The sequence below is a fragment of the Engystomops pustulosus genome, chromosome 7 (genome assembly GCF_040894005.1).
Source record: "Engystomops pustulosus chromosome 7, aEngPut4.maternal, whole genome shotgun sequence".
NCBI lineage: Eukaryota > Metazoa > Chordata > Amphibia > Anura > Leptodactylidae > Engystomops > Engystomops pustulosus.
In genome coordinates this window covers 15,595,258-15,875,301 of record NC_092417.1, presented here as the reverse complement: position 1 = coordinate 15,875,301, position 280,044 = coordinate 15,595,258, and the positions used below count along the sequence as shown (strand labels likewise).

General features: G+C 43.6%; 3 protein-coding genes across 8 annotated transcripts; 1 reads left to right on the top strand and 2 right to left on the bottom strand.

Moving 5' to 3' along the window:
- Window positions 1-17,823: 17,823 nt before the first annotated feature.
- RHBG (Rh family B glycoprotein) lies at window positions 17,824-36,960 on the bottom strand. The gene is made up of 10 exons (XM_072114913.1): window positions 36,699-36,960; window positions 26,470-26,656; window positions 24,721-24,871; window positions 24,447-24,594; window positions 24,188-24,354; window positions 22,741-22,878; window positions 22,518-22,651; window positions 20,376-20,497; window positions 19,635-19,708; window positions 17,824-18,314 (listed from the first exon to the last, which is right to left on the bottom strand). The coding sequence occupies exons 1-10, from the start codon at window positions 36,874-36,876 to the stop codon at window positions 18,249-18,251; spliced, it is 1,365 nt and encodes a 454-aa protein (XP_071971014.1). The 5' UTR covers window positions 36,877-36,960; the 3' UTR covers window positions 17,824-18,248.
- Window positions 36,961-99,496: 62,536 nt separating this feature from the next.
- HAPLN2 (hyaluronan and proteoglycan link protein 2) lies at window positions 99,497-102,398 on the top strand. The gene is made up of 6 exons (XM_072114912.1): window positions 99,497-99,925; window positions 100,095-100,211; window positions 100,766-101,119; window positions 101,303-101,419; window positions 101,516-101,698; window positions 101,908-102,398. Exons 2-6 carry the CDS (start codon window positions 100,121-100,123, stop codon window positions 102,189-102,191), a joined length of 1,029 nt encoding a protein of 342 aa, XP_071971013.1. The 5' UTR covers window positions 99,497-99,925; window positions 100,095-100,120; the 3' UTR covers window positions 102,192-102,398.
- Window positions 102,399-115,074: 12,676 nt separating this feature from the next.
- BCAN (brevican) lies at window positions 115,075-225,332 on the bottom strand. 6 transcript variants are annotated; one of them, XM_072114909.1, is made up of 15 exons: window positions 225,256-225,332; window positions 168,016-168,073; window positions 131,187-131,271; window positions 128,295-128,675; window positions 127,906-128,080; window positions 127,695-127,822; window positions 127,021-127,314; window positions 126,445-126,831; window positions 124,806-125,966; window positions 123,074-123,184; window positions 118,849-119,007; window positions 117,095-117,177; window positions 116,749-116,893; window positions 116,470-116,652; window positions 115,076-115,913 (listed from the first exon to the last, which is right to left on the bottom strand). In XM_072114909.1, the coding sequence occupies exons 3-15, from the start codon at window positions 131,263-131,265 to the stop codon at window positions 115,903-115,905; spliced, it is 3,297 nt and encodes a 1,098-aa protein (XP_071971010.1). In that variant the 5' UTR covers window positions 131,266-131,271; window positions 168,016-168,073; window positions 225,256-225,332; the 3' UTR covers window positions 115,076-115,902. The 6 variants fall into 6 exon arrangements, with proteins under 6 accessions (XP_071971006.1, XP_071971010.1, XP_071971007.1 ...); XM_072114905.1 differs by lacking the exons at window positions 168,016-168,073; window positions 225,256-225,332 and adding an exon at window positions 138,260-138,460 and having other exon boundaries at window positions 115,075-115,913; XM_072114906.1 differs by lacking the exons at window positions 168,016-168,073; window positions 225,256-225,332 and adding an exon at window positions 163,011-163,085.
- Window positions 225,333-280,044: the final 54,712 nt, after the last annotated feature.

The window sequence follows — 280,044 nt, the reverse complement described above, 5'->3', positions numbered from 1 at the left end:
TCTCACATCTCATCTCTTGGTCATCTCCAGTCTCATCTCTTGGCCATTTCCCGTCTCATCTCTTGGTGATCTCCCATCTCATCTCTTGGTGATCTTCCGCCTCATCTCTTGGTGATCTCCCGTCTCATCTCTTGACCGTTTCCCGTCTCATCTCTTGATCATCACCTGCCTGATCTCTTGGTGATCTCTTGTCTCATCTCTTGGTTATCCCTCAGCTCATTTCTTGGTCATCTCTGATCAGTATTTCCAAACCGTAAAGGAAACCCAGATCCTATGGTGGATATTGTTTTTGGTAATTATTTTTGGGCTGAATTTGTGATATAAAAGTGAACGAAAAATATTGTGTGGTATTCTTATCAGGATAAAATGGAGGAACATCCACCAACTGGGACTAGAGCTCTAGTGACTGATCTGGTTATGAAAATGTCTCCTAAATTTTGACACTACATAAAAAAACACAAACATTTTATATTCCAGTATATATATATAAAAAAAATTATTATACAGGTAAATTTTATGATATTATATAAAATTACAAAAAAAAATTACTAGTCAACAGATCAACAGGTCAATTTTTCACAATACTCAAAACTTCGTTAAACAAATTTGGAAAATTTTCACAATTTTTTAAAAAATCTCTTTTTTATGATTTTACCCAGAAATCTGCCAGCATAATAATCTCGTTTATTGCCTATAAAACAATCATGACGACCGGTTGAGGTTCCCTAATAAACTGCAATTACTTAGTACCTTCCATTGTCCTGGCCGTGTATGTAGGTTTTAAAGGCTTGTTAATCTCTGTCTTTAAGTCTCTTCATACAGTCTCGGGGGGGACTATAGAAGAGGCGCGCCCATATTATTTTATCATGTTAGTTAAAGAAGACGTCTACTGAGGCCTTCAGGACAATGGCCGTACAACCTTTCAGGGCGAGTGACCTTCTTCTTAGGCCTCTGACCTTTGTGATTGTACTGGGAAATAGCACCTTTGTAGAAACCCTCACAGATCCGAATAAAGAAGGGACTCAATAAAGAAAAGCCGGGGACAAGGCAACGTGAATGGTCTTTCTGTCCACTGACTGGGAAAAGTTTGTTTAAATTCTTTTTATGCCTTTCTTGTGGGTCCCAGCAGGAGCGCGGCTCGCAGTCATTCTCCTCGCCGCGTCCTCCCACCTCCTACAATGATGTCCAGGAGTGGATCTAGCACCAGGAAAGGTGTTGTTTATTTTTCCTTTAAATCGACAATACCAGCAGATGGACTTTGATAGGATTACCTTATTAATCCCCGAGTCGTGGTACAGAGAAAATGATCTATTATTTGCATAAGGGAGGGACAAAAAAAAAGTTAATTTACTGCTGTTTTTTTTTTTTCACATGTGAAAAAAAATAGTTGGGTTGAGTCGAAACTGATCACCATCAGGTTTCAAAGCTAAGATTAAGGACAAACAAAGGACACCACACAACACAAAATTAAGAGACATGTTGTTTGTGAGCCTTCAAAAAAATTCTAAAAATAGTGGAGTATAATTATGTATTTTATGTATTATTTATTTTGTTTTTATGGAGCCTACCTCTTTCCAGACATTGTCATCACTGTCCCTATTACACAATCCCAATCCCCTCAAAGTACCTCTTTGGTCTATATGAAGCAAGCCCACACACGTGTAGGGAGAAAGTACAAACCCAATGTAGATGTAGTGGCCAGATTTAGACCCCAACTTAGGACCCTACAAGGCAATGCCCAAAACTATTTTCAAATTCAAAAATGTACAGTGTATAGACAGTTGTGGAAAAAAAGTAATCTAAAGGAAGAATACTCTCCAAAAAAATTCTGCAGCAGGATGATTCTAAACATTCCACCAATGTTATGGAGAACTATTTCAATGTAAAGAAATTCAAGGAGTCCACCACAGACTCCTGATCTCATCATTGTCCAGTCTGTCTTGGATTACATAAAGAGACAGAAGGATGTGTGCTCCAACTCTCTTATTTACCTCTAAATGAGTTGAAGGACACTAAATTTTGTACTGCTATGTACACTACCATTGTGGCTGATCCATTTCTCACCAGCTCCTGACAGATCCATCTCATGATGGACTCCACCAGCTCTTGACTGATCCATCTTATGATAGACAAAACCAGCTCCTACCAGATCCATCTCATGACAGATACAACCAGCTTCTGAAAAGATCCACCTCATGATGGATCTCACCAGCTTCTGACAGATCAATGTCATGACAGATACAACCAGCTCCTGAAAAGATCCACCTCCTGATGGATCTCACCAGCTTCTGACAGATCAATCTCATGACAGTCACCGCAAGCTACTGCGAGATCCACCTCATGTCAAGACCACTGGCTCCTGACAAATCCATCTCATGATAGACATCATCAGTTCCTTAGAGATTCACCACATGAGAGAATCCATCAACATTTTACAGATCGTTCACATGTTGGACTCCACCAGGTGGAGATCCGTTTCATGAATAATTCCACCAGCTCTTTACAGATCCACAGATTGAGGGTCACCACCAGATCTATCTCATGACAGACACCACCATCTCTGGAAAGATCCATCTCATGAGGGACACTACCAGCTTCTAACTGATTCATCTCATGTGAGGTGCCACCAGCTCCTGACAGATCTACCTCATGACAGACCCAACAACTCCTGACAGATTTACCTCAGAATGAGTCCACCAGCTCCTGACAGATCTATCACATGACAGTCCCACCAACTCCTGACAGATTTACCTCAGAATGAGTCCACCAGCTCCTGACAGATCCATCTCATGACAGACCCCCCAACTCCTGACAGATTTACCTCAGAATGAGTCCACAAGCTCCTGACAGATCCATCTCATGACAGACCCACCAACTCCTGACAGATTTACCTCAGAATGAGTCCACCAGCTCCTGACGGATCTATCACATGACAGACCCACCAACTCCTGATAGATTTACCTCAGAATGAGTCCACCAGCTCCTGACAGATCTATCTCATGACAGACCCACCAACTCCTGACAGATTTACCTCAGAATGAGTCCACCAGCTCCTGACGGATCTATCACATGACAGACCCACCAACTCCTGATAGATTTACCTCAGAATGAGTCCACCAGCTCCTGACAGATCTATCTCATGACAGACCCACCAACTCCTGACAGATTTACCTCAGAATGAGTCCACCAGCTCCTGACGGATCCATCTCATGATGGACCAAACCAGCTCATAAGAAATTCATCTTATGATGGACAGCACTACCTCCTGCCAGATTTATTTACTGACCAACCCGACTAGCTCCTGACAGATTTATTTTTTTTATGATGGACGCCACCATCTCATGTTAGACCCCAGCAGCTCCTCACAGATCCATCTCATGAGGGACCCCAGCAGCTCCTGACAGATTTATTTCATGAGGGACATCGCCACCTCCTATTAGATCTATATCATGATGGACAAGGCCAACTATTCACAGATGATCTCATGAGTTTCTGATGGATCCGGTTGACTCATAATGAGATTTATTTTGGTTTCAAAATGTATTTGGTTTATTTGATCCATTTTGGCTTCATACACTTCACACAGAATGCGGCCTTATTCTGTAGAACCTTATCCAGCCATGCTACGAAGACACATTAGAAGTAATGAGGAAGACACTTGTTTTGAAGGAACTTTTTTAGCGTTACATGTTACTTGAAGGAGTGTGAGGGGGTGCACGGGCTGCAGGGTCTTTATGGGGTCCATAATGTATCTAATTTCCACATGAAGAGATAACTACGACAGGCAATACATAATGGGGAATCTGGAATAGATTTTACATTGGGTCCAGGATGTCTCACTTTTATGATATCTACTGTATCCCACGCCATAGCAGGTGGTGGCTTTTTTGGCGGAAGAGGAACAATTTGATTACATTTCTTAGTATAGAAGTTTCAGACTTCAAGTTTACACTTATGGAAGATGGTTATAATCACGGTGTATCATCTTGTTGAAGTGCTGCTCTGGAAGACTGAACGCGTCCATCGAGATCTCTGACTATCTCATGAATCTCATGAATCAATCCTAATATGAATATTCAGGATATAAAATAGAATAACCGGTGACAACGGTTCCATATGATACATCTGATCATTAGGCCCCTGGTCAGGATGGGATATGATACATCTAATCATTAGGCCCCTGGTCAGGGCGGGATATGGTCGGTATGACAAGGACACATAGGGAGAGGTTAACAGAAGTGTCTGAGGTAAAATTGTTCTCGTTGCCCATGGGAACCAATCAGAGATTAGTTTTAATTTTATAAACAGCTGTGGGAAAATGAAAGCAGAGCTCTGATTGGTTTCCAAAGGCAACTAGGCCAGTCCTGATAAATCTCCGCCATAGACCTTAGACCTAATTCACACAGGATATAACAGTGCTCTCCTTCTATTGTATCACGTGTTCAGGGTGGTGGCACCAGGGGACATCGTGAGAACTCTTCCAATTAGAGCTGCACTCAGTAAGGAGACTCAAGAGGATGCAGATGTTGTAGTCACACCTCGGCCTAGGTGCCGGCAACACAACACAACGTCCCTTCTGTCATAGACAATCAAGGGTCAGAGCCTATATGGTAAGATGAGGATATATTTCTGGTATATCGAGGTTCCAAACTCTTTTGGAATTAAAATGAAATTAAAAAAAGAAAAAAATTGAATGTAAAAAAAAATGTAAAATAAAAAATTTAAAAAGAGAAAAGAAAAAATAAACAAACTTTAATAATAGTAGAAATAATTAAAATAATAACAATGATAAATATTAATTATCAATAATAAAAAATAAAATAATAGTTACCTAATGTAAAAATAAAATAATAGTCAAATAACAGTTCCCAAATATAAAAAAAGGAAGATGATAAATAATAATAACAACAACAACATAAAATAATAAGACAATTTGTAATAATATATTTTATGCTGCTAACAAAACTAATAACAAAAATGTAAAGGTAACAATATAAATAATTTAAAAAAATAATAGTAAATTAAGTTATCTAATAATATAGAAAAATGCTTAAATGGATAATAATCAATCAAAATCGTAACAACATAAAATAATAAAAGCAACAAAAAAAATTTACAGAAAAAATATAGCAATAACGATATTAATCATAATAATTAATAGTAAAATAAGTAACCTAATAGTATAAAAAATGCTTAAATGGATAATAATCATTCAAAATAGTAATAACATAAAATAATAACAGCAACAAAAAAAATGTACAATAAAAATATAGCAATAACGATATTAATTATAACAATTAATAGTAAAATAAGTTAACTAATGATATAGAAAAATGCTTAAATGGATAAAAATCATTCAAATTATTAATAACATAACATAATAATAGCAACAATAACAGTAATAGCAACAAAAAAAACGTACAAAAAATAGCCATAATAATATTCATAATAAAAAAATAATGATAAAATCCTCCAAAAAGGGGCAGCAAATTTTATTCAAAAATTCTTCGGCTCTGCAATATACAATAAAGTGCTACAAAAGCAACAAACACAACAACTGGCGCAAAAAATGTCCTGATCCGGGCGGGTAGAGTCAATGATCCTCAAAAAGATTCCTTTGGAAAGAAAAAAAATCCCGGGATCAAATACCTGTATATAAACATTTTTTTATTTTTAATAAATTTTTTTTCCACAAAGAAAAAAAAAAAGGAATACAAAAAAAACAAAAAAACAATAACGACATAATAATTCCAAAATATATCAAAACAGTACGTAAAATAAAATCTAAAAAAAAAAAATTACAAAAATTCCTGTCATCGAAATGAAAAATTATTCATTTTGCTCTCCCTTGTACCTCCATCCCCCGCTCCTGGCATATGCCTATTTGCCGCTCCTTAGTGAATCCCAGCTGACATGTGGGAACATCCGTATTATTCATTCCCACAGTATTTTCCGGGAATAAAATGCTGCGACATTAAAGGGGGTCGAGATTTAATTTGTAGATGACGATTTTATAACCCTTTCATGACCTGAGCGCCGCTCCGACACTTATCAGTGTTAAACAAAGGCTCTTAATAGGCTGATATTAATCCCAGCTGTCACTCTCTATCTGGTTATCTGCGTAGAGTGCAAGCTCCTGGGGGCAAGGATCTCCTCACCAGCCTAATGCCCTTATCTCCTCCCGTCAGCTCACAAGCTTTTAGAGGAACTGGGTCGGGTGTGGATGATTTTGGATGCCATGTTGCCATTTCTCTCTTCAGAATAAACATTAGGACGCATCGGGGCGCTGGGGGAAGTGACAAAAATTTTTTTGCACTAGAGATTTAATTAGATTTTGGGAGCCAAAAAAAAAAAAAATTTAAATCTTGCAAGAGTTTTGTGTGGGTTCCTTCGATTAGAAAATTTAAATTAATTTTTTTATTTTTAATTTGTAAAATTTTTTTTCTTAAAAACGGTGGGCGGAGCCATAAAGAAACGAGAACGAGATCGGTTGTACTTGTAAAACGACTTTACGTCAAGACAATTTTTTAATACTTTATATGATTTTTCCCATGTATTTTCTTACCAAATTTGTGATTGTAACGTAGAATTTTAATCGACTGGAATTCATTCCCGATTTTTCTATTTGACTGGTGATCAGGGACGTATTTTTAACAAATTTGGAATTTTTAGAATTAAGTTTATATTTGAATTCCACAAACTATTTCATAGTTGAAATTTTCCTTAAACGGATTTTCCATTATACAAAAAAAAAAAAAAAAACTTAAAAGGGGAGGGGCTATTTCTAAAAAAAAAATAAAAGACTGGTTTCTCCTGTAAATTTGATTCTGCTCCACATAAATGGGTCAGGAGGAAGTTGGGATTCAGTTTTGTGAAATCTTTGCCCGTGTGCAGCTCTATATTATACACCTTATATTTATAGGATTTAGTAGTCGCCATTTATAAAAAAAACTATTATTATATAACAATTATCAGTACAGGATTATTTCGGATCACTTTATCCCCCTGTAATCCTCAGCTATTTTGGGCAGCCGGTGCCCCCTCACAGATGGAGGTGCCTATAGTCGGGTTACAAGGTCATTGGCACATAGGTGATAGGTGGATGTGATGTGTGGAGCCGGGAGTGCAGCGATGCAGGATTCCCAAGTATCTCCTGTAAATTCCAATGAAGCTGGAAGAGGGAAGGAAAAGTCCTGGAGGTTAGCGCCATCTACTGACCAGGGGAGGAAATATCATGAGATGCAGATCACTGGATTGTATCAGGATCACTGCACATAACTAACATATTCCACAAGTAACACAGTAATAGATAGAAATATCTATCTACCATTTCTCTATCTGTCATCTGTGTATCTTTATTATGCCTATTATTCTATCTATCTATCTCCTATCTATCTATCTATCTATCTATCTCCTATCTATCTATCTATCTATCTATCTATCTATCTATCTCCTATCTATCTATCTATCTATCTATCTATCTATCTATCTATCTATCTATCTATCTCCTATCTATCTATCTATCTATCTATCTATCTATCTCCTATCTATCTATCTATCTATCTATCTATCTATCTATCTATCTATCTATCTATCTCCTATCTATCTATCTATCTATCTATCTATCTATCTCCTATCTATCTATCTATCTATCTATCTCCTATCTATCTATCTATCTATCTATCTATCTATCTCCTATCTATCTATCTATCTATCTCCTATCTATCTATCATATCTATCTATCTATCTATCTCCTATCTATCTATCTCATATCTATCTATCTATCTATCTATCTATCTATCTATCTATCTCCTATCTATCTATCTATCTATCTATCTATCTATCTATCTATCTATCTCCTATCTATCTATCTATCTATCTATCTATCTATCTATCTCCTATCTATCTATCTATCTCCTATCTATCTATCATATCTATCTATCTATCTATCTATCTCATATCTATCTATCTCATATCTATCTATCTATCTATCTATCTATCTCCTATCTATCTATCTATCTATCTATCTATCTATCTCCTATCTATCTATCTATCTATCTATCTATCTATCTATCTCCTATCTATCTATCTATCTCCTATCTATCTATCTATCTATCTATCTATCTCATATCTATCTATCTCATATCTATCTATCTCCTATCTATCTATCTATCTATCTATCTATCTATCTATATCATATCTATCTATCTATCTATCTATCTATTTGTCTCATATCTATCTATCTATCTATCTATCTATCCATCTCCTATCTATCTATCTATCTATCTATCTTCTATCTATCTATCTATCTATCTATCTATCTCCTATCTATCTATCTATCTATCTATCTATATCATATCTATCTATCTATCTATCTATCTATCTATCTATCTATCCATCTCCTATCTATCTATCTATCTATCTATCTTCTATCTATCTATCTATCTCCTATCTATCTATCTATCTATCTATCTATTTGTCTCATATCTATCTATCTATCTATCTATCTATCTATCTATCTATCTATCTATCTATCTATCTGTCTATCTCATATCTATCTATCTATCTCTCTATCTCTATCTATCTATCTATCTATCTATCTCATATCTATCTATCTATCTATCTCATATCTATCTATCTATCTCCTATCTATCTCATATCTATCTATCTATCTATCTATCTATCTATCTATCTATCTATCTATCTATCTATCTATCATCTATCTATCTATTTGTCTCATATCTATCTATCTATCCATCTCCTATCTATCTATCTATCTATCTTCTATCTATCTATCTATCTATCTATCTATCTATCTATCTCCTATCTATCTATCTATCTATCTATCTATCTATATCATATCTATCTATCTATCTATCTATCTATTTGTCTCATATCTATCTATCTATCTATCTATCTATCTATCTATCTATCTATCTATCCATCTCCTATCTATCTATCTATCTATCTATCTATCTATCTATCTTCTATCTATCTATCTATCTCCTATCTATCTATCTATCTATCTATCTATTTGTCTCATATCTATCTATCTATCTATCTATCTATCTATCTATCTATCTATCTGTCTATCTCATATCTATCTATCTATCTCTCTATCTCTATCTATCTATCTATCTATCTCATATCTATCTATCTATCTATCTCATATCTATCTATCTATCTCCTATCTATCTCATATCTATCTATCTATCTATCTATCTATCTATCTATCTATCTATCTATCTATCTATCATCTATCTATCTATTTGTCTCATATCTATCTATCTATCTATCTATATCATATCTATCTATCTATCTATCTATTTGTCTCATATCTATCTATCTATCTATCTATCTATCTATCTATCTATCTATCTATCTATCCATCTCCTATCTATCTATCTATCTATCTTCTATCTATCTATCTATCTATCTATCTCCTATCTATCTATCTATCTATCTATATCATATCTATCTATCTATCTATCTATCTATCTATCTATTTGTCTCATATCTATCTATCTATCTATCTATCTATCTATCTATCTATCTATCTATCCATCTCCTATCTATCTATCTATCTATCTATCTATCTTCTATCTATCTATCTATCTCCTATCTATCTATCTATCTATCTATCTATCTATCTATTTGTCTCATATCTATCTATCTATCTATCTATCTATCTATCTGTCTATCTCATATCTATCTATCTATCTCTCTATCTCTATCTATCTATCTATCTATCTCATATCTATCTATCTATCTATCTCATATCTATCTATCTATCTCCTATCTATCTCATATCTATCTATCTATCTATCTATCTATCTATCTATCTATCTATCTATCATCTATCTATCTATTTGTCTCATATCTATCTATCTATCCATCTCCTATCTATCTATCTATCTATCTTCTATCTATCTATCTATCTATCTATCTATCTATCTATCTATCTATCTCCTATCTATCTATCTATCTATCTATCTATATCATATCTATCTATCTATCTATCTATTTGTCTCATATCTATCTATCTATCTATCTATCTATCTATCCATCTCCTATCTATCTATCTATCTATCTTCTATCTATCTATCTATCTCCTATCTATCTATCTATCTATCTATTTGTCTCATATCTATCTATCTATCTATCTATCTGTCTATCTCATATCTATCTATCTATCTCTCTATCTCTATCTATCTATCTATCTCATATCTATCTATCTATCTATCTCATATCTATCTATCTATCTCCTATCTATCTCATATCTATCTATCTATCTATCTATCTATCTATCTATCTATCTATCTATCTATCATCTATCTATCTATTTGTCTCATATCTATCTATCTATCTATCTATCTATATCATATCTATCTATCTATCTATCTATTTGTCTCATATCTATCTATCTATCTATCTATCTATCTATCTATCTATCTATCTATCTATCCATCTCCTATCTATCTATCTATCTATCTATCTTCTATCTATCTATCTATCTATCTATCTCCTATCTATCTATCTATCTATCTATCTATATCATATCTATCTATCTATCTATCTATCTATTTGTCTCATATCTATCTATCTATCTATCTATCTATCTATCTATCTATCTATCTATCCATCTCCTATCTATCTATCTATCTATCTATCTATCTATCTATCTATCTTCTATCTATCTATCTATCTCCTATCTATCTATCTATCTATCTATTTGTCTCATATCTATCTATCTATCTATCTATCTATCTATCTATCTATCTCATATCTATCTATCTATCTATCTCATATCTATCTATCTATCTCCTATCTATCTCCTATCTATCTATCTATCTATCTATCTATCTATCTATCTATCTATCTATCTATCTATCTATCTATATATCTATCTATCTATCATCTATCTTATCTATTCCTTATATTTTTTACTTGAAGCAGTTCATGTTCTTCTGATTTTCCGCTTCTATCTTTCTATGTTGTATTTATAGATCTCAGGTCTTCCTTTGCCCTCACACATTGGCAGATCTGTGCATAATGTGACCACTTGTGGAGGGGACATGATATATTGTTTATTTTTGTTGGTTGGTGAAGGCTCCTGGTCAAAAACTCAACTCACACATCTTATACTGTTACACTTCATTGCAAAAATTGGCTTAAAGGGGTTGTCCAAAAGTATGAAAAAACCCTTGGGTGGCTGGGATGGGGTGGGTCAAAAAAATGTACTTACCTCCTGGCGCCCTCCCGTCACCCTACGCTGCCATCTCTCTGGTCCATGCCCCATGTAAACAGAGAGGGGCATGGAAGCCGCACTGCACTCAGCTTCTGGCCAGCCACGCACTTTGACCAGAACAAAGCTTACTACATGGATACAGGACCAGAACAAAGCTTACTACATAGATACAGAACCAGAACAAAGCTTACTACATTTATATAGGACAAGAGCCACGGTTACTACATAGATACAGAAGCAGAACAAAGTTGACTACATAGATACAGGACCAGAACTAAGCTTACTACATAGATACAGGACCACAACTAAGCTTACTACATGGATACAGGACCACAACAAAGCTTACTACATGGATACAGGACCAGAACAAAGCTTACTACATGTATACAGGACCAGAACAAAGCTTACTACATAGATACAGGACCAGAACAAAGCTTACTACATAGAAACAGGACCAGAACAAAGCTTACTACATAGATACAGGACCAGAACAAAGCTTACTACATAGATACAGGACCAGAACAAAGCTTACTACATTTATATAGGACAAGAGCCACAGTTACTACATAGATACAGAACCAGAACAAAGTTTACTACATAGATACAGGACCAGAACAAAGCTTACTACATAGATACAGGACCACAACTAAGCTTACTACATGGATACAGGACCAGAACAAAGCTTACTACATAGAAACAGGACCAGAACAAAGCTTACTACATAGAAACAGGACCAGAACAAAGCTTACTACATAGATACAGGACCAGAACAAAGCTTACTACATTTATATAGGACAAGAGCCACGGTTACTACATAGATACAGAACCAGAACAAAGTTTACTACATAGATACAGGACCAGAACTAAGCTTACTACATTGATGCAGTACCAGAACAGCAATTACTACATAGATATGATAAATTGATACAGGAGAGGAACCGAGATACTGTAACTACATGTATACAGGACCAGAACTGAGGACGAGTAAGACAGACAACCTTAAACAGCAATCAGATCTTGCTTTTTTTTAATCAGTTGTAAAACTATGTGGGGAGGTGCCCGACATATCATCATAAAAGGGGGCTCCAGCTTTTACCATTTTATTCTTATATAGTGGGATGTGTTCTCTGATTCAGCTACTCCCCTCTAAAAGTGGAGTGTAAATCGGCAGCAGTTGGCTGCTGCTGATGCTTCGGGTGTCTCCATATTTGGAGAGTTACATCACTGGGGAAACACCCATGGCAAATGCTCAGCAGAGGCTGGGGATGGAGACAATACAGTTGGATCTGTCCCCCGTAGCCTGAGCATATACCGGCTATGTCAAGCAGGGTGATATTGTGTAGTCTGCTCTGCTTCTTTCATCCAGTTTTTCCTGCTGGATGTGATGTATACTGAACAGAGGGAAGCTTAAAAGTCTCTGTTCTTATGTTCCCCTAGTGGTCACTCTTATGTTTCCACAGTAGAGAATATAGTTGTAGTGCTCCCATAGTAGCCAATATATTCATAGTGCCCCACAGTAGCCAATATAGTAATAATGCCACCATAGCAGCCAATATATTCATAGTGCCCCACAGTAGCCAATATAATAATAATGCCACCATAGCAGCCAATATATTCATAGTGCCCCACAGTAGCCAATATAGTAATAATGCCACCATAGCAGCATATATATTCATAGTGCCCCACAGTAGCCAATATAGTAATAATGCCACCATAGCAGCCAATATATTCATAGTGCCCCACAGTAGCCAATATAATAATAATGCCACCATAGCAGCCAATATATTCATAGTGCCCCACAGTAGCCAATATAGTAATAATGCCACCATAGCAGCCAACATATTCATAGTGCCCCACAGTAGCCAATATAGTAATAATGCCACCATAGCAGCCAATATATTCATAGTGCCCAACAGTAGCCAATGTAGTAATAATGCCACCATAGCAGCCAATATATTCATAGTGCCCCACAGTAGCCAATATAATAATAATGCCACCATAGCAGCCAATATATTCATAGTGCCCCACAGTAGCCAATATAGTAATAATGCCACCATAGCAGCCAATATATTCATAGTGCCCAACAGTAGCCAATATAGTAATAATGCCACCATAGCAGCCAACATATTCATAGTGCCCCACAGTAGCCAATATAGTAATAATGCCACCATAGCAGCCAATATATTCATAGTGCCCAACAGTAGCCAATATAGTAATAATGCCACCATAGCAGCCAATATATTCATAGTGCCCCACAGTAGCCAATATAGTAATAATGCCACCATAGCAGCCAATATATTCATAGTGCCCCACAGTAGCCAATATAGTAATAATGCCCCCACAACATCCTATATAGTAACAGTGCCTCCAAAGTTGCCAATATAGTAACAGTGCCCCCACAGTAGCAAATATAGCAAAAATGCCACCATTGCAGCCAATATATTCACAGTGCCCCCATAGGAGCCAATATAGTAACAATGGTCCCACTCTAGACAATATAAAAACAGTGTACTCATAGTGGCCAAGTCACAGTGCCTGCTTAACCTACCTTCTCAACTTTGTTCTCATATTCCCCTAGAGGTGACTCTTTTGTACCCACAATAGCAAATATAGTAACAGTGCCCCCGCTGTAGCCAATATAGTAACAGTGCCCCCACTGAAGCCAATATAGTAACAGTGCCCCCACAGTAGTCAAAATAGTAACAATGTCCCCACAGTAGCCAATATAGTTACAGGCCCTTCACAGTAGCCGATATAAAAATAAGTGGCCATGTCACAGTTCCTGCCAAAAACATTAGCCAATATAGTCATTGTCCCCAAACAGTAGGTAATATAATAACAATGCCATCATAGTAGTCAATGTATTCACAGTGCCCCTACAGTAGCCAATATAGTAACAATGCCCCCCACAGTAACCAATATAGTTGGTGACATGGAGACAGGAGGGGTAAGGGAGAAGGGCTGGGGCTGAGATACTGAGCACAGAGGCTGAGATAACGAGCACAGGGGCTGAGATACTGAGCACAGGGGCTGAGATACTGAGCACAGGGGCTGAGATACTGAGCACAGGGGCTGAGATACTGAGCACAGGGGCTGAGATACTGAGCACAGGGGCTGAGATACTGAGCACAGGGGCTGAGATACTGAGCACAGGGGCTGAGATAACGAGCACAGGGGCTGAGATACTGAGCACAGGGGCTGAGATACTGAGCACAGGGGCTGAGATACTGAGCACAGGGGCTGATATACTGAGCACAGGGGCTGATATACTGAGCACAGGGGCTGAGATACTGAGCACAGGGGCTGAGATACTGAGCACAGGGGCTGAGATACTGAGCACAGGGGCTGAGATACTGAGCACAGGGGTTGAGATACTGAGCACAGGGGCTGAGATACTGAGCACAGGGGCTGAGATACTGAGCACAGGGGCTGAGATACTGAGCACAGAGGCTGAGATACTGAGCACAGGGGCTGATATACTGAGCACAGGGGCTGAGATACTGAGCACAGGGGCTGAGATACTGAGCACAGGGGCTGAGATACTGAGCACAGGGGCTGAGATACTGAGCACAGGGGCTGAGATACTGAGCACAGGGGCTGAGATACTGAGCACAGGGGCTGAGATACTGAGCACAGGGGCTGAGATACTGAGCACAGAGGCTGAGATACTGAGCACAGGGGCTGAGATACTGAGCACAGTGGCTGAGATACTGAGCACAGGGGCTGAGATACTGAGCACAGGGGCTGAGATACTGAGCACAGGGGCTGAGATACTGAGCACAGGGGCTGAGATACTGAGCACAGGGGCTGAGATACCGAGCACAGGGGCTGAGATACTGAGCACAGGGGCTGAGATACTGAGCACAGAGGCTGAGATACTGAGCACAGGGGCTGAGATACTGAGCACAGGGGCTGAGATACCGAGCACAGGGGCTGAGATACTGAGCACAGGGGCTGAGATACTGAGCACAGTGGCTGAGATACTGAGCACAGGGGCAGAGATACTGAGCACAGGGGCTGAGATACTGAGCACAGGGGCTGATATACTGAGCACAGGGGCTGAGATAGTGAGCAGAGGGGCTGAGATACCGAGCACAGGGGCTGAGATACCGAGCACAGGGGCTGAGATACCGAGCACAGGGGCTGAGATACCGAGCACAGGGGCTGAGATACCGAGCACAGGGGCTGAGATACCGAGCACAGGGGCTGAGATACTGAGCACAGAGGCTGATATACTGAGCACAGGGGCTGAGATACTGAGCACAGGGGCTGAGATACTGAGCACAGGGGCTGAGATACTGAGCACAGGGGCTGAGATACTGAGCACAGGGGCTGAGATACTGAGCACAGGGGCTGAGATACTGAGCACAGGGGCTGAGATACTGAGCACAGATGCTGAGATACTGAGCACAGGGGCTGATATACTGAGCACATGGGCTGAGATACTGAGCACATGGGCTGAGATACTGAGCACAGGGGCTGAGATACTGAGCACAGGGGCAGAGATACTGAGCACAGGGGCTGATATACTGAGCACAGTGGCCGAGATACTGAGCACAGGGGCTGGGATACTACGCACAGGGGCTGATATACTGAGCACATGGGCTGAGATACTGAGCACATGGGCTGAGATACTGAGCACAGGGGCTGAGATACTGAGCAGAGGGGCTGAAATACTGAGCACAGAGGCTGAGATACTGAGCACAGGGGCTGAGATACTGAGCACGGGGGCCGAGATACCGAGCATGGGGGCTGAGATACTGAGCACAGGGGCCGAGATACTGAGCACAGGGGCTGAGATACTGAGCACAGGGGCCGAGATACTGAGCACAGGGGCCGAGATATGGAGCACGGGGGCTGTGGTACCGAGCGCGGGGGCTGTGATACCGAGCGCGGGGGCTGTGATACCGAGCACGGGGGCTGAGATACCTAGCACGGGGGCTGAGATACCGAGCACGGGGGCTGATACACTGAGCACAGGGGCTGATATACTGAGCACGGGGGCTGATACACTGAGCACAGGGGCTGATATACTGAGCAAGGGGGCTGAGACACCTAGCACGGCGGCTGTGGTACCGAGCGCGGGGGCTGTGTGGGGGAGATAGTGTAATGTAGCTGTCTGTATGGTCACTCCCTATAACCCAGCCCTATATATATCTGCTGGTCTTACTGTCTCTCCACCAAAAATACTCTGTGCTGCTGTGGTGATCAGTCCTGTTATGGGAAAGTTTCAAGGGGATAAAGGACACAGACGAGTCGTGTTATTAATCTGTTTATTTCCATAAGATGGAACGTGATATAACAAAATACACTGAGATGCGGTGATAAGAAGTTGCAGGATCAGATCCAGATCCAGGATCAGTCTCCATTCACATTCTGACATTACACATTCCCATTACTCCACCCAGAATCCTTTGCTGCAGACAGATTAGGGTTCGGAGAAACCACAAACAAGTTGCTGTTGATGGCTCTGACTAATGGGAACTGTAGTTGTTATGGTAAAACTAGCTGATAGATTAAATCCTGTCGTTTCTACTTGTCTTATTTTCCTCAAAGCATTTTAACAGAAAATACATTTTTAGATGACACCGCCATCGTGGACCGCAACCAAAACATTGTGGCTAAAGGAATGTGGGCGTGACGTGAACGTGCAACAGCAGGGAAACTCTCCAATCAAGAGACTACATGATCTGGGAACCCTGATTTGTTATGATTTCTATGCTCCTCCTTTTTCTACTTTTTTCCTATTTTTCTATATAGACTTGTGAAACCAAAAAAAAAAACAGCGCAGTGCTGATTTGCCCCGGGCAATGGTAGCATGAGTGAGACTTGAATCAGCAATTGTCTGAATCATTCCTTACAACGTGCACACATGCATTTACCCAATATGATTGGAAACATACAGCCAGCGCACACTAAAAGAGGATATCTTAAATCCTACCCTAACATTGGCAAGTTGCTGTTGATGGCTCTGACTAATGGAAACTGTAGTCAAGTTGCTGTTGATGGCTCTGACTAATGGAAACTGTAGGCAAGCTGCTGTTGATGGCTCTGACTAATGGAAACTGTAGTCAAGTTGCTGTTGATGGCTCTGATTAATGGAAACTGTAGTCAAGTTGCTGTTGATGGTTTTGACTAATGGAAACTGTAGTCAAGTTGCTGTTGATGGCTCTGATTAATGGAAACTGTAGGCAAGTTGCTGTTGATGGCTCTGACTAATGGAAACTGTAGGCAAGCTGCCGTTGATGGCTCTGACTAATGGAAACTGTAGGCAAGCTGCTGTTGATGGCCCTAACTAATAGAAGCTGTGAAGGAACTGCTGTGAATGCGGCCTGGTACGGTTATAGGAGCGGCTGTGATCTGATCTACTGCTCAACATAACATCAGGCCTGTCTCATTATTCTCATATAATTCACCATCACCCACCCACCATGACCCATGGGCGAGGGGTTTACTGATAAGCACCTCAGTACTAAATACAAAGCCATAATTTGAAAACACTGACAACCTACCTCCTTGCTGATGGTTTCCAGATAATACACATATGGTTGTACAGGATAAAAGCAATATCAGACAATAGTAATAATCGGAGGCGGGGCTCCCCTTTATATACAGTGTCATTGGGTGATACAATCTATTATGTGCTCACATGCTTTACTACACATTTTAATATAAAATTTACCATGAAAAATATGCATAAAAAACAAGATAAAAGTGTAAAAATATTTTTTTCTTTTTCTTTTTTTAATAATAATGATTTGACCTTTCCTGACCCCACAGGGAGCAAGGCCGATGCCCAGGTACTGGAAGACCTACGGCAGGATGCCCAGGTACTGGAAGACCGGGTGCCCCTGTGCCGCCCCCCGGCTGTAGGAGGCCATATTGGCAGCACCATGTTGAATGTTGGCTGAATGTTCCCCGGTGAAGTTGGCTGTGTGGACCCTTGTGGAGTCTCCCGGGGTCACAGTAAATGTCATATACAATAGGGATCCCACTGGAGTTAGGCTTGTGTCTGCTGCTCAGGTTCCTCCGTGCGGACAGCAAAGTGACTGGCTTCTTCCGGGACCTGGAAATGTAATAAAATGTGGAAATTTACAGGTTGCAGAGCTGAAGGGGTGTGAATTTTTGGTTTCAAAATTGGGAGTTTGCTTCCATCTACTGGAGGATAGTGAAATTACAGGTGCTAGCGTAATGACATGACCCCACCAAAATAGTGAGTGCAGCTCTGGGGTATAATACAGGATGTAACTCAGGATCAGTACAGGATAAGTAATGTCATGTATGTACACAGTGACTGCACCAGCAGCAGAATAGTGAGTGCAGCTCTGGGGTATAATACAGGATGTAACTCTGGATCAGTACAGGATAAGTAATGTCATGTATGTACACAGTGACTGCAGCAGCAGAATAGTGAGTGCAGCTCTGCAGTATAATACAGGATGTAACTCAGGATCAGTACAGGATAAGTAATGTCATGTATGTACACAGTGACTGCACCAGCAGCAGAATAGTGAGTGCAGCTCTGGAGTATAATACAGGATGTAACTCAGGGTCAGTACAGGATGAGTAATGTCATGTATGTACACAGTGACTGCACCAGCAGCAGAATAGTGAGTGCAGCTCTGGAGTATAATACAGGATGTAACTCAGGATCAGTACAGGATGAGTAATGTCATGTATGTACACAGTGTCTTCCCAGCAGCAGAATAGTGAGTGCAGCTCTGGAGTATAATACAGGATGTAACTCAGGATCAGTACAGGATAAGTAATGTCATGTATGTACACAGTGACTGCACCAGCAGCAGAATAGTGAGGGCAGCTCTGGGGTAAAATGCAGGATGTAACTCAGGATCAGTACATGATTAGTAATGTCATGTATGTACACAGTGACTGCACCAGCAGCAGAATAGTGAGTGCATCTGCGGGGTATAATACAGGATGTAACTCAGGATCAGTACAGGATAAGTAATGTCATGTATGTACACAGTGTCTGCACCAGCAGCAGAATAGTGAGTGCAGCTCTGGAGTATAATATAGGATGTCACTCAGGATCAGCACAGGATAAGTAATGTCATGTATGTACACAGTGTCTGCACCAGCAGCAGAATAGTGAGTACAGCTCTGGAGTATAATACAGGATGTAACTCAGGGTCAGTACAGGATGAGTAATGTCATGTATGTACATAGTGACTGCACCAGCAGCAGAATAGTGAGTGCAGCTCTGGAGTATAATACAGGATGTAACTCAGGATCAGTACAGGATAAGTAATGTCATGTACGTACACAGTGACTGCACCAGCAGCAGAATAGTGAGTGCAGCTCTGGAGTATAATACAGGATGTAACTCAGGATCAGTACAGGATACAGGATCGTGTTCAGGACTTACCTCCCAGTACAATGAATCATCAAAACATTCAGCATCGGATGGGGCTCCGAAGAAGGGTAACTTCATTATAAATCCTGTATGGGAAAATATTCAAATGATTTGAGAGCTGAGTTTGTCATGAAATCTTGGTGACGTCGCATAGAGGTTGGACACTAGAGTAGGGTGACATGTAAGGACTATAGGCAGTGTCAGACTGGGAAACCTTGGGCCCACCAGTAGAATCTGATTGTGGGGCCAACAACAGCTATAAGTTTGTTCCATAATCTATTAAGGTAATCATATAGATACATAGGATAAATGAGATGTAAAAATGACCCTGTCCAGCACTACTACTGCAGGCTCTGGGGGCCCACCGGTGGATCCACCTGTTCACCTGTGGGCCTGTCCGAGCCTGACTGTAGGTGACTAGAGGGATATCACTATTACTACGCCTGATGACAAATTCTGCTATGGAGGTCCCTGAAAGGTGGACGACCACCGAAAGTATGAAAGAGGTTCACAAAATAAACATTCATTGAATAATAGGAATAGATTCTGGATGAGACGTCATAACATCCAAATATTCCACTCGAATATTCCGTGAGTTCTTGGTGGAAATGTGATATGGTTACACAGCGCCACCTAGTGGCTGGAAGAATAAATAGCAGGGGCCTTATCACTCTCCATTATTATCTGTTGGTTACGACCGGTGGTCAGAAGGTGCAGGTCATTCTCTGCTGATCTCTACATATTGTAACTCACCTACAACTATTCCTCCGACAAAAGCGAATCCCAGGGCGACCAGAAGAGCCAAAGCCTGATACAAGGCCTGAGACTGGGCCGTGCGCGTGGAGTCAGCGATCAGAGGGAAGACGTCAGCCATACTGCAAGAAGAGAGAGGGAGATGTACACATGTTCATAGAGAGAGAGATTGGGTACAGGAAGTATTTAGCCCCTGGTGATAAGTATTCAGCCCCCGGTGATAAGTATTCGGCCCCCGGTGATGAGTATTCGGCCCCCGGTGATGAGTATTCGGCCCCCGGTGATGAGTATTCGGCCCCCGGTGATAAGTATTCAGCCCCCCGGTGATAAGTATTCAGCCCCCGGTGATAAGTATTCAGCCCCCGGTGATAAGTATTCAGCCCCCTGGTGATAAGTATTCAGCCCCCTGGTGATAAGTATTCAGCCCCCGGTGATAAGTATTCAGCCCCCGGTGATAAGTATTCAGCCCCCGGTGATAAGTATTCAGCCCCCGGTGATAAGTATTCATCCCCTAGTGATAAGTATTCAGCCACTGGTGATAAGTATTCAGCCCCTGGTGATAAGTATTCATCCCCTGGTGATAAGTATTCATCCCCTGGTGATAAGTATTCAGCCCCCGGTGATAAGTATTCAGCCCCCGGTGATAAGTATTCAGCCCCCCGGTGATAAGTATTCAGCCCCCCGGTGATAAGTATTCAGCCCCCCGGTGATAAGTATTCAGCCCCTGATGATAAGTATTCAGCCCCCCGGTGATAAGTATTCAGCCCCCCGGTGATAAGTATTCAGCCCCCGGTGATAAGTATTGAGCCCCCGGTGATAAGTATTCAACCCCCTGGTGATGAGTATTCGCCCCCGGTGATAAGTATTCAGCCCCTGGTGATAAGTATTCAGCCCCCGGTGATAAGTATTCAGCACCTGGTGATAAGTATTCAGCCCCTGGTGATAAGTATTCAGCCCCTGGTGATAAGTATTCGCCCCCGGTGATAAGTATTCAGCCCCTGGTGATAAGTATTCAGCCCCCGGTGATAAGTATTCAGCACCTGGTGATAAGTATTCAGCCCCTGGTGATAAGTATTCAGCCCCCCGGTGATAAGTATTCAGCCCCCTGGTGATAAGTATTCAGCCCCTGGTGATAAGTATTCAGCCCCCGGTGATAAGTATTCAGCCCCCGGTGATAAGTATTCGGCCCCCGGTGATGAGTATTCAGCCCCCGGTGATAAGTATTCAGCCCCCGGTGATAAGTATTCAGCCTCTGGTGATAAGTATTCAGCACCTGGTGATAAGTATTCAGCCCCTGGTGATAAGTATTCATCCCCTAGTGATAAGTATTCAGCCCCTGGTGATAAGTATTCAGCCCCTGGTGATAAGTATTCAGCCCCGGTGATAAGTATTCAGCCCCCGGTGATAAGTATTCAGCCCCTTTGCTCAGTGATGAGTAGAAGCAGCTTTGGAGCTGGAGCAGTCAGGAGTTTTCTTGGGAAGATGCCATAAGTTCCTCACCCCTGGATTTGCAGATTCTCTGCCTCTTCCTTGAGGATCCTCTCCAGTTCCCTCAGGTTGGATGATGAACATTGGTGGAAGCCATTTCCAGTCTCTCCAGGGATGCTTTATTGGGTTTAGGTCCAGGCTCTAGCTGGTCCAGTCAGGAATGATTAGGAATAATCTTGGGGTTCTTCTTTACCTCTCTCACCCACGATTGCTTAGTTCCACTGGAGAGCCAAGCCGAGGAAGAGTTTTGGTTGTCCCAAAATTTTTCCATTTAAGAATTATAGAAGCAACTGTGCACTTAGGAACCTTGAGTGCTGCAGAAATTCTTTTGTAACCTTTTCCAGATCTGTTTCTAAGCTCCTTGGGCAGTTCCTTAGACCTCATGATTCCCATGTGCTCTAACATGCACTGTGAGCTGCAAGGCCTTATATAGACAGGGGTCTGCCTTTCCTAATCAAGTCCAATCAGTTTAATGAAACACAACTGTACTCCAGTGAAAGAGTAGAACCATCTCAAGGAGGATCAGAAGAAAATGGATAGCATGTGAATTACATATGAGTGACACAGCAAAGGGACTGTTGTCTTGTAAATTTAAAGGGGTCTGAATACTTTCTGTACCCACTGTACATAGATATGAGATAGATAAACACTTACCCACCACCATAGATATCTGCAGTTGCTGCAAATGCCACCACAACACCTATAAGTGCCCCCAGGATGCCAGGCATGCCATGTAGGTTGTGGACCCCGCATGTGTCCTGTATCTTCAGCTTGGAGTCTAGGATTGGCTGTAATAGGGGAGTAGCTCATTATTGATGAGGGATAATAGATACTACTGTACTATAACCGGAGGGTAAGAAATATACATGTCACTCACTGTTAAAAATTTGTATCCAACTGTGGAAATAATCCCGGCAAGAGAACCAGCAATCATAGCGCCAAATGGTGTCAGCATCATCTCTCCAGATGTTCCCACCGCTACACCCCCTGCCAGAGCTGCATTCTGTATGTGAACCTGAAGGCAAGACATAATAGTATTTATTCTTTATTAATAGTAATTTAATTCTTGTACATAGGGGGCAGCATTATAGTAGTTATATTCCTGTACATAGGGGCAGTATTATAGTAGTTATATTCCTGTACATAGGGGGCAGTATTATAGTAGTAATATTCTTGTACATAGAGGGCAATATTATAGTAGTTATATTCCTGTACATAGGAGGCAGTATTATAGTAGTTATATTCTTGTACATAGGGGGCAGTATTATAGTAGTTATATTCTTGTACATAGGGGACAGTATTATAGTAGTTATATTCTTGTACATAGGGGGCAGTATTATAGTAGTTATATTCCTGTACATAGGGGGCAGTATTATAGTAGTTATATTCTTGTACATAGGGGGCAGTATTATAGTAGTTATAGTCTTGTACATAGGGGCAGTATTATAGTAGTTATATTCTTGTTCATAGGGGGCAGTATTATAGTAGTTATATTCTTGTACATAGGGGCAGTATTATAGTAGTTATATTCCTGCACATAGGGGGCAGTATTATAGTAGTTATATTCCTGTACATAGGGGGCAGTATTATAGTAGTTATATTCCTGTACATAGGGGGCAGTATTATAGTAGTTATATTCTTGTACATAGGGGGCAGTATTATAGTAGTTATATTCTTGTACATAGGGGGCAGTATTATAGTAGTTATAGTCTTGTACATAGGGGCAGTATTATAGTAGTTATATTCTTGTACATAGGGGGCAGTATTATAGTAGTTATATTCTTGTACATAGGGGCAGTATTATAGTAGTTATATTCCTGCACATAGGGGGCAGTATTATAGTAGTTATATTCTTGTACATAGGGGCAGTATTATAGTAGTTATATTCTTGTACATAGGGGGCAGTATTATAGTAGTTATATTCTTGTACATAGGGGGCAGTATTATAGTAGTTATATTCTTGTACATAGGGGGCAGTATTATAGTAGTTATATTCTTGTACATAGGGGGCAGTATTATAGTAGTTATATTCCTGTACATAGGGGGCAGTATTATATTAGTTATATTCCTGTACATAGGGGCAGTATTATATTAGTTATATTCTTGTACATAGGGGGCAGTATTATGGTAGTTATATTCCTGTACATAGGGGGCAGTATTACAATAGTTATATTCTTGTACATAGGGGGCAGTATTATAGTAGTTATATTCTTGTACATAGGGGGCAGTATTATAGTAGTTATATTCTTGTACATAGGGGGCAGTATTATAGTAGTTATATTCTTGTACATAGGGGGCAGTATTATATTATTTGTCCCACTTACCATATCCAGTTTCCCTTCACCATTTAACAGGGCTGACATGGCGAATGTGGCCAGTGTGCAGGCAGCGAGGGAATAGTAGGTGTTCAATACAGTTCGGTGTTGGTCATCTCCATGTGCGGTGACAGCAGAATTGAAGCTTGGCCAGAACATCCACAAGTAAATGGTTCCTGGAATGAAAACAATCATCATGCGTATGTGTAACCCCCTGTAGTCTTGCTATTGTGTATATAGGCCCGGGTAAGTAATGGTGGGGACATACCAATCATGGCGAAGAGGTCTGAGTGATAGACGGATCCTTCCCTGTTACGACTCTTCTCCAGGTGAGGCCTGTACAACACACGAGAGACCACCAGCCCGAAGTAAGCTCCGAATGTATGGATGGTCATTGAGCCACCGGCGTCCTTGGCCTAAGAACAGCAAACCGGACCTCAGTAAGATGTCGGCACAATCTGAAAGCTTAGGTTGACCATGAGATTGTGCATCACGACCTCTGATTGTCCAAGTTCTGGACCCTGTGACCCTTTGTCACTTACCCCAACAATGTTCAGAATAATGTACTCATTGATTCCAAAGAGAGTCACTTCAAACAGAGTCATCACGATCAACTGGACTGGACTTGTCTTCCCAAGGATAGCCCCGAAGGAGATGAGAACCGCTCCGGTGCAGAAGTCTGCATTGATCATACTGAGGAGAACAGAGCCTAAAGTAAGATACCACGATTGTCCTGCCCTCAAAACAACCTCCTAGAAAGTGTCATCTACCACCAGGACATCCCACCAAAATGCTCCTCAAAATCTCTTCTAGCCCTGATTCTGGAGATTTGGCAGAATCTCTAAGCTATTCTTAAATTGCCCGTGTCATGGTAGCCCCTGTCATGGTGGCCCATGTCGTGGTGGCCCCTGTCATGGTGGCCCCTGTCATGGAGGCCTCTGTCATGGTGGCCCCTGTCAAGGTGGCCCATGTCATGGTAGAAGTCATGACTAGCCTGAGGCAAAAAAACACCACATGGCACCACCATATCTAATAGACTTAAGGATCCTTCAAATGCAACCTTCTGATGGTTTCCAAGTGGTCACCAGATTTTAACATGAGATTATGAGATGATTTGACCAACATAGAAGAAGTGTCAATCCAGGCAGATTGAAAGTATAACCTCTGGACCACAACATTTATTGACTTTTTTTTTTCCTTTATGTTTTTTTTAATATCTATAATATCTATTGGAGACCTGATTCTCATACAAATGATTCCAGTAGTGGAAGGGTGCGGGCCGCAGGTTCTCGTGGATCTATTGATGAAACCTGTTATGAAATCTAGATCAAAGACTATTGTTTGGACAGAAGATTGAGAAATAAGGCTAAATTCCACCAAATGTAAATCTTAGAATTTTGATTCCTACCTACCTGCGTTTCTGCTACTGTAGTTCAAAGAACCACAGAACAGATGGAATAGGAATGAAGAAATTCTTATGTTAAATAGGATACCAGTAACAGTCTAAGTATATAGAGGAGAGGATAAGGGCATCTGAAGTGCCACTTCATCTGCAGCCTCTAAACATAACTCATCTCCGGTAAAATATGACTCTTCTTTGCTCATTGTCACATGAAAGGGACTTCTAGAAAGGATATTTTACTGCTAGTTTAATAGGGTTAAATTGGGTGACAGGTTTTTTTAGGCCAAGTGTTTTCAGGCCAAACATGAAATTGTGGTTACTTGGGGTTGATTATCCAGGGTAGTGCATTCTAGAGAGTTGGAGCAGCACAGGAGAAGTTTAAAATACAAATAGAGGATCTTATTCTTATATCAATATCAGATGGAGAGGACGATTAGGGTGGTGGAAATTCTGGCTTCTACCCAGAAACCAAAATTTTACTAACTGAAACGTAGCATGTGACCAATGAAGGTGATGGGACTGGTCCAGGAGGAGGAATTGGCACTCTTCTCAATGCCACAGCCTCCTCAAACTGTGCTGATTGTGGGGGTTCTAGGTGCTGGACCCCTCCTCTAATCTGATAATATCCTAAAGAACAGCACAGTAATATCTATGTCCTGGAGAACCCCTTTAGGTGCCCTCATGCATATTGCAGCAGACTATAGATAACCAGGTCCTGGTCTCCTGCCAGGGACATCACACAGATTGTTTTTCCCCCTTTGTTGAAGACATGAAAGAAAAATTGGGCAGCGATACAAAACAAACACCTCGTGTCTACGCCACGTGCCAGCGATTTATTGATCACTGACTCAGATGACTCAGGTGATCAGACCATATCACACATCCTCACCTTTCTATACCCACATGGATTTTTCCATCATGGAAGCCATGGAAGAAGCCTTGGATGAGTGTGGACCACTGGAGGCCAAAGGCGGCGATCAGGAAGTTGAAGGCCACACTGCTGAAACCGTAAAGCTTCAGGAACGTCATCAGGAAGCCAAAGCCAATGAAGATCATGGTGTGGACATCCTGGAAACCTTAAGTAGAAGAGAAGACATTACACACTGAGAAGACTAGAAGTAGCTATTATAATACTGCCCCCTATGTACAAGAATATAACTACTATAATACTGCCCCTATGTACAAGAATATAACTACTATAATACTGCCCCCTATGTACAAGACTATAACTACTATAATACTACCCCCTATGTACAAGAATATAACTACTATAATATTGCCCCTATGTACAAGAATATAACTACTATAATACTGCCCCCTATGTACAGGAATATAACTACTATAATACTGCCCCCTATGTACAGGAATATAACTACTATAATACTGCCCCCCTATGTACAAGAATATAACTACTATAATACTACCCCCTATGTACAGGAATATAATTACTATAATACTGTCCCCTATATACAAGAATATAACTACTATAATACTGCCCCTATGTACAGGAATATAACTACTATAATACTGCCTCCTATGTACAAGAATATAACTACTATAATACTGCCCCCTATGTACAAGAATATCACTACTATAATACTGCCCCCTATGTACAGGAATATAACTACTATAATACTGCTCCCCATGTACAAGATTATAACTACTATAATACTGCCCCCTATGTACAGGAATATAACTACTACAATACTGCCCCCTATGTACAAGAATATAACTACTATAATACTGCCCCCTATGTACAAGAATATAACTACTATAATACTGCACACTGTACAAGAATATAACTACTATAATACTGCCCCTATGTACAAGAATATAACTACTATAATACTGCCCCCTATGTACAAGAATATAACTACTATAATATTGCCCCTATGTACAAGAATATAACTACTATAATACTGCCCCCTATGTACAGGAATATAACTACTATAATACTGCCCCCTATGTACAGGAATATAACTACTATAATACTGCCCCCCTATGTACAAGAATATAACTACTATAATACTACCCCCTATGTACAGGAATATAATTACTATAATACTGTCCCCTATATACAAGAATATAACTACTATAATACTGCCCCCTATGTACAAGAATATAACTACTATAATACTGCCCCTATGTACAAGAATATAACTACTATAATACTGCCCCCTATGTACAAGAATATCACTACTATAATACTGCCCCCTATGTACAGGAATATAACTACTATAATACTGCTCCCTATGTACACAAATATAACTACTATAATACTGCCCCCTATGTACAAGAATATAACTACTATAATACTGCCCCCTATGTACAAGAATATAACTACTATAATACTACCCCTATGTACAGGAATATAACTACTATAATACTGCCCCTATGTACAGAATATAACTACTATAATACTGCTCCCTATGTACAGGAATATAACTACTATAATACTGCCCCCTATGTACAGGAATATAACTACTATAATACTGCCCCCTATGTACAAGAATATAACTAGACACCTACAAACAGAACATTAAGCCAATTCAAAAAATACATTTATTTTATTGCATATTCAGTAAAAACAAAAAACAAAATGTTACAGTACATATACAATTCGACAGGAAGAAGCATGTGGGTCAGTGGGGCTATCACATAGAAATGTTAAAAACATGTGGGACGGGATCAAAAGGTGGGGTACATAGTCATATGGGTCACATACGTATACAATTTCAAATGTATAATGCAATTTTTACCCAATAGTGGGTTACTGTGCAAATAATGCAATAAAGTGCTTGCCATACAGCTTAATGTACACAGGTTCCCTATAGGTATATAAAGTGCTCAATGCATGTGCAAATCCTAAAATGGAAGCATACCTTTAGCCATCATACACCTCCCGTCTGCCACAAACAGGTTCCCGACGCGCGTTTCGGCGCTAGCCTTCGTCTGGGGGTATAGTTACTCTAGCTGCACCAGAGTTTTATCTAACTATCAGCCAATAGCAAAAAAGATCGCTCACCTGTAGTATATTTCTAAATAACCGGACGGAGCTACTGAGCGCACGTACTGCGGCAGGTGTCCGCCCCCCGCCCGAGCCCAACCCCCACCACGTGACCGATCATGTGACGGTGACGTCACTGAAGGACACGTGATCGGAGAAGAGGTTGTCGGATCAGGGGGTGGGCCCCACCGCACTCGTGCGCACCCGGCCGGTACTTTGATTGACAGGTGAGTGATTGGAAAAAAGTAATAAGGGTTTTCGAGGGTTCGTGCTGACATCCATATAAATACTGTCCCCCTATGTACAAGAATATAACTATTATAATACTGCCCCCTATGTACAAGAATATAACTACTATAATACTGTCCCCTATGTACAGGAATATAACTATTATAATACTGCCCCTATGTACAAGAATATAACTACTATAATACTGCCCCCTATGTACAGGAATATAACTAATATAATACTGCCCCCTATGTACAGGAATATAACTACCATAATACTGCCCCATATGTACAAGAATATAACTACTATAATACTGCCCCCTATGTACAGGAATATAACTACTATAATACTGCCCCCTATGTACAGGAATATAACTAATATAATACTGCCCCTATGTACAGGAATATAACTACTATAATACTGCCTCCTATGTACAAGAATATAACTACTATAATACTGCCCCCTATGTACAAGAATATAACTACTATAAATACTGCCCCCTATGTACAGGAATATAACTACTATAATACTGCCCCCTATGTACAAGAATATAACTACTATAATACTGCCCCCTATGTACAAGAATATAACTACTATAATACTGCCCCCTATGTACAAGAATATAACTACTATAATACTGCCTCCTATGTACAAGAATATAACTACTATAAATACTGCCCCCTATGTACAGGAATATAATTACTATAATACTGCCCCCTATGTACAAGAATATAACTACTATAAATACTGCCCCCTATGTACAGGAATATAACTACTATAATACTGCCCCCTATGTACAAGAATATAACTACTATAATACTGCCCCCTATGTACAAGAATATAACTACTATAATACTGCCCCCTATGTACAAGAATATAACTACTATAAATACTGCCCCCTGTGTACAGGAATATAATTACTATAATACTGCCCCCTATGTACAAGAATATAACTACTATAATACTGCCCCCCATGTACAAGAATATAACTACTATAATACTGCCCCCTATGTACAAGAATATAACTACTATAATACTGCCTCCTATGTACAGGAATATAACTACTATAATACTGCCCCCTATGTACAGGAATATAACTACTATAATACTGCCCCCTATGTACAAGAATATAACTATTATAATACTGCCCCCTATGTACGAAAATATAACTACTATAATACTGCCCCCCTATGTACAAGAATATAACTACTATAATTCTGCCCCCTATGTACAGGAATATAACTACTATAATACTGCCCCCTATGTACAAGAATATAACTATTATAATACTGCCCCCTATGTACGAAAATATAACTACTATAATACTGCCCCCTATGTACAGGAATATAACTACTATAATACTGCTCCCTATGTACAAGAATATAACTACTATAATACTGCCCCCTATGTACAAGAGTATAACTACTATAATACTGCCCCCTATGTACAAGAATATAACTACTATAATACTGCCCCCTATGTACAAGAATATACCTACTATAATACTGCCCCCTATGTACAAGAATATAACTACTATAATACTGCCCCCTATGTACAAGAATATAACTACTATAATACTGCACACTGTACAAGAATATAACTACTATAATACTGCCCCCTATGTACAAGAATATAACTACTATAATACTGCCCCCTATGTACAAGAATAGAAGTACAGTCCATATACTGTAGATAATCCACCACTATGTGGGAGATTTATCAGCGCTTGAACACCAGTTTTCTGCCTGCTTTCCGTTTAAAATCCTGCAAGCTCACATTTCCATGTTTTTACGGAAAACTACACCAGGTCGGATGTGGTATAGTCTTGACCTGCTGCGGTTTACGCCTTTTGATGTATACGGCAGGACACGGTGGGCGTGGCCTTTATCACAAGTGCCAACATATAATAAAACCCCCCTTAATTGTCTGTAGATGTTGGTGAAGCTTCTATGTTCCATGTCCTCCCCTTTAATGATTCCTCATGACTCCCCCTGTGGTGATGTCCTCTCAGCAGTGATGTGGAACCACAGACTGTTAAAATTTATCAGGCATGAAATGTCCGGACTGGATCGGATTTCAACCGTAACCCAGATCAGCGGGTCATAGGAGAACGCACACACCAAGAGAGGACAATTACATGCTGCTCAGCTAAAGTATCCAAGCCTTTCCTATATGATACGGTCTTCTGGGTGGTGTATCTAAGCTTCAATTCTGTAATGGGCCCTTATAAATAGTATACAAGTGCCGGCTCATTAGGGACAGGGAATGTTTCTGGTCACAGATTGAACTGGCCACGGGTCTCCCTCTGCCACCCTCCCCGTGACCTAGTGCGTGTTTCCGATGCAATGGCTTTCCATGTACATAAACATTTAACCCCCAAAATTATAAAATCTCCCAAAATTTACACTTCATAATTCACCAGAACTGCTCTACATTCTTATAGAAAAAAATTGGCTCAACTCTACTTGTCTGTGCCCTGAAAGGGGCAAGGCTTTAACTAATCCCTCCTTAAAAGGGGCGGTCCCAGTAGATTGGAGGTGGTCCTAAAGGGCGGTTCTTATTTTTTTTTTACACAGGACTTGCTTAGAAGAACACAGAATGTCCTAAATATATGTCCACGATCCCATGGAAAGATTGAACTACTCTCTGGAGCTTGACCGTCATTATGGAGAATAAGGATCTTGACCCCTTAGATGCCGTGTTCATTAGCAACTATAACATCTACATTATTAAAAAAAAGGAGGCGCAGCCCCTTTTTATTGTCTTGCTTTCCTTCCCATGTAACTACAATGTAATAGTAGAGTAAATAATTAATAAGAGTAAGACGGGAAACCATCCAGGGGCTTACTGAGGGTCACAACGTACCTCATGTACATCTAGTAGGGGTAGATGAATGGTTAAAAGGCATAATTCACTAAAATAAAGAAATTATATAGCTGATTGCCCATTCAAGTTCCCTAGTGGACAAAAAGAAAGTGGGCACAGTAAAAAAAATTACAAAAATAAATTACAATTATGTAAAGTAATGTAAACAATTACAATGGGGCGTATGTACTAAGGTGCTTGCGCCAGTTTTATATATCGGACGGTGATCGTTCTTTTCAATGCAAAATGCTATCAGTTTGTGTCACATTTGTGGTGAGGCAGCACCTGTCATCATGAGACACAAATTTCGTCACTGAAGGGGGCGTTCCGGTGCTCAGTCAGACCGTGCGTCACATTTATCATACAAAGTCCGACAGAATTGTGTCGCACGCCCCATGTTAAAGGTGCACCAAAAAAAAATAAGAGTGCTGCACTCTGTCAGAGCAGTTCAGGGGGCGTCAGATTCATGAAGAATGCGAGAAACAAATCATGAATCTGGCGCCCCCTGCACACTACACAGGTAACTGCACATAGTACACACTGCACTGTTATCAGTAAATGAGCCCCAATGTGTTACTGTTCTTAGCAGAATTACGATTTCTTGTGCTTTCTGCCTCAATACAACGCAATACAAAACACTTAAAAAGAACTATAGAAACTAGAAGTTATCCCACAAAAAACAAGTCCTCTCACAGCTCTTTTGGCAAAAATTTAAAACAAATTCTTTCTCTCAATGGGGGATATTTATCAGGACCTCTGCACACCGCCAGTGGCACAGAGGCCCTGAAATAATCGCAAATGCTAGCTTATTGCTAGCTTTTGCGATTATTTTCCCCAATCCGCCACCTTCACGCTAGTGGGGCGTGAAGGGGCGTGAAGGGGGGGGGGCGTGAAGGGGGGGCGCGGCCGGCCGAGCAGGGGGCGTGGCCGGATGGGAGTGGGCCGGCGCGGGGCGTTACTGTCCCCGCGGCTGCGCACTCGCTGCAGCCGGCGACTTTTCATACGTGAAAAGTCACCGGCTGCGTTTTTTTTTTACGCCAGGCCCGAAAATTACCAGTTTGCGCCGAATTGCCCCGATCGGATTGTGGCGCATCGGCAGCGGCTTGCATGCAACGGAAATTTGGGGCGTGGCCATCAGAAAAACCGACCGATTCGGAAGAACCGCGGTATTTAAAAAAAAAAAGTGTTGCTTGACACGCGCTTACTTGCACCAGGATTGGGTTGGTGAACTCCGGCAGACCTCGGCGCAGCAGCGACACCTGGTGGACATTGGGCGCACAACCTTAGTGAATCGCCGGAAGATCGTGCCGCTGGATCGCGATAGGACCGGGTAAGTAAATCTGCCCCAGTATAATATTATTGAGGTCTATCGCTCACTCAAGATATAATTTCAGAATATGAATTTCTTTATTATGTAAAAACATTAACAATTACAACATAACTGTGACTGGTATTTCCAGAATTGCCCTTCTTTGTACATTATATTTCAATAAAAAGGCAAATAAAATGTTCTGTGGAAACAAGAATTCATCCCACAAAATACAGGCCCTCTCATAGCTCCGCACAACAAGGTATGGCTTTCAGTTTATGTTTTTTTTTTTATATAAAAACATTGAAACATTAAAAAGCTATATGAATTTGGTATCAGTGAAATTGTACTGACCCACAGAATATAGATATCACATCAGTTACAGTCTACTGTGAACTGTGTAAAAACCAAACCTAGATAATTTAAGCAGCCTAAAGTAAACCCATATATAAAAAGTCCTGCAGGCATTGATGGCAAATACTCTAGGTTCTGTCCTGCTATCTTGGGCAGCAGGACATACGATATGATTTTTACCTCTATCTATAGAGTTGAATATGAGGGTGAAGCAGGGAGCTGTAAGCTTCCTGCTCTGCCATTGTAGTGTGGGAGACACAGGAAGAGGGTCATCGTACAGTTGGGGTGGGCAAAAGGACTATGGGAGTGTAGACCCCTCTCCTGCTCTGGGCTAATTAAAAACAGAGTAGATGAGAAAGTTCTAGAACATTTTATTCCGAGTAATAACTGCCCGATACGAGTTCCCTCATAACCATGACCATGACCATGACATTACTGGCTCCTGTTCTCTGCTTCCCCTCACCACCCGCATCTAAGCGACACTGATATTTCTATTTAATCCCCGTTCTGGTTTTTCAGGTTGTATCTTGTGTCAGGGAAAGTGTCTGCAAAATCTCACAAATGTTTTCATCATTACTGGACCTGCCGCTGACAGCTGAACGTCAGGAGAAGTTTACATTCCATCTTACTGACAGTTCAGCAAATCCTGGAAAGTCGTGACACCTGCAGGACAATAGCACAAAGGGGGAAAGTGCAGGTCTAAGCAAGTATGAGAAGTTCCATAGGGCTACTAGAGAACGTATAGATGACCACAGGGCTACTAGAGAACGTATAGATGACCACAGGGCCACCAGAAAATATATAGAGGATCTTAGGGTCACCAGAGAATGTGTAGATGACCACAGGGCCACCAGAGAATGTATAGAGGACCTTAGGGCCATCAGAGAATGTATAGATGACCACAGGGCCACCAGAGAATGTATAGAGGACCACAGGGCCACCAGAGAATGTATAGATGACCACAGGGCCACCAGAGAATGTGTAGATGACCACAGGGCCACCAGAGAATGTATAGATGACCACAGGGCCACCAGAGAATGTATAGAGGACCACAGGGCCACCAGAGAATGTATAGATGACCACAGGGCCACCAGAGAATGTGTAGATGACCACAGGGCCACCAGAGAATGTGTAGATGACCACAGGGCCAGCAGAGAATGTATAGATGACCACAGGGCCACCAGAGAATGTATAGATGACCACAGGGCCACCAGAGAATGTGTAGATGACCACAGGGCCACCAGAGAATGTGTAGATGACCACAGGGCCAGCAGAGAATGTATAGATGACCACAGGGCCACCGGAGAATGTATAGAGGACCTTAGGGCCACCAGAAAATGTGTAGATGACCATAGGGTCACCATTGAAGGTATAGATGACCATAAGTCCACCAATGTATGTATAGATGACCACACGGCCACCAATGAATGTACAAATGACCAAAGCTTCCCAAGACATTAGATAGATGAACACAAGGCCACCAGAGATTAGACAGATGACCATAGGGCCACCAAACAATGGATAGATGACCACTGGGTCACCGAGTAATGGATAGATGACCAAAGGACCATCCAGGAATGGATAAATGACTAAAGTGACATCAGATAATAGACGAATGACCAAAGAGCCACAAGGGAATGGATAGGTGACCAAATAGAGGACAACAGGGAATGTATATTTGACCATCGGGCTACCATGGAATAGATAGATGACCAAAGAGAGACAAAGAAATGGATAGAGGACCAAGAAATGTAATTACAACTATAGGGCAATGGATGCATACGATGGAATGATGAACTTCAGGGAATTGGCAATGACCGTAGGACCACCAAGGAATGGGTAGATGACATCAGGACCACCAAAGAAAGTATAGATCATCACATAGCCATTAGGAAATGTAAAGAGGACCACAGAACGACCAGAGAATAGAAATATGACCTTTGTGAAACCAAATATTACCACCAGTGCATGGGTAGATGATCACAGGGGCACCTGAAAAGGCAAAGTTATGATCATTGGGCCACACACAGGGATGGATAGATGGGCCACCAGGGAAGGGAAAGATAATCACTGGTCCACCATGGATCAAATAAGAAGGTCAGTGAAGCATTGCTATTCCAACACAATACCGGCATGGAGTGGTTGCTTATTTACATTACTACCAGACTAAAGATTGTACACGGAACCACCAGGAACCACCAGGAACCACCAGGAACCAATGACTTGACTGAAGATCCACAAAAGGTCGTTCTTTACTAACAAGACTTTCCTAGATCATCACTAGAGCAGTGTAATAGTGTAGTCTACAGGGCCAACTGGTAATGAACTTGACACATCACATTCACCGAGTTGACAAAACATCTGGTCATTCCGGATTAGTCACCATCTCATGAGGTTCGACATTGCTGAATAGTATCTTGTGGAAGGTCTGGACATTATCTCTAGTGGTTATTATGGCAATGGGTCATCCAACACTGGAGGTTCATGTAGGACCAAACAGGACCCCACCCATCCCTGAAAACACATTTTTGGAGTGGACTATTATTATAGGGTAACTCAACCCATCCCCCATTGCTCCTCAATAAAACACTTTAAGGGATGCTTTAAACAGACCCCCGATTTAGAGGAATTTTCCACTTTTTCATCCACTTCAAATATTTTTATAATTCATGGAATGAATCACAGAATTTCATAAAAAGAGGTCAGAAAAATTGGGTAAGTATCAGACAAGAGATTTTACAGAGCCGCTCTCGGTGACTACTATACATGATCCTGGCTACCACCAGGTATGGTGAAGCACCATCCAAGGAGCTGTCATGTGGTGCTGATAAACAGGGGTCTTCACGTTACCACTGCCTTGGCCGAGGACCCCCCAAATAATCAGGTGTGAAGAACCTCCTTGGAATATTGGAAAAATCAAGCAAACATAATACGAATCTGCAATTGAGCATGCTGGGAGTTGTAGTTTCAGTCGGCACAAAGCTATGTACTACTATCCTCCAAATTTCTCTAAAACTTACTGTCATCTCCCATCCTTAAATAAGAGTTGTGTAATATCCTACATCAATGCAACAGGTGGAAATTTTTTCACATAATTCCAAGTTTTTCACCTATAAAACCCTTTACTTGCAATGATCATTGTGCATATTTCTGTTTGCTGTCAGTGAACTGCACCCAGAGGCTGAAAACCTGTGCCAATTTATATTCATTGCAAATTTTGTCCTGCTGAGAGTTTGTTACAATGTAACGGCGCAGGTGCCTCTACATATTAGATCTCTTGATGTGACAGTGAGGAATGTTTCCATTCCCTGACAGCAAGAATAGGAGAGGTAGTAAATCTGTTGCTGCGACTTACTTGGATAGCGATAGTAGAAATCGTTCTCGTAGTCGGATACGTTTTCGTGGTGCCAAGCGCTGGCGTCGGTTTCGTGGTCATACCTGACGAAGATGGCGAAAAGCAGGATGGTGATGGCTTCAAGCAGGAGGCAGAAGAGGGGCAGCTTGACCCTCATGTTGGTGGAGTGGGTGCCCATGGTGACTGGATGAGGAGCGCAGCTGCGGAGGCAAAAAGTGCAGCTGTATAGGACTGAGACAGTTAATGTCAGTGCTGAGCCCGCCCTGCAGTCAGGACTAGGACTTCCCCGTACAGGACCCGGCACACCCTCCACCCCCTCCCCACAACGTGTCTTGGCACATCTGACGATCCAAAGGTCTCCGAAACCTGACACAGCAACAGACAGATGTTATATGGGCAGAAAGTTCCTTATCCGACATGAGGAAGCCACATAAACGCTACTACAAGCTGTATCACACACATAAGGCTTAGATACATCAGTCCTGCAGCACTGCATAACACCTAATGGCATCAGATACACGAGCTCAGCAGCCGCTTCATCTCATCCCAGACTTATATACATCAACCTCATCTCCAGCTTACAACCTGCCGCGCTGTGTGATTAAGGATAAACCGGAAATACAAGAAGTGTCATCACTGACAGCCGTATAATCTCATCTATACTCTACTGTCATACTGTACATATACCGTCATACTGTATGTGTCACATCACACAGTGCCCAAGGCACAACTAGCATGGAGGAGTTTGTGACACTGTAGGTGTGTACATGTAAAACAATATACTGTAACTACTATAATACTGCGCCCTATGTACAAGAATATAACTACTATAATACTGCCCCCCTATGTACAGGAATATAATTACTATAATACTGCCCCCTATGTACAAGAGTATAACTACTATAATACTGCCCCTATGTACAAGAATATAACTACTATAATACTGCCCCTATGTACAAGAATATAACTACTATAATACTGCCCCCTATGTACAGGAATATAACTACTATAATACTGCCCCCTATGTACAAGAATATAACTACTATAATACTGCCCCCTATGTACAGGAATATAACTACTATAATACTGCCCCCTATGTACAAGAATATAACTACTATAATACTGCCCCTATGTACAGGAATATAATTACTATAATACTGCCCCCTATGTACAAGAGTATAACTACTATAATACTGCCCCTATGTACAAGAATATAACTACTATAATACTGCCCCCTATGTACAGGAATGTAACTACTATAATACTGCCCCCTATGTATAGGAATATAACTACTATAATACTGCCCCTATGTACAAGAATATAACTACTATAATACTGCCCTCTATGTACAAGAATATAACTACTATAATACTGCCCCCTATGTACAGGAATATAACTACTATAATACTGCCCCCTATGTACAAGACTATAACTACTATAATACTGCCCCCTATGTACAGGAATGTAACTACTATAATACTGCCCCCTATGTATAGGAATATAACTACTATAATACTGCCCCTATGTACAAGAATATAACTACTATAATACTGCCCTCTATGTACAAGAATATAACTACTATAATAGTGCTCCCTATGTACAAGTATATAACTACTATAATACTGCCCCCTATGTAAAAGAATATAACTACTATAATACTGCCCCCTATGTACAGGAATATAACTACTATAATACTGCCCCCTATGTACAAGAATATAACTACTATAATACTGCCCCCTATGTACAGGAATGTAACTACTATAATACTGCCCCCTATGTATAGGAATATAACTACTATAATACTGCCCCTATGTACAAGAATATAACTACTATAATACTGCCCCCTATGTACAAGAATATAACTACTATAATACTGCCCTCTATGTACAAGAATATAACTACTATAATTGTGCTCCCTATGTACAAGTATATAACTACTATAATACTGCCCCCTATGTAAAAGAATATAACTACTATAATACTGCCCCCTATGTACAGGAATATAACTACTATAATACTGACCCCTATGTACAAGAATATAACTACTATAATACTGCCCCCTATGTACAAGAATATAACTACTATAATACTGCCCCCTATGTACAAGAATATAACTACTATAATACTGCCCCCTATGTACAAGAATATAACTACTATAATACTGCCCCTATGTACAAGAATATAACTACTATAATACTGCTCCCTATGTATAAGAATATAACTACTATAATATTGCCCCCTATGTATAAGAATATAACTACTATAATACTGCCCCCTATGTACAGGAATATAATTACTATAATACTGCCCCCTATGTACAAGAATATAACTACTATAATACTGCCCCTATGTACAAGAATATAACTACTATAATACTGCCCCCTATGTACAAGAATATAACTACTATAATACTGCCTCTATGTACAAGAATATAACAACTATAATACTGCCCCCTATGTACAAGAATATAACTACTATAATACTGCCCCCTATGTACAAGAATATAACTACTATAATACTGCCCCCTATGTACAAGAATATAACTACTATAATACTGCCCCCTATGTACAGGAATATAACTACTATAATACTGCCCCCTATGTACAAGAATATAACTACTATAATACTGCCCCCTATGTACAAGAATATATATACTATAATACTGCCCCCTATGTACACGAATATAACTACTATAATACTGCCCCCTATGTACAAGAATATAACTACTATAATACTGCCCCCTATGTACACGAATATAACTACTATAATACTGCCCCCTATGTACAAGAATATAACTACTATAATACTGCCCCCTATGTACAGGAATATAACTACTATAATACTGCCCCCTATGTACAGGAATATAACTACTATAATACTGCCCTCTATGTACAGGAATATAACTACTATAATACTGCCCCCTATGTACAGGAATATAACTACTATAATACTGCCCCCTATGTACAGGAATATAACTACTATAATACTGCCCCCTATGTACAGGAATATAACTACTATAATACTGCCCTCTATGTACAGGAATATAACTACTATAATACTGCCCCCTACGTACAGGAATATAACTACTATAATACTGCCCCCTATGTACAGGAATATAACTACTATAATACTGCCCCCTATGTACAGGAATATAACTACTATAATACTGCCCCTATGTACAGGAATATAACTACTATAATACTGCCCCCTGTGTACAGGAATATAACTACTATAATACCTCCGATAGGAAAATACAAGCAGCACACAAGACGTCTTGAACAGGTGGGTGCAGGCAGCACAGGACTGGGCCTTAAGTCCTCCAAATAGGGATATGAAGAAAACGTGCAGCACTCCGTTTGTGGTGAAAAAATATAAAGTGGTCCTTTTATTCCATCACATATAACAATAGCGACGTTTCGGCTCAAGAGAGCCTTTTTCAAGCCATTTACACAGTGTCATCAGCGGAAATTTATACAAACATACAAGGTCATGTGACTAACAATGATCCGCCTACCATATTTACATATTAGTGTTGAAATATATACGCGTGCGCCGGAATGCGCGTGCGCCAAAAAAGCCGGATTGTCTGTCAGACATCACGGCAGCTCAAAGGCATTGTCTGCTATGCAGAACATAATACACAAGGTTGTGGATGAAGCAGAATTATGACATGATGTACCCCCTCCTTATTATGTCACTGGCATGATAATGCATATTTAGTCCCTGGCTAGAGGTGCCAACATACAGAACATTAGACAAACATGCTCTAATAGAATGGTATAGGAACGGTCATGATGGAACCTCGGCCATAGCTGGTGGTACAATCAATGGTAATCTGGCAACTAATGACGTATACACAAAAATAAAAAAAAATTTTGGCAAAAATGTTAGAAGAGTGTAGAAAGTCAAAGACACGTATTACGCGGGGAAACATCCAGGAACGGCTCCTTATATTCTAAAAAAGAAGAACAAGAAAATAATATGTTAAAATCAACGGTAAGTATGGTATCACTATGCAGGTCCTAGACTAGAGAAGATAAGTGTAGGACACCACAAGAAGGACTCAATGGGGGTCATTTACTAAGGGCCCGATTCACGTTTTCCCGACGTGTTACCCGAATATTTCCGATTTGCGCCGATTGTACCTGAATTGCCCAGGGATTTTGGCGCACGCGATCGGATTGTGGCGCATCGGCGCTGGCATGCACGCGACGGAAATCGGGGGGCGTGGCCGAACGAAAACCCGACGGATTCGGAAAAACCGCCGCATTTAAGAAAAAAAATGTGTTGCGAAAATTACACTTACCTTCACCAGGTATAGGCCGGTGAATTTCAGGGCATTCCAGCGCGCCTCCGGGGAACTTCAGCGCAGCAGCGCCACCTGGAGGACGGCGGAGGAACTACCTTAATAAATCCCGGCCGGACCCGAATCCACCGCAGAGAACGCGCCGCTGGATCGCGAACGGACCGGGTAAGTAAATCTGCCCTAATAGGTCTAATGCTCTCAGAGTGTACTCAATTTGAAATCTACATTCAGACCCTTGGGTCTTAGGGTTTCTAATATGAAGATCCAATGCAATTCCTTCTTTTTTAATACCTTCTCCCTATCTCCCCCTCGTCGGAGAGGTGGTACATGATCGATGAGTCGGAATTTTAAATCTTTCTCAAGATGCCCTGCTTCTGTGAAATGTTTTGGGACCGGTAGGTCCCTTCGTTTGGAGCGAATGGTATATCTGTGCTGGTTGAGGCGTGTTTTGAACTCTAACGTGGTTTCGCCTACATAGGCTAGACCACAAGGGCAACTGAGTAAATAGATTACATATGTGCTGTCACATGTTAGGTAATATGCAATGTTATATTGCTTGTCATTATGTGTGAAATAGGGACCTTTCTCCATGTACCTGCAATTTACACAGTTGCAACAAGGGTTATAATACCTCCCCTATGTATAGGAATATAACTACTATAATACCTCCCCTATGTATAGGAATATAACTACTATAATACTGCCCCCTATGTACAGGAATATAACTACTATAATACTGCCCCCTATGTATAGGAATATAACTACTATAATACCTCCCCTATGTATAGGAATATAACTACTATAATACTGCCCCCTATGTACAAGAATATAACTACTATAATACTGCCCCCTATGTATAGGAATATAACTACTATAATACCTCCCCTATGTATAGGAATATAACTACTATAATACCTCCCCTATGTATAGGAATATAACTACTATAATACCTCCCCTATGTATAGGAATATAACTACTATAATACCTCCCCTATGTATAGGAATATAACTACTATAATACCTCCCCTATGTATAGGAATATAACTACTATAATACCTCCCCTATGTATAGGAATATATCTACTATAATCCTGCCTCCTAGAGGTGAGGTTGTGCGTGGTTAGAGCTCTTAAGTCCTATTCATGTCTGGATATAGCCCAGGGAGGAGCCATCCTGGGTGGGGAAGCTTCCCAAGCAAGGCCCAGGCTTCCAGGCCTAATCTGGCAAACAGCAACCAGACAGCTCAAGTAGGGGATGTTAATCCTAAAATTAGAACCAGTGGTGTCAAGAAAGTTGGTCTGGAAAAAGAAGCAACAGTATTTGGTGAAACCACCTACCAGTGAGAATGTTGTACTGTCTGTGAACAAGCCTGAAGTATCGCAGAGTCCAAAGTCAGGTACCATGCAGAGTGTGCAGCAACATCCAGTGCAGGCCCCAGGTGGACAATACACCTCCACCCCGGGCAGGCAGAGGAGGACATCACTGGAGAGGCAGACGATCCAGGAGAACCTGCAGCAGCAGGTGATGTTACCGCCAGATCTTACATGACCAGGCAATGGCTGAGTTCAGGGCATAGGAGAAACACCCAATACACCTCGCCTGACCACCCCCTATCTAAGAGTAGTTGGAAAGGTGAAAGGCCAACCAATGGCGAAAGAGGATGTGGCCCTAGACCAACCAGATGGAGACAATGCAAACCCACCATTCCTCCTGGATACCATCCCAGGGGGAAATTACCATAAATTTCTTCCACAACTCCACCTTCTTTACTTCTTGTGGCTATATTTTACCAGCCACCAATTTGTAAATCACCACTGGCTGTTGCCAAGAACCCGCCAAGCATGGCAACTTGACTCCTTAAGCCGCCATGCTCCCCCACAACTGCACACAAAACTCAGCCACTTCGGCCAGGCCGTAATTAAAAACATCCAGCCCCACTTCAGTTAAGTGCACACCATCCGGCCCTGTATAGGACCTGTCAGCATCCAGCATTTTGTGCCTCACCACCAAACCACAATTCAATCTGACAAACTTGGCCACACTTCTGTTGACCTTCACCCGAGAACGATTCAGTGCAGCCACTGACACAGCCTTTCTCCACTTCTCTCTTCGTATCATGTCCGACCACAGTATTAGCATCTTTGGATGCGAATCCCACAGGCACAATATGTCCCTCTTAATTGCCTTGATCAAAGGGCGCATCGGGAAGCTGCCAACGTCATTACCCCCCACATGCAAAATCAAAACATCTGGGGGACCCCATCTCTTAAAGCATTCTTGCAGTTTTGGCCGCACTCTACACCATTTTAGGCCTCGAAACCCCATCCAGTGGACACTCACCTGCTCAGGGTTCATGCCCAACGACCTACCCAATAGCCGCAACTTCGCCCTCCTTTCGGCCCAGTACACAAACGAATGGCTAAACACCCAAATTATACATTTCGCAGTCCCTGAAGAAAAACATATTACTAGAACAGCAAATTAACATTGAAACTCAACCCAAACATATTCCCACACCTCTTACATAGGCACGCTCTTCTAAAACTCGAGCAACCACGGCCTAACATATGATTTGAATCTATGTGACTCCCAGCGCCCCCTTTTGAAGCCCCGTCACTCGGCCGCTGTTGTGAGGGTTTAGCCCGTTTAAAGCACTTGAACAGGGAATGGTTCGCTCCCCCACAACCTGAACATTCGTGTCGGTAAGTGCAAGACGCTCCCCAGGTACAGGAGCTCTCATTGAATTTCCAACAAACTCCTTTTTTGAGACTGCCCGACGAACTTCCAGCCTTTGCTCCGTTGGGCCCCCCGTGAAAGGAATTCCCACTAGATGACCCCGCGAATGGATTTCTAGCCGCCGTTTTTGGGGCCGTCATAATCCTCATCCACAGTGAGATATCCCTGTGGTCCCAGTGTAACGTGGGCTGAACAGCCAAGCGTTGTCTGAATTGTTCGTCATACTTTAGCCATGCGATGTCCCCATATGTTTTATAAGCATTCCAAATAATATCTAAGTAACCAAACAAACCTGAACAACATTCCGGATTCTTTTCGCCAATAATACTTCCCAAAATGGCAAACACATGCAACCAGTTACCGAAATTCCTCGGTATCAGCCTGTATCTCCTTCTCTCCTCCTCCTCCTCCTTCCTATGTTCCTTCCCCTTTTCCCACTTCTCAGTGCTAAATCGCTCCAGAGGAAGAAGCGTAAATATATCTATGTTCTCCCGCCGCCATATCTTTTCTTTCACCTCTTGTTTCAAATGCCCTCCTAAAGGCCCATCCATACAAATGTAGAGACTACCCTTGGCAGCGTCGGACACAGGCAATACTTTCGATGTACCCTCTTTCTCAGTCTGCACTCCTGTTTCCGTGGAGACACTCTGACTCCCTGTACTCACTACGACCCCCCCTTGCTGCACCACCGGGGTCCCCCCCCAAAGATCGCTTCTCTCTCCTGCTCACCCCTCCACGCCCATACCGGGCTCCCCAGCTGTGACCCCAAAGATGCTTCGCATGTTGTCAACAACTGATGAAACCCTTGAAATAAGTTACCTAACGCCCCCAATTGCATGTTACCCATATTAGACGGACAAGCCTGCACTAGCGGCCCCCCTCTACCTTGACCCTGTGTATTTTGTGTGTGTGTACCAAATGTAGCAGCCACGAAACTCCAGAAATCTCCAAAATTGCAGGGTTCGGTGCCAGAGCGGTCATGGTGTACCTACAGTATCCAGTGTTGCAAGCAGGCCGGAACATCACAGCAGCAGCAAACTGCAGCTCTCAGAGCCATCATCTGAGCTGCAGCTGACCGGTCAGATGATAGGACTGTTAAGGATTAGAGATGAGCGAACATACTCGTCCGAGCTTGATGCTCGTTCGAGCATTAGCGTACTCGAAACTGCTCGTTGCTCGGACGAGTATTTCGCCTGCTCGAGAAAATGGCAGCTCCCGCCGTTTTGCTTTTTGGCGGCCAGAAACAGAGCCAATCACAAGCCAGGAGACTCTGCACTCCACCCAGCATGGCCAGATCAGGTGACCCTGGGATAGACTAGCCGCTGCCCGCGCTGCTCGGATCATTCTGTGTCTGGATGCCGCTAGGGAGAGAGCTGCTGCTGGTCAGGGAAAGCGTTAGGGTGTTCTATTAGCTTACTGTTAGGCAGGAGTGATTCTACAACAACCCAACAGCCCTTCTTAGGGCTACAATAACGTTATCCTTTTTTTTTTATTTGCTTGTGGCTGGGCTTGCTGGCACTAGTAGTGCAGCTAGTACCATATTGTGAGGAATTAGCAGGGGGACTTGCTACCGTTGTGTTTAGCTCTTAGTGACACACATATCCACCTCAAACACCAAAGTGGGAAAATTTATTAGGGGTTTGATTTCAATTAGGCACAGTCTGGCAGTTTCTTTTTATTTTACATTTATTTTTTCATAACTCAGCGTCATCTCATCTGGCATAGCAGTGTGCTTTCATACTTGGCTAGAAAATAGCCATAGGAGAATCCAAAAGGCTTACTTACGTCTACAATAGCGTTATATATATTTGATTTCTGGTTGATCTGCTGGTGGCTGTAGTTGTTGCAGTGCATCTACTAGCAAATTGTGAGCAATTTGGAGTGAGACTTGCGACCACTGTGTTTTGCGCTTAGTGACGCACATATCCATCGCAAAGACCGAAGTGGGAAAATTTATTAGGGCCCGGGGTTGTATTTCAATTAGGCACAGTCTGCCATTTCCTTTTTTATTTTACGTTTATTTTTTTCATAACTCAGCGTCATCTCATCTGGCATAGTAGTGTGCTTTCATACTTGGCTAGAAAATAGCCATAGGAGAATCCAAAAGGCTTACTTACGTCTACAATAGCGTTACATATATTTGATTTCTGGTTGATCTGCTGGTGGCTGTAGTTGTTGCAGTGCATCTACTAGCAAATTGTGAGCAATTTGGAGTGAGACTTGCGACCACTGTGTTTTGCGCTTAGTGACGCACATATCCATCGCAAAGACCGAAGTGGGAAAATTTATTAGGGCCCGGGGTTGTATTTCAATTAGGCACAGTCTGCCATTTCCTTTTTTATTTTACGTTTATTTTTTTCATAACTCAGCGTCATCTCATCTGGCATAGTAGTGTGCTTTCATACTTGGCTAGAAAATAGCCATAGGAGAATCCAAAAGGCTTACTTACGTCTACAATAGCGTTACATATATTTGATTTCTGGTTGATCTGCTGGTGGCTGTAGTTGTTGAAGTGCATCTACTAGCAAATTGTGAGCAATTTGGAGTGAGACTTGCGACCACTGTGTTTTGCGCTTAGTGACGCACATATCCATCGCAAAGACCGAAGTGGGAAAATTTATTAGGGCCCGGGGTTGTATTTCAATTAGGCACAGTCTGCCATTTCCTTTTTTATTTTACGTTTATTTTTTTCATAACTCAGCGTCATCTCATCTGGCATAGTAGTGTGCTTTCATACTTGGCTAGAAAATAGCCATAGGAGAATCCAAAAGGCTTACTTACGTCTACAATAGCGTTACATATATTTGATTTCTGGTTGATCTGCTGGTGGCTGTAGTTGTTGCAGTGCATCTACTAGCAAATTGTGAGCAATTTGGAGTGAGACTTGCGACCACTGTGTTTTGCGCTTAGTGACGCACATATCCATCGCAAAGACCGAAGTGGGAAAATTTATTAGGGCCCGGGGTTGTATTTCAATTAGGCACAGTCTGCCATTTCCTTTTTTATTTTACGTTTATTTTTTTCATAACTCAGCGTCATCTCATCTGGCATAGCAGTGTGCTTTTATACTTGGCTAGAAAATAGCCATAGCAATAGGATAGCATCGTTTGGTTTTAAAAACTAAAAAACACACACAAAAAAAAAAAACACAAAAAAACGTTAAAAAAAAAATTAAAGTTATAACTCTCATTTTCAAAATGTTTAACCCGAGGGCTAGGGGTAGAGGACGAGGGCGGGGACGTGGGCGTCCAACTACTGCAGGGGTTAGAGGCCGTGGTCCTGGGCGGGGTGAGACACCACCTGCTGATGATGAAGGAGCAGGGGAACGCCGCAGAGCTACACTCCCTAGGTTCATGTCTGAAGTTACTGGGACTCGTGGTAGAGCACTGTTGAGGCCAGAACAGTGCGAACAGGTGATGTCGTGGATTGCCGACAATGCTTCGAGCAATTTGTCCACCAGTCAGTCTTCCACGCAGTCCACCCATGTCACCGAAATCGGCACTCCTCCAGCTCCTGCACCTCAGCCTCCTCCCCCCCAGTCTGCCCCCTCCCAGCAAAATTTGCCATTTGAACCGGCATACTCTGAGGAACTGTTTTCTGGACCCTTCCCACAGTCACAAACCACTTGTCCTGCTGCTGCTGAGCAATTTTCCGATGCCCAGGTTTTCCACCAGTCGCAGTCTGTGGGTGATGATGACCTTGTTGACGTAGTGGAAGAAGTGTGTAAAGAGGTGTCCGACGATGATGAGACACGGTTGTCAGACAGTGGGGAAGTTGTTGTCAGGGCAGGAAGTCCGAGGGGGGAGCAGACTGAGGGATCGGAGGATGATGAGGTGACAGACCCAAGCTGGGTTGAGAGGCCGGGTGAACACAGTGCTTCTGAGACGGAGGAGAGTCCTCGACCAGAACAGGTTGGAAGAGGCAGTGGTGGGGCCAGACGGAGAGGCAGGGCCAGAGCTGGTGCATCAGCGCCAAATGTGTCAACTAGTGAAGCTCCCGTGGCGAGGGCTCCTGCGGCGAGGGCTAGATTTTCAGAAGTCTGGAGGTTCTTTAAGGAAACACCGGATGACCGACGGACTGTGGTGTGCCAAATTTGCCAAACCAGGATCAGCAGGGGTTCCACCACTAATAGCTTAACTACCACCAGTATGCGCAGGCATATGAATGCTAAACACCCCACTCAGTGGCAACAAGCGCGTTCACCTCCGGCCGTGCACACCACTGCTCCTTCCCCTGTGTCAGCTGATAGTCAGCCCCCTGCCCAGGACCCTGCCACAAAAACCCCATCGTCGCCTCCACGATCCTCCACAGCATCCACCAGCGTTCAGCTCTCCATACCCCAGACGCTGGAGCGGAAACGCAAATATAGTGCAACCCACCCGCACGCCCAAGCCCTTAATGTGCACATCTCAAGATTGCTAAGCCTGGAGATGCTGCCCTATAGGCTAGCAGAGACCGAGGCCTTTCGCAGCCTCATGGCGGCGGCCGCCCCTCGGTATTCGGTCCCCAGCCGCCACTACTTTTCCCGATGTGCCGTCCCAGCCCTGCACCAGCACGTGTCAGACAACATAATCCGTGCCCTGACCAACGCCGTTTCTGACAAGGTCCACCTGACCACGGACACGTGGACGAGTGCTGCCGGGCAGGGCCACTATATATCGCTGACGGCACATTGGGTTAACTTGGTGGAGGCTGGGACCGAGTCTGACCCTGCGGCTGGTCATATACTGCCGACGCCGAGGATTGCGGGGCCTACCTCGGTCCAGGTGTTTCAGGCCTACTATGCCTCCTCCTCCTCCCACCCCTCCTCCACCTCCTCCTCCGAACGACCATCCGTGGGCATGGCGCCATCAGTCGCTAGCTCTAGGCACAGCAGCAGTGCCGTCGCTAAGCGACAGCAGGCGGTGCTGAAACTGCTGAGCCTAGGCGATAAAAGGCACACCGCCCAAGAACTATTACAGGGCATCACGGCGCAGACTGATCTGTGGCTGGCACCGCTGAACCTGAAGCCAGGCATGGTTGTGTGTGACAACGGCCGTAACCTGGTGGCGGCTCTGCAACTCGGCAGACTGACACATGTGCCATGCCTGGCCCATGTGTTAAATCTGATAGTTCAGCGTTTCCTCAAGACATACCCCAATCTGTCTGATTTGCTCACGAAGGTGCGCCGCATCTGTGCGCATTTCAGGAAGTCCAGCACAGATGCTGCCACTCTCAGGGCAGCGCAGCGCCGCCTCCAACTGCCCGCTCACCGACTGTTGTGCGACGTGCCCAAGAGGTGGAATTCAACACTGACCATGTTATCCAGAGTTTACCAGCAGCGCCGAGCGATTGTAGACTGCCAGATGTCAACTTCCACCAGAACTGGTAGTCAGGTCAGTCAGCTTCCTCAAGTCTACAATGAGGAGTGGACGTGGATGTCTGATATCTGTCAGGTGCTGAGTAACTTTGAGGAGTCAACACAGATGGTCAGTGGCGATGCCGCCATCATCAGCCTCACCATCCCGCTGCTTGGCCTGTTGAAAAACTCTCTGGTCAGCATGAAGTCGGAAGCTTTGCGCTCCTCACAAGAGACGGGGGAAGAAGATTCCCTTGTTGATAGCCAAAGCACCCTTAGGTCTGTTTCTCAGCGCATATCGGAGGAGGTGGAGGAGGATGAGGAGGAAGAGGAGGAGAATGTTGGCGAGACACAAGAGGGGACCATTGCTCAGACCTTCACTGTTCAGCGTGTATGGGCAGAAGAAGAGGAGTTGGAGGAGTTGGAGGAGGAGGAGATGGACAGTCAGGCCAGTGAGGGGAGTGAATTCTTGAGAGTTGGGACTCTGGCGCATATGGCAGATTTCATGCTAGGCTGCCTATCCCGTGACCCTCGCGTTCAAAGAATTTATTCCAGCACCGATTACTGGGTGTTCACTCTCCTGGACCCACGGTACAAGCAAAATCTTTCCACTCTCATCCCTGGAGAGGAAAGGAGTGTGAGAATGCATGAATAACAGCAGGCCCTGGTGCACAGGCTGAAACAGTATTTCCCTTCTGACAGCGCTAGCGGCAGAGTGCGTAGTTCTGCGGGACAAGTAGCGAGGGAGAGTAGGCGAGCAGGCAGCTTGTCCAGCACTGGCAAGGGTACGCTTTACAAGGCTTTTGCCAGCTTTATGTCACCCCAGCAAGACACTGTCACCTGTCCCCAGTCTCGGCAGAGTAGGGCTGATCTTTACAGAAAGATGGTGAGGGAGTACGTAGCTGACCATACCATCGTCCTAAATGATCACACAGCTCCCTACAACTACTGGGTTTCAAAGCTGGACATGTGGCACGAACTGGCGCTGTACGCCTTGGAGGTTCTTGCCTGCCCTGCCGCTAGCGTCTTGTCCGAGCGGGTTTTCAGTGCAGCTGGTGGCATCATCACCGATAAGCGTACACGCCTGTCGACTGACAGCGCTGACAGGCTGACGCTTATCAAAATGAATAAAGCCTGGATTTCTCATAATTTCCAATCTCCACCAGGTGAAGGAAGCTCAACCTGAATAATTTATCCACTCCTCCTCCTCCTCATTTTCCTCCTTCTCCTCCTCTTTGTACAGTAAAGCAGAGGAAACTGGCTATTTTTTGACAGGGCCCACTGGCTCTAGCTATAGTACTTTATGCATGTAATTTTTCTGGAGGGCCACCGACCCGGTCCTCTGTTTTCAACAATTTTTGGGAGTGCCACATACAGGCACTCAATCTATTCAATTTTTCTGGAGGGCCACCTACCTGCTCCTCTGGTTTGAAAACTTTTTTGGACTGCCACATACAGGCACTCAATCTATTCCATTTTTCTGGAGGGCCACCTACCTGCTCCTCTGGTTTGAAAACTTTTTTGGACTGCCACATACAGGCACTCAATCTATTCCATTTTTCTGGAGGGCCACCTACCTGCTCCTCTGGTTTGAAAACTTTTTTGGACTGCCACATACAGGCACTCAATCTATTCCATTTTTCTGGAGGGCCACCTACCTGCTCCTCTGGTTTGAAAACTTTTTTGGACTGCCACATACAGGCACTATCCAAATTGAATTGTCTCCATAGCAGCCTCCACACGTTGTCTCCATTGCTACCTCCAAAAGTCGTTTATATAGCTGCCTCCATACATCGTCCCTTTATCAAACGAGGTGTGTCAGGCCGAAATTTGGGTTGTTTTCATGGATTCCACATCAAAGTTGTTAACCTTGTCGCCACCCTGCTGTGTTATCCACAAAATACACTGGCAAACTTTTACCATTTACGGATATTATTTCAGCGCTTCTTGCGCATCTGTTTACATTCCCCTCACCCGCCATATCCTAAACTTATAAGAACGCTACTACACTTGATCTTATACAAAAGGTTCTTAGAAGTGCTGTTTGGGGAGTAGCCTAGAGACAGGGGCTTGGATTGGCGAAAGCTCGCCTGGCAGCGGAGCGCCAGCTCCATGCGCATCATGCGCTTCTTGCGCATCTGTTTACATTCCCCTCACCCGCCATATCCTAAACTTATAAGAACGCTACTACACTTGATCTTATACAAAAGGTTCTTAGAAGTGCTGTTTGGGGAGTAGCCTAGAGACAGGGGCTTGGATTGGCGAAAGCTCGCCTGGCAGCGGAGCGCCAGCTCCATGCGCATCATGCGCTTCTTGCGCATCTGTTTACATTCCCCTCACCGCCATATCCCAAACTTATAAGAACGCTACTACACTTGATCTTATACAAAAGGTTCTTAGAAGTGCTGTTTGGGGAGTAGCCTAGAGACAGGGGCTTGGATTGGCGAAAGCTCGCCTGGCAGCGGAGCGCCAGCTCCATGCGCATCATGCGCTTCTTGCGCATCTGTTTACATTCCCTTCACCCGCCATATCCCAAACTTATAAGAACGCTACTACACTTAACTTGGTGCAGGCTGGGACCGAGTCTGACCCTGGGGCTGGTCATATACTGCCGACGCAGAGGATTGCGGGGCCTACCTCGGTCCAGGTCTAAAAAAGGCCTACTATACCTTTTCCTCCTCCCACCCCTCCTCCACCTCCTCCTCCTCCACCGAATTACCATCCGTGGGCATGGCGCCATCAGTCGGTAGCTCTAGGCACAGCAGCAGTGCCGTCGCTAAGCGACAGCAGGCGGTGCTCAAACTGCTGAGCCTAGGCGATAAAAGGCACACCGCCCAAGAGCTATTACAGGGCATTCCACATCAAACTTGTTAACTTTGTCGCCACCCTGCTGTGTAATCCACAAAATATACTGGCAAACTTTTATCATGTACCGATATTATTTGAGCGCTTCTTGCTCACCTCCTTTGGTTCCTCTCTGCCACCCATTGGTTTGAAGCCTGAGTCCATTTAGGGTATGTTGCCATGACACTCTCTAGCCTGCCGCTGCTGCCGCTGCCGCTGCCTCTGCATGCCATCCCCTATAGTGTCAGGGTCAATTATTGGATGTTTTAGATGCTATCTAGCCTCATTCGGTCACTCTGTCATGGCCATGCTGTTGCCCATAATTTTGGCATAATGGTGCGATTAAGCAGCCTCAGAGGCATCCATGCATGCTGCCCCTGCTGTTTCCTGTCCATTTCCGTGGTGTTTCCATCCTTTTCTGAGGTTCCCAGGTGTTTGGCCAAGCTTCCCTGTGCAGAGCCTTGGTCCCCTTGAAAAATGCTCGAGTCTCCCATTGACTTCAATGGGGCTCGTTACTCGAAACGAGCACTCGAGCATCGGGAAAAGTTCGTCTCGAATAACGAGTACCCGAGCATTTTAGTGCTCGCTCATCTCTATTAAGGATGATGGAGACATTGCATGAGCAGAAACTTTGCCTACAAAAACAAATTGACTGCACGTATAAGCTAAAGACAGCAAACCTGGGGAAGCAGGTCCTGCTGGACAAAAAGCTGGCCACGTGCGCAAAACAACTGGCTGACATTGTGCAGGAGATGGAATCCATCATTTAGTAAATGGCACCTGTGGGAGGAACTTGCAGAGGTTTGAAAGGGAAAAGGCCTCAACATCCAGATCTAAATACCCAGAAGTCCCACGTAAGACCCAAACTACAACCAGCTACACTGCCTTTTAAGGAGGCACAAGTCCCAGCATAAAAAAGAAATTTCCGGATCCAGCTAGGTGCAGATTAAAATCGCCTTTATTCGATTTTCAGTGCATCCATCAGATAAAATACAGGTGGCATGGTATAATCGTCAACGCGTTTCTAGCACATACAAGTGCTCTTAATCATGGGTTTCCACAAAAAGGAAACCCCCTTCATGACGGGTCTCAGTTTGTGATATGAAAACTGGTAGTCAGCTAGACAACTGACTTATGATGATGGGGATAATATTTCCTCTTCCATTGATGGCCGGCTTCTATCTTACAGTGGTATACAGTAATGTAAATAGTATAAGAGCTAGAAGGACCACCTGAAGTATCTCAATGCCGAAGTGTTTTTCTTGCAGGAGACACGTTTAAATACCTTCAGTCTAAAAGAGAGATTGGCAGTCTGCTCCGTCCTTTTGGTATGTGGCTGTGGAGCCTTTTTCCCGAGTCTCTATCTTGTTTATGCAACATAGCCTAGCCTTTTTCTATGGCTGGATGAAGCAGGGGCCCTTGAATACCTGAGTAGCTGGCTAGTGTCATTGATGGTGACGGTGCTTGGTATCAGGAATAGAGGCCTCGTCCAGAGCCTGGTAGCTCTCCAGCAGGTGGTTTGTGCAAGAAAATTGAGGGAGAGAATGATAGTGTAGATTTCTCCTTGGGGCAACCCTGATATGTAGATAAGGATCCCTGGTGATGGAGAATGGGGTGCCCTTGATGGTGTACAGCTTAATCCAGGGATCACTCAAAGAGACGTGGGTAAAGCATAACTTAGAGTCCATTATTGGAAACTGGCAATGGCCACAACAGCAGCAAACTTCAGCTGGGTAGAGCTGGCTGGTTGGATCTTAGGTCCACAGGAAGGTGTGCACGCAGCCTTTATAAATAGCTTCAGGTTGTGATAGGAGTGTTGGCTGCTTCAGCAGAATTAGAACAGAGTCCGGGTGGTGGAGCTCTGCTTTAGATCTGGTCTCCTGACAGGCCAAGGTGTCAGGGCAGCTTGCCACAGACACGTCTGCTTCCTGGGCTGTGTCTCTAGACAAGACTTGTAACCAGCACCAAAGACCCTTGAGCTCCCCCCCCCCCACACACACACTCACATGGAGTTTTATAACCTCCGCTTGTGAGGTGGCATGCCCCTTATCCAACCAGCTTGCTCCTACTACTGCAATAGTACAGAAACACTGATTGGTTAACTGGGTTTTGTAACACCTGCTTAACCATTTGCGTTGGCAGGGGTGTTGCATTAATTAAATACCCATGATGTCACTGTCCAGAAGTATTGATGGGACGGTGCCTGCTGCTAGAGGTCACCATTAGAGGTAGAAGGCTCCAGCTCATTAACATCTATGGCCCACAGACATTGACTGGATGGACTCAGCTTTTTAATGAAGTGAAGCCATACTTATTCACATCCATTCCTGTCATCATGGCCGGAGACTTTAATGCCAATACTTTCACCAGGGAAAGGAAGAGTAGACCCCATACCAGGGACTGAAAGTTCCTTAACAGAATTATTTACCAGGCTGGTCTGATGTTTTTGTACAAGGTGGTAGGAGTCCTAAATTCACTTGTGCAGGACGCAGCAGTAGAATAGACCTGGCTCTGGTGAGTCCTACTGAAACCACCAGAGAAAGAATGGAAAGAACTGTCCCATACTCATTTGGCCTTATATTTTTGTTTGGGTGCCACTAAGTATCCTAAGTCTGGTAGAGGACTATGGAGACTAAATTCTATACTATTAGATGATAATTCTGTCAAGGAATACATTCACTCTTTTTTCCATAACCAACTTGACAGAGTGGATTTTTATAACAACATGGTCACAGATGGTCCCTCTTGCAGAGACTGTCAATTAAGAATTGGAAAAGTAAGTACAGCCAGTATCTGAGGCTGCGTAAAGAATTGGAGGTTGGAGATGAGCAACAAAGGATTGATCGGCAGAAATCTGAGAGGCAGTATCCATACAGTAGATACACCTCCCTGGTTGTTGAACAGGATTATGGGACCTAAGGGGCTCCTGATCCATTTGAGACCTAATCGCAGGGCACACTGACTCCCATGGTGTTTTACAGGAGTCTCAGGAGGGTATCCTGGGGGTTGTGAGATCTTACTATACTGACTTGTTTCAGCAGAAGGCTTTGGATAAGGTAAATGTGACTAACACTAGAGTATTGGACTTTCCTCCTTTTACAGCAGAAATAACGGTGGAGGAGGCAAAGGAGCCAATTGATAAGTTAAATCTGAAGGCACCAGATGGTATAACCGCAGAATATCATAAGAAGTTCACAGATCTCTTGGCTTCAATCCAGACCCATGAGGGTCTCATCGCTAATTCTGCTGTCCATCAAGAACTGGAGGCCACCTTACCTCTTGAATTTTAAAGAAAGATTTTGGCAAAAATTCTGTTCTCTAGATTAGTCTGTTAGCCTGCCAACAGTGCCGGACCAAATCAGTATGGTACGGTAATAGGGTGGAACATTTCCGGAGCAGTCATCTCCATAAGGGAGATGTTTGAGAGATATAAGGCTCTGAGGTGTGGAAGATATGTTGTAGGTCTGGACCAGGCTAAATGGTTGGCAGGGTGATACTTTCATGGTAGATGCAGGGTGCAACAAGATTGTCCTCTGAGTCGACTGTTGTATGTGTTTGCCATTGACCTGTTCCTGAGATCACTGCAGGGTTGTGATTTTTAGAGGGTACTGGTTTTGCATTGCTTGCCCCTGAATGTTGTTGCCTACGCAGATGATGTGACTGTGGTAATGCCCTATGAGGTGGAGATGTTATGATGCCATCAGAAGTTACTCAGAGGCCTCTGGGTCTCTGGTCAACCTGGAGAAGGCTTTCTATTGTCTACAACTGGCACTTCAGACTGTCTAACAATAACCCTAGAGGTCAGTCTGGGGTTTCTGAATGGTCGGAGGCTGCCCCCTAAGTTCGGTGATATTACCTCGCTGTCATTACAGGGGAAGCTCTTTGTCAGGGCAATTCTAATGTTTCTGAGTTTGGCAGATGAACATGTGAAATTTATACTGAACTTTGATGTTGATTTATTTGATGGAAAAGTATTTATTTTATACTAATAAAAATTGCCCCCTATGTACAAGAGGAACATAACTACTACATATTATCGTAGTACATGAACCACCCCTGATAGTACATCAGGTTATACTATCACCTCAGGTATATGATGTAGGTTATGTTTACATGTACACACAGGGGCGGCTGTTTATTTTGCATACATCCCAGGGCCGTGTACCTGCTGCCATCTATGAAATCCAGCGGAGGAAAACAATATAAAACATGAGAGGAGCAAAGGAGAACAGGTGAGGGGGCAAGTGGTAACATGGTATGATCCAGCAGCTCAGGGACCACCAGCTACTGATTTTAAGTCCCCAGTTGACTACAATAATATTAGTACCCTTAGAAGCCACATCTAGAGGAGAAAGCACAAATTTCAAGACTATGACACAAGTCAGAGCACTTCTCTCCCATTTTTAAGAGAAATTTGTAGACAACCCTCAAGTTTTAGGCTCGGAGTGGTGATATTTGCAGGGAATATTGTGTATAGTATGTGACAATGCAGCCAGTATATTGCTCACATGATTTACGGATATGTCTGGGATCTAATGATCCACCAAGTACACCACAAGATGTCGAAGCCCAGGGCATGGGTCAATTACTGTAGATTAGTGCGGCATGGTAAACAAGTTACGAGTAACCGGGTAATAATCAACGCGTTTCAAGCACTACACGGCAGGAAGTCTTCATGATCCGAATACAATATAAACATAAATATAACAACAATCCTGAATTATACAGACAATGGAAGAAAATGATACTGCAATGTAAAGACATCTATGTTAATATGTGGAATACAAATGTTACATAGCTTTTGATCGTAAAGGCGGAAATGAGGTCATTCAAAACGCCATGGCTACGAAAAGAGAGTCCAAATTGTAGATCACATGATTTTTTGGTACAATAGAGATCCCAAAGTTTGACACATATTAACAGGATCATTGTTATATATACACATACCCAAAACAACCGTGCATTCCATCTATGATCGCTCCCACACCCTGATCTAGTGAGTTTTGATTTGGAAAAATAAGGAAAACTAATTCCAGGTTTGTCGGCAAGTCTTGAGATGGACCTAAGTTGTTCTGGTTAAAAAAAAAAATACATATATACATATACACAAGTATATATGTATACCAGTTGGAGACACAGTTGCTTATTGTATTTTTTTATGCCAGAGATCAGGGGCATAAAGAATACTCATACTCATTCACAGGGGGGCATTTGGGCATAACCCTTGAATTGCAGATTCCAGATTCTGGGCCATACTATCTACCCAAACTGACTGAATTCTTCCTTCTCATACTATATACTCCAACTGCCTAAACTTTTCCTGGTCTCTGGGTTATGCTTTCTAAGCCAACCAACTGATCTCTTCCTGATTTCAGGCCATACTTTATACTCCAACCAACGGAACTCTTCCTGATATCTGGGTCATACTATCTAGCAAAACTGACTAAGTTCTTCCTGGTCTCTGGGTCATACTATCTACTCTAACCAACTGAACTCTTCCTGGTCTCTGGGTCATACTATCTACTCCAACCAACTAAACTCTTCCTGGTCTCTGGGTTATACTATCTACCGGAATCGACTAAGTTCTTCCCGGTCTCTGGGTCATACTATCTACTCCAACCAACTGAACTCTTCCTGATCTCTGGGTCATACTATCTACCGAAATCGACTAAGTTCTTCCTGGTCTCTGGGTTATACTATCTACTTCAACCAACTAAACTCTTCTTGGTCTCTGGGTCATACTATCTACTCCAACCAACTGAACTCTTCCTGGTCTCTGGGTCATACTATTTACTCCAACCAACTGAACTCTTCCTGGTCTCTGGGTCATACTATCTACTCCAATCAACTAAACTCTTCCTGATCTCTGGGTCATACTATCTACCGAAATCAACTAAGTTCTTCCTGATCTCTGGGTTATACTATCTACTCCAACCAACTAAACTCTTTCTGGTCTCTGGGACATATTATCTACTCCAACCAACTAAACTCTTCCCGGTCTCTGGGTCATACTATCTACTCCAACCAACTGAACTCTTCCTGATCTCTGGGTCATACTATCTACCGAAATTGACTAAGTTCTTCCTGGTCTCTGGGTTATACTATCTACTCCAACCAACTAAACTCTTCTTGGTCTCTGGGTCATACTATCTACTCCAACCAACTGAACTCTTCCTGGTCTCTGGGTCATACTATCTACTCCAACCAACTGAACTCTTCCTGGTCTCTGGGTCATACTATCTACTCCAACCAACTGAACTCTTCCTGGTCTCTGGGTCATACTATCTACTCCAACCAACTAAACTCTTCCTGATCTCTGGGTCATACTATCTACCAAAATCGACTACGTTCTTCCTGGTCTCTGGGTCATACTATCCACTCCAACCAACTGAACTTTTCCTGGTCTATCGATCATACTATCTACTCCAACCAACTAAACTCTTCCTGGTGTCTGGGTCATACTATCTACTCCAACCAACTAAACTCTTCCTGGTCTCTGGGTCATACTATCTACTCCAACCAACTGAACTCTTCCTGATCTCTGGGTCATACTATCTACTCCAACCAACTGAACTCTTCCTGATCTCTTGGTCATACTATCTACTCCAACCAACTGAACTCTTCCTGGTCTCTGGGTCATACTATCTACCCCAACCAACTAAACCCTTCCTGATCTCTGGGTCATACTATCTACCGAAATCAACTAATTTCTTCCTGGTCTCTGGGTCATACTATCTACTCCAACCAACTGAACTCTTCCAGATCTCTTGGTCATACTATCTACTCCAACCAACTAAACTCTTCCTGGTCTCTGGGTCATACTATCTACTCCAACCAACTGAACTCTTCCTGATCTCTTGGTCATACTATCTACTCCAACCAACTAAACTCTTCCTGGTCTCTGGGTCATACTATCTACTCCAACCAACTGAACTCTTCCTGATCTCTTGGTCATACTATCTACTCCAACCAACTAAACTCTTCCTGGTCTCTGGGTCATACTATCTACTCCAACCAACTGAACTCTTCCTGGTCTCTGGGTCATACTATCTACTCCAACCAACTGAACTTTTCCTGGTCTATCGATCATACTATCTACTCCAACCAACTAAACTCTTCCTGGTCTCTGGGTCATACTATCTACCAAAATTGACTAAGTTCTTCCTGGTCTCTGGGTTATACTATCCACTCCAACCAACTGAACTCTTCCTGATCTCTGGGTCATACTATCTACTCCAACCAACTAAACTCTTCCTGGTCTCTGGGTCATACTATCTACTCCAACCAACTGAGCTCTTCCTGGTCTCTGGGTCATACTATCTACTCCAACCAACTGAGCTCTTCCTGGTCTCTGGGTCATACTATCTACTCCAACCAACTGAACTCTTCCTGGTCTCTGGGTCATACTATCTACTCCAACCAACTAAACTCTTCCGGATCTCTGGGTCATACTATCTACCAAAATCGACTAAGTTCTTCCTGGTCTCTGGGTTATACTATCTACTCCAACCAACTAAACTCTTCCTGGTCTCTGGGTCATATTATCTACTCCAACCAACTAAACTCTTCCTGGTCTCTGGGTCATACTATCTACCAAAATCGACTAAGTTCTTCCTGGTCTCTGGGTTATACTATCTACTCCAACCAACTGAACTCTTCCTGGTCTCTGGGTCATACTATCTACTCCAACCAACTGAGCTCTTCCTGGTCTCTGGGTCATACTATCTACTCCAACCAACTGAGCTCTTCCTGGTCTCTGGGTTATACTATCTACTCCAACCAACTAAACTCTTCCTGGTCTCTGGGTCATATTATTTACTCCAACCAACTAAACTCTTCCTGATCTCTGGGTCATACTATCTACTCCAACCAACTGAACTTTTCCTGGTCTATCGATCATACTATCTACTCCAATCAACTAAACTCTTCCTGGTCTCTGGGTCATATTATCTACTCCAACCAACTGAACTCTTCCTGTTCATACTTGGATCATACTATTTACCAAAACTGACTACATTCCTCCTGGTCTTTCGGTAATACTATCTATTCCAGACCACTTCATTCCTCCTGGTTAATATGACATCTCAAAGATCTAAAGTTAGGATATTGAGGAGAACGCGGAAACAATGGTGAAGGTAACTGTTGATTCCAAAAAGATGAAGTAACTGGCTAAGACTTCAGGTCTAAGTGTGAATAACTAGCCATATAACCGCTTAGTATTTCTACCTCTGAGTCAGTAAGATTATATTCAGAGTCTTTTCTAGCGTCTTCTATTCTTTAGTGTCTTCTTATGCCTTTTCCATAAATAGGGTGGTCACTATCAGATACCGATTGTGGAGTTGAAGTGCAAAATGTTGATGGAAGTCAAAGTGAAGCGTCTGGTACGAAGAAGGATTGTGTGAATCATTAACCCTTGTCCTGTCCTTGGTCTCCCAGCCCAGCCGCAATATTATTAAACCAAACATTTGGGCCGGCCGAGACTGGAAACAATTAAGAAGTAATGATGAGTGTTTTCTGTGCTCGTACCTCCTGACCAGAGCTCGGGTCCATGCACTTTCTATTTGGCAGACGTGTTTATCAGCCTCAGGATCTCTGCTAAGACTTGATGATCGGGTTCTTAAGTTGTAGTCATAGATCTGAAGTGTTTCCACTTCCCACGATGAAATGTGGTGTAATAACACGCCCGGTCCTGTGGGGCAATGCACAAAGGTCATTATCCTGGAAGCTGGGCCAGATCCATGGGAGATTAACCAGTGAGGGGATTTATGGAAGAAGTCATCATCTGGCAAAACACAAACACATAGTTGTGGGCACTCAACCCTCACAAGGGGTTGACCCGGCCTGTACAACTTTCTTTCAGATGGAACTGGGTACACTGGGTGAAGCGGCAAGAGGCATCTCAGAGGACATCACTCACCTCTGTTATAGAGTGGAGACAGATAAAGAGTATTGTTACTGACTACCCAATTTTGTAATTATGAAAGAGGATTAGATGATGCTGTACAGGGGGTACAGCACTGGGCTATGCTTTTTGGGTTAAGATGTTGAACAGAGTGCTCAGTTTTGGTGTTAGGGGTATAAATGATATATTTTGGGGTGCAGTGTGGTTCGTTGCAAAGTAAGGGGTTAATATGATACATGCACAGTGTGCTCAGTTGTGGTGTAAGGGGTATATATGATATAATTTGGGGGTGCAGTGTGGTCCGTTGCAATTTAAGGGGTTTATACGATATATGCAGGGGTACAGTGTGGTCAATTGTGGTGTTAGCGGTATATATGATATATTTTGGGGTGCAGTGTGGTGCATTGCAATGTAAGGGGTTAATATGATATATGCACAGTGTTCTCAGTTGTGGTGTTAGGGGTATATATGATATATTTTGGGGTGCAGTGTGGTGCATTGCAATGTAAGGGGTTGATATGATATATGCACAGTGTTCTCAGTTGTGGTGTTAGGGGTATACATGATATATTTTGGGTGGCGCAGTGTGGTTTTTTGCAATGTAAAGGGTTTATATGATATAATTGGGGCACAGTGTGGTCAGTTGTGGTGTTAGGGGTATATATGATATATTTTGGGGGTGCAATGTGGTTCGTTGCATTGTAAGGGGTATATATGATATAATTGGGGCACAGTGTGGTCAGTTGTGGTGTTAGAGGTATACATGATATATTTTGGAGGCGCAGTGTGTTTTTTTGCAATGTAAGGGGTTTATATGATATAATTGGGTCACAGTGTGGTCAGTTGTGGTGTGAGGGGTATATATGATGTAATTGGGGCACAGTGTGGTCAGTTGTGGTGTTAGGGCTATATATGATATATTTTGGGGGCGCAGTGTGGTTCGTTGCAATGTAAGGGGTATATATGATATAATTGGGGCACAGTGTGGTCAGTTGTGGTGTTAGGGGTATATATGATATATTTTGGAGGCGCAGTGTGGTTTGTTGCAATGTAAGGGGTTTATATGATATATGCAGGGGCACAGTGTGGTCAGCTGTGGTGTGAGGGGCATATATTATTTAGGAGCATAGTGTGTGATATAGTTGTTAATCGGGTGACTATCATATTTTTAGCAGCACAGTGTATGCATCTGTTGCTTGGCGCTGAAGACATCCAGGGGTGAATACAGCGGGGATAAGTCATGGATAGGAGAAGTCATCATAAAATTCAGCACTCGGAGGTGCAGATTGTTACCAGTAAGATGCTGGATGCCACTTCTTCCTGTGTCCGATCAGTCACTGACTAATCGTCTTGTGTGTGTGTGACATGGAAAAATATATCAAATGGTGAACTGAAATGTGTGCACTTGGATCGGGGAGGAGTCCCACAAAATATCCCTGTATATGGGGCCTGTGAAATTCCTGCTAGCAGCCCTGCATACAAGCTGTGTGTACAGAACATGATATATATACGGGCTGCAGCGCCTGAGCTGAAATTGTGTAAGATTTGGATGAGTCATTCTTCTGAGCAGGTAATATTATATAATTATTATAGGATTGTTATTATGACATACATTTTATATGCCTCATATAAATCCATATATTACAGCTTACATTACTCCTGGGTGGTAGGACACTGTTCAGACTGCACTGACTTCTCATTACTGTGCGGCCTGACACTTCACACCTAGAGCAAGTTAGGGCAGGGCGGCCATTACAAAGTATTGGGAATTGTCCAGTGGATGGGTGATGGGACATAGGTCACCTCCTCAACCCTCCTATCTCTCAACACTGGTGTGTAGATGCAGGGTCTCGCCACAAGAGGGCGCTAAAAAGCTACCCCCACCTTCCCATAAAAAACTACTTTTGGGTATTGTGCCTCTTGATGAGAGATTCGTGACTAGAGATGTCTCTACAATTTCCCCAGCCCAAATTATTAGGAGATCTCCCGGCCTCTCCCCGTGCCATCTCCAGGAGTTGACAACAGAGAGGTTGGAGTCATGGGGCCATTACAGGTCGTGTCATGGTGACAACCGGCCACCATCACCTTAGTTTGCAGCGGGGTCAGAAGAAGAAACTGATTTGGTCCGCAATGAAATATGTATTTGGAATCTGACAATAGTTGCATTTGATAATGGAAGCTTGTGAGCACAACACTCCTGCCTCTAGTAGTGATAGGAGGACACACTGCCCCCTGCTGGTGTGATGATGTGGGGGGCCATGGTATAGGATAGTCACCCCTAGAAGTGATAGGAGGATACACTGCCCCCTGCTGGTGTGATGATGAGGGGGGCCATGGTATAGGATAGTCACCCCTAGAAGTGATAGGAGGACACACTGCCCCCTGCTGGTGTGATGATGTGGGGGCCATGATATAGGATAGTCACCCCTAGTAGTGATAGGAGGACACTGCCCCCTGCTGGTGTGATGATGTGGGGGGCCATGGTATAGGATAGTCACCCCTAGTAGTGATAGGAGGACACTGCCCCCTGCTGGTGAGATGATATGGGGAGCCATGACATAGGACAGTCACCCCTAGTAGTGATAGGAGGACACACTGCCCCCTGCTGGTGTGATGATGAGGGGGGCCATGGTATAGGATAGTCACCCCTAGAAGTGATAGGAGGACACACTGCCCCCTGCTGGTGTGATGATGAGGGGGGCCATGGTATAGGATAGTCACCCCTAGAAGTGATAGGAGGACACACTGCCCCCTGCTGGTGTGATGATGTGGGGGCCATGATATAGGATAGTCACCCCTAGTAGTGATAGGAGGACACACTGCCCCCTGCTGGTGTAATGATGTGGGAGCCGTGGCATAGAACAGTCAATCACCCCTAGAAGTGATAGGACACTGCCCCCTGCTGGTGTAATGATGTTGGGAGCCATGGCATAAGACAGTAATCCCTAGTAGTGATAGGAGAACACACTACCCCCTGCTGGTGTGATGATGTGGGAGCCGTGGCATAGAACAGTCAATCACCCCTAGAAGTGATAGGACACTGCCCCCTGCTGGTGTAATGATGTTGGGAGCCATGGCATAAGACAGTAATCCCTAGTAGTGATAGGAGAACACACTACCCCCTGCTGGTGTGATAATTTTTGAGCCATGGCATAGTACAGTCACCCCTATTAGTGATAGGAGGACACACTGCCCCCTGCTGGTGTAATGATGTTAGGAGCCATGGCATAGGACAGTCACCCCTAATAGTGATAGGTGGACACACTGCCCCCTGCTGGTGTGATGATGTGGGGGCCATGGTATAGGATAGTCACCACTAGTAGTGATAGGAGGACACACTGCCCCCTGCTGGTGTGATGATGTGGGAGCCGTGGCATAGAACAGTCAATCACCCCTAGAAGTGATAGGACACTGCCCCCTGCTGGTGTAATGATGTTGGGAGCCATGGCATAAGACAGTAATCCCTAGTAGTGATAGGAGAACACACTACCCCCTGCTGGTGTGATAATTTTTGAGCCATGGCATAGTACAGTCACCCCTATTAGTGATAGGAGGACACACTGCCCCCTGCTGGTGTAATGATGTTAGGAGCCATGGCATAGGACAGTCACCCCTAATAGTGATAGGTGGACACACTGCCCCCTGCTGGTGTGATGATGTGGGGGCCATGGTATAGGACAGTCACCCCTATTAGTGATAGGAGGACACACTGCCCCCTGCTGGTGTAATGATGTTAGGAGCCATGGCATAGGACAGTCACCCCTAATAGTGATAGGTGGACACACTGCCCCCTGCTGGTGTAATGATGTTAGGGGCCATGGCATAGGACAGTCACCCCTAATAGTGATAGGTGGACACACTGCCCCCTGCTGGTGTAATGATGTGGGGGCTATGGCATAGGACAGTCACCCCTAAGAGTGATAGGTGGACACACTGCCCCCTGCTGGTGTAATGATGTTAAGGGCCATGGTATAGGACAGTCACCCCTAATAGTGATAGGTGGACACACTGCCCCCTGCTGGTGTAATGATGTGGGGGCTATGGCATAGGACAGTCACCCCTAATAGTGATAGGTGGACACACTGCCCCCTGCTGGTGTAATGATGTTAGGAGCCATGGCATAGGACAGTCACCCCTAATAGTGATAGGTGGACACACTGCCCCCTGCTGGTGTAATGATGTTAGGGGCCATGGCATAGGACAGTCACCCCTAATAGTGATAGGTGGACACACTGCCCCCTGCTGGTGTAATGATGTTAGGAGCCATGGCATAGGACAGTCACCCCTAATAGTGATAGGAGGACACACTGCCCCCTGCTGGTGTGATGATGTGGGAGCCATAGTATAGGACAGTCACCCTAGTAGTGATAGGAGGACACACTGCCCTCTGCTGGTGTGATGATGTGGGGGCCATAGTATAGGACAGTCACCCTAGAAGTGATAGGAGGACACACTGCCCCCTGCTGGTGTGATGATGTGGGGGTCATGGCATAGAACAGTCAGTCACTCCTAGAAGTGTACACGGCAGAATATCATAGACAACCTGTATCCACTGGGCTGAACCATATCTCATCCATGCTGTATCTAGGCTGGAGGCACCAGCAGGTCCCTAGAGTTCCTCTAAATTGTAATCACTTCTATATATCATCTCTACAGTAACAAATGGATTGTTTGTGACTCTTAATTTTATGAAGTACATTGTATAGAAGTATATTGTGTATATACAGTATTACCGTATGTATAGAACAAATGGACTCAATTAACATATTTTGATGGGAAGTTCATACAACTTAGTAATACTTAGAAATTTAGGCTGCGGGAGGGGGGTCATTTATCTACAACCACAGTTAAATACTTGGCTGAGAAGACTGTACACAAATCCACAAGTAATACTGACCCCCACAACCCACCCATGTTCCATCCAAGGAACTTCTGAATCCAACCAAAACACTTATCTGAAACAAAATTTACAAGAAGTGTCTGGTCTCGGCTTTTAATGCTTAGCAGATGATAATCTGGAGCTGGGATGGATCAGCTGACGATGACTTGTGGACATCTCGTGATAAAGGCTGGCTAACTGGACTGATGAAGCATCTGAGATGTGAAGGTCATAAGTTCTCATTATGGAAGGAATGTGCTGGGAATTCGAGACATTCGTCTAAATATGAATATGGATGTTCTATAGGTCTGTGATCCATCAGTCCAGTATGAAGGAGATGAAGATGGATACAACAGGCATGGGTTGGATGATGAAACAATAGAACTTTCTGGAAGCTGACCCAAGTATACCCAAGGAGAAGGTTCTCATAGATGTCTATTGGTTTCTAAGATTCCTTAGACCCACTAGAGGAAATTAATCATGGGGGCCACCAGAGGAAATAGACTCTAGGAGCATCCAAATTGGGACCTCTGGGGTTCGGGATTGGCCCACTGACGTATTCTCTGGTACTATGTTGGGCCAGTCCGACACCGATTGGTTTCATCCATATACACTGGAAGCCAGAAGAGATCTCCTCACTAGTAGAGATGGCAAACACATTAACATTGACCCAGGTGATGTACATATAACCAGGAACGTGAATGACCTTGGTCTGACCTTCACGTTAGGTAGCTGGCACCTGCAGAACATCTTCCACCATGGTGACTTTTATAAGGCGGCTGTGTTTATGGGGGAAACGTAAACTAACAACTCTATTAACACCTTGAGACGTAACAGTCCACTATAAAATGTAGTCAAGGAATGTAAAGCGAGCAGTGTACATACATAGTGTCTGTCGTAAACGCCTCCGATGGGAAGGCGCTGCCTGGTCATCCTCTACAGTCTGGCGTTACTAGTCACCAGGGGACTACACGGACAACTTACATATCTGAAGGGCAAATCGTGAGCATTCAGCAGAAAAATGGGAGTAGAGAAGTAATGCCTAAAAGGCCTAAAATATGTACAGTTCCCCACAAAATGAAAGCAGAAGATTCCATCCATTATATCAAAAGACACACATGTCTTTCTTTATTTTAATAATTCTTTATTTATATAGCGCCTACAGACTAAGCAGAGCTGCACAGAGTTTGCCAAATCAGTCCCCCTGTCCCCAATGGGGCTCACAATCTAATGAACCTACCGGTATGTTTCGGAGTGTGGGAGGAAACCGGAGGACCCGGAGGAAACCCACGCAAACCCAGAAAGAACACAAAAACTCTTTGCAGATGTTGACCTGGATGGGACTTGAACCCAGGACCAGGTAGCTGTAGTGCAAACCACTGAGCCACCGTGCTGCTCATACTATGGCCTGAAATCAGAATTAAACCCTTCCCATATTAGGTCAATTAGGGACTAAAATGATTTATTATTTGCCAAATGCCTGAATAATGAGAAAAATAATTTTTAAAGGAAATCTATCATTTTTAAAAAGTTAAAAACACCTACATGTACTCACCTCCGATCCTCTTCATCTTAATCCTGGTGCTTGTCTTCTCTAAGCTTGACACAACGGGATCACTAGAATCAGTCCTCCCTTTTCCATGCTGGGGATAGGAGGTGACATCACAAAGGGGGCGTGCATAATTAGCAGACCGAAGCACCGGACAACATGTCCCCACGCTCAAGGCTACTTCTGTGCCTTAAAATACATCCATTATATTGGCAATAAACCTATCATAAGCTCCAAAAGACATAACATTGTCATATGGACTGTCCCAAATTGTCATCTTAGGGTATGTAAACTTGACTTTACTGAAAGTTATAAAAAATGAATGCCTTAAAAATTCTCTCTTTCATTATTCTGGCATTTGTCAAATATTAATAATTTTGGTACTGATGGACCTAAAACAGGAACAGTTTACACAAAAAATTACCTACAAAAAAACTCCTCCAAAGTCAAATGCAAATGAACTTAAAGGAATCATATTATATATAAAAATCGTGATTATATCTCTTAGAACCACCGCCTTCTGGTGTCATTTTAAAGATGAAAATCTTCTCTTTAAAAATGCACCAGTATGGCCGTTAACTATCACTTATTACTAAAAATCCATCATGATAAACCAGGGACACTTACTCATAGATCCAGGTACCGAGACTGTAGTAATTGTCTTATATTTGTTATCTATGCCCTCCTTCATTCTGGTTCATTAGCATAACTCCATTTCAGAAGGAAGGAGGCCATGGATAACAAATATTAGATAATTACTATTATCATGATGGATTTTGACATAAAAAGGGAATTCTAGAAAAGGACATTTCATGTTCTATCATCTACATCCATAACCGGCAGAGTTTCCTGTAGACCATCCTGTTAGTGGAGACTATGAGGACGTGAGATTTGGGTTGTTATCAGGTGCATCACATATTTGCAGCCAGATATAACGTCTGCTCATAAAAAGAAAGGCAAGGCCTGTGAGCGGGCACACACTCCCAGATACGGTCTGTGTACCTTCTACTGTCATCACAACATGAAATAGTCCAAACACGTTCACCCCTGATGTTTACCAAAGATGAGCAGTGGAGATAATGGAGACATCTCATGTGCCAGGAGGAGATACCTCCAGAAGTTCTACAGAAAAATTCATTACCATAAATAATTGGTAACATAAATTATCGTATATGAACCTATAACTGCTACAAGAAATGTTCCAGATACTGAACCTACATGTACACTCACCGGCCACTTTATTAGGTACACCTGTCCAACTGCTCGTTAACACTTAATTTCTAATCAGCCAATCACATGGCGGCAACTCAGTGCATTTAGGCATGTAGACATGGTCAAGACAATCTCCTGCAGTTCTCCCGAGCATCAGTATGGGGAAGAAAGGTGATTTGTGGCCTTTGAACGTGGCATGGTTGTTGGTGCCAGAAGGGCTGGTCTGAGTATTTCAGAAACTGCTGATCTACTGGGATTTTCACGCACAACCATCTCTAGGGTTTACAGAGAATGGTCCGAAAAAGAAAAAACATCCAGTGAGCGGCAGTTCTGTGGGCGGAAATGCCTTGTTGATGCCAGAGGTCAGAGGAGAATGGGCAGACTGGTTCGAGCTGATAGAAAGGCAACAGTGACTCAAATCACCACCCGTTACAACCAAGGTAGGCAGAAGAGCATCTCTGAATGCACAGTACGTCAAACTTTGAGGCAGATGGGCTACAGCAGCAGAAGACCACACCGGGTGCCACTCCTTTCAGCTAAGAACAGGAAACTGAGGCTACAATTTGCACAAGCTCATCGAAATTGGACAGTAGAAGATTGGAAAAACGTTGTCTGGTCTGATGAGTCTCGATTTCTGCTGTGACATTCAGATGGTAGGGTCAGAATTTGGCGTCAACAACATGAAAGCATGGATCCATCCTGCCTTGTATCAGCGGCTCAGGCTGGTGGTGGTGGTGTCATGGATCCATCCTGCCTTGTATCAGCGGCTCAGGCTGGTGGTGCTGGTGTCATGGATCCATCCTGCCTTGTATCAGTGGGTCAGGCTGGTGGTGGTGGTGTCATGGTGTCTTTGGGCCCCTTGGTACAACGCCACAGCCTACCTGAGTATTGTTGCTGCCCATGTCCATCCCTTTATGACCACAATGTACCCAACATCTGATGGCTACTTTCAGCAGGATAATGCGCCATGTCATAAAGCTGGAATCATCTCAGACTGGTTTCTTGAACATGACAATGAGGTCACTGGACACAAATGGCCTCCACAGTCACCAGATCTCAATCCAATAAAGCATCTTTGGGATGTGGTGGAACGGGAGATTCGCATCATGGATGTGCAGCCGACAAATCTGCGGCAACTGTGTGATGCCATCATGTCAATATGGACCAAAATCTCTGAGGAGCTTCCAGCACCTTGTTGTATCTATGCCACGAAGAATTGAGGCAGTTCTGAAGGCAAAAGGGGGTCCAACCCGTTACTAGCATGGTGTACCTAATAAAGTGGCCAGTGAGTGTATGTGCTCCCTATCATATCTGTAAATCCTCGGAACTACCATGGTCTTGGATCTCGAACAGGTCCAGAACTGGGTAAGAAGGATAACAAGTGATACCAACCAGTGATCCAGCGGCGCGTTCTCTGTAGTGGATTCGGGTCCGGCTGGGATTCACTGAAGTAGCTCCTCCACCGTCCACCAGGTGGCGCTGCTGCGCTGAAGTTCCCCGAGGCCCGCTGGAATTCCCTGAAATTCACCGGCCTATTCCTGGATGAAGGTAAGTGCAATTTTTGCAACACTTTTTTTTAAAAAATGCAGCGGTTTTTCCCGAATCCGTCAGGTTTTCGTTCGGCCACGCCCCCCGATTTCCGTCGATGCCAGCACCGATGCGCCAAAATCCGATCGCGTGCGCCAAAATCCCGGGGCAATACAGGGAAAATGGGCGCAAATCGGAAATATTCGGGTAACACATCGGGAAAACGCGAATCGAACCTACATGGGCTTGTACGTGTTCCCGGTGAGGTCTGTAGGCCTTATGAAGGGAATTATTCTGGTCCAATTTCTTGGACAGATCCAATATTTAGTATAAGAGGTAACAGGTGATATGGACCAGTAATGGGCAGAGTAAATTTAGCCCTACAAAAGAAAATAATTTTATGGTTCACGCTTGGTCTCAAACTCGTTCCTGGTCAGTTCTGTAGGTCTTCAGAAGGAGATGACCATACAGGTAAAATTTCTGCATACGACATATTTGACTGCTGCTAAACTGCACCAAAATTGGCTTGGGGTTGCCAAAAGTAGGAGATATATTGGTCAGAGGAGGCCTTTCCTTTTCATGACATGAGATATGTACAGCTTCTGGTCAGCTTACTGGGTCCATTAACAGAGGTTGTACCCAGTAAGTTTGAAGGAACCCCCTTGAGATATGTACAGCAAAGGAACGTAGACCTTCTGAACTGGATCATTTTGTACAAGTTGACCTATGAGGCTAGTGCAAATCTTGGAACCAGTGGTTTTGCTCATACGCCTTTGGATGGGACTGTAGGATAGAGCTTCCTGAACATGGATGGCTGACGCGATTGGGTTGTAGGCCATGATGTTTAGTCATGTGTGTCTTGTTCTTTGGTGCTTTCTTGACGACATAAAGTTTTTTATGTGGTTTTTTGTTTAGCTTTACATTAATTTCTGTATTATTCTTGTATGGGGAACTATTTGTTCGGATTTCAGCACACGCGCTTCCTCTTGCTTGACTTGTCTTCCCTGAGTATACTGAGCTTGCCACCAATGCATCACAGTATACTTAGAAGAGTCTTACGAGAACTAGCAAGAACCTAGGTCATCAACCTTCTCCATCTACATCCATTGTGCCCTTCAAACCTCTACATTCCATACCCCACATGGTAAGACGATTCCCTTTAAGAATTGGCTACCCATAGATATAAAGGAACTCCAGTCAGTTTTGGGCAGAACTAACTTAGCTAAACATGAGAGATTCCACCTCAAAACAACCTTTTGCTCATGTCTGGAGATCTCTCGTAAAGTCCCACACAGGGTTTCATTTAAAAGGGTTGTCCGAGTTCTTAAAAAAAAACTCAGGGAGGCCGGGAGGGCGCTTCTTAAAAAAATAAAGTCCTACTTACCTTCCGGTGCCCTCCAGTATCCAGCGCTGCTGTCACTCCGGTCCAGGCTGGATTCAGCATCCGGCCGGCTGTGGCCAGGCACGCCTATCCGTCCCTATACACAGCATTGTGTATGCGGGCCGGAAGGTTGTCGGGTCCGGCCGGAAGCTGAATCCAGCGCTGCTCCGGTGGCCATGTTTGTTTACATCGCGCCCGGACCGGAGTGACAGCAGCGCGGGACACCGGAGGGCACCGGAAGGTAAGTAGGACTTTATTTTTTTAAGCAGTGCCCTCCCGGCCTCCCTGAATTTTTTTTTTAAAGAACTCAGACAACCCCTTTAAGGGACATATCTTAAAAGAATTGAAACAGTTGGACTAAAATGCTGGGGTCTCCATCATTTTTGGGTTGATCCTACAGTATGTCCACTTTCATGAGGTGATCACTAAATCGAACCTTCAAGATTTCATGATGTTCTCAATATCAATTCTTCTTAACAGTCTGACGGCTCGGTCAGGAAGACAAAACTTGAAACCATGATCTTATGCAACTTCTGTAGGTCCATAGAAGAGGTCCACCAGCCCAACATGAGAAAGAGGAAGTGATCCTTAAGCAAAACCATCTTATTATTTACTCGTAACACGATGCTTAGAACCTCAGTCTTCTACGAGTTGATGGTAGGACCACATGTGGTTGGGTATTGGGTCAAACTCTACAAGGATTGAAAAAAACTTTACAAAATTTGTCCAACCTACAGTAAAACCCAGCACACCCAGTGTGACTTTGGTTTTACCCTTATGTTGCATTATTGAATAAGATATCTACTCTGGATTCTGGTTAGATTGGAAGGTTCCATAACTTGAAGGCTTTATCATATGCTGGGCTTGAAGTGTTGGAGGACCCCATCTGGCCTGACCAATGGTCTTTTGGGCCAAACTTAGTCACAAAGTCAAAAAAGATTTGCCGCAGAAGAGCCTGTGACACGCGGGACCCTGCTGGGAGCATTGATGGACAGGTAGCAGAAGTGAGGCTGAAACTTTGAGAACATTTAGTCTTACCTCATCCGCAGAGAAACCCCTTGAAACGTGGGACCCTCACCATTTAGTGGATACTGTGCTGTCATGGGGACAAGGACTATCAATAAAACTTCATTGCAGACACCTTACAGCTGCTCAGTGCAGTCTCTGGACTAAAGTGACATCCAGAGACTTCACCAGAGGTCCCAGTATTCAGAGAGGTCCGTCTGTAACTAGGGGTCATCTAGAAGTTGGGGTACTACCTGTATAAGTGTTAAGATTGAGGGTCATCTTTGTATCCTTTTCCGAGCTGCATCGATGCGACATGTTTTTCTGTAGTGTTATTGCCGTTTACTTAGTTGATCTTTTTGTGTTATATCAGTTACATTCTTACCCTCCAGCCGACCTGACTGAGCCCCGATCAGATAGAGAGCTGTCGCATTTTTAGAATGGTTGACAAATTACCATGAACACAACAAATGTATATTTATCTTTAGTGTAAAAATCTGTTTAAGTAGAAAAAAAGAAAAAGAAAAAATACTCACGTTACCCAACACTGCACTTACTGTTACTGTCTATCACAAATAGGACTCTAGGAATATAGTTACATAACATGTATTTCTATAGAGAGGAGTCAGTATTATAGTAGTTATATTCTTGTACATAGGGGGCAGTATTATAGTAGTTATATTCTTGTACATAGGGGGCAGTATTATAGTAGTTATATTCTTGTACATAGGGGGCAGTATTATAGTAGTTATATTTTTGTACATAGAGGGCAGTATTGTAGTAGTTATATTCTTGTACATAGAGGGCAGTATTGTAGTAGTTATATTCTTGTACATAGAAGGCAGTATTGTAGTAGTTATATTCTTGTACATAGAGGGCAGTATTGTAGTAGTTATATTCTTGTACATAGAGGGCAGTATTATAGTAGTTATATTCTTGTACATAGGGGGCAGTATTATAGTAGTTATATTCTTGTACATAGGGGGCAGTATTATAGTAGTTATATTCTTGTACATAGGGGGCAGTATTATAGTAGTTATATTCTTGTACATAGGGGTAGTATTATAGTAGTTATATTCTTGTCCATAGGGGGCAGTATTATAGTAGTTATAGTCTTGTACATAGGGGGCAGTAATATAGTAGTTATATTCTTGTACATAGGGGGCAGTATTATAGTAGTTATATGCTTGTACATAGGGGGCAGTATTATAGTAATTATATTCTTGTACATAGGGGGCAGTATTATAGTAATTATATTCTTGTACATAGGGGGCAGTATTATAGTAGTTATATTCTTGTACATAGGGGGCAGTATTATAGTAGTTATTCTTGTACATAGGGGGCAGTATTATAGTAGTTATTCTTGTACATAGGAGGCAGTATTATAGTAGTTCTTGTCATAGTCTCCGGGGAACAGTCAGTGGACTCCCTGGACCACCGCGGGGGATAACAACCTCCGCAACCCGGGAGCGGAGTCTAAGTGAACTCCTGGTCTTCGCCAGAGCCCGCCGCGAAGCGGGTTGGTCTTGCTGTGGCGGGGAGTCACCAGGTCGCTCCGCGGGTGCGACCAGGCCCGCTGCGGCAGCCAAGGTAGGGACACAGGGACTACGGATGGCAGGCAGGACCACGGATGGCAGGCAGGACCACAGATTGCAGGCAGGACCACAGATTGCAGGCAGGACCACAGATGGCAGGCAGGACCTCGGAAGGTTGGCAGAACCTCGGAAGGCTGGCAGGATTGCCACAGGACACCAGGACCGCCACAGGACAACATGGAACAAGGGAACACCACGAAACACAGGAACACAGGAACACCACAAAACACGGGAACTTAGAGGCGTCTGGAAACGCTCAGGAAGGTTTTCTCCTCAGAAGATGGATGCTGGGAGTCGCCAGGCTATATAGCCGAGCCGGGAATGCCAGCGCCAATAAGGAGGACACTGGCATTTTAAATTCTGAAGAGTCAGGGGCGCGCGCGGCCTAGTCTGCAAGCGGGAGTGGGACCGGAGCCAGGGACTAGAGCCATCAGGAGCCGGGACATGTAAGTATGGAGGAGCGGGGCAGCAGCAGGTGAGCACGGGTGCACCCGCGATCCGCAACATGGATCGCAGGGACACCCGTGACGGAACCAAACCGGGGCCGCGCGGCAGACCAGTGACAGTACCCCCCCTTAGGGCCCCTCTTCTCTTCTTCTTTAGCCCGCTGTTATTCCTTCGTCGCCTCCTCAAATTCTTCTTGGTGATAAGACACCTTAGGGGGAGAGCAGGCACTGAGAAGACCTGGGAAGCCGCCGGCGGAGACTCTGGACCTGCCTCAGGAAAGGCCGATGGAGACTCTGGAGCTGCCTCAGGGGAGGCCGGAGCAGCCATGGGAAGCTGCGGAGTCTGGGGCGCCGCTGGAGCAGCTCTGGGAAGCTACAGAGGCTTGGGCGCCGCTGGAGCAGCTCTGGGAAGCTGCGTAGGCTTGGACGCCGCTGGAGCAGCTCTGGGAAGCTGCAGAGGCTGGGGCGCCACTGGAGCAGCACTGGCAAGCTGCGGAGGCAGGGGCGCCACTAGAGCAGCACTGGCAAGCTGCGGAGGCTGGGGCGCCACTGGAGCAGCACGGGCAAGGTGCAGAGCCACTGGAGCAGCTGCGGGAAGCTGCAGAGACACTGGAGCAGCTGCGGGAAGCTGCGGAGCCACTGGAGCAGCTGCGGAGACACCGGAGCAGCTGCGGGAAGCTGCGGGGACACTGGAGCAGCTGCGGGAAGCTGCGGGGACACTGGAGCAGCTGCGGGAAGCTGCGGAGACACTGGAGCAGCTCTGGAAAGCTGCGAAGGCTTGGGCACCACTGGAGCAGCTCTGGGAAGCTGCGGAGGCTTGGGCGCCGCTGGAGCAGCTCTGGGAAGCTGCGGAGGCTTGGGCGCCGCTGGAGCAGCTCTGGGAAGCTGCGGAGGCTTGGACGCCGCTGGAGCAGCCCTGGGAAGCTGCGGAGGTTTGGGCGCCGCTGGAGCAGCTCTGGGAAGCTGCGGAGGCTGGGGCGCCACTGGAGCAGCTGCGGGAAGCTGCGGAGCCACTGGAGCAGCTGCGGGAAGCTGCGGAGCCACTGGAGCAGCTGCGGGAAGCTGCTGAGACACTGGAGCAGCTGCGGGAAGCTGCGGAGCCACTGGAGCAGCTGCTGGAAGCTGCGGAGACACTGGAGCAGCTGCGCGAAGCTGCGGAGACAATGGAGCAGCTGCGGGAAGCTGTGGAGACACCGGAGCAGCTCTGGGAAGCTGCGAAGGCTTGGGCACCACAGGAGCAGCTCTCGGAAGCTGCAGAGGCTTGGGTGCTGCTGGAGCAGCTCTCGGAAGCTGCGGAGGCCTGGGCCCGCTGGAGCAGCTCTGGGAAGCTGTGGAGGCTTGGGCGCCACTGGAGCAGCTCTGGGAAGCTGCGGAGGCTTGGGCGCCGCTGGAGCAGCTCTGGGAAGCTGCGGAGGCTTGGGCGCCGCTGGAGCAGCTCTGGGAAGCTGCGGAGGCTTGTCACCGCTGGAGCAGTTCTGGGAAGCTGCGAAGCCTTGGGCGCCGCTGGAGCAGCTCTGGAAAGCTGGGGAGGCTTGGGCGCTGCTGGAGCAGCTCTGGGAAGCTGCGGAGTCACTGAAGCAGCTCTGGGAGGCAGTGGAGACACTGGGGACACCGGGACCAAGCTGGACAGGCGAGGTAGCCGAACTTGAGGTGGTTCAAACCTGGACCGGATTTTTGCCAGGAACTTGGTATGGGAGACCATGTCTGGGTCACCACAATAGAGGGGTAGCCCAGGCAAGGGCCTCTCCAGAGAGCAGACAGTAGATGAACGCCACCTTAGAGCGTTCGGTGGGGTACTGGGAGGATAACAGTTCAAGGTGCTGCAAGCACTGGGAAATAAATCTCCGGCACTATTTGGGGTCGCCATCAAATTTGTCCGGCAAAAAATTTTCGGGCCCAGTCTCTACTGCCGAAAAACATTGCGGGGTGACTGAAGCAACGGGAGGAGTCGTGGGAGCCTGCTGCTGGGAGGCAATCATCCGAAGAGTGGCAGCGAGTTTGTCCAAGAGTTCCTTTTGGGCAGCATTCTCTTGGGACTGCCGGGCGATGGTGCTAGGGAGGTCACAGGTACGGATCCTCGACACAGTCAATGGCTTTTGCAGGATACAGGACCATGGCGGAGTCCATGGCCAGATCTTACTGTCACAGTCTACTGGGAACAGTCAGTGGACTCCCTGGAATACTGCGGGGGATAACAACCTTAGCCGCAACCCGGGAGCGGAGTCTAAGTGAACTCCTGGTCTTCGCCAGGGCCCGCCGCAAAGTGGGTTGGTCTTGCTGTGGCGGGGAGTCACCAGGTCGCTCCAAGGGTGCGACTAGGCCCGCAACGGTAGCCAAGGAAGGGACATGGGGACCACGGATGGCAGGCAGGATCACGGATGGCAGGCAGGACCACAGATGGCAGGCAGGACCACAGATGGCAGGCAGGACCACAGATGGCAGGCAGGACCTCGGAAGGCTGGCAGGACCTCGGAAGGCTGGCAGGACCTCGGAAGGCTGGCAGGGCTTTGGAAGGCTGGCAGGAACGCCACAGGACACCAGGACCGCCACAGGACACCAGGACCGCCACAGGACAACACGGAACAAGGGAACACCACGAAACACAGGAACACAAGAACACCACAAAACACGGGAACTCAGAGGCGTCTGGAAACGCTCAGGAAGGCTTTCACCTCAGAAGAATGAGCTGAAGATCCGGCAGGAGATGCTGGGAGTCACCAGGCTATATAGCCGAGCCGGGAATGTCTGCGCCAATAAGGAGGACGCTGGCCCTTTACATTCTGAAGAGTCGTGGCCTAGTCTGCAAGCAGGAGCGGGACCGGAGCCAGGGACTAGAGCCATCAGGAGCCGGGACATGTAAGTATGGAGGAGCGGGGCAGCGGCAGGTGAGCACGGGTGCACCCGCGATCCGCAACATGGATCGCAGGGACACCCGTGACGGAACCGAACCGGGGACCGCGGGGCAGACCCGTGACAGTTCTATTCTTGTACGTAGGGGGCAGTATTATAGTAGTTATATTTCTGTACATAGGGGACAGTATTATAGTAGTTATATTCTTGTACATAGGGGGCAGTATTATAGTAGTTATGCAAAAGGGTGGGATAGAACAAAAGTGTAAGCTCACCTGTGGAAAATGAGTGAGTCGCTCCGAGTAGATGCTGCTGTGCTCGCCGGGACGAACAAGCCTGCTCCGGTCCCAGGTAGGGTATGCAAGAATAAACAAGAGGAGAAAAGCGTCCTTCGGCACCAGCTTGAGTAAAAATCTTGAAAGTTTATTAGTATCAAAAAAGAATGATTAAAACCGAAAACATAGTGAAAAAATAACAAAACATGATAAAAACATGTTTGTACAAACAGGACTGGGTGACGCGTTTCGGACCTTTACATTTTTAGCGGTCCTTACTCATACCTGGTAGGAGTAAGGACCGCTAAAAATGTAAAGGTCCGAAACGCGTCACCCAGTCCTGTTTGTACAAACATGTTTTTATCATGTTTTGTTATTTTTTCACTATGTTTTCGATTTTAATCATTCTTTTTTGATACTAATAAACTTTCAAGATTTTTACTCAAGCTGGTGCCGAAGGACGCTTTTCTCCTCTTGTTTATTATTATAGTAGTTATATTCTTGTACATAGGGGGCAGTATTATAGTAGTTATATTCTTGTACATATGGGGCAGTATTATAGTAGTTATATTCTTGTACATATGGGGCAGTATTATAGTAGTTATATTCTTGTACATATGGGGCAGTATTATAGTAGTTATATTGTTGTACATATGGGACAGTATTAGAGTAGTTATATTCCTGTACATAGGGGGCAGTATTATAGTAGTTCTATTCCAGTACATAGGGGGCAGTATTATAGTAGTTATATTCTTGTACATAGGCGGCAGTATTATAGTAGTTATATTCTTGTACATAGGGGGCAGTATTATAGTAGTTCTATTTTTGTACATAGGGGGCAGTATTATAGTAGTTCTATTCTTGTACATAGGGGGCGTATTAGAGTAGTTATATTCTTGTAATTAGGGGCAGTATTATAGTAGTTACATTCTTGTACATAGGGGGCAGTATTATAGTAGTTATATTCTTGTACATAGGGGGCAGTATTAGAGTAGTTATATTCTTGTACTTAGGGGCAGTATTATAGTAGTTACATTCTTGTACATAGGGGGCAGTATTATAGTAGTTATATTCTTGTACATAGGGGGCAGTATTATAGTAGTTATATTCTTGAACATAGTTATAGCCTTACATAGATATTTCAGGTACTGTAGATACACCATGAAGAATCCTGTATTTTGCTTGAAAATTGTTCAGTAACCTCTTTGGAACAAACCCCAGAAGGATTTTTGGAATGTCAGCAATGTCTTTTTAGGAAATGATGCAGATAATAAGAAAACATGTATAAATTAGACCCCGGCATCACAGCTCAAGCTGAACCTCCCCCATTTATCAACCCATCTGAAGCCACCAATCAGAGATCATTTGTGTGCGAGCGGCTGATGAAAGCCCTCACTGTGTGTCACGAATAGGTATCTGCAGTGATTGATGGACGTCGCCCGCAGTCAGAAGTTCATACAGCCCGACACTGCGGAAACTTCAAAAAACTGAAGCAAATATTCCAAGACTGTGGGAACCCGTACAATGTGATCGCTTCTGTTTGGTGACATGTACATGCCTCTACGAAGGGTTAAAGAGATTACATTGAGGCTCTATTCTACAGAAGCAGCACCTCCATCATCTACAGGCTGGGTCTAGTATTGAAGGTCACAAAACAACTTACTTAAAATTTATGCCCCATCAGAGGTGAGGACCTGTTGATCCCACACTCGGGTCTCAGGCTTTGGCCTTTATAAGCCTGTTTCACTGTTGACTTGACGTCATTTCTGAGGTTCTGTATACCAAACCTGCTGGGGGAGGAGTGGGAGCTGCTGGGGGGAGACTTATATAGGCATGGCTCTCAACAGTCCTCAATGGTCCTGCTGTCCCGGGCAGTTGGGAGAATGTCCCGCGATTTCCTGCTTTCTCTCGCCTTCTGGTCCCTACCCGGCACACTCGAGCTGTAGAGCCAAGACCAGGTAGTGGGATCAGCTGCTGCTGCCTCCATGCGTCTCATTCAGAGATATGTGGAATCAGATAGGAGGCAGCTCCTCCTCTAGGCTGGCAGATAAATAAAAAAGTGGGGGAACAAATGTAAAGGGATGATAAAATTGAAAAGGGGGCATTATATGTTGCTGAGTTGCATTAGGAGGCACTATATAGGTCCATGGGGTGGTTGGCCACCAAAAGGGGAAATTATACAATATTATGTTTGGGGGTGGGGTAAGGGGTAGGGCATTCTGTATGGTTTAGGAAAAGCCCAAAAGTTGATGGTATGATAAGAGGGGGAGCTTCTGGGGGGGGGGGGGGCACAATTTGAGAGGGAGATTTAAATACCATAGATTCTGTGGTCAATATTGTTTGTGCTTATTGTGCCCATGTTGGAAACTCAAGTGGAGCATCAATGGCTGTAAGGCTGCACATGCCTACTGAGGCGGCATCTAATAGCAAAGTCTTCTTACTTCCATGACCTAGTCTTCAGCCACTCATTTAGCTGGATTAGTTTGCTACACTGTACTGATGAGATGCAATCAGATAGAAGCAGTGATGTCTACAGTTGGGAATCTGTTCTTTCTGGAATAGATATACTGGTTCGGCTTTAATCCCACTTATGTCATTAGGCTTCCTGAAGGTCATGCTCGATGTCAAGGGAGCTGCATTACAAGGACGCAATGTTTTCCTTATCATATTCTGGAAACATATTTGCATATTTCTCAGAATCCCCCAGTGTAGCATCAATGGCCGTAAATCCCCATGAGGCGTCTCCTCACTTCCCTGACCATTGTCAGTTAGGCTCCCACTACAGCTACTTTAGGCACTGATCCAGAGTGAGCCCAATCCAAATGCAAAAGGATAGGATTTTCCATAGTAGCTTGATCTTAATTACATCACTTCTCCATTGACAATTGAAAATTTTGGACAATCTTGGGAAAAAAATACTAGGAAGTACAGAAAATGGACAATAGTGACATAACCTTGCCCTAACAAATCCACCAAAGGACAGTAATCTCTACTAGACTGCACCAACCCACAAAAGATCCTGGTGGGCCAGTCCGACCCTACATCAGACCATCTACCACCATTGTCTAGCCTAAACCTCATCCTTCACAGATAAGTTTTGTTCCTGGTTCTGTAGAACTTGTTTTGTCTAGAAGATGCTAGAGAAGCTATCTGAAGGCATCTACCCGTACTTAGTGGAAGAGATATTAATAATACAGTATAACATCTGGAAAGATAAGACTCTATGAATCTCTTTGACCGAGACCCACAGCCCCCATCTTCAAAGACCCCATGGTTTTATTTTCTTTCAATGTTCATAATTTTTAACTCAAAGTCATTCCTGGAATCCGGAAAGAATAATTAAGTAAAAATAATGATCCGTCTCAGGCAAGGCCTCGTTGGTTACCGAGCTGTGTTCATTACATGGTGGAATAATATTTGGCTCGTTTCGATCCGGACTTGCTCTTCTGTTGTGTTTTCTCAGCCCGTAACTTCGTGGAGATGTTGGTTTTCAGAATTCCTTTACGATTGTAAGGAAAATAAGTTCAAATCAAGAGAAATTCTGATTGACACCTGATGAAGGAGAGAGGGCGCTGCAGACGGGGAAGGAATGCGGGAATGGGACCGAGGTGAAATATGACAACTGGAGATACGTTCTTCTAAGATTGTTTGAAAAGGAATGTAAAATAGGGTGAGTATTAGTGAACAAAAAGTTTAACTAATTATGTCTTAAGGAAGTGGTGAACCTATGGCACTGGGAGTGGCACTCTGAGTTCTTTCTGTGGACACCCAGGCTATCAACCCAGCACAGAGTTGACCAGACATGCCTCCTCCTGCAGTCCCAGAAACCCATGACAAACCCCACAAACGTCGGAAAACTTGACGAAAGTGTCTCGAGATCCCTAGTAAATAAGCCCCATTGGGGGTCATTTACTAAGGGCCCGATTCGCGTTTTCTCGACATGTTACCCGAATATTTCCGATTTGCGCCGATTTCCCCTGAATTGCCCCAGGATTTTGGCGCACGCAATCGGATTGTGGTGCATCGGAGCCGGCATGCACGCGACGGAAATGGGGGGCGTGGCCAAACAATAACCCGACGGATTCGGAGAAGCCGCATTTTTTAAAAAAAACGTCGCGGGACACGCACTTACCTTCACCAGGTATAGGATGGTGCATTCCGGCGGACCTCGGGGAACTTCAGCGGAGCAGCGACATCTGGTGGACGTCGGAGGAACTGCCTTAGTGAATCGCCGGAAGACCCAAATCCACCGCAGAGAACGCGCCGCTGGATCGCGAATGGGCCGGGTAAGTAAATCTGCCCCATTGTCTCCAAAAGGTTCACCATCACTGACCTAAGGGGTAGGTACAGAAAAGTAGAAGGGCCTCATCTTCTGCATGATGTTTCTAAGTAAATAAAGGTGATCTGTCAGCAGTTTGAGGGTTAGATGGCATCACTGGAGAGATGTGTAACTACACCTTTGTGTATATTGCTAGTAGCAGCAGAACTGTGGATTTACATTCCAGTGGGCTAAACTTTTTCACAGATACTCATCTCTCACAAGACCTCCTTTCATTACCCCTCTCATGAAGCCCACCACCTAGAAGATCCCTGTAGCTCTGTCTCACCACATTTGTGGTTCCGTAGCCCAACCACCTCAATGTCTTTGACTTCCACAGTGACTATTTGTGTTTTTGCCTAGGCCTGAGGATCTCTCTGTCCTAATCTTCTCAGGCAGGAAGTTGCTACTTAACTCAACCCTTGTGGTCCTACCCAAGGGACAAGGCAACAAAGACCTACCTACTCTGAGAACTTCAGTCCCAATCAACATCGAGGAAGAAGTGCAGCCATGTGTCCTCTCAGGTCACACATGCCCCCAACATGTTTTATCTTCCAAATATCCCTACTAATGGTTGGGTTTTATGGACCCGATGTACACGCATTACCACTAATGACACAAATGACCAATAGGAACCTAAGGCCTTCTTCTGCTCCTGGTGCCATAACCATGACTGATCTTCCAACCACCCATGTATTGTAGGCGAGGACTCATACCTAGAGATCCATAACTCTTGCCTTATTTCTTAAAGTGGCAGTACTTAGGAGAGGCCTCATCCCGATACTCCAAGGGCCGCAGAGCAGCTGCAGTGGAATCTACACCCCAGACTTCATCTCCAATATCATGAACCCTCTTGCGTTCTTCAAGCATCATTTAGAAAAACATGTCAGAACAATGCGGCCGCTCCTGTTCTATAACATTTGTAGAAGAACCTGAGGAACGTGCAGAGGAAATGTGACATTATTGATAATTTATGGCTCAACCTGTCATCATTGACATTAATGAATTATTTGTACTTTACTTTAAGCGCAATTCAATAAAAAAGAAATTTCCCACATTGTTTGTCAATCTTGAAGCTTTTTTCATCTACTGACCCGACAGGAGAAAGTGAAAATCCTACCATAGTACTGCCTCACTGTATACACACACAACTATACTACTACTATACTACCACCCCCCTCCCCCATAAATTTAGATATAACTCATATGTAACTCACCTGCTGTCCATTTCCTTCTGATCCTCCTTGAGATGGTTCTACTCCTTTCATCGGAGTCATGTTGTGTTTAATTAAACTGGTCGGACTTGATAAGAAATAGCACACACCTGTCTATGTAAGACCTCACAGCTCACAGTGCATTTGAGAGCACAAGAGCATTATGAGGTCTAAGGAACTGCTCAAGGAGCTCTGAAACAGAATTGTGATAAGGTACAAATCTGGCCAAGGCTACAAAATAATTTCTGCAGCACTCAAGGTTCCTAAGAGCACAGTGGCCTCCATAATCCTTAAATGGAACAAGTTTAGGACGACAGCAACTCCTCAACCTGGCTGTCCAGCCAAACTAAGCAATCGAGGGAGAAAAGCCTTGGTGAGTGAAGTAAAGAACAACTCCAAGATCACTGTGGCTGAGCTCCAGAGATGCAGTAGGGAGATGGGAGTCACCTACTACTGCAGTCTCCAGCAGTTGGGGCTTTATGGCAGAGTCTGGAAGCCTCTCCTCAGTGAAAGACATATGAAAGCCACATACAGGGGCACACTTACTTACTTGGTCCAGTCGAGATCCCGTGGCGCGTTGTCCGACGAGGATTCGGGTCTTCCGGGATTCACCAAGGTCGTGCGCCCGATATCCAGCAGGTGTCGCTGCTGCACCGAGGTCCACCGGAGTACACCTTCTTCTTCCTGGTGCATAGGGACGCAAATCGTTTTTTAAATTCTGTGGTTTTTCCGGATCCGTCGGGTTGTCCAAGATTGAACTTTTTGGTGTGACCCATGGTGGTGGCAGCATCATGCTATGAGGGAGGAATAGATGGAAGGAAAGATGAATGCTGTCAAGATGGGGGCAGAGTGAACATTATTGAGCAAAGAGAAGACTTTTTTGATCTTACCAATTGGCTGCTATGAAACAAAGATTGAAAAATGCAAAGGGGTCTGAATACTTTCCGTACCCACTGTATGTGTATATCCATATTATTATAATACTGCCCCCTATGTACAAGAATATAACTACTATAATACTGCCCCCTATGTACAAGAATATAACTACTATAATACTGCCCCCTATGTACAGGAATATAACTACTATAATACTGTCCCCTATGTACAAGAATATAACTACTATAATACTGCCACCTATGTACAGGAATATAACTACTATAATACTGCCCCCTATGTACAAGTATATAACTACTATAATACTGCCCCCTATGTACAAGAATCTAACTACTATAATACTGCCCCCTATGTACAGGAATATAACTACTATAATACTACCCCTATGTACAGGAATATAACTACTATAATACTGCCCCCTATATACAAGAATATAACTACTAAAATACTGCCCCTATGTACAAGAATATAACTACTATAATACTGCCCCCTATGTACAAGAATATAACTACTCTAATACTGCCCCCTATGTACAGGAATATAACTACTCTAATACTGCCCCCTATGTACAAGAATATAACTACTATAATACTGCCCCCTATGTACAAGAATATAACTACTATAATACTGCCCCCTATGTACAAGAATATAACTACTATAATACTGCCCCCTATGTGCAGGAATATAACTACTATAATACTACCCCTATGTACAGGAATATAACTACTATAATACTGCCCCCTATGTACAAGAATATAACTACTATAATACTGCCCCCTATATACAAGAATATAACTACTAAAATACTGCCCCCTATGTACAAGAATATAACTACTATAATAATGCCCCCCCTATGTACAAGAATATAACTACTATAATACTGCCCCCTATGTACAAGAATATAACTACTATAATACTGCCCCCTATGTACAAGAATATAACTACTATAATACTGCCCTATGTACAGGAATATAACTACTATAATACTGCCCCCTATATACAAGAATATAACTACTATAATACTGTCCCCTATGTACAAGAATATAACTACTATAATACTGCCCCCTATGTACAAGAATATAACTACTATAATACTGCCCCCTATGTACAGGAATATAACTACTATAATACTGCCCCCTATGTACAAGAATATAACTACTATAATACTGCCCCCTATATACAAGAATATAACTACTATAATACTGCCCCCTATGTACAAGAATATAACTACTATAATAATGCCCCCCCCTATGTACAAGAATATAACTACTATAATACTGCCCCCTATATACAAGAATATAACTACTATAATACTGCCCCCTATGTACAAGAATATAACTACTATAATACTGCCCCCTATGTACAAGAATATAACTACTATAATACTGCCCCCTATGTACAAGAATATAACTACTATAATACTGCCCCCTATGTACAGGAATATAACTACTATAATACTGCCCCCTATGTACAAAAATATAACTACTATAATACTGCCCCCTATGTACAAGAATATAACTACTATAATACTGCCCCCTATGTACAAGAATATAACTACTATAATACTGCCCCCTATGTACAAGAATATAACTACTATAATACTGCTACTATGTACAAGAATATACCTACTATAATACTGCCCCCTATATACAAGAATATAACTACTATAATACTGCCCCCTATGTACAAGAATATAACTACTATAATACTGCCCCCTATGTACAAGAATATAACTACTATAATACTGCCCCCTATGTACAAGAATAAAACTACTATAATACTGCCCCCTATGTACAGGAATATAACTACTATAATACTGCCCCCTATGTACAAGAATATAACTACTATAATACTGCCCCTATGTACAAGAATATAACTACTATAATACTGCCCCCTATGTACAGGAATATAACTACTATAATACTGCCCCCTATGTACAGGAATATAACTACTATAATACTACCCCCTATGTACAGGAATATAACTACTATAATACTACCCCCTATGTACAGGAATATAACTACTATAATACTGCCCCCTATGTACAGGAATATAACTACTATAATACTGTCCCCTATGTACAGGAATATAACTACTATAATACTGACGCTATATACACTACATATACACCTTATAGCTGTTGTATTGCTGTACACATGGCGGGGTCTGTTATAGGGTTTGGAGTCTGTGAGGTGGATATTTCCGGATGGATTATTATGGGATAACACCGGTTTGTTGGATGCGGGTGCTGTACTGTACGTAGGACGTGTCTGGGCAGAGATGAGGCCGCAGTGAGATTATCTTGATGATTATGTGACGTTCTGGGGGCTGCATTGGTAAACAGTGGGGTACACAGTGATATGGGGACTATAGGGGGCAGGTGATGACATGTTGGCGCCGCTCACCTCGCAGTGACCCAGATGTACAGAACATTCCAGCATCATCCTCCATGAAGAGGTATGTCAGATAACAATGTAGTGATAGACGGAGCCCAGGCCGGGGCCATGATGGGGACTGTAGTCCTCCGTGCCTTACTGACAGTATATCACACAGAACTGGCTGAGAAGATCAGAATTACACATGCCAGGATTAGATACACAGCTCAGCAGTCAGTATCACACAGGATAGGATTAGATACACAGCTCAGAAGACAGTATCACACATGATAGGATTAGATACACAGCTCAGCAGTCAGTATCACACAGGATAGGATTAGATACACAGCTCAGCAGACAGTATCACACAGAAGAGGATTAGATACACAGCTCAGCAGTCAGTATCACACATGATAGGATTAGATACACAGCTCAGCAGACTGTATCACACAGGATAGGATTAGATACACAGCTCAGCAGACAGTATCACACATGATAGGATTAGATACACAGCTCAGCAGACTGTATCACACAGAATAGGATTAGATACACAGCTCAGCAGACAGTATCACACATGATAGGATTAGATACACAGCTCAGCAGACTGTATCACACAGGATAGGATTAGATACACAGCTCAGCAGTCAGTATCACACATGATAGGATTAGATACACAGCTCAGCAGACTGTATCACACAGGATAGGATTAGATACACAGCTCAGCAGACAGTATCACACATGATAGGATTAGATACACAGCTCAGCAGACAGTATCACACAGGACAGGATTAGATACACAGCTCAGCAGTCAGTATTACACAGGATAGGATTAGATACACAGCTCAGCAGACAGTATCCCACTGGACAGGATTAGATACACAGCTCAGCAGTCAGTATTACACATGGTAGGATTAGATACACAGCTCAGCAGACAGTATCACACAGGATAGGATTAGATACACAACTCAGCAGACAGTATCACACAGGATAGGATTAGATACACAGCTCAGCAGACAGTACCACACAGGATAGGATTAGATACACAGCTCAGCAGACAGTATCACACATGGTAGGATTAGATACACAGCTCAGCAGACAGTATCATACAGGATAGGATTAGATACACAGCTCAGCAGACAGTATCCCACTGGACAGGATTAGATACACAGCTCAGCAGTCAGTATTACACATGGTAGGATTAGATACACAGCTCAGCAGACAGTATCACACAGGATAGGATTAGATACACAACTCAGCAGACAGTATCACACAGGATAGGATTAGATACACAGCTCAGCAGACAGTACCACACAGGATAGGATTAGATACACAGCTCAGCAGACAGTATCACACATGGTAGGATTAGATACACAGCTCAGCAGACAGTATCACACAGGATAGGATTAGATACACAGCTCAGCAGACAGTACCACACAGGATAGGATTAGATACACAGCTCAGCAGACAGTATCACACATGGTAGGATTAGATACACAGCTCAGCAGACAGTATCACACAGGATAGGATTAGATACACAGCTCAGCAGACAGTATCACACAGGATAGGATTAGATACACAGCTCAGCAGACAGTATCACACAGGACAGGATTAGATACACAGCTCAGCAGTCAGTATTACACATGGTAGGATTAGATACACAGCTCAGCAGACAGTATCACACAGGATAGGATTAGATACACAGCTCAGCAGTCAGTATCACACATGGTAGGATTAGATACACAGCTCAGCAGACAGTATCACTCATGATAGGATTAGATACACAGCTCAGCAGTCAGTATCACACATGGTAGGATTAGATACACAGCTCAGCAGACAGTATCACTCATGATAGGATTAGATACACAACTCAGCAGACAGTATCACACAGGATAGGATTAGATACACAGCTCAGCAGACAGTACCACACAGGATAGGATTAGATACACAGCTTAGCAGACAGTATCACACATGGTAGGATTAGATACACAGCTCAGCAGTCAGTATTACACAGGATAGGATTAGATACACAGCTCAGCAGACAGTATCACACAGGACAGGATTAGATACACAGCTCAGCAGTCAGTATTACACATGGTAGGATTAGATACACAGCTCAGCAGACAGTATCACACAGGATAGGATTAGATACACAACTCAGCAGACAGTATCACACAGGATAGGATTAGATACACAACTCAGCAGACAGTATCACACATGATAAGATTAGATACACAGCTCAGCAGACCGTATCACACATGATAAGATTAGATACACAGCTCAGCAGACCGTATCACACAGGATAGGATTAGATACACAGCTCAGCAGACAGTACCATACATGATAGGATTAGATACACAGCTCAAGTACACACTTCTGATATTGATATGTTTATGTTCCACTACACATGCACTCCACATGATTGGATTAGATACAGCAGATCAGTGAACCATAAGCTTAGATACATATATATATATATTTAGCATTCCTGCGGTGTGCGGTCTCCTGGATGTCACACATTACATACTGTAATATTACTGTATATATTATTATTACTATAACAGCCGATGGTATATAGAGGACTCCTGGTCACCATAGCAGCTGGACGGTTCCCGTGGGAAACCTATGGGGCCCCTCGTAGCCTGGGGGCCCAGACACAGGTGCGACAGCTGCGACCCCTATGGCTATGTTACTGGGCTTAGATATAGACCGAATCACACAGGATCGGGGGAAAAATACAGCAGTTCAGCAAATGCTATGACATGGTCCAGGTGTAGATACAGCAGCTGAGCAGATGGGATCTCACACTATGAGCTTAGATACAGCAGGGAAGATTAATGAAGGTTATAAATGAGAAAAATGTATTTCCAATGGTAACCAGTCACAGCACAGCTTCTATGTAAGAGGGTGCCCTGGATAGATGAAAGCTGGGCTGTGATTGGTTGATATTGCTGACAGAGACCATTTGCCATTAGATAGTTTCAGGGTCTCAACAGACAGTATCACACCTTACAGGCTTAGACACATTGACTAAACAGACAGTACCACACCTTATAGGCTTAGATACTGCAGTGACTCAACAGACAGTATCACACCTTCTAAGCTTAGATACTGCAGTGACTCAATGGATAGTATGACATCTTACAGGCTAAGATACAGTGACTCAATGTGCAGTATCACACCTTACAGGATTAGATACAGTGGGGGAGCTTTATCTGAAGTGTCTGAGGTAAACTATTCTAGTTGCCTATGACAACCAATCAAAGCTCTGCTTTCTTTTTAAAAGCAACTGTCGGAAAATGAAAGCTGAGCTCTGATTGGTTTCCATGGGCAACTTGAACAGTTCTTATAAATCTCCTAACAGTGACTCAACGGACAGCATCACACCTTACGGGCTTAGATACAGTGACTGAATAGACAGTATTACACCTTACATTTGAAACATCCCCCACCGGGGCCTTTTCTTGGGGCCTGGAGACAGCCGGGGCCCAGAATACCGGAGTGGCTGGCGGTTGCGGCCTAGGCACGCTAGTGTCACGGTGCTTGGTATGGGGACCGGAGGGATGTCCTACAGACTGGCAGGTCTCCAGCAGGTGGTGTGTGCAAGAAATATGGAGGGAGAGGCTGTTGTACTGAATCTCCCTGGGACAAACCCCAAGTGTCTGTAAGATAAGTCCCTGGTAGATGGATGGGGAAGCCCGTGGTGGTAACAGCCGTATCCAGGGATCAGACGGAGGCAATGTTGTGCAAATCAGCTCACAGTTCTTTATTGAACAGCAGGCACTGGCCCAAACAGAAGATTCTGGTTGCTGGAGTGATCATGGAGAATGGTCTGCAGGAATAGTGCATAGCTCCCAACCGTCCCGATTTTGACGGGACTTTCCCGTTTTTCTTACCTCTGCCCCGCGTCACGGGCAGCTATGAGATTGTCACGGATTTTCCCCCCAGGTCCCGCTGTGTCCCGGCGCTGTGTTCGCATAGTAAATACTTTGAAAGTCTGAACTCACAGTACAGAATGGCTTCTACAGACATCGGGAGGGAATCCTTTTCAGAGAAGTGTCGGCTTTAGCGGAGAACAGGGATCACATCATCAGCTTCAGATCACCATCTGTCCATATATGGTCAGTGCATCTCCTAGGGTTCCCCAGAGCAGACATCGGGAGGGAATCCTTTTCAGAGAAGTGTCGGCTGAGAGCAGGGACCACGTCATCAGGTCTGATCAGCATCTGTCCATATATGGTCACTGCATCTCCTAGGGTTCCCCAGAGCAGACATCGGGAGGGAATCCTTTTCAGAGAAGTGTCGGGCTTAGCGGAGAGCAGGGACCACGTCATCAGGTCTGATCAGCATCTGTCCATATATGGTCACTGCATCTCCTAGGGTTCCCCAGAGCAGACATCGGGAGGGAATCCTTTTCAGAGAAGTGTCGGGCTTAGCAGAGAGAGCAGGGACCACGTCATCAGGCTCATATCACCATCTGTCCATATATGGTCTCCAGGGCTTCCCCAGACACAAGCTCTTTATTTAATTAAATTACATAAAGTTTTGCCCAGGCTGAGATTCGAACCTGGGAACTAAGAAGTGTTATCTGCCATGTACACTGTGACACAGACTAATGCACTGATATATAGAGAGGGATCTTCTCAGAGATTATTATTGTAATTATTGAGACTATTATTATTATAAATTTTATTATTTTTATTATTATGGAGATGATTATTAATAATAGTAAAAATAATAATAATCATCTCAATAATAATAATAATAATAATAATCATCATCTCCATAATAATAATAATAGTCTCAATAATTACAATAATCTCTGAGAAGATCCCTCCCTATATACCAAGGCAGTAAATCTGTGTCACAGTGTAACAGTAGTCATAGTTCTTAGTTACCAAAATTCTACACCATGTTAATTGCTGAGATTATAGCTCAGTTGGTTGGGGCACTGTGTCAATATTGTACATGGACACTGCAGGTTCTGGGTTCAAATCCCAATGAGGATTATTTTTTTTTTTTTTTTATTGAGATGATTTTTATTATTATAATATGGCTAAAATTTGGGGCGTGGCCAGGGAGTGATTGGGGGTGTGGCTTAGGGAGATCGCCATTTTGTCCCTCTTTCCCTTTCACAAATGTTGGGAGGTATGATAGTGCACCAGCCTGGTAGTAGATGCTGGGATAATGGAGATGGTGTTGGGTCCAAACTGTGGAAGCTGCAGCTCTAGCTCTGGATTAGAGTCTCCAGACTCGCCTGTGTCAGGCAGTAGGCCTGAGGCACTAAAAGTTTCTGAGATAAGTATCTGAGGCAGCACTGAAGGTGAGGTGCACACTCTGTCTCTCTCTTCTTTCCCTGACACCTGAGACCATGAGACCAGGGGCTTCCACCCAGCAGGGGTTTTTGTACTCCCCCTGGTCAGCTGTTAGCACCTCTCCAATCACACTCCAGTATCTACAGCTGATTATACAATGTCTAGGTTCCAGAACCTTCCTAGAGAGGTGCTCAATCTCTCTAACAGCTCCTGAACCTTGAGAGGGCGCTATTCATAACTTCCGACCTGCCTACGCATTGGCAGGGGTGTTGCACATTCTTAGATACAGTGACTTAAGGGACATTATCACACTTTACAGGCTTAGATACAGTTACTCAGCTGACTTGTTCCACATGTGGTCCCCCCTCCTTTGAGCCATCTTGTTCCTCACCAGAATTCTGGTGTAGATTGCACATAAATCAATGCCCAAGCTAGTCGCACGTGTATGTATGAAGTATTTGCACCAGTGTTGTGTTGTGACTATACTGTGCACACACAGGGGCGCCCCAGTCTGTACTGGCACCGGCCGCCATGTTTACGTCAGCAGGTCCGATAGAAACGTGACACATTTTCCTCAGTACGGCTTCACTCCCATCAAGTCTTTCCCTCCATAGAAATGATCTTCCTGTTGAACTTGTATAGGTGGCTCAACAGCGCCCCCAGCGGACCTGTGGCTGGAGAGGAAATAACTCTGGTTTCCATCCTGAAGAGTTCACCAGATGTAATGTACAGGGAGATGAGACACTTGTGCGGAGGTAAACAGTAAACTCTTCTACATTCATAGGACTCTGTTACTGCTCTGTAATGTCTTATATTATTTGTATACGTCCCCCATGATGTGTACAGCGCTGCAGAATATGATGGCGCTATATAAAGATTATTATTACTATCTCACAAATAAGTCCATAGACAGTGATACAGGGTGAGGGGTGCAGCCGGGGACCTGCAGGACTCTCCACGAAATCCCAAGACCCCCTCTACAGGATCTCAGGTTCTGCGCAACAGGGCTAAAGGGCAAGTCCTTCCCTTACATATTCTCTGCCAGGAGCACACTCACACTCATAATAACACTCACACTAACACTTATACATTTACACTCACACTAACACTCACACACACACACACACACACACACACACTAATACTTACACTCACACTAACACTCATACTAACACACACTACTTCCTCTTCCTGTCCTTTCCAGCCTCTCATCTCCTGTATTCTGGCGCCATCTACTGGACCAGAAGTCACACAGCAGCTTCTGCTATATCACATCTTACAGCTCACCAAATCTACTAAGAGGCTCTGTATCACACATTATAGGATTAGATACACAGCTCAGCATGTGAGACAGTATCCCTGATCTGGTGTATCTCAGCTCATCATGTGAGACAGTATCCCTGATCTGGTGTATCTCAGCTCATCATGTGAGACAGTATCCCTGATCTGGTGTATCTCAGCTCACCATGTGAGCCAGTATCCCTGGTCTGGTGTATCTCAGCTCCCCATGTGAGGCAGTATCCCTGATCTGGTGTATCTCAGCTCACCATGTGAGACAGTATCCCTGATCTGGTGTATCTCAGCTCATCATGTGAGACAGTATCCCTGATCTGGTGTATCTCAGCTCACCATGTGAGACAGTATCCCTGATCTGGTGTATCTCAGCTCACCATGTGAGACAGTATCCCTGATCTGGTGTATCTGAGCTCCCCATGTGAGACAGTATCCCTGGTCTGGTGTATCTCAGCTCACCATGTGAGACACTATCCCTGATCTGGTGTATCTCCGCTCACCATGTGAGGCAGTATCCCTGATCTGGTGTATCTCAGCTCACCATGTGCGACAGTATCCCTGATCTGGTGTATATCAGCTCCCCATGTGAGACAGTATCCCTGATCTGGTGTATCTCAGCTCCCCATGTGAGGCAGTATCCCTGATCTGGTGTATCTCAGCTCACCATGTGAGACAGTATCCCTGATCTGGTGTATCTCAGCTCCCCAAGTGAGACAGTATCCCTGATCTGGTGTATCTCAGCTCCCCATGTGAGGCAGTATCCCTGATCTGGTGTATCTCAGCTCACCATGTGAGACAGTATCCCTGATCTGGTGTATCTCAGCTCCCCAAGTGAGACAGTATCCCTGATCTGGTGTATCTCAGCTCACCATGTGAGACAGTATCCCTGGTCTGGTGTATCTCAGCTCCCCATGTGAGGCAGTATCCCTGATCTGGTGTATCTCAGCTCCCCATGTGAGACAGTATCCCTGGTCTGGTGTATCTCAGCTCACCATGTGAGACAGTATCCCTGATCTGGTGTATCTCAGCTCCCCATGTGAGGCAGTATCCCTGATCTGGTGTATCTCAGCTCACCATGTGAGACAGTATCCCTGATCTGGTGTATCTCAGCTCACCATGTGAGACAGTATCCCTGATCTGGTGTATCTCAGCTCCCCATGTGAGGCAGTATCCCTGATCTGGTGTATCTCAGCTCCCCATGTGAGACAGTATCCCTGATCTGGTGTATCTGAGCTCCCCATGTGAGACAGTATCCCTGGTCTGGTGTATCTCAGCTCCCCATGTGAGACAGTATCCCTGATCTGGTGTATCTCAGCTCCCCATGTGAGACAGTATCCCTGATCTGGTGAATCTCAGCTCCCCATGTGAGGCAGTATCCCTGATCTGGTGTATCTCAGCTCCCCATGTGAGACAGTATCCCTGATCTGGTGTATCTCAGCTCCCCATGTGAGGCAGTATCCCTGATCTGGTGTATCTCAGCTCACCATGTGAGACAGTATCCCTGGTCTGGTGTATCTCAGCTCACCATGTGAGACAGTATCCCTGATCTGGTGTATCTCAGCTCCCCATGTGAGACAGTATCCCTGATCTGGTGTATCTCAGCTCCCCATGTGAGACAGTATCCCTGATCTGGTGTATCTCAGCTCACCATGTGAGACAGTATCCCTGATCTGGTGTATCTCAGCTCACCATGTGAGACAGTATCCCTGATCTGGTGTATCTCAGCTCACCATGTGAGACGGTATCCCTGATCTGGTGTATCTGAGCTCCCCATGTGAGACAGTATCCCTGATCTGGTGTATCTCAGCTCACCATGTGAGACGGTATCCCTGATCTGGTGTATCTGAGCTCCCCATGTGAGGCAGTATCCCTGATCTGGTGTATCTGAGCTCCCCATGTGAGACAGTATCCCTGATCTGGTGTATCTCAGCTCCCCATGTGAGGCAGTATCCCTGATCTGGTGTATCTCAGCTCACCATGTGAGGCAGTATCCCTGGTCTGGTGTATCTCAGCTCCCCATGTGAGACAGTATCCCTGGTCTGGTGTATCTCAGCTCCCCATGTGAGACAGTATCCCTGATCTGGTGTATCTCAGCTCCCCATGTGAGACAGTATCCCTGGTCTGGTGTATCTCAGCTCCCCATGTGAGACAGTATCCCTGATCTGGTGTATCTGAGCTCCCCATGTGAGACAGTATCCCTGATCTGGTGTATCTCAGCTCCCCATGTGAGGCAGTATCCCTGATCTGGTGTATCTCAGCTCACCATGTGAGACAGTATCCCTGGTCTGGTGTATCTCAGCTCCCCATGTGAGACAGTATCCCTGGTCTGGTGTATCTCAGCTCCCCATGTGAGACAGTATCCCTGGTCTGGTGTATCTCAGCTCCCCATGTGAGACAGTATCCCTGGTCTGGTGTATCTCAGCTCCCCATGTGAGACAGTATCCCTGATCTGGTTTATCTCAGCTCACCATGTGAGACAGTATCCCTGATCTGGTGTATCTCAGCTCACCATGTGAGGCAGTATCCCTGGTCTGGTGTATCTCAGCTCCCCATGTGAGGCAGTATCCCTGGTCTGGTGTATCTCAGCTCCCCATGTGAGACAGTATCCCTGATCTGGTGTATCTCAGCTCCCCATGTGAGACAGTATCCCTGGTCTGGTGTATCTCAGCTCACCATGTGAGACAGTATCCCTGATCTGGTGTATCTCAGCTCACCATGTGAGACAGTATCCCTGATCTGGTGTATCTCAGCTCACCATGTGAGACAGTATCCCTGATCTGGTGTATCTCAGCTCCCCATGTGAGGCAGTATCCCTGATCTGGTGTATCTCAGCTCACCATGTGAGGCAGTATCCCTGGTCTGGTGTATCTCAGCTCACCATGTGAGACAGTATCCCTGATCTGGTTTATCTCAGCTCACCATGTGAGACAGTATCCCTGATCTGGTGTATCTGAGCTCCCCATGTGAGACAGTATCCCTGATCTGGTGTATCTCAGCTCCCCATGTGAGACAGTATCCCTGATCTGGTGTATCTCAGCTCCCCATGTGAGACAGTATCCCTGATCTGGTGTATCTCAGCTCACCATGTGAGACAGTATCCCTGATCTGGTGTATCTGAGCTCCCCATGTGAGACAGTATCCCTGGTCTGGTGTATCTCAGCTCACCATGTGAGACACTATCCCTGATCTGGTGTATCTCAGCTCACCATGTGAGGCAGTATCCCTGATCTGGTGTATCTCAGCTCCCCATGTGAGACAATATCCCTGATCTGATGTATCTCAGCTCCCCATGTGAGGCAGTATCCCTGATCTGGTGTATCTCAGCTCACCATGTGAGACAGTATCCCTGATCTGGTGTATCTCAGCTCACCATGTGAGACAGTATCCCTGATCTGGTGTATCTCAGCTCACCATGTGAGACAGTATCCCTGATCTGGTGTATCTGAGCTCCCCATGTGAGACAGTATCCCTGATCTGGTGTATCTCAGCTCACCATGTGAGACAGTATCCCTGATCTGGTGTATCTCAGCTCACCATGTGAGACAGTATCCCTGATCTGGTGTATCTCAGCTTACCATGTGAGGCAGTATCTCTGATCTGCTGTATCTCAGCTCCCCATGTGAGACAGTATCCCTGATCTGGTGTATCTCAGCTCAGCATGTGAGACAGTATCCCTGATCTGGTGTATCTGAGCTCCCCATGTGAGACAGTATCCCTGGTCTGGTGTATCTCAGCTCACCATGTGAGACACTATCCCTGATCTGGTGTATCTCCGCTCACCATGTGAGGCAGTATCCCTGATCTGGTGTATCTCAGCTCACCATATGAGACAGTATCCCTGATCTGGTGTATCTCAGCTCACCATGTGAGACAGTATCCCTGGTCTGGTGTATCTCAGCTCACCATGTGAGACAGTATCCCTGATCTGGTGTATCTCAGCTCACCATGTGAGACAGTATCCCTGATCTGGTGTATCTCAGCTCACCATGTGAGACAGTATCCCTGATCTGGTGTATCTCAGCTCACCATGTGAGACACTATCCCTGATCTGGTGTATCTCAGCTCATCATGTGAGACAGTATCCCTGATCTGGTGTATCTCAGCTCACCATGTGAGACAGTATCCCTGATCTGGTGTATCTCAGCTCACCATGTGAGACAGTATCCCTGATCTGGTGTATCTCCGCTCACCATGTGAGGCAGTATCCCTGATCTGGTGTATCTCAGCTCACCATGTGAGACAGTATCCCTGATCTGGTGTATCTGAGCTCCCCATGTGAGACAGTATCCCTGATCTGGTGTATCTCAGCTCACCAGCTTCCCATATCATTAATGATAGGAGTTATCCGCTGTCTGTCCTGAGGTAGATACATCTATATCATGAAGGGTTTAATGATTCCTCAGATCCGTCACTATCTACCATGAAGAGGTTGTGGTTCTGAAGGAGAGTGGATCACAGGTGACAAAGCGAGACGTCCTGTCTGTCCACAATGTGGCAGCGTGGTCCCGAGATAAGATTTTGTCCCATTATCGTATCACCTGTGCAACACCCCTGCCAAAGCATAGGCAGGCTGGTAGTTGCGAATAGCGCCCTTTCCAGGTTAGGAGCTGCCGGAGGGAGTCATGAACGCTCTAGTAACTTTCTAGTGCTGGGTCATTATGTAATTGCAGCTGTAACCTCTGCCTGAACAGGCAATAGTTGAATGGGTGTAAGATGTTATCCAAGTATGTGGCTGCATTGTAAACTGGAGTATGATTGGAGAGGAGCTACCACCTGACCAGGGGGAGTATAAAACCCCTGGGCAATGGGAGCACAGGCCTCTTTACCATGAGATTATTGAGCACATGCTCTTTAGGGTCTGTCAGCAGTCCATAGCACATGGTCTGAGTAAAGAGGGAGAGTCCGTGTGGAGCACACCTTCAGTACTGCCACAGAACCCAATCCCAGAACCAGTCAGGAGACTCTAACCCAGAGCTGCAGCTTTCACAGTTTGGACAGAGCTCCATCTCCATTATCCCAGCATCTACTACCAGGCTGGTGCTTTTATTCCTGAGGACCACTCTCCACGACCACTCCAGTACCAGAACCAGATCTGCTGTTGACCGTTCTGGCCCGTTGCCAGTTGTTCAATAAAGAACCATGAGCTGATCTGCACAACATTGCCTCTGTCTGATCCCTGGATACAGCTGTTACAACCACAGGCTCCCCATCCATCACCCAGACACGCAGGGGTTGTCCCAGGGAGATTCAGTACAACAGCCTCTCCCTCCAAATTTCTTGCACACACCACCTGCTGGAGAGCTGCCAGGCTGTAGGACAGCCCTCCGGTCCCCATACCAAGCACCGTGACACTAGTGTGCCCTAGGCCGCAACCGCCAGCCACTCCAGTATTCTGGGCCCCGGCTGCCTCCAGGCCCCTAGAAAAGGCTAGGCCCCAGTGGGGGATGTTGCACCTGTAATACATTGTCAGACTTGGGATGGGACAGATGTGTGGAAGCTCAAAATCTAAGTTTGGGACAGGAATATGAAGGAGGAGGCGCAGAGTGACAGTACAAAAAGTTTAAGGGGTTGGCCACTTTACCTCATGTTCTGTGTAATATGTGTGTAAGTGTGTGGGGGAGGGGCAGGAAATGCGGTAATTACCAATATACAGACAGTCCCTGGGTTACATACAAGATAAGGTCCGGAGGTTTGTTCTTAAGTTGAATTTGTATGTAAGTCGAAACTGTATATTTTTTGCTGTAATGGGACCAAGAATTATCAATAAAGCTTCATTACAGACACCTTACAGCTGATCATTGCAGCCTGGGACTATAGTAACATCCAGAGAGCTTCACCAGAGGTCACAGTGGGCAGAGGGGTCCGTCTGTAACTAGGGGTTGTCTGTAAGTCAGGTGTCCTTAAGTAGGGGACTGCCTGTACATATAGTAAGTTCAGCTCCGCTTTCATGATGTATAAGGTGATGCCACGTGTCTAGAGATGAGTGGATTTGATGTTCGGGTTCCCCTGGCCAATCATGGCTGTTTGGGGGCGTCAACTTGCAGGATTGGCTGTTCAGCCACCAATCCGGAAATGCATCCGAGTTCCGTAGCCAAACCCTGATCTGGAATGTCAGGCATATCTGAGATTCCTGACCATAAAATGGCCGCAGATGGAGGGTCATGTGATTTCTATATGTCTATGACTAATCACCCTGCCAGGACCTTGATCTTATATTAGCTTATGAATACTATCATAAGGTCCTGGTAGGGCGATTGTTTATGGACAGTTAGAGATCACATGACCTGCAGCCATTTTATGGTCAGGAATGTCCGGCTGATGAGGTAACAGACAGGAGGCTTCACTTTACATATCAAGAAAGCAGAGCAGAACTATTACTAGATGTGTATTGGTAAATTACCTCATATCCTGACCCACACACCTATACACATATTACAAAAACTTGAGGAAAAGTGGCCAATGCCTTTAATATTATCTTTAAGGGAGAAATAAAGTTGTGTTAGGGTCTCCATTATATCACAGCAAGCACCTTGTGCAGACAGCAGACCCTCTATCCGCTGTGTGTCGGGGGGACTCGGCTTTGTGCAGGTGTTTGATGGGATGTTTTCATTGCTGGTGCGAGGCGTCCAGTAGTTACTGGGAACACTGGTCTCCTTTCTAGTCTCGGCGAGTGGGATACAGCTGGACAGAGGTGTCTAGATCCTCCAGCCACATGCTGACATTTCTCCCCACCCCGGGGCCTGTGTTATGGAGGGAGCAGACAGTCCAAGCATTGACAAGATGTCCCCGGCCTGGGACAAAGACACATTGTCCTCTCGTCTATTGTCATCGTTCCATAGGGGAAGTGACCGACAGGCACACAAAATGTTTACTGACCACACAACAGAAGGACGACTGGAGAAGACACTCTGGACTTCTGCGGGACGGGAGTGTGGAGGAAGATGGTGGGGAGGAACGCCGTAGGAGCCTCATAATAAGGTGAGAAGACACAGTACGCCCAGTATCGCATATGATAAGCTCAGCCGATGGTATCACCCATAATTCATAGTCAACGGGTTAAAATGTCATTGTGGAAAATCGGCGTCACATCTCATCTCATCATCTTTCTGTCTCTGGACTGACTGACTCATTTCTTATCCCTCACTAGACGCAGATCAAGTCTTCTCCTCAAGGATGGAGGGATCGTACATACTTCTGCTACTACTCTTTGGCTATGCTTCCTTCCAGGAACACAACGTCTATCGGAGCACCAACCGGAACCAAGGTCTTGTGATTCATTGGTTAAAGGGGGATTCTTACCTGAGGCAGGTAGAACAGGAGGCAACCCAGATGGGTGTCTCTTAGCTGGGGACAACATCAATTCCTTCAATTGAATAACCACACAATACTTTGGGGCTGGATGGGGAGACCCAGGAGGTCAGTGGTTTAATCCGGTGAGAGATACCTTCCAGAGGTGAATGTAGAGAGGATCTCATAGTAAAGGGGCTGTGTTTTGGTGCTGGGTAACACTACCACTCACAAATCACCTGGGATGAAGGACCTGGTGCCTAGTAGCTATGATTATCTTTTCACAAACCTGTAAATTGTGGTGGTTCCTTGGCCCCACCAGAAAATTTTTCTCCAAGGCCTCAAGAAATAGACCATACCATCTTTCAAATCAAGTTTTCTGATGTATCCAGTATTAGGTACAGCTTGGACCAACTGGAGGATCTGCAGGTACTCTGGTGGTCCAGTCTGACACTGGCCCAAAACCATTACTCTAGTGGGCTAAAGGAAATTTCGAGTGAAATGCTGAATTTCATGTCTTTTTTCCAACAGATTACACCACAGCTACCCATTATCTGCTGAATCCTATCCACAACGTGGTCCAGAGCATCCGAGGAGCCAATGTCACCCTCCCCTGTATCATGAGACGTCGGCCGAGAAGCTACAAGGTCAAATGGAGTAAGGTCAATCCTGAAGATCCTCTGGAAAACCTCATTGTCATCTCCAATGGGAAATACCACAAAAATTACGACCAGTTGAGGGGTCGGGTGAGGTTGAGGAGAAGCCATAGACTGGACGCTTCTCTCATAATCACTAATGTGAGCTTAGAGGATGAAGGAAGATACAAGTGTGAACTGGTCAACGGCCTGGACGACCAGAGCTTGACTCTATCACTACAGTTAGAAGGTAAAGTAGTAATAGTCTACTAGTAAGCCAGTAATTAAATTACAATTGGGTTTTTAGGGGTTTGGGTGGAAGTACCTTTTAAGTTCATATATAGCATATAACTTGAGAAGTTATTGATAGACCATCTGTTAGATCGTTAGATCGTAAAGGATTTCTAAGGACTAAATATCTACTTTTTTTTAGGGGTGGTTTTCCCATACCAGTCCAAAAAGGGGCGATATCGCTATAATTACGTTGAGGCCCATCAAGCTTGTGAGGAACAGGATGGAAGACTGGCCACCTACTCTGAACTCTATCAAGGTGGGGGGGGGGGGGGGGAGTGTCACCCTGTCTTCTGTGATGGAATAGAGTATAGAGGAAGACGTACCAGTTGACTTGTACTTGTGTTCTTCACAGCCTGGACCGATGGCCTAGACTGGTGCAACGCAGGATGGCTCCTTGATGGAAGTGTCCATTATCCAGTCATTGTCACACGGGAGCCATGTGGTGGGAATCTACCTCCGGGGATACGAAGTTATGGTCCCAAAGATAAACTGAAAGATAGATTTGATGCCTTTTGCTTCACTTCGGCACTTAAAGGTACAGATGGAGTCACTACCATATGACATGAGTGGGTCCATTGACATTCCACCGCCAAACGTGGTAATTCTCACACATTTTGAGCCATAGGTACTGAAACTCTTCCGTAACTGCGATTGGATTTTCTTTATGGAAAACACGAGCACTGACCATCTATTAGAGGTTTAGATAACCCTGCCATCTGTCTCCTCACCCTTTATATTTTGTAGGTAACGTCTACTTTGTCCATGGTCCGATGACCTTCCGAGAAGCTTCCACCGCCTGTTGGGCTCGTAAAGCAGAGATAGCCAAGGTTGGGCATCTTTACGCAGCTTGGAGGTTTTATGGGCTGGATCACTGTGATGGAGGCTGGCTATCGGACGGCAGTGTACGTTTCCCTATCACAGACCCCCGGGAGCGTTGCGGAGGACTTCCAGACCCTGGAGTGAGGAGTTTTGGGTTTCCAAATGAGGAGGACAGATTGTATGGGGTGTACTGTTACGCCAATACTTAGACCCTGAGGTCTTCTACTTCAGACATGGATAGAGTGTAGCCAAGATGGTGGATAGAAACGCCCTGGGTCATCAAGATTTTGTTGACCATAGCCTAAGCTGTTATCAGATGAGATTTATTAATAGTAGTCTGTAAAATGTATATTATAGGGTCAACTTAAAGGACAGTTCAGAATTGTACATGTGACATTACAATGATCTTGACTTTATACTAGTTATACTCTTGTAAATGTCTTCTGTAAACACTACATATCTCACAATACATTGCAGCCTGCACTGCTTTTTGCAGAAATTAGGCCATGGGGGCTTATGGGCGCTAAGTATGGTAAGTATGTGGCTACAATGTCTACTTGGGGAATATGTCTGCACTGTATATAAACTTATGTGGTGACTATGTATACTAGGAGCATGTGTCTGCACTGTATACAGACTTATGTGATGACCATATATACTGGCGGCATATGTCTGCACTGTATAAAGACGTATGTGGTGACCATGTATACTGGGGGCATGTACTGCACTGTATATATACTTATGTTGCGAACATTTATACTGGGGGCATGTACTGCACTGTATATAGACTTATGTGGTGACCATGTATACTGATTGCATGTGTCTGCACTGTATATAGAGGTATGTGGAGACCGTGTGCACTGGGGGTATGTGTCTGAGCCTTACGTAGTCACCATGTATACTGGTGGCATGTGTCTACACTGTATATAGAGTTATGTAGTGACCATGTATACTGGGGTCATATGTCTGCACTGTATATAGACTTATGTGGTGACCATGTATACTGGGGTCATATGTCTGCACTGTATATAGACTTATGTGGTGACCATGTATACTGATGGCATGTGTCTGCACTGTATATAGAGGTATGTGGAGACCGTGTGCACTGGGGGTATGTGTCTGAGCCTTATGTACTCACCATGTATACTGGTGGCATGTGTCTACACTGTATATAGAGTTATGTAGTGACCATGTATACTGGGGTCATATGTCTGCACTGTATATAGACTTATGTGGTGATTGTGTATACTGCGAGCATGTGTCTGCACTGTATATAGACTTATGTGGTGAGCATGTATACTGGGGGCATGTGTCTGATCAGTATATAGACTTATGTAGTGACTGTGTAGTGACCTTATATACTGAAGGCATATGTCTGCACTGTATATAGACTTATGTGATGACCATGTATACTGGAGGCATGTATCTGCACTGTATATAGACATATGTTGTGACCATGTATACTGGGTGCATATGTCTTCACTGTATATAGACTTATGTGGTAACCATGTATAATTGTGGCAAGTGTCTGCACTGTATATAGAGGTATGTGGTGACCATGTATACTTGGGATATGTGTCTGAAACTTGTGTAGTAACCATGTATGCTGGGGGCATGTACTGTACTGTATATAGACTTTTGTGGTGACCATGTATACTGGGGCTATTTTTCTGCACTGTATATAGACTTAGGTGGTGACTGTTTATACTAAGGGGCATGTACTGCACTGTATACAGATTTTTGTAGTGACCATGTATATTAGGGGCATATGTCTGCACTCTATATAGACCAATGTGGTAGCCATCTATATTGGTGGCATGTGTCTACACTGTATATATACTTATGTGGTGACCATATATACTGGGGTCATGTACTGCACTGTATATAGACTTATGTGGTGACCATGTATACTGGGGTTATCTACTGCACTGTATATAGACTTGTGATGAACATACATACTGGAGGCATGTGTCTGCACTGTATATAGACTTATGTAGTGACTATGTATACTGGTGGCATGTACTGCACTCTATATATACTTAAGTGGTGACCATGTATACTGTGGCATGTGTCTGCACTCTATATATACTTATGTGGTGACCATATATACTGGTGGAATGTGTCTGCACTGTATATAGAGGTATGTGGTGACCATATATACTGGTGGCATGTGTCTGCACTGTATGTAGAGGTATGTGGTGACCATATATACTGGTGGCATGTGTCTGCACTGTATGTAGAGGTATGTGGTGACCATATATACTGGTGGCATGTGTCTGCACTGTATGTAGAGGTATGTGGTGACCATATATACTGGTGGCATGTGTCTGCACTGTATGTAGAGGTATGTGGTGACCATATATACTGGTGGCATGTGTCTGCACTGTATGTAGAGGTATGTGGTGACCATATATACTGGTGGCATGTGTCTGCACTGTATGTAGAGGTATGTGGTGACCATATATACTGGTGGCATGTGTCTGCACTGTATGTAGAGGTATGTGGTGACCATATATACTGGTGGCATGTGTCTGCACTGTATGTAGAGGTATGTGGTGACCATATATACTGGTGGCATGTGTCTGCACTGTATGTAGAGGTATGTGGTGACCATATATACTGGTGGCATGTGTCTGCACTGTATGTAGAGGTATGTGGTGACCATATATACTGGTGGCATGTGTCTGCACTGTATGTAGAGGTATGTGGTGACCATATATACTGGTGGCATGTGTCTGCACTGTATGTAGAGGTATGTGGTGACCATATATACTGGTGGCATGTGTCTGCACTGTATGTAGAGGTATGTGGTGACCATATATACTGGTGGCATGTGTCTGCACTGTATGTAGAGGTATGTGGTGACCATATATACTGGTGGCATGTGTCTGCACTGTATGTAGAGGTATGTGGTGACCATATATACTGGTGGCATGTGTCTGCACTGTATGTAGAGGTATGTGGTGACCATATATACTGGTGGCATGTGTCTGCACTGTATGTAGAGGTATGTGGTGACCATATATACTGGTGGCATGTGTCTGCACTGTATGTAGAGGTATGTGGTGACCATATATACTGGTGGCATGTGTCTGCACTGTATGTAGAGGTATGTGGTGACCATATATACTGGTGGCATGTGTCTGCACTGTATGTAGAGGTATGTGGTGACCATATATACTGGTGGCATGTGTCTGCACTGTATGTAGAGGTATGTGGTGACCATATATACTGGTGGCATGTGTCTGCACTGTATGTAGAGGTATGTGGTGACCATATATACTGGTGGCATGTGTCTGCACTGTATGTAGAGGTATGTGGTGACCATATATACTGGTGGCATGTGTCTGCACTGTATGTAGAGGTATGTGGTGACCATATATACTGGTGGCATGTGTCTGCACTGTATGTAGAGGTATGTGGTGACCATATATACTGGTGGCATGTGTCTGCACTGTATGTAGAGGTATGTGGTGACCATATATACTGGTGGCATGTGTCTGCACTGTATGTAGAGGTATGTGGTGACCATATATACTGGTGGCATGTGTCTGCACTGTATGTAGAGGTATGTGGTGACCATATATACTGGTGGCATGTGTCTGCACTGTATGTAGAGGTATGTGGTGACCATATATACTTGTGGCATGTGTCTGCACTGTATATAGAGGTATGTGGTGACCATATATACTGGTGGCATGTGTCTGCACTGTATGTAGAGGTATGTGGTGACCATATATACTGGTGGAATGTGTCTGCACTGTATGTAGAGGTATGTGGTGACCATATATACTGGTGGCATGTGTCTGCACTGTATGTAGAGGTGTGTGGTGACCATATATACTGGTGGCATGTGTCTGAACTGTATGTAGAGGTGTGTGGTGACCATATATACTGGTGGCATGTGTCTGCACTGTATGTAGAGGTATGTGGTGACCATATATACTGGTGGCATGTGTCTGCACTGTATGTAGAGGTATGTGGTGACCATATATACTGGTGGCATGTGTCTGCACTGTATGTAGAGGTATGTGGTGACCATATATACTGGTGGCATGTGTCTGCACTGTATGTAGAGGTATGTGGTGACCATATATACTGGTGGCATGTGTCTGCACTGTATGTAGAGGTATGTGGTGACCATATATACTGGTGGCATGTGTCTGCACTGTATATAGTTGTACACATAATGATGAGAGCTGGAGCTGCCCTTTAGCACCATTACCAGGTCATATAATGGAGCCGCAGGGAATCCATAGAAATGTAAGCGATTTCTGCAACATTCTGATTATTGTTCTGTATCATCCACTATTAAAATACTCTGTGCTGCTGGGAATCCTGCTCCTAACTAGACTACACAATGCAGATCTCTCTCTGTATCTCTCTTTGAAAATCCCTTAGTAAGTGCAGTACTTGTGTTAGTACCTCATATTCACCACTAGAGGTCATAATATACAAGATCACAAAAGTATCCGACACATCACATAGTGATAACATCAAAATGTGCAGGTGATTAGTGATTACGGTGCGTAGTCTCCCTGAATCAGGCGTCCCCAGTACTGCTCGGGAAGTGTCACCTTTCACATACAGGGGCTCATTTACTAAGGGTCGCGCTGCTTATTTTCGTGGGAATGTTCGACTTTTTCGGGGTTTGGAGCGGCTTGGACAGGTATGTAACAAGTGTCTGCGCTGGGATTGTGTCGCACACGGATTTTGGCGCAGCTGCGCTGGCTTTCATGGGCCGAGCTGTCGGACGATCCGATTGTTTCGGACTGAGTGCGGGATTTAACATTCAAATTGTCGCAAGATCAGTTTCGTTGAACTTCATCGGACAGGTAAGTAAATCTGCCCCATTGCGTTTCAACAGAAAAGTTAAAAAAAAAAACTCATGACACAGGACTGGACAGAAATGATGGTTCCACCTTTTGAGGCAATGGCTGCAATCACACGACTTCTGTAATAACAAGCCCCAAAGCAAATAGCGAAGGGGCTGAGGACAGTAGGGGGTGGTTTCAAGCCTTCTGGTAGGCTGGTGGGGCTTGCCCCTTTACTCCTCCCGTGTGAGGTCACAGGAGGTGGTGTTTGGGGGCGGGTAAGGACCCGCCCGGTGGTTTTATAAAGTCCGAGAGCACGTGGGGGGGGGCCTCTTTCCTTCTGCCCCCTGGACCGAAGAGGCGAGAAGTCAGAGACCCCTCTGCAAATACTCAGCATGGCTTCCCTAGAAGAACAAGTAATCCAGCAAGCGGCCCTGGATGGTTCAGCCATGCTGGATACCCTCCTGCAGCGCCCTGCTGCGGGGTCGGTTCAAGAAGCGGACGTCCCTGAAGAGGACACCCATCTCCTAGGACCGAATCCTCCTGCAGTGGCTTCCACCCTGGACGGTACAGCCACCACCCCCTGCCCGGCGGCCCGCCACCCTGTCACCACCACCCACCCAGTGCTCCTCACCTCCTCCACGTGTGCAGCGTCTCCAGTGCAGTGCCTGAGGAGCAGCTGGCAGAAGATAGAGGAAGGCCCATCCGGAAGATCAGGCCTCCTGTCAGTTTGAGCCCTGGATCGCCTGCACCAACCAGGTAGCGCGGCCCGGGCCAGAAAAAGATGGCGTCGCCCAGACCACGTGGGACCCATGCTGCAGTCCAGCGCTGCGGCCCGGCCCACCCGGCAGCCTATGCCGCTTACAGCCCTGGGCCTTAATCTAGGCCTGAGGCCTATTCCCCCACATGCAGCCCCAGGCTCAACACTAGGCCTCTGGCCTACCCCCCCATGCAGCCCCAGGCCCCATACAAGGCCTCAGGCCTGCTCCTCACCCAGGCCCTACATCAGGCCTCGGGCCTACTCCCCAGCCAGCCCCGGGCCCTCCCTGTCACATACCCCCCCCCACCAACACAGCCGCCAGCAGCGCTATCACCAGCCTGCGTCCCGGCCCTCTCCTCCCCCCCCCCCACCATGCCCCCCCGGCCCAGCCAACACCACAGCCCTGGATCCCTGGGCAGCTACCCTTCCCTTCTCCTATTCCCCTGAGTCCTCTCTGCATACCCTTGATGCGGTAGAGACCTCTATGCCCACGGTGCACCACAGACACAGGAGCCACAGATCCCCGTCCAACGAGCAGCAACGGCACAGCAGAATGGTCTCCCAGACATCACGGCGGACGTCGCAGACACTACAGCAGCCCATCGTCACCGGGTTCCAGTGGCCGCGAGGCGGCGCACTCACACGCCCGCACCCGCCACCGAGACTTCCCTCACCGCCTGACCAAGCGCTCCAGGCGGACATCAGAGCATCCAACAACTCGCCAGGAATCCGAAAACAGATCCTCAGCTCATCTACAGCCACTGCAGTTCCAGAGGTCATCCCGTCATGGCAGCCAAGGCTCTCAAGCTCCACCTCGCAGTTCTGACATCATCAAGCCACCTCAACGCATCACTTCAGCTTCCAAACATCACCAACCATCTGAACAGGACAAAGCACAGTCTTCTCATCAGGACACGTCAGCTCCACCAGCGAAGACTTCATCCGGTGAGTTCAGTGGCCTCCCCTCGTGGTCGGCCATTACCTCATCACACAAGAACACAGAGGTCATCACGTCCATTAGATCACTACTCACACAAGAACACAGAGGTCATCACATCCATTATCTCATCACACAAGAACACAGAGGTCATCACATCCATTAGATCACTATTCACACAATTACAAGCCAGTCAGGATACACCTGTGGGCTTAGGGAATTTAGCTAACGCAGGACAGGGTAACACATTTAGGGATCGCAGCCCAGGGACTGCCAGTGCCCGGGGCTGAGCAATCCTCCTTCCGGGAGCTGGGTCCGTGCCTTCTGGCAGGACTCGACTGTAACACTGAGCATGCGTAGCACACTGAGCGTTACACAGTGAATACATCTGTATTACACTGTGTAAGGTGTAGAATATCTTGAACAGGCAATAACTTAGAAACATTATTGGACCCGCTTGCTGATCGCCGTAAAAACAAACCCGAAAAACTCAAAAAAAATGTAAATTTTTCATATAATCTCTTCACAAAAATGTTCTAATAAGTGATCAAAAAAAAAAATAAATAAATAATGAGCGCCAAAATGGTATCAATTGAAAAGACAACTCAACATGTAAAAAATAAGCCCTAAACTAGCTCTGTCAGCCAAAAAATATTAAAGTTAGGTCTCAGAAAAGATGGCGATGCAAAAACAGATGAGATTTCCTCTATATTAGTTTTTTCCAGTAAAATTGTAAATATAAATTAAAAAAAAAAAAAAACGATATAAATGAGGTATCAACGTAATCGTAGTGATCTGTACGTTATAGATAAGATAGTATTGTTAGTGTTCGGTGTACGACCCCCTCCAAAAAAAAAAAAAAAAAAAAAAAAAAAAAGAACCAAAATTGACAATTTTCCTTTCACCCATACATTCAAGAGTTAATAAAATCCCATCAATAAGCCCCAATGACCCACTAAAATGAAGCACAGAAGTTATAGCTCAGTTGGTTGAGGCGCTGTGTCATTATTGTTCATGGACACTGCGGGTTCTAGGTTCAAATCCCAGTCAGAATAATTTCTTATTTGTAAAGTGCATCGCATGTCGCAATAAATAAGCCCTTATATGTCCAAATTGCCAAAAAAGAAAAAAAAAAAAAAAAAAAATTGTATAGCCAATAAAAGTGACAATGCATAATCTGCTGTGATTGGCGCAGCTTCCCCTCATGCCCTGGCGTGTGCCCGTACAGCAGTCACCACCACATATGGGGGATCGCTATACGCGGGAGGGATTGGGTATCAAATTTGGTGGAGCGTTTTGGGATTTTATCCACTGAGAATTTGTACATTTTTGAAAGACGCATTAATTTAGCCAAAAATATGTACTTTCATAATTGTATCCGATTTTGTTTTAACCCCCGTAAAACAATTAAAGGGTTAACAAACTTCATAAAAGTTGTTTCACATACACTGAGGGGTGTAGTTTCTATAATGGGGTAATTTATGGGGTTTTCCTTTATTTAGTGATTTGAAACCAGAGCAGGTCCCTCAGGATTTTGCGGTTTTTATGAAAATGTGAAAAATCGCACCTAACGTTCTAAGGCCCATAACATCCTACAAAAAATAAGAGTATGCATAAAAAACCACAGAGACATAAAATAGACATTCGGTGAATGTTAGTTACTAAGTTTGTTTTGCGGTTATGACTATGTATGGAAAAAGTAGAACATTTTAAGTTCGAAAATCGAGAATTTTTTCCAATTTTCACCAAATATCTGATTTTCTCATAATTAAATGCAAAGCATACCACCAAAATTTTTCAACTAACATGAAGTTTAAGGGGTCACGAGAAAACAATTTTAAAATCACTTGGATATGTTAAAGCGTTCCGAAGTTATAACCACTTATAGTGACACAGGGCAGATTTGAAAAACTGGCCCGTGTCAGTAAGGGGGAAAAGTGGCTTCGGCGTTAAGGGGTTAATGTCAGTGAAGGATAATCCTGGGCAGCACAAAAGGCACTTCTCACCCCATCCACTGCATCAGGTCTACCACCAGCCCACCGCAATGTTGGTTAAATGCGGCAGTTTAATTTCGTTCAATCCAGTATTAGCACTGGAGAAGGTCGGGAATGAGGTTTCCCCGGGTAGGATGGCCGGTCCCTTATAGAACCGCCAGGCTTAGGTTTCCCCAGGTAGGATGGGCGGTCCCCTTATAGAACCGCCAGGCTTAGGTTTCCCCAGGTAGGATGGCCTTATAGAACCGCCAGGCTTAGTTCCCAATAGGAGCCCGGAAAGTTCAGATTAATCGACCACCTGTCTTTTCCCAAGGGTTCATCGGTCAATGACGCTATATACGAGGTTGTGGCGGTTACGTACGTCTCCTTTGACATGGCGGGTGTCTTAGTGCAGAGAAAGATGGAAGTGTCCAAAACTCTCCATAACTAGTTGTGAGCTTTTGCGGTTTCGGTCCCTGGTTTTGGGTAAATGCAGTAACTTAAAGTCGGTAAAGGATAATCCTGGGTTGCGTAAAAAGGCACATCTCACCCCGGATAACTAGTCCCTTGAAGGAAGTCTTGTGGGTTTTGCAGGTATGTCTTCGAGCAGTTAATGGGTCAGGCATCCTATTCACAGCTGCTATAAAGAGAGCAAGGAAAGTCCTGATTATCAAAAATACATGGTGTCCCTGGGAGGATAGGCGTATAGGATAACCGCCATCTCTTATTATGCGATGGGGTCCATCTCAATTCCATTGAGGTGAATATTTTCCTTCTCGGCCTGCATGGCCTTGGTCCGTGTGGGGGGTCGCAGCCGGTGGTAGGAGGGAGGAGGCTGCTCCGTGGCGGAAGTTACACAGGCCCTAAGGCGCTGGAAGATGCCCACATGCCGGCTGCAGGGCCGCAGCCGCCATTTCGGGCGAAGTTGGTTCTCAAGATTTTGAAGATGCCAAGCGGGCCTAGCAAGTTGGGAAATGTTTTAATTTATAACGTTATTTAATAATTTATCTTAGTTGTTAATAAACGCTGTGGCCTTCCCACATTGCCCAAACATTTAGTTTCCCGGTCTGTTGATGGGTGGTTAGTCCAGGTACACGGTCAAGTACCAGACGGTTGGGTGGTTAGTCTAGGTACACAGTCAAGTACCAGACGGTTGGGTGGTTAGTCTAGGTACACGGTCAAGTACCAGACGGTTGGGTGGTTAGTCTAGGTACACGGTCAAGTACCAGATGGTTGGGTGGTTAGTCTAGGTACACGGTCAAGTACCAGATGGTTGGGTGGTTAGTCTAGGTACACGGTCAAGTACCAGACGGTTGGATGGTTAGTCTAGGTACACGGTCAAGTACCAGACGGATGGATGATTTATCAAAGTACAAGGTCAAGTACCAAACGGTTGGATGATTTATCAAAGTACAAGGTCAAGTACCAAACGGTTGGATGATTTATCAAAGTACAAGGTCAAGTACCAGACGGTTGGATGATTTATCAAAGTACACGGTCAAGTACCAAACGGTTGGATGGTTTATCAAAGTACAAGGTCAAGTTCCAAACGGTTGGATGGTTTATCAAAGTACAAGGTCAAGTTCCAAACGGTTGGATGGTTTATCAGGGTACAGGAGCAAGTACCAAATTTAAGGTTTGGGTTTGTTAATCCCTGCAGTCTAACAAGCCCCAAAGCAAATAGCGAAGGGGCTGAGGACTGTAGGGGGTGGTTTCAAGCCTTCTGGTAGGCTGGTGGGGCTTGCCCCTTTACTCCTCCCGTGTGAGGTCACAGGAGGTGGTGTTTGGGGGCGGGTAAGGACCCGCCCGGTGGTTTTATAAAGTCCGAGAGCACGTGGGGGGGCCTCTTTCCTTCTGCCCCCTGGACCGAAGAGGCGAGAAGTCTCCCTCCCACCCTGCCCTCAGAATTATTTCTTTTCAGCTCTTCTTTCCTTGGTTCTGGCTGTTTCCTTCTGTTTTACTACAGTTGTCACAGCGAAGGCGGAAGTTACACAGGCCCTAAGGCGCTGGAAGATGCCCACATGCCGGCTGCAGGGCCGCAGCCGCCATTTCGGGCGGAGTTGGTTCTCAAGATTTTGAAGATGCCAAGCGGGCCTAGCAAGTTGGGAAATGTTTTAATTTATAACGTTATTTAATAATTTATCTTAGTTGTTAATAAACGCTGTGGCCTTCCCACATTACCCAAACATTTAGTTTCCCGGTCTGTTGATGGGTGGTTAGTCCAGGTACACGGTCAAGTACCAGACGGTTGGGTGGTTAGTCTAGGTACACAGTCAAGTACCAGACGGTTGGGTGGTTAGTCTAGGTACACAGTCAAGTACCAGACGGTTGGGTGGTTAGTCTAGGTACACGGTCAAGTACCAGACGGTTGGGTGGTTAGTCTAGGTACACGGTCAAGTACCAGACGGTTGGATGGTTAGTCTAGGTACACGGTCAAGTACCAGACGGATGGATGATTTATCAAAGTACAAGGTCAAGTACCAAACGGTTGGATGATTTATCAAAGTACAAGGTCAAGTACCAGACGGTTGGATGATTTATCAAAGTACACGGTCAAGTACCAAACGGTTGGATGGTTTATCAAAGTACAAGGTCAAGTTCCAAATGGTTGGATGGTTTATCAAAGTACAAGGTCAAGTTCCAAACGGTTGGATGGTTTATCAAGGTACAGGGGCAAGTACCAAATTTAAGGTTTGGGTTTGTTAATCCCTGCAGTCCAGCCAGTGAGACTTCTGCTCCTCTCAGCAGGGATTGGGGCAGCTCCTCATGAGCTGCTCCAGTGTTTGGAGTGTGAAGGGTTTCACCTCCTTCCAAATATTCTCAATAGGATTTAGATCAGGGCTCATAGAAGCCTCCTCAGAATAGTCCAATGTTCCTTCTTGGTGTATCGGGTCATTATCCTGATGCAAGATCCATGATCTGCGACTGAGCCCAAGCTTTCTCTCTAGAAACTCCTGATAGTCTTGAGATGTCATTGTGTCCTGCAGAGATTCAAGACCCCCTGTGCCAGATGCAGCAAAGCAGCTCCAGAACCTAACAGCCTCCTACATGTGTCACAGCAGAGACAGTGTCCTTTTCAAGATATGTTTCATTTTCACATCTCTGAACATAAATCTGATGTGTCTTGCCAAAAAGTTTGATATTAGTCTTATCTGTACATAGGACTTTCTCCCCAGAAGTTCTGTGGCTTGTCAGTGTTTAGTTTTGAAAATTTCAAACTTCCAGTCTATGATTTTTTTTCATTTGGTCGTCTCCAATTAAGTCCACTCTGTCTCAAACAACAACAGATGGTGTGATCTGATACTGATGTTTCTTGAGATTTAATCTCTTTAGAAGTTTTTCTGGGCTCTTTTGTTACCATTCCTATTATTCATCTCTTTGATTTGTCAGTAATTTTCCTCCTATGGCCACATCTAGGGAGATCAGCTTCAGTCTCATAGAGCTTACATTTCTGAATAATATGTGCAACTGTAGTCACAGGAACATCAAGCTGCTTGGAGATGGCCTTATAACCTTTACCTTTAACATGCTTGTCTATAATTTTTTAAAATTTTAATTCTGTTGAAGCATGGATGATAAGCAATAGGGCAGATTTACTTACCCGATCCTGTCGCGATCCAGCGGCGCGTTCTCTGTGAAGGATTCGGGTCTTCCGACGATTCACTAAGGTAGTGCGCCCGATGTCCACTAGGTGTCGCTGCTGCGCTGAAGTCTGTTGGAGTTCACTGGAGTTCACCAAGCTAGGCTGGGTGCAGGTAAGTGCGTGTCAAGCGGTTTTTCCGAGTCCATCAGGTTTTCTTACGGCCATGCCCCCGATTTCCGTTGCGTGCATGCCGGCGCCGATGTGCCACAATCCGATCGCGTGCGCCAAAAACCCGGGGCAATTCAGGGAAAATTCGGGTAACCTGCCGGAAAAACCCGATTCGGGCCCTTAGTAAATGACCCCCAATGTCTGCCTTTCATTTCTTCATTTTCATAGAAATGTAATTGACTTTTACTCTTGTTAGATTCAAGTTATTTCTGTTACCGTTGTGCATTTATCTTTCATTAAAGGAAATGAAATGATCCCGGCGCTGTCCATCGATGAGTTTGATACGCTGGGATCACCTAGAAAAAAAAAGCAGCAGGGAGCACAGGGACAAGATGTCCAGCTCTCCGGGCTGCTGATTATGCACACCCCCGAACCTCTCTCTCCCAGCATGGGAGAGGTAGGTGGCAAGGGGAAGTGATGACAAGATGTCCAGTGCTCTGGGCTCCTAATTATGCATGCCCCCGCACCTCCCTCTCCCAGCAAGGTGACATCATGCAAGAGGAGGGTGTGCATAATTAGCAGCCCGGAGCACCGGACATCCTGTCCTCGCACTCTGTGCTACTAATTACAAATTTCTTTTCTAGGTGATCAAGATGAAGAGGAGCAGAGGTGAGTATTTCTAAATATTTTTTTTAATGTTTTCTATATGGTTGAGGGGGAGCAACAATATTGTCCATGTGTGTAGCATTAAGGTCCAGTGACCTTGTCTCTTTTCATATATTGTGTAGTGAAGACCAAGTCCTTTGGTTACATAAAAAAATGAATTTTTTTCTTACATTTTTATTTTCACAAAAAATATTTTCATAGATTAGTAAATGTTTCCAGTTGACACTAATCAGAACCCCCCTCCCATTACATTATCTAAACAACCTATAGAGCGTGTTCTTATAGAAAGTGCGCTAACAGTGGATGAAAGTACGTATGGACATTTACATGATGGCGCAGAATCTACCTTAAAGGGGTTGTCCAGGTGCACAATATTGACGAATTGAGTGATAGACCCCACATGACCTGATATCTATGTCCTATCCTCTGCTGTTCTTTCGAGAAAACCCCTTTAACTGTGATTAGCCGCCATGACAGTATTCAACTGATATCCCAATCGCTTAAAAGTCCCAGACACAAATTCACAATTTTTAGTTTTTTAAAGGAAAACTCCACTTTTAACTAACAAAATGATCGCTTCTTCTCTTGATTTATTTGTATCTACAGTAAAGTGAATCTCTTCTTCAAATTTTGGGGGTTTGTCCGGACAAGCCTGTGGTATACGAAAGAGTTGGAAATCGGCTATTTCTCCTATATTTTTGGTTTTAACTGGTAACTGTTTTAAAAAGTGGAGATGTTTTTGGGGAGGCCCACTTCAGGTGAAGAATCTGTATAGTAAGAATGTGATTGGCTGGTGGTTGAGGCCAATAGAGGTTTAGGGTATATAGGATAAGGATCAGCCAGCATTGGATGAAGAAGGCCACAGTCTAATAGTATATAGCACCTCCCTGTGGCTCTGCTTTAGTGGTGTGTTGGTCAAACGTGGCCTTGTCTTGGAGTCATGGAACCTGTGACTTTTGGCCACCTGGTGAAGACTTCAGAATCGAGTGGCTAGGTTAGGATCTTGAGACGTGGTCACTTCATTGAAATGCTGTATGGAAATATAATAGAAAAAATTTATTACAGTGAAATGTAACGGATTAATGGGTGGCCCCAGGAGAAAATGAAACTGGGTGAATTTATCTGTAGTCCCAACGACCTACAGATGTCTACGCCAGATTCATATCTCCAAGGTTGTAGCTAGTGTTTCCTTCACGTAGGGTAAAGATTTCATCCAAAGCATTGATCGTTCTAGAATCTGGTTCACTTGCCCCAAGAAGCAACCAAAAACCTCTGAGAGAAGCTGAAAGAGGGATAGATTGCAAGAAAAAACTTACCCAAAGAGATGAGGTATTCTCGTTTCACCAGATACCTACTTTCCACCATGATGGACCTCATAGAAGAGTCGTGTAAATAAAAGATGAAGGTCGATGAACCTACTAAGTTCAGGTTCTAAGAGTTTGGTGCTAGATTAGAGCCTAAGGGAGAGGGTTAAGGTGGTAAGGGGGCAGGTAATATTTCAAACTATGTTGGGCACATTGAAGTCTCTTATGTCACAGTCCCATCATTAGTAACTTTTTGGTAGATGACTTTTTCCTTCGACTTACCAGGTAAGCAATTTATCTGTGGTTCTTCCCATACTCCATCCATTTGGCATTTGATGATGGGTAAATTACGTTGAACTAAACCATCGTCGCAACGATATCCCACCACAGAGCTGATTGGGTAGCGTGTTTTGGGTCGGCCATATATAGATGCATTAGCTACTTCGGGTGGAGGACCACAGGACACTAGGATGGACATGGACATTAGATGCCATATAAACAATAAACCTCATCTCTTGTTTTCGGTAAAGGATATAGTGGCAGCTTTAAAGTTACTCTTACCCAAGCCCATTTTACAGGTGTATGGTAGGTGGTAGTTGCATGGGACATCGCTCCATAGACCACCGTCATGCCAACCCATTACCACACAGTCTTCACCAGAGAGGAAGTAGCTATCAGGTTGCGCTTGTTTCCAGTTCTCGAAAAGCTGTGGGGAAAAAAGTGTGGAGGAGCGAGTGGTGGTTTTCTATAGCACTCGTAAGAACATAACATTTTTCGTGGTGGTTTAATAGGACCTGCATAATCCTGCCATACTTTGACTATGAAACTAGGTGGACGTAGGGATATGGGGTTAAGAGGCGAGAACAGGTAAAAACTTGGAGCACAGATTGAGGATTCTACGACTTACCAGAGGGTTCCCGTCTGACCACTGAAAGTCTCCTTCTATTGTCCGATCATTAAGGCCTGTCCATTGGTAGTCTTTATACTTATCTATAGTTGAATTTAAAAAAATTGGTATATTAGTTTGGGCCAAAAATTTCATGCACACAGTTTAAATTTTCTTTAAGGGACACTGCATTGGGAAGCAAAATGGGACCTTGTAGATTCTCAAGCTAAGGCGTTAGTAGAGCTTCCAAATCAGGAGTTTCCAATACACATATCTGGTATTGGGAGTCCATATTGCTCCAACTTTCTAAAATTATACTTTTGGTCAGGAGACCCCTGCATAGATTCGCAGATGATAAATTTTTGATGGACTACTTCAGTTAATGTGATCTTCTAGGCCAGTGATGGCGAACCTTTTAGAGACCGAATGCCCAAACTACAACCAAGACCCACTTATTTATCGATGAGTGGCAAAACAGAAATGTAATTAGTAATTTGTGCTCCGTGCTCTGTCACAGCTTTCATTCATATCATCACCCTGCGGAACACCAAGAAAGGAGAAGCTAGAAGAAATTTGGATGATTATTGTAGCTTCCCTCCAGTGTCCCATAAACAGGAAGAATTGTCGGGGCCGGAGCAGGAGCTACAATGATAATCCAGATGTGTCCACACCTTCCCGCTCCTCCTGTAGTCCCAGGTAGAGCTGTCACTTTAAAATAGCTCTGTGCACAGCAAGTCCTGGGCTGTCTGGGACTGCAGGAAGATACCTGGAGTCCTCTCTGGTGATGGCCTGGGTGCCCACAGGAAGGGCTCTGAGTGCCACCTCTGGCACCCGTGCCATAGGTTCGCCACCACTGTCCTAGGCTTTTGTTGGTGTTTGTCAAATGAGACAAAACAAAAACAATTATTAACATTAAAGATGTGAACCTCGTCTTACTCACCCGTCAGGCCCTTTGGATAACTCTATACGTGAAATGGGTTGTAAGGAGATACATAGAGGTCCTTTAAGGTTTGTATCTGATCCAAAGTATAAATGCATGTGTAGGTAATAAAAACATGTACATAAGTCTTCTTGGAAGTCTTCATTTTACCTGCTCAAACCACCAAACCTGGGTGATATGGGTAGATGTCTAAACTTGTCCTATACAAACCTTCATGTAAATGATATGTCTTCTACTTACGATGGTCTGGTGATAAAAGCTATGGATCACCAAGAACATTTGATAACTATTTGTGTATAATGGTATTTACCTTCTACTTCCACTCATGGCGAAGACCTACCATCCCAGTTACAGCTCATTGGCACTATTTTTGCATATGTACCACCAAGATGTAGAGAACAACAAGACACCTCACTTACGATTGGGTGCTTATCTTGACAGCAGATGTTATGGTGGAGGCATGTAAATTTCAAAAGGCCCAAGAGATGAGCCACCACCAGAGTTGTCTTATAGAACTATGTTGATCAAGTAAGCTGTTGGGTGTAGAACTATACGGTGATGGTCAACAAAAAGGATGCCAGACAGCTTGAGTGGGTAGACCGCTCGAGAGACAGTCCATATAATTTTGGCCTGCAAAACTTTCTAGCTTTCATTCCTTTCCTTACTGCTCTTCAACTACTTCGACACAGGTGACCAACTCACCAGACTGCAGGTTGTACTTAAAAATGTAAGCAGGGGTGAAGATTGTATTATACGTTCTAGATGGAAAATTAATTTTTGAAGTAAAAGAATTCCCTCCCCACCCTTTTCATGTGTGCTTATTCTCTCTACTTACTGTTTACAAAGTCTTGTTCCTCTGGGGTCACAATGCTGACAAGGTGACCACCAAATTCTCGGCAGTGGGTTTCAGCTTCTTCCCACCTTTTACGATCGAAGAAATGCTTGTAGCAGAATCCTTGGAATGAGTCCCAGTCTTCAAGACATTTTTCTACATCTAACCAGAGACATTGATGTCAGGAGGATACAAGGAGATGTTGAGCAATGGCATAGACTTTATTGGACTCTTACATGTTTCCTACAGTATCTACGGGTTAGCCAAAATTTGCTTTAGGCTTGAACTATTGGTTTGACTACCTAAAGGACATAAGGAGCATATTTGGGTCAAAACTATCTAGCCTGGACATGATCATCAGTGTTGGGAATTAGTTTGTGGTTGTAGACCTACATGGCTAACGTCTTTGTTAGGATGGGTTCACACCATATTTTTTGTATATAGTAAGCATATACATTGACATATAGTGGCAGACGGAGGCATAGTTGTTACCTCTGTCTGGCCAATATATGTTATGTCCATCGAAAAATGCCGGATGGAAAGACGTAGACACTACTCCCCGTGGGGGAGGGGGGTCCCTGGGCGACGTATCCTACTGTATTGGCACACTGTGGGATACTGTGGTCTGTGCCATATGTTGTAAGGACACGTTGGAATCCTCTTGTTGTGTCCTTACACCGTATGACAAATAACCTTATGTGAACCCAGCCTTAGAGTAATCATGGTCATGGTTGTATGGTTCCAGGTCTCCATAAATTTAACTGATTTTACATATGCAAAATAATTCACAGCAGAAGGAAGAACATTGTCTAGAGGGGCACCTTCTGTGAGGTGGGTTAATTTCTACAAAGATTAACCATGCATTCACCAGTGTGGCTTCTGTGGCTAGAAGGTGGACATGGCTTATGTGGCTGGTCTCATGAATCTCAAGATGTCTTGAGTGCATAGGTCATGTGGATGGTTCCAGAGACAACATCATCACGGGGGGAGAAGAATGAATGGGGATAATGCAGCTGTAAGAACACGGTTTAGGAGATCAGTGCCACATCGAATGGGAGTTGGAAGGAAGAGAATGGAAACTATACTACCAGCATTGGCGGTGACCCATATTTAAAAAAAAAAATCATCTGTCATGGTTAATAGTTTGGTGAAAGTTGGCAGCAATGGGGAAGGGGGAGAATGCTGCGAGCAGAGGATTTGAGGGTCCACCAGTTTGGAGCGGGTGGGACATAGAGAATTCTGTTGTCTTTGAGGAGTGGTGGTGCTACCAGTGGGTAAAATGTGAGCCACTGGATATTTTTGCAAATATTGCTGCCTGGGTTTGAAGAATAAAAGTGGTTGTACTAAGTTTATTTGTTCTGCTCTATCCCCGGGACATGTGGATCCCATTTTCACCACGTAATGAATGAGAACGCTGAGCCTGTGTCCTGCCCTTTCCTTCAATATTACTGGAATGTCGCCAAACTTTTGCATAGATGATAAAATGAGACTGATGTGGGGGGGTCTGTATTTGTTCGGAAAGTCTAGTCTCAGGTCTGCATTTATTTATGGGGCTTAGTTAAAAGCAATAAGGTCCATTTTGTTTAATGGGTCTGAACTGGGAATCTGCCTTTTTTTTAGTTAGTGGAGTCTTTTTCTTGAGATGTTCGTCTCTGAAGTTGTTTATATATTTAGGTAGTCTAGTCTAGGGTCTATATCTAGTCTAACGTCTACATCTCGTCTAAGGGGCTACATCTCGTCTAAGGGGCTACATCTCGTCTAAGGGGCTACATCTCGTCTAAGGGGCTACATCTCGTCTAAGGGGCTACATCTAGTCTAGGGTCTACATCTAGTCTAAGGGTCTACATCTAGTCTAAGGGTCTACATCTCGTCTAACGTCTATATCTAGTCTAACGTCTATATCTAGTCTAACGTCTACATCTAGTCTAGGGGCTACATCTCGTCTAAGGGTCTACATCTCGTCTAAGGGTCTACCTCTCGTCTAGGGTCTACCTCTCGTCTAGGGTCTACAGCTCGTCTAGGGTCTACAGCTCGTCTAGGGTCTACAGCTCGTCTAGGGTCTACAGCTCGTCTAGGGTCTACAGCTCGTCTAGGGTCTACAGCTCGTCTAGGGTCTACAGCTAGTCTAGGGTCTACAGCTAGTCTAGGGTCTACAGCTAGTCTAGGGTCTACATCTAGTCTAGGGTCTACATCTAGTCTAGAGTCTACATCAATCCGGCCTGGTTTGTCGGAGCGGACTTGCTTGTGTACAACCAGCCTAAGGTTTTTAGTTTAGAGAATGTATTTGTTCAGGAGGATTGATACTTGTTTAGAGGGTCTAAAATCTATTTGTCTAGGAGATCTATTGTCATGGTGGTTTCCTTTTAACTCCCAGTTGACTTGGACCACAATAATGGCCCTTGGATATAGTGAGGATGTACAAGAGGTCCTGCCTATATGGGCCAACATACTTTAATCGGCAAGCCTGTAGGCAGTCACAGTGTATGGCGAAAGGACACATAGCCATTAACTTTTCTTCATTCTTAAATGTTATGTCCACAAACTTAAATGTATTTATTGATATTTCCTATTATAGAGCAACACAGAGTATGAAGTACTTGTAATACTTGTAAAGTGTAACCCTACAATACACTTTGCCACAACTTTACCCCTGAGCTCCCTGGTGTGTTATTTCATTTTCATGATGTTGTTTGTTCACTATTGTTCTCTAACAAACCTCTGAGGCCTTCACAAAACACCTGTAGTTATACAGAGAATAAATTACATACAGATGTATCTATTTACTAATTTGGTGACTTCTAAAGGCAATTTAAAACAATGAATTTTTTTTCAGGGTATTTGCAGTTGGGTACTACTAGCCCAACACTAAGATATATGAGACAAAACCAACTACTCAAGGTCTGGCGTTATAAAGTAGGCAACACAATGTATACAATTAAAAATATACAACTTGATTTGCTTTAATATTAATTAAAAAACACATAAATATTATGTGTATGAATGTATACCAATATAGGTCTGGTGTGAATCCTACAGACTGGCAAGAAGCAAATGAGAAAATAGCCTTGAGGCTTCATCAGGGGTAATGACACATACCTAACGTACTTGTCACATACCTATATACTTGTGTATAAGCCGACCCGAGTATAAGCCGTGGTATCTAATTTTAACACAAAAAACTGGGAATAAACTGGCAAAAATCTTGACTTGTGTATAAGCTGAGGGTGGGAAATGCATTGGTCACAGCCTTCCAGTATATAGCTGGCCCCTGCCCCCTAGTATATAGCCAGAAGCCTATGCCCCACAGTATACAGCCGGCCAGCCCCTGTCCCTAGTATAGAGCCAGCCTCTGCCCCCCAATATATAGCCTGCCACCCCCTGCCCCCAGTATACAGCCAGCCCCTGCCCCTCACTATACATCAAGCCCCTGCCCCCCCCCCCGAGCATGCCAAGGCCATAAAAAAAATAAACACTGTATTCACCTTTCTGCCGCCGACCCCGCCCCCCCCCCCCAGGTCCTTTTCTCACTTTGGGAGCTACGGCTTCGTCTTTGGGTCCTCTTCAGGTTTTTCCGGCTCCTCTTCAGGATCCTCTGGCTTCTCTTTGGGTTATCGCTCGCGGCAGGCCCACACAATGACATCAGCCGCTTGCCAGAGCATCCCGAAGATCCCTAAGAGGAGCCAGAAAAACCCGAAGTGGACCCAAAGATGGAACACCCGAAACAAGAAGAGGACCTGTGAGGTTTTTTGTGCAGAAAAACTCAGCTCATACTCGAGTATATATGGTAATTAAATGATAAGCCCATACACAACGCAGAGTTGTGTATTTTAAATTGTTTACATTGTGATACACTTTATAACACCAGACCTTGGGTATCAGAGTACGGCATCGCAACAGACCGGAGCCGCCTGATAGATCTGGTGAGTGCTGGGCCGGGGTCTAGTGTGCCAGCGTATGATGAATATATGTAACACATACATTATATTGTGATATAGAAGAAGCATTGGAGGATATCTATCACCATGTTGTCTGTTTTCTTGTACTGTGGTTTGAGACTTTTTGGTCTCAATTGGGACTTTTTGGTTTAAATTAAAACCAAAAAGTCTCAACTGAGACCAAAATGTCCCAAATGAGACAAAAAAAAACTCCTAAAGCTTTATAGACAGTAAAGATCTCCACCCATAGTGTGATATTGTGAAGAAATAAGAACAGTTCCTGTTTCACTCACTTATCTCACAGACTTTTCCAAAATAGCCTGGCAAACACAAACAGCGGAATTCACCATCGTCTTCATCAATGCAGGTCCCTCCATTTTCACAAGGGTTGGGGTAGCAGACATCTACAACACAAGGTACAATGGGAAGCTACGAATTTGCCCACAAAATGCATCATTTCTACTATGTACATGGCATTAGTAAAGTTAGGCCTAGAAGCAAAGATCAGGAAAAGTTCTGGCAGAGAAAGTGTCAGTAGAAGGATAACATAATAGAATAATTTTAAAAAGGGGGAAACTATTTTTAGTTTTTCTAAAATTCTAAATAAAAATAAAAAATGTACGTTCTTCGACTTTGCCAATTCCTAGAGCCGAACATAGTGTTTTTTTTCGAAACGTCGTTGACTCTTGAAGATGCCTGTGATGGAGATTCACCCAGTTATGATGAAGTCTAGACTCTCCCAAACTAGGTGGTACTGAAGATATTCTCTTGATAGGACCCTAAAGATGGTCAATTGGACCAACTACCATCTACTGTGAATGGAAATGTCCAGACCTACTCCATGACAGCAAATATCAGGGGGCTAAGGGGCTGGAAATGTTGAATGTCTGCCCCATCAATGTTGAAGATAAGTCAAAACTACTTGTTTGGTAGCTATTCTTATAACTGTACATATAGGGGTCATTTACTAAGGGCCCGATTCGCGTTTTCCCGACGTGTTACCCGAATATTTCCGATTTCCGCCGATTTCCCCTGAATTGCCCCGGGATTTTGGCGCACGCGATCGGATTGTGGCGCATCGGCGCTGGCATGCACGCGACGGAAATCGGGGGCCGTGGCCGAACGAAAACCCGACGGATTCGGAAAAACCGCCGCATTTTTTAAAAAAAGTCACGGAGCTTGCACTTACCTTCACTCAGCCCGGCTCGGTGAACTCCAGCGCGTTCCGATGCTTTTCAGCACAGCACCAGGTGGACGGCGGAGGAACTACCTTAATAAATCCCGGCCGGACCCAAATCTACCGCAGAGAACGCGCCGCTGGATCGCGAAAGGACCGGGTAAGTAAATCTGCCCCATATAGTCTAGATCGCTAGGCATGTGTATAGGGGTAGACTGGATGGTATTTGCTTATCTTTATCCAAATAAATCGCCATCGAGCCCTTACAAAATGGAGCTACCAGTTATCCAGGACAACTGAAAGGCAATTTTATCAAAAACATCCAAAAACATTGACCTACTTATCTAAATATTACAGTATCTTCAGATACATGGGAATGTAAGGCTCTTGGAATTCCACCAGTATATGAAATTGGCTGCACAGATTAACTATTGATTTTCTCATCTAGATCTCGAAAATGTTATAAGAGAGATGTTAGCGAAAGAATCAGATAGAGACACACACACACAAAGAAGACACCGGAAAAGAATTGAAGGAATAGAGAAGATTATGACCTGAATCAAGTGCTTTAATTCTATAAAAAGCATTTAATCTGGTTTATTTTTTTTTTTTTTTCATGGAAACAATCATAAAAATACTTCATAGAAGTCAACAAAAACAACGCGAGCTCTCGAATGATCAGACTGACTGGATTGACATAGATCGGGCTGCTGACAGAGGTTCTCAGATTCTAATGAGACAGTGAAAGGACAAAGCGCAGAGGTAGAAGTAGAGGATTCATCTCGAGGCATTGGTGATGTAGGAGACCACCAGAAGAATAACGGCCGTGCAGATATGTAGGTGGTTACCTGAAAAATTCCCGGAGGATCCAACAATAGCTCTCTCGGTAGGGACTGCCGGCAGAGGATCTGTTGGGCTCAGGGACGCCGTAGGTTGAATGGTCTTCTCTAAATTGTGGTGTGAAGAATTCCTGGGATTGTTGGGTGATGAAGTGAAAGTTGTAAAGGTGGGAGATACAGTTGTGTTGGACTCTAGGTCTTTGGGACTCTCCACTGTGCCTATTACCGTTGACTGTTCTACGCTTACATCCTTAACAGTGGAATGGACACGAGACATGTTAGGACTTAACAGGTGGGAAACTTGTGCAGTCGAAGTTTCATTTGACGCATATAGACCTTGTATGAGCAGTGTAGGTGTATGGGTTGTGTTGTGTTGGTTATCTTTCTCTGAGGTTTCATTTAATTCATGTTTTTGAGTATGATTTGTATTGACATTTGGGCCAGAATGCAGTGTGATCCATGTGGACTCTGGAACATCTCCACTTCCATCTTCCCAAGATATTTCTGTGCTATTATCAACTTTTGGCACCGAAGAAGGTGGTATTGGTGTTTTAGGATCCAGAGTTGTATCTAAGACATGGACATCTTTGTGGGCATCTTGAGTACCACTAAAATGGTCACCAGAAACTAGTTCCTCAACTGAACCTTGGGTTGTCTGGGGAAGTACAGGTCCTTCTGAAAATGCTGAATGATCTTCTTGTCCAGATCCTTCGAAATGATCAGCGGATGGGAGTATTGTGGGAAACATGTATATGGTAGTGGTTGAAAATGTAGTGGCAATGGGTTGTTTATCGGGAAATTCAGCTAACTTCTCATCAGTATCTGTATCACCTACATCGTTCTTAGTGATAGAGGAAGATGTGGTGAAATTGACAGAAGTGTCACCTGCCTTAGTTGTGTTATACTCATATTCTTGGTTTATTTCATTCGCTCCTTGTTCTCTTTGGGGAAACTGGCTATGATCAATGTGATACTGATTTGCTGATTCTGACACAGCAACTCCTGGCTCCTGTGTTGAGCCAGTAAAGTTGTCGTTAACATTCTCTGCATGTGCATTCACAATTGTTACACTTAAGATGGAGTCACCTGCAGTGGCCAGAACAGGTCCATCCACTGTTCTTCCGGTTGACTCAGAAGAAATGTTCTCTGGGACCAACCCAACCTTGTCTTCTGCCAAAATAAAAAAAACAATAGGCGTTATGTTAACAATGGATCAACCTAGGAACCATTAATGGTGTTCAGAATCAGAGAGCAACTCCAAAATCCAGTTTTAAAATGGCCGACATATAAGGAGGAACCTATCCCAGATGTTACGAGAAGAATTGAGCATCTCCTATGCTACTAGTAGTGTCTGGCAACTGCTTACTGTCCTTCTCTCAAACAACCCATACAAACTCTTTACCCAGTATGTGAAGGACAGAAAGAAAATATGGGAAGCTTGGGTATGATCAGGCTTCATCACTATGGAATATCTTCTAGGTCTACGGACTTGGCCTATTTGTGTCCAAAGTTACTTCTACCCTGACATCGTTTGTATCTGTCAATTTGCTTATATTGATAGTAACCATCCCTTGACCACATCCTACACACAAAAATGATCATATCTTAGTATTACCAAGCATAGCCATAGTCAACTAGCAGAATGTACCTTGAGAAACTTGCACAACGGGCATATTAATGGTGTAACCCATTGTAGATTCTTCGCTGTTGTCAGAATGATCTTCATAGGGTGGGAAACTTGCAAATGCAGGGGACAGATCTTCTTCATCACTTATGATTCTTTCGAGAGTTGGGGTTGTTGGGGAAGGTGGAGACTCTTGTTGGCCGTTGAGAACAGTTGTGATCTCCTTATGGTCTGCACTTGATTTTGTTATCCCAGTCTCATTTAATGGTATGGTGTCTACTGAGCCCTGAGCTTCATTTTCAGCTTTTACATCTAGAAACTTCAGTTCTTCAAAACTCTCTGTTACTGTAATAACATCTCGGTTTCTTGGGCCTGGAGGATCATTTGTTGGTTCGTTTGTTGGTTTGGTGTCTAAAATGAAACAGGACATCAAAATTTTACATAAAATTTTGCCAAGTTAGTCATATTTAGCATATAAATAAATAAAGAATTTGGCCATGGTACGTCATACCTTATAATGGTCTAATGATGCAGGGATCGGTGAATTAGGGTCTGGTTTGCTTTCTTATAGTCTATCTTAATGCTTATTGGTTGACTTACCTTTGAAACAGTATACATCATATTTAGCCTGGGAGTCTGGGAAACCAGTCTGGTTACGGAACTGAAAGATAGTCTTCACCCCAGGAGAGTTACCACCGCACCTTTCCCTTGGTGCCACAATAGGGTATCGGACACTTCCATCGGCCAACCAGCCTGGGTTACAGTGGTCCAGCCCCTCATTCCAAGAAGCATAGAGTTGTCCAGTTGTTGCCATCTCAGTATTCAGGCTCTTACAATGTTCTCTAGCCTCCTCGAAAGTGAATTTGTTGGGTGAGGAACTCAGAAATACTTCACCTTCAAAAAAAAATATCATAAAGAGAGTGAAACAGTAAAATTTTTTCAGACCACCTCCAAGAACTGCATTTATAAAATGGTGCCCAAGAATGATGGGCCTCTCTAGGAAGATGGCACAGATACACTTTACACAATGAATCTAAGTATCTTATGTGAACTGATGAATAGTTTGGCTTTTCAAAGAGGTGGTCTTTTGGATAGGCTTCACCTTATATTGTATTTATTGGAATAGACTTTGCACCTTCGAGCCAACCATATGCCTCCTATTAAGTTTATAAACTGAAAATGAAGGGTTATGAAGAGGCAAATAGTATTGAACATGCAACTTCAAGCTAAGGTTATTTTTTTATTTATACTTCAAATATATTCCTCAAAACTACCCTTGGAATCTTCCACGTAGCAGTAGACATCATACATGTCATCGGGATCCAGTACTCCGTAGTTCCTAACTCCAGGAAACCCATCCATGTCTCCATAGCAACCCTCTCTTGGAGTCTGGATGGGGTATCTGCAAGGTAGAGTCAAGAAAGTTCTCCAGGTAAGATGATTGGTAAGATCTGGAAATATACTTTTTAAGATTTTTGTTTGTACCTGACGGTTTGATCTGCGATCCATCCGGCATCACATTGTTCGTAACCTCCATGGTAGGCAGCCAAGAGCTGGTCAGCAGTGGCTATGTGGGCCTTAATTCTCGTACATGCTTCCTGGGCCATGGGGAAAGTGTATGTATACCGATTGACCCCTTCCCGATATAGGAACACAACACCTTAAAGAGAAAGAGTCCCATTGTAACAGGTTTTTAGAGTATGGTGGGTATTTTTTAGGGATATCACACACAGGTTGGGTATAGCCATTACTCTAAACAATTTCAGAGACTGAGCAGTTATCGAAGTTTTACTGTTGGATTGATCCAACTTAACCGATGCAAAAATGGTCAAACCTTAAAAAAATTCAGACCGCATTTTGGATGAACATCCTACCTTTGACTTTGACTTCCACCGTGGCGTAGTCATCCTCAATTCCATGTTGTACATGACATCGATATATCCCCGAGTCATTACTTATGAGCTCCTTCAGGACTAAGGTGACATCATAAGCTGAAGTAGAGTATTCAGGCAAGGAGGCTCGTGATTTGTAGGCCTCACTGATCTTCACTTTGTGGCCCCTGGCTACGAGGATTTCCACTTCTTTACCACTGGAGATAAAAGTCCACTTTACTCGAGGTGTGGCCAAGACAGCGCGGCGCCCAACACTTTCTGATTCAGGGTGGGATGTGATGTGGCATGGGATGGTGAGAGTACCAGACAGGACAGCTTTGGTGGTAGAATTTCCAATCCTTACCCTCAAGCTCTTGTGATCCTCTAAAAGGGAAAAGAACATGGTATTAACTAAAGAAGGATGGCAATGTGTCATGCCAAACCACTGTTGGCCACCACAATGCACGTTATACCACACAGAATATTGAGATTTGGAAAATCTGGGTCACGGCTCATGTTGGCTTTCTTAAATTATAAAACCACCATTAAAGTAGACCTGTCATCCTGACTTCAAGTGGTTTCCTTTAAGACATCAAAGCGAAATTTTCCAAAGGCGACCAAGAACATTACGGGTTTTATTAACCTATTAATTCTAGACAAACCTTAGAAACTCTAGACATGTTCTCTGCGCAAGAGTAAACTTCTCATGGAGTCATCATGAATTGCTTTTACGAAACTCAAAGTGAGAGGGACCCCAATTATGGAATTGGGTGTTGCCTGGAGTTCCCCTTCATGTCCTTTCTATGTCTCTTGGGCCACTCTTTGTCGATTACCATGTAGGTCCAATGAAAACCAAAGCTCTCCAACGTTTTCATCATTTAAGAGTAAAAATGAATCAGTTAGGGGCCCCAATTTCCACAGGCCCCATTATTACAGGTTTTGGACAAATATGAGTTTTCCCTAGAAACAAGGGTGGGGACATAAATGAGAAGATATACCCATTTTTCGTTGCACCTAAAATTTCCCTGATAGGATCTCAGGTTACTCTAGCCACTGGTTTTATGAGTTAATTTTATGATATTTCACAGATGTAAAATATATTATTTGTGAAAACCGTAGCAAAAAGCTATGACTCATTCCGGTCTCCAGTTGATGACTGATTAAAATATATTTTTCGTGAATTTCGTGAAGGACATTATAATACACACCAGGATATGACCATGACCTACAGTAAATGTAAGGTATGAAGCAATTATTAGTTTTAATGTACCCTCGCCTCTGTATCGTGGGCAGCTCTTACCATAGCAATGAAGGACATCATGGAATATTACCGTATACACTCGAATATAAGCCACCTAATTTTACCACAAAAATTGAGAAAACTTATTGACTTGTGCATAAGCTTAGGGTAGGCAATACCAGGGGCATAACTACAGGGGTAGCAGCCATAGCAGCTGCTATGGGGCACACAGTTTGAGGGGGCCCTAGCATCTAGGGTATTAGGTGTGAATATGCTGAATGTGTATATGTGTGATACACTGTATTTGTATGTATATGCTATATGTCTGTATATGGTATTGTATTGTATGTGTGTATATGTGATGTGTATATGTTGTATATATGTATATATGGTGTGTATGTATTGTGTGATTGTAAATCACATATAAGAGTATATAAATATGTATATTTAAGGGGGAAGGGAACACCCATTCAGAAGTTTACTATGGGGCCCTGCCTAACCTAGTTACACACCTGGGAAATACATTGGAATGCCCAGCATTCCCTCGTAATAAGATGCCCAGCAGCCTCCCCCACTAATAAAATGCCCAGCATCCTCCCCCAGTAATGAAATGCCCACCAGCCTCCCCCACTAATGAAATGCCCAGCAGCCACCCCCAGTAATACAATGCCCAGCATCCTCCCCCAGTAATACAATGCCCAGCATCCTCCCCCAGTAATACAATGCCCAGCATCCTCCCCCAGTAATACAATGCCCAGCATCCTCCCCCAGTAATACAATGCCCAGCATCCTCCCCCAGTAATAATATGCCCAGCATCCTCCTACAGTAATACAATGCCCAGCATCCTCCCCCAGTAAGGAAATGCCCAGCATCCTCCCCCAGTAAGGAAATGCCCAGCAGCCTCCCCCAGTAATGAAATGCCCAGCATCCTCCCCCACTAATAAAATGCCCAGCATCCTCCCCCAGTAAGGAAATGCCCAGCAGCCTTCTCCACTATTAAAATGCCCAGCAGCCTCCCCCAGTAATACAATGCCCAGCATCCTCCCCCAGTAAGGAAATGCCCAGCAGCCTTCTCCCAGCAATGAAATGCCCAGCAGCCTCCCCCAGTAATACAATGCCCAACATCCTCCCCAAATAAGGAAATGCCCAGCATCCTCTCCCAGCAATGAAATGCCCAGCAGCCTCCCCCAGTAATACAATGCCCAGCATCCTCCCCAAATAAGGAAATGCCCAGCAGCCTTCTCCAGTAATGAAATGGCCAGCATCCTCTCCCAGCAATGAAATGCCCAATAGCCTCCCCCAATAATGAAAAGCCCAGCAGCCTCCTCCACCAATGAAATGTCCAGCAGCCTCTCCAACTAATAAAATGTCCAGCAGCATAAGCCGAGTGCTCATACAAAAATTGTGCTGAAAAACTCAGCTTATACTCAAGTTTTTACGGACACTTATAAGGTGTATTCTTTATGGGAAGCCATGTGAATATTACCAACCAACCAACTATGTGGATCGCGAATGGACCGGGTAAGTAAATCTGCCCCACTGTATCAGAGGATGGTCGGGATAACAGATACAGATCTAGATTGCATTCAAAATGGCAGACAGGAAATGCACATGTAAGTGATGTAATCTAAAATGAGAGGAGACAAGACTTAACTCGAGCTTTCTTCAATGCCGGATGTAAAAGCTTGTGAGGAAAGAGTTGACACGAAGAGGAGAAACAAGTTTAACTTCATCTCAGCCTGTAGGAAACAGAAAATATGAATTATTTAAGTTTGGACTCACTGTAAAAACATCTACAAAAAGCTTCTAAAACTCAACTAAGGATTGACCAACCACAAGGTGTAGAGCTCTTAATACTTAAGAGGGACGATAGCAAAACTTGGATCAGGTCCCCACCAAGATGAAAAGAAGCGTAGGTGAAATGTTTTCAGTTGGTTTGTGTACATGGGGTGTCATGGGGTGAATAATTTCCCCCTCATAATGGAGTGGAAATTATGGGGAAGATTTACTTACCCGGTCCATTCGCGATCCAGCGGCGCGTTCTCTGTGGTGGATTCGGGTCTTCTAGCGATTCACTTAGGCAGTTCCTCCGACGTCCACCAGGTGTCGCTGCTGCACTGAAGTCCACCGAGGCCCGCTGGAGTTCACAATCCTATTCCTTGTGAAGGTAAGCGCGTGTCCCGCGACACTTTTTTTTTTTAAATGCGGCGGTTTTTCCGAATCCATCGGGTTTTCGTTCGGCCACGCCCCTGATTTCCGTTGCGTGCATGCCGGCGCCGATGCGCCACAATCCGATCACGTGCGCCAAAATCCCGGGGCAATACAGGGAACGTCGGCGCAAAATGGAAAAATTTGCATAACCCGCCGGTAAAACGCGATTCGGGCCCTTAGTAAATGACCCTTAATATATCTTGGTTGATAGCATAATGAAAAAATAACATTCAATAACATAATAACAATTCTGTTCTACAATTTTGGAGCTTAGTCATCACTGTTGCCCTACATGGGGCCCCAATAAAGCTTATCACCCTTGGTTGACATCCCATCACATGAACTCCTAGTAGACATTATTCACATTACAAGGAACATGCTGCCTGTAGTAGTATTCCTTTATCACAACAATTTCCTCCCTAACATTCCCATAGCTTTGCTCCATGTAAAGAACGGGCCCCGGGCAGGGTGAATTGGCCGCCGCACAATGGTGGGATACTCTCAATAGACCACCAATCCATAGACCGCTGACAATGGAGGGGGATGAAGAGCTTCTTAGAATTCTGTTCACGCTGTTTCTATGTGAAGCTCCTCAGCAGTCGCCATGGCCAAGGTCCACCCTTAGTACGTGGGATCACAAAGAAGCTTTCTCAGAAGGAATGAATGTGACAAAGACATCATCTTTACCATGTGTCAGACTAAAACTTGTTACATGTCCCGGAAACATCAATAGAGCGTATACTTTATGTACCCAAACTTACTTAGAACCATAGGGGATATAAAGATAGTAGTCCAACCTCAGCTCAGATGTCTATAGGGGGCCAAAAGGTTGTGTCGCTACACGAAATAACGCTAGTCTCATAAAGTACACAGTCTTGGTTCTAGGAGCTTCTGAGGAATAATAGATGTTGACATCAAATTCTGGAGCACATCAAACCTTGTATGGTGTTCAAAGCCCTTAGAGGATATTATGTTATAGACGTCTACATGAGGAAACGTCTCGATGACGGGGGGGAAGCCGCCATCACTAGATAATCATTAGTATTCAGTCCAAGTAGGTTCCCAGTCCTAAAGACCACAATGTAATTCAAAACATCAGCTGCCCAGACCATCCCCACCATTAAGAGTCCTGCCAAATACTGGGTCCCCTTTGTTAAAGGGATTTTTTCTTTATTTTCCAAGGCAACGTGGCAGAGGATGAAATAACCCTTAAATCCGGGAAGGACATAATTCAGGGGCTCTCCAGAAGCCTAAACGCAGTTTCCTTTTTTTCCACCAGTGCCAAAAGACTTTGTGTAACTAGTTAACAGGTCTTACTGGGAATGTAATCTATTCAAGATGTCTGCTGTCTGGCAGCCATGGCGAGGAGCACTTAAAGGCTGTAAATCCCGACAGGTCTAAAATTAAACTTTCCTAAAATCCCTGGATAATCCACAAGAGAATATTGGGCCCATAAAAAAATTATTCCGCTGAGGAGACGTGAAATGAGACTTGTCCGACAAGAAGAACCGTATAGTGTAATTTTTAGTAGGATCTGACGCTTTCTGTTGGAGCCACGTAGACTTGGGTGGGTTGTGAGTCTTCTGGAGGAGCACGTGAGCAGAAGGTCAATGACTTCCTCAAGACAGGAGACTAGTTCGTAGCAAAAGGTAGGGTTTACCTTGGTGGTATAGTGGTTTTAGAGCCATCAGAGGTGGGATTATGGGGAGGTTCAATGTCTTGTACTTGTAGGACCACCCAAGACAGAAATTTTATGGAAGAAACTGGAACTTCCACCAGTTTGCTAGGCTCCACCAAACATTTGGAGAACCTTTGAGGTTCCACATTTAGGTTGGTACTGAGACAAAAACACAGTGACTATTTAAGATTTTGTGGTATGGTGTAGAGCGACAGACATGCTTGGTCACCCGACCACCTCTTTCTGGCTACTAAAGGTCACAAATCAGGTAGACTGAGTGATGGAAGACATCAAGATCCCCAAGATCCCGGGATCATGTGCCTCAGGTTGTCTCTATATACATTGGAAGGCGGCACTATGGGGTATTTTATGGAGACAGGGTTAAATACCTCTACAGCATAGACATCTCTTCAAGACTGTAGTTACCTCCCGGCTCTGTCTAATTCACGATGTAATGCAGCAAAGATTGGAGATCTAAGCTAATATCTCCATGTGGACAATGTAACTGCTTCAGCTCTAACAACATGTCAGGCCTCAAGATGAGATCACAGATGAATGAGGAGACATGGCGGCACGCCAGCAGAGAGCGGGCATCTTCTGGGCAGCAGCTTCTGAAGTAGGAAACCAACATCTCTGGTCACAACGACAAAAACAGTTCTTTCTAAGATGTGGAAGTGACCAGATGAAAGAGGCAGGAAGACATCGAAGTATGAGGAGACAGGAGATATAAAACTACAGCTCCCAGCAGAGAGGGAGGACTTACATACAGACAGGCCAAAAGAATGAAAGGATGAAGTAATGAAATTAAAGTCATTTATGTGGGGAATATTAATTCCAAATATAATGTTACAATTAATAGTTACACTTACTTACAAGAATATGTAAAGTGCCCCCTATATACAAGAAAATAACTACTATAATACTGCCCCCCTATGTACAAGAATATAACTGCTATAATACTGCCCCTATGTACAAGGATATAACTACTATAATACTGCCCCCTATGTACAAGAATATAACTACTATAATACTGCCCCCTATGTACAAGAATATAACTACTATAATACTGCCCCCTATGTACAAGAATATAACTACTATAATACTGCCCCCTATGTACAAGAAAATAACTACTATAATACTGCCCCCTATGTACAGGAATATAACTACTATAATACTGCCCCCTATGTACAAGAATATAACTACTATAATACTGCCCCCTATGTACAAGAATATAACTACTATAATACTGCCCCCTATGTACAAGAATATAACTACTATAATACTGCCCCTTATGTACAAGAATATAACTACTATAATACTGCCCCCTATGTACAGGAATATAACTACTATAATACTGCCCCCTATGTACAGGAATATGACTACTATAATACTGCCCCCTATGTACAAGAATATAACTACTATAATACTGCCCCCTATGTACAGGAATATAACTACTATAATACTGCCCCTATGTACAGGAATATAACTACTATAATACTGCCCCCTATATACAAGGATATAACTACTATAATACTGCCCCCTATGTACAAGAATATAATTACTATAATACTACCCCTATGTACAAGAATATAACTACTATAATACTGCCCCCTATGTACAGGAATATAACTACTATATTACTGCCCCTATGTACAAGAATATAACTACTATAATACTGCCCTCTATGTACAAGACTATAACTACTATAATACTGCCCCCTATGTACAGGAATATAACTACTATAATACTGCCTCCTATGTACAAGACTATAACTACTATAATACTGCCCCCTATGTACAGGAATATAACTACTATAATACTGCCCCCTATGTACAGGAATATAACTACTATAATACTGCCCCCTATGTACAAGACTATAACTACTATAATACTGCCCCCTATGTACAGGAATATAACTAGAAACAAAAGAAGTGATGTCCGCGCTCCAGGGAAATTCAGATAAAATTCATTCTTTTATTGTAGAAATAGCATTAAAATCCATAGGCATGGTTGGCAATCATATGGATACCCAGGTCAGTGACCAACGCGTTTCGCCCTCTCTCAGGGCTTAGTCATGGTCTCGTTGACTTACAAAACATATACTGACAAATTTATAAGACCCGCTCCGGTGTTAGCGTGTGACGTCATGATCACGTGACACAAGATCACGCGATCAGACAACCGCACGCCCACCAGAATGTAACAAGGTATCGTATAACAATAAGAACTTAATTTTCATAAAAACAAACACAGTAAAAGGTGTCAGGAAGGGCACAGATTGTAGCGAAATGTGAAAAATAATGGAAACATATGTCTGATATGTTGGACAGGAGAACCGGAAGGACTCATTACATACAACATGTATGTGCAAAAGCGTAATTGTAAATGGATAAATACGTTAAGGTAAAGTGAGGCAAGTGATAAAACTCCAAAAAATAGTCTAAAGCCAAGAAATTTGACCTTAAAAGGGCTTCAATACTAAATGTATTACAGGGACGTACGTTGTCAGAATACAAGTTCAAATAATAAAAGACATACACGTGCCGGCATAAGCAAAAATGTGTAAATGAGTATCCTCATTTGTCAAACGGAAAAAACCCTACACGACCCATAAATCAATACAGGCTAGAATATAGGAGCAGGGAATAGGGAAGAAACTAATTATATCCCCAAAAGAGCAAGTGGTATGAAAATGACATTAATAGCACAACAACAAGTCCTGTCTGAGATTCATCCCTTGAGGCTGAGTGGTTCTAAGTACAAACATCCAATATGTTTCCCTGTTCATGATTTTCTTCTTTAAATCTCCTCCCCTCCTAGGTCTCTTAACTTTTTCAATCCCTTGCCACTTAAAGCTTTCACTATTCCCATTATGGGTGTCTCGAAAATGCCTAGAGGCTGCTGACATATTGGTGAGATTGATATTTTTAATGTCAGACAGATGTTTCCTGATACGTGTCTTAAGGGAATTAGTGGTGTAACCCACATATTGAATATTGCATGCAATACAAGTTATCAGATATATTGTAAAAGTTGTATTACAATTTAAATATGACTTGATTTTATATGTATTATTAGTGACAGAAGAACAAAAACTGTTAGTGGTAATGAGATGTTCACAAGTAATGCATTTTTGGTGACCGCATTTATGGTTGCCTGGATAATGTAACCAAGTGTATTTTTTCTCCCCATCCCCATCATGAACAGGGAAACATATTGGATGTTTGTACTTAGAACCACTCAGCCTCAAGGGATGAATCTCAGACAGGACTTGTTGTTGTGCTATTAATGTCATTTTCATACCACTTGCTCTTTTGGGGATATAATTAGTTTCTTCCCTATTCCCTGCTCCTATATTCTAGCCTGTATTGATTTATGGGTCGTGTAGGGTTTTTTCCGTTTGACAAATGAGGATACTCATTTACACATTTTTGCTTATGCCGGCACGTGTATGTCTTTTATTATTTGAACTTGTATTCTGACAACGTACGTCCCTGTAATACATTTAGTATTGAAGCCCTTTTAAGGTCAAATTTCTTGGCTTTAGACTATTTTTTGGAGTTTTATCACTTGCCTCACTTTACCTTAACGTATTTATCCATTTACAATTACGCTTTTGCACATACATGTTGTATGTAATGAGTCCTTCCGGTTCTCCTGTCCAACATATCAGACATATGTTTCCATTATTTTTCACATTTCGCTACAATTTGTGCCCTTCCTGACACCTTTTACTGTGTTTGTTTTTATGAAAATTAAGTTCTTATTGTTATACGATACCTTGTTACATTCTGGTGGGCGTGCGGTTGTCTGATCGCGTGATCTTGTGTCACGTGATCATGACGTCACACGCTAACACCGGAGCGGGTCTTATAAATTTGTCAGTATATGTTTTGTAAGTCAACGAGACCATGACTAAGCCCTGAGAGAGGGCGAAACGCGTTGGTCACTGACCTGGGTATCCATATGATTGCCAACCATGCCTATGGATTTTAATGCTATTTCTACAATAAAAGAATGAATTTTATCTGAATTTCCCTGGAGCGCGGACATCACTTCTTTTGTTTCTGGACTTTGTGCCTTTGATCCGTGGGGCTTATTAGATGTATCACGCGCTGGGAAACAGTGAAGATAGAAGGTGAGCAGGAACTTTCTTGTTATATTTACAGGAATATAACTACTATAATACTGCCCTCTATGTACAGGAATATAACTACTATAATACTGCCCCCTATGTACAAGAATATAACTACTATAATACTGCCCCCTATGTACAAGAATATAACTACTATAATACTGCCCCCTATGTACAGGGATATAACTACTATAATACTGCCCCCTATGTACAAGAATATAACTGCTATAATACTGCCCCCTATGTACAAGAATATAACTACTATAATACTGCCTCCTATGTACAGGAATATAACTACTATAATACTGCCCCCTATGTACAACAATATAACTACTATAATACTGCCCCCTATGTACAAGAATATAACTACTATAATACTGCCCCCTATGTACAAGAATATAACTACTATAATACTGCCCCCTTGCTGAGAGGTTGTGTGCAGTGTGAGCTCCTGAGGTCTCCTCATGTCTGGAGCTAGCCCAGGGCGGGGCCACCCTGGGTGGGAAAGTTCCCCATGCAAGGCCCAGGCTTCCAGGCCTTCTCTGGGAAATAATTCTCAGCCACCAAATCCCATGGATGAAAATCCTAAAGTGAGCAGTGCAGTGAGTTCTGTGCAGAGTGTCAGCAGTTCTGGTGTAGTCAGAGTTTGTGGAGAGAAGAACATGAATGCGGTGAAGAAAGCAGCAGTAGTAGCAGTAAGTACCTCTATGGTGAATCCATCTGCCAGTGTGAATGTGAAGCAGGAACCTGTGAGTGAGAGCAGAGTGTTGGGAAATCCGCTGGGGAAAGGTGTGCAGGAGCAGAGGCAGCCTCCATTACAGGCCTCAGCTGTGCCCTCAACACCTCCATCATCCAGGCACAGGAGGACATCTCTGGAGCGCCAGACCATCCTGGAGAACCTGCAGAAGCCTGTCCTGATCCGGACTGAGAGAACCAGGTCTGGGAGTGGAGGAAACAGGACTGTAAGATCTGTGGAGGCCGAGGTGAGACCAGCAGGGAGGCCTCAAGCTGCTACCAGCTCTGTCACTGGCAGGAAAGTGGGACCCAGTCCCCATGATGGACATTGTCACCCCCCAGTAGTGACAGCCGCAGCGCGCCAGAGCCCGCCAGCGCCACAGAGGCCCGGACCCAGCAGAGTACAACATGCAGCCTCTCCCAGTCCTGCGGCTGAGCATGCACCTGCAGTCTCTCCCAGTCCTGCGGCTGAGCGTGCACCTGCAGCCTCTCCCAGTCCTGTGGCTGAGCGTGCACCTGCAGTCTCTCCCAGTCCTGTGGCTGAGCGTGCACCTGCAGTCTCTCCCAGTCCTGTGGCTGAGCGTGCACCTGCAGTCTCTCCCAGTCCTGTGGCTGAGCGTGCACCTGCAGCCTCTCCCAGTCCTGTGGCTGAGCGTGCACCTGAGCTCCAGCTCGCTGATAAGATCCCAGCACTCGTAAAAACACTGGAAAAGCTAAAAGACCAGAAACTGCTGCTACAGAAAAAAATAGACTGCGCATATAAAATGAAAACCGCGAACCCCGAAAGACACGAGCTGTTAGACAAAAAACTGGCTTCATTGGCCAAAGAACTTGCTGACAACATCGCCAAGACGGAGGCCGTACTGGAGCAGATGGGACCTCTCGCTGAGACGTACAAGAACCAGGAGCGATTCCAGGCTCAAAGACATGATAGAGGGTCATCATATCCTGTACCGGAGACCTGCGCTAATGGCGTCTAGCATGCAAAACCGGTACTGCAGCCGGCGACTTTCCCCTATCAGGAAGGAGATCTCTACAGGAAAGACATTGCCAGGAATCAGCAGCCACTTACAGAAGTACCACAAGTCCCAGCATCCTGCAAACTGCAGAACGATTGCAGCCATCCCGTTGATGTAAATGGTGAATCCGTGGCACCACAAGTTCCAGCACCCAGCATGCAGCAAGGACAGGAACTTCTCCTTGATGGTAATGGTGCAGTGCAGGCACCACAAGTCCCAGCATACAGCATGCAACAAGGACAAGGACACTTGCCTGATGTTAGTGGTGCAGATGACATCTCCTTGCAGAAGGACTGTGGACACAATCCAGGAGGTAACACTGCAGCAGCACAGCAGAGCTCCCAGGTGACCCCTGAGCAGAACAATCAGGACTCTGCTGTGCCAGTTACTGACTCTGCTGATATCTCTGTGACTGATACTGCTGATATATCTGTCTCTGATACTGCTATGTCTGTGGTTATTGCTGATTCTAATGTTGATATTTCAGTGTGTAATAATTTTCCATTAGAAGGGGCTTCACCATCTGTCTGGGATGCTGTTGTAGAGCAGTCAGAGCAGTGTATGGAGCCTGGAGTCATAGAGGCTAATGGTGAGGAGGACTTAGCGCAGTCCAATGCTCAGGACTTCCCCCCTTTAGTCCCTGATGTTAGTGTGGACCCTCCTAGTTCAGGTGCTCAGCAGCCTCCACAGCGCCCCCAGTCACACCGTGGTACAGGTTCTGACCAGACCTCCTCTGGCAATGCCTGGAGCCGGGGTGCACCATCCTTTACGTCCAGCTCACATTACACCGGTCAGGCGTTTAAGAGGAGGAATGGTAAGATTTAATCACAGAGGGGCCAAGGAAGACCTACCTGACCGTAGATTTGTTGTGAGATCTCTGCTATGTGACCAGATGGGTTTCTCGCCAAGTGACATCCTGGCAGTGATAAACCTCCCAGACCGCCAGGGATATGATGTCAGTTTTAAGTTGATGTGCAACCTGGACCGGTTTTGGGCAAATTTCTCCAGGTATAGGGATGCTGAGGGGTGGAATAAATTCAGCTTCATCCCCATCTCTAAGCTTGGCCAGGTTACTGTCACCATTATCTTCTAGAATGAAGCTGTGCCCCCGCAGGATATTGTGCTCTGGCTCAGGAGGCTCAGGAGAGCTCACTAAGACCCGGGATGAAGACGGGATCTGGACAGGAGGGTGGAAGGTCCTGGTGAGGTTACACCAGTTTCATAACATAACCCAACATCTGCCCAATTCTTTCTTCATAGGCTGTGAGAAGGGAGTATGCTTCTATCAAGGTCAGCCCCGCAGATGTTTCAAGTGTGGTAGAGTCGGTCACGTGGCCAGTAATTGCACCATGATAAAGTGCAGCCTGTGTGGGGACATCGATCATGTGAGTGCGGACTGCCAGAACATCCGGTGTAATCTGTGTGGAGAGATGGGGCATGCCCACAGGGATTGTCCTAATGCATGGCATAACATCTGTAAGACCTTCCCTGATGAAGATATACTGGCAGGGGCAGATGACCTGGGGGAGGAGGAGGCTTTGTTGTCAGGGTCAGCTCAAGCTGGGCCAGAACCTCAGCGGATGGAAAGTGACACCATACTAGTACTAGAGCAGCCTCAAATAAACACAACGCCGGTACCAGACCAGCCTCAGATTAAAACCATACCAGTACAAGACCATTCCCGACCACAAAGCATTGAGGGGAACAAGCAGGTTGTCCCTCAGGTTGTACCACCCTCAGTGCCCATTCCTTCTCCAGCACCAACTTCTACAAAGAGAAGGAAGAAAGATACATCCACTCGTAAGCCAGAGGGTCAGTGGACCACTGTCCAAAAATCATCCAGGATGAAGGTGGACAGAATGGCAGATGTGACAATGACTGTCAACAGGTTTAGTGTGTTGTCAGAGTCAGATGTAGAGGAAGAACTAGAGAGGGAACTTGAGAAAATGGTGGCAGAATATGAGGATGAGCCAGATCCCCCTTCCAAACGGAGACCTCAGGCAGTAGGGCCAGAATCTGAATCCGATATGGAGACAGGTGGTCAGCAGGAGGGCTCGGACTCAGACTTATGATGATGGGGTTACTCTCTCTGCTTCTTCTTATTGCTCTAATGGCGGATTTTCACCTTAAAGTCATCTCGACTAATGTAAACAGCATTAGGGCAAGGAAGAAAAGACACGCGGTGTATGAACATCTCCAATATCTGGACGCTGATGTCTTTTTCCTACAGGAGACTCATCTCAATAGTCTTAGTCTCTTACGAGAAGCAGAGAGGGAATGGCGTTCAGGTCCATCCTTCTGGTCACTGTCTGTGGAGCCTTGTGCCGGGGTCTCTATACTATTTAATACACACGATGTCACCATACATAGACTTACCGAGGTATTGATGGGAAGATGTCTGGTGCTGGAGGTTACCATCCGAGGTAGGAGGCTCCGACTTACTAATATCTATGGTCCGCAGACAGTGACTGAAAGGGTAAATCTGTTTCATGAGGTAAAACCCTATCTCTTTACATCTGTGCCCGTAATCATGACGGGTGACTTTAATGCCACCAGAGCATCTACTGATCGATCCAGTGGTAGACCTCTCACCAGGGACTCCAAGGTCTTGAATGCTATAATCTCGCAGTCAGGTTTATCGGATGTGTTTGTGCAGGGTGGTAGGAAACCCAAATTTACCTACTCCTGTGCTGGAAGAACTAGCCGGATAGACTTGGCGCTGGTGAGTCCTATGGAGGTCATAGGAGAGAGGAGCGAAAAGTGTGTTCCCTATTCAGATCACCTTGCCTTATTTTTTTGCTTGGGTGCTAGTGAGCGGCCTGATATGGGAAGAGGGTTATGGAGACTTAACTCTAGTCTCTTGGAAGAAGGTTTTGTCCAGGAACATGTCCATTCTCTTCTACAGGGTGAAATGGAGAGAGTGGATTTCTATAACCACATATCTGACTGGTGGGAGGACGTCAAGGAGGAGATCAGGTCCCTCTTAAAGAGACTGTCAGTGAAGAAGGGGAAGAGTAAGTACAGCCAGTATCTCAAGCTGCGGAAAGAATTGGAGTCACTCTATTCGGCGGGTGGGGATGAAAAACAAAAAATCGACCGACTGAAATCTGAAATAAAGCAGTATCAGTACAGCCGCTACATGTCCCTGGTTGTGGAGCGAGACTATGGAAACTTAGTCACGCCTGATCCATATGAGAGTTGCCGGGAACGTGTGGCCAAGAAATCAATCACGGGTCTCACTGACTCCCAGGGAATTTTACAGGAATCTCGGGAGGGTATCCTGGGGGTGGTGAGATCTTACTATGCTGAGTTATTTCAGAAGAAGGTTTTGGATAGAGGAAAAATGGCTCAATTCTTGGAGGCAACTCCGGGCCCTGACACTAGAGATTTGGATTTTTCTCCTTTGACAGCAGGAATAACAGAGGAGGAGGTTAAAGAGGCCATTGATAAGTTACATCTGAAGAAGGCACCAGGTCCTGATGGTATTACAGCTGAATTCTATAAGAAGTTCAGAGACCTCTTAGCCCCGATCCTTGTGGATGTGTTTACTAATTGTCTAGAAAATCACCTGATGCCTCCATCCATGAGAGTGTCCTCCCTTATTCTGCTGTCCAAAGGTAAGGAGCCTAGTGACATCAAGAACTGGAGGCCGATCGCCCTCTTGAATGTTGACAGGAAGATTCTGGCAAAAATTCTATTCTCTAGATTAGTCTGTTTGTCCCCGGCACTGTTGGCAGGCTCTCAGTACGGCACAGTAAGAGGGCGGAACATCTCTGGAGCAGTCATCTCGATAAGAGAGATGTTTGAGAGATGTAAAGCTCTGAGGTGTGGGAGATATGTTGTAGGTCTGGACCAGGCTAAAGCCTTTGACAGGGTTGATCACGAGTATCTATGGGCCACTTTGTCAAAGTACGGTATTCCAGGACAATTTATAGATTGGCTGAGAACTTTGTATAGAGAGGCTGAGAGCTTTCCTCTGATCAATGGTTGGCAGGGGGACACTTTCGGAGTAGAGGCCGGGGTGCGACAAGGTTGTCCTCTGAGTCCACTGCTGTATGTGTTTGCCATAGACTTGTTTCTGCGATCACTGCAGCGGTGTGATTTTCAGGGGGTGCCGGTCCCCCATTGCTTGCCTTTGAAGGTAGTCGCCTACGCGGATGATGTGAGTGTGGTGATATCTGAACCTCGTGAGGTGGAGATGTTATCTGCAGCCATCAGAAGTTACTCGGGGGCCTCCGGGTCTCTGGTCAACCTTGAGAAGAGTCAAGCTTTCTGGACATTGGATACTGCTCCTGGCTTTGATCTGCCACAGTTCGCCAAGGCCTCCACCCATATTAAGATCCTTGGGGTTAAATTTGGGAGGGAAGATAATGCCAAACTAAATTGGGAGGATAAGTTGGAAACCGGAAATGCAAAGGTTCAGCGATGGAAGAACTGGAGGCTGACCTATAGAGAAAGGGTTACTCTGATGAAGACTTACCTGGTCCCTGTCTTCCTCTACGTCTCTGTCGTCTTTCCTTTGCCAGAATCTTTCTCCTCTAGGCTCTTTAGCCTGTTCTTCCAGCTTTTATGGGGGAACAGGTTGAACCCAGTAAAAAGAGGGGTCACCTACCTGCAGAGGAGAGAGGGTGGACTTCCATGTTTCTGAAAGTCAATTTCGGTTGCCTGGACTCAAATGATGGTCTCCTGTGGGTAAGTAGTGTCAGGGACTGGATATTGCCTTTTGCAGAGTCTTGGGTGCGAGGCGGCAGTCTCAAGAGGGGCCGATGGACTCCTGGCTTCCTCCCCCAGTATCTGGTTTATGGTCTGAAGTGTGTCAGGATGTGTAAGCTGGAGAAGTCCTACATTGTCAGTAACACCAGGAGAGATCTCTATACTAGGATATGTCGGGCTTTCTACCACTCCCCACTTGCTCTCAGAGACTGTGTGACCACCACCTTACAGAAGAGTCTCAGGTTCCTCAATGCGAAGCGACTTCCCCCCAAGTTGTTTGATATTTCTTGGTTGTCACTACATGGGAAGTTATTTGTTAGAGGGAACCTAAAGTTTGTGAGTGTGGCAGATAGGAAGTGTCCCCTGGGGTGTCAGCAGGAGGAGACGATGGAGCATTTCATCTCTGAGTGCTGGGGAGGGAGGAAGATCTGGAAGGAAGTATCTGACCTGCTGAACATCCCGAGGCTGCAATTCCTCCAGTACCCGGACATCATCTATGGCGTCCCATCTCCAGATGGTATTATAGATCCGGGAACCATGTATCTCATAATAACAGTGATAAAGTATTACCAATGGCATGCCAGAACCCGGGTGTCCCTACACAGAGAGGACTATAACTACACGGCTGTGGTATCCCAAATATTGTCTGAGCTAAGGTGGATAAAATCACTGGAAGTCAGAAAAGACCAGAGAAATAGAAAGTTATGGAGGAATATATCTGGTGTTTAATTTGTATATAGTGATTTTACATTTTTCTTTTTCCTTTCCAGCAGCAGCAGCTATAGACTCTAAGTTACATTTACTTTAAGTTTATATTTGTTTGAATACAAATAGTACAGAAGAATGTATTTATGATTTTGTATTTTGCTTAATTGTATTTTTGTTGTTTTTTTTACAATAAAAATTGCCCCCTATGTACAAGAATATAACTACTATAATACTGTCCCCTATGTACAGGAATATAACTACTATAATACTGCCCCCTATGTACCAGAATATAACTACTATAATACTGCCTCCTATGTACAAGAATATAACTACTATAATACTGCCCCCTATGTACAAGAATATAACTACTATAATACTGCCCCCTATGTACAAGAATATAACTACTATAATACTGCCCCCTATGTACAAGAATATAACTACTATAATACTGCCCCCTATGTACAGGAATATAACTACTATAATACTGCCCCCTATGTACAGGGATATAACTACTATAATACTGCCCCCTATGTACAAGAATATAACTACTATAATACTGCCCCCTATGTACAGGAATATAACTACTATAATACTGTCCCTATGTACAAGAATAGAACTACTATAATACTGCCCCCTATGTACAGGAATATAACTACTATAATACTGCCCCCTATGTACAAGAATATAACTACTATAATACTGCCCCCTATGTACAGGAATATAACTACTATAATACTGCCCCCTATGTACAAGAATATAACTACTATAATACTGCCCCCTATGTACAAGAATATAACTACTATAATACTGCCCCCTATGTACAGGAATATAACTACTATAATACTGCCCCCTATGTACAGGGATATAACTACTATAATACTGCCCCCTATGTACAAGAATATAACTACTATAATACTGCCCCCTATGTACAGGAATATAACTACTATAATACTGCCCCCTATGTACAAGAATATAACTACTATAATACTGCCCCCTATGTACAAGAATATAACTACTATAATACTGCCCCCTATGTACAAGGATATAACTACTATAATACTGCCCCCTATGTACAAGAATATAATTACTATAATACTGCCTCCTATGTACAAGAATATAACTACTATAACACTGCCCCCTATGTACAGGAATATAACTACTATAATACTGCCCCCTATGTACAATAATATAACTACTATAATACTGCCCCCTATGTACAAGAATATAACTACTATAATACTGCCCCCTATGTACAAGAATATAACTGCTATAATACTGCCCCCTATGTACAAGAATATAACTACTATAATACTGCCCCCTATGTACAAGAATATAACTGCTATAATACTGCCCCCTATGTACAAGAATATAACTACTATAATACTGCCCCCTATATACAAGAATAGGACTGCTATTATACTGCCCCCTATGTACAGGAATATAACTACTATAATACTGCCCCCTATGTACAAGAATATAACTACTATAATACTGCCCCCTATGTACAGGAATATAACTACTATAATACTGCCCCTATGTACAGGAATATAACTACTATAATACTGCCCCCTATGTACAAGAATATAACTACTATAATACTGCCCCTATGTACAAGAATATAACTACTATAATACTGCTCCCAATGTACAAGAATATAACTACTATAATACTGCCCCTATGTACAAGAATATAACTACTATAATACTGCCCCCTATGTACAAGGATATAACTACTATAATACTGCCCCCTATGTACAAGAATATAATTACTATAATACTGCCTCCTATGTACAAGAATATAACTACTATAATACTGCCCCTATGTACAAGAATATAACTACTATAATACTGCTCCCAATGTACAAGAATATAATTACTATAATACTGCCTCCTATGTACAAGAATATAACTACTATAATACTGCTCCTATGTACAGGAATATAACTACTATAATACTGCCCCCTATGTACAAGAATATAATTACTATAATACTGCCTCCTATGTACAAGAATATAACTACTATAATACTGCCCCCTATGTACAAGGATATAACTACTATAATACTGCCCCCTATGTACAAGAATATAATTACTATAATACTGCCTCCTATGTACAAGAATATAACTACTATAATACTGCTCCTATGTACAGGAATATAACTACTATAATACTGCCCCCTATGTACAGGGATATAACTACTATAATACTGCCCCCTATGTACAAGAATATAACTACTATAATACTGTCCCCTATGTACGAGAATATAACTACTATAATGCTGCCCCTATGTACAAGAATATAACTACTATAATACTGCCCCCTATGTACAGGGATATAACTACTATAATACTGCCCCCTATGTACAAGAATATAACTACTATAATTCCGCCCCCTATGTACAAGAATATAACTACTATAATACTGCCCCCTATGTACAGGAATATAATTACTATAATACTGCCCCCTATGTACAGGGTAGTAGTACCCAGGAGTACCCAGGATAAAAACGTTCTATTCATTATTAGTCTCCCATAATAATCTTTGGCCGCTGTAGGATGATACTGGTACTGAAAATGACCAATGTGTTTCAACTTGCCAAGGTCTACCCCCAACACAGAATAATATATGCACTACGTATGGGTTTTTGGTCGACACCGCCTAAAAGGGGGAAAATTATAGCGCAAAAACACTGTAGTTCCAACCATGCTTAGGAAAGGCACTGGTAGGAGTGCAAACATTAAATATTATATTAAATTTGCACCTTTTTATTATATTTGCCCCTTTTTTAGAAAATGTGCACTTTTTAAAATAAAATTTTGTACCTTTTTTTTTATTAAATTTGCAATTTTTTATATTTGCCCCTAATAAGTCTCAAAAAAATCTGCATTTGACAAGGTGAAAAAATTACAAAGACAAATGAGGTGCAAGAAATTGACTTACGAAAAGCGCAAAAAGAGCGCAGAGAAGTGGATATAAGATAAATGACCCCCCAAGTTCTCCCACACACATACTATGGGCTACTAAGGAACGTTTGGGGTAAGTTTAGGTCTTGGTTAGAGAAACATGTGGGGAAGATTTTGCAAGTTCAGAGAGGAAACATTTCATTAGTGAACGGGACAGAACGTGGCGATTCTCCAGCGCTGGTTCTGTGACTTGGACCTGTACGACCTCTGCCAGGAGATCAATACCGATGGAAAAGTGCCACGTCTGGCCGCCACGCGCAGAGAGTTATAGTCGGCCCAGAAGATCTCATCTCCGTCTCCACCACCTTCCGCCCTCCGCTGATTCAGGATTTCTTCTCGCCAGCCTCTAATAACAGATTAAACTCCAATGAAAACACGAGATGTGCAGTCAGCAAAGTGATTCACTGCCACCGCACAACGGGGGGAAAGATGGAAATTTATGGCGTTCATTGAGGAAAGCGAGAGCCTGGACTGTCACCACGTAATGAGGAAAAGATCCGGGACCATCGCATGAGAACCTGCTGCCCCCTCCATAATGAAGAACCATCACCACCGATCCCAAAGTCACCGCACAGAGAACGTGCACCAGGCCAGGGCGCCTGAAGGAGAACATCGAAATGTGCTTATATAGAGCCCAGGTTATACCGGCTGTACATATATCATTATATACAGGAGATCCCCAGGTTATACCAGCTGTACATATATCATTATATACAGGAGATCCCCAGGTTATACCGGCTGTACATATATCATTATATACAGGAGATCCCCAGGTTATACCAGCTGTACATATATCATTATATACAGGACATCCCCAGGTTATACCAGCTGTACATATATCATTATATACAGGAGATACCCAGGTTATACCAGCTGTACATATATCATTATATACAGGAGATCCCCAGGTTATACCAGCTGTACATATATCATTATATACAGGAGATCCCCAGGTTATACCGGCTCTACATGTATCATTATATACAGGAGATCCCCAGGTTATACCGGCTGTACATATATCATTATATACAGGAGATCTCCAGGTTATACCGGCTGTACATATATCATTATATACAGGAGATCCCCAGGTTATACCAGCTGCACATATATCATTATATACAGGAGATACCCAGGTTATACCGGCTGTACATATATCATTATATACAGGAGATCCCCAGGTTATACCAGCTGTACATATATTATTATATACAGGAGATCCCCAGGTTATACCGGCTGTACATATATCATTATATACAGGAGATCCCCAGGTTATACCAGCAGTACATAAATCATTATATACAGGAGATCCCCAGGTTATACCGGCTGTACATATATCATTATATACAGGAGATCCCCAGGTTATACCGGCTGTACATATATCATTATATACAGGAGATCCCCAGGTTATACCGGCTGTACATATATCATTATATACAGGAGATCCCCAGGTTATACCGGCTGTACATATATCATTATATACAGGAGATCCCCAGGCTATAACAGCTGTACATATATCATTATATACAGGAGATCCCCAGGTTATACCGGCTGTACATATATCATTATATACAGGAGATCCCCAGGTTATACCGGCTGTACATATATCATTATATACAGGAGATCCCCAGGCTATAACAGCTGTACATATATCATTATATACAGGAGATCCCCAGGTTATACCGGCTGTACATATATCATTATATACAGGAGATCCCCAGGCTATAACAGCTGTACATATATCATTATATACAGGAGATTCCCAGGTTATACCGGCTGTACATATATCATTATATACAGGAGATCCCCAGGTTATACCGGCTGTACATATATCATTATATCCAGGAGATCCCCAGGTTATACCGGCTGTACATATATCATTATATACAGGAGATCCCCAGGTTATACCAGCTGTACATATATCATTATATACAGGAGATCCCCAGGTTATACCGGCTGTACATATAACATTATATCCAGGAGATCCCCAGGTTATACCGGCTGTACATATATCATTATATACAGGAGATGCCCAGGTTATACCGGCAGTGCATATATCATTATATACAGGAGATCCCCAGGTTATACCGGCTGTACATATATCATTATATACAGGAGATCCCCAGGTTATACCAGCTGTACATATATCATTATATACAGGAGATCCCCAGGTTATACCGGCTGTACATATATCATTATACACAGGAGATCCCCAGGTTATACCGGCTGTACATATATCATTATATACAGGAGATCCCCAGGTTATACCAGCTGTACATATATCATTATATACAGGAGATCCCCAGGTTATACCGGCTGTACATATATCATTATATACAGGAGATCCCCAGGTTATACCGGCTGTACATATATCATTATATACAGGAGATCCCCAGGTTATACCAGCTGTACATATATCATTATATACAGGAGATCCCCAGGTTATACCGGCTGTACATATAACATTATATCCAGGAGATCCCCAGGTTATACCGGCTGTACATATATCATTATATACAGGAGATGCCCAGGTTATACCGGCAGTGCATATATCATTATATACAGGAGATCCCCAGGTTATACCGGCTGTACATATATCATTATATACAGGAGATCCCCAGGTTATACCAGCTGTACATATATCATTATATACAGGAGATCCCCAGGTTATACCGGCTGTACATATATCATTATACACAGGAGATCCCCAGGTTATACCGGCTGTACATATATCATTATATACAGGAGATCCCCAGGTTATACCAGCTGTACATATATCATTATATACAGGAGATCCCCAGGTTATACCGGCTGTACATATATCATTATATACAGGAGATCCCCAGGTTATACCGGCTGTACATATATCATTATATACAGGAGATCCCCAGGTTATACCAGCTGTACATATATCATTATATACAGGAGATCCCCAGGTTATACCGGCTGTACATATATCATTATATACAGGAGATCCCCAGGTTATACCGGCTGTACATATATCATTATATACAGGAGATCCCCAGGTTATACCGGCTGTACATATATCATTATATACAGGAGATTCCAGGTTATACCGGCTGTACATATATCATTATATATACAGGAGATCCCCAGGTTATACCGGCTGTACATATATCATTATATATACAGGAGATCCCCAGGTTATACCGGCTGTACATATATCATTATATACAGGAGATCCCCAGGTTATAGGGGCTGTACATATATCATTATATACAGGAGATCCCCAGGATATACCGGCTGTACATATATCATTATATACAGGAGATCCCCAGGTTATACCGGCTGTACATATATCATATACAGGAGATCCCCAGGTTATACCGGCTGTACATATATCATTATATATACAGGAGATCCCCAGGTTATACCGGCTGTACATATATCATTATATACAGGAGATCCCCAGGTTATACCGGCTGTACATATATCATTATATACAGGAGATCTCCAGGTTATACCGGCTGTACATATATCATTATATACAGGAGATCCCCAGGTTATACCAGCTGTACATATATCATTATATACAGGAGATCCCCAGGTTTTCCCGGCTGTACATGTATCATTATATACAGGAGATCCCCAGGTTATACCAGCTGTACATATATCATTATATATAGGAGATCCCCAGGTTATAACAGCTGTACATATATCATTGTATACAGGAGATCCCCAGGTTATACCGGCTGTACATATATCATTATATACAGGAGATTCCCAGGTTATACCGGCTGTACATATATCATTATATACAGGAGATCCCCAGGTTATACCGGCTGTACATATATCATTATATACAGGAGATCCCCAGGTTATACCGGCTGTACATATATCATTATATACAGGAGATCCTCAGGTTATACCAGCTGTACATATATCTTTATATACAGGAGATCCCCAGGTTATACCAGCTGTACATATATCATTATATACAGGAGATCCCCAGGTTATACCAGCTGTACATATATCATTATATACAGGAGATCCCCAGGTTATACCGGCGGTACATATATCATTATATACAGGAGATCCCCAGGTTATACCGGCTGTACATATATCATTATATACAGGAGATCTCCAGGTTATACCAGCTGTACATATATCATTATATACAGGAGATCCCCAGGTTATACCAGCTGTACATATATCATTATATACAGGAGATCCCCAGGTTATACCAGCTGTACATATATCATTATATACAGGAGATCCCCAGGTTATACCGGCTGTACATATATCATTATATACAGGAGATCTCCAGGTTATACCAGCTGTACATATATCACTATATACAGGAGATCCCCAGGTTATACCGGCTGTACATATATCATTATATACAGGAGATCCCTAGGTTATACCGGCTGTACATATATCATTATATACAGGAGATCCCCAGGTTATACCGGCTGTACATATATCATTATATACAGGAGATCCCCAGGTTATACCAGCTGTACATATATCATTATATCCAGGAGATCCCCAGGTTATACCAGCTGTACATATATCATTATATACAGGAGATCCCCAGGTTATACCAGCTGTACATATATCATTATATACAGGAGATCCCCAGGTTATACCAGCTGTACATATATCATTATACACAGGAGATCCCCAGGTTATACCGGCTGTACATATATCATTATATACAGGAGATCCCCAGGTTATACCAGCTGTACATATATTATTATATACAGGAGACCCCCAGGTTATACCGGCTGTACATATATCATTATATACAGGAGATCCCCAGGTTATACCGGCTGTAAATATATCATTATATACAGGAGATCCCCAGGTTATACCAGCTGTACATATATCATTATATACAGGCGATCCCCAGGTTATACCAGCTGTACATATATCATTATATACAGGAGATCCCCAGGTTATACCGGCTGTACATATATCATTATATACAGGAGATCCCCAGGTTATACCGGCTGTAAATATATCATTATATACAGGCGATCCCCAGGTTATACCAGCTGTACATATATCATTATATACAGGCGATCCCCAGGTTATACCAGCTGTACATATATCTTATATACAGGAGATCCCCAGGTTATACCAGCTGTACATATATCATTATATTCAGGAGATCCCCAGGTTATACCAGCTGTACATATATCATTATATACAGGAGATCCCCAGGTTATACCGGCTGTACATATATCATTATATACAGGAGATCTCCAGGTTATACCGGCTGTACATATATCATTATATACAGGAGATCCCCCGGTTATACCGGCTGTACATATATCATTATATACAGGAGATCCCCAGGTTATACCGGCTGTACATATATCATTATATACAGGAGATCTCCAGGTTATACCGGCTGTACATATATCATTATATACAGGAGATCCCCAGGTTATACCGGCTGTACATATATCATTATATACAGGAGATTCCCAGGTTATACCGGCTGTACATATATCATTATATACAGGAGATCCCCAGGTTATACCAGCTGTACATATATCATTATATACAGGAGATCCCCAGGTTATACCGGCTGTAAATATATCATTATATACAGGAGATCCCCAGGTTATACCAGCTGTACATATATCATTATATACAGGCGATCCCCAGGTTATACCAGCTGTACATATATCATTATATACAGGAGACCCCCAGGTTATACCGGCTGTACATATATCATTATATACAGGAGATCCCAGGTTATACCGGCTGTAAATATATCATTATATACAGGCGATCCCCAGGTTATACCAGCTGTACATATATCATTATATACAGGCGATCCCCAGGTTATACCAGCTGTACATATATCTTATATACAGGAGATCCCCAGGTTATACCAGCTGTACATATATCATTATATACAGGAGATCCCCAGGTTATACCAGCTGTACATGAATCATTATATACAGGCGATCCCCAGGTTTTCCCGGCTGTACATATATCATTATATACAGGAGATCCCCAGGTTATACCGGCTGTACATATATCATTATATACAGGAGATCCCCAGGTTATACCGGCTGTACATATATCATTATATACAGGTGATCTCCAGGTTATACCGGCTGTACATTTATCATTATATACAGGAGATCCCCAGGTTATACCAGCTGTGCATATATCATTATATACAGGAGATCCCAGGTTATACCAGCTGTACATATATCATAATATACAGGAGATCCCCAGGTTATACCGGCTGTACATATATCATTATATACAGGAGATCCCCAGGTTATACCGGCTGAACATATATCATTATATACAGGAGATCCCCAGGTTATACCGGCTGTACATACATCATTATATACAGGAGATCCCCAGGTTATACCAGCTGTACATATATCATTATATACAGGAGATCCCCAGGTTATACCGGCTGTACATATATCATTATATACAGGAGATCCCCAGGTTATACCGGCTGTACATATATCATTATATACAGGAGATCCCCAGGTTATACCAGCTGTACATATATCATTATATACAGGAGATCCCCAGGTTATACCGGCTGTACATATATCATTATATACAGGAGATCCCCAGGTTATACCAGCTGTACATATATCATTATAAACAGGAGATCCCCAGGTGATACCGGCTGTACATATATCATTATATACAGGAGATCCCCAGGTTATACCGGCTGTACATATACCATTATATACAGGAGATCCCCAGGTTATACCGGCTGTACATATATCATTATATACAGGCGATCCCCAGGTTATACCAGCTGTACATATATCTTATATACAGGAGATCCCCAGGTTATACCAGCTGTACATATATCATTATATACAGGAGATCCCCAGGTTATACCAGCTGTACATGAATCATTATATACAGGCGATCCCCAGGTTTTCCCGGCTGTACATATATCATTATATACAGGAGATCCCCAGGTTATACCGGCTGTACATATATCATTATATACAGGAGATCCCCAGGTTATACCGGCTGTACATATATCATTATATACAGGTGATCTCCAGGTTATACCGGCTGTACATATATCTTATATACAGGAGATCCCCAGGTTATACCGGCTGTGCATATATCATTATATACAGGAGATCCCAGGTTATACCAGCTGTACATATATCACAATATACAGGAGATCCCCAGGTTATACCGGCTGTACATATATCATTATATACAGGAGATCCCCAGGTTATACCGGCTGTACATATATCATTATATACAGGAGATCCCCAGGTTATACCGGCTGTACATACATCATTATATACAGGAGATCCCCAGGTTATACCAGCTGTACATATATCATTATATACAGGAGATCCCCAGGTTATACCGGCTGTACATACATCATTATATACAGGAGATCCCCAGGTTATACCAGCTGTACATATATCATTATATACAGGAGATCCCCAGGTTATACCGGCTGTACATATATCATTATAAACAGGAGATCCCCAGGTTATACCGGCTGTACATATATCATTATATACAGGAGATCCCCAGGTTATACCGGCTGTACATATATCATTATATACAGGAGATCCCCAGGTTATACCAGCTGTACATATATCATTATATACAGGAGATGCCCAGGTTATACCAGTTGTACATATATCATTATATACAGCAGATCCCCAGGTTATACCAGTTGTACATATATCATTATATACAGGAGATCCCCAGGTTATAGCAGATTTCTCTATGTAATATATATACAGGAGATCCCCAGGTTATAGCAGATTTTTCTATGATATATATATACAGGAGATCCCCAGGTTATAGCAGATTTCTCTATGATATATATATATACAGGAGATCCCCAGGTTATAGCAGATTTCTCTATGATATATATATATATATATATATATACAGAAGATCCCCAGGTTATAGCAGATTTCTCTATGATATATATATATACAGGAGATCCTCAGTTATAGCAGTTTTTTCTATGATATATATATATACAGGAGATCCCCAGGTTATAGCAGATTTCTCTATGATATATATACAGGAGATCCCCAGGTTATACCGGCTGTACATATATCATTATATACAGGAGTTCCCCAGGTTATACCAGCTGTACATATATCATTATATACAGGAGACCCCCAGGTTATACCAGCTGTACATATATAATTATATACAGGAGATCCCCAGGTTATACCGGCTGTACATATATCATTATATACAGGAGATCCCCAGGTTATACCGGCTGTACATATATCATTATATACAGGAGATCCCCAGGTTATACCGGCTGTACATATATCATTATATACAGGAGATCCCCAGGTTATACCGGCTGTACATATATCATTATATACAGGAGATCCCCAGGTTATACCGGCTGTACATATATCATTATATACAGGAGATGCCCAGGTTATACCGGCTGTACATATATCATTATATACAGGAGATCCCCAGGTTATACCGGCTGTACATATATCATTATATACAGGAGATCCCCAGGTTATACCGGCTGTACATATATCATTATATACAGGAGATCCCCAGGTTATAACGGCTGTACATATATCATTATATACAGGAGATCCCCAGGTTATACCTGCTGTACATATATCATTATATACAGGAGATCCCCAGGTTATACCGGCTGTACATATATCATTATATACAGGAGATCCCCAGGTTATACCAGCTGTACATATATCATTATATACAGGAGATCCCCAGGTTATACCGGCTGTGCATATATCATTATATACAGGAGATCCCCAGGTTATACCAGCTGTACATATATCATATACAGGAGATCCCCAGGTTATACCGGCTATACATATATCATTATATACAGGAGATCCCCAGGTTATAGCAGATTTCACTATTATATATATATATATATACTTGAGATCCCCAGGTTATAGCAGATTTCTCTATGTAATATATATACAGGAGATCCCCAGGTTATAGCAGATTTCTCTATGATATATATACAGGAGATCCCCAGGTTATAGCAGATTTCTCTATGTAATATATATACAGGAGATCCCCAGGTTATAGCAGATTTCTCTATGTAATATATATACAGGAGATCCCCAGGTTATAGCAGATTTCTCTATGTAATATATATACAGGAGATCCCCAGGTTATAGCAGATTTCTCTATGTAATATATATACAGGAGATCCCCAGGTTATAGCAGATTTCTCTATGTAATATATATACAGGAGATCCCCAGGTTATAGCAGATTTCTCTATGTAATATATATACAGGAGATCCCCAGGTTATAGCAGATTTCTCTATGTAACATATAGAGGAGATCCCCAGGTTATAGCAGATTTCTCTATGATATATATACAGGAGATCCCCAGGTTATAGCAGATTTCTCTATGTAATATATATATACAGGAGATCCCCAGGTTATAGCAGATTTCTCTATGTAATATATATACAGGAGATCCCCAGGTTATAGCAGATTTCTCTATGTAATATATATACAGGAGATCCCCAGGTATAGCAGATTTCTCTATGTAATATATATACAGGAGATCCCCAGGTTATAGCAGATTTCTCTATGTAATATATATACAGGAGATCCCCAGGTTATAGCAGATTTCTCTATGTAATATATATACAGGAGATCCCCAGGTTATAGCAGATTTCTCTATGTAATATATATACAGGAGATCCCCAGGTTATAGCAGATTTCTCTATGATATATATACAGGAGATCCCCAGGTTATAGCAGATTTCTCTATGTAATATATATATACAGGAGATCCCCAGGTTATAGCAGATTTCTCTATGTAATATATATACAGGAGATCCCCAGGTTATAGCAGATTTCTCTATGTAATATATATACAGGAGATCCCCAGGTTATAGCAGATTTCTCTATGTAATATATATACAGGAGATCCCCAGGTTATAGCAGATTTCTCTATGTAATATATATACAGGAGATCCCCAGGTTATAGCAGATTTCTCTATGTAATATATATACAGGAGATCCCCAGGTTATAGCAGATTTCTCTATGTAATATATATACAGGAGATCCCCAGGTTATAGCAGATTTCTCTATGTAATATATATATACAGGAGATCCCCAGGTTATAGCAGATTTCTCTATGTAATATATATACAGGAGATCCCCAGGTTATAGCAGATTTCTCTATGTAATATATATACAGGAGATCCCCAGGTTATAGCAGATTTCTCTATGATATATATATACAGGAGATCCCCAGGTTATAGCAGATTTCTCTATGATATATATATACAGGAGATCCCCAGGTTATAGCAGATTTCTCTATGATATATATATACAGGAGATCCCCAGGTTATAGCAGATTTCTCTATGATATATATATACAGGAGATCCCCAGGTTATAGCAGATTTCTCTATGATATATATATACAGGAGATCCCCAGGTTATAGCAGATTTCTCTATGTAATATATATACAGGAGATCCCCAGGTTATAGCAGATTTCTCTATGATATATATATACAGGAGATCCCCAGGTTATAGCAGATTTCTCTATGTAATATATATACAGGAGATCCCCAGGTTATAGCAGATTTCTCTATGTAATATATATACAGGAGATCCCCAGGTTATAGCAGATTTCTCTATGTAATATATATACAGGAGATCCCCAGGTTATAGCAGATTTCTCTATGTAATATATATACAGGAGATCCCCAGGTTATAGCAGATTTCTCTATGTAATATATATACAGGAGATCCCCAGGTTATAGCAGATTTCTCTATGTAATATATACAGGAGATCCCCAGGTTATAGCAGATTTCTCTATGTAATATATATATACAGGAGATCCCCAGGTTATAGCAGATTTCTCTATGTAATATATATATACAGGAGATCCCCAGGTTATAGCAGATTTCTCTATGTAATATATATACAGGAGATCCCCAGGTTATAGCAGATTTCTCTATGTAATATATATACAGGAGATCCCCAGGTTATAGCAGATTTCTCTATGTAATATATATACAGGAGATCCCCAGGTTATAGCAGATTTCTCTATGTAATATATATACAGGAGATCCCCAGGTTATAGCAGATTTCTCTATGATATATATACAGGAGATCCCCAGGTTATAGCAGATTTCTCTATGTAATATATATACAGGAGATCCCCAGGTTATAGCAGATTTCTTTATGATATATATATATACAGGAGATCCCCAGGTTATAGCAGATTTCTCTATGTAATATATATACAGGAGATCCCCAGGTTATAGCAGATTTCTCTATGTAATATATATACAGGAGATCCCCAGGTTATAGCAGATTTCTCTATGATATATATACAGGAGATCCCCAGGTTATAGCAGATTTCTCTATGTAATATATATATACAGGAGATCCCCAGGTTATAGCAGATTTCTCTATGTAATATATATACAGGAGATCCCCAGGTTATAGCAGATTTCTCTATGTAATATATATACAGGAGATCCCCAGGTTATAGCAGATTTCTCTATGTAATATATATACAGGAGATCCCCAGGTTATAGCAGATTTCTCTATGTAATATATATACAGGAGATCCCCAGGTTATAGCAGATTTCTCTATGTAATATATATACAGGAGATCCCCAGGTTATAGCAGATTTCTCTATGTAATATATATACAGGAGATCCCCAGGTTATAGCAGATTTCTCTATGTAATATATATACAGGAGATCCGCAGGTTATAGCAGATTTCTCTATGTAATATATACAGGAGATCCCCAGGTTATAGCAGATTTCTTTATGTAATATATACAGGAGATCCCCAGGTTATAGCAGATTTCTCTATGTAATATATATACAGGAGATCCCCAGGTTATAGCAGATTTCTCTATGTAATATATACAGGAGATCCCCAGGTTATAGCAGATTTCTCTATGATATATATACAGGAGATCCCCAGGTTATAGCAGATTTCTCTATGATATATATACAGGAGATCCCCAGGTTATAGCAGATTTCTCTATGTAATATATATACAAGAGATCCCCAGGTTATAGCAGATTTCTCTATGATATATATACAGGAGATCCCCAGGTTATAGCAGATTTCTCTATGTAATATATATACAGGAGATCCCCAGGTTATAGCAGATTTCTCTATGATATATATACAGGAGATCCCCAGGTTATAGCAGATTTCTCTATGATATATATACAGGAGATCCCAAGGTTATAGCAGATTTCTCTATGTAATATATATACAGGAGATCCCCAGGTTATAGCAGATTTCTCTATGTAATATATATACAGGAGATCCCCAGGTTATAGCAGATTTCTCTATGATATATATACAGGAGATCCCCAGGTTATAGCAGATTTCTCTATGATATATATATACAGGAGATCCCCAGGTTATAGCAGATTTCTCTATGATATATATATACAGGAGATCCCCAGGTTATAGCAGATTTCTCTATGATATATATATACAGGAGATCCCCAGGTTATAGCAGATTTCTTTATGTAATATATATACAGGAGATCCCCAGGTTATAGCAGATTTCTCTATGATATATATATACAGGAGATCCCCAGGTTATAGCAGATTTCTCTATGTAATATATATACAGGAGATCCCCAGGTTATAGCAGATTTCTCTATGATATATATACAGGAGATCCCCAGGTTATAGCAGATTTCTCTATGTAATATATATACAGGAGATCCCCAGGTTATAGCAGATTTCTCTATGATATATATATACAGGAGATCCCCAGGTTATAGCAGATTTCTCTATGATATATATATACAGGAGATCCCCAGGTTATAGCAGATTTCTCTATGATATATATATACAGGAGATCCCCAGGTTATAGCAGATTTCTCTATGATATATATATTCAGGAGATCCCCAGGTTATAGCAGATTTCTCTATGATATATATATACAGGAGATCCCCAGGTTATAGCAGATTTCTCTATGTAATATATATATACAGGAGATCCCCAGGTTATAGCAGATTTCTCTATGTAATATATATACAGGAGATCCCCAGGTTATAGCAGATTTCTCTATGTAATATATATACAGGAGATCCCCAGGTTATAGCAGATTTCTCTATGTAATATATATACAGGAGATCCCCAGGTTATAGCAGATTTCTCTATGTAATATATATACAGGAGATCCCCAGGTTATAGCAGATTTCTCTATGTAATATATATACAGGAGATCCCCAGGTTATAGCAGATTTCTCTATGTAATATATATACAGGAGATCCCCAGGTTATAGCAGATTTCTCTATGTAATATATATATACAGGAGATCCCCAGGTTATAGCAGATTTCTCTATGTAATATATATACAGGAGATCCCCAGGTTATAGCAGATTTCTCTATGTAATATATATACAGGAGATCCCCAGGTTATAGCAGATTTCTCTATGTAATATATATACAGGAGATCCCCAGGTTATAGCAGATTTCTCTATGTAATATATATACAGGAGATCCCCAGGTTATAGCAGATTTCTCTATGTAATATATATACAGGAGATCCCCAGGTTATAGCAGATTTCTCTATGTAATATATATACAGGAGATCCCCAGGTTATAGCAGATTTCTCTATGTAATATATATACAGGAGATCCCCAGGTTATAGCAGATTTCTCTATGTAATATATATACAGGAGATCCCCAGGTTATAGCAGATTTCTCTATGTAATATATATACAGGAGATCCCCAGGTTATAGCAGATTTTTCTATGTAATATATATACAGGAGATCCCCAGGTTATAGCAGATTTCTCTATGATATATATATATATATACAGGAGATCCCCAGGTTATAGCAGATTTCTCTATGTAATATATATACAGGAGATCCCCAGGTTATAGCAGATTTCTCTATGATATATATATACAGGAGATCCCCAGGTTATAGCAGATTTCTCTATGTAATATATATACAGGAGATCCCCAGGTTATAGCAGATTTCTCTATGTAATATATATACAGGAGATCCCCAGGTTATAGCAGATTTCTCTATGTAATATATATACAGGAGATCCCCAGGTTATAGCAGATTTCTCTATGATATATATATACAGGAGATCCCCAGGTTATAGCAGATTTCTCTATGTAATATATATACAGGAGATCCCCAGGTTATAGCAGATTTCTCTATGTAATATATATACAGGAGATCCCCAGGTTATAGCAGATTTCTCTATGTAATATATATACAGGAGATCCCCAGGTTATAGCAGATTTCTCTATGATATATATATACAGGGGGGTTGCTATGCTATAAGTGTGGGATAATTTTGGATCTTCTCTCCTCCCTGAAGTATAACATGATTCCTCTCTCCTGAGCTCGGAGCAGATGTCACATGGAGACCAGACTGTTGGCTTTCTCAGAAGTTTCCCCCTCACAAGCTGTGGACGGTCTCTATTCCGGAAGGCCGGGAACTATATCCATAGCAACCACATGCGAGATTTCATGTCACAGCCAAATATAAGTGAAAGCCGAGACCCAATTTCTTCTATAAAACCAATTACCCTCAGATTTATCTTACCGATCCCCTCTTATGGCTTCACCTCATCACTTATGTCACTGTCATTGGCGGCATTGTAGCAGCTGTAGTCACATGACACAATGGGGCTCATTTACTAAGGGTCCGCCGGACGTATTTTCGTCGGGTTTCCCCACGATTTCCGTTTTGCGACGAATTGCCCCGGGATTTTGGCACACGTGATCGGATTTTGGCGCATCGCTGCCAGCTTGCACTCGTCAGAAATCGTCCTCATCCTGACCAGATCTGTAAAGTGTACCCAGGCCTTGAGGACATCTCTCTATATGTGTCTTTACTTCAACCCTCTCTACTACAACCCCTTCCCACTTATTGGGGCAGATTTACTTACCCGGCCCATTCGCGATCCAGCGGCGCGTTCTCTGCGGTGGATTCGGGTCCGGCCGGGATTCATTAAGGTAGTTCCTTCGCCGTCCACCAGGTGGCGCTGCTGCGCTGAAAAGCATCGGAACGCGCTGGAGTTCACCGGCTCGGGCTGAGTGAAGTTAAGTGCAAGCTCCGCTACACTTTTTGTTTTTTAAATGCGGCGGTTTTTCTGAATCTGTCAGGTTTTTGTTCGGCCACGCCCCCCAATTTACGTCACGTGCATGCCAGCGCCGATGCGCCAAAATCTGATCGCGTGCGCCAAAATCCCGGGGCAATACAGGGGAAATCAGCGCAAATCTGAAATATTCGGGTAACACGTCGGGAAAACGCGAATCGGGCCCTTAGTAAATGACCCCCAATATCTAACTGATGTAAATATACTTGGACTTTCCTTACCTGGACTGGTCCTAAAAACTGTGACCATTCCACTTTCCTGGACGACATTGGGACCGCCATGGGTACCAGTCTCATGCCCCATACACTCATGTCATACAGGAGGATCCTGAAGCAGTGGGGATACATAGATGATATGTTCCTCTCTCGGAGAGATAATCCTGATGAGTGGAAATATTTGATGAAGTTTGAATTATTGATTGGAAAATTCAGATGAAAGTATCAATCAACCCAACGTCACATGACAACGTGTCTCCATTACCGGATCTAATTGATGGGAGCAAAGGGTTGTGCTATAGTCCTGCCTGATAGGAAAGACTAGTAGCAGCTACATTGTCTGATGCAGGCAATGGGGGTCATTTACTAAGGGCCCGATTCGCGTTTTCCCGACGTGTTACCCGAATATTTCCGATTTGCGCCGATTTTCCCTGAATTGCCCCGGGATTTTAGTAGTTATATTCCTGTACATAGGAATCGGTTTGTGGCGCATCGGCGCTGGCATGCACGCGACGGAAATCGAGGGGCGTGGCCGAACAGTAACCCGACGGATTCGGAAAAACCGCCGCATTTTTTAAAAAAAATTTGTTCGCACGGGCCATACTCACATGCACCACGATGAAGACGATGAACTCCGGGGCACCTCGGCGGACTTCGGCGCAGCAGCGACACCTGGTGGGCATCGGGCGCACGACCTTCATGGAACACCGGAAGACCCGAACGCTCGAAGCCGCCGCTGGAACGCGAATGGACCGGGTAAGTAAATGTGCCCCAATGAGTTTATAGAGGTGAAGACCTCCCATCATCCACTACAGGACCAAGGAGAGGACCACAGCGCTGACTACCAGGTGGACAAGAAGGGCTGGCACTACTAGGTCCAAGTTGTGTGGCTTTATAATATCCATATTCTGTGAGCGTATCCAACATATCATCTATTAGTCTCACTATAGGAGGATCTGTACCCCACTATATATCAAGCAGGAGTTCTGTACTAATTCAGCCCCAGCATATTTCAATATGGAATCTATAAGCCAAGCAGCTGGAGGGCCATGAGGAGACCTCTCTATATGTCTCTTTACTTCAACCCTCTCAACCACAACCCCTTCCCCTGTATGGTTTCTATTCTGAAAGAAACAATGGGGCAGATTTATCAAGTGTCTGAAAGTCAGAATATTTCTAGTTGCCCATGGCAACCAATCACAGCTCCCCTTTAAAATATTCATGAGCACTGGTAAAATGAAAGCTGAGCTGTGATTGGTTGCCATGGGCAACTAGAAATATTCTGACTTTCAGACAGCTTGATAAATCTGCCCCAATATCCATTGTTGTTCATGAGGTAATTTTACTAAAGGTTATGAATAAATCAACATGACGGTCACATGACAGGATCTCTCCGTTGTAGGATATAATTGGCAGGTGAGAGGACGGTACATGAGGCTTTGACCTCGTAGCAGGTAATCTGGAGGTGAAGACCACCACACACAGCCCCTACGGGACCCCCAGATATGTTTTTCTCCTTATATAAGATGGCCGCCGGCATTGCCTTCTGTGTATAGCACATAACGTATGTAGATTGTCCTCCGCCAATTTCTCTAACCCAATTCCCTGTGCGCAGCTTCTGGCCTCGTATTTGTGGTGAATTATGAGGAGGAAACATTTCATTACTAATTGATCACGTCCCAAGAATAAGGCGGCAGCGCCGATGAGGTGGAGGGTGTTCGAGACTCCACTAGACATGGTGTGGACACCACTATATTACACCAGGCCTAATATACTATGAGGCACCGCTGTTTGGAGTGTCCACATAATGTACTATGCACTGGCCTAGCAAGAACGTCCCTGTAGATGAACCTCAGGAGAACATCATGTGACAGATTCCACCATTATTTACCACAACCAAGGCCAAAATACAGAAGAAAAATAAGTACACCCCTACTCCTTCCATAGGAATAGGATGGTCTTGATTCATTGATCATCAGCAGGTGTGACCACCTGTATAAAAGCAGAGGTTTTAGCCATAAGCTGGCCAGGAGCTTTCGAGTGAGGGTTTACACATCCCCAAGGAAGAAAGACATCACCAATGATCTTAGCGAAGCAATTTTTGATGCACATTAATCTAGATGGTACGACTGCCAACAATACAAAGCCCAAAAATTCTGCAATAAGGATTAGTCACTAGCAAAAAAACTTTCAAGACAGTGGACAATCTTCTTCTCCGTACAGCAGATTGGCCCCATGGTCACCCTGCGCCATCCTGACAGGAAATGTACTATTAAAATCCATCAGGATAAACCAGAGACACTTACTCAGGCTCTGCGACCGTAGTAATATTCTTATATTTGCTGTCCATGGCCTCCTTCCTTCTAAAACTCAACTTTTAAAATGATGCCAATGAGCCAGAAGGGCTCTGGAAGGCATTACCACTGCTGCAGCTTCACAGGCTGTTACACTGTGCAGTAGCACCTCCCCCTGTGAGATGACATCAGGCAGAGGGAGGGCGAAAGTGCTGATGGAACAGAGTAAAAGATGAGACAGTGTAACAGCCTTTGAAGCTACAGCACTGAGGGGATCTGGAAACACCCCAGGAGCCACTCATTAGCATAATTATAAAAGTTGATTTTTAGAAGGAGGACATATATAAGATTACCACAGTCACGGTGCCTGGATCTATGAGTAAGTGTCCCTGGTTTATCATGATGGATTTTAGATTTTAGTTTATAATTCCGATACTGAACCAACCACGAGACTTGTGGGACACCATCCTTGTAGCGGGGGTGTTACCGTACTGTCCTGTGCTGTGTATGGTATGGCGGTACTATATGGACACTACTCCAGTCATCCAGTACATGACTAGGACCCTGCGCAGGAATATAACACAGATCTGTGAGCGTCCGCCCCACATTCCTGTCTCAGGAGATGGCGAGAAGTTCTGTGTGTGATGGATCCGGATCAGGGGTCCCAGGGAAGGAGGGAGGGGGGAGGCACTTTTTAAAAATTTTTTTGCCTTATCCCATTTCTCCTTGTGGTCCACCAATTCCAATCTGATGGAGGGGACTGACCAACATTCGTTATTAATCCCTGCAGCACTAGGACTATTAATAGTGACCTTAACTGAGACTGGGACCCCCTGATCTAGTGAGGGGTTGGGGTCCCAGTGATGGTCACTATTAGTAGTAATAGTCCTACTGCTGCAGGGGTTAATAACGAATGTTAGTCAGTCCACCAACAAAGGTGTCTGCGCGGAGATGGGGTCCAGTATAACAGCTGATAGTAATGTCCCTGGTGTCCTGGGGGGAGGCGTCCCTGCTGTCTGGTGGTCTCTACACCTTCAGGCTGTACCAGAAGACGTGAGACAAATCTGTACAATGTCCTGTCCTGGTGCTAGAGGGGGCGCTGCACCTATATACAAGTCACCATACTCACACTCCATCATACGAGAGGACGGGACACTACAGCAATGACATACTCAATGACAGACTCATCTCCTGAAATACTCTGTGCTGCTGCCAGCACCGAAATGTGTCATGAAGATAACAATCCCATTATATATCTATTGTATTCTATATCTATGTATCTAGTATCTCTATCAATCTCATATCTATCTATCTATCTATCTATCTATCTATCTATCTATCTCCTATCTATCTATCTATCTCCTATCTATCTATCTATCTCCTATCTATCTATCTATCTATCTCCTATCTATCTATCTATCTATCTATCTATCTCATATCTATCTATCTATCTATCTCCTATCTATCTATCTATCTATCTATCTATCTATCTATCTATCTATCTCATATCTATCTATCTATCTATCCTCTAATAGTCTCTTATGACTCTGTACCCTCCATCCTTCTATCATCCCTGGTACAGAACATCTGGGTCCAGTACTTCCCCGGGTCCATACTCTCTGCAGCCCTGAGTGTATCTGCACTGTGGCAGAGGACAGGCTGAGCTCTGCTACATGGGGTGAGTGCAGTCTCTGCAGCCCGGGACTTACTTGTGTCTGCGGCTCCGGGATGGAAGTTTCTGCGCTGCAGGACGGAGCTGATGCTGCAGTCGGGGCGATGCGGAGGAATCTGCACCAGCATCTAGTGTTACACAGCGCCGCCCCCACTGCCCCTCTACCGCCGTCACCCTGGGAGGGGTGCAGGGGGGGCACGGGAGAGGAGGCGGAGGAATTAGCATCTCATACAATCAATGGCTCCTCTGCTGATTCATTAGACTTAACACAAACTGCGGAGCAATGATAGATGGGGCTGACGGAGGGGAAAAGCAACCCAACTCAGATTTTACAGAGTAAATCAATAAAATCTACAATAAAAAGAAGTTTTGAGGTCTGATTAGTTCTTATAAGTTGTGAAATGGGTTGTTCGGGATTATAGAGACATCACTTATATCTAAACTGTCTGTATGTGCTGTATGATAGTATAATACTGCCCACTATGTACAAGAATATAACTGCTATAATACTACCCCCTATGTACAAGAATATAACTACTATAATACTACCCCCTATGTACAAGAATATAACTACTATAATACTGCCCCCTATGTACAAGAATATAACTACTATAATACTGCCCCCTATGTACAGGAATATAACTACTATAATACTGCCCCCTATGTACAGGAATATAACTACTATAATACTGCCCCTATGTACAAGAATATAACTACTATAATACTGCCCCCTATGCACAGAATATAACTACTATAATACTGCCCCCTATGTACAAGAATATAACTACGATAATACTGCCCCCTATGTACAAGAATATAACTACTATAATACTGCCCCCTATGTACAAGAATAGCTACTATAATACCCCCCTATGTACAGGAATATAACTACTATAATACTGCCCCCTATGTACAAGAATATAACTACGATAATACTGCCCCCTATGTACAAGAATATAACTACTATAATACTGCCCCCTATGTACAAGGATATAACTACTATAATACTGCCCCCTATGTACAAGAATAACAAAAATTTACTTACCCTGAAATTTTCTTTTCCTGGAGTCCAGGGGCAGCACACACAAATGGGTTTTAGTCCTCTAGAACCAATCAGATAGAGACAGGTTACAAAGCAGTACACATGTATTCAATTAACTAGTTAAGGAGCCCTATAAGAGGGGAGGAGGAACTAGGAGACAGTGTATTATTATAAAGCAATATAAATAAGGGAGGGAAGCATGTGCTGCCCCTGGACTCCAGGAAAAGAAAATTTCAGGGTAAGTAAATTTTTGTTTTCCTGATCGTCTCAGGGGCAGCACACACAAATGGGATTTGTAAAGCAGTACCGAAAAATTCTATGGGTGGGCCACATGTTTGTAACTTAAGCACTGCTCTGCCACAGAGTGCCTTCTGCTTAAGAGATAGTCTAGCCTATAATATTTGACAAAGGTTAAAGAAGACGACCATGTTGTGGCCTTGTCCACTTTGTCCATGACATAACTCTGTTCAAGAGGTAGCTGTAGGCTGTATAGAAGGAATCCTTATCTCTGAGAAGGAACTTGATAGCATGTATACTGTAGTGTTCTTCTATGGTGGCCTTAGACCACCTGGTTATAGTGACAACTTGCCCTTTGCCCGTTATTGGGAGCACTGGAATAGGAGGCACAAAAATAACGGAAGATCATTTTTTAAGGGAAGACATCAAGAACTGCTATTCTTAAATCTTTAGTGTGGAGACTTCATTAATCCTAACAAGAGGTTTGTAGATAAAAGGAGCATAATTTTTTTTTTTTGGAAAAAAATCTGGCATTGATACCCAGATGAGGAAGTCATCTCAATTTTTGAAGTATGGATCTCAGATTAATGGATCCTGTAGTTCAATAACCCGCCTGGCTGCGGTGATGGCGGTCTGAGGAATACTTTAAAGGTGAGGGACCTTTTTGTAACAGTTCTGATAGGGCCCAGTATAGGGCTGAGAAGACACCGATAGCTCCTTACAGGAAGGACAGCAGAACTTAAGGTTTTGAAGAATTCTTATTATTAATTTGAAGAAGATATGCAGTAGATGCCATCTTTATCCTTGTGTAACATAATATTCATCATTATCAGATTCACTAGAACAAGACTCCTCTTCAGAGCTCTATGGTGACTTCAGAGGCCGCTGCAAGCTGCTCCTTGCACCATGATATAGATCCACTATAAATGTCCTCTGTTAAATGTGTGAATCAGGACTAATAAGCGGTTAGTTTGCATTATCAGGAGGTGCAGAGACTATGCTTAGTTTAGAGAAGGTTTCTTGCTGAGCTCCTGTGAGGCAACATCTGCTATAAAACAGAACAAAACAAGGGTTAATCACCCGTTATGACCAGGCATTTCTAGCACTAATGCAAGCAGAGAGTGCACATAATATCGCCATTACGTATCCACACAGGAGACTGTGTGACCGGGGGTGCATGATAACAGCGCCCCGCTATACATCCGACACAGGAGCGGAGGCACTGTGAGACAGGGAGTGCCTATATAGCATTTATACACTGTCTCCTAGTTCCTCCTCCCCTCTTATAGGGCTCCTTAACTAGTTAATTGAATACATGTGTACTGCTTTGTAACCTGTCTCTATCTGATTGGTTCTAGAGGACTAAAACCCATTTGTGTGTGCTGCCCCTGAGACGATCAGGAAATAACTACTATAATACTGCCCCCTATGTAAAGGAATATAACTACTATAATACTGCCCCCTATGTACAAGAATATAACTACTATAATACTGCCCCCTATGTACAGGATTATAACTACTATAATACTGCCCCCTATGTACAAGAATATATCTACTATAATACTGCCCCCTATGTACAAGAATATAACTACTATAATACTGCCCCCTATGTACAAGAATATAACTACTATAATACTACCCCTATGTACAAGAATATAACTACTATAATACTGCCCCCTATGTACAAGAATATAGCTACTATAATACTGCCCCCTATGTACAAGAATATAACTACTATAATACTGCCCCCTATGTACAAGAATATAACTACTATAATACTGCCCCCTATGTACAAGGATATAACTACTATAATACTGCCCCCTATGTACAGGAATATAACTACTATAATACTGCCCCCTATGTACAAGAATATAACTACTATAATACTGCCCCCTATGTACAAGAATATAACTACTATAATACTTCGCCCTATGTACAAGAATATAACTACTATAATACTGCCCCCTATGTACAAGAATATAACTACTATAATACTGTCCCCTATGTACAGAAATATAACTACTATAATACTGCCCCCTATGTACAAGAATATAACTACTATAATACTTCGCCCTATGTACAAGAATATAACTACTATAATACTGCCCCCTATGTACAAGAATATAACTACTGTAATACTGTCCCCTATGTACAGAAATATAACTACTATAATACTGCCCCCTATGTACAAGAATATAACTACTATAAAACTGCCCCCTATGTACAAGAATATAACTACTATAATACTGCCCCCTATGTACAAGAATATAACTACTATAATACTGCTCCTATGTACAAGAATATAACTACTATAATACTGCCCCCTATGTACAAGAATATAACTACTATAATACTGCCCCCTATGTACAGGAATATAACTACTATAATACTGCCCCCTATGTACAGGAATATAACTACTATAATACTGTCCCCTATGTACAAGAATATAACTACTACAATACTGCCCCCTATGTACAAGAATATAACTACTACAACACTGCCCCCTATGTACAGGAATATAACTACTATAATACTGCCCCCTATGTACAGGAATATAACTACTATAATACTGCCCCTATGTACAAGAATATAACTACTATAATACTGCCCCCTATGTACAAGACTATAACTACTATAATACTGTCCCCTATGTACAAGAATATAACTACTACAATACTGCCCCCCTATGTACAAGAATATAACTACTATAATACTGCCCCCTATGTACAAGTATATAACTACTATAATACTGCTCCCTATGTACAAGAATATAACTACTATAATACTGCCCCCTATGTACAAGAATATGACTACTATAATACTGCCCCCTATGTACAAGAATATAACTACTATAATACTGCCCCTATGTACAAGAATATAACTACTATAATACTGCCCCCTATGTACAAGAATATAACTACTATAATACTGCCCCCTATGTACAAGAATATAACTACTATAATACTGCTCCCTATGTACAAGAATATAACTACTATAATACTGCCCCCTATGTACAAGAATATAACTACTATAATACTGCCCCCTATGTACAAGAATATAACTACTATAATACTGCTCCTATGTACAAGAATATAACTACTATAATACTGCTCCTATGTACAAGAATATAACTACTATAATACTGCCCCCTATGTACAAGAATATAACTACTATAATACTGCCCCCTATGTACAGGAATATAACTACTATAATACTGCCCCCTATGTACAGGAATATAACTACTATAATACTGTCCCCTATGTACAAGAATATAACTACTACAATACTGCCCCCTATGTACAAGAATATAACTACTACAACACTGCCCCCTATGTACAGGAATATAACTACTATAATACTGCCCCCTATGTACAGGAATATAACTACTATAATACTGCCCCTATGTACAAGAATATAACTACTATAATACTGCCCCCTATGTACAAGACTATAACTACTATAATACTGTCCCCTATGTACAAGAATATAACTACTACAATACTGCCCCCCTATGTACAAGAATATAACTACTATAATACTGCCCCCTATGTACAAGTATATAACTACTATAATACTGCTCCCTATGTACAAGAATATAACTACTATAATACTGCCCCCTATGTACAAGAATATGACTACTATAATACTGCCCCCTATGTACAAGAATATAACTACTATAATACTGCCCCCTATGTACAGGAATATAACTACTATAATACTGCCCCCTATGTACAAGAATATAACTACTATAATACTGCCCCCTATGTACAAGAATATAACTACTATAATACTGCCCCTATGTACAAGAATATAACTACTATAATACTGCCCCCTATGTACAAGAATATAACTACTATAATACTGCCCCCTATGTACAAGAATATAACTACTATAATACTGCTCCTATGTACAAGAATATAACTACTATAATACTGCTCCTATGTACAAGAATATAACTACTATAATACTGCCCCCTATGTACAAGAATATAACTACTATAATACTGCCCCCTATGTACAGGAATATAACTACTATAATACTGCCCCCTATGTACAGGAATATAACTACTATAATACTGTCCCCTATGTACAAGAATATAACTACTACAATACTGCCCCCTATGTACAAGAATATAACTACTACAACACTGCCCCCTATGTACAGGAATATAACTACTATAATACTGCCCCCTATGTACAGGAATATAACTACTATAATACTGCCCCTATGTACAAGAATATAACTACTATAATACTGCCCCCTATGTACAAGACTATAACTACTATAATACTGTCCCCTATGTACAAGAATATAACTACTACAATACTGCCCCCCTATGTACAAGAATATAACTACTATAATACTGCCCCCTATGTACAAGAATATAACTACTATAATACTGCTCCCTATGTACAAGAATATAACTACTATAATACTGCTCCCTATGTACAAGAATATAACTACTATAATACTGCCCCCTATGTACAGGAATATAACTACTATAATACTGCCCCCTATGTACAAGAATATGACTACTATAATACTGCCCCCTATGTACAAGAATATAACTACTATAATACTGCCCCCTATGTACAGGAATATAACTACTATAATACTGCCCCCTATGTACAAGAATATGACTACTATAATACTGCCCCCTATGTACAAGAATATAACTACTATAATACTGCCCCCTATGTACAGGAATATAACTACTATAATACTGCCCCCTATGTACAAGAATATAACTACTATAATACTGCCCCCTATGTACAAGAATATAACTACTATAATACTGCCCCTATGTACAAGAATATAACTACTATAATACTGCCCCCTATGTACAAGAATATAACTACTATAATACTGCCCCCTATGTACAAGAATATAACTACTATAATACTGCCCCCTTTGTACAAGAATATAACTACTATAATACTGCCCCCTATGTACAAGAATATAACTACTATAATACTGCCCCCTATGTACAAGAATATAACTACTATAATACTGCCCCCTATGTACAAGAATATAACTACTATAATACTGCCCCCTATGTACAAGAATATAACTACTATAATACTGCCCCCTATGTACAAGAATATAACTACTATAATACTGCCCCCTATGTACAAGAATATAACTACTATAATACTGCCCCCTATGTACAAGAATATAACTACTATAATACTGCCCCCTATGTACAGGAATATAACTACTATAATACTGCTCGCTATGTACAGGAATATAACTACTATAATACTGCCCTCTATGTACAAGAATATAACTACTATAATACCGCCCCCTATGTACAGGAATATAACTACTATAATACTGCCCCCTATGTACAAGAATATAACTACTATAATACTGCCCCCTATGTACAAGAATATAACTACTATAATACTGCTCCTATGTACATAAATATAACTATTATAATACTGCCCCCTATGTACAAGACTATAACTACTATAATACTGCCCCCTATGTACAAGAATATAACTACTATAATACTGCCCCCTATGTACAAGAATATAACTACTATAATACTGCCCCCTATGTACAGGAATATAACTACTATAATACTGCTCGCTATGTACAGGAATATAACTACTATAATACTGCCCTCTATGTACAAGAATATAACTACTATAATACCGCCCCCTATGTACAGGAATATAACTACTATAATACTGCCCCCTATGTACAAGAATATAACTACTATAATACTGCCCCCTATGTACAAGAATATAACTACTATAATACTGCTCCTATGTACATAAATATAACTATTATAATACTGCCCCCTATGTACAAGACTATAACTACTATAATACTGCCCCCTATGTACAAGAATATAACTACTATAATACTGCCCCCTATGTACAGGAATATAACTACTATAATACTGCCCCCTATGTACAGGAATATAACTACTATAATACTGCCCCCTATGTACAAGAATATAACTACTATAATACTGCCCCCTATGTACAGGAATATAACTGCTATAATACTGCCCCCTATGTACAAGAGTATAACTGCTATAATACTGCCCTCTATGTACAAGAATATAACTACTATAATACTGCTCCCTATGTACAGGAATATAACTACTATAATACTGCCCCCTATGTACAAGAATATAACTACTATAATACCGCCCCCTATGTACAGGAATATAACTACTATAATACCGCCCCCTATGTACAGGAATATAACTACTATAATACTGCCCCCTATGTACAAGAATATAACTACTATAATACTGCCCCCTGTGTACAGGAATATAACTACTATAATACTGCCCCCTATGTACAGGAATATAACTACTATAATACTGCCCTCTATGTACAAAAATATAACTACTATAATACTGCCCCCTATGTACAGGAATATAACTACTATAATACTGCCCTCTATGTACAAGAATATAACTACTATAATACTGCCCCCTATGTACAGGAATATAAGTACTATAATACCGCCCCTATGTACAAGAGTATAACTGCTATAATACTGCCCTCTATGTACAAGAATATAACTACTATAATACCGCCCCCTATGTACAGGAATATAACTACTATAATACTGCCCCCTATGTACAAGAATATAACTACTATAATACTGCCCCCTCTGTACAGGAATATAACTACTATAATACTGCCCCCTATGTACAAGAATATAACTACTATAATACTGCCCCCTATGTACAAGAATATAACTACTATAATACTGCCCCCTATGTACAAGAATATAACTACTATAATACTTCCCCCTATGTACAAGAATATAACTACTATAATACTGTCCCCTATGTACAGGAATATAACTACTATAATACTGCCCCCTATGTACAAGAATATAACTACTATAATACTGCCCCCTATGTACAAGACTATAACTACTATAATACTGCCCACTATGTACAAGAATATAACTACTATAATACTGCCCCCTATGTACAAGAATATAACTACTATAATACTGCCCCCTATGTACAAGAATATAACTACTATAATACTGCCCCTTATGTACAAGACTATAACTACTATAATACTGCCCCCTATGTACAAGAATATAACTACTATAATACTGCCCCCTATGTACAAGAATATAACTACTATAATACTGCCCCCTATGTACAAGAATATAACTACTATAATACTGCCCCCTATGTACAGGAATATAACTACTATAACACTGCCCCTTATGTACAAGAATATAACTACTATAATACTGCCCCCTATGTCCAAGAATATAACTACTATAATACTGCCCCCTATGTACAGGAATATAACTACTATAACACTGCCCCTTATGTACAAGAATATAACTACTATAATACTGCCCCCTATGTATAAGAATATAACTACTATAATACTGCTCCCTATGTACAAGAATATAACTACTATAATACTGCCCCCTATTATGCTATTAGAATGGTTAAATAGCAGGGAGATCCTGAGCTTCTCTGTATTTTCCTGGTTCAGCGCGGTATAAATAGTACTGATAATTATAGAAGTGATGAGAGAATCATTCCTATCTGCATCAAGAGGAGGAGGCGGTATACCTACACCTGGATGTAACGCCAGACAATAGCCAGGATTAGGTGATGGCTCATCCGTCTTTCACAAGATCAGGACCCATAGGACATGGCAGCTCACTGTGTATGCTGACCGCTGACCACTGCTGGCTATGATAGAAAGGTGTCAGGACACATGACATGGCAGGTCTAGCTCCATGTTCGCCTATGTACTGCGGCTGTAGCGCCATGTATGGCTGTGTACTGTGGCTGTAGCACCATGTATGGCTGTGTACTGCTGCTGTAGCTTCATGTATGGCTGTGCACTGTTGCTGTAGCTGCATGTATGGCTGTGTACTTCTGCTGTAGCTCCATGTATGGCCTTGTACTTCTGCTGTAGCTCCATGTATGGCTGTATACTGCTGTTGTAGCTCCATGTATGGCTGTGTATTGCTGCTGTAGCTCCATGTATGGCCTTGTACTGCGGCTGTAGCTCCATGTATGGCTGTGTATTGCAGCTGTAGCTCCATGTATGGCTGTGTGCTGCGGCTGTAGCTCCATGTATGGCTGTGTACTGCGGCTGTACCTGCATGTATGGCTGTGTACTGTGGCTGTAGCTCCATGTATGGCTGGGTACTGTGGCTGGAGCGCCAGGTATGGCTGTGTACTGTGGCTGTAGCTCCATGTATGGCTCTTTACTGTGGCTGTAGCTCCATGTATGGCTGTGTACTGCGGCTGTACCTGCATGTATGGCTGTGTACTGTGGCTGTATCTCCATGTATGGCTGTGTACTGCGGCTGTAGCTCCATGTATGGCTGTGTACTGCGGCTGTAGCTCCATGTATGGCTGTGTACTGCAGCTGTAGCTCCATGTATGGCTGTGTACTGCGGCTGTATCTCCATGTATGGCTGTGTACTGCGGCTGTAGCTCCATGTATGGCTGTGTACTGCAGCTGTAGCTCCATGTATGTCTGTGTACTGTGGCTGGAGCGCCAGGTATGGCTGTGTACTGTGGCTGTAGCTCCATGTATGGCTGTGTACTGTGGTTGTAGCTCCATGTATGGCTGTGTACTGTGGCTGTAGCTCCATGTATGGCTGTGTACTGTGGCTGTAGCTCCATGTATGGCTGTGTACTACGGCTGTAGCTCCATGTATGGCTGTGTACTGCGGCTGTAGCAGCATGTATGGCTGTGTACTGTGGCTGTAGCTCCATGTATGGCTGTGTACTGTGGCTGTAGCTCCATGTATGGCTGTTTACTGTGGCTGTAGCTTCATGTATGGCTGTGTACTGTGGCTGTAGCTCCATGTATGGCTGTGTACTGTGGCTGTAGCTTCATGTATGGCTGTGTACTGTGGCTGTAGCGCCATGTATGGCTGTGTACTGTGGCTGTAGCTCCATGTATGGCTGTGTACTGTGGCTGTAGCTCCATGTATGGCTGTGTACTACGGCTGTAGCTCCATGTATGGCTGTGTACTGTGGCTGTAGCTCCATGTATGGCTGTGTACTGTGGCTGTAGCTCCATGTATGGCTGTGTACTGTGGCTGTAGCTCCATGTATGGCTGTGTACTGTGGCTGTAGCTCCATAGATGACTGTGTACTGTGGCTGTAGCTCCATGTATGACTGTGTACTGTGGCTGTATCTATATGTATGGCTGTGTACTGTGCCAGTAGTTCCATGTAAGGCTGTGTACTGTGGCTGTAGCTCCATGTATGGCTGTGTACTGCGGCTGTAGCTCCATGTATGGCTGTGTACTGTGCCTGTAGCTCCATGTATGACTGTGTACTGTGGCTTTAGCTCCATGAATGGCTGTGTACTGTGGCTGTAGCTCCATGTATGACTGTGTACTGTGGCTTTAGCTCCATGTATGGCTGTGTACTGTGGCTGTAGCTGCATTTTTGGCCGTGTACTGTGGCTGTAGCTCCATGTATGGCTGTGTACTGTGGCTGTAGCTGCATTTTTGGCTGTGTACTGTGGCTGTAGCTCCATGTATGGCTGTGTACTGTTGCATACCTCCCAACATTTGGGAAAAGGAAAGAGGGACAAAATGGCGGCACGCGTAGCGTGCCGCGGCGATCCCCCTAAGCCACACCCCCAATCACTCCCTGGCCACGCCCCAAATTTTAGCCATATTAAAAATAATAAAAATCATAATTTAAAAAAAAAAAAAATTATCCTCATTGGGATTTGAACCCAGAACCTGCAGTGTCCATGTACAATAATAACACAGCGCCTCAACCCACTGAGCTATAACCTCAGTGATTAACAAGGGGGGAATTTTGGTAACTAAGAACTATATACTGCCTTGGTATATAGGGAGGGATCTTCTCAGATTATTGTAATTATTGAGACTATTATTATTATTATTATTATTATTGAGATGATTATTATTATTTTTACCATTATTAATAATCATCTCCATAATAATAAAATTTATAATAATAATAATAATAATAGTCTCAATAATTACAATAATATTCTCTGAGAATATCCCTCTCTATATATCAGTGCATTAGTCTGTGTCACAGTGTAAATGGCAGATAACATGTCTTACTTACCAGAAATCCCCAGCTCTGTATCACTGGGCTTATAGCTCAGTTAGTTAGGCTCCTGTCTATGGTGCAGAGGGTCCCAGGTTCGAATCTCAGCCTGGCCAAAACTTTATTTAATTTAATTATATTAAGAGCTTGTGTCTGGGGAAGCCCTGGAGACCATATATGGAGAGATAGAGATCTGAGCTGATGACGTGGTCCCTGCTCTCTCCACTAAGCCGACACTTCTCTGAAAAGGATTCCCTGCCCGATGTCTGCTCTGGGGAACCCTAGGAGATGCAGTGACCATATATGGACAGATCTGAAGCTGATGACGTGGTCCCTGCTCTGCGCTAAGCCCGACACTTCTCTGAAAAGGATTCCCTCCCGATGTCTGTAGAAGAAATTCTGTACTGTGAGCTCAGACTTTCAAAGTATTTACTATGCGGACACAGCAGCGGGACCTGGGGGGAGAATCCGTGACAATATCATAGCTGCCCGTGACGCGGGGCAGGGGTACAAAAAACGGGAAAGTCCCGTCAAAATCGGGACGGTTGGGAGCTATGCTGTTGCTGTAGCTCCATGTATGGCTGTGTACTTTAGCTGTATCTATATGTATGGCTGTGTACTGTGGCTGTAGCTCCATGTATGGCTGTGTACTGTGGCTGTAGCTCCATAGATGACTGTGTACTGTGGCTGTAGCTCCATGTATGACTGTGTACTGTGGCTGTATCTATATGTATGGCTGTGTACTGTGCCAGTAGTTCCATGTAAGGCTGTGTACTGTGGCTGTAGCTCCATGTATGGCTGTGTACTGTGGCTGTAGCTCCATGTATGGCTGTGTACTGCGGCTGTAGCTCTATGTATGGCTGTGTACTGTGGCTGTAGCTCCATGTATAGCTGTGTACTGTGGCTGTAGCTCCATGTATGGCTGTGTACTGTGGCTGTAGCTCCATGTATGGCTGTGTACTGTGGCTGTAGCTCCATGTATGGCTGTGTACTTTAGCTGTATCTATATGTATGGCTGTGTACTGTGGCTGTAGCTCCATATATGACTGTGTACTGTGGCTGTAGCTCCATGTATGGCTGTGTACTGTGGCTCTAGCTCCATGTATGGCTGTGTACTGTGGTTGTAGCTCCATGTATGGCTGTGTACTATAGATGTAGCTCCATGTATGGCTGTGTACTGTGGCTGTAGCTCCATGTATGGCTGTGTACTACTGCTGTAGCTCCATGTATGGCTGTGTATTGTGGCTGTAGCTCCATGTATGGGTGTGTACTGTGGCTGTAGCTCCATATATGACTGTGTACTGTGGCTGTAGCTCCATGTATGGCTATGTACTGTGGCTGTAGCTCCATGTATGGCTGTGTACTGTGGCTGTAGCTCCATATATGACTGTGTACTGTGGCTGTAGCTCCATGTATGACTGTGTACTGTGGCTGTATCTATATGTATGGCTGTGTACTGTGCCTGTAGTTCCATGTAAGGCTGTGTACTGTGGCTGTAGCTCCATGTATGGCTGTGTACTTTAGCTGTATCTATATGTATGGCTGTGTACTGTGGCTGTAGCTCCATATATGACTGTGTACTGTGGCTGTAGCTCCATGTATGGCTGTGTACTGTGGCTCTAGCTCCATGTATGGCTGTGTACTGTGGTTGTAGCTCCATGTATGGCTGTGTACTATAGATGTAGCTCCATGTATGGCTGTGTACTGTGGCTGTAGCTCCATGTATGGCTGTGTACTACTGCTGTAGCTCCATGTATGGCTGTGTATTGTGGCTGTAGCTCCATGTATGGGTGTGTACTGTGGCTGTAGCTCCATATATGACTGTGTACTGTGGCTGTAGCTCCATGTATGGCTATGTACTGTGGCTGTAGCTCCATGTATGGCTGTGTACTGTGGCTGTAGCTCCATATATGACTGTGTACTGTGGCTGTAGCTCCATGTATGACTGTGTACTGTGGCTGTATCTATATGTATGGCTGTGTACTGTGCCTGTAGTTCCATGTAAGGCTGTGTACTGTGGCTGTAGCTCCATGTATGGCTGTGTACTGTGGCTCTAGCTCCATGTATGGCTGTGTACTGTGGTTGTAGCTCCATGTATGGCTGTGTACTATAGATGTAGCTCCATGTATGGCTGTGTACTGTGGCTGTAGCTCCATGTATGGCTGTGTACTACTGCTGTTGCTCCATGTATGGCTGTGTATTGTGGCTGTAGCTCCATGTATGGCTGTGTACTGTGGCTGTAGCTCCATATATGACTGTGTACTGTGGCTGTAGCTCCATGTATGGCTATGTACTGTGGCTGTAGCTCCATATATGACTGTGTACTGTGGCTGTAGCTCCATGTATGGCTATGTACTGTGGCTGTAGCTCCATATATGACTGTGTACTGTGGCTGTAGCTCCATGTATGACTGTGTACTGTGGCTGTATCTATATGTATGGCTGTGTACTGTGCTTGTAGTTCCATGTAAGGCTGTGTACTGTGGCTGTAGCTCCATGTATGGCTGTGTACTGTGGCTTTAGCTCCATGTATGGCTGTGTACTGTGGCTGTAGCTCCATGTATGGCTGTGTACTTTGGCTGTATCTATATGTATGGCTCTGTACTTTGGCTGTATCTATATGTATGGCTGTGTACTGTGCCTGTAGGTCCATGTATGGCTGTGTACTGTGGCTGTAGCTCCATGTATGACTGTGTACTGTGGCTGTAGCTCCATATATGGCTGTGTACTGCGGCTGTAGCTCCCTCTATGGCTCTGTACTGGTGCTGTAGCTTTATGTATGGCTAGGTACTGAGGCTGTAGATATGTATCTACATGCATGGCTGTGTACTGCTGCTGTAGTCCTTGTACGGCTATGTACTGCCACTATAGATCCATGTATGGCTGTGTACTGCGGCTGTAGCCCCATGTATGGCTGTGTACTGCGGCTGTAGCTCCATGTATGGCTGTGTACTGCTGCTGTAGCTCCATGTATGGCTGTGTACTGCTGCTGTAGCTCTATGTAGGGCTGTGCACTTTCGCTGTCGCTCCATGTATGGCTTTGTACTGTGGTTGTAGCTCCATGTATGGCTGTGTACTGTGGCTGTAGCTCCATGTATGGCTGTGTACTGTGGCTGTAGCTCCATGTATGGCTGTGTACTACGGCTGTAGCTCCATGTATGGCTATGTACTGTGGCTGTAGCTCCATGTATTGCTGTGTACTGTGCATGTAGTTCCATGTATGGCTGTGTACTGTGCCTGTAGATCCATGTATGGCTGTGTACTGTGCCTGTAGCTCCATGTATGGCTGTGTACTATGGCTGTAGCTCCATGTATTGCTGTGTACTGTGGCTGTAGCTCCATGCATGGCTTTGTACTGTGGCTGTAGCTCCATGTATGACTGTGTACTGTGCCTGTAGTTCCATGTATGGCTGGGTACTGTGGCTGTAGTTCTATGTATGGCTGGGTACTGTGGCTGTAGCTCCATGTATGGCTGTGTACTGTGCCTGTAGTACCATATATGACTGGGTACTGTGGCTGTAGCTCCATGTATGGCTGTGTATTGTGGCTGTAGCTCCATGTATGACTGTGTACTGTGGCTGTAGCTCCATATATGGCTGTGTACTGCGACTGTAGCTCCCTCTATGGCTCTGTACTGGTGCTGTATGGCTTTATGTATGGCTGGGTAGTGAGGCTGTAGCTATGTATTTACATGCATGGCTGTGTACTGCTGCTGTAGTCCTTGTACGGCTATGTACTGCTTCTATAACTCCATGTATGGCTGTGTACTGCGTCTGCAGCTCTATGTAGGGCTGTGCACTTTCGCTGTCGCTCCATGTATGGCTTTGTAGTGTGGTTGTAGCTCCATGTATGGCTGTATACTGCTGTTGTAGCTCCATGTATGGCTGTGTACTGTGGCTGTAGCTCCATGTTTTGCTGTTTACTCCAGCTGTATTTCCATGTATGGCTGTCTACTGCTGCTGTAGCTCCATGTATGGTCGTGTACTGCTGCTGTAGCTCCATGTATGGTCGTGTACTGCTGCTGTAGCTCCATGTATGACTGTGTACTGTGACTGTAGCTCCATGTATGGCTGTGTACTGCTGCTGTAGCTCCATGTATGGCTGTGTACTGCGGCTTTCTCTCCATGTATGGCTGTGTACTACTGCTGTAGCTCCATGTATGGCTGTGTACTGCGGCTGTAGCTCCATGTATGACTGTGTACTGTGGCTGTAGCTCCATGTATGGCTGTGTACTTTGGCTGTAGCTCCATGTATGGCTGTGTACTGCGGCTATAGCTCCATGTATGGCTGTGTACTGCGGCTGTCTCTCCATGTATGGCTGTGTACTACTGCTGTAGCTCCATGTGTGGCTGTGTACTGTGGCTGTAGCTCCATGTATGGCTGTGTACTGTGGCTGTAGCTCCATGTATGGCTGTGTACTGTGGCTGTAGCTCCATGTATGGCTGTGTACTGCAGCTGTAGCTCCATGTATGGCTGTGTACTGTGGCTGTAGCTCCATGAATAGCTGTGTACTGCAGCTGTAGCTCCATGTATGGCTGTGCACTGGGGCTGTAGCTCCATCTTATTCTGTCTACTGCTGCTGTAGCTCCATGAATAGCTGTGTACTGCGGCTGTAGTTCCATGTATGGCTGTGTACTCTGGCTGTAGCTCCATGTATGGCTGTGTACTGCGGCTGTAGCTCCATGTATGGCTGTGTATTGCGTTTGTAGCTCCATGTATGGCTGTGTACTGCGGCTGTAGCTCCATGTATGGCTGTGTACTGTGGCTGTAGCTCCATGAATAGCTGTGAACTGCGGCTGTAGCTCCATGTATGGCTGTCTACTGTGGCTGTAGCTCCATGTATGGCTGTGTACTGCGGCTGTAGCTCCATGTATGGCTGTATCTCTATGTATGGCTGTATTTCCTTCTATGGCTGTGCTTTACAGCTGTGCACTGCTCCTGTAGCGCCATGTATGACTGTATCATTCTGCTGTAGCTCCATGTATGGCTGTGTACTGCTTTATTTATGGCTGTAGCTCCCTGTATGGATGTGTATTGATGCTGTAGCTCCATGTATGACTGTGTGGTGTAGCTGTAGCTCCATTCATGACTGTATAGTGCGGCTGTAGCTCCATGTACGGCGGTGTACAGCAGCTATAGATCCATGTATGGCTGTGTACTGTGTCCGTAGCTCCATGTATGGCTGTGTGCTGTGGCTGTGACTTCATGTATGGCTGTGTACTGTAGCTCCATGTATGGCTGTGTACTGCTGCTGTAGCTTCATGTTTAGCTGTTAACTGCTGCTGTAGCTTCATTTATAGATGTTTACTGCTGCTGTAGCTTCATGTATAGCTGAGTGCTGCCACTGTTGCTGCATGAATGGTGATGCATTGTGGTTGTAGCTGCATGAATGGCTAATATTTCAGTGACACAACGCGTTTCGGAGTCACACAGGACTCAAGTGCCTATATTGACCTACTGCCTGTCCCCGACCACGAGATAGCCTGCCAACTTTGTACCTACACCTTGGCTGCCACCACGGACAAGTTGCACCTGTGGAACTGGTGCTCTGGTGAAAAGGCCCACATTAGGCTGTACATAAGGAATCCATAGGGGGTGAAGGGGGCTTTATATAACATAACCATGAGGGGCTGTATATAAAATAACCATGATGAGGGGGCTGTATATAAAATCACCATGATGAGGGGGCTGTGTATAAAATAACCATGAGGGGGCTGTATATAAAATAACCATGATGAGCGGCTGTTTGGGATGATAAACTAGGGAATATTTTAGGGAACAGGAGTTCTGAATTTTTAATGCTGCCACCTGAGTCCACTGCAAAGGGGCCTATTGAGGCTGTGTCACCCAGGGGCCTACTAAAAGCTGGTGCAAAAAGTATAGTTGTGACACATCATGAATATAGTATATTGTGACACACAGCACCTCCTTCCCCCACCCCCTCAACAATGGGTGTATATATATATATATATATATAATGAGGCACATTGCAACACCCCTTAAATAAATGGTTCTGCCTTAAATTCCACTCCCTCAGTGCTACCCTATCGGTTGGGGCGGGTCAGAATTAGCCCCCCCCCCTTGGGCCGTCCTATGCGGAGTGTCCATGACACATACGGCCCTGTGGAGCTCACAGAATATTATCCCCTGGCATATGGGACTGTACTACATTTCCACACTACACTCTCTGGGTAGACGCCATTCAGGATCTGTTACAATGTGACAGGATTATATAGTGAATATTAAATCATAGCTCCCAACTGTCCCGATTTTGCCCGGAAAGTCCAGTTTTTCTTACCTCTGCCCCGCATCACGGGTAGCTATCAGATTGTCACGGATTTCCCCCCCAGGTCCCGCATGTCCCCGCATAGTAAATACTTTCAAAGCCTGAACTAATAGTACAGAACGGCTTGTACCGACATCGGGCAGGGAATCCTGCACCATAGACAGGAGCCTTAACTAACTGAGCTATAAGCCCAGTGATACAGAGCTGAGGATTTCTGGTAACTAAGACATGTTATCTGCCATTTACACTGTGACACAGACTAATGCACTGATTTATAGAGAGGGATCTTCTCACAGATTATTATTGTAATTATTGAGACTATTATTATTATTATTATTATTATTATAAATTTTATTATTTTTATTATTATGGAGATGATTATTAATAATGGTAAAAATAATAATAATCATCTCAATAATAATAATAATAATCTCCATAATAATAATAATTGTCTCAATAATTACAATAATCTCTGAGAAGATCCCTCCCTATATACCAAGGCATTAAATCTGTGTCACAGTGTAACAGTAGCAGTCACAGTTCTTAGTTACCAAAATTCTTGAACTAGGTAGTCACTGAGATCATAGCTTAGAGGGTTGGGGCATTGGGGCATTATTGATGATGGACACTGCAGGTTCTAGATTCAAATCCCAGTCAGGATAATTTTTTTTTTTTTAATTGAGATGATTTTTATTATTATAATATGGCTAAAATTTGGGGCGTGGCCAGGGAGTTATTGGGGGTGTGGCTTAGTGTGCTGTGCCGCCATTTTGTCCCTCTTTCCCTTTCACAGATGTTGGGAGGCATGATTAAATTATTATAATAACACAGTGCGAAATACATAGATACACAACTCAGCAGACTGTATCACACAGGATAGGATTAGATACACAGCTCAGCAGACAGTATCACACAGGATAGGATTAGATACACAGCTCAGCAGACAGTATCACACAGGATAGGATTAGATACACAGCTCAGCAGACAGTATCACACAGGATAGGATTAGATACACAGCTCAGCAGACGGTATCACACAGGATAGGATTAGATACACAGCTCAGCAGACAGTATCACACAGGATAGGATTAGATACACAGCTCAGTGGACAGTATCACACATGGTAGGATTAGATACACAGCTCAGCAGACAGTATCACACAGGAGAGGATTAGATACACAGCTCAGCAGACTGTATCACACAGGACAGGATTAGATACACAGCTCAGCAGGCAGTATCACACAGAATTGGATACACAGCTCAGCAGTATCACACAGGATAGGATTAGATACACAGCTCAGCGAACAGTATCACGCATGATGGGATTAGATACACAGCTCAGCAGACAGTATCACACAGGATAGGATTAGATACACAGCTTAGCAGACAGTATCACACATGATAGGATTAGATACACAGCTCAGCAGACAGTTTCACACAGAGGAGGATTAGATACACAGCTCAGCAGACAGTATCACACAGGATAAGATTAGATACACATCTCAGCAGACAGTACCACACATGATATGATTAGATACACAGCTCAGCAGTCAGTATCACACAGGATAAGATTAGATACACAGCTCAGCAGAGAGTATCACACAGGATAGGATTAGATACACAGCTCAGCAGTCAGTATCACACAGGATAAGATTAGATACACATCTCAGCAGACAGTACCACACATGATAAGATTAGATACACAGCTCAGCAGGCTGTATCACACAGGAAATGATTAGATACACAGCTCAGCAGACAGTACCACACATGATAGGATTAGATACACAGCTCAGCAGACAGTACCACACATGATAGGATTAGATACACAGCTCAGCAGACAGTATCACACAGAATAAGATTAGATACACAGCTCAGCAGTCAGTATCACACAGAATAAGATTAGATACACAGCTCAGCAGTCAGTATCACACATGATAGGATTAGATACACAGCTCAGCAGACGGTATCACACAGGATAGGATTAGATACACAGCTCAGCAGACAGTATCACACAGGATAGGATTAGATACACAGCTCAGCAGACTGTATCACACAGGATAGGATTAGATACACAGCTCAGCAGACGGTATCACACAGGATAGGATTAGATACACAGCTCAGCAGACTGTATCACACATGATAGGATTAGATACCTCTCAGCATCACACATGTTAGGCCTAGATACTAGGCCTCAGTAGTACTGGGTCTCTGGAGGGTGCATATGATGTACACCGGGTGCTGCTCCGTGTATGTCGGAGGGGGGGGGGGGGGGCACATGGCGTCAGGACAGACAGTGCAATGTTTCTCAGTAATCGCCAGATCCTTGACAGCCCGGGCCCACGGGTTACTATGGTAACATGGCCATATACGTCCCCCATACAGTCCTCACTACAACGTGACATTCCTCTGACTGGTGATACTTAATGTTAAAGAAAGACTCCTATCATCCCCATCATCCCCATCATCCGCATGACTAAGGGGAATCATCGCTGTATGTCACAACCGTAATAGAAGAGCGGCCGAATAGTGCAAGTATTATTACCCCAGTACTGCCCCCTATGTACCAGAATATTACTCGCATACTACCTGCATAGGTCGCAGGAGGTCCGCCATTCTTCTTTGCACATCTAGAGGCTGGAAGTCCCCCCATTCTTCTTTGTACATCTTGAGGCTGGAGGTTCCTCCATTCTTCTCTGTACATCTAGAGGCTGGAGGTTCCCCCATTCTTCTCTGTACATCTAGAGGCGGGAGGTTCCCCCATTCTTCTCTGTACATCTAGAGGCTGGAGGTTCCCCCATTCTTCTTTGTACATCTAGAGGCTGGAGGTTCCTCCATTCTTCTCTGTACATCTAAAGGCTGGAGGTTCCCCCCATTCTTCTCTGTACATCTAGAGGCTGGAGGTTCCTCCATTCTTCTTTGGACATCTAGAGGCTGGAGGTTCCCCCATTCTTCTCTGTACATCTAGAGGCTGGAGGTTCCCCCCATTTTTCTCTGTACATCTAGAGGCTGGAGGTTCCCCCATTCTTCTTTGTACATCTAGAGGCTGGAGGTTCCTCCATTCTTCTTTGTACATCTAGAGGCTGGAGGTTCCTCCATTCTTCTTTGTACATCTAGAGGCTGGAGGTTCCCCCATTCTTCTCTGTACATCTAGAGGTTGGAGGTTCCCCATTCTTCTTTGTACATCTAGAGGCTGGAGGTTCCCCCATTCTTCTTTGTACATCTAGAGGCTGGAGGTTCCCCCATTCTTCTCTGTACATCTAGAGGCTGGAGGTTCCTCCATTCTTCTTTGTACATCTAGAGGCTGGAGGTTCCCCCATTCTTCTCTGTACATCTAGAGGCTGGAGGTTCCCCATTCTTCTTTGTACATCTAGATGCTGGAGGTTCCCCCATTCTTCTTTGTACATCTAGAGGCTGGAGGCTCCCTCATTCTTCTTTGTACATCTAGAGGCTGGAGGCTCCCTCATTCTTCTTTGTACATCTAGAGGCTGGAGGTTCCGCCATTCTTCTTTGTACATCTAGAGGCTAGAGGTTCCACCATTCTTCTTTGTACATCTAGAGGCTGGAGGTTCCCCCATTCTTCTTTGTACATCTAGAGGCTGGAGGTTCCTCCATTCTTCTTTGTACATCTAGAGGCTGGAGGTTCCCCCATTCTTCTTTGTACATCTAGAGGCTGGAGGTTCCCCCCATTCTTCTTTGTACATCTAGAGGCTGGAGGTTCCCCCATTCTTCTTTGCACATCTAGAGGCTGGAAGTCCCCCCATTCTTCTTTGTACATCTAGAGGCTGGAGGTTCCCCCATTCTTCTTTGTACATCTAGAGGCTGGAGGTTCCCCATTCTTCTTTGTACATCTAGAGCAGTGATGGCAAACCTTTTAGCAACCGAGTGCCCAAACTGAAACCCGAAACCCGCTTATTTATCGTGAGGTGCCAACCAAAAGTTAAAGCAGTAAATTATTGCTCCCTGTTCTTCAACAACTTTCAGTCAGATTGGCCTCATGAGGACAGCAACACGGTACAAAGAAGGAAAAGTTTCATCATTTTAGCTTCTTTCCAGTGTCCCCCTGTACACCGAGAATCATGGGGCCAGCAGCAGAAGGTCCTCCAAAGATAATTCAGCCCCGTCTACTCATTCTCCCTCTTTCTACAGTTCTAAATAGAGAAACAAGTATCAAAATATGTCTGAAAGCAGCATCTTCTAAGTGGCCTGCAACTGCAGGAAGATTCTTTGAGTTCTGTCTGATGTGCTGGGGTAATGGTCCAAGTGCCCACAAAAAGGGCTTGGAGTGCCGCCTCTGGCAACCGTGCCATAGGTTCGCCACCACTGATCTAGAGGCTGGAGGTTCCCCCATTCTTCTCTGTACATCTAGAGGCTGGAGGTTCCTCCATTCTCCTTTGTACATCTAGAGGCTGGAGGTTCTCACATTCTTCTCTGTACATCTAGAGGCTGGAGGTTCCCCCATTCTTCTCTGTACATCTAGAGGCTGGAGGTTCCCCCATTCTTCTTTGTACATCTAGAGGCTGGAGGTTCCCCCATTCTTCTTTGTACATCTAGAGGCTGGAGGTTCCTCCATTCTTCTCTGTACATCTAGAGGCTGGAGGTTCCCCCCATTCTTTTTTGTACATCTAGAGGCTGGAGGTTCCCCATTCTTCTTTGTACATCTAGAGGCTGGAGGTTTCTCCATTCTTCTCTGTACATCTAGAGGCTGGAGGTTCCCCCATTCTTCTCTGTACATCTAGAGGCTGGAGGTTCCCCCCATTCTTCTCTGTACATCTAGAGGCTGGAGGTTCCCCCATTCTTCTCTGTACATCTAGAGGCTGGAGGTTCCTCCATTCTTCTCTGTACATCTAGAGGCTGGAGGTTCCCCCATTCTTCTCTGTACATCTAGAGGCTGGAGGTTCCCCCATTCTTCTTTGTACATCTAGAGGCTGGAGGTTCCCTCATTCTTCTTTGTACATCTAGAGGCTGGAGTTTCCTCCATTCTTCTCTGTATATCTAGAGGCTGGAGTTTCCCCCATTCTTCTCTGCACATCTAGAGGCTGGAGGTTCCCCCATTCTTCTTTGTACATCTAGAGGCTGTAGGTTCCCCCCATTCTTCTTTGTACATGTAGAGGCTGGAGGTTCCCCCATTCTTCTTTGTACATCTAGAGGCTGGAGGTTCCCTCATTCTTCTTTGTACATCTAGAGGCTGGAGGTTCCCTCATTCTTCTTTGTACATCTAGAGGCTGGAGGTTCCCCCATTCTTCTTTGTACATCTAGAGGCCGGAGGTTCCCCCATTCTTCTCTGTACATCTAGAGGCTGGAGGTTCCCCAATTCTTCTTTGTACATCTAGAGGCCGGAGGTTCCTCCATTCTTCTTTGTACATCTAGAGGCTGGAGGTTCCCCCATTCTTCTTTGTACATCTAGAGGCTGGAGGTTCCCCCAATTCTTCTTTGTACATCTAGAGGCCGGAGGTTCCTCCATTCTTCTTTGTACATCTAGAGGCTGGAGGTTCCCCCATTCTTCTCTATACATCTAGAGGCTGGAGGTTCCCCATTCTTCTCTGTACATCTAGAGGCTGGAGGTTCCCCCATTCTTCTTTGTACATCTAGAGGCTGGAGGTTCCCCCCATTCTTCTCTGTACATCTAGAGGCTGGAGGTTCCCCCATTCTTCTCTGTACATCTAGAGGCTGGAGGTTCCCCCCATTCTTCTCTGTACATCTAGAGGCTGGAGGTTCCCCCATTCTTCTTTGTACATCTAGAGGCTGGAGGTTCCCCCATTCTTCTTTGTACATCTAGAGGCTGGAGGTTCCCCCATTCTTCTCTGTACATCTAGAGGCTGGAGGTTCCCCCATTCTTCTTTGTACATCTAGAGGCTGGAGGTTCCCCCATTCTTCTTTGCACATCTAGAGGCTGGAGGTTCCCCCCATTCTTCTCTGTACATCTAGAGGCTGGAGGTTCCCCCATTCTTCTCTGTACATCTAGAGGCTGGAGGTTCCCCCCATTCTTCTCTGTACATCTAGAGGCTGGAGGTTCCCCCATTCTTCTTTGTACATCTAGAGGCTGGAGGTTCCCCCATTCTTCTTTGTACATCTAGAGGCTGGAGGTTCCCCCATTCTTCTCTGTACATCTAGAGGCTGGAGGTTCCCCCATTCTTCTTTGTACATCTAGAGGCTGGAGGTTCCCCCATTCTTCTTTGCACATCTAGAGGCTGGAAGTCCCCCCATTCTTCTTTGTACATCTAGAGGCTGGAGGTTCCCCCATTCTTCTTTGTACATCTAGAGGCTGGAGGTTCCCCCCATTCTTCTTTGTACATCTAGAGCCGGGAGGTTCCCCCATTCTTCTTTGTACATCTAGAGGCTGGAGGTCCCCCATTCTTCTTTGTACATCTAGAGGCTGGAGGTCCCCCATTCTTCTTTGTACATCTAGAGGCTGGAGGTTCCCCATTCTTCTTTGTACATCTAGAGCAGTGATGGCAAACCTTTTAGCAACCGAGTGCCCAAACTGAAACCCGAAACCCGCTTATTTATCGTGAGGTGCCAACCAAAAGTTAAAGCAGTAAATTATTGCTCCCTGTTCTTCAACAACTTTCAGTCAGATTGGCCTCATGAGGACAGCAACACGGTACAAAGAAGGAAAAGTTTCATCATTTTAGCTTCTTTCCAGTGTCCCCCTGTACACCGAGAATCATGGGGCCAGCAGCAGAAGGTCCTCCAAAGATAATTCAGCCCCGTCTACTCATTCTCCCTCTTTCTACAGTTCTAAATAGAGAAACAAGTATCAAAATATGTCTGAAAGCAGCATCTTCTAAGTGGCCTACAACTGCAGGAAGATTCTTTGAGTTCTGTCTGATGTGCTGGGGTGATGGTCCAAGTGCCCACAAAAAGGGCTTGGAGTGCCGCCTCTGGCAACCGTGCCATAGGTTCGCCACCACTGATCTAGAGGCTGGAGGTTCCCCCATTCTTCTCTGTACATCTAGAGGCTGGAGGTTCCTCCATTCTCCTTTGTACATCTAGAGGCTGGAGGTTCTCACATTCTTCTCTGTACATCTAGAGGCTGGAGGTTCCCCCATTCTTCTCTGTACATCTAGAGGCTGGAGGTTCCCCCATTCTTCTTTGTACATCTAGAGGCTGGAGGTTCCCCCATTCTTCTTTGTACATCTAGAGGCTGGAGGTTCCTCCATTCTTCTCTGTACATCTAGAGGCTGGAGGTTCCCCCCATTCTTCTTTGTACATCTAGAGGCTGGAGGTTCCCCATTCTTCTTTGTACATCTAGAGGCTGGAGGTTTCTCCATTCTTCTCTGTACATCTAGAGGCTGGAGGTTCCCCCATTCTTCTCTGTACATCTAGAGGCTGGAGGTTCCCCCCATTCTTCTCTGTACATCTAGAGGCTGGAGGTTCCCCCATTCTTCTCTGTACATCTAGAGGCTGGAGGTTCCTCCATTCTTCTCTGTACATCTAGAGGCTGGAGGTTCCCCCATTCTTCTCTGTACATCTAGAGGCTGGAGGTTCCCCCATTCTTCTTTGTACATCTAGAGGCTGGAGGTTCCCTCATTCTTCTTTGTACATCTAGAGGCTGGAGTTTCCTCCATTCTTCTCTGTATATCTAGAGGCTGGAGTTTCCCCCATTCTTCTCTGCACATCTAGAGGCTGGAGGTTCCCCCATTCTTCTTTGTACATCTAGAGGCTGTAGGTTCCCCCCATTCTTCTTTGTACATGTAGAGGCTGGAGGTTCCCCCATTCTTCTTTGTACATCTAGAGGCTGGAGGTTCCCTCATTCTTCTTTGTACATCTAGAGGCTGGAGGTTCCCTCATTCTTCTTTGTACATCTAGAGGCTGGAGGTTCCTCCATTCTTCTTTGTACATCTAGAGGCTGGAGGTTCCCTCATTCTTCTTTGTACATCTAGAGGCTGGAGGTTCCCTCATTCTTCTTTGTACATCTAGAGGCTGGAGGTTCCCTCATTCTTCTTTGTACATCTAGAGGCTGGAGGTTCCACTATTCTTCTTTATACATTTAGCGGCTGGAGGTTCCCCCATTCTTCTTTGTACATCTAGAGGCCGGAGGTTCCCCCATTCTTCTCTGTACATCTAGAGGCTGGAGGTTCCCCAATTCTTCTTTGTACATCTAGAGGCCGGAGGTTCCTCCATTCTTCTTTGTACATCTAGAGGCTGGAGGTTCCCCCATTCTTCTTTGTACATCTAGAGGCTGGAGGTTCCCCCAATTCTTCTTTGTACATCTAGAGGCCGGAGGTTCCTCCATTCTTCTTTGTACATCTAGAGGCTGGAGGTTCCCCCATTCTTCTCTATACATCTAGAGGCTGGAGGTTCCCCATTCTTCTCTGTACATCTAGAGGCTGGAGGTTCCCCCATTCTTCTTTGTACATCTAGAGGCTGGAGGTTCCCCCCATTCTTCTCTGTACATCTAGAGGCTGGAGGTTCCCCCATTCTTCTCTGTACATCTAGAGGCTGGAGGTTCCCCCCATTCTTCTCTGTACATCTAGAGGCTGGAGGTTCCCCCATTCTTCTTTGTACATCTAGAGGCTGGAGGTTCCCCCATTCTTCTTTGTACATCTAGAGGCTGGAGGTTCCCCCATTCTTCTCTGTACATCTAGAGGCTGGAGGTTCCCCCATTCTTCTTTGTACATCTAGAGGCTGGAGGTTCCCCCATTCTTCTTTGCACATCTAGAGGCTGGAAGTCCCCCCATTCTTCTTTGTACATCTAGAGGCTGGAGGTTCCCCCATTCTTCTTTGTACATCTAGAGGCTGGAGGTTCCCCCCATTCTTCTTTGTACATCTAGAGCCGGGAGGTTCCCCCATTCTTCTTTGTACATCTAGAGGCTGGAGGTCCCCCATTCTTCTTTGTACATCTAGAGGCTGGAGGTCCCCCATTCTTCTTTGTACATCTAGAGGCTGGAGGTTCCCCATTCTTCTTTGTACATCTAGAGCAGTGATGGCAAACCTTTTAGCAACCGAGTGCCCAAACTGAAACCCGAAACCCGCTTATTTATCGTGAGGTGCCAACCAAAAGTTAAAGCAGTAAATTATTGCTCCCTGTTCTTCAACAACTTTCAGTCAGATTGGCCTCATGAGGACAGCAACACGGTACAAAGAAGGAAAAGTTTCATCATTTTAGCTTCTTTCCAGTGTCCCCCTGTACACCGAGAATCATGGGGCCAGCAGCAGAAGGTCCTCCAAAGATAATTCAGCCCCGTCTACTCATTCTCCCTCTTTCTACAGTTCTAAATAGAGAAACAAGTATCAAAATATGTCTGAAAGCAGCATCTTCTAAGTGGCCTACAACTGCAGGAAGATTCTTTGAGTTCTGTCTGATGTGCTGGGGTGATGGTCCAAGTGCCCACAAAAAGGGCTTGGAGTGCCGCCTCTGGCAACCGTGCCATAGGTTCGCCACCACTGATCTAGAGGCTGGAGGTTCCCCTATCCTTCTCTGTACATCTAGAGGCTGGAGGTTCCTCCATTCTTCTCTGTACATCTAGAGGCTGGAGGTTCCCCCATTCTTCTCTGTACATCTAGAGGCTGGAGGTTCCCCCATTCTTCTTTGTACATCTAGAGGCTGGAGGTTCCCTCATTCTTCTTTGTACATCTAGAGGCTGGAAGTCCCCCCATTCTTCTTTGTACATCTAGAGGCTGGAGGTTCCCCATTCTTCTTTGTACATCTAGAGGCTGGAGGTTCTCACATTCTTCTCTGTACATCTAGAGGCTGGAGGTTCCCCCATTCTTCTTTGTACATCTAGAGGCTGGAGGTTCCCCATTCTTCTTTGTACATCTAGAGGCTGGAGGTTCCCCATTCTTCTTTGTACATCTAGAGGCTGGAGGTTTCTCCATTCTTCTCTGTACATCTAGAGGCTGGAGGTTCCCCCATTCTTCTCTGTACATCTAGAGGCTGGAGGTTCCCCCCATTCTTCTCTGTACATCTAGAGGCTGGAGGTTCCCCCATTCTTCTCTGTACATCTAGAGGCTGGAGGTTCCTCCATTCTTCTCTGTACATCTAGAGGCTGGAGGTTCCCCCATTCTTCTCTGTACATCTAGAGGCTGGAGGTTCCCCCATTCTTCTTTGTACATCTAGAGGCTGGAGGTTCCCTCATTCTTCTTTGTACATCTAGAGGCTGGAGTTTCCTCCATTCTTCTCTGTACATCTAGAGGCTGGAGTTTCCCCCATTCTTCTCTGCACATCTAGAGGCTGGAGGTTCCCCCATTCTTCTTTGTACATCTAGAGGCTGTAGGTTCCCCCCATTCTTCTTTGTACATGTAGAGGCTGGAGGTTCCCCCATTCTTCTTTGTACATCTAGAGGCTGGAGGTTCCCTCATTCTTCTTTGTACATCTAGAGGCTGGAGGTTCCCTCATTCTTCTTTGTACATCTAGAGGCTGGAGGTTCCCTCATTCTTCTTTGTACATCTAGAGGCTGGAGGTTCCTCTATTCTTCTTTATACATTTAGCGGCTGGAGGTTCCCCCATTCTTCTTTGTACATCTAGAGGCTGGAGGTTCCCCATTCTTCTTTGTACATCTAGAGGCTGGAGGTTCTCACATTCTTCTCTGTACATCTAGAGGCTGGAGGTTCCCCCATTCTTCTTTGTACATCTAGAGGCTGGAGGTTCCCCATTCTTCTTTGTACATCTAGAGGCTGGAGGTTCCCCATTCTTCTTTGTACATCTAGAGGCTGGAGGTTTCTCCATTCTTCTCTGTACATCTAGAGGCTGGAGGTTCCCCCATTCTTCTCTGTACATCTAGAGGCTGGAGGTTCCCCCCATTCTTCTCTGTACATCTAGAGGCTGGAGGTTCCCCCATTCTTCTCTGTACATCTAGAGGCTGGAGGTTCCTCCATTCTTCTCTGTACATCTAGAGGCTGGAGGTTCCCCCATTCTTCTCTGTACATCTAGAGGCTGGAGGTTCCCCCATTCTTCTTTGTACATCTAGAGGCTGGAGGTTCCCTCATTCTTCTTTGTACATCTAGAGGCTGGAGTTTCCTCCATTCTTCTCTGTATATCTAGAGGCTGGAGTTTCCCCCATTCTTCTCTGCACATCTAGAGGCTGGAGGTTCCCCCATTCTTCTTTGTACATCTAGAGGCTGTAGGTTCCCCCCATTCTTCTTTGTACATGTAGAGGCTGGAGGTTCCCCCATTCTTCTTTGTACATCTAGAGGCTGGAGGTTCCCTCATTCTTCTTTGTACATCTAGAGGCTGGAGGTTCCCTCATTCTTCTTTGTACATCTAGAGGCTGGAGGTTCCCTCATTCTTCTTTGTACATCTAGAGGCTGGAGGTTCCTCTATTCTTCTTTATACATTTAGCGGCTGGAGGTTCCCCCATTCTTCTTTGTACATCTAGAGGCCGGAGGTTCCCCCATTCTTCTCTGTACATCTAGAGGCTGGAGGTTCCCCAATTCTTCTTTGTACATCTAGAGGCCGGAGGTTCCTCCATTCTTCTTTGTACATCTAGAGGCTGGAGGTTCCCCCATTCTTCTTTGTACATCTAGAGGCTGGAGGTTCCCCCATTCTTCTTTGTACATCTAGAGGCTGGAGGTTCCCCCAATTCTTCTTTGTACATCTAGAGGCCGGAGGTTCCTCCATTCTTCTTTGTACATCTAGAGGCTGGAGGTTCCCCCATTCTTCTCTATACATCTAGAGGCTGGAGGTTCCCCATTCTTCTCTGTACATCTAGAGGCTGGAGGTTCCCCCATTCTTCTTTGTACATCTAGAGGCTGGAGGTTCCCCCCATTCTTCTCTGTACATCTAGAGGCTGGAGGTTCCCCCATTCTTCTCTGTACATCTAGAGGCTGGAGGTTCCCCCATTCTTCTCTGTACATCTAGAGGCTGGAGGTTCCCCCATTCTTCTTTGTACATCTAGAGGCTGGAGGTTCCCCCATTCTTCTTTGTACATCTGGAGGCTGGAGGTTCCCCCATTCTTCTCTGTACATCTAGAGGCTGGAGGTTCCTCCATTCTTCTCTGTACATCTAGAGGCTGAAGGTTCCCCCATTCTTCTCTGTACATGTAGAGGCTGGAGGTTCCCCCATTCTTCTCTGTACATCTAGAGGCTGGAGGTTCCCCCATTCTTCTTTGTACATCTAGAGGCTGGAGGTTCCCCAATTCTTCTCTGTACATCTAGAGGCTGGAGGTTCCCCCATTCTTCTTTGTACATCTAGAGGCTGGAGGTTCCCCCATTCTTCTCTGTACATCTAGAGGCTGGAGGTTCCCCCCATTCTTCTTTGTACATCTAGAGGCTGGAGGTTCCTCCATTCTTCTTTGTACATCTAGAGGCTGGAGGTCCCTCCATTCTTCTTTGTACATCTAGAGGCTGGAGGTCCCCCCATTCTTCTTTGTACATCTAGAGGCTGGAGGTTCCCCAATTCTTCTCTGTACATCTAGAGGCTGGAGGTTCCCCCATTCTTCTTTGTACATCTAGAGGCTGGAGGTTCCCCCATTCTTCTCTGTACATCTAGAGGCTGGAGGTTTCCCCCATTCTTCTCTGTACATCTAGAGGCTGGAGGTTCCCCCATTCTTCTCTGCACATCTAGAGGCTGGAGGTTCCCCCATTCTTCTCTGTACATCTTGAGGCTGGAGGTTCCTCCATTCTTCTTTGGACATCTAAAGGCTGGAGGTTCTCCCATTCTTCTTGTACATCTAGAGGCTGGAGGTTCCCCCATTCTTCTCTGTACATCTAGAGGCTGGAGGTTCCCTCATTCTTCTTTGTACATCTAGAGGCTGGAGGTTCCCCCATTCTTCTTTGTACATCTAGAGGCTGGAGGTTCCCCCATTCTTCTCTGTACATCTAGAGGCTGGAGGTTCCCCCATTCTTCTCTGCACATCTAGAGGCTGGAGGTTCCCCCATTCTTCTCTGTACATCTTGAGGCTGGAGGTTCCTCCATTCTTCTTTGGACATCTAGAGGCTGGAGGTTCTCCCATTCTTCTTGTACATCTAGAGGCTGGAGGTTCCCCCATTCTTCTCTGTACATCTAGAGGCTGGAGGTTCCCACATTCTTCTTTGTACATCTAGAGGCTGGAGGTCCCCCCATTCTTCTCTGTACATCTAGAGGCTGGAGGTTCCCCTATTCTTCTCTGTACATCTAGAGGCTGGAGGTTCCCCCCATTCTTCTTTGTATATCTAGAGGCTGGAGGTTCTTCCATTCTTCTTTGTACATCTAGAGGCTGGAGGCTCCCTCATTCTTCTTTGTACATCTAGAGGCTGGAGGTTCCTCCATTCTTCTTTGTACATCTAGAGGCTGGAGGTTCCTCCATTCTTCTTTGTACATCTAGAGGCTGGAGGTTCCTCCATTCTTCTTTGTACATCTAGAGGCTGGAGGTTCCCCCATTCTTCTCTGTACATCTAGAGGCTGGAGGTTCCCCCATTCTTCTTTGTACATGTAGAGGCTGGAGGTTCCCCCATTCTTCTTTGTACATCTAGAGGCTGGAGGCTCCCTCATTCTTCTTTGTACATCTAGAGGCTGGAGGTTCCTCCATTCTTCTTTGTACATCTAGAGGCTGGAGGTTCCTCAATTCTTCTTTGTACATCTAGAGGCTGGAGGTTCCTCCATTCTTCTTTGTACATCTAGAGGCTGGAGGTTCCCCCATTCTTCTCTGTACATCTAGAGGCTGGAGGTTCCCCCATTCTTCTTTGTACATCTAGAGGCTGGAGGTTCCCCCATTCTTCTTTGTACATCTAGAGGCTGGAGGTTCCCCCCATTCTTCTTTGTACATCTAGAGGCTGGAAGTTCCACATTCTTCTTTGTACATCTAGAGGCTGGAGGTTCCCCCATTCTTCGTGACATTTTAGCATATCACCGTGCCCGATTATGACAGCACAATTCCCTAATGACGTTGCTTTGTCCCTTTGTGACATCGCAATGCCCCTTTTATTTCCTCTTATGACAGCACAGTTCCCCCATTGTAATATTGAAATACTCTTCCTTAGCACCGGTGCCTTTATGACGTCTCATTCTTCGCTTCACGTTATTACTAGGCCCCATTATGACATGTGTATATTCTCTTCCATAGCACATGTGACATTATACCGCCATATCTGTATAGGACGTTATAATCCTGAAGGAATATAATGCAGAGGCCTCCTCTAGTGGTAGAAACTAATATTGCAGTTTTCATTTATAGTTTTAGCCACTTTTCCCCCCTCATAAGTGACTACAAAATAGTAAAGTTATTAAATAAGCCATTTTTTTTGGACATTTTCAGTTTTTTATGTGTAATAAGTGATGTAGAGTAGATTACAGTCTTAATCCTGTGCAGATGCATCATATCGACCTTGCAATGTGCACGATTTTTGGTGCAGCTGCGCCACAAAAGGGTCGCTTGTGACATAATTGGGGTGCCGATACTTCTTAAATACCTGTGCAAGCAGTTTGCGCCTAAAATAATGTGCAAAATCCAACAGAAAACTGGCACACACTGATATTTCCTGCCGGCAAGCAACAGTGCAAGAAAAGTAAAGCTACAGACAGATAAGGGGCCACATTTATCACTTGTTTTTTCTGTTGTTTTTGCGCCTTTTCGTTTAGGCGCACCGTTTTTGCGCCATTTTTGCGATTAAACGTCAAATTAGCCGCGCAGCTAAAATAACCACCTTTCCCTCATCTATCATTTAATTCCAGATGTTTTGCTGCGCCTAATGATATTCATCACGTGCGACTTTTGCATTTAGGCGCAAAAACGGGCACAAAAACACTCCAGCTCGAAGGTGGCGTTATCTGAGAAGAAAGCACTGAGCCCCTTTGCAGAACAGCTCATTTCTAGCAGCAAAGCTCAGCCAGACACTAGAACACATAATAGATACATGAGATACTCTGCAGACAGGAGCTGCAGACTCTATTTACAGTTCATCACCTTCTATTTACAAAATATTCTGCAAAACGCTGAGCTCACAGCAAGAGCAAGAGAAGTTTGCACAAGTTTGCAGAAGCTTGCAGATACTACATACAAGTGTCCCCCATGTAATTCTGCACAGTGTCTGAGGGGGATATTGTGCAGAATTACAGGGGTGCAGCAGGAGACCAGCACTGGGGGATCCCCTCCAGGAGAAGCCCCTGCTGAGGAGATCACTGGGTGCTGGGTGTCACACACCTGGGTGCTGCTGTGAGTGATATCTTCATTCTGGGCTGTGGGAGAAGCAGAGAGGAGCTTGCAGCAGGATCACATGTAAGTGCCCGAATCTAACATTATGCCTAAACTGCGCCTAAACTGTGTTAAAGTAAAGTGATTAATAAGAGGCAGAAAATACACTTATCACAGATGGTTGTAGCTTGTGATAATTCTGGCAAAACAGTGCGCCCGAATTTAGGCGCAACTACTACACTTAGGCGCACAAAAGTGATAAATGTGGCCCATAGTGCTCAATGCACTAATGTCCAAAGAGGGGATTGTGTCACCCACCCACTATCAGGCAAACCATATCTGATCAACGGCTACTATACATGTGACTCCGACTTCTATGTTGGCGAAACCACTCAACACATCCGTGATCGAATCTCTAAACATAAATCTACCATTCGTCTTTCCAATATACTACTCCTCATGTCTGCTCACCTTAAACAGGCTAACCCCTCTATTGTGAAGTATTGCTATTTTTTTTATGAAAATGTTTTTTATTTTTATGCTTGCTAAATGCTAAAACTAAGACCTGAGTGAAGTTGGCCCCCCCACCTTGTTCAAATCAAACAAAATTGGTGTCAAACGTTTGTGCTACGTTTGGGCTGGTTTGTGCAGCAGAAATTTTTGTTTGTGCCGCTATCGTTTTCGAGATTTTAATGAAAGTTTCCAGAGGTCATCAGAGGTCAACCAGCCCCCCCACATTGCCCAAATCAAACAAAACTGGTGCCGAACAATTCTGCTACGTTTGTGCTGGTTTGTGCTGCGCAAATTTTTGTTTGTGCTGCTTTTGTTTTGAATATATGAACAAAAAATGAAAGTTCAAAAGTTCAAGCAGCCCCCCCACATTAACGGAATCAAACAAAACTGGTGTCAAACGTTAGTGCTACGTTTGTGCTGGTTTGTGCAGCAAAAATTTTTGTTTGTGCCGTTATAATTTTTAAGGTATGTTCAGGTGTTTGAGGTGTTTTGGATGAACTGGTAAAAAACAAACCTAGTGACACTTCCCTGGTTTGATCACCAGGGGGAGCTAGCAAACACATTGTACTTTGGAAGAAATGAACTCTGATGACCTCTGCAAAAAAGTATGAATATATTAAAAATGATAGCGGCACAAACGAAAATTTTTGCTGCACAAACCAGCACAAACGTAGCACTAACGTTTGACACCAGTTTTGTTTGATTCCGTTAATGTGGGGGGGCTGCTTGAACTTTTGAACTTTCATTTTTTGTTCATAAATTCAAAACAAAAGCAGCACAAACAAAAATTTGCGCAGCACAAACCAGCACAAACGTAGCAGAATTATTTGGAACCAGTTTTGTTTGATTTGGGCAATGTGGGGGGGCTGGTTGACCTCTGATGACCTCTGGAAACTTTCATTAAAATCTTAAAAAACGATAGCGGCACAAACGAAAATTTCTGCTGCACAAACCAGCACAAACGTAGCACAAACGTTTGACACCAATTTTGTTTGATTTGAACTAGGTGGGGGGGCCAACTTCACTTAGGTAAAACTAAGAGGACGCTCAACTGTGGATGAAGATTGATAACAGTGTGATAACACACTACTGTGCAGCAAAAGAATGTAAGGCTCCCTGGGGTGATTTACGATACCACCCACTCCAAGGAAAACAGAGCCTTTATTTCTGTGATGCATATATTATAAGTTACGAACCAATGAACTATGGACATTACCTTTTTATCTTTAACTAACCAAGCCCAGATCCTGCCCTACTAAAAGTTTCTGTATAATCCTTTGTGACGCAAATAAAGCATCTCACATCTGCACAACCTATCATGGCATTACTTCACAGAGATTGAGATAATGGGGGTCATTTACTAAGGGCCCGATTAGCGTTTTCCCGACGTGTTACCCGAATATTTCCGATTTGCGTTGATTTTCCCTGTATTGCCCCAGGTTTTTGGCGCACACGGTCAGATTGTGGCACATCGGCGCCGGAATGCGTGCGATGGAAATCAGGGGGGGGGGCGTGGCCGATCGAAAACCCTATGGATTCGGAAAAACTGATGCATTTAAAAAAAAAAAAGGTGTCGCTCGGCACGCGCTTACCTTCACTCAGCCCGGCTCGGTGTACTCCAGTGCGTTCCGCTGCTCTTCAGCGCAGCAGCGACATCAGGTGGACGGCGGAGGAACTGCCTTAGTGAATCGCCGGAAGACCCGAATCCACCACAGAGAACGCGCCGCTGGATCGCGAATGGGCCGGGTAAGTAAATCTGCCCCATTATACCATACTTCTGCCTTGGTGTGATTTCTTTAGAGCTCACTCTGTGAATTTCATTAGTCATTAGAGAACCTGAGGTTGTGTGAACAGGGGCAGAACTTTACACTATCAATCAACTAAAATGTGAAATTATACAACAAATAGGAATTTGGGGGGGATCAAGATGTGAATTGTATTCAATACACACCCTGCAAACATTACAAACAGAGAACACAGTATACAGAGTTTCTGTTACATTTTATTCTACCTTGTCATAAGATACCTAACTGTTCATATTTTCTTGGAGAGAAGTTAATATAACCCAAATATGGCCGACTAGACACCATGATGATTCTTTACAGGTATAACCCCCTACCCCCAAATGTCTTTTTGCTCTCTGTTTTTATTTTTGACTCCCCGGTCTGCATTATATTTATCATTTTGCCACTCTGTTGCAGTCCCCTACTTAAGGACACCCAACTTACAGACAACCTCTAGTTAAAGACAGACCCCTCTTCTCTTTAAACTTTCAGTAGTCCCGGCTTCCATTGTCAGGGACAGCAGAGTGTCCTTCCTTTTGGCTTGTTATAGATGTTTACCAGGCAGAATCCAACAATTCCATATTGTTCCACAAGCCACTGGAACACATTCACACTGCGGATTTGGATCCGGGTTGGGCTTCTTGGGGAGGGATGTTAGAATCCCCCATTTATAAAGTTTATGAATTTTATAAGGATTTTGGAATTTAAACTGAAGTTCCTGTGTTCTCCACCAGGTGGCGACAGAACCTCATAGTTTTATTCTTCTATGTATGAATTTTGGAATTTGTATCTTTCCCTTCGCCTCACCCCATAGTCAGAGGTCGGAGTCCTAGATTTGGGATCTGCTCCCACGAACCCCATTACCCTGCAGATATTCCGTACATTTTGTAGATAACCCCTTTAATTTAGGAGATGAATGCGTGGGGCGGTGTCACAGGAGTATGGAGAGACGCCTGATGGTGGCGCTGTTCTACTCCACATAGGAGTTTATGGTATATAAGGAGACGACCCGCCACCAGTTTTGACGCAGAGAGTGTATGAAGAGATGGACGTGTAACCATCAACAGTAAATTATGTAACCATCAAAAGTTGTCCACATTCTAAGACCGCCCCTTTAAGGACAAGGTCTTAAAGGGGTGTATTATATGACAGAGCCCCTGGCGGAGGGGTGAGCTGCCGGACATGGTGACCTCATGGTCTGGAGTCTGCTGTGAGATCATCTCGGAGGTGATGGATGGATGGTGTCTGGCAGGAAGTCTCTGCTCCGGTTTGTTTCATTTCTCAATCGATTCAGCAGCAGCAGCCGCCGCTCCTCGGATCCACTTTCCCTGAGCCGCCTCCTCCCTTACACCCATCAGATCTGCTGGACACCCGCCCTTAAAGGGGTAGATCACCCCGGTATAGGGCTCACTCTGTATCATCTGCATCATGGGGGGGAGGGGGGTCACCCCTGCGCTTAATGGTTTGAGAGATATTGAGAATGAATATTACTAGCAGGATCCTTGGGCCCCGCCTCCTGTCATTATTCCCCAAACCAACCAATCACAGCGCAGCATAAACTTCTACATTTCCCAGGATTAAAAGGATGTGACCGTTTTTCAGCCACAACTGTTTTGTGACGTGGCTTGGTTTTTGTGGTGTGGGTTGTATTTTTCCACCATTTTTAGTTTTTTTTTTTTTCTAGTTGGAGATTGGGGAAAAAACATCACTTTTACTAACATCTAAAAACCTTTAAAAAAAAAATAAAAATATATTAGTATTTTTTTTATTGCATTTAGATTTTGTTTTTTGCGGGCTGAGCTGTCGTTTTTAATGGTTCCATCTTTTGTGACTTTTTAAATCACCAATTTAATGTTATTTTTTCATACCCTAAATCCCCTTATAAATAATCTGCAATTTTTTTTTTTTACTTTGGGTTGTATACATTTTCATCAATTTTTTAATTTTTTTTTTTTTGTTCTTATTGTTATTTGCACTCAATTTTAGCTGGAAAATAAGATTTTCTAAAAGAGATTTTTAAATAAGATTTTTTTTTTTTTTTTCTTAGTGTAGCATGACTCTTCTCCAGCAGGGGGCACAGTGCAGTACGGCTATGTTTTAGTGTGTTGTACCTGTTCACACTGGCGTTGGGGCCTCCATGACCTTCAGGACAAGAACAAAAATTTTGACAGATTTCATCCCAGATATTATTTATGGAATCTGTTATTAGGGGAAAGTCTGAGTCTGGCCGGAATCCTCCTCCTACCCCTGTAATAATATTAGCTGCCATGACAGGCCATGGGCTCCCTACGTTGCTGGACTAGCACTTCCCTTAATTCCGCAGGTACCATGTATTCTGTGTGTGGGGGGAGGTCACACTCATTCCGATATCCATAATCTGATTATTGCTTCCCGTAAGGAGTCTTTTATAGGACGTTCCCTATTTTAACCCCTGCTGTGCCGCAGCTCCTCAGCTGTTGAGTCAGATGTGAGCAGACAATGGGCGCGTTGGCGTTGGGCACCCGGACCGGGCATGTGCCACTGACTCAGACTCCGGCTCGTCCGTCACTCACAGACAATGTCATTCCAGGCGCTGACAATCCCGAGTGGAATTCCTACAGATAGCCGCAGCAGCACCGCAGCAGCACCGCAGCAGACGAGAATCTAATCACGTCCCGGACTATGGGGGAGGACCGGTCTATTATATCCTGCAGGGGGCAGACTTATACATGGACCGTTCTATTATATCCTGCAGGGGGCAGACTTATACATGGACCGTTCTATTATATCCTGCAGGGGGCAGACTTATACATGGACTGGTCTATTATAGCCGGCAGAGGGCAGAATTACACATAGACCGGTCTATTACATCCTGCAGGGGGCAGACTTATATATGGACCAGTCTATTATAGCCTGCAGGGGGCAGATTTATGCATGGATCGGTCTATTACATCCTGCAGGGGGCAGACTTATACATGGACCAGTCTATAATATCCTGCAGGGGGCAGACTTACACATGGACCGGTCTATTATAGCCTGCAGGGGCAGACTTATACATGGACCGGTCTATTATATCCTGCAGGGGGCAGACTTATACATGGACCGGTCTATTACATCCTGCAGGGGGCAGACTTATACATGGACGGGTCTATTATATCCTGCAGGGGGCAGACTTATACATGGACCGTTCTATTATATCCTGCAGGGGGCAGACTTATACATGGACTGGTCTATTATAGCCGGCAGAGGGCAGAATTACACATAGACCGGTCTATTACATCCTGCAGGGGGCAGACTTATATATGGACCAGTCTATTATAGCCTGCAGGGGGCAGATTTATGCATGGATCGGTCTATTACATCCTGCAGGGGGCAGACTTATACATGGACCAGTCTATAATATCCTGCAGGGGGCAGACTTACACATGGACCGGTCTATTATAGCCTGCAGGGGCAGACTTATACATGGACCGGTCTATTATATCCTGCAGGGGGCAGACTTATACATGGACCGGTCTATTACATCCTGCAGGGGGCAGACTTATACATGGACGGGTCTATTATATCCTGCAGGGGCAGACTTATACATGGACCGGTCTATTATAGCCTGCAGGGTGCAGATTTATACATGGACTGGTCTATTATAGCCTGCAGGGGGCAGACTTATACATGGACCGGTCTATTATAGCCTGCAGGGTGCAGATTTATTCATGGACCGGTCTATTATAGCCTACAGGGGGCAAACTTATACATGGACCGGTCTATTATAGCCTGCAGGGGGCAGACTTATTCATGGACCAGTCTATTATATCCTGCAGGGGGCAGACTTATACATGGACTGGTCTATTGTAGACTTCAGAGGGCAGACGTATACATGGACCGGTCTATTATATCCTGCAGGGGGCAGATTTATACATGGACCGGTCTATTGTAGCCTGCAGGGGGCAGACTTATACATGGACCAGTCTATAATATCCTGCAGGGGGCAGACTTACACATGGACCGGTCTATTATAGCCTGCAGGGGCAGACTTATACATGGACCGGTCTATTATATCCTGCAGGGGGCAGACTTATACATGGACTGGTCTATTACATCCTGCAGGGGGCAGACTTATACATGGACGGGTCTATTATATCCTGCAGGGGGCAAACTTACACATGGACCGGTCTATTATAGCCTGCAGGGGCAGACTTATACATGGACCGGTCTATTATAGCCTCCAGGAGGCAGAATTATACATGGACCGGTCTATTATATCCTGCAGGGGGCAGACTTACACATGGACCGGTCTATTATAGCCTGCAGGGGGCAGACTTATCCAAGGACAGGTCTATTATATCCTGTAGGAGACAGACTTATACATGGACTGGTCTATTATAGCCTGCAGGGTGCAGATTTATACATGGACTGGTCTATTATAGCCTGCAGGGGGCAGACTTATACATGGACCGGTCTATTATAGCTTGCAGGGTGCAGATTTATTCATGGACCGGTCTATTATAGCCTACAGGGGGCAAACTTATACATGGACCGGTCTATAATAGCCTGCAGGGGGCAGACTTATACATGGACTGGTCTATTATAGCCGGCAGAGGGCAGAATTACACATAGACCGGTCTATTACATCCTGCAGGGGGCAGACTTATATATGGACCAGTCTATTATAGCCTGCAGGGGGCAGATTTATGCATGGATCGGTCTATTACATCCTGCAGGGGGCAGACTTATACATGGACCAGTCTATAATATCCTGCAGGGGGCAGACTTACACATGGACCGGTCTATTATAGCCTGCAGGGGCAGACTTATCCAAGGACAGGTCTATTATATCCTGCAGGGGGCAGACTTACACATGGACCGGTCTATTATAGCCTGCAGGGGGCAGAATTATCCAAGGACAGGTCTATTATAGCCTGCAGGGGGCAGACTTATACATGGACCGGTCTATAATAGCCTGCAGGGGGCAGACTTATTCATGGACCAGTCTATTATATCCTGCAGGGGGCAGACTTATACATGGACTGGTCTATTGTAGACTTCAGAGGGCAGACGTATACATGGACCGGTCTATTATATCCTGCAGGGGGCAGATTTATACATGGACCGGTCTATTGTAGCCTGCAGGGGGCAGACTTATACATGGATCAGTCTATTATAGCCTGCAGGGGGCAGACTTATACATGGAACGGTCTATTATATCCTGCAGGGGGCAGACTTATACATGGACTGGTCTATTGTAGACTTCAGGGGGCAGACTTATACATGGATCAGTCTATTATAGCTGGCAGGGGTTAGACTTATACCTGGACCGGTCTATTATATCCTGCAGGGGGCAGACTTATTTACGGACCAGTCTATTATATCCTACAGGGGCAGACTTATACATGGACCGGTCTATTGTAGCCTGCAGGGGTCAGACTTATACATGGACCGGTCTATTGTAGCCTACAGGGAGCAGACTTATACATGGACCGGTCTATTGTAGCCTGCAGGGGGCAGACTTATGCATGGACCGGTCTATTATAGCCTACAGGGAGTAGACTTATACATGGATCAGTCTATTATAGCCTGCAGGGGGCAGACTAATACGTGGACCTGTCTATTATAGCCTCCAGGGGGCAGACTTATACATGGACTGGTCTATTATAGCCTGCAGGGGGCAAACTTATACATGGATCAGTCTATTATAGCCAGCAGGGGGCAGACTAATACGTGGACCTGTCATTATAGCCTGCAGGGGGCAGACTTATACATGGACTGGTCTATTATAGCCTGCAGGGGGCAAACTTATACATGGATCAGTCTATTATAGCCTGCAGGGGGCAGATTTATACATGGACTGGTCTATTATAGCCTGCAGGGGGCAGACTTATACATGGACCGGTCTATAATAGCCTGCAGGGGGCAGACTTATTCATGGACCGGTCTATTATATCCTGCAGGGGGCAGACTTATACATGGACCGGTCTATTGTAGCCTGCAGGGGGCAGACTTATACATGGATAAGTCTATTATATCCTGCAGGGGGCACACTTATACATGGATCAGTTTATTATAGCCTGCAGGGGGCAGACTTATACATGGAACAGTCTATTATAGCCTGCAGGGGGCAGACTTATGCATGGACCGGTCTATAATATCCTGCAGGGTGCAGACTTATACATGGACCGGTCTATTATAGCCTGCAGGGGGCAGACTTATACATAGACTGGTCTATTATAGCCTGCAGGGGGCAGATTTATACATGGACCGGTCTATTATAGCCTGCAGGGTGCAGACTTATACATGGACCGGTCTATAATAGCCTGCAGGGTGCAGACTTATACATGGACCGGTCTATTATAGCCTGCAGGAGGCAGAATTATACATGGACTGGTCTATTATAGCCTGCAGGGGGAAGACTTATACATGGACCGGTCTATTATAGCCTGCAGGGGGAAGACTTATTCATGGACCGGTTTAATATATCCTGCAGGGGGCAGACTTATACATGGACCGGTCTATTGTAGACTTCAGGGGGCAGACTTATACATGGTCCGGTCTATTATAGCCTGCAGGGTGCAGATTTATACATGGACTGGTCTATTATAGCCTGCAGGGGGCAGACTTATACATGGACCGGTCTATTATAGCTTGCAGGGTGCAGATTTATTCATGGACCGGTCTATTATAGCCTACAGGGGGCAAACTTATACATAGACCGGTCTATTATATCCTGCAGGGGGCAGACTTATACATGGACTGGTCTATTATAGCCTGCAGGGGGCAGACTTATACATGGACCGGTCTATTATAGCCTGCAGGGGGCAGACTTATTCATGGACCAGTCTATTATATCCTGCAGGGGGCAGACTTATACATGGACTGGTCTATTGTAGACTTCAGAGGGCAGACGTATACATGGACCGGTCTATTATATCCTGCAGGGGGCAGATTTATACATGGACCGGTCTATTGTAGCCTGCAGGGGGCAGACTTATACATGGACCAGTCTATAATATCCTGCAGGGGGCAGACTTACACATGGACCGGTCTATTATAGCCTGCAGGGGCAGACTTATACATGGACCGGTCTATTATATCCTGCAGGGGGCAGACTTATACATGGACTGGTCTATTACATCCTGCAGGGGGCAGACTTATACATGGACGGGTCTATTATATCCTGCAGGGGGCAAACTTACACATGGACCGGTCTATTATAGCCTGGAGGGGCAGACTTATACATGGACCGGTCTATTATAGCCTCCAGGAGGCAGAATTATACATGGACCGGTCTATTATATCCTGCAGGGGGCAGACTTACACATGGACCGGTCTATTATAGCCTGCAGGGGGCAGACTTATCCAAGGACAGGTCTATTATATCCTGTAGGAGACAGACTTATACATGGACTGGTCTATTATAGCCTGCAGGGTGCAGATTTATACATGGACTGGTCTATTATAGCCTGCAGGGGGCAGACTTATACATGGACCGGTCTATTATAGCTTGCAGGGTGCAGATTTATTCATGGACCGGTCTATTATAGCCTACAGGGGGCAAACTTATACATGGACCGGTCTATAATAGCCTGCAGGGGGCAGACTTATACATGGACTGGTCTATTATAGCCGGCAGAGGGCAGAATTACACATAGACCGGTCTATTACATCCTGCAGGGGGCAGACTTATATATGGACCAGTCTATTATAGCCTGCAGGGGGCAGATTTATGCATGGATCGGTCTATTACATCCTGCAGGGGGCAGACTTATACATGGACCAGTCTATAATATCCTGCAGGGGGCAGACTTACACATGGACCGGTCTATTATAGCCTGCAGGGGCAGACTTATCCAAGGACAGGTGTATTATAGCCTGCAGGGGGCAGACTTATACATGGACCGGTCTATAATAGCCTGCAGGGGGCAGACTTATTCATGGACCAGTCTATTATATCCTGCAGGGGGCAGACTTATACATGGACTGGTCTATTGTAGACTTCAGAGGGCAGACGTATACATGGACCGGTCTATTATATCCTGCAGGGGGCAGATTTATACATGGACCGGTCTATTGTAGCCTGCAGGGGGCAGACTTATACATGGATCAGTCTATTATAGCCTGCAGGGGGCAGACTTATACATGGAACGGTCTATTATATCCTGCAGGGGGCAGACTTATACATGGACTGGTCTATTGTAGACTTCAGGGGGCAGACTTATACATGGATCAGTCTATTATAGCCGGCAGGGGTTAGACTTATACCTGGACCGGTCTATTATATCCTGCAGGGGGCAGACTTATTTACGGACCAGTCTATTATATCCTACAGGGGGCAGACTTATACATGGACCGGTCTATTGTAGCCTGCAGGGGTCAGACTTATACATGGACCGGTCTATTGTAGCCTACAGGGAGCAGACTTATACATGGACCGGTCTATTGTAGCCTGCAGGGGGCAGACTTATGCATGGACCGGTCTATTATAGCCTACAGGGAGTAGACTTATACATGGATCAGTCTATTATAGCCTGCAGGGGGCAGACTAATACGTGGACCTGTCTATTATAGCCTCCAGGGGGCAGACTTATACATGGACTGGTCTATTATAGCCTGCAGGGGGCAAACTTATACATGGATCAGTCTATTATAGCCAGCAGGGGGCAGACTAATACGTGGACCTGTCATTATAGCCTGCAGGGGGCAGACTTATACATGGACTGGTCTATTATAGCCTGCAGGGGGCAAACTTATACATGGATCAGTCTATTATAGCCTGCAGGGGGCAGATTTATACATGGACTGGTCTATTATAGCCTGCAGGGGGCAGACTTATACATGGACCGGTCTATAATAGCCTGCAGGGGGCAGACTTATTCATGGACCGGTCTATTATATCCTGCAGGGGGCAGACTTATACATGGACCGGTCTATTGTAGCCTGCAGGGGGCAGACTTATACATGGATAAGTCTATTATATCCTGCAGGGGGCACACTTATACATGGATCAGTTTATTATAGCCTGCAGGGGGCAGACTTATACATGGAACAGTCTATTATAGCCTGCAGGGGGCAGACTTATGCATGGACCGGTCTATAATATCCTGCAGGGTGCAGACTTATACATGGACCGGTCTATTATAGCCTGCAGGGGGCAGACTTATACATAGACTGGTCTATTACAGCCTGCAGGGGGCAGATTTATACATGGACCGATCTATTATAGCCTGCAGGGTGCAGACTTATACATGGACCGGTCTATTATAGCCTGCAGGGTGCAGACTTATACATGGACCGGTCTATTATAGCCTGCAGGAGGCAGAATTATACATGGACTGGTCTATTATAGCCTGCAGGGGGAAGACTTATACATGGACCGGTCTATTATAGCCTGCAGGGGGAAGACTTATTCATGGACCGGTTTAATATATCCTGCAGGGGGCAGACTTATACATGGACCGGTCTATTGTAGACTTCAGGGGGCAGACTTATACATGGTCCGGTCTATTATAGCCTGCAGGGTGCAGATTTATACATGGACTGGTCTATTATAGCCTGCAGGGGGCAGACTTATACATGGACCGGTCTATTATAGCTTGCAGGGTGCAGATTTATTCATGGACCGGTCTATTATAGCCTACAGGGGGCAAACTTATACATAGACCGGTCTATTATATCCTGCAGGGGGCAGACTTATACATGGACTGGTCTATTATAGCCGGCAGAGGGCAGAATTACACATAGACCGGTCTATTACATCCTGCAGGGGGCAGACTTATACATGGACCAGTCTATTATAGCCTGCAGGGGGCAGATTTATGCATGGATCGGTCTATTACATCCTGCAGGGGGCAGACTTATACATGGACCGGTCTATAATATCCTGCAGGGGGCAGACTTACACATGGACCGGTCTATTATAGCCTGCAGGGGCAGACTTATACATGGACCGGTCTATTATATCCTGCAGGGGGCAGACTTATACATGGACCGGTTTTTTACATCCTGCAGGGGGCAAACTTATACATGGATCAGTCTATTATAGCCAGCAGGGGGCAGACTAATACGTGGACCTGTCATTATAGCCTGCAGGGGCAGACTTATACATGGACTGGTCTATTATAGCCTGCAGGGGGCAAACTTATACATGGATCAGTCTATTATAGCCTGCAGGGGGCAGATTTATACATGGACTGGTCTATTATATCCTGCAGGGGGCAGACTTATACATGGACCGGTCTATAATAGCCTGCAGGGGGCAGACTTATTCATGGACCGGTCTATTATATCCTGCAGGGGGCAGACTTATACATGGACCGGTCTATTGTAGCCTGCAGGGGGCAGACTTATACATGGATAAGTCTATTATATCCTGCAGGGGGCACACTTATACATGGATCAGTTTATTATAGCCTGCAGGGGGCAGACTTATACATGGAACAGTCTATTATAGCCTGCAGGGGGCAGACTTATGCATGGACCGGTCTATAATATCCTGCAGGGTGCAGACTTATACATGGACCGGTCTATTATAGCCTGCAGGGGGCAGACTTATACATAGACTGGTCTATTATAGCCTGCAGGGGGCAGATTTATACATGGACCGGTCTATTATAGCCTGCAGGGTGCAGACTTATACATGGACCGGTCTATTATAGCCTGCAGGGTGCAGACTTATACATGGACCGGTCTATTATAGCCTGCAGGAGGCAGAATTATACATGGACTGGTCTATTATAGCCTGCAGGGGGAAGACTTATACATGGACCGGTCTATTATAGCCTGCAGGGGGAAGACTTATTCATGGACCGGTTTAATATATCCTGCAGGGGGCAGACTTATACATGGACCGGTCTATTGTAGACTTCAGGGGGCAGACTTATACATGGTCCGGTCTATTATAGCCTGCAGGGTGCAGACTTATACATGGACCGGTCTATTATAGCCTGCAGGAGGCAGAATTATACATGGACCGGTCTATTATAGCCTGCAGGAGGCAGAATTATACATGGACTGGTCTATTATAGCCTGCAGGGGGAAGACTTATACATGGACCGGTCTATTATAGCCTGCAGGGGGAAGACTTATTCATGGACCGGTTTAATATATCCTGCAGGGGGCAGACTTATACATGGACCGGTCTATTGTAGACTTCAGGGGGCAGACTTATACATGGTCCGGTCTATTATAGCCTGCAGGGTGCAGATTTATACATGGACTGGTCTATTATAGCCTGCAGGGGGCAGACTTATACATGGACCGGTCTATTATAGCTTGCAGGGTGCAGATTTATTCATGGACCGGTCTATTATAGCCTACAGGGGGCAAACTTATACATAGACCGGTCTATTATATCCTGCAGGGGGCAGACTTATACATGGACTGGTCTATTATAGCCGGCAGAGGGCAGAATTACACATAGACCGGTCTATTACATCCTGCAGGGGGCAGACTTATATATGGACCAGTCTATTATAGCCTGCAGGGGGCAGATTTATGCATGGATCGGTCTATTACATCCTGCAGGGGGCAGACTTATACATGGACCGGTCTATAATATCCTGCAGGGGGCAGACTTACACATGGACCGGTCTATTATAGCCTGCAGGGGCAGACTTATACATGGACCGGTCTATTATATCCTGCAGGGGGCAGACTTATACATGGACCGGTTTTTTACATCCTGCAGGGGGCAAACTTATACATGGATCAGTCTATTATAGCCAGCAGGGGGCAGACTAATACGTGGACCTGTCATTATAGCCTGCAGGGGCAGACTTATACATGGACTGGTCTATTATAGCCTGCAGGGGGCAAACTTATACATGGATCAGTCTATTATAGCCTGCAGGGGGCAGATTTATACATGGACTGGTCTATTATATCCTGCAGGGGGCAGACTTATACATGGACCGGTCTATAATAGCCTGCAGGGGGCAGACTTATTCATGGACCGGTCTATTATATCCTGCAGGGGGCAGACTTATACATGGACCGGTCTATTGTAGCCTGCAGGGGGCAGACTTATACATGGATAAGTCTATTATATCCTGCAGGGGGCACACTTATACATGGATCAGTTTATTATAGCCTGCAGGGGGCAGACTTATACATGGAACAGTCTATTATAGCCTGCAGGGGGCAGACTTATGCATGGACCGGTCTATAATATCCTGCAGGGTGCAGACTTATACATGGACCGGTCTATTATAGCCTGCAGGGGGCAGACTTATACATAGACTGGTCTATTATAGCCTGCAGGGGGCAGATTTATACATGGACCGGTCTATTATAGCCTGCAGGGTGCAGACTTATACATGGACCGGTCTATTATAGCCTGCAGGGTGCAGACTTATACATGGACCGGTCTATTATAGCCTGCAGGAGGCAGAATTATACATGGACTGGTCTATTATAGCCTGCAGGGGGAAGACTTATACATGGACCGGTCTATTATAGCCTGCAGGGGGAAGACTTATTCATGGACCGGTTTAATATATCCTGCAGGGGGCAGACTTATACATGGACCGGTCTATTGTAGACTTCAGGGGGCAGACTTATACATGGTCCGGTCTATTATAGCCTGCAGGGTGCAGACTTATACATGGACCGGTCTATTATAGCCTGCAGGAGGCAGAATTATACATGGACCGGTCTATTATAGCCTGCAGGAGGCAGAATTATACATGGACTGGTCTATTATAGCCTGCAGGGGGAAGACTTATACATGGACCGGTCTATTATAGCCTGCAGGGGGAAGACTTATTCATGGACCGGTTTAATATATCCTGCAGGGGGCAGACTTATACATGGACCGGTCTATTGTAGACTTCAGGGGGCAGACTTATACATGGACCGGTCTATTACATCCTGCAGGTGGCAGACTTATACATGGAGCAGTCTACAATAGCCTGCAGGGGGCAGAATTATACATGGACCGGTGTATTATAGCCTGCAGGGGGCAGACTTATACATGGATCAGTCTATTATAGCCTGTAGGGGTCAGACTTATTCACGGACCAGTCTATTATATCCTACAGGGGCAGACTTATACATGGACCGGTCTATTATATCCTGCAGGGAGCAGACTTATTCACGGACCAGTCTATTATATCCTACAGGGGCAGACTTATACATGGACCGGTCTATTGTAGCCTGCAGGGGGCAGATTTATGCATGGATCGGTCTATTATAGCCTACAGGGGGCAGACTTATACATGGATCGGTCTATTATAGCCTGCAGGAGGCAGACTTATACATGGACTGGTCTATTATAGCCTGCAGGGGGGCAGACTTATACATGGACTGGTCTATTATAGCCTGCAGGGGCCAGACTTATACATGGACTGGTCTATTATAGCCTGCAGTGGGGCAAACTTATACATGGACTGGTCTATCATAGCCTGGACTCCCAGCTGCCAAGTCGGCCAACTGAGCGATCACCACCTCCCATCTTCCACCATTCCGCCTGCTGTGACGTGAAATTAACTAAAAATACCATGGTAAAATATTACAAAATTACATAACACCTTAATAACATAGGGAGGGAGGGACAGCTTGAGGGAGATATCCTATCAGTCAGGTCCTGTAGGAGGGGAGAACATCATGAGGTAAGCAACAGGGGAGGAGTGAGAACACATCTTAAAGGCACAGGTCACCAACCCTATTAAAGTGCAATAGTACCCAAATGTTTACCCCTTTGCATCTAATAATGTCAGCCCTCAGTCTAGGGGAACATTCCTTAAACAGTCAGGTGTACCCCACATTCTCTGCCTCTTTAGGCCGAACAATCGTGACATTTCTTGCCTTTCTCAAACATTTGCCACTAGAAGAGATAGAAAGTCGGGTTTAATTGCGTGAAGTCCAATAGTCTGTCCAGGAAGGGGTTAATGCTGAATGTAATGTACAGGGGTCACATCCACATCCTGCAGGGCACTGTCCACTAAGTGGCTGCTCAGTACTTACCACGGCCACAGGGGCCCAGTATCACAAGAGCCAGAGCTGGGAGTATCACACAGGAGAGGATTAGATACACAGCTCAGCAGACAGTATTACACAGGACAGGATTGGATACACGGATCAGCAGACAGTATCACATATGACAGGATTAGATACACAGCTCAGCAGTCAGTATCACACAGGATAGGATTAGATACACAGCTCAGCATACAGTATCACACAGCATAGGATTAGATACACAGCTCAGCAGTCAGTATCACACAGGATAGGATTAGATACACAGCTCAGCAGACAGTATCACACAGGATAGGATTAGATACACAGCTCAGCAGACAGTATCACACAGGATAGGATTATATACACAGCTCAGCAGTCAGTATCACACAGGGTAGGATTAGATACACAGCTCAGCAGATAGTATCACAGAGGATAGGATTAGATACACAGCTCAGCAGACAGTATCACACAGCATAGGATTAGATACACAGCTCAGCAGTCAGTATCACACAGGATAGGATTAGATACACAGCTCAGCAGACAGTATCACACAGGATAGGATTAGATACACAGCTCAGCAGACAGTATCACACATGATCGCATTAGATACACAGCTCAGCAGTCAGTATCACACATGATAGGATTAGATACACATCTCAGCTGAGAGTATCACACAGGATAGGATTAGATACACAGCTCAGCAGACAGTATCACACAGGATAGGATTAGATACACAGCTCAGCAGACTGTATCACACAGGATAGGATTAGATACACAGCTCAGCGGATAGTATCACACAGGATAGTATTGGATACACAGCTCAGCAGACGGTATCACACAGGATAGTATTGGATACACAGCTCAGCAGACTGTATCACACAGGATAGGATTAGATACACAGCTCAGCAGACAGTATCACACAGGATAGTATTGGATACACAGCTCAGCAGACTGTATCACACAGGATAGGATTAGATACACAGCTCAGCAGACAGTATCACACATGATAGGATTAGATACACAGCTCAGCAGACTGTATCACACATGATAGGATTAGATACACAGCTCAGCAGACAGTATCACACATGATAGGAATAGATACACAGCTCAGCAGACAGTACCACACAGGATAGGATTAGATACATAGCTCAGCAGACTGTATCACACATGATAAGATTAGATACACAGGTCAGAAGACAGTATCACACAGGGTAGGATTAGATACACAGCTCAGAAGACTGTATCACACATGGTAGAATTAGATACACAGCCCAGCAGACAGTATCACAGATGATAGGATTAGATACACAGCTCAGCAGTCAGTATCACACAGGAGAGGATTAGATACACAGCTCAGCAGACAGTATCACACATGACAGGATTAGATACACAGCTCAGCAGACAGCATCACACAGGACAGGATTAGATACACAGCTCAGCAGACAGCATCACACAGGATAGGATTAGATACACAGCTCAGCACACAGTATCACACATGATAGGATTAGATACACAGCTCAGCAGATAGTATCACACAGGATAGGATTAGATACACAGCTCAGCAGACAGTATCACACAAGATAGGATTAGATACAAAGCTCAGCAGACAGTATCACACATGATAGGATTAGATACACAGCTCAGCAGACAGTATCACACAAGATAGGATTAGATACACAGCTCAGCAGACAGCATCACACAGGATAGGATTAGATACACAGCTCAGCAGATAGTATCACACATGATAGGATTAGATACACAGCTCAGCAGATAGTATCACACAGGATAGGATTAGATACACAGCTCAGCAGGCTGTATTACACAGGACAGGATTAGATACACAGCTCAGCAGACAGTATCACACAGGATAGGATTAGATACACAGCTCAGCACACAGTATCACACATGATAGGATTAGATACACAGCTCAGCACACAGTATCACACATGATAGGATTAGATACACAGCTCAGCACACAGTATCACACATGATAGGATTAGATACACAGCTCAGCACACAGTATCACACAGGATAGGATTAGATACACAGCTCAGCAGACTGTATCACACAGGATAGGATTAGATACACAGCTCAGCAGACAGTAGCACACATGATAGGATTAGATACACAGCTCAGCAGACAGTATCACACAGGATAGGATTAGATACACAGCTCAGCAGACAGTATCACACATGATAGGATTAGATACACAGCTCAGCAGACAGTATCACACAGGATAGGATTAGATACACAGCTCAGCAGTCAGTATCACACAGGATGGGATTAGATACACAGCTTAGCAGTCAGTATCACACAGGATGGGATTAGATACACAGCTCAGCAGACAGTATCACACATGATAGGATTAGATACACAGATCAGCAGACTGTATCACACAGGATAGGATTAGATACACAGCTCAGCAGACAGTATCACACAGGATAGGATTAGATACACAGCTCAGCAGACAGTATCACACAGGATAGGATTAGATACACAGCTCAGCAGACAGTATCACACATGATCGCATTAGATACACAGCTCAGCAGTCAGTATCACACATGATAGGATTAGATACACATCTCAGCTGAGAGTATCACACAGGATAGGATTAGATACACAGCTCAGCAGACAGTATCACACAGGATAGGATTAGATACACAGCTCAGCAGACTGTATCACACAGGATAGGATTAGATACACAGCTCAGCGGATAGTATCACACAGGATAGTATTGGATACACAGCTCAGCAGACAGTATCACACAGGATAGTATTGGATACACAGCTCAGCAGACTGTATCACACAGGATAGGATTAGATACACAGCTCAGCAGACAGTATCACACATGATAGGATTAGATACACAGCTCAGCAGACTGTATCACACATGATAGGATTAGATACACAGCTCAGCAGACAGTATCACACATGATAGGAATAGATACACAGCTCAGCAGACAGTACCACACAGGATAGGATTAGATACATAGCTCAGCAGACTGTATCACACATGATAAGATTAGATACACAGGTCAGAAGACAGTATCACACAGGGTAGGATTAGATACACAGCTCAGAAGACTGTATCACACATGGTAGAATTAGATACACAGCCCAGCAGACAGTATCACAGATGATAGGATTAGATACACAGCTCAGCAGTCAGTATCACACAGGAGAGGATTAGATACACAGCTCAGCAGACAGTATCACACATGACAGGATTAGATACACAGCTCAGCAGACAGCATCACACAGGACAGGATTAGATACACAGCTCAGCAGACAGCATCACACAGGATAGGATTAGATACACAGCTCAGCACACAGTATCACACATGATAGGATTAGATACACAGCTCAGCAGATAGTATCACACAGGATAGGATTAGATACACAGCTCAGCAGACAGTATCACACAAGATAGGATTAGATACAAAGCTCAGCAGACAGTATCACACATGATAGGATTAGATACACAGCTCAGCAGGCAGTATCACACAAGATAGGATTAGATACACAGCTCAGCAGACAGCATCACACAGGATAGGATTAGATACACAGCTCAGCAGACTGTATCACACAGGATAGGATTAGATACACAGCTCAGCAGACAGTAGCACACATGATAGGATTAGATACACAGCTCAGCAGACAGTATCACACAGGATAGGATTAGATACACAGCTCAGCAGACAGTATCACACATGATAGGATTAGATACACAGCTCAGCAGACAGTATCACACAGGATAGGATTAGATACACAGCTCAGCAGTCAGTATCACACAGGATGGGATTAGATACACAGCTTAGCAGTCAGTATCACACAGGATGGGATTAGATACACAGCTCAGCAGACAGTATCACACATGATAGGATTAGATACACAGATCAGCAGACTGTATCACACAGGATAGGATTAGATACACAGCTCAGCAGACAGTATCACACAGGATAGGATTAGATACACAGCTCAGCAGACAGTATCACACAGGATAGGATTAGATACACAGCTCAGCAGACAGTATCACACATGATCGCATTAGATACACAGCTCAGCAGTCAGTATCACACATGATAGGATTAGATACACATCTCAGCTGAGAGTATCACACAGGATAGGATTAGATACACAGCTCAGCAGACAGTATCACACAGGATAGGATTAGATACACAGCTCAGCAGACTGTATCACACAGGATAGGATTAGATACACAGCTCAGCGGATAGTATCACACAGGATAGTATTGGATACACAGCTCAGCAGACAGTATCACACAGGATAGTATTGGATACACAGCTCAGCAGACTGTATCACACAGGATAGGATTAGATACACAGCTCAGCAGACAGTATCACACATGATAGGATTAGATACACAGCTCAGCAGACTGTATCACACATGATAGGATTAGATACACAGCTCAGCAGACAGTATCACACATGATAGGAATAGATACACAGCTCAGCAGACAGTACCACACAGGATAGGATTAGATACATAGCTCAGCAGACTGTATCACACATGATAAGATTAGATACACAGGTCAGAAGACAGTATCACACAGGGTAGGATTAGATACACAGCTCAGAAGACTGTATCACACATGGTAGAATTAGATACACAGCCCAGCAGACAGTATCACAGATGATAGGATTAGATACACAGCTCAGCAGTCAGTATCACACAGGAGAGGATTAGATACACAGCTCAGCAGACAGTATCACACATGACAGGATTAGATACACAGCTCAGCAGACAGCATCACACAGGACAGGATTAGATACACAGCTCAGCAGACAGCATCACACAGGATAGGATTAGATACACAGCTCAGCACACAGTATCACACATGATAGGATTAGATACACAGCTCAGCAGATAGTATCACACAGGATAGGATTAGATACACAGCTCAGCAGACAGTATCACACAAGATAGGATTAGATACAAAGCTCAGCAGACAGTATCACACATGATAGGATTAGATACACAGCTCAGCAGGCAGTATCACACAAGATAGGATTAGATACACAGCTCAGCAGACAGCATCACACAGGATAGGATTAGATACACAGCTCAGCAGATAGTATCACACATGATAGGATTAGATACACAGCTCAGCAGATAGTATCACACAGGATAGGATTAGATACACAGCTCAGCAGGCTGTATTACACAGGACAGGATTAGATACACAGCTCAGCAGACAGTATCACACAAGATAGGATTAGATACAAAGCTCAGCAGACAGTATCACACATGATAGGATTAGATACACAGCTCAGCAGGCAGTATCACACAAGATAGGATTAGATACACAGCTCAGCAGACAGCATCACACAGGATAGGATTAGATACACAGCTCAGCAGATAGTATCACACATGATAGGATTAGATACACAGCTCAGCAGGCAGTATCACACATGATAGGATTAGATACACAGCTCAGCAGGCAGTATCACACATGATAGGATTAGATACACAGCTCAGCAGACTGTATCACACAGGATAGGATTAGATACACAGCTCAGCAGACAGTATCACACAGGATAGGATTAGATACAAAGCTCAGCAGACAGTATCACACATGATAGGATTAGATACACAGCTCAGCACACAGTATCACACATGATTGGATTAGATACACAGCTCAGCAGATAGTATCACACAGGATAGGATTAGATACACAGCTCAGCAGACAGTATCACACAGGATAGGATTAGATACACAGCTCAGCAGACAGTATCACACATGATAGGATTAGATACACAGCTCAGCAGGCAGTATCACACATGATAGGATTAGATACACAGCTCAGCAGACTGTATCACACAGGAGAGGATTAGATACACAGCTCAGCAGACAGTATCACACAGGATAGGATTAGATACAAAGCTCAGCACACAGTATCACACATGATAGGATTAGATACAAAGCTCAGCACACAGTATCACACATGATAGGATTAGATACACAGCTCAGCACACAGTATCACACAGGATAGGATTAGATACACAGCTCAGCAGACTGTATCACACAGGATAGGATTAGATACACAGCTCAGCAGACAGTAGCACACATGATAGGATTAGATACACAGCTCAGCAGACAGTATCACACAGGATAGGATTAGATACACAGCTCAGCAGACAGTATCACACATGATAGGATTAGATACACAGCTCAGCAGTCAGTATCACACAGGATGGGATTAGATACACAGCTTAGCAGTCAGTATCACACAGGATGGGATTAGATACACAGCTCAGCAGACAGTATCACACAGGATAGGATTAGATACACAGCTCAGCAGACTGTATCACACAGGATAGGATTAGATACACAGCTCAGCAGACAGTATCACACAGGATAGGATTAGATACACAGCTCAGCAGACTGTATCACACAGGATAGGATTAGATACACAGCTCAACAGACTGTATCACACAGGATAGGATTAGATACACAGCTCAGCAGACAGTATCACACAGGATGGGATTAGATACACAGCTCAGCAGACAGTATCACACAGGATAGGATTAGATACACAGCTGAGCAGACAGTATCACACAGGATGGGATTAGATACACAGCTCAGCAGACAGTATCACACAGGGTAGGATTAGATACACAGCTCAGCAGACAGTATCACACAGGACAGGATTAGATACACAGCTCAGCAGTCAGTATCACACAGGGTAAGATTAGATACACAGCTCAGCAGGCAGTATCACACATGATGGGGTTAGAACCACAGTTGCTGTAGATGAGAGTATGCTATGATGGGGGTAGTAGTACTATGTGTATGGTGACAGCTGTGGGCCCCTCTGATCTTTCCTCTGTACCTGGGGGGGGGGGGGGGTGTATCTAATGACTGTATCACACAGCGGCTCGGAGGGAATGTTAATAAGGGGGCACTCTCGGGCGGATCATGTATCCGCAGCCCCTCGTGACATGACATGTGGCGCCGTCACCGCGCAGACAATTGATTCTTCTTCACGCAGATCAATATCGTCCGCGTCCTGACTGCGCAGCTGCTCTATCAGGACCGGAGGAGGAGAACAGGAATCACTCATTCTCACATCTTCTTGTCTTCTGCTCTAGTCACATCCAAAGCTGCCGTTATAAATCCAAACATTGTGTATTATGGCTGTCTGGAGATAAACCTCTTGTGTGTTCCTGGAAGAATCTTGCGGCTGCTTTGGCAGTGACTAGAGCACAATCCACAATATTATCAGAAGTTACTCAGCACAATGCTGGGCTCCGGTATTTTTAGCTCTTTGGGTATTTTCTATTGTTCCCTTACAAGGATTTTCGGATTGTGGTGAGGTCATTGCTCTGAAGTCATCTCCTTGGTGTTGGGGGGTAGCAGCGGGCGGAGGGGGGATGCGGTTTTATACAGACAATCCCCCAGTATCTACTCCCTGCCTGCGCCACTGCCCAAAGGAAACAAAGCTCCTAATTGTCTGGACCCGCTCCAAATTCCTGCTGATACCAAGACGCTGCGCTGCTCTGCAGACCCAGAGGGTGAGATGCTCTGCAGAGCAGCAGGAATCATCTGCTGAGGCAGTGCACAATACTACAACCCCCATCATGTTATATTATCAAATATTATCATAGAGGACACAGTATCTAATATCTAATGTACGCTGTATCTAAGCTTATCACGTGTGATACTCTCTGGAGAAGCAATAAATAAAAGCTCATTATGCGTGATACTGTCTGCTGAGCTGTGTATCTAATCCTATCCTGTGTGATACTGCCTGCTGAGCTGTGTATCTAATCCTATCCTGTGTGATACTGTGTGCTGAGCTGTGTATCTAATCCTCTCCTGTGTGATACAGTCTGCTGAGCTGTGTATCTAATCCAATCATGTGCGATACAGTCTGCTGAGCTGTGTATCTAATCCTATCCTGCATGATACAGTCTCCTGAGCTGTGTATCTAATCCTATCCTGTGTGATACTGTCCGCTGAGCTGTGTATCTAATCCTATCCTGTGTGATACTGTCTGCTGAGCTGTGTATCTAATCCTACCATGTGGGATACTGTCTGCTGAGCTGTGTATCTAATCCTATCCTGTATGATACTGTCCGCTGAGCTGTGTATCTAATCATATCATGTGTGATACTGACTGCTGAGCTGTGTATCTAATCATATCATGTGTGATACTTTCTGCTGAGCTGTGTATTTAATCCTATCATGTGTGATACTGTCTGCTAAACTGTGTATCTAATCCTATCATGTGTGATACTGTCTGCTGAGCTGTGTACCTAATCCTACAATTTGCGATACAATCTGCTGAGCTGTGTATCTAATCCCATTTTGTGTCATACTGTCGGCTGAGCCAAGTATCTAATCTCAGCATGTGCGATACAGTCTCCATAACTGTTTATCTAATCCTTCAATGCGTGATACTGACTGCTGAGCTGTGTATCTAATCCCATATTAGGTGATACTGTCTGCTGAGCTAAGTATCTAATCTTAGCATGTGCGATACAGTCTCCATAACTGTGTATCTAATCCTATCATGTGTGATACTGACTGCTGAGCTGTGTATCTAATCCTTTCCTGTGTGATACTGTCTTCTGAGCTAAGTATCTAATCTTAGCATGTGCGGTACAGTCTCCATAACTGTGTGTCTAATCCTATCATGTGTGATACTGTCGCTGAGCTGTGTATCTAATCCTATCCTGTGTGATACTGTCTGCTGAGCTGTGTATCTAATCCTGTCACATGTGATACTGTTTGCTGAGCTGTGTATCTAATCCTTTCATGTGTGATACTGTCTGCTGAGCTGTGTATCTAATCCTTTCATGTGTAATACTGTCTACTGAGCTGTGTATCTAATCCTGTCATGTGTGATACTGTCTGATGAGCTGTGTATCTAATCCTCTCATGTGTTATACTGTCTGCTGAGATGTGTATCTAATCCGATCATGAGTGATACAGTCCCCACCCACTTTTATGCAAATGATATCAAGCCCTGAAGACTTTTGTGCCACCTTTTGCACACTTTATAATTTCGTGTGACCATCCCCTTTAAGGCAGCTAATCCTCCAGACATAACACGCGTCTCCCAGTGTCGGAGACGAGCCAAGGTGGAAGCAGTGAAAGTAGGAAGGGTTAATCCCGCCAGGGCTGCGCTGATGTGATAAGCGCTGATAGGTGTTTGGAAAGGAAAAATCATTAATGGCGTCATATGACTTTATGTCTCCTTATAAGGAAGATCTCTCCTTATAGCAGCAGAGTAGCTGGCGGCCTGCGGGGTGCAGCCATATATCAGGGGGTTTGTGCTGGACAGATTCGGGAAGGAGCGGCTTTAGTATTTTTGTATTTTGTATATTTATTAAAGGTGACATACCTGTGCTCAGGATCACTTACCTGACACCCTGCAGGCGCCTTTAAGATCCCATTGATGATTTTGTGCCACGTATAGTATGAACGTACTTGGATCCTAAGATGAAGGCTAAAAATGTGAAAACAGCGTTGTAATATCTCACTTCTAGGCCATATGGTCATTTGTAGTTATAGGCTCAAAGCCTGAGGGTGATGCCACATGAGGCATTTTTAAGCATGCGTTTTTTAATAATGCATCCGTTTTTGACAGGTTTTACCAATTATCTTAAATAAAAGATGAACTACCTTAAAGATGAACTAAATAACAGGACAGAATATAGGTAATCTAGTGTACAATAGCAATATGAAAACGGATTTGCAAAATATTATTTCCAGGCCAAGATATAATAATTTGAGGTGATATGTTAAAATTAATGCGTTGCGTTCATTTTGCTCTCTGACCATTTTTTTCCTGGTCTATCGTGCGCCTAAATTTGCGCCTAAAAATGCAGACAAAATACACATAAATGTGACGGATAATGTGGAAAAGTTAGGCCACGCCCACTTGCGCCCAAAAAAACACAGAGTTGTCGGGATAGTCGGAAAAATCTGTTCTTTCTGGTGCAAACTCATTATAAATGATCCGCAACAATTATGCACCCAAAAAAACTTAAAATCCCGGCATTTTTTGGGCGCAATGCCTGAGGCTGCACTACTGAATGTCTGTTCCATGTGGTGTTATCACTGAGTTTTTCTGGAGATCTAAATCATCTTTTTCATCAAAATCTACACCTTGCTATTAGGACATTGCTATAGAAGTGATGTGATTTCTCCCATGGTCTCCATGACAACACCACAGCAGAATCTCTCAGTACTACAGCTCAGGCTTTGGGCCTATAACTTGTATGGACTGTATCTCAGCACTAGGATAACTTAGTCAAAATCAGTTTTCCGCGTTGTAATGTCCAGTAAATGGCCTCTTGTTTTTCCTCTTTAAGGTGATTTGTTTCATAACATTGGAATCCTGGGGGGTTATTATTTTCCTACCCCCCGCTACCTGTGAATCTTCCATTACTACTTGTTTTGCTCCTCAGCCCTATACATCAGAACAATGTCCTTATTATATTAGCTGCAGGACATGGTGATCTGGGCCTGGCATTGTGTGCCAGCCTCTCGCGCCCGTCGAGGTGTGGAGTGGGGAAGGTGGTGGTGCCAGGACGCTGCCTTCTTCGAGGCGCTGTACAGATGAGGTGCCGGGGACTGGAGGGCGGCATTGGACGCGTTCAGTGAGGCTTTATATTCTTTTTCCACAGTCACAATCGTCAGACATCGCGGGTGTAAAAGGTGACAACCAAGCTGCGAACATCTGCAGAGGCAATTATAGTGACGGTAAACAGCCCAGCGCTGCCACAAAGAGCGGGCACAGCGCCAGCCTCGAGACCCCGGACCAGAGAGGACAAACAACATACATATACTAATACATATATATCGCACTGCATACACACATATATACTTATATATTGTACTTTTACATTTCCATACATATCTACATCTACATACAGTGCCTTCACCTCTCCATACTTACATATATACCTCTACATACACAAATATATATATATACCAAAAATACATGACATCAACAAAAATATAATATATACTTACCTACAATTACCTGTATACATACAGGGGCACATTTATCAAAACAGTGCAGCCTGTATTATGTGCAGTAGCCTGTGTATAGTGCAGGGGGCACCAGATTCAGGATTTGTGGTGCCCACTCTTCATGAATATGGTGCCCCCTGCAAGGCACTCACAGAGGGCACCACTTTTTTTTGGTGCAACTTTCAAAGATATAATTCCAACCTGTCTCTATCAGAGCTGCTGTCCACAATTTCAGTTGCCCCTAGACACTACCCTGTAACTTCTGACTTAGGGTCGGGGAAGCCATCTTGGATTTCTGTGTGACGGCTGTGTCCCTCTGCTTTCTGCACTTTAGCCCCGCCACCTGCAGTCCAGGATGGAGCTCACAGACACTCATTGCCTTCCTGCCAGCAAACAGCACATTGTGAGGAGAGAAAAGCTGCAAGCTACAGGCAGATAAGTTATACAGTGGTAGGGGGAGGTAGACGCAGGCGATTACATAGTGTGAGAGCACATATATAGCAGGCTGACTGTGTGTAATATGCATCTCATGGATCTCATCTGATCTGTCTCATCTCTCTTTCTATGTGTCAGATATTAGTACAACGTTCAGAAGGATGGCACATCAATGCAAGTTGAGACAACAAGGCTAGCTGTGTCTGTAAGAACAATATGTAGAGCATGGATAAAGGGAGACTTGGAGGGGCCCATAGGAGGGCAACCACCCAGCAGTGGGACTGTTACCTGCTATGAACCCTTTAAAGAGGTTTTACCACGAAAGAAAATCCTCACATCTCAATCCCCTAGTGATGTTAACACAATAAAGATAATTTTAACCCCTTACTTAACAATGTTACTCAGTTTTATTGCTGTTTTAGCTCCTATCACTCCCTAGGCTGCTCAGTGCAAAATCCCAGGGTGTAGGCAGGAACTCTCTAAGCAGCCACATTATGATCCATCTAGTTCTGTGGGGTGATAATGTGGTTAGACTATCAGGGTACAGGTGTATATACACTTTCATTTGGCTTCTGTCATTGTACTAACACACTGATACATAGAAAGAGATGAGACAGATCTGAGATGCATGAGATGACTATTACACAGAGACTTTTACACTGTTACACTTTTAGCCCTGCATTATCTGTGTTCTCACAGATATGTGCCTGCCTCCCTCTTCCCCCGGATCACTTATCTGTTTGGAGCTTGCAGCTTCTCTCTCTGGTCAGGATGTGCTGGCAGGAAGTGATGAGTGTCTGTGTCAGTGTGAGCTCCGTGCAGGGGGCGGGGCTACAGGCTCAGAGCATAAAGACACAGAAACTCAGCAAGCACGGCTGTCACACAGAAATCCAAGATGCCGGCCACCTGACCCTAAAGTCAGAAGTTACAGGGTCATGTCTAGGGGCAAATGAAGTTGTGTACACCAGGACTGATAGAGACAGGTTGGACTTAATTCTGTGAAATGCTGTATTTTAGTTAATAATAGAGAATTAGAGGATGTGTTATTTTGTTATCCTGAGTACATATAAGAAACTTGTCTTTGCGGGAGGAATACCCGTTTAAAATCGCCCCTATCAGCTACTAACATGTGACTGCTTACACAGATATAGACTCCATGAGGGTGTTATGAGGGCCCTACCTCCAAAAGTCAGTGTAGATAATGATCTATTCCATTTTACTGCACACCCACATCCCCATCTCCCAAGAACTTGGGCCCCACCACCTTTTGATAAACTTACTTTATCCCAGCCCGTTATACAGACCCAAGCCCAGACCCTCCATTGAAAGATACTAGGCCTGCACAGGAGATTCAACACCAATAGCTTGTCCTGAGTTGGCATGGTGGGGCAGAGGTTGAGTGTACCTCTGGAGGGTAGCACATTGTGTGCTGGACTTTTTCTGTCACCAGGTAGCACGCACAGGTAGACTGCTATTTAGCAACGCACATACTTTGTGAAGAGTTTCGGCCTTTTTCGTTTGATGCCCAATGGTCCAGATTGATTGTGGTCCTTTACCAAAAAATCACTGACGCATCAGGTGCCAGTGGTTGACCAATTCTTGTGCGGCAAAGAAGGTTACACCATGTCAAGTGCAGGTACTTCAAATTTTTTGACGTTTGACTGCAAAGTGATCCCAACAGTAGGACTTTAAACCATCTCTAGAAGGTTTTTTAATTGGATATCTATGGAAGACTTGGTGGTGAGGCAGAGGTTTTTGCATGAGGGTGTGAAGTTCTTGGATGGAGGCTTGGTGGTTAGCAGATGTGGTTGAGGGACTATAGGGACTTGTAAACTTAGCCCAAAATATTCAGGCTCTTGACCCAAAAATTTTAAATCCTCCAAAATTAAACCAGCCATCAATGGACACCACACCATGTTTCTTATTGTGGGAAGGGGGGGGGGGGGGCACAGCATTTATTTTTAGAGAAACAATGAATTAATTAAATAACCAATAGAAAAAATGCAAAATAGTTGGAACAAAATTCATGCCCATCCGGGCCCTTCGCTTCTTCTTGAGCAAAAACCTTTCACCCGAATGGCTTCAGACATCATGTGGGCACCTTCATCTCGCCATCGGGCATGTGAAAATCCGTCAATGCTGTGACATCTGAAAGGAAAACAGAAAGAACAGCCAGAAACCGGAAAACCACCTGTAAACGAAAATTAACCTGAGGGCAAGGGTGGGTGGGCGACTTCACACCGCTCGGTCCTGAGGAAAGAAGGAAAGAGGCCCCTCCACGTGCCCCCAATGCTTTTAAAACCACGGGGCGGGCCCCAATAAGCCCGCCCAATCCAGCCCCTTTTTGGAACCGCCTAAAGAAGGGGCCAATCGCCTTTTTAGCCACATTCTGCACCATCACCAGAAATCCCCTACAGTCCCCAGCCCCTTCTCTATGCGATTTGGGGCTAATGAGGAATGTAAGAGCTAGGGTTGTTTTAGAAGATGTAGAAGCACACGGGAAGAGACAAAAGAACCAAATGACTCAACAAAAGAGTTGGAAATGTATTTATCTATAACACTATAACTAGGACTACAAATTGGGAAGGAGATTCTCCAAGAACTACCAGCGGGAAAACTGAGGAAGACGATATTAACAGAACTACCACTACAATACCCGAGGGTGGTCTTACAACCATAACTACTACTGGGGTAGGACAAATGTAGAAGGAGATGTAAAGAAAACCACCACTTGGACAAATAGGAAGGAAAATATGACTTTGATTACTATTGGGACAATTGGGGAAGGAGATACCATTGGGACTAACACTGGGATAACTGGGAAAGGATATTCGATCAGGACTACCACAACAATAACTGGGGAAGGAGATACAGTGGGTACAGAAAGTATTCAGACCCATTTACGCTCTTTGTTTCATTGCATCCAATGCTCATTAATGTACACTCTGCCCCCATCTTGACAAAGATGGTCATAAGTATTCAGCCCCTTTGCTGTAGAAGCATCTTTGAGCAAGTGTAGCCAGGATTCTTCTTGAGAGGTTTCTCACCCCTGGATTTGGGGATCCTATGTTCTTCTTTGCAGATCCTCTCCAGTTCCCTTAGGTTGGATGGTCACAGAGATGTGCTTAGGGTCATTGTCTTGTTGGAAAGGGAATCTTAGGCCCAGTCTGAGGTCCAGAGCATCTGGAAGAGGTTCTTATCCAGGATATCTATGTACCGCATCTATTATCCGCATCTTTCCTTCATTACAACCAGTGATCCTGTCCCCCTCCCATAGCCTGATGCTGCCACCACCATGTGTCACTGCTGGGATTGTATTTGGCTGGTCATTAGCACCATCTAGTTTTCTCCACTGCTTAGAATTAACTCCAAAAAGATTAATCTTCATCCCATCAGAGCAGAGAATCTTATTTCTTATAGTCTAGAATCCTTTATGTGTTTAGCACAGTGTATGCGGCTTTCATATGTCTTGAACTGAGGAGGGGCAGACTCCATAAAGTGGTGTGCTGCAGTGATAGTTGACTTTGTGGAACTTTCTCCCTTCTGTGCTTTCAGGAACCTTGGGTGCTGTAACCTTGGCCAGATCTTTTCCCTACGACAATTCTCTCTCTGAGCTCCTTTGGCAGTTTCTTAGACCTCATGATTCCCATATGCTCTGACATGCACTGTGAACTGTAAGGTCTTATAGAGACAGGTTTGAACCTTTCCTAATTAAGTCCAATCAGTTTCATTCATTCACTGGGGAAACTGGGGTAGGAGATATGATCAGGAGAGACTATCAAGACAACCATGTGCCCAACTGTGGGAGGGGCAGGGAATATGACTAGAACAACCATTTGGACAACTGGAAAAAGAGTTACGACCAGAACTGCCTTTGAGACAAGTGGGGAAGCAGATACAAAAGGGCCTACCACTGAGACCAATGGGGAGTGAGAAATAAAAGGGCCTACCGATGAGACAACTGGGGAAAAAACATATAAAATGGCCTACCGCTAAGACAACGGGGTAAGGAGATAAAAAAGGGTCTACCACTGGGACAACTGGGGAAAGAGATACAAAAGGGCTGACCACTGAGACAACAGGTGAGGAGGTACAAAAGGGCCTACCACCGAGACAACGGGGTAAGGAGATACAAAAGTGCCTAGACTGAGACAACTGAGGAAGGAGATATAAAATATCTCTACCACTGAGACAACTGGGGAGGAGATACAAAAGGGCCTACCACTGAGACAACTGGGGAGGAGATACAAAAGGGCCTACCACTGAGACAACTAGGGAAGGAGATACAAAGGGCCTACCACTGAGACAACTGGGGAAGGAGAAACAAAAGGGCCTACCACTGAGACAACGGGGGAAGCAGATACAAAAGGGCCTATCACTGAGACAATGGGGAAGGAGATACAAAAAGACCTACCACTGAGACAACAGGGTAAGGAGATACAAAAGGGCTGATCACTGAGACAACTGGGGAAGGAGATACAAAAGGACCTACCACTGAGACAACTGGGGAAGGAGACACAAAAGGACCTACCACTGAGACAACTGGGAAGCAGATACAAAAGGGCCTATCACTGAGACAATGGGGAAGGAGATACAAAAAGACCTACCACTGAGACAACAGGGTAAGGAGATACAAAAGGGCTGACCACTGAGACAACTGGGGAAGGAGATACAAAAGGACCTACCACTGAGACAACTGGGGAAGGAGATACAAAAGGGACTACCACTGAGACAACGGGGGAAGGAGATACAAAGGGCCTACAACTGAGACAACAGGGAAAGCAGATACAAAAGGGCCTACCACTGAGACAACTGGGGAGGAGATACAAAAGGGCCTACCACTGAGACAACTAGGGAAGGAGATACAAAGGGCCTACCACTGAGACAACTGGGGAAGGAGAAACAAAAGGGCCTACCACTGAGACAACTGGGGAAGGAGATACAAAAGGGACTACCACTGAGACAACGGGGGAAGCAGATACAAAAGGGCCTATCACTGAGACAATGGGGGAAGGAGATACAAAAAGACCTACCACTGAGACAACAGGGTAAGGAGATACAAAAGGACCTACCACTGAGACAACTGGGGAAGGAGATACAAAGGGCCTACAACTGAGACAACGGGGAAAGCAGATACAAAAGGGCCTACCACTGAGACAACTAGGGAAGGAGATACAAAGGGCCTACCACTGAGACAACGGGGGAAGCAGATACAAAAGGGCCTATCACTGAGACAATGGGGGAAGGAGATACAAAAAGACCTACCACTGAGACAACAGGGTAAGGAGATACAAAAGGGCTGACCACTGAGACAACTGGGGAAGGAGATACAAAAGGACCTACCACTGAGATAACTGGGGAAGGAGATACAAAAGGACCTACCACTGAGACAACTGGGGAGGAGATACAAAAGGGCCTACCACTGAGACAACGGGGGAAGCAGATACAAAAGGGACTATCACTGAGACAATGGGGGAAGGAGATACAAAAAGACCTACCACTGAGACAACAGGGTAAGGAGATACAAAAGGGCTGACCACTGAGACAACTGGGGAAGGAGATACAAAAGGACCTACCACTGAGACAACTGGGGAAGGAGATACAAAGGGCCTACAACTGAGACAACGGGGAAAGCAGATACAAAAGGGCCTACCACTGAGACAACTAGGGAAGGAGATACAAAGGGCCTACCACTGAGACAACTGGGGAAGGAGAAACAAAAGGGCCTACCACTGAGACAACTGGGGAAGGAGATACAAAAGGGACTACCACTGAGACAACGGAGTAAGGAGATACAAAAGGGCCTACCACTGAGACAACTGGGGAAGGAGAAACAAAGGGCTGACCACTGAGACAACTGGGGAAGGAGATACAAAAGGACCTACCACTGAGACAACGGGGGAAGCAGATACAAAAGGGCTGACCACTGAGACAACTGGGGAGGAGATACAAAATGGCCTACCACTGAGACAACTGGGGAGGAGATACAAAATGGCCTACCACTGAGACAACTGGGGAGGAGATACAAAAGGGCCTACCACTGAGACAACGGGGGATGGAGATACAAAAGGGCCTATCACTGAGACAATGGGGAAGGAGATACAAAAGGGCCTACCACTGAGACAACTGGGGAGGAGATACAAAAGGGCCTACCACTGAGACAACGGGGGATGGAGATACAAAAGGGCCTATCACTGAGACAATGGGGAAGGAGATACAAAAGGGCCTACCACTGAGACAACGGGGGATGGAGATACAAAAGGGCCTATCACTGAGACAATGGGGAAGGAGACACAAAAGGGCCTATCACTGAGACAACTGGGGAGGAGATACAAAAGGGCCTACCACTGAGACAACGGGGGATGGAGATACAAAAGGGCCTATCACTGAGACAATGGGGAAGGAGATACAAAAGGGCCTACCACTGAGACAACGGGGGATGGAGATACAAAAGGGCCTATCACTGAGACAATGGGGAAGGAGACACAAAAGGGCCTATCACTGAGACAATGGGGATAGGAGATACAAAAAGACCTACCACTGAGATAACAGGGTAAGGAGATACAAAAGGGCTGACCACTGAGACACCACCAGTTTGATGATTATTGTTAAAACAGCAGTGCAGTTCTACCGTGGTGTTCATGGGAATTGTCTTTATAAAGAACCCCTTTAATGAATGGTCGGTCCTATCGTGACAAGAGCTCTGGCCACTGGTGAGGAGAAAATGGTATCAGGTTCTTGGAGACTCTTCCTTAGACTGACACTAATTATGGCTTGACTACAGCAGGTTGTCCTCCAGATTTGAGGGCAATGTGACGCACACCCCGGTTACCCCATAACTCTGCCAGTCACAGATGGGACATAATATTCCAAATCACAGGGCCCATGGTCTGAAGGCATTAACATGTGTTGAGGTGGTGGCCCCTCTCCATATATATGTACACTGGGTCTTCTCTTCATATATTCAGTGTCCTTGAGAACATACAGTAGAGGTTGTTGGGGGGTGGCGGAGGTATATCACTGGCTGACAGCGTAGGGCGGGGGCCACCTCTACACATAATGCCATGTTGCTTATTATAGACGCCTTCAAGGAAATTGTATGTCACGTCCATCAGGTAGCGGAGTCACATATCTGTCATGTGTTGAGGTGATCCATGTACCAAATAAGTGCTCTGTCCATCAAGGACAACCCAGCAGTACCACACCAAATACTACCAGATAACATCATACCAGGGGCTGCTCCTTCCGTCTCTAATTCACTGTATATACTGATATATAGTCATATGGAGCATTCTGGTATAACCTGGGGATCTCCCTGTATATAATGATATATGTACAGCCGGTATAACCTGGGGATCTCCTGTATATAATGATATATGTACAGCTGGTATAACCTGGGGATCTCCTGTATATAATGATATATGTACAGCTGGTATAACCTGGGGATCTCCTGTATATAATGATATATGTACAGCCGGTATAACCTGGGGATCTCCTGTATATAATGATATATGTACAGCTGGTATAACCTGGGGATCTCCTGTATATAATGATTTATGTACAGCTGGTATAACCTGGGGATCTCCTGTATATAATGGTATATGTACAGCCGGTATAACCTGGGGATCTCCTGTATATAATCATATATGTACAGCCGGTATAATCTGGGGATCTCCTGTATATAATGATATATGTACAGCCGGTATAACCTGGGGATCTCTTGTATATAATGATATATGTACTGCTGGTATAACCTGGGGATCTCCTGTATATAATGATATATGTACAGCCGGTATAACCTGGGGATCTCCTGTATATAATGATATATGTACAGCCGGTATAACCTGGGGATCTCCTGTATATAATGATATATGTACAGCTGGTATAACCTGGGGATCTCCTGTATATAATGATATATGTACAGCCGGTATAACCTGGGGATCTCCTGTATATAATGATATATGTACAGCCGGTATAACCTGGGATCTGATGTATATAATGATATATGTAAAGCTGGTATAACCTGGGGATCTCCTGTATATAATGATATATGTACAGCTGGTATAACCTGGGGATCTCCTGTATATAATGATATATGTACAGCCGGTATAACCTGGGGATCTCCTGTATATAATGATATATGTACAGCTGGTATAACCTGGGGATCCCCTGTATATAATGATATATGTACAGCTGGTATAACCTGGGGATCTCCTGTATATAATGATATATGTACAGCTGGTATAACCTGGGGATCTCCTGTATATAATGATATATGTACAGCTGGTATAACCTGGGGATCCCCTGTATATAATGATATATGTACAGCCGGTATAACCTGGGGATCTCCTGTATATAATGATATATGTACAGCTGGTATAACCTGGAGATCTCCTGTATATAATGATATATGTACAGCCGGTATAACCTGGAGATCTCCTGTATATAATGATATATGTATAGCCGGTATAACCTGGGGATCTCCTGTATATAATGATATATGTACAGCTGGTATAATCTGGGGATCTCCTGTATATAATGATATATGTACAGCTGGTATAACCTGGGGATCTCCTGTATATAATGATATATGTACAGCAGGTATAACCTGGGGATCTCCTGTATATAATGATATATGTACAGCCGGTATAACCTGGGGATCTCCTGTATATAATGATATATGTACAGCAGGTATAACCTGGGGATCTCCTGTATATAATGATATATGTACAGCCGGTATAACCTGGGGATCTCCTGTATATAATGATATATGTACAGCCGGTATAACCTGGGGATCTCCTGTATATAATGATATATGTACAGCTGGTATAACCTGGGGATCTCCTGTATATAATGATATATGTACAGCTGGTATAACCTGGGGATCTCCTGTATATAATGATATATGTACAGCTGGTATAACCTGGGGATCTCCTGTATATAATGATATATGTACAGCCGGTATAACCTGGGGATCTCCTGTATATAATGATATATGTACAGCCGGTATAACCTGGGGATCTCCTGTATATAATGATATATGTACAGGCGGTATAACCTGGGGATCTCCTGTATATAATGATATATGTACAGCCGGAATAACCTGGGTATCTCCTGTATATAATGATATATGCACAGCCGGTATAACCTGGGGATCTCCTGTATATAATGATATATGTACAGCTGGTATAACCTGGGGATCTCCTGTATATAATGATATATGTACAGCTGGTATAACCTGGGGATCTCCTGTATATAATGATATATGTACAGCTGGTATAACCTGGGGATCTCCTGTATATAATGATATATGTACAGACGGTATAACCTGGGGATCTCCTGTATATAATGATATATGTACAGCCGGTATAACCTGGGGATCTCCTGTATATAATGATATATGTACAGCCGGTATAACCTGGGGATCTCCTGTATATAATGATATATGTACAGCCGGTATAACCTGGGGATCTCCTGTATATAATGATATATGTACAGCCGGTATAACCTGGGGATCTCCTGTATATAATGATATATGTACAGCTGGTATAACCTGGGGATCTCCTGTATATAATGATATATGTACAGACGGTATAACCTGGGGATCTCCTGTATATAATGATATATGTACAGCCGGTATAACCTGGGGATCTCCTGTATATAATGATATATGTACAGCCGGTATAACCTGGGGATCTCCTGTATATAATGATATATGTACAGCCGGTATAACCTGGGGATCTCCTGTATATAATGATATATGTACAGCCGGTATAACCTGGGGATCTCCTGTATATAATGATATATGTACAGCCGGTATAACCTGGGGATCTCCTGTATATAATGATATATGTACAGCTGGTATAACCTGGGGATCTCCTGTATATAATGATATATGTACAGCTGGTATAACCTGGGGATCTCCTGTATATAATGATATATGTACAGACGGTATAACCTGGGGATCTCCTGTATATAATGATATATGTACAGCCGGTATAACCTGGGGATCTCCTGTATATAATGATATATGTACAGCCAGTATAACCTGGGGATCTCCTGTATATAATGATATATGTACAGCCGGTATAACCTGGGGATCTCCTGTATATAATGATATATGTACAGGCGGTATAACCTGGGGATCTCCTGTATATAATGATATATGTACAGCCGGAATAACCTGGGTATCTCCTGTATATAATGATATATGTAAAGCCGGTATAACCTGGGGATCTCCTGTATATAATGATATATGTACAGCTGGTATAACCTGGGGATCTCCTGTATATAATGATATATGTACAGCCGGTATAACCTGGGGATCTCCTGTATATAATGATATATGTACAGCCGGTATAACCTGGGGATCTCCTGTATATAATGATATATGTACAGGCGGTATAACCTGGGGATCTCCTGTATATAATGATATATGTACAGCCGGTATAACCTGGGGATCTCCTGTATATAATGATATATGTACAGCTGGTATAACCTGGGGATCTCCTGTATATAATGATATATGTACAGCGTGTATAACCTGTGGATCTCCTGTTTATAATGATGTATGTACAGCCGGTATAACCTGGGGATCTCCTGTATATAATGATATATGTACAGCCGGTATAACCTAGGGATCTCCTGTATATAATGATATATGTACAGCCAGAATAACCTGGGGATCTCCTGTATATAATGATATATGTACAGCCGGTATAACCTGGGGATCTCCTGTATATAATGATATATGTACAGCCAGAATAACCTGGGGATCTCCTGTATATAATGATATATGTACAGCCGGTATAACCTGGGGATCTCCTGTATATAATGATATATGTACAGCCGGAATAACCTGGGTATCTCCTGTATATAATGATATATGTACAGCCAGAATAACCTGGGGATCTCCTGTATATAATGATATATGTACAGCCGGTATAACCTGGGGATCTCCTGTATATAATGATATATGTACAGCCGGAATAACCTGGGTATCTCCTGTATATAATGATATATGTACAGCGTGTATAACCTGTGGATCTCCTGTTTATAATGATGTATGTACAGCCGGTATAACCTGGGGATCTCCTGTATATAATGATATATGTACAGCCGGTATAACCTGGGGATCTCCTGTATATAATGATATATGTACAGCTGGTATAACCTGGGGATCTCCTGTATATAATGATATATGTACAGCGTGTATAACCTGTGGATCTCCTGTTTATAATGATGTATGTACAGCCGGTATAACCTGGGGATCTCCTGTATATAATGATATATGTACAGCCGGTATAACCTGGGGATCTCCTGTATATAATGATATATGTACAGCCGGTATAACCTGTGGATCTCCTGTTTATAATGATGTATGTACAGCCGGTATAACCTGGGGATCTCCTGTATATAATGATACATGTACAGCCGGTATAACCTGGGGATCTCCTGTATATAATGATATATGTACAGCTGGTATAACCTGTGGATCTCCTGTATATAATGATATATGTACAGCCGGTATAACCTGGGGATCTCCTGTATATAATGATATATGTACAGCCGGTATAACCTGGGGATCTCCTGTATATAATGATATATGTACAGCCGGTATAACCTGGGGATCTCCTGTATATAATGATATATGTACAGCCGGTATAACCTGGGGATCTCCTGTATATAATGATATATGTACAGCTGGTATAACCTGGAGATCTCCTGTATATAATGATATATGTACAGCCGGTATAACCTGGGGATCTCCTGTATATAATGATATATGTACAGCCTGTATAACCTGGGGATCTCCTGTATATAATGATATATGTACAGCCGGTATAACCTGGGGATCTCCTGTATATAATGATATATGTACAGGCGGTATAACCTAGGGATCTCCTGTATATAATGATATATGTACAGCCGGTATAACCTGGGGATCTCCTGTATATAATGATATATGTACAGCCTGTATAACCTGGGGATCTCCTGTATATAATGATATATGTACAGCCGGTATAACCTGGGGATCTCCTGTATATAATGATATATGTACAGCCGGTATAACCTGGGGATCTCCTGTATATAATGATATATGTACAGCCGGTATAACCTGGGGATCTCCTGTATATAATGATATATGTACAGCCGGTATAACCTGGGGATCTCCTGTATATAATGATATATGTACAGCTGGTATAACCTGGGGATCTCCTGTATATAATGATATATGTACAGCTGGTATAACCTGGGGATCTCCTGTATATAATGATATATGTACAGCTGGTATAACCTGGGGATCTCCTGTATATAATGATATATGTACAGCCGGTATAACCTGGGGATCTCCTGTATATAATGATATATGTACAGCCGGTATAACCTGGGGATCTCCTGTATATAATGATATATGTACAGCTGGTATAACCTGGGGATCTCCTGTATATAATGATATATGTACAGCCGGTATAACCTGGGGATCTCCTGTATATAATGATATATGTACAGCTGGTATAACCTGGAGATCTCCTGTATATAATGATATATGTACAGCCGGTATAACCTGGGGATCTCCTGTATACAATGATATATGTACAGCCGGTATAACCTGGGGATCTTCTGTATATAATGATATATGTACAGCCGGTATATCCTGGGGATCTCCTGTATATAATGATATATGTACAGCCGGTTTAACCTGGGGATCTCCTGTATATAATGATATATGTACAGCCGGTATAACCTGGGGATCTCCTGTATATAATGATATATGTACAGCCGGTATAACCTGGGGATCTCCGGTATATAATGATATATGTACAGCCGGTATAACCTGGGGATCTCCTGTATATAATGATATATGTACAGCTGGTATAACCTAGGGATCTCCTGTATATAATGATATAAGTACAGCCGGTATAACCTGGGGATCTCCTGTATATAATGATATATGTACAGCCGGTATAACCTGGGGATCTCCTGTATATAATGATATATGTACAGCTGGTATAACCTGGGGATCTCCTGTATATAATGATATATGTACAGCCGGTATAACCTGGGGATCTCCTGTATATAATGATATATGTACAGCTGGTATAACCTGGGGATCTCCTGTATATAATGATATATGTACAGCTGGTATAACCTGGGGATCTCCTGTATATAATGATATATGTACAGCCGGTATAACCTGGGGATCTCCTGTATATAATGATATATGTACAGCTGGTATAACCTGGGGATCTCCTGTATATAATGATATATGTACAGCTGGTATAACCTGGGGATCTCCTGTATATAATGATATATGTACAGCCGGTATAACCTGGGGATCTCCTGTATATAATGATATATGTACAGCCGGTATAACCTGGGGATCTCCTGTATATAATGATATATGTACAGCCGGTATAACCCGGGCATCTCCTATATATAATGATATATGTACAGCCGGTATAACCTGGGGATCTCCTGTATATAATGATATATATACAGCCGGTATAACCTGGGGATCTCCTGTATATAATGATATATGTACAGCCGGTATAACCCGGGCATCTCCTATATATAATGATATATGTACAGCCGGTATAACCTGGGGATCTCCTGTATATAATGATATATATACAGCCAGTATAACCTGGGGATCTCCTGTATATAATGATATATGTACAGCCGGTATAACCCGGGCATCTCCTATATATAATGATATTTGTACAGCCGGTATAACCTGGGGATCCCCTGTATATAATGATTTATGTACAGCCGGTATAACCTGGGGATCTCCTGTATATAATGATATATGTACAGCCGGTATAACCTGGGGATCCCCTGTATATAATGATATATGTACAGCCGGTATAAACTGGGGATCTCGAGTATATAATGATATATGTACAGCCGGTATAACCTGGGGATCTCCTATATATAATGATATATGTACAGCTGGTACAACCTGGGGATCTCCTGCATATAATGATATATGTACAGCCGGTATAACCTGGGGATCTCCTGTATATAATGATATATGTACAGCTGGTATAACCTGGGGATCTCCTGTATATAACGATATATGTACAGCCGGTATAACCTGGGGATCTCCTGTATATAATGATATATGTACAGCTGGTATAACCTGGGGATCTTCTGTATATAATGATATATGTACAGCTGGTATATCCTGGGGATCTCCTGTATATAATGATATATGTACAGCCGGTATAACCTGGGGATCTCCTGTATATAATGATATATGTACAGCCGGTATAACCTGGGGATCTCCTGTATATAATGATATATGTACAGCCGGTATAACCTGGGGATCTCCAGTATATAATGATATATGTACAGCCGGTATAACCTGGGGATCTCCATTATATAATGATATATGTACAGCTGGTATAACCTGGGGATCTCCTGTATATAATGATATATGTACAGCCGGTATAACCTGGGGATCTCCTGTATATAATGATATATGTACAGCTGGTATAACCTGGAGATCTCCTGTATATAATGATATATGTACAGCCGGTATAACCTGGGGATCTCCTGTATACAATGATATATGTACAGCTGGTATAACCTGGGGATCTCCTGTATATAATGATTTATGTACAGCCGGTATAACCTGGGGATCTCCTGTATATAATGATATATGTACAGCTGGTATAACCTGGGGATCTCCTGTATATAATGATATATGTACAGCCGGTATAACCTGGGGATCTCCTGTATATAATGATATATGTACAGCTGGTATAACCTGGGGATCTCCTGTATATAATGATATATGTACAGCTGGTATAACCTGGGGATCTCCTGTATATAATGATATATGTACAGCCGGTATAACCTGGGGATCTCCTGTATATAATGATATATGTACAGCTGGTATAACCCGGGCATCTCCTGTATATAATGATATATGTACAGCCGGTATAACCTGGGGATCACCTATATATAATGATATATGTACAGCTGGTATAACCTGGGGATCTCCTGTATATAATGATATATGTACAGCCGGTATAACCTGGGGATCTCCTGTATATAATGATATATGTACAGCCGGTATAACCTGGGGATCTCCTGTATATAATGATATATGTACAGACGGTATAACCTGGGGATCTCCTGTATATAATGATATATATACAGCTGGTATAACCTGGGGATCTCCTGTATATAATGATATTTGTACAGCCGGTATAACCTGGGGATCTCCTGTATATAATGATATTTGTACAGCCGGTATAACCTGGGGATCCCCTGTATATAATGATATATGTACAGCTGGTATAACCTGGGGATCTCCTGTATATAATGATATATGTACAGCTGGTATAACCTGGGGATCTCCTGTATATAATGATATATGTACAGCCGGTATAACCTGGAGATCTCTTCTATATAATGATATATGTACAGCCGGTATAACCTGGGGATCTCCGGTATATAATGATATATGTACAGCTGGTATAACCTGGGGATCTCCTGTATATAATGATATATGTACAGCCGGAATAACCTGGGGATCCCCTGTATATAATGATATATGTACAGCCGGTATAAACTGGGGATCTCCTGTATATAATGATATATGTACAGCCGGTATAACCTGGGGATCTCCTATATATAATGATATATGTACAGCTGGTACAACCTGGGGATCTCCTGTATATAATGATATATGTACAGCCGGTATAACCTGGGGATCTCCTGTATATAATGATATATGTACAGCTGGTATAACCTGGGGATCTCCTGTATATAACGATATATGTACAGCTGGTATAACCTGGGGATCTCCTGTATATAATGATATATGTACAGCCGGTATAACCTGGGGATCTCCTGTATATAATGATATATGTACAGCCGGTATAACCTGGGGATCTCCTGTATATAATGATATATGTACAGCCGGTATAACCTGGGGATCTCCTGTATATAATGATATATGTACAGCCGGTATAACCTGGGGATCTCCTGTATATAATGATATATGTACAGCTGGTATAACCTGGGGATCTCCTGTATATAATGATATATGCACAGCCGGTATAACCTGGAGATCTCCTCTATATAATGATATATGTACAGCCGGTATAACCTGGGGATCTCTTGTATATAATGATATATGTACAGCTGGTATAACCTGGGGATCTCCTGTATATAATGATATATGTACAGCCGGTATAACCTGGGGATCTCCTGTATATAATGATATATGTACCGCTGGTATAACCTGGGGATCTCCTGTATATAATGATATATGTACAGCCGGTATAACCTGGGGATCCCCTGTATATAATGATATATGTACAGCCGGTATAAACTGGGGATCTCCTGTATATAATGATATATGTACAGCCGGTATAACCTGGGGATCTCCTATATATAATGATATATGTACAGCTGGTACAACCTGGGGATCTCCTGTATATAATGATATATGTACAGCCGGTATAACCTGGGGATCTCCTATATATAATGATATATGTACAGCTGGTACAACCTGGGGATCTCCTGTTTCCTGGTCGTCCTACGGCAGCACTGAATGGGTTAAGTCTCACGTCCTCCTATTGGACAGAAGATAACAATTGATTAGCAATAGAGATTGGCAGGCTGACTCCCTATAAAATACCCCTGAGCCAATGAACACACGTGTTTTTTTCTTCTGTGGAAGTGGATAACAAGAAGTTTGGTTGAGCGTTGGCTCCCTGTCCCACGGTTTGGGTGTTCCATTCCCTTGGGACCGCTGCCCGATGGCAGCTTGCTGCATAACCCGAGTGTGTTACAGGGTCACTGCACAGCACAGGATGTCTGGCTTGCTGTATGCTGATATCAGCTGTTATCACCTCAGGCAAGTATCCCTGTGTTCCCCGCTGTATTCTGTTTCCCCTGCCTTACCACGCCTGCCAGGGGTGGAGTTGGGCTTGCCGGGTGTCATGGCGCTTGTTGCATTGCCTCGGCGTCACAGTGGGGCGGTATGCGCGTGCGCGGAGGTGCGACAGAAATTCTGTCGCGCCACTTTTCTGGCGCATGCGCACGATCTGTCGCACGGGCGCCGCGGCCATTGCGCATGCGCAGGTAGGAGGTCCGGTCTCGCGAGACTTCCCATTTAAACAGATATGGCGCGGTGCGTGGGTAGCGCTCGCCAGGCAGCAGAGCCTACCCACGGGAATCGTAAGTGCTCACCTCCGGTGCCCTGCTGGTTCTGTTTTATGACAGTGTGATAGTGTTCCTAATGTTTTGTGTCTTCCAGATGCCCTCAGGAAGAAAAAGTGCCAGAAAGAGCAGGCATAGATGTTGTACTACCTGTCACCAGCCCTTACCAGAGGATTGGGAACCAGACTTGTGTGCAGGATGCACTCCACACCAGGAGGAGATGAGCTTACAGGCAGATTCCACCAGGTTTTTTTCTTGGCTTAAAACTACTATCGCTCAGGCGGTAGCTGAAACCTCTCTCTCCCAATGTACAAATAGGAAGAGATCATATCCTGTACCATCAGACTCTCCAGGGCCCTCTAGCCATGAGGAGTATAGGTCTGAGGGGGAGGTCAGCTCAGAGGACGAGGCAGAAGCCTCTCCAGATGATTTCTATCTGTTTAATAAAGAAGGTGTTTCCAGGCTTATAAAAGCCGTGAAAGAAGCAGTGGAGTCAGATAAAGACACTGAAGATCTCTCTAAGAGAGAAGCTCTTTATTATTTCCCTAAGAAGAAAGCCAAATATTTGCCCAGCCATCCAGATTTGAAGAATCTGATGGAGGCTGCTTGGAAAAAACCTGATAGAAACCCCAACCCTGGGGTTAGATTTAAGTCTGTGTACAGATTGGATCCTGCTTTATCCGCTGAATGGGAGTCTCTCCCTAAAGTGAATATGTCTCTGGCTAAGTTAGCACTTAACTCCTTCTTTCCAGCTGAGGAGGCGACCCTCCTGAAAGATCCTATTGATAGGAAGATGGACGCCTTCATAAGGCGGGCCTATACCCATTCTGCAAATATATGTAAAACCTCTCTGGCTTCTGTTCCAGTGGCGAGGGCATTGAGGATCTGGCTAAGCCAGCTTACCAATGATGTCAGGGATGGTGCATCAAGGAAGGATATTGTAGAGGATATTTCTCTTCTCAAATCAGCAGCAGAGTTTCTTTGCGACTCTCATGTGGATACAGTCAAGCTGACATCAGCCAGCCTGGCCTCCATAAATTCTATAAGGCGTGCGCTCTGGATAAAGCTCTGGCCAGGGGATGTCCCCGCTAAAACCCATTTTTGTAATCTACCATTTCAGCCGTCGAGTCTGTTTGGTCCACAGCTGGAAGAGATCCTGAAGGTCATCAATGATGACAAGGGCACTTCTTTCCCCAAGCCTAAGAAAAGAACAGCTTTTAAGTCCTTTCGTTCTAGGCAAAGATCTCCACAAGTCAGAAGACAGTTTAGAAGAGATGACAAAAGGGGTTTCAGGAATCGGTTTGTCCAGAATAAAAAACCTCATTCGGAGCCCTCCAAGAAGTCTGAATTATGACGCCAGGCCTGTCAAAGTCGGAGCAAGGCTTTCCCAGTTTTCCCACATATGGGTCAAAACTTCTTCAGACGCATGGGTCAATTCTCTTGTGAAAAGAGGTTATTCTCTGGAGCTAACCAGCTTTCCTCCAGACAGGTTCTTCATCAACCAACCTGGCGATCCGATTGTTCCTCATCTTCTTCAAGAATTCATACAAAAGGGTGCTTTGGAGCCTGTCCCCTATCCCCAGAGAGGTTCAGGCGTGTATTCCAGAGTATTTCCTGTCCCAAAGCAAGGAGGATCTTGGAGGCTGGTGATAGATCTTACTTACCTCAACCAGTTTATTCTGAAGAAGAGATTCAGGATGGAATCAATCAGGACAACCATACCCTTAATCTCCAGGAACTGCTTCATGACGACAGTGGATCTGAAAGATGCGTATCTGCATATTCCAGTACTTCAGAGTCACAGGAAGTTTCTCCGGGTCGCTATACTACAGGACAAAACAGTACTGCATTACCAGTTCACGTGTCTACCCTTCGGTCTGAGTTCAGCGCCCAGAGTTTTTACGAAGGTCGCAGTGGTGTTATCGGCAGCCCTCAGGTTACAAGGCATCCAGGTGATACCCTATCTAGACGACTGGCTTCTGATAGCTCAAACGGAGCACTTGATGTACCACGATCTAGCAGTAGTCCTGAAGACTCTGGAGGTTCATGGGTTTGTGGTCAACAAAAAGAAGTCGTCTCTGGTTCCTGCAACCTCTCAGAAATTTCTAGGTTTTATAATAAACTCTTCCAACATGACGCTCTCTTTGTCATCAGCCAGAATTACCGCTCTGAAGAAAGCGATCAAGTATCTGATTCTGCACCCCAGGACAACAATCAGGAAAGCCATGGCAGTCCTAGGTCGAATAACCTCGGCTATAGAAGCAGTCCCATGGGCAAAAACCCATATGAGGGGTCTCCAGGCGTCCATTCTCTCCCAATGGTCAAGGAGTCTGCGGTCCTTGGACAAACCAATGACGGTCTCAGTCCAAGCTATCAAGGACTTAATCTGGTGGTTCCGAAACCCACTATTAGGCAGATCCATCCAATTCCTTCAGCCAGTGATCCTTACGTCAGACGCATCCAATTGGGGCTGGGGCGCCCTTCTGGAAGGCCAGTGGGTTCAAAAGAGGTGGACACGGTCCGAGTCCAAATTGCCTTCGAACCTCAAAGAAATGAGAGCTGTACGTCTGGCACTTCTTCACTTCTCCAGTCTCCTACTCGGGCAAGAAGTTTTGGTCCGATCAGACAACCTGGCAGTTGTCTTCTATATCAACAAGCAGGGGGGCACGAAGAGCCGGTCCCTTGCCAGAGAGTGTTCCCTCCTGATGACCTGGGCCGAGCAGACGGTTTACAACATCTCAGCAATTCATATCAGGGGAGTTTTGAATGTGCAGGCGGATTGGCTGAGCCGCAATCCAGTCAGACCTTCGGAGTGGTCTCTGAACAAACAAGTGTTCCAACAAATTGTCCAGAAAATGGGTCTTCCTCAGATAGACCTGATGGCGTCGAGGTCAAACTCTCAGCTTCCCCAGTTTTGCTCCCTGTACAAGCAGGAGAACCCAGTAGTGGTGGATGCACTCTCATACGACTGGACAGACCAATTTCTTTACATATTCCCACCGTTCCCTCTCATTCCGAGAGTGTTACAGAAGATCAGGAGAGAGAAAACGACAATTATAGCCGTGATTCCGTTTTGGCCGAGAAGGGCCTGGTTCCCTCTTCTCCTGTCATTGTCAAAAGGGGAATTCTGGTTTCTCCCTCCCCGGAAGGACTTGCTACTCCAGAACGGGTTCCTTCACCCCAACCCAGCACCTCTCCATCTGGTGGCCTGGAAGCTGAAAGGGGGAATCTAAGAAGATCGGGGTTTTCGGATGAGGTTATTGACACATTGGCGGCCTCTAGGAAACCGAAGACGTTAAAAGTCTACCAACGTGTCTGGGGAATCTATAAGCAATGGTGCTTATCAAGAAGAGCTTCTTCTACTCATGTTCCTTCCCTCCTTCAATTTCTGCAGGATGGCTTAAAGAAAGGCCTGAAGTTTAATACACTGAAAGTCCATTTTACCGCCATTAATTCTTCCTTAGGCGGAATCTTCTCTGAGAACCTGTTGGTCAGGAGATTCTTCAGGGGTCTGAAGAAGTTAAAGCCTACAGTTATGTCACCTCTACCGTCATGGGATCTTTCTATTGTTTTAAGGCATTTATGTCAAGAACCATTCGAACCAATCTCAGATATCCCTCTGCATCTTCTCTCCTGGAAGACTGTTTTCCTGGTGGCCATTTGTTCTGCAAGGAGGATTAGTGAAATCCAAGCCTTCTCCTGTAAGGAACCGTATCTGAGAGTCATGGAAGACTGCATAATTCTTCGTACAATGCCGGGTTTTCTGCCAAAAATACCTTCTCAATCAGCTTTAAATCAAGAGATCTTCCTTCCTGTCCTGGGTACAGATGCCCCGGAAGAAGAGCAAGGGAAGCTTCAAGCCCTAGATGTGAAAAGATCAGTTCTCGCTTATCTCCAGAGGGCAGAAGCTTTTAGGGAATCTGAAGCCCTGTTCTTACAGTTCAGAGGTCCTAATAAGGGAAAACGGGCTAGTAAGTCTACCCTAGCCAGATGGATTAAAGATTCAATTTCCATGTGTTATGATCTGGAAGGCCTTCCATCTCCTCTTAATTTGAAAGCGCATTCAACGAGGTCAACGGCTGCTTCATGGGCGGAAATATCCCATATATCCTTGGATCAAATATGCAAGGCGGCAGTATGGTCGGGTCCTTCAACCTTCGTCAGGCACTATAGGCTCAATGTGGGCCCCGGGGTAGGCTCGGCCTTCGGCAAGAGTGTAATTTGTTCGGCTGCCTCGAAGTAACCCGCCCCTTATGTTCTACTGCTTTTCAAGTCCCATTCAGTGCTGCCGTAGGACGACCAGGAATATCGAAATTTGCTCACCGAAATTTTGGTTTCCTGTAGTCCGTAGGCAGCACAAAGATCCCCCCCAATAAAAAATACTTATTGCTGCATAAAAAAACACGTGTGTTCATTGGCTCAGGGGTATTTTATAGGGAGTCAGCCTGCCAATCTCTATTGCTAATCAATTGTTATCTTCTGTCCAATAGGAGGACGTGAGACTTAACCCATTCAGTGCTGCCTACGGACTACAGGAAACCAAAATTTCGGTGAGCAAATTTCGATAATATAATGATATATGTACAGCCGGTATAACCTGGGGATATCCTGTATATAATGATATATGTACAGCTGGTATAACCTGGGGATCTCCTGTATATAACGATATATGTACAGCTGGTATAACCTGGGGATCTCCTGTATATAATGATATATGTACAGCCGGTATAACCTGGGGATCTCCTGTATATAATGATATATGTACAGCTGGTATAACCTGGGGATCTCCTGTATATAATGATATATGTACAGCCGGTATAACCTGGGGATCTCCTGTATATAATGATATATGTACAGCTGGTATAACCTGGGGATGTCCTGTATATAATGATATATGTACAGCTCGTATAACCTGGGGATCTCCTGTATATAATGATATATGTACAGCCGGTATAACCTGGGGATCTACTGTATATAATGATATATGTACAGCTGGTATAACCCAGGCATCTCCTGGGGATCTCCTGTATATAATGATATATGTACAGCTGGTATAACCTGGGGATCTCCTGTATATAATGATATATGTACAGCTGGTATAACCTGGGGATCTCCTGTATATAATGATATATGTACAGCCGGTATAACCTGGGGATCTCCTGTATATAATGATATATGTACAGCCGGTATAACCTGGGGATCTCCTGTATATAATGATATATGTACAGCTGGTATAACCTGGGGATCTCCTGTATATAATGATATATGTACAGCCGGTATAACCTGGGGATCTCCTGTATATAATGATATATGTACAGCTGGTATAACCTGGGGATCTCCTGTATATAATGATATATGTACAGCTGGTATAACCTGGGGATCTCCTGTATATAATGATATATGTACAGCCGGTATAACCTGGGGATCTCCTGTATATAATGATATATGTACAGCTGGTATAACCCGGGCATCTCCTATATATAATGATATATGTACAGCCGGTATAACCTGGGGATCTCCTGTATATAATGATATATATACAGCCAGTATAACCTGGGGATCTCCTGTATATAATGATATTTGTACAGCCGGTATAACCTGGGGATCCCCTCTATATAATGATATATGTACAGCCGGTATAAACTGGGGATCTCGAGTATATAATGATATATGTACAGCCGGTATAACCTGGGGATCTCCTATATATAATGATATATGTACAGCTGGTACAACCTGGGGATCTCCTGTATATAATGATATATGTACAGCCGGTATAACCTGGGGATCTCCTGTATATAATGATATATGTACAGCTGGTATAACCTGTGGATCTCCTGTATATAACGATATATGTACAGCCGGTATAACCTGGGGATCTCCTGTATACAATGATATATGTACAGCCGGTATAACCTGGGGATCTTCTGTATATAATGATATATGTACAGCTGGTATATCCTGGGGATCTCCTGTATATAATGATATATGTACAGCCGGTATAACCTGGGGATCTCCTGTATATAATGATATATGTACAGCCGGTATAACCTGGGGATCTCCTGTATATAATGATATATGTACAGCCGGTATAACCTGGGGATCTCCGGTATATAATGATATATGTACAGCCGGTATAACCTGGGGATCTCCATTATATAATGATATATGTACAGCTGGTATAACCTGGGGATCTCCTGTATATAATGATATATGTACAGCCGGTATAACCTGGGGATCTCCTGTATATAATGATATATGTACAGCTGGTATAACCTGGAGATCTCCTGTATATAATGATATATGTACAGCCGGTATAACCTGGGGATCTCCTGTATACAATGATATATGTAAAGCTGGTATAACCTGGGGATCTCCTGTATATAATGATATATGTACAGCCGGTATAACCTGGGGATCTCCTGTATATAATGATATATGTACAGCTGGTATAACCCGGGCATCTCCTGTATATAATGATATATGTACAGCCGGTATAACCTGGGGATCTCCTGTATATAATGATATATATAGAGCCAGTGTAACCTGGGGATCTCCTCTATATAATGATATTTGTACAGCCGGTATAACCTGGGGATCCCCTGTATATAATGATATATGTACAGCTGGTATAACCTGGGGATCTCCTGTATATAATGATATATGTACAGCTGGTATAACCTGGGGATCTCCTGTATATAATGATATATGTACAGCCGGTATAACCTGGAGATCTCCTCTATATAATGATATATGTACAGCCGGTATAACCTGGGGATCTCCTGTATATAATGATATATGTACAGCTGGTATAACCTGGGGATCTCCTGTATATAATGATATATGTACAGCCGGTATAACCTGGGGATCCCCTGTATATAATGATATATGTACAGCCGGTATAAACTGGGGATCTCCTGTATATAATGATATATGTACAGCCGGTATAACCTGGGGATCTCCTATATATAATGATATATGTACAGCTGTTACAACCTGGGGATCTCCTGTATATAATGATATATGTACAGCCGGTATAACCTGGGGATCTCCTGTATATAATGATATATGTACAGCTGGTATAACCTGGGGATCTCCTGTATATAATGATATATGTACAGCTGGTATAACCTGGGGATCTCCTGTATATAATGATATATGTACAGCTGGTATAACCTGGGGATCTCCTGTATATAATGATATATGTACAGCTGGTATAACCTGGGGATCTCCTGTATATAATGATATATGTACAGCTGGTATAACCCGGGCATCTCCTATATATAATGATATATGTACAGCCGGTATAACCTGGGGATCTCCTGTATATAATGATATATATACAGCCAGTATAACCTGGGGATCTCCTGTATATAATGATATTTGTACAGCCGGTATAACCTGGGGATCCCCTGTATATAATGATATATGTACAGCCGGTATAAACTGGGGATCTCGAGTATATAATGATATATGTACAGCCGGTATAACCTGGGGATCTCCTATATATAATGATATATGTACAGCTGGTACAACCTGGGGATCTCCTGTATATAATGATATATGTACAGCCGGTATAACCTGGGGATCTCCTGTATATAATGATATATGTACAGCTGGTATAACCTGTGGATCTCCTGTATATAACGATATATGTACAGCCGGTATAACCTGGGGATCTCCTGTATACAATGATATATGTACAGCCGGTATAACCTGGGGATCTTCTGTATATAATGATATATGTACAGCTGGTATATCCTGGGGATCTCCTGTATATAATGATATATGTACAGCCGGTATAACCTGGGGATCTCCTGTATATAATGATATATGTACAGCCGGTATAACCTGGGGATCTCTGGTATATAATGATATATGTACAGCCGGTATAACCTGGGGATCTCCATTATATAATGATATATGTACAGCCGGTATAACCTGGGGATCTCCTGTATATAATGATATATGTACAGCCGGTATAACCTGGGGATCTCCTGTATATAATGATATATGTACAGCTGGTATAACCTGGAGATCTCCTGTATATAATGATATATGTACAGCCGGTATAACCTGGGGATCTCCTGTATACAATGATATATGTAAAGCTGGTATAACCTGGGGATCTCCTGTATATAATGATATATGTACAGCCGGTATAACCTGGGGATCTCCTGTATATAATGATATATGTACAGCTGGTATAACCTGGGGATCTCCTGTATATAATGATATATGTACAGCCGGTATAACCTGGGGATCTCCTGTATATAATGATATATGTACAGCCGGTATAACCTGGGGATCTCCTGTATATAATGATATATGTACAGCTGGTATAACCTGGGGATCTCCTGTATATAATGATATATGTACAGCTGGTATAACCTGGGGATCTCCTGTATATAATGATATATGTACAGCCGGTATAACCTGGGGATCTCCTGTATATAATGATATATGTACAGCTGGTATAACCCGGACATCTCCTGTATATAATGATATATGTACAGCCGGTATAACCTGGGGATCTCCTGTATATAATGATATATATAGAGCCAGTATAACCTGGGGATCTCCTCTATATAATGATATTTGTACAGCCGGTATAACCTGGGGATCCCCTGTATATAATGATATATGTACAGCTGGTATAACCTGGGGATCTCCTGTATATAATGATATATGTACAGCTGGTATAACCTGGGGATCTCCTGTATATAATGATATATGTACAGCTGGTATAACCTGGGGATCTCCTGTATATAATGATATGTACAGCTGGTATAACCTGGGGATCCCCTGTATATAATGATATATGTACAGCTGGTATAACCTGGGGATCTCCTGTATATAATGATTTATGTACAGCCGGTATAACCTGGGGATCCCCTGTATATAATGATATATGTACAGCCAGTATAAACTGGGGATCTCCTGTATATAATGATATATGTACAGCTGGTATAACCTGGGGATCTCCTGTATATAATGATATATGTACAGCCGGTATAACCTGGGGATCTCCTGTATATAATGATATATGTACAGCTGGTATAACCCGGGCATCTCCTGTATATAATGATATATGTACAGCTGGTATAACCTGGGGATCTCCTGTATATAACGATATATGTACAGCTGGTATAACCTGGGGATCTCCTGTATATAATGATATATGTACAGCCGGTATAACCTGGGGATCTCCTGTATATAATGATATATGTACAGCCGGTATAACCTGGGGATCTCCTGTATATAATGATATATGTACAGCTGGTATAACCTGGGGATCTCCTGTATATAATGATATATGTACAGCCGGTATAACCTGGGGATCTCCTGTATATAACGATATATGTACAGCCGGTATAACCTGGGGATCTCCTGTATATAATGATATATGTACAGCTGGTATAACCTGGGGATCTCCTGTATATAATGATATATGTACAGCCGGTATAACCTGGGGATCTCCTGTGTATAATGATATATGTACAGCCGGTATAACCTGGGGATCCCCTGTATATAATGATATATGTACAGCCGGTATAACCTGGGGATCTCCTGTATATAATGATATATGTACAGCTGGTATAACCTGGGGATCTCCTGTATATAATGATATATGTACAGCCGGTATAACCTGGGGATCTCCTGTGTATAATGATATATGTACAGCCGGTATAACCTGGGGATCTCCTGTATATAATGATATATGTACAGCTGGTATAACCTGGGGATCTCCTGTATATAATGATATATGTACAGCTGGTATAACCTGGGGATCTCCTGTATATAATGATATATGTACAGCCGGTATAACCTGGGGATCTCCTGTATATAATGATATATGTACAGCCGGTATAACCTGGAGATCTCCTGTATATAATGATATATGTACAGCTGGTATAACCTGGGGATCTCCTGTATATAATGATATATGTACAGCTGGTATAACCTGGGTATCTCCTGTATATAATGATATATGTACAGCTGGTATAACCTGGGGATCTCCTGTATATAATGATATATGTACAGCTGGTGTAACCTGGAGATCTCCTGTATATAATGATATATGTACAGCCGGTATAACCTGGGGATCTCCTGTATATAATGATATATGTACAGCTGGTATAACCTGGGGATCTCCTGTATATAATGATATATGTACAGCCGGTATAACCTGGGGATCTCCTGTATATAATGATATATGTACAGCTGGTATAACCTGGGGATCTCCTGTATATAATGATATATGTACAGCCGGTATAACCTGGGGATCTCCTGTATATAATGATATATGTACAGCCGGTATAACCTGGGGATCTCCTGTATATAATGATATATGTACAGCTGGTATAACCTGGGGATCTCCTGTATATAATGATATATGTACAGCCGGTATAACCTGGGGATCTCCTGTATATAATGATATATGTACAGCCGGTATAACCTGGGGATCTCCTGTATATAATGATATATGTACAGCCGGTATAACCTGGGGATCTCCTGTATATAATGATATATGTACAGCCGGTATAACCTGGGGATCTCCTGTATATAATGATATATGTACAGCCGGTATAACCTGGGGATCTCCTGTATATAATGATATATGTACAGCCGGTATAACCTGGGGATCTCCTGTATATAATGATATATGTACAGCTGGTATAACCTGGGGATCTCCTGTATATAATGATATATGTACAGCCGGTATAACCTGGGGATCTCCTGTATATAATGATATATGTACAGCTGGTATAACCTGGGGATCTCCTGTATATAATGATATATGTACAGCCGGTATAACCTGGGGATCTCCTGTATATAATGATATATGTACAGCTGGTATAACCTGGGGATCTCCTGTATATAATGATATATGTACAGCCGGTATAACCTGGGGATCTCCTGTATATAATGATATATGTACAGCCGGTATAACCTGGGGATCTCCTGTATATAATGATATATGTACAGCTGGTATAACCTGGGGATCTCCTGTATATAATGATATATGTACAGCCGGTATAACCTGGGGATCTCCTGTATATAATGATATATGTACAGCTGGTATAACCTGGGGATCTCCTGTATATAATGATATATGTACAGCCGGTATAACCTGGGGATCTCCTGTATATAATGATATATGTACAGCCGGTATAACCTGGGGATCTCCTGTATATAATGATATATGTACAGCCGGTATAACCTGGGGATCTCCTGTATATAATGATATATGTACAGCCGGTATAACCTGGGGATCTCCTGTGTATAATGATATATATATACAGCGGCGTGGTCCATTCGGTGACCCAGCTCCATACGGTGGAGAATCTTAGAGGTAGAGATTTAGCAGAATTATCCATGGAACATAGTTTAGCACTTGCGGTGCCAGGCTTGCAGCTGGGGTTGTGCCAGTCTAATGCCTTCTGTTTACTTACACCTCAATTATATGACACAAAGAAAAGGCAAAACATGTTTATGCTGGTGCGCTGGGCAGCGGGGCTGGAGCCGGGGGGCGCGGGCACACTCTGCCCCTTCTGGGTCCATTACACAGAAGGAAAGCTGTGTTGTGTGAGTGATGTTTATGGCCGTGTGCTGGAACCTGATGCCCAGGGGAGGACAATGAGGCCAATGTATCCGCACCATGATGTACTATGGCGCACGGCTCAGCATTCTCCAGCACAAAGCAATATTTCAGCGTTTGTAGAAGAGGCGGAGGGGGCACGTACACAGCGCAGCATTCCTCTATGATTGCCCCACCCTGACCCCAGCCATTAGGAAAAGCCGAAATCATTTATATCATGTCTGATAATCCCCCTATACACGACCATACACCATATCATAAAGAATACCGCACCAAGAGTCCTCCTATCACTACTAGGGGACTGATTGTGCTATGTCATGTAATAATAGTTCTTACATTTATTTAAATGGCGCCATTATATTTCGTAGCGTTTTACCGATTCTGGGGAACATATACAAATAAAATGAGACATTGCAGATTACAATGGTCATATGGAACAATAGGAGAGAGGGCCCTGCGAACAAGAGCTTACAGTCTACCTAATTCATCACACCAGCAGGGGGCAGTGTGTCCTCCTATCACTACTAGGGGTGGCTGTCCGATATGCTTCCCAGATCATCACACCAGCAGGGGGCAGTGTGTCCGACTATCCCCACTATTGTGACTATCGTATACCATGGCCCCCACCTCATCACACCAGCAGGGGGCAGTGTGTCCTCCTATCACTACTAGGGGTGACTGTCCTATACCATGGCCCCCACATCATCACACCAGCAGGGGGCAGTGTGTCCTCCTATTACTACTAGGGATGACTGTCCTATACCATGGCTCCCCACATCATCACACCAGCAGGGGGCAGTGTGTCCTCCTATCACTGCTAGGGGTGACTGTCCTATACCATGACCCCCACATCATCACACCAGAAGGGGGCAGTGTGTCCTCCTATCACTCCTAGGGGTGACTGTCCTATACCATGGCCCCCACATCATCACACCAGCAGGGAGCAGTGTGTCCTCCTATCACTACTAGTGGTGACTGTCCTATACCATGGCCCCCACATCATCACACCAGCAGGGGGCAGTGTCCTCCTATCACTACTAGGGGTGACTATTCTATACCATGTCCCCCACATCATCACACCAGCAGGGGGCAGTGTGTCCTCCTAACACTACTAGGGGTGCCTGACTGACCTCAGCCATGGCTCCCCACATCATCACACCAGCAGGATGCAGTGTGTCCTCCTATCAATACTAGGGGTGATTGCCCTATGCAATGGCCCCCACATCATCACACCAGCAGGGGGTAGTGTCTCCTCCTATCACTACTAGGAATGACTGTTTCATACCATGGCCCCCACATCATCACACCAGCAGGGGGCAGTGTATCCTCCTATCACTACTAGGAATGACTGTTTCATACCATGGCCCCCACATCATCACACCAGCAGGGGGCAGTGTATCCTCCTATCACTTCTAGGGGTGACTGTCCTATACCACGGCTCTCCACATCATCACACCAGCAGGGGGCAGTGTATCCTCCTATCACTTCTAGGGATGACTGTCGTATGTCATGGCTCTCCACATCATCACACCAGCAGGGGGCAGTGTATCCTCCTATCACTACTAGGGGTGACTGTCCTATGCCATGGCCCCCACATCATCACACCAGCAGGGGGCAGTGTGTCCTTCTATCACTACTAGGGGTTACTGTTCTATGCCATTGCTCCCACATCATCACACCAGCAGGGGGCAGTGTGTCCTCCTATCACTTCTAGGGGTGACAGTCCTATATCATGGCCCCCACATCATCACACCAGCAGAGGGCAGTGTCCTCCTATCACTTCTAGGGGTGACTGTCCTATATCATGGCCCCCACATCATCACACCAGCAGAGGGCAGTGTCCTCCTATCACTTCTAGGGGTGACTGTCCTATACCATGGCTCCCCACATCATCACACCAGCAGGGGGCAGTGTCCTCCTATCACTACTAGGGGTGACTGTCCTATACCATGGCTCCCCACATCATCACACCAGCAGGGGGCAGTGTCCTCCTATCACTACAAGGGGTGACTGACTGTCCTATACTATGGCCCCCACATCATCACACCAGCAGGGGGCAGTGTCCTCCTATCACTACAAGGGGTGACTGACTGTCCTATCTGTAGTATGATGTATGATTACTCGCATTTATGTCAAATTAGCAGGTGAAAGACTTTATCCCTTAAATAAACTGAATCTGCCTTGTCATAGGACGCACAGGAAGGGGTCGGGGGGTAAATGTCAGACATGTGATGGAAAGATAGCGCAGATTCCTGCGGGTGCCGGCATCGCCTGGAATAGTCCCGTCTAATTGCTCGGCTCTTGCATCAGATACTACTCACTATTATAGTAGATATCCCGGCTGTGCCTTGTGACTAATAACCGGGGAGGGGGGGGCATTCCTTGGGATCACCGGCTATTTGGGGATGGTTGAAGACATCTGTCCTTATAGATATTTCCGCCTCCTCGCTACGTGTGTCTCCCCGGACCTGGAATGAAAGCCGCGAGGTGCTCCGGCATGTTGCGAGTTACGCAGGATCCTATTATTACTCGCTGTTTGTAAACACAGAGACCTGACGATATAATTACTTCAAGGACAACTCTCTCCTCTATCCTTAATCATTCCGAGGGGGTCGTATCCAATGTCACATCTCCTGAGGATCGGGAGAAATGTATCCGACAGCCAAGATCTCCAGAATTCTCAGATTCATTCCTCGATACTTCCAGATTCCAGCCAATTCCCATAGAAGTTATGGAAGCGCAGGACTTCCCGGTTTCTGCTGGTACAAAGCAGGTCAGGGAGGGGGGGGGGGGTTGCGCCCCCTACCATTCTTTGGATGCAAAGGGGTCTCGGCTGTTGGATGGACTGCTATCATACATTAATCCACTACACTGTTAATAGGAGATAACAGAAAATCTGACCTATAGCCTATTCTTTAAATATGAAATCTGACTTCCTCAACCTTGGCTTGTTCCTGACTAGTCCCTGCCTGAACCCCTTACTGCTTGGATCTACATCTATTCGCCAGTAAGGGTTACCTGGCACCAAGAGAGATCCATGATGATACACATTGATTTTGACACCACACCCTTATAGAAAACCTGACCTATAGCCTATTTTTGACTATGAAATCTGACTTCCCTAACCTTGGCTTGTTCCTGACTATTCCCTGCCTAAACCCCCTTCTGCTTGGCACCGTATCTGTTCACCAGTAAGGGTTAGCTCCCGCCAAAAGAGATACATGATCATACACATTGATTTTGACACCACCCCTTTATAGAAAACTTGACCTATAGTCTGTTTTTTGACAGTAAACTTTGCCTGCTCCAACACTGGCTTGCACCTGACCACACCCTGCCTTTATCCCTTGTTGCTTCCACCACATCCGTTCACCTGTGGGGATTAGCTGCCACTGAGAGAGATACATGATGACACATGTTCATTTTGACACGACCCCTTTATAGAAAACCTGACCTTTAGTCTGTTCTTTGACTATAAACTCTGACTTCCCCAACCTTGGCTTGTTCCTGACCACTCCCTGCCTGAACCCCTTACTGCTTGGATCTACATCTATTTACCAGTAAGGGTTACCTGCCACCAAGAGAGATTCGCAATTATACACAGGGGCGTAACTATAGGGGGTGCAGAGGTTGCGGTCGCACCTGGGCCCAAGAGATTTAGGGGGCCCTTATGGTGTCACTTTCCCATATGAGAAGACTATTACTATAAGCCATACATTATAGTCAGGGGCCTGGCACAGACTTTGCACTGGGGCCCATCAGCTTCTAGTTATGCCACTGATTATACAAGTTGATTTTTTACTTCGCCCCTATATAGAAAACCTGACCTATAGTCTGTTCTTTGACTGTAAACTCTGATATCCCCAACCTTGGCTTGTTGCTGACCACTCCCTGAACCCCTTACTGCTTGGATCTACATCTATTCACCAGTACAGGTCACCTGCCACCAAAAAAGATATACAATGATACAAGTTGATTTTGACACCACACCCTTATAGAAAACCTGACCTTTAGTATGTTTTTTGACAGTAAACTCTGCCTGCTCCAACACTGGCTTGTCCCTGACCATTCCCTGCTTTTATCCCTAGTTGCTTCCACCACATCTGTTCACCTGTGGGGATTAGCTGCCACTGAGAGAGATACATGATGATACACGTTGATTTTGACACGACCCCTTTATAGAAAACCTGACCTTTAGTCTGTTCTTTGACTATAAACTCTGACTTCCCCAACCTTGGCTTGTTCCTGGCCACTCCCTGCCTGAACCCCTTACTGCTTGGATCTACAACTATTTACCAGTAAGAGTTACCTGCCACCAAGAGAGATTCGCAATTATACACAGGGGCGTAACTATAGGGGGTGCAGAGGTCGCACCTGGGCCCAAGAGATTTAGGGGGCCCTTATGGTGTCACTTTCCCATATGAGAAGACTATTACTATAAACCATACATTATAGTCAGGGGCCTGGCACAGACTTTGCACTGGGGCCCATCAGCTTCTAGTTATGCAACTGATTATACAAGTTGATTTTTGACTCCGCCCCTTTGTAGAAAACCTGACCTATAGTCTGTTCTTTGACTGTAAACTCTGCCTGCTCCAACACTGGCTTGTCCCTGACCATTCCCTGCCTTTATCCCTTGTTGCTTCCACCACATCTGTTCACCAGTAGGGATTAGGTGCCACTGAGAGAGACCCCTGGTGATACAAAGTTGATTTGCAACCACCCCTTTATAGAAATCCTGACCTTCAGCCTGTTCTGTTCTGTGACTCTGACTTTGACTTCTGCCCTGACCTTGGATTGTTCCTGACCGTTCTCTGCCAGAACCCTGGTAGTGACCTGCTGATCCAGATTCTTGTTTTGGGGTTAAAAAGTGGGATTGCCCTTGGGTGTGGCTCAAGCCCCACTTTCCGAAGTGACACAGTAGGTTCACAACATTCTCCCCTGCAGGGTGTGAGGGAATCCGATACTTCTGTACGGGGACCATTACTACAGGTTGTCATCACATGATTAACACTCACCAGATTGGATCTAAAGCTTTTATATAGGGAGTAGTTGGTATTTCTTGTTCGGCCAGTGTGGCATTGTGGCTGTTTTGGGTGTACTTGTGACTGCTGGGGTATGGTAACAAGCCGCACCTCATCCTTATAAAGAGGCGCTGCAGCAGCTTATGTGCATAGGTGATTATTAAAAGTCACAGATCTTCTCCACACCCGTCTCTGTGTGAGACCCGATCCCAGGGCTCAGTAATGCCGCACATTCCCGCACCGGCACACATGATGGGAGGAATGTACAGCTGCTGATGGCGACTACCACGTCCTGAGCCTGGAATATGGAGAATGTCACATGACCTCTCTGTATATATCTATCTATCTATCTCATATCTATCTATCTATCTATCTATCTATCTATCTCATATCTATCTATCTATCTATCTAAAAGAAGAAGAAAAAGTCCAAGCAGCATAGCGATTATAAAGAAAAAATTAAGCGAACAAAATTAATAATGTGCAAAGCCGTAATGGGTCCTGGCCAAGGGAAGGACCCTCCAATAGATAAATAACGAAAAAAGGCAGCACAAAAATAGGTGAAAAAAACGGTGGTTTAATCCATAAAAGACGACGTTTCGGCTTGTGAGCCTTTCTCAAGTGAGGTTACAAAGGCAAGTGAACATATATATACTCTATCTGTACAATACAATGATTAATACAGAATATAGAATAAAGTGCATAATCAGCAAAGTGCAGTGCTTATTCACAGTACATTCAAAAAGTGCATAATTCCAGTATATCATAGGAGTATATAAAAACTCAATAAGTGTTATGAAAGTGAAAAACTATACATAAACCTCTTAACAAGGTAATTAGTATATATAAAGTGCAGGTGCTATTTAAAAACATTACCGGGACATGGGTAGGCATACTTCCAAGCATGGGTCCGTCAAACACGGTTTGTAAACAGTAATACTGCGCATGCTCGCACTATCAGATCGAGGATGGCAATCAGTTACGCAGGCGCACAGCTCTAAAAGGAAGTCAAAGCTTCCATTAAGGGTGTGGGAAACCAGCCACCCGATGTGGACATGCGCATATGCTTGAGTCCAATGAGGTGCGCCATTTTATTTAAGGGCAACCAGCCAGTAAAGCGTGTGACAGGTAAGTATATACTAGAGTCAGAAAACCAGCCTGATCGAAGGGTAGAGGTGTAAACCCAATGATGGGAAACACTCCCTTACCCCCTGGAATGTACGTGGGATGACGATCCAGCAATGGACGCGACACCCACACAGTCCAGTATGACCGCAACAGGGGAATCCTAGCATCACATGAATACATAGATAAAAGAGCATACCTACACGCAAAGATTTAGAAAGAGTTAGACATAATATTGTAACTGTGCCTAAGTTATAGTGCGAGTATGTACAAAGAAAAAACAATAATTTCAGTACAACGAATGGTTTCGCCATCCCGTCCCGGGCATGTATCATATGAACTTCTTCCACACGGAGTAGAGTTCTATGAGAAAAAAAGGAACAGATGTAAGTCAAAGGAGTATATCGAATTATTCTAATAAATTCCTCAAAATATATACGGAGGAGGAATAGAGAATCAAGAAAGAAGCATATCAATGGAGGGAAAGCCTTAAGATAAATTATATACACTGTATAGTAAACAAACAATATGAGTTGTGTTTAACAAGTCATTTTTAAATCACATTTAATTTGAAGTCTACATTGAGACCGTGAGGTTTAAGGCTTCTTAATTTATGAATCCACTTAAGTTCTTTGATCTTAAGGAGGCGTTCACGATCACCACCTCTCCTCAGAGCGGGTACATGGTCAATGATCCTAAATTTTAATTGTCCCTCAGTGTGTCCCATTTCCAAGAAATGTTTGGATACTGGTAAGTCTTTAACCCCTTTGCGTATCGTGTAACGATGTTGGTTAAGTCTCGTTTTTAGATCGAGTGTAGTTTCCCCCACATACAACAACTGACACGGACAAGATAATAAGTAAATCACATGATCACTGTTGCAAGTGAGATAATGTCTAATGTCATAAGAAATGCCTCTATGTTCAAATGTATTCCCTTTGATCATATGGGAGCAATTGACACACGATAAACATGGAAAACATCCCTTTCTAACTGTTCCAAATAAACCTCGCTGTGTAGTGCGTTGTCTGGAGCCTACATCGGCTCTCACCATTTTATCCCTCAAATTGCTACCACGTCTATACGAAAACAGTGGTGGGCATTGGAATTCAGGAATGTCAGAAAAGGTGTGTGACAGGATACACCAGTGTCGACGTACAATTTCAGCGATATCATTACTCCTATTGTTGTATGTGGAAATGAAGGGAATTCTACTCATAGTTTTTTTAGCCGGGGATTTAGAAAGGGCTTCTTGTCTAGTGATAGATAAGGCTCTAGATTTATTCTGTTCGATCACTTTAAATGGATAACCTCTGTTTCGAAATTTTTTTGCCATCATATCAAAGTCTGCATCTTTGTCTTCTGCATCACTCGTAATCCTAGTTATGCGTAAAAACTGACTAAAAGGTAAGTTTTTGATCATGGACCTCGGGTGTCCACTCTCATAACGCAATAAATTATTCCTGTCTGTAGGTTTGACATGAATCTTAGTGGAGAAATGACCATTTCTCAGTTGTACATTGACATCCAGAAACTGTAAATTAAATTTGGATTTAACCATGGTAAACTGTAAATTATGATCCACTGAATTCAAAAAATCAAGAAAAAGGTCTAACTCCAAATCGGATCCTGTCCAGATGAGGAAGACGTCGTCGATGTATCGCCACCACCTCAATACTTGAGAGAAGTGGTGGGACCCATAGACGACGTCTTCCTCAAAGTGTCGCATCGTAATGTTGGCATATGTGGGTGCCATATTGGCACCCATAGCCACTCCTCTTAACTGTAAAAAAAATTCATCCTCAAATAAAAAATAATTGTTAGTGAGTACTAAATCAAGTAAAGTGATAACAAGATCCTTAGTCTGTGGTGATAAATCTGAATTTTCCATTACAATACTGATGGCATTCATCCCTCTATTATGTGTGATGGATGTATATAACGAAACAATGTCAAATGACACCAGAGTGTACTCTTTTGAACTGTCCAATGTAAGGGCTTTAAGTTTTACTAGAAAATCAGCTGTGTCCTTGATATATGAATCTGCTGCTGTTGCGAAATTTTGTAAAATTCTATCCAAAAAAGTGGACACATTAGAAAAGATAGAGCCCGAGCCGGCCACAATTGGTCGCCCAGGAGGACATTTTAAATTTTTATGTATCTTTGGAAGAACATACAGTACGGGTACCGTGGGATGTTCAATGATAAGAAATTTATAAGCATCCTCATCTATCAAATTTGACAGCAATGCATTATCAAGGATAACTTTAAGACGTTTGGCAAGTTGGAATTTAGGATCACCCGCAATTCTCTTATAAACAGTAGTGTCAGACAGTTGACGTCGAATTTCGGCTAAGTACGAGCTGGTATCCATGACGACGACCGCACCCCCTTTGTCAGCGGGTTTGATTGTGAGGTCGCCGTCATGGGCCAGCTCGTCAATTGCCAGGACTTCAGCCCTAGTGATATTAGGATGAGGGATGGTACTGTTAGTATTTGTATCACGAAGTTTATCAAGATCACGTTTTATTACTGATATAAAAGTTTCAATAGCTGGCACAGGTATAGGGGGTAAAAATGTGCTCTTATTTGATAGCCCCAAATTTTTTAAACATAATTCAGCAGAATCTGTTTGTTGTGACATTCGGTTATGAAAAAAATGTTTCAATTTGATTGATCTAAAGAAAGAAAATAGATCAGACTCAACTTGAAACCAGTCAGGATTCATATTCATGCAAAATGACAGTCCTTTTGACAAGACAGAGTGTTGTGCATAAGTCAAAGTTTTGGACGAAATATTTACCACTAAAGTCTTTTCCGTGTCCTCATCGGTTGTCCCTTGGATTTCTCTTTGTCTTTTGAGGTATCGCCTATGTTTGCGTCCACCTCTCCACCGTCGTCTCGATTTCTGTTGTTTAGTTGAGAATTTTTCTCTAAAAAAGCGGCAGTGGAGGAAATTGCAGACGTAGTGGATGTCGAGTCCTTGGCGTTATTAGATGGTTGTTCTCCCTTCTGGAATGGTCGTCGTCGTCGTTTAGTGTTATTCTGTTGTCCATCTTGCCAGCTATATACATGGCCCGATTTGTAATCATCAGCATCACGTTGCCACTTGATGCGTTTTGTGGCCTCCAGATCTACACGTAATCTTTGGGTTCTTGAGTCCACAGATTCAAAGAAACTGTGGATCTCATCCTCAGTCAGTTGGTTTAATAGGGTGTCTTTAATATCCGTAATTAGATTTTTGACTGATATAATTTCTTTGTTTAGAAATTCTATGTTCAACAACAATAGATCCATCGAATATTTATTGGATATAGAAGCAAACTTGGCACAAAAGATTGGATCTCTTGTCATCAGGTTTGGTTGTACATGAGAGCGCATCCCACGTGGGATTCTGTGAACTTTATAGTATTCTCCCAACGTTAACATGTGAAGTTGTAAAGTGACCAATTTCTTTGATTCAGCTTCAAACTTTCTCTTCAGTTCCAATGTAGTAGGAGTTGTTAGAAAAGCTGTATCACCCTCCAAGGTCTGCAAAATTCTTGTTTCATCCTCCTCAGTATATGTAAACATATGGTTAAGATCCACCGTAGCTTCCATTATGTAAACAGGTAATAAAGTCCAACCAAAAGTTGACAGAAAAAAATGAATAAGCAAAATTGATTGAAAAAACGAAAATCCAAGTTCCGCTGTGCAAAGCTCTCAAGCCACAAATAGAAGAAGAAAAAGTCCAAGCAGCATAGCGATTATAAAGAAAAAATTAAGCGAACAAAATTAATAATGTGCAAAGCCGTAATGGGTCCTGGCCAAGGGAAGGACCCTCCAATAGATAAATAACGAAAAAAGGCAGCACAAAAATAGGTGAAAAAAACGGTGGTTTAATCCATAAAAGACGACGTTTCGGCTTGTGAGCCTTTCTCAAGTGAGGTTACAAAGGCAAGTGAACATATATATACTCTATCTGTACAATACAATGATTAATACAGAATATAGAATAAAGTGCATAATCAGCAAAGTGCAGTGCTTATTCACAGTACATTCAAAAAGTGCATAATTCCAGTATATCATAGGAGTATATAAAAACTCAATAAGTGTTATGAAAGTGAAAAACTATACATAAACCTCTTAACAAGGTAATTAGTATATATAAAGTGCAGGTGCTATTTAAAAACATTACCGGGACATGGGTAGGCATACTTCCAAGCATGGGTCCGTCAAACACGGTTTGTAAACAGTAATACTGCGCATGCTCGCACTATCAGATCGAGGATGGCAATCAGTTACGCAGGCGCACAGCTCTAAAAGGAAGTCAAAGCTTCCATTAAGGGTGTGGGAAACCAGCCACCCGATGTGGACATGCGCATATGCTTGAGTCCAATGAGGTGCGCCATTTTATTTAAGGGCAACCAGCCAGTAAAGCGTGTGACAGGTAAGTATATACTAGAGTCAGAAAACCAGCCTGATCGAAGGGTAGAGGTGTAAACCCAATGATGGGAAACACTCCCTTACCCCCTGGAATGTACGTGGGATGACGATCCAGCAATGGACGCGACACCCACACAGTCCAGTATGACCGCAACAGGGGAATCCTAGCATCACATGAATACATAGATAAAAGAGCATACCTACACGCAAAGATTTAGAAAGAGTTAGACATAATATTGTAACTGTGCCTAAGTTATAGTGCGAGTATGTACAAAGAAAAAACAATAATTTCAGTACAACGAATGGTTTCGCCATCCCGTCCCGGGCATGTATCATATGAACTTCTTCCACACGGAGTAGAGTTCTATGAGAAAAAAAGGAACAGATGTAAGTCAAAGGAGTATATCGAATTATTCTAATAAATTCCTCAAAATATATACGGAGGAGGAATAGAGAATCAAGAAAGAAGCATATCAATGGAGGGAAAGCCTTAAGATAAATTATATACACTGTATAGTAAACAAACAATATGAGTTGTGTTTAACAAGTCATTTTTAAATCACATTTAATTTGAAGTCTACATTGAGACCGTGAGGTTTAAGGCTTCTTAATTTATGAATCCACTTAAGTTCTTTGATCTTAAGGAGGCGTTCACGATCACCACCTCTCCTCAGAGCGGGTACATGGTCAATGATCCTAAATTTTAATTGTCCCTCAGTGTGTCCCATTTCCAAGAAATGTTTGGATACTGGTAAGTCTTTAACCCCTTTGCGTATCGTGTAACGATGTTGGTTAAGTCTCGTTTTTAGATCGAGTGTAGTTTCCCCCACATACAACAACTGACACGGACAAGATAATAAGTAAATCACATGATCACTGTTGCAAGTGAGATAATGTCTAATGTCATAAGAAATGCCTCTATGTTCAAATGTATTCCCTTTGATCATATGGGAGCAATTGACACACGATAAACATGGAAAACATCCCTTTCTAACTGTTCCAAATAAACCTCGCTGTGTAGTGCGTTGTCTGGAGCCTACATCGGCTCTCACCATTTTATCCCTCAAATTGCTACCACGTCTATACGAAAACAGTGGTGGGCATTGGAATTCAGGAATGTCAGAAAAGGTGTGTGACAGGATACACCAGTGTCGACGTACAATTTCAGCGATATCATTACTCCTATTGTTGTATGTGGAAATGAAGGGAATTCTACTCATAGTTTTTTTAGCCGGGGATTTAGAAAGGGCTTCTTGTCTAGTGATAGATAAGGCTCTAGATTTATTCTGTTCGATCACTTTAAATGGATAACCTCTGTTTCGAAATTTTTTTGCCATCATATCAAAGTCTGCATCTTTGTCTTCTGCATCACTCGTAATCCTAGTTATGCGTAAAAACTGACTAAAAGGTAAGTTTTTGATCATGGACCTCGGGTGTCCACTCTCATAACGCAATAAATTATTCCTGTCTGTAGGTTTGACATGAATCTTAGTGGAGAAATGACCATTTCTCAGTTGTACATTGACATCCAGAAACTGTAAATTAAATTTGGATTTAACCATGGTAAACTGTAAATTATGATCCACTGAATTCAAAAAATCAAGAAAAAGGTCTAACTCCAAATCGGATCCTGTCCAGATGAGGAAGACGTCGTCGATGTATCGCCACCACCTCAATACTTGAGAGAAGTGGTGGGACCCATAGACGACGTCTTCCTCAAAGTGTCGCATCGTAATGTTGGCATATGTGGGTGCCATATTGGCACCCATAGCCACTCCTCTTAACTGTAAAAAAAATTCATCCTCAAATAAAAAATAATTGTTAGTGAGTACTAAATCAAGTAAAGTGATAACAAGATCCTTAGTCTGTGGTGATAAATCTGAATTTTCCATTACAATACTGATGGCATTCATCCCTCTATTATGTGTGATGGATGTATATAACGAAACAATGTCAAATGACACCAGAGTGTACTCTTTTGAACTGTCCAATGTAAGGGCTTTAAGTTTTACTAGAAAATCAGCTGTGTCCTTGATATATGAATCTGCTGCTGTTGCGAAATTTTGTAAAATTCTATCCAAAAAAGTGGACACATTAGAAAAGATAGAGCCCGAGCCGGCCACAATTGGTCGCCCAGGAGGACATTTTAAATTTTTATGTATCTTTGGAAGAACATACAGTACGGGTACCGTGGGATGTTCAATGATAAGAAATTTATAAGCATCCTCATCTATCAAATTTGACAGCAATGCATTATCAAGGATAACTTTAAGACGTTTGGCAAGTTGGAATTTAGGATCACCCGCAATTCTCTTATAAACAGTAGTGTCAGACAGTTGACGTCGAATTTCGGCTAAGTACGAGCTGGTATCCATGACGACGACCGCACCCCCTTTGTCAGCGGGTTTGATTGTGAGGTCGCCGTCATGGGCCAGCTCGTCAATTGCCAGGACTTCAGCCCTAGTGATATTAGGATGAGGGATGGTACTGTTAGTATTTGTATCACGAAGTTTATCAAGATCACGTTTTATTACTGATATAAAAGTTTCAATAGCTGGCACAGGTATAGGGGGTAAAAATGTGCTCTTATTTGATAGCCCCAAATTTTTTAAACATAATTCAGCAGAATCTGTTTGTTGTGACATTCGGTTATGAAAAAAATGTTTCAATTTGATTGATCTAAAGAAAGAAAATAGATCAGACTCAACTTGAAACCAGTCAGGATTCATATTCATGCAAAATGACAGTCCTTTTGACAAGACAGAGTGTTGTGCATAAGTCAAAGTTTTGGACGAAATATTTACCACTAAAGTCTTTTCCGTGTCCTCATCGGTTGTCCCTTGGATTTCTCTTTGTCTTTTGAGGTATCGCCTATGTTTGCGTCCACCTCTCCACCGTCGTCTCGATTTCTGTTGTTTAGTTGAGAATTTTTCTCTAAAAAAGCGGCAGTGGAGGAAATTGCAGACGTAGTGGATGTCGAGTCCTTGGCGTTATTAGATGGTTGTTCTCCCTTCTGGAATGGTCGTCGTCGTCGTTTAGTGTTATTCTGTTGTCCATCTTGCCAGCTATATACATGGCCCGATTTGTAATCATCAGCATCACGTTGCCACTTGATGCGTTTTGTGGCCTCCAGATCTACACGTAATCTTTGGGTTCTTGAGTCCACAGATTCAAAGAAACTGTGGATCTCATCCTCAGTCAGTTGGTTTAATAGGGTGTCTTTAATATCCGTAATTAGATTTTTGACTGATATAATTTCTTTGTTTAGAAATTCTATGTTCAACAACAATAGATCCATCGAATATTTATTGGATATAGAAGCAAACTTGGCACAAAAGATTGGATCTCTTGTCATCAGGTTTGGTTGTACATGAGAGCGCATCCCACGTGGGATTCTGTGAACTTTATAGTATTCTCCCAACGTTAACATGTGAAGTTGTAAAGTGACCAATTTCTTTGATTCAGCTTCAAACTTTCTCTTCAGTTCCAATGTAGTAGGAGTTGTTAGAAAAGCTGTATCACCCTCCAAGGTCTGCAAAATTCTTGTTTCATCCTCCTCAGTATATGTAAACATATGGTTAAGATCCACCGTAGCTTCCATTATGTAAACAGGTAATAAAGTCCAACCAAAAGTTGACAGAAAAAAATGAATAAGCAAAATTGATTGAAAAAACGAAAATCCAAGTTCCGCTGTGCAAAGCTCTCAAGCCACAAATAGAAGAAGAAAAAGTCCAAGCAGCATAGCGATTATAAAGAAAAAATTAAGCGAACAAAATTAATAATGTGCAAAGCCGTAATGGGTCCTGGCCAAGGGAAGGACCCTCCAATAGATAAATAACGAAAAAAGGCAGCACAAAAATAGGTGAAAAAAACGGTGGTTTAATCCATAAAAGACGACGTTTCGGCTTGTGAGCCTTTCTCAAGTGAGGTTACAAAGGCAAGTGAACATATATATACTCTATCTGTACAATACAATGATTAATACAGAATATAGAATAAAGTGCATAATCAGCAAAGTGCAGTGCTTATTCACAGTACATTCAAAAAGTGCATAATTCCAGTATATCATAGGAGTATATAAAAACTCAATAAGTGTTATGAAAGTGAAAAACTATACATAAACCTCTTAACAAGGTAATTAATAGATATAAAGTGCAGGTGCTATTTAAAAACATTACCGGGACATGGGTAGGCATACTTCCAAGCATGGGTCCGTCAAACACGGTTTGTAAACAGTAATACTGCGCATGCTCGCACTATCAGATCGAGGATGGCAATCAGTTACGCAGGCGCACAGCTCTAAAAGGAAGTCAAAGCTTCCATTAAGGGTGTGGGAAACCAGCCACCCGATGTGGACATGCGCATATGCTTGAGTACAATGAGGTGCGCCATTTTATTTAAGGGCAACCAGCCAGTAAAGCGTGTGACAGGTAAGTATATACTAGAGTCAGAAAACCAGCCTGATCGAAGGGTCTATCTATCTCATATCTATCTCATATCTATCTATCTATCTATCTATCTATCTATCTATCTATCTATCTCATATCTATCTATCTATCTCATATCTATCTTTCTATCTATCTCATATCTATCTATCTATCTATCTATCTATCTCATATCTATCTATCTATCTATCTATCTCATATCTATCTATCTATCTATCTATCTCATATCTATCTATCTCATATCTATCTATCTCATATCTATCTATCTATCTATCTATCTCATATCTATCTATCTATCTCATATCTACTATCGATCTATCTCATATCTATCTATCTATCTATGTATATCATATCTATCTATCTTATATCTATCTATCTATCTATCTATCTATCTCATATCTATCTATCTATCTATCTATCTATCTCATATCTATCTATCTCATATCTATCTATCTATCTATCTATCTATCTCATATCTATCTATCTATCTCATATCTACTATCGATCTATCTCATATCTATCTATCTATCTATGTATATCATATCTATCTATCTTATATCTATCTATCTATCTATCTATCTATCTATCTCATATCTATCTATTTATCTATCTATATCATATTTATCTATCTTATATCTATCTATCTATCTATCTATCTATCTATCTATCTATCTATCTATCTATCGATCTATCTTATATTTATCTATCTATCTATCTCATATCTATCTATCTCATATCTATCTATCTATCTATCTATCTATCTATCTATCTATCTCCTATCTATCTCATATCTATCTATCTACCTATCTCATATCTATCTATCTATCTATCTATCTATCTCATATCTATCTATCTATCTATCTATCTATCTCATATCTATCTATCTATCTATCTATCTCATATCTATCTATCTATCTATCTATCTATCTCATATCTATCTCATATCTACTATCGATCTATCTCATATCTATCTATCTATCTATCTATCTATCTCATATCTATCTATCTTATATCTATCTATCTATCTCATATCTATCTATCTATCTCATATCTATCTATCTATCTAATATCTATCTATCTATCTCATATCTATCTATCTATCTATCTATCTATCTATCTATCTATCTATCTATCTATCTATCTATCTCCTATCTATCTATCTATCTATCTCATATCTATCTATCTACCTATCTCATATCTATCTCATATCTATCTCCTATCTATCTATCTCATATCTATCTCATATCTATCTATTTATCTATCTATATCATATTTATCTATCTTATATCTATCTATCTATCTATCGATCAATCTTATATCTATCTATCTATCTATCTATCTATCTATCTATCTATCTATCTATCTATCTATCTCATATCTATCTATCTATCTCATATCTATCTATCTATCTATCTCCTATCTATCTATCTCATATCTATCTATCTACCTATCTCATATCTATCTATCTATCTATCTATCTATCTCATATCTATCTCATATCTATCTATATATCTATCTATCTATCTCTATCTCCTATCTATTTATCTATCTATCTATCATACTCATATCTATCTATCTATCTATCTATCTATCTATCTCATATCTATCTCTCAGTCTCTGCTTCCTCTCTCCACACTTTCCTCTCTCTGTCTCTTCTTATACATATTATTATTCACACTATTTGTTTCTTATTTCTCTTGTTGCTGTTTTCTGGATTTTCTTGCTTTTCTCTTCATTGTTTAATCAGTTCTTTCTATTTTTCCTCTTTTTCCTTTCTATTATTCTCTTTTAGTTAACCCTTCATTTTCTGAACAAGTTTAATGACATTATTTCTTTCTTTTTTTTTTAATGAATAGTAATTTTGCTCTTTTCCGCTCAGTGGAAATGACTTTTTTTTTTCTGGTGGCGATTAGTATGTAATAATGGAGTGAGGATTTGGGGCGTTGTGTCGGGAGCTGTTCAGCTCATTCCTTCATATTCGGGAGGGTTACCATAGCGGTGTAAGCTTCACCGCAGCCAAGACTGACGTCATCCCCCCCTCCACTATTCTTGTCAGCTCTGGGTTTATCAGATTTACATGTAAAAGAGTCGGAGGATCCTGAATTCAGAGCGTTCCGCTTAATATGCGCAAGAGAACTTACTCACTGGGGCAAGGGACATCCCAGTGGACTTCCCAGCCGGAGGCCTCTGGAGATCTACATCCATACCGGAGGCCTCCGGAGATGTACATGGACATCCCAGCCGGAGGCCTCTGGAGATCTACATGGACATCCCAGCCGGAGGCCTCCGGAGATCTACATGGACATCCCAGCCGGAGGCCTCCGGAGATCTACAAGGACATCCCAGCCGAAGGCCTCCGGAGATCTACATGGACATCCCAGCCGGAGGCCTCTGGAGATCTACATGGACATCCCAGCCGGAGGCCTCTGGAGATCTACATGGACTTCCCAGCCGGAGGCCTCTGGAGATCTACAGGGACATCCCAGCCAGAGGCCTCCGGAGATCTACAGGGACATCCCGGCCAGAGGCCTCCAGAGATCTGCATGGACATCCCAGCCAGAGGCCTCCAGAGATCTACTTGGACATACCAGCCTGAGGCCTCCGGAGATCTACTTGGACATCCCAGCCGGAGGCCTCCGGAGATCTACAGGGACATCCCAGCCAGAGTCCTCCGGAGATCTACATGAACATCCCAGCCGGAAGCCTCCGGGGAATCTACATGGACATCCCAGCCGGAGGCCTCTGGAGATCTACATGGACATCCCAGCTGGAGGCCTTCAGAGATCTACTTGGACATCCCAGCCGGAGGCCTCCGGAGATCTACAAGGACATCCCAGCCGAAGGCCTCCGGAGATCTACATGGACATCCCAGCCAGAGGCCCCTGGAGATCTACATGGACTTCCCAGACGGAGGCCTCCAGAGATCTAGAGGGACATCCCAGCTGGAGGCCTCCGGAGATCTACATGGACATCCCAGCCGGAGCCCTCCGGAGATCTACAGGGACATCCCAGCCAGAGTCCTCCAGAGATCTACATGAACATCCCAGCCGCAGGCCTCCGGAGATCTACATGGACATCCCAGCCGCAGGCATCCGGAGATCTACATGGACATCCCAGTGGGAGGCCTCCAGAGATCTACATGGACTTCCCAGCCGGAGGCCTCTGGAGATCTACATGGACATCCCAGCCGGAGGCCTCTGGAGATCTACATGGACTTCCCAGCCGGAGGCCTCCGGAGATCTACAGGGACATCCCAGCCAGAGGCCTCCGGAGATCTACAGGGACATCCCGGCCAGAGGCCTCCAGAGATCTGCATGGACATCCCAGCCAGAGGCCTCCAGAGATCTACTTGGACATCCCAGCCTGAGGCCTCCGGAGATCTACTTGGACATCCCAGCCGGAGGCCTCCGGAGATCTACAGGGACATCCCAGCCAGAGTCCTCCGGAGATCTACATGAACATCCCAGCCGGAAGCCTCCGGGGAATCTACATGGACATCCCAGCCGGAAGCCTCCGGAGATCTACAGGGACATCCGCCGTGTAGAGTCTCTCCAAGGCCTAGAGCCGAACCCTGAAGACCAGACTCATTTTACCCAAATTTTGGGGAAATTTCACATCCAGATTATTCTACTCCACTAAGTAGAATACTTAGAATAAGTAGAATACTTAGTGGTTAGAATACTACCACTAAGAGTAAGGGACAATATAAAGTCCCGCCATCATATCTGTCTCCCCCCCACCAGACGAGGCTCGAAGTCCAAACATCGTCTCAGGACAAAGATCTGTCAGGTACAGTTTCCGATGATGTCACCCACATCTAAACTGCTAGAGTGACTTCATCATTGGCTTCAACAAGCACAGCTGGGCTAAGAGGGTCATATGGTCAGGTCTCGGTGATTGTTTTCCGCACCAATCAGATTGAATCTGAGGGACCTGATTGTTTCAAGTCCTAATAACATCACCAGGACCAGAAGCTGGATACCACAGGAGTGATCAGAAGGTCCAAGCAGGACAGTGGAAAGATTCATGTAGGCTTGGGTATCCCCCACACTGCTGCCCGTAATCAGTGATGGCAGAGCTCATTGGTAAAGGAAGCCTGACATGTCCTCAACTCCCCTGGTACCTGCTCTGCCCCGGCTCCTACATGGACATCCAAGCCGGAGGCCTCAGGAGATCTACATGGACTTCTAAGCCGGAGGCCTCCGGAGATCTACAGAGACATCTCAGCCGGAGGCCTCCGGAGATTTACATGGACATCCCAGCCGGAGGCCTCCGGAGATCTACATGGACATCCCAGCCGGAGATCTACATGGACATCCCAGCTGGAGGCCTCCGGAGATCTACAGGGACATCCCAGCCGGAGGCCTCCGGAGATCTACACGAACATCCCAGCCAGAGGCCTACGTAGATCTACATGGACATCCCAGCCGTCGACCACAGGAGTGATCAGAAGGTCCAAGCAGGACAGTAGAAAGATTCATGTAGGCTTGGGTATCCCCCACACTGCTGCCCGTAATCAGTGATGGCAGAGCTCATTGGTAAAAGAAGCCTGACATGTCCTCACCTCTCCTGGTACCTCCTGCTCTGCCACGGCTCCTGGCGCTGGTTCTATGTGCCAGTTTTAGGAACCAGGGCGGTACAGTACCCGGAGCGAGAGGGGACCAGAGCGGAGAGGACATGGCAGCTATTCTATACTCAGCTCCTCTCCTGCTCCAGGAGCTGCACTGCCCTGGATCCTGCCGACACTGCCCTGGGTCCTGCTGGCACATAGAACCAGCGCCAGGACCGAGAGCATTAACAGAGGAAAAATAGAAGGAGAAGATTTCTTTTAATTATTTTTTGTCTGATCTTGAGTTGTCCTGTACATTAGTCAGCATTGGGGTCTACTCTATTAATCATCCTGGTACAGGGGTATCTCCTGTATATAATGATGTATGTACAGCTGATATAACCTGGGGATCTCCTGTATATAATGATGTATGTACAGCTGATATAACCTGGGGATCTCCTGTATATAATGATATATGTACAGCCGGTATAACCTGGGGATCTCCTGTATATAATGATGTATGTACAGCCGGTATAACCTGGGGATCTCCTGTATATAATGATATATGTACAGCCGGTATAACCTGGGGATCTCCTGTATATAATGATATATGTACAGCCGGTATAACCTGGGGATCTCCTGTATATAATGATATATGTACAGCCGGTATAACCTGGGGATCTCCTGTATATAATGATATATGTACAGATGGTATAACCTGGGGATCTCCTGTATATAATGATATATGTACAGCTGGTATAACCTGGGGATCTCCTGTATATAATATATATGTACAGCCGGTATAACCTGGGGATCTCCTGTATATAATGATATATATACAGCCAGTATAACCTGGGGATCTCCTGTATATAATGATATATATACAGCCGGTATAACCTGGTGATCTCCTGTATATAATGATATATGTACAGCCGGTATAACCTGGGGATCTCCTGTATATAATGATATATGTACAGCTGGTATAACCTGGGGATCTCCTGTATATAATGATATATGTACAGCTGATATAACCTGGTGTTCTCCTGTATATAATGATGTATGTACAGCTGATATAACCTGGGGATCTCCTGTATATAATGATATATGTACAGCCGGTATAACCTGGGGATCTCCTGTATATAATGATATATGTACAGCTGGTATAACCTGGGGATCTCCTGTATATAATGATATATGTACAGCCGGTATAACCTGGGGATCTCCTGTATATAATGATGTATGTACAGCTGGTATAACCTGGGGATCTCCTGTATATAATGATATATGTACAGCCGGTATAACCTGGGGATCTCCTGTATATAATGATATATGTACAGCTGATATAACCTGGGGATCTCCTGTATATAATGATGTATGTACAGCTGATATAACCTGGGGATCTCCTGTATATAATGATATAGGTACAGCTGGTATAACCTGTGGATCTCCTGTATATAATGATATATGTACAGCCGGTATAACCTGGGGATCTCCTATATATAATGATATATGTACAGCTGGTATAACCTGGGGATCTCCTGTATATAATGATATATGTACAGCCGGTATAACCTGGGGATCTCCTGTATATAATGATATATGTACAGCCGGTATAACCTGGGGATCTCCTGTATATAATGATATATGTACAGCTGGTATAACCTGGGGATCTCCTGTATATAATGATATATGTACAGCTGGTATAACCAGGGGATCTCCTGTATATAATGATATATGTACAGCCGGTATAACCTGGGGATCTCCTGTATATAATGATATATGTACAGCTGGTATAACCTGGGGATCTCCTGTATATAATGATATATGTACAGCTGGTATAACCTGGGGCTCTCCTGTATATAATGATATATGTACAGCTGATATAACCTGGGGATCTCCTGTATATAATGATATAGGTACAGCTGGTATAACCTGGAGATCTCCTGTATATAATGATATATGTACAGCCGCTATAACCTGGGGATCTCCTGTATATAATGATATATGTATAGCTGGTATAACCTGGGGATCTCCTGTATATAATGATATATGTACAGCCGGTATAACCTGGGGATCTCCTATATATAATGATATATGTACAGCTGGTATAACCTGGGGATCTCCTGTATATAATGATATATGTACAGCCGGTATAACCTGGGGATCTCCTGTATATAATGATATATGTACAGCCGGTATAACCTGGGGATCTCCTGTATATAATGATATATGTACAGCTGGTATAACCTGGGGATCTCCTGTATATAATGATATATGTACAGCTGGTATAACCAGGGGATCTCCTGTATATAATGATATATGTACAGCCGGTATAACCTGGGGATCTCTTGTATATAATGATATATGTACAGCCGGTATAACCTGGGGATCTCCTGTATATAATGATATATGTACAGCCGGTATAACCTGGGGATCTCCTGTATATAATGATATATGTACAGCCGGTATAACCTGGGGATCTCCTATATATAATGATATATGTACAGCTGGTATAACCTGGGGATCTCCTGTATATAATGATATATGTACAGCCGGTATAACCTGGGGATCTCCTGTATATAATGATATATGTACAGCCGGTATAACCTGGGGATCTCCTGTATATAATGATATATGTACAGCTGGTATAACCTGGGGATCTCCTGTATATAATGATATATGTACAGCTGGTATAACCAGGGGATCTCCTGTATATAATGATATATGTACAGCCGGTATAACCTGGGGATCTCTTGTATATAATGATATATGTACAGCCGGTATAACCTGGGGATCTCCTGTATATAATGATATATGTACAGCCGGTATAACCTGGGGATCTCCTATATATAATGATATATGTACAGCTGGTATAACCTGGGGATCTCCTGTATATAATGATATATGTACAGCCGGTATAACCTGGGGATCTCCTGTATATAATGATATATGTACAGCCGGTATAACCTGGGGATCTCCTGTATATAATGATATATGTACAGCTGGTATAACCTGGGGATCTCCTGTATATAATGATATATGTACAGCTGGTATAACCAGGGGATCTCCTGTATATAATGATATATGTACAGCCGGTATAACCTGGGGATCTCTTGTATATAATGATATATGTACAGCTGGTATAACCTGCGGATCTCCTGTATATAATGATATATGTACAGCCGGTATAACCTGGGGATCTCCTGTATATAATGATATATGTACAGCTGGTATAACCTGGGGATCTCCTGTATATAATGATATATGTACAGCTGGTATAACCTGGGGCTCTCCTGTATATAATGATATATGTACAGCTGGTATAACCTGGGGATCTCCTGTATATAATGATATATGTACAGCTGGTATAACCTGGGGATCTCCTGTATATAATGATATATGTACAGCTGGTATAACCTGGGGATCTCCTGTATATAATGATATATGTACAGCTGGTATAACCTGGGGATCTCCTGTATATAATGATATATGTACAGCTGGTATAACCTGGGGCTCTCCTGTATATAATGATATATGTACAGCTGGTATAACCTGGGGATCTCCTGTATATAATGATATATGTACAGCTGGTATAACCTGGGGATCTCCTGTATATAATGATATATGTACAGCTGGTATAACCTGGGGATCTCCTGTATATAATGATATATGTACAGCTGGTATAACCTGGTGATCTCCTGTATATAATGATATATGTACAGCCGGTATAACCTGGGGACCTCCTGTATATAGTGATATATGTACAGCTGGTATAACCTGGGGATCTCCTGTATATAATGATATATGTACAGCCGGTATAACCTGGGGATCTCCTGTATATAATGATATATGTACAGCCGGTATAATCTGGGGATCTCCTGAATATAATGATATATGTACAGCCGGTATAACCTGGGGATCTCCTGTATATAATGATATATGTACAGCCGGTATAACCTGGGGATCTCCTGTATATAATGATGTATGTACAGCTGATATAACCTGGGGATCTCCTGTATATAATGATATAGGTACAGCTGGTATAACCTGTGGATCTCCTGTATATAATGATATATGTACAGCCGGTATAACCTGGGGATCTCCTATATATAATGATATATGTACAGCTGGTATAACCTGGGGATCTCCTGTATATAATGATATATGTACAGCCGGTATAACCTGGGGATCTCCTGTATATAATGATATATGTACAGCCGGTATAACCTGGGGATCTCCTGTATATAATGATATATGTACAGCTGGTATAACCTGGGGATCTCCTGTATATAATGATATATGTACAGCTGGTATAACCAGGGGATCTCCTGTATATAATGATATATGTACAGCCGGTATAACCTGGGGATCTCTTGTATATAATGATATA

Excerpts from the sequence above, each read along its gene's own strand:
- RHBG (XM_072114913.1), bottom strand. The coding sequence starts at position 36,876 with ATGGGCACCCACTCCACCAACATGAGGGTCAAGCTGCCCCTCTTCTGC. Across the intron at positions 22,879-24,187 it reads GTGAAGGGAAACTGGATATG|GTTCACATACAGAATGCAGC; the intron begins GTAAGTGGGACA and ends TCTTGCCTTCAG. Across the intron at positions 19,709-20,375 it reads TGTCGGAGGAATAGTTGTAG|GATTTATAATGAAGTTACCC; the intron begins GTGAGTTACAAT and ends TTTCCCATACAG.
- BCAN (XM_072114905.1), bottom strand. The coding sequence starts at position 138,445 with ATGGTCTGGCGCTCCAGAGATGTCCTCCTGTGCCTGGATGATGGAGGT. Across the intron at positions 131,272-138,259 it reads CAGATGGATTCACCATAGAG|GCTGAGATGAAGTTAAACTT; the intron begins GTACTTACTGCT and ends TGTTTCCTACAG. Across the intron at positions 123,185-124,805 it reads ATCCTCCGGGAATTTTTCAG|ATGTCTGCTACCCCAACCCT; the intron begins GTAACCACCTAC and ends CTTGTGTTGTAG.
- HAPLN2 (XM_072114912.1), top strand. The coding sequence starts at position 100,121 with ATGGAGGGATCGTACATACTTCTGCTACTACTCTTTGGCTATGCTTCC. Across the intron at positions 101,420-101,515 it reads CTACTCTGAACTCTATCAAG|CCTGGACCGATGGCCTAGAC; the intron begins GTGGGGGGGGGG and ends TGTTCTTCACAG. Across the intron at positions 101,699-101,907 it reads CTTCACTTCGGCACTTAAAG|GTAACGTCTACTTTGTCCAT; the intron begins GTACAGATGGAG and ends TATATTTTGTAG.